Genomic DNA, 214,883 nt, shown 5'->3' on the forward strand with positions numbered 1-214,883 from the left:
AGATTTTTCAAGTTAAAGAGTCAGTATGGTAGGGATGAGGCCAAGGCCCGGAAAACCTTAGTATATCGATATTATTTTGGAATGTCCGAGGTCTGAAAACTAAATTGTGTGATAACGATTTTCTCTCTCTTTGTGCGAATCATGATATTGTGGGTCTTTTGGAAACGTTCTGCACCGAACTTGACAATGTGGACATCTTGAATAATTATGTAGTATATAGAGCACCTGCCAAAAAACGTCATCCTAAAGGACGGCCAAGTGGTGGAGTTGCCCTCTATATCAAGAAAACTTTAGCTGATAAGGTGAACAGAGTAAATAGCAACTTAGAGAATTGTATTTTTGTTAAATTGCATAAATCTTTATTCCAAACTGATAGCGATGTAATTTTTGGTTGCTGCTATTTTCGCCCTGAGACCGTTTTAGATAACATTGAACTCCTTGAAAATCAACTTGTTGCGTTTAAATGTACATTTCCTGATAGCCACTTTATTCTTGGCGGTGATTTTAACGCTCGTACTGGCGTAGATGACGATTTCATTTTTGATGACTCCGTAGATTTTTTACCTCTTGTTGGGGATACATACGACCAATCAAGTTTTCACATACCAAGGAGTTCAAAAGATAAATTCGTAAATGAGGCGGGAAAGACCCTTTTAAACATCTGTCTAAACTTCGGCATACATTTTGCCAATGGTCGCACAGCCAGCGACAAAGAAGGAAATGTAACACATGTATCTCCATTAGGCAGCAGTGTTATCGATTACGTCATCATCTCCGCAAACCTTTTTAGTTATGTAAATGATTTCGAAGTTATTCCACACATAGAATCTGATCACTTTCCCATGACCTGCCACTTAAAAGGTACTAACATCCTTTCACGGAAAGGAAATCAGTCTGACGTGTCAAGTCCACCTTCCATTCGGTATTCTATGAATGAGAAATGCAAAAATCACTTCAAAAGAAATCTACTTTCTACACCTGTGCAAAAAATGGTTGAGAACTCAAAAAGGGCATTCCCAAACCCAACACAGGTTATACGTAAACTAAATGAAGCCTTAAAAGAAGCAGGTAAAGATGGTCAGATTAAACCAAGCAATCGTAGAAGTCAAAGGTCATTGCACTCGCCCTGGTTCAATGAACTTTGTCAACGAGCCAAGAGTAACACGTACGGGAAATTAAAGCTTTTCCGACAGCTCGGTACCACTGATTCCTTAAGTGACTTCATAACCGCCAAGAACTTAAGCAGACCTGCAAGAGCTGCAAACGTAACTATCAAGAGTTGATTCGTAATCGCTTTAGAGAGGCCGAAACAAAAAACTCTAGCGAATTCTGGACCATCCTAAATTCAATAATTGGTAGAAAGAAAATACCATCTAATGATATTAGTATCCAGTCATGGTATAATTACTTTAGCAACCTGTATAAAAGCTGCAATGATTTAAGTTCGGGTGACATGGAGTTCTTGCATTCTGCTGAAGAGATTCTCCGCGATCATGTTGGCCAGGTGGAATCAGAGGCTACCGATGACACTAGTAATATTTTAAATTCTCGAATAACAGAGATTGAGGTTCTAAACAGTCTGAGAAACTTGAAAGATGGGAAAGCTCCCGGTCCAGACGGGATTCCAAACGAATTCTATAATTATTCTGCAAATATAATTTTACCAGTGTTAGTGGAGCTTTTTAATCATATTTTGGACACAGGAAACTTTCCTTCTGAATGGTCTTCTGCGATTGTTATTCCACTACTGAAAAAGGGAGATTCGAGTGATCCCAACAATTACAGAGGAATATCTTTATTAAATGCTCTCGGAAAAGTCTTTACTACAATTCTAAAGGAGCGTTTAACCAAGTGGTCTGAAGCCACAAATATAATTTCAGATTGTCAAGCAGGCTTCAGGAAAAAACACAGTACAATTGACAACATTTTTGTTTTTTACGCTATTATCCAGAAATTCTTGAGTATAAGACGTGGAAAACTATATTGTCTCTTTATAGACTTTTCCAAGGCATTCGATAAAGTTAACCACTCACTTCTGTTGTACAAGCTAGCATCAATGGGTATTCAAGGCAAAATGTACCATATTCTACAATAGTATGTATAGTGAGATCAAATCGTGTGTGAGAGCCAGCAATGATACTTCGCAATATTTTGATTGCCCAGCAGGTGTAAGGCAAGGCTGCATTCTCAGTCCCATTCTTTTTAGTTTTTACATACATACATACATACATACATACATACATACATACATACATACATACATACATACATGCATACATGCATACATACATACATACATACATACATACATACATACATACATACATCCATCCATCCATCCATCCATCCTTCCATCCATACATACATACATACATACATACATACATACATACATACATACATACATACATACAGATATGTATGTACACTGTGTATGTATAATGTGTTTGTGTATGTGTAAGTTTATGGGGGGGGCATGGAAAAAATAAAAAACTTGCAGGGGGGGGGCATCAATTTTTCCCGAGCTTTTGTAGGGAGGGGCATGGAAAAAATACACAAGGAAAAGGGGGAATCCTCTGGGTCCCCCTGGAAGTAAAATCTGGACACTCCCTTAGTCAAAATAACATTTCAGTTATCTTGTTGCGTTAACGTTGTTTAACTGCTCCAGGTATGGACAACAGTTCATTGGACCACCCTATTCCCGATAGTACTGCCTCGACCGGAAAGCCTATCGAATGCACAGAAATGGCCGAAAAGCAGGTACTGCCCGAGACGCATTTGCAGAGATCAATTAGCCAAGATCCACAGCTGAGTTCTGGTGAGTGCCATATAATACTCAAAGCTTCTTCATAGTGAAAATAAGAACAATAGCGAGAGAATATCCCGATGATACATAGTATTATGAAGTTTTACATAATATTCAGATATAATGAATGTATGGACATTCAGATGAATGGAAATATCACGAGGCGCAAATTGAAGTGTTTAGTCACATTTTACCGAATTAACGAACAAATACAAGTATCAGTTGGTATTCTTTCAATGTTATACAAATATATTGATGGTGCAAATCAAGAGATCTGATTGGTCTAGAAATCACTTAACTGTATCCTTACCAAATGCGTGTATTATACCCAGACTCCTAAAAATAGTTTGCCAAATTGAGTCTTTGCTAAAACAAACATGCTTAGCACTTGCAAATTTACCAGGCGCAATTGCAAACTCAACTGGAAGGCAACGATTTCTAAGTCGTGCCTTGCTTTCGTATAGAAGAATCTCGTTAGATTTTAAAAAGCCCGGGCATACGAATGTAAAAAAAACGCGGAGATTGGTCGCTTGTGCTCGCACATGGTCAAGGCCCAAACGCCCTCTAAGGTCAACTCTTATCACCAAAATTGCAACTGGATGACGGAAAGATTCAATAAAATTGTATGATTAGTCATACGACCTTCAGATGTCAATCATGATAAACGACAATGAAGAACTATGTTTTGCAGAACTTCTTGAAAACATGCGAGAGCCGAATCCATTATTTTTCGGACATGAAGATAAAGTGGAGGAAATCTTTAAGGCATACAAGGAAGAAAGAAGAGATCAAGTTTCTCAAAGTCAACTGCAGAGATCTAGTATCATTCATGTAAGTGTAATTTGTCCATACAGTACAAAATCACACATATACGCCAATTGGTAGTTCGGCACATATTTATCAGTTTGTATAATGTTCTGTACCCCGATCCATCTTAATTTCCGGATATTTGGGGGAAAAACATGAAAATATACAATCGTATACAATGTTCAATCATAATTCCACCGTTTTCTTCGAACAACGAAAATAGCAGTTTTCAGAAATAATAGCATCTGATCTTATTTGTTTACTTGTCAGAAAAAGAACAGTCATATCAAGAATAGCATATCTATAGTATCTACATGTCTATTGATTATCATGAAAAATACCGGTATATTAAAAATGACAAACAAAACGTAACTGCATATATAGGGCCATTAATAACTGTGGTTTTTACTTGACATATCACGAACAATAACAACATAGATGGATAGATTGTTTTGTTTTCCTGAGTAAAATAATCCTAAATTTACATGGTCTTCTTTTTGTAAATGTCACAAGTGCAAAATTGTTTGATGTCAACGAATTTGTTACTAATTTCAATTGTTGTACATTCACTTTGATAGTTTATTTTAGAACTGATGTGGTTTTGATGTTGGTTGGACCACAGGGGCCAACGAGCATGTAATTGATTGATCGATCGATTGATTGATTGATTGATTGATTGATTGATTGATTGATTGATTGATTGATTGATTGATTGATTGATTGATTGATTGATTGATTGATTGATTGATCGATCGATTTATTGATTGGTTTATTATTTGGTTGAATGATTGACCGACTGAATGATCAATTTTGTGTTGCAATATAACTTATTTTGTGTGTGATATTGATCAATGGACTCATTGAGTTTTTTGGTGATATAAAACTTTTTCTTTCTTTCCCCGTCTACTGTTCTCTCTTTCAGCTGTAATTATCTTTCTGTTGACTAAATATAGGACAGTACAATATAGTTCTTGGAACCATGAACAATATATTCTCCATAAATAAAGATACATTGTCCATTCTCCTCCTTTTATCTAAATCAAAACACTCCTAATCTTAAAATTGGCAAGAGATCACTTTCACTTAATTAACAGTTTACTTTGTCTATTATCTTAATTTCTGGGAGATTATCACACTCATTTATGCATTAACTATTTTATACTAGTGTGTGACGGTTTTTTGGTGTGATAATATCCCAGAAGATTAGACATAAAGCCAATTTTTGCAGTAACTCATCCATGCTAATAATGAGATTAGGGTTTTTTAATTTAAATAAGAGGAATGGACAAGATGTCTTTATTTAGTCAATAAAGAGAGAGTTATATACACATGAAAGAGAAAAGTATCCAGGGAAAGAAACAAAAAGTTTTATATCGCCAAAAAAGAAAGAAAAAGAGTCAATTGATCAATATAACACACAAAATAAGTTATATTGCAATACAAAAATTTATCAGTCAATCGATCAATCATTCAACCAAATAATAAATCGATCAATAAATCGATCGATCAATCGATCGATAAATCAATTACATGCTCGCTCGCCCCTGTGGTTGGACATTAGTAGACTTGCTTAACACCTGTTTGTTCATTCCCTTTACAGGCCATCTTTTGTTGTTTTTGTATTGCTATTGCTTGCTTGTCGCTAGTGTATATGTATGGTCTCTTGTACATGTTGATTTAGTTTTTTACTTGCCTGAGATGAAGCGTAATGAATAAACATAAATGAAGTAAACCGACCGTAAAGTTACAAGTTTCCAAAATCTCCAAATCGATGTAATAAAGCATAGTATTTACTAAGAGTAGCCATTGAATGTTATGTTTTAAAAGGTGGTGAATGGGCTTGGTGGTTCCGGAAAGACAGAAATCGTTGTACAATACGTGAAAAAGTACCACAGGGAATATAGTGATGGAGTACTATGGATACTGGCAGTGTCTATGAGTACAATGGATTATTGCTACAAGCGAATAGTAAGTCATTCATATGCATTTATATGCAAAATGTCATATCCTACCAAAAGATATCAGATGCAAATTGAATGACTCTTGTAAGGTTTTAAGATTCTCTTATATGACAGAAAATAATCCTTGCGCTAGTGTAATGTCAACATTGTTGATCCTCCCCTCCCCCCAATAAAAATTGGTCACTCCCTCATGTTCTGCATTTTATGCATCAGTACATCCAGTAATAGTAGAAAGAATCGTCATATTGTTGCGTTGGCACTCTCAACCCATTCACACTGGAAAATGGTCACTTCCATTATATGGCCTCAGGTTACGAATCATTCCACCCTCAAATATTAAACAGTAAGAAAACAATCCTTGAAAAATTGTAACGACAACATTCTATACCGTTCCCACCAAAAAGAGTTACATTCTTATGTCAATCTGATTAAAATCCGATGTGGATGTCGGCTAATCGTTCATTGCTATTTATCTTCGTTATTTTGCTTGAATTGACCTTCTTGGTACATGTTTACGTTTTTTAGCCTGATCGCCTCCCCTACATCTGAGATGGCGCCCATTCAAACGAATTTCTGCTCAGTGAGACACACATAACCAATCAGGTTGCGTCTTACTTGTCATGGGCATACATGTACCCATTGAATATCAACACACATTGAATATCAACAGGAAGTCCAGTAAATTGAACTTCCTGGGCCGAAGTACAACGGCTCCGTGGACGTGGACCTACCTTTACTACTACTACTACTACTACTACTACTACTACTACATGGCATTATTTGTGCACACACCGACAACGTATGAAGTATTCAACTGTAAAAACATTCAGTGATTGTATTGCTATATACATGATTTACGGTAAATTAAAGAATTCTTGTTTAGATGTACCTCTATGCATTTCGTCTTAGCTACATTGGAATGCGCCCCCCCCCCCGTAATGTTTATCTCAGAAAACGCCTACGCGTTTTCTGTAGTAGGCTTGAAGTATTGTACGATTGATAGAAATATTTGCCACAGTGCACAGTTGTGTTATATGAATCCAGAAAAGAGGAAATTTAAGATATAATTTCTAAAAAAAAAAAAGTCCTTATCGTGAAAATTTCGGTCGCTTTGCATTGCATTCAGGATTCGCATGGTCCTGGAAAACCCTGGAAACTTGAATGCTCCCTACCCCTGGAAAATGATCGTGGTCGATTAATATTGACGAACGACATGCCTGTGCTTTAGCCACCCATTCATATGATTTACTACACTGAGTCTCGTAAATGTGAAATGGCGAAAATATTTTCAAAGTCTTTTGCCACCATGGTGAATCACGCTGATAAAACCCAGACAGTCAACCGATTGTTCCACAAGAAACTTTGCCCACAGACCGTGCCTATGCATAGTTGAATTGGCGCCGCAATGTTTGTTTCGATCTTGGCTATTGCTACTCCGAGTCCAGTCGTCATTTCAGCGACATAATATTGTAACACTCCCGGGGGTAACAGTAGCGTGCAAACGTGGTTTTGAAACGTCTTGCTTAGTGTCGATTGTCTCTTGAATATTTTGTGACATATTATGGGAACCTTTGTTAATTTCTTCTCGTCCACATCAGACAATTACATTTGTAGATGTCATTCAAAAATATACTTTAGTGGTCAACAGCCCTGGAAATCAATACGAATACCCCTGGAAAACTTACAAAAACAAGCCATTGAGAATGACATAGTCTCCGCTATGATTGGGTTTTAAGGAATTATCACTACTCTGATCACGCAACAACACTTGTGAACCTAAATCAAACCGACTTAGATATGTTGTGTCTGCTTGTTGGACATGGAACATACCTACAACAATAAAGGATGGGTCGGGTATGGGGGATCGTATCACGACGAAAATGGATATGCACATGTATGTCATAGAACACTGTCCTAATACCAACTTTGAATGAGATCTGTGCAAGCATGTCTGAGTTATGGCTTTGGACATAGAAAAATCGCAAACAAAATGGCTGCCAGGCGGCCATATTGGATCGTATAACAACAACAATGAAAATGCAAATGTATGTCATAGAATACTGTCCTAATACCAACTTTGAATGAGATCTGTGCAAGCATGTCTGAGTTATGGCTTTGGACATAGAAAAATCGCAAACATAATGGCTGCCAGGCGGTCATATTGGATCGTATCACGATGAAAATGGATATGCAAATGTATGTCATAGAACACTGTCCTAATACCAACTTTGAATGAGATCTGTCCAAGCATGTCTAAGTTATGGCTTTGGACATGGAAAATTCGCAAACAAAATGGCTGTCAGTCAGCCATATTGGATCGTATCACGATGAAAATGGATATGCACATGTATGTCATAGAACACTGTCCTAATACCAACTTTGAATGAGATCTGTTCAAGCATGTCTGAGTTATGGCTTTAGACAGGGAAAATTTGCAAACAAAATGGCAGCTAGGCGGCCATATTGGATCGTATCATGAAACAAATTAACGTGCATATGTATGCCATTGTATCTTGACCCTGTACCAAGTTTGAAAAATATTGGTCCAGGCATCTCCAAGAAACGGCTGTGGATGGACGGACGGACGGACGGACGGACGCATGCACGGACAGACGGAACCCAATCCATAAGTCCCCATCCCGGACTTCGTCCGGCGGGGACTAAAAACCATGAAAGTCCTGGAATTTTGTTTTGCTTTAAGTGTACGAACCCTGTGCATTGCATTGCGTACAAACTGTCTTCAGTAAGACGCAACCTGATAACGTTCGAGGAGAAGCCTACTACAGAGAACGCCTACGCGTTCAATTACTGGACTTCCTGTTGATATTCAATGTTTGTTGATGTTTGTTGATATTCAATGCATACATGTATGCTGCTCATGACAAGTAAGACGCAACCTGATTGGTTGTGTGTGTCTCACTGAGCAGAAACTTGTTTGAAAGGGCGGCATCTCAGATGTAGAGGAGGCGATCAGGCTAAAAAATATAAACATGTACCAAGAAAGTCAATTCAAAGCAAAATGACGAAGGTAAAATAGCAATGAACAATTAGCCAACATCTACATCGGATTTTAATCAGATGATTCTTATGTATACATAAGCACTATGAAATATGCCTCCTTCTATAAATAGTGATCATTCCCCTATTAGACTTGACACGAGACATGAATCAGTGCTACAAAGAATAGAAGACAGAAAGTAAACGACCCTTGCAGTAGTGTGAGGTCCAAAAGGTGTATTTCAATTTCACTTTTGCAAGAGTTCAACCCATTGGCCCAGACCCAGCCCCAGACCTCAGTCCAATGACCGAGCCCAGCCCAGGTTTTAGTATATGCCCAATGACAAGGGCAAAATAGAGATTTACATGAATTTGGGCTGATAAGTTTCAAATTGTTTCCAACAGTTTGAAAAATTGATGTTGCGCAAGGAGAAGAAAGACTTCAGTGCATCCTTTATCCGTAAAGCTGTACACGAGTGGTTAGCTAACAAGTCAGAATGGTTGATGGTTATAGACAATTTAGATGACGCTCAGATGATCAATAAATTTCCTGGCGGAGGGCACATCATTATTACTTCCCGTGACACAAGGTTCAAAACAATGTTCCCAACCGTGAAAGCACCGTTTGTCATCAAGCCGCTACCCCAAGAGATAGCTAAGGTTCTTCTATACAGAGGATGCTATCAAATTGAAGGAAAAGGACCTATAACCATAGATGATGCACAAAGGAAGATAACTTCACTTGAAGCTCAAAACAAAGAGAACTACTACTCACTCCTGTGGTTGGCTGGTCCAGATGGTTTTGATGGTCTTCCACTGGCACTCATTGCTGCAATGAAGTACATGAATGCAAAAGAGATGGATTTCAGCACATACAAGGGCTACTACATGACATGTTTAGACAAAGAAGTACTTCTGTCTGATCGAGAGGATGACCCCCTCACAGCCTGGTTAACGGAGTGTGGATTGAGGAAATATGAGGAGCCATTGAGTAGAAAGGTCCAAAAGTCATTAGCTCGTTTCCTTGATATCAAAGAAGAAGATCTCAGAAGTGAGGATGTTGATATGGATGACATTGATGTAAAGAAATTTATGGATGCCAGAGAAGAAAATATAAATCTTGAAAAGTGGATGATAGACAGAAGAAGTGTCATTACCACTTGGACTCTTACATTCCAAAGCATTGAAGAAAGTCCACGTGGCAAAGTCGCTATTGAGTTACTCCACATTTGCGCATTTCTGGCACCGACCATTTCAGAAGATATTCTGTTGAAAACAGCAAAGTATCTTGAATGCCAAAATGAGTCATCAATTAACCTGGCCATGCCAATGGCGCCGGACCTACACCTTTTGGATATTTTGGAATCTTTACGAAGATACTCATTGTTTGAAAGCAATAGAAAACCACATGGGGATACAGAATTAGGTCCTTCTTCAAAGCAAAAGTACAGCATTCATCCCATTGTGCAACAAATGGTAAAGCTGCAGCTGGAGTCGACTACTCAGACACCGATACACGTTTTGGATGCTGCCATCCAGCTTTTGACCAAGTTGTTTCCATCAGAGGAAGATTTGTTCACTAGTTACACACGCCCTCACATTCCACTACCAGAAGAGGAAGAAGAAGTTGCTATTCATGTCATATCACTCATGAAATCTCTTAATGATGCCATTCTAAAGAAGCTCAACACTGATAGCCTGACTACCCTGGTAGAGTTACTGAATGCTGTCGGGTTGTACATGAGGCGTTTTAAGTGCAGACCCAAAGGAGCCATTCCGTTGTTTGAGACAGTCCTAAAGGTCATGCAGACACTAACATCTCAGAGGGATGATGCAGCAGGACATGGGAAACTTGGCCACGGTATGATGATTTTATATTTATTTGGAGGTTATGTTGTTTACTCTCGAATATTTATTTTGGAGGCAAGACTCAAAGATATTGATGGATTTAACATAATTTTCTATTCTTTGAAATATCATTTTATAACTCACCAGATTTAAACTGAATGCTTTCCATAGGGGTAGTTTTGAGTTTTTACCTACACATAATAACTGCTGGAATGCAAACATTTCGGCTATAGTACATGATATACCCCTCAAATGGCAAAAGGGTGTGCTAATCTATAAGATATCTGGAAGGATTTTATGATATCAATCTAAGTATGTAGTAGAATAGGTGTAATGGTTTTTGATTATTCAAATTTACAGAGATACACATACATACAGACATACCTTTACCAATGCAAAAAGAAAGAAATGTTAGGATTGCTTATTGGCAATGGTATCATTAGAACATAATGCATTGTTGTTTAGATTGTTCATTCTTTTAATGGATTCACTGTATTATCTATATTATATCTGAATATTACATTTTCCATTGCTCTCAAGTTCGTTTGGTTCCTCGAAATCTAAAAATAAAATCTGGACAGAAACTTATCGATATACATTTCGCATTTACCTTTTAATACAAACAACCAAAATACTTTGAACAGTCTAGAACAAATTTAAACCAATCAATGTCGTAAAATAAGGGAAAATTTGACTCAAGTCAAGCACTGACTACAGAGCCCAACACAGTAACAACATTTACTTATCCCATTTGCATTGTCGTGATAACATGTCAATACGAATAAATGCACTGCTGTGTTCTGGCAGTATCGAAAGATTTATATAAAAAATAGAGAAGATTTCAATTTTGAACGAAGAAGAAATCGCATGGATTTATCTTCTCGAATTCTCCGGCAAGAATTTTTGGTTGAAAGCAGGTGATTTGACCCGGATGTTGAAGCTGACCTGGTTTGACTGAAGATCTTCTCATGCATGCTTTCATGGCAAACAGAAAGTCACGAGAGTATCGAACATAAAAACAAGATTTTCAATTTTGAAATAGTGAAGAGATCGTATGACTTTGTGTTGGCGAACTCTCTAGCATCATTGCCTGCAGATGCAATCTCACGGCCAATCACAACAATGTAATATGAAGCTTTTATAGAACATTGTATCATAGGTCTCACCATATGAAGAGTCCCCCCCCCCAAACAAAAAAAGGAAGAAAGAAAGAAAAGAATTGTTTAGGGTCAGTGTGTATCTTTTTTGTCATGTGATCCAGCCAATTCAGTCTGCAGACCCAAGAGAAAACACAAAAACAACTCACCCTACATTAATTTCTACTTCAGTGAAGACAAGTGCAGAACTAATCATGAACAATTTAAGATTTTTAAATGAAAAATTTACATCGTCGCACCACTTTAGACAACATGTTCTGATCAGAAACAATGCTTTTCTTTTCTTTTTTTGGCCTAAAGATCTAATTACTGGAAATATGCAAATAAGTTATGAAAACTAAACTCTACATCAATCATATGTTTGGGACAGATGCACCTTGGTATTGCTAATGTATGTACAAAGTTATATTGAATTTTAAGCATGCATTCTTAAGATATAGCCTAATTAGTGATAACAAACGTTTACTTAAACTAATCAGTTCTTGCCATTACCATTCAGAACACGTGTACCAACTTTCATTTAAGTTGAGCCAGCCATGTTTGAGAAAATGGTGATACAGACACAGACACAGACAAACACACAGACAGACAGACAGATGGATGGACAGACACACACACACACACACACACACACAAATACATTTCATCCCCAACACAAAACCTTCCTTATGGCAGGCAAACATGTACCTATAGCATCATAGGTCGCTGGATATGCATTGTTAAGAAATATACAAACGCGCTTTCATTTTCAGCCCACTTCAAACTTGGTGCAGCACTTTTGGAATCTGAGAGAAAAGATGATGCTCCATCACATATGAAGAAGGCCGAGGACTACTATGTCAAATCCTGCAGTGTTGGTGAAAAAGACAGTGATATCCACCTCTGCAAATGTGAGTTGTCATATATATTAGTTTGTTTCATTTCTAACAAATTTCATGAAATGAATGTCACAGACAAATTACTTTACAAATGCACAACACATAAAGTTTCTTACAATGTTATATTCCCATGTCACATCAGCCAACTCTCCAATTTTCTAACTACTGTCTTATGGGTGACTTTTGGTGAGCCAGACGACAAATTGTATCAGTGTTAGTAAGAGGTTTGTCGCGCCAGGCGACGCTGTTTCAGGTTCGTGATTTTAATTGTATTTTCATTTTCAAGTATATTTTCTCATGGTACGGGAGCGTTCATATCGCTATGAAGACACGTTGTCTGGTTTACCAACTCCTCCTGATGAAGAAACTAAAACATTCATTCAGGACAAACTGGAAAGGTGTCTAAACTTGTCAAGGAACTACTATAAGAGTTGTGACAAGGAAGATGGTCTCTTCACTGCAATAGGTAATGTAAATCCACAACAAGTAGACCTTTTCTGAAAGTATAGAATATGTAAATTATTTTGAAAAATGGAAAGATTAGAAAGAGTACTAGTAAAATCGAACTAACATTTTATCTGACGAGGCACCTTAACTAACAGTTAAGACGAATTGTTGAAAATATTTCTGTGTTTAGAAACGGCATTGGAGAATTTCTTATTTCGAATTTAGAAACTGAGAGTTAGTAATCGTTTTATCCAATAAGTATATTGTCATAATATACAAATATCGAATTTATGACAAATAAATGCAACATTTTAACCAGAATAGCATGTCAATGCTTCCAATGTCTGGGAGAAGAATTTGCAGATTGAATACAATTTCCGTTACATGTCCTGTAATTCGTTCTCCAGCCTTATAATTGCTTACACTCCCAGAGTACATTTGGCATTCTATCTGTTAGATTATCATGTTGATTCTGCACATCTCATTCTCTGGCGTTTGTTGACTAAGAGAGAATCATGTCTTTGTATATGTTTTTTTTCTACACAGCAATGCGTGAATTAGGAGTTTTCTATCTCCAAATGAAGCAAAACAACTTTGACGAGATTGAAAAACTCCTTGCAGACTCCTTAGAGATACAGAAAAGAGTGTTAAAGTCTGAGAAATACAGTGATCTTGACCACATAAGTATTGCTGTAGGTAAGTATTGAAACAGCCTGTTGACAGCCATTTCGATGAGAATGGCACATCTTTGTGGCCATGGATGTCATTGCCACTTTTTCCCCATTGGAGCTAAGCAACTGTACTGCTTTCAAATTGTTACTTTATTAGAAGTGTGAAAATAATGCACCTTCTATTTCAATCAGGAAATAATAATCTATCGCAGGTTTCTTTACAATTTTTCGCGAATTTCTGCAGAAACGTAATCTTGGCGCATGGTCAATTACTGACCATGTAAATGATAACGACTTACTGTCGCTGTCTTTCCATCGGGTGAAATAACTGAATGTTTCCTTGTGTGGCCACAGATTTGATTCATCGAAGATTTGGTAAAAAGGGTATTGTACTGAGAGTCCAGATTTAACTGCATGTAATCGCTAGTAACTGACATTTTGGCATTTGCCCATTAACCAACTGCACCTAGATGGTTAAAATTTGGATAGATGGAAAAATTCAATGAAAAACAGTTTAACAATGTGAAATGTCAAATATGACAAATCATCATAGTCGTTTCATAATGAAGACTACTGACAGCAAAGCGATGGAACGATGTATTTTTTTCTTAATTAAGGTCAAATGGTACTTTGTTTAGATTTCGAAATTCAGCACAACCATTCTTTCCCCGTTAGGAATGACTGCCTTGGGTAGATTTTACCTGCTGAAGAAAGACGAAATGCACTACCAATATGCGAAGGAGCTGCTGTTGGATGGATTGAGGATTAAAGAGAGTGTTCTACCAGAATTTGAAAATAATGGTAGTTTGAAACTAGGTGAAGTACACATATTTCATCGATCATCATATGAAAATATACTTTTAATGAATGCTATTCAAAACCTTCACTTTGTATGTACATTGAAATTTATAGTCAATATTGACAGATTTAAAAAATATAATTAACAAGTACATTGAAACAGTCATGACTTTGAAAACAATAAGAAGAAAAAGTTTGCTTTTTGGGCAGCTACAACCGAGATAGTGCATTTCTGTATGATTATGTGTACATGCACAACAGGTATAATTATATATTTGGTATACAATTCTTTGATCAGTGATAAAATAATATAATAATACACGTCATATTTTCTATTCCACTAGTCAGTCACAATGTTTATTCAGATGATTCTTTATTCCGTAGGTGTGTACTACTTGACTAGGTTGTATATGCAGTTGGGAGAAGCAAACGAAATGCAAGTCTATAGAGAAAAGCTGGACCGTGCTTCGAATGGATCATTTGAGAAATTGTTCACAGAGCAAGACCAATTCATTGGTAATGATCCCTATATTGCAATTATTCTCAAGAGTCAATTCACAGTCTACAGAATTAGATTAATTGAACCTTACTAGTAATGTTGACTACTGCATTTTCTCATGTTTTGTCCCGATTGTATTGGACAAGTAAAGATATCTGAACGCAATATTGGTGCCTAGCAATATGTTTTGGCTGCATCATATTGTCAGGAGCCCTTTTCATGAAAATATAACAGACCAAGTGATGAAATTTAATAAAGCTAAAAACCCACTGTTAATCACAACTTTGCTTTTTCTTCTTTCTGTTGTCTAGCTTACCCACCAGATCCTTTATTTTGGATGGAGCAAATACGCTAGAACAGCGGGCTGCTGGATGGTAGTTTATGTACATATGACGTCCGAAAACTATGACGTGCTGTGTAGCATCCAGTGGATGTTAGTCAAGTGTTAGTACAGTGGCATGGGTTGTCACGCAAGCTGATTTCTCGTTTGGGTTTTACTAGATGTGGTTAAAAATTTATCATTTCTTATTTGAGCGCTGATAGGAATACTTTGCATTCTCGGTAGATTATTTTCGTTAGGGACCCTTCAGTAATTGCAGCGGAAGGGGAGAGCTGGGGGAAATTCAAAAGTGACCCTCCCTCAATTGCCTTTCTCTAAACATTAACCACCCCCAGTGAAATATTTTAAAATGGTGGGTTAAAATGCTGTCAGACGTGAAGAGGGATACAGTACCCAGAATAAATACTCAATCCCACCACTACCGCCACATTGACTGTTTCCAGTACTACCACTAAAGTGAATTTGTGTGAAAGCACTGCTTTATTCCCGTGTCTGGATCTTATTAGTATGGCTGAAGGCCAGAACTCCCAAAGACTAAATTAATGCACTACAGACATTGTTGGGACTAACATTTCCGCTCAATCACCGAAATCTTCCTACACTGTTCCCCCTCTACTCCTGTGAAACCCAATCCTTTTCCACACCATAACTAACGAGTGATTCACTATATGGTTGTCAGCATCAACTTTGCTCATATGTTTCTTTGATATTACGGTACAATGGAGGCCAGGGGGGGGGGGACGATACCTACCACGTGATATGGTTTGACCCCTAGAACAATAGAGCGTGACCCCGCTGCACTACAACTTAGTATACAACTTACAAGCGAGTATTTCCCGTTTTTCAATGAATTTTGAGTGTATATGTAAATAATTTCTCAAGATAAATTCCACATTTGTTGTAAAGCTATAAAGCATCATCCCAAACTGCTTAAATGATATCAAAAACGTCCAGTTGTGAAATTATTTATGTTCGAATGCAGGAGACAGGTCAAACTACTTAGTCAGAGCTTTCGACGAACGCTATTTTCCGATGGTTTTTTCACAGAAGAACACCATGTATTCAATGAAAAAAAATCATCATTTATACATTTTGATTCATGACAATTTACGTTATATCTTGCCACCACTAAATGCTCCACGAATAATGACTATACGGCAGCGTCAAAGACTAGTCGAAACTGTCTTAATTTCAAGATGGCGACGCACGCCTCCTCATATTCCTATAAGGGGTGGACCATTTGATATCCTGGGGGGGGGGCTTGGAAGATTTCGGGGGGGGGGGAAGATGCCAAGTGGATTTGCTTGAAAAAAAATCCGGATATGAGTGGGTGATGGAAAAAAAAGATGGACCACTGCTTCTAGAAAAAAAATATCTTGATAGGGAAATGATGCACAGGTTCGAGTATACTGTTCAACCTGCTCGTACCTCTCCAACCAGGACACTTGTCAAATCATGACAAACAGTTTCAAACACATGTCAGGGACCAGTCAGTTTCGTTAGCCTGTGGTACATATATATATTTGTTCTTGTCTCTTTCATAAATGGTTTAAATATTACTTCATGTAAGGGTTCAAACATAACTATACATACATTATACATATAATACATGTATTACCTAGCTACCACACTAGTTATATGTAATTTTTTGGCTGTTTCACAATCAGTGCTTCACTTATCTTGCATTTTGGGGCAAACGTGAACTTGACTGTTTTGTAACGGTAATCTTCATACTATTACTATTGGATAGTTTATAAAAGAACTTAATTATTGTCTGAAAGTGTCTGTGAATGGCCTAAACATTGCCTTTAGAAGTAAAAATCCTCCAGGGCCCAAGAACCCCCCCCCCCATTCACACACACTCACACAAGAGGTACACATATTCCAGTGTCAAAGCTCTTCCTCTACAGCTTACTGTCAGATGCTATGAAACTTTATTCATGGGGTCAGTGACTTTTTGTTGGCCCAATGGAAAATAACACTGACACCCCCACCCCCCCAAGCTGGAGAAACTGACTGGTCTATCTAAATGTCTGAGCTCACCAATCAAGTTTCCGATTTGTATTTTCAGTGTGTCATCATACCATGGCATAAAAACTGTCAATGATGTTTATTTAATTGAAAATCAAATATGTATGAAATATGTAGTTTTCTAAATAAAATCTGTGTGTGATAGAACAGCATCTTTTTACTCTCTGTATTACCCTGTGTGAAAACCAAACAGAAAATTGTGGCAACAAATGTAGGCGTTCAACGTTGACGTAAAAAAAATCCGGATATCTCAAAGAAGCAAAGAAAAAAAAAGTTGCCAGCATAGGCGAAGGAGAAAAAAAATAATTCTCAGGCAAGCAGGTGGGAAAAAAAATAATGACTCTCCACCAATCTTCCAAGCCCCCCCCCCCAGGATATCGAATGGTCTACCCCTAATGTAACGTTGTACTAATAATAGTACCATACACTTTCGAACAAACCACTTTGCCAGAAATGCTGTTATAAATACAAAAAAAACACCGTAAATCTCACATTTTTATTTTATTTTATATAATACATTTTTTCATGTCATTGTCGTATAACTAGGGCCACCCTGGATACATTATGCAGCGATCACATACTAGTATAAAATTTCTTACGGGAGTACTCCTCACACTCTCTGCAAGAAATGCGTCGAAGGCACAACCAGTTTCATTTCACTGGGAACAGCACGTATCTGAAACAATACACATGTAAAAATGTTAAACAACTACATAGTTTACTTGTCGACACGAGTGAAACTTCATTTTTCAGTAAGTACGGCAAGACAGAGAACGCAGAAAGAACGTAAACTTATGGGCGTTACACCGGGTGCGGTACGTTATGCCAGGCGTAGTGCACTGATCACCTGACCTCGAGCTTGCACACTAGCGTACTAGACGTAGACGTCGCTTGCTGGACGTTGAATGTCACAACTATCACAGTCATTAATTATCAATGGACATGTAGGTATCCAACAAATGCTGCCTTGAAGTTGATTCTAGAAAATGGAATATCCATGTGCTTTTTTCATTTTGGTAAAAACGCGACCGCGACCTACCGAACTACAAATACAATGAACTGCAGGCCGGCATGTATACGTACGGTACGGTATACACGGTCACGTCGCTGAATACTTTTCGATCTGATTTGGTACCAGTACACGTAATAAATTACGATGGCAAAAATAAAGGAAAGACGAATTTAAAACGTATGAAACGTGAAAATGTACGTACCTTGTCAATCTGTTGTCAACAGCGAATTTGTATCCAGCAGTACACAGTGGCCCCCAGTGCTAGGCGTAGGCAGGAAGTGCACTCGACAGTGTATCAATACTGAATGAGCTTCATTGCGCTGACGCGATAGCGTGTCACGTGACTGGCATCGTCTCTCCCCCCCCCCCCCCCCCCCGATGGAGGCAGTGGTGGAATCTGGTACCTGCTGTGAAATATGTGACACCGGTAGTAACAGCGATGGGATGCCAAATTCATGAAATAATGCATATTTAGATAGCTCATTGAATCAAAGTAAAATATAACCTGCCCTAAATCCATTTAAATATGGCCAGCCCACGAGAACCGATTTGTAAAACGTGAACTCTCCCTAATACCCTGTAATTTCTAAAGGCGCCCTTATCGTGACGGGTGTATGGGTCACTTTAATTACAAGTTGAGTATAATCAAGATTCCCTCCCGTGTGACAAGTGGGCTACATACGGGGAAGTGAAAATGACATGATCTTTGTGAATCCCGGTTGTGAATATCTCTCTCAGTATGTGAATAAGTGAAAAAGTGACCGTTATAAAAGTAAGATATTTCCAGTAGGTTCTAGGTTTAAACAGATGTAAAAGTGACATGCCAGTATGAAATGTGCTCTAGGCTTTGAGTGGACCATTACACTCAATGTAACAGCAAATCTGAAAGTTCATTATCAAATTGCGATGCACTGTATTTGACCAGAGTTGAACATGTCTTTTACTGAGTTGATTGAAGTAGTGACGCTGTCATTAATCATTGGTACCTTCTAGGACAAGTTATTTAGTATCCAAACTTATTTCAAACCATTTCACCTAAATTAGCTATGTTCAGAAGCTGTCAGGTTTGTTCATGATGTTTGTTAGCCCAAATTCGACTGGCCAATTTTAACGGACGAAGGCTGACGAGGAATATAGTAATGATACGAGTTTCTTGTGTGTGTCTAGCCATATATTCAATAAAGACAACCTCCCCCGACATTTGAACAAAAGTAACACCATAGGGGTATATGGACATCGAAATTTGACAGGTAGGCAGTGATGTATGTCGTAAAAAGAAAGAATAATCATGTTTTCATCCCAAAAACACCCACTTGTGATCAAAGTGAAAGAGCAAAAAAATGACGATAAAACTTCCTTAATTACATATCTGAAAATATATAGTTTTATATACTTATATACAACACGAACAAGAAGTAACCTGCCCACCCCAAGCCGTAAAAACTGATCGCTCCTTTAGTTAAGTAATCTTCAAACCATTCTCAGTTCAAAATCAAGAAAAAAATAGCGATGACTCATAATGATGTGTAATAGAGAATACTTCAAAATGGCCGCCCAACATGAAAACAAGATGCATATGGCGAACAAGCAGTTGATTGGAGGGTCTATGGAACAACCAATGTTCAGTATTAGGCTTCTTAACCACGACTGTACTAATCTACCCGAATATCCCATGCAGCAACCAGCCTAACAAATAATGTTATGTTCTAATAGGTGTCAAACTGACCATGCAGCCTTCCAATGCTGATTTATGAGACCAGCCACCTAATCCCATGTCAATAGTAAACATGTTATATGTTTCTGGCCAAAGCCTGGTATTTTATTAAGTACAAACAATTAACAAGTATCACCATAACAACAATCGTTCAACTCTTCCATTTGATTTTTACAACTCGTAACATACAACTGAAGCATTGTCCTTACTTGCCATAATCATTTATATAATCCATATCAAATGTAAAATAACACTGGTTTAATTATAAGACTAGCATGTTGCTTTTCCAACTGTAGTCAATTTGATTGTAATTACTAGTGTAATGAGATTGCCACAACTGTGATTATCAATTGCTCTATTAAGTGAGAAGAAAACATTTGGTTGCTACCAGTTGTAATCTACGTAATACATCTGTTTGAACTTCTAATCACAAGTTCAAGGAGTGGCCTAAATGCTGTGATCAGGCAGGTACTGTCTCACAGAATAGTACAGACGATGAGTGCTGGCTGATAGCGTGGCACGAATGTCTGTATATCTTACACATACTAAGTTCAGTAACGAGCTCAAATGAACCAGGAACAAGCTTACATGCAAGCTTTCATATGATATGATAAAGTTTTGAATAATTCAAACTACTACATATTCATCAAAATTTAAATCACACGGAATGGGTCACCTATTTGTATATGTCTAAAATGTATTCTATTTGTCTTTGTTTAAGATTGGTAACACTAGCGTTGTACGTAACTACTGAAGGTACTATAAATATGGATAGTATCAGTTGTTTTCACACTATTATCTCACCCTGTGTAAGTAGTGTGTTTTAAGAAGAATAGCAACACATTTATTTCACAAACAACAACAAATGTATATTCAGAAATCTGTCACATATACTTCACGTGAATTAGCAGACATGTATCCTGCTACTGGCTGCAAAACATCATATAGTCTAGTTCCTATACAATGTCGTTACCATTTACACCCCACTCACAGTATAGTCAAAGTCGTTACTCTAGAAGTCCTGAGATGCATGAGATGCAATTTAACATTCATCCACAGCCACTCACATGGTCATTAACGTCATGTCTTTGTTAATTAATAACAAAATTCTAACCAATAATACAGTCCCTCCTTAGTGTTTATTGGAGCAGTTATGTAATATCCAAATATGGTATATTTTTCAGCTCAGGATGCTACTTATACACTGTTTATGTCACGCTAACAGTTGGGGTTCACTGATTGGATGAACAACTTTTTGTGCTGATTGAGGGACTTTGACTAGACGTGGTTTAGTTAGAAACCACGTTGGCATCCAGACTAAACATCACACTGTGAAGAAGAGCTAATATTGAGGAGTTTGTAAAAATAAAAAGACACTTAGTATTTGTAACTACTTGACAGTATACATGTAGTTTTTAGCATAGCATAGCATAGCAGAGTGTATTATATGATGCATTTCTGTAGTGTCTACCTTAGCCTAGGTGGCCAAAATCTCCTCGTAAACGAGACTATTGGGTGAACCCAGACTAGGTTATGGACCTTTACTGTGACAAGTCACAGTGTTCATATATAGACTTACCGTATTTATAATACTTGTACACCTGTGAAATAAACCATGTGAATGTCAGACAGACATACAGAGTTAGACAGACAGACAGACAGACAGACAGACAGACAGACAGACAGACAGACAGACAGACAGACAAGAATGGAGAGAGACTGGAAGGAGGTATGGATGGGGAGACAGGAAGAATGGCGGATATTTTACAAATCATGTCTTTTGACAAATTGTGTTTAACAGACTACTAGTTAAATATTAACTATATATAACTCTAGACATATGCAAACAAGACAATAGAGACATTGTATTAAGGCTATGTTGAGAATTTAATAAACACAGGAAACTAAATGCTATGATAGGATGAAGCCTCTTTCATCTTCCCGCGAACGTGAAATGCGAGCATTGCTCTGACAATACACAATTGACAATTGAGACTTTGTAAATAAAATCAACGGTCACTTTAAAATTCAATTCATGGATCAAGATCAGTGTGATTATTTCCAAGTCTTTACTTATTTGTATTCCAAGTAGCATGAGTTGGACTTTAATCTGTGTATTTATTTCATAATTTCATTTCGTTGCTGAGAGAAAAATACGTAGGGGGGCAACAGATGTATGTGCATGTTTATGTATCATGTTTTTGAACAAAGGCGATCGTTGATATAACTAAAGTTTCATCAATGGAATGATTCTAGGACAACTGCCCCCCCGGACAACTGCCCTCCGGACAATTGCCCCCGAAGGACAACTGCCCCCCGGATAATTGCCCCCGAAGGACAACTGCCCCCCGGACAATTGCCCCCGAAGGACAACTGCCCCCCCGGACAATTGCCCCCCGGACAACTGCCCCCGAAGGACTACTGCCCCCGAACGAAAAAAAAAACTAGTATTACAGATGTACGGGTTTGTCATTCATTAAAAAGTCACCGTCGGCAACTTACCGCCGCAATTTGCGTACATTATACTCACTACATTCACATGTTTTACTCCATTGTTATCTGTGATAACTGTTACGTTATTCATAAATGTCGGCATGATGATTTAACTTACCGTCGTAATTCACATAATTTTCTGGAACATTCTTCTCCTCTTTGCAACCAGGTGTTTTTGTTTACGACTTAATACACAATAATTTACCACACTCTATAACCGATTATTGCACGCTGTTTAATTACGAGAATGTGCATTCTGAGTCTCAATATTTTTTCTACTTTTGACTCGTTTTCTATCTTGTTACCTGTATATTTTGTATTGAACTGATAATAAATAAATCTTTTCCAGTAAAAAAATGACTTCGTGTTTGTGTTTAGTGAGTATAATGTACGCAAATTGCGTGGGTAAGTTGCCGACGGTGACTTTTTAATGAATGACAAACCCGTACATCTAATACTAGTTTTTTTTTCGTTCGGGGGCAGTAGTCCGGGGGGGGGGGGGGCAGTTGTCCTCCGGGGGCAGTTGTCCGGGGGGAGGGCAATTGTCCGGGGGGCAATTTTCCTTCGGGGGCAATTGTCCGGGGGGCAGTTGTCCTTCGGGGGCAATTGTCCGGGGGGCAGTTGTCCGAGGGGCAGTTGTCCTGTTACCCAATGGAATGGACCAAAACGAACACTCTACATATAGATTAGCCCTTAATACGTCAATCGGCACCAAACTTTCAAATATGCACTTACGCTTACCGCATAAGGGCACACTTGAGTGTATAGTGTGATTCAGCCTGCAGCACAGATGCTTACAAAGTATACTAAGACATCGCTCTTCCTCGTCAACATATTATGCATATCAACAATTGTCATGACTATATTTATGATTCATCACGAGGACAGCAAGCGATTTTTTAGCAGGGTGACCACATCAAAATCAGTTATGAGGTCTGAAACTGACGCTGTACATGGGAACAACTTTGAGTACTTGTCGAGGATGGACTTTGAAGTAAATGTGTCCGAACCTGTGCTAAAATCTTATATTCAAAGCTACGAGAAAATGTTCAACTCCAGTTTGGCAGAGTTACCGAAGCATAAAGGTTCATATATCGGTAAATTAAATTCAACCGCTGAAGAAGTTGTTTGTACGATGTACAAAAAGGCATACATGCGCGTATTAGATGAATTCACAAGCCCTTTTCGAGAGATGGGGATTGGTAATTTATTCAAAAAGCAGCCATTGATGAATATAAGCTATCCTACCTGTGCGTTAGTTGGCAGCTCAGTTACTATCAAAGGATTAAATCTGGGTGCTGAAATAGGTGAGTTTGACTTTATTAGTACACGTACATTGTGATCGTGAAGTCATGAGAGTTATCGGGTTCAAAGTACACGGAGAAATGGACAGGAAGAATACGGTTGAAGTGGTAAAATATGAGTTAGAGGAATGTACATTTTATAAGGGGAGAACCATTTGATTGGGGGGGGGGGGGGCAGGAGGAAGTGGGTATGGCAGCAAACTTTTACACCATCACTGTGACAGCAATTTTTTTCTATTGTCATCCCTGCATCAAATTATTTTTCCATGTGCAAAAGCAATGCAATTTTTTTTCTCGGCGACGCTAATATTTTCAATATTTGTGAGCAAGCCCTATGTTTTTTTCCAGCATTTATGATATAAAGCTGCTTTCACAAAAACTTGTTGGGGGGGGGGTCGGGGGATTTGGGGGGGTTCTCGAAAAAATAATGTAGTGTTGGCGGGGGGGGGGGTATCTGAACAAAATAATGTGGGTCATGGGGGGGGGGGGGTTACCCGAAAACATAAATTGACTTCATGACTCCTCACACATGGGAAAATAAATGGTTGGTCAGCCTTTTTCAACAATAACAACAACAAAAACACCTAAGAAATTAATACATGTAACAACTGTCTTTTTTATTTTAAAATCCTTCAAATTCCACATACGAAATAATACATCAATGTAAGAGTTGAATGGCAATTGTTGACCCTCACTCAATTTCTTTTCTCTAAATCATGACCCTTTCCTTGTTAAAATATTCTAAGAAACTGCTGTCGACGTCAGGCATGGAAAAGGACACTAATTCCAGAATCAGTGGTTTCAAGGACTTAATCCCACCGCAGCCACCACATTGAACATTTTAAAGGCATTGGTTATTTCTACAACCATCGAAGTGAATTTGTGTGAAATTGATACTGCATTAATCAACACTGGTGTTTGGATTTCAATGGCTGAGCTGGCAGCCAGAAAATCAACTCCCAAACACTAGATGGGCACGCTGCCGACATTGTCAGGACCGAGGTCATCATATCCATAACATTATCCCTAATATCTTACCCAACTATTTCTGTTTTATTCCTGTGAGACCCAATTCTCTCCTCACATCATAACTGACAATTAACTGTTTGTTGTCCTGAACGATTTGATTTACACATAGTCTGATATTACGGACCCTAACCCTAACCCTAACCCTAACCGATGCAGTGATGGGATGCCAAAATCGCAAACATAATACATCATTAGACCATATAATGAGCGGTCAAAGTAAAATGTGACCCTCCCCTTATCCCATTTTCTAAAATACGGCCCTCCCCAAGAACCGATTTGTAAAAATGATGACCCCTAATTCCTTCGGCCCTCTCACCCTGTAATTACTGAAGGCTCCCTAATCTGGGCTGGTGGCCAGAACTCCCAAAGAGTAGATGACAAGACATTGCCGGGACCAAGGTCAATATCTCTATTCCGCACAACATTGCCCCCTCCCCACCTAATTCTCCGGTCCTCCGCCTTGTTATTAGTATTAATTACTGAAGCTTCCCTTTTAGAAATTACACATGTTGTCGAGGGTATGCTCAGACATGTCTTATAAATTTGTGTAAAGGGCGAGATAAATAGTTCAATGTAGGATAAAAAACGAAATTCTTTTACTTTGGGTGGGGGTTGAGTCATTTTAGTTCTCATCCTACAAAATCGATTTTACTTTAAATGGATCTGTCTATATCCCCAAATGCAAATATTTCTAAAAAAAAAAAAAAAAAAAATATGTCGTCAAATTGAGAAATGGAAGAATTGCTTGGGCACCAAAATAAAGTAAAGTAATATCATAACTAGGCAAAGCCCATAAGCTGGCGCAGGGTAGATTCATGTCTTATTATTTTAGTACTACGAGTCAATACTGTGATATACTAGACTTTACCTCCATTCAAACTACATTTCTTTGAGCAATACATTGATCAAGTGTAACTGTTATCATGTTTTATTGCTTCAGTTTTCGTGCACATTGAAATCAACTCAGTCGTGTGTCCGTTTCCACTCTGAGATGAACACTTCTGCTCTATCCCTAAGTAGTAGTTTCCTCCAGCTGTAGCATTGATCATGTAATATTTGAGTGGCAGGATTCATCAGTCTAATTCAGACATATCCGCAAAAAACAAATTTAAAAAAAATAAAATATGTCTTTCAATATTATAAGGTTTGATCTGAATATATATAAAGTCACCTAAAGTGGATTTTTTCCCCAAGAAAAAGGTCAATTTTAATACATAACGAAATTACGGGCTATGAATAACTGAATACATTCATCACTTGCGTCGCAAATGTTTTGTTTACATGCTGCCGAACATCGCGATTTCTCAATTCAATTCGAGGATTTAGGAAATTAATGTTACCGTACCAACAAACATAGAAAAGTAGTTATTCTTTTTAGAACATGTAAAAGAAATTTCAATTATCGACAATATATAAATGTCAACACCGTACTTCCACAACCCCGAAATTCAACTGCACTGTGTCATCAGTGGTCTGTATCATGTACCATACATCAAACTTTCAAATAGTGTAACAATTTCTAGGGGTACAGTGCCTCCATACTCGTTTACAATATTATGATAATTGTACTAACGGGCCTACTTTTACAATATTGCAATGCATGGCGATGTTATATTGCTGATATGACGACCGGAGTACAGTAGCAATATACATAGTATATGGAAGGTGCATGCGTAGTCACTGCGCCGCAATGGATCCTTGGGTGAACCAAATTTTTGTCTCATACGCATAGACTTAAATACGACGCGCATGCGTACTAGTCATTGAGCCCCTACGCCAGCTATCAACAAAGAATGATTTGTAACTACCCAGCAGTGCAGTCAAGTAGTTAATACAGCTAGCATGATTTACGCTGTAAAGGTTAAAAGTTTCGACCCCCCCCCCCACCTCCAGCCATTTAAATAACGCTAATTAAAGTGACAATGTGGATGAGGATTTGGTATTTATTTTGGATTTTTAGTTTATAAAACAACGTTATTAGTATATTTTTCTTGAAAACAACTATCTGAAAATACATATACCAAGATTGTTTATTACTCAATATATTTTAAGTATGAAAACATGGTAATGCTGTTTTATAAATTCAAAATTCAAATTAAATACCTATGTGTGAGCTTAGATGTAATGTAACACAATGACTCTATTACACAGCGTGTTAGTTTCAAATCCAGCTGTTCGTTTCTTTTATTTTGACTGACAAAAACTGTCAGTTTTAAACGCCACCCTGTCATTGTAACTGTAGTTTAAAGTCTGTGACATCACGTACCTGATCTGTATATCATAAATAAGATCGTACTTAATCTATGAGGCCAGAAAAAAGAGAAGAATTGGTTTAGGCCAGCGCGCTGTACAACCGACATTTGTAGTAATTGCGGACATTTGCACCATTTTCTATGTACTACAAATTGCCGATATTTGTAATAAATTTCAGAAAATTTGAACACTAAGCTTACCGTTTGCTCAGTACAAGGGAATATTAACGTCGAAAAATGTTTATGTTACATTGATCAATTATGTAATTTTGATCTAAAGGACGCATTTCAGAAAAAACAGAGTAGAATGATTTATCTGAAATGCCTAGTTTTCAAACGCATTTGAAAACAACGCAACAGCAAAGACTCTACTAATATAGCTTCGTTTGGGACGATCGCATGATATCGCACAAGCTAAATAAATGAACATCGTTCGTTTAGGACAACCCCCCCTCCCCCTACCCCTACCCCTAAACGAACGTTCACAACTATGACACCATATATGATGTAAACCATGATGAAAACTATAGCGGTCACACCCGACTACGGTCGATGCATTGTTAAAACATGAACTTCCAACCTCATGAACCTGTTTACTGTGATAATGGTAAACACATCGAAATACTACCGGGAACTATACACCGTGACTGTATATCACATTAGAGGTAAAATTTTATCAGCTTATCAACATCTCACTAGTACTAGTAAATACATTACGTTTTTATAATTGAAGGCGTGGAAGTCTTCGACATTCGTTCGATTAGAAGTGCGAAATGAAGTTCAGCAATCGTGTTGACGCCAGCCCCCTCCACGAAAGAAGTTCGCTTATTGAGCTGATTTGTGTGACATTGTGCGATCGCCCCTTAGTAAATTAGTAACAATTTTCGTCTGCATCAACATTGAAACTATAGATTATTGCAAATGAAACACTTTTGACAACAGCACTGGCGCTCTTCTACTAGTTGTAACCCTGACCTACTCTATTCATTCTACTCTTTTGTCCTGAAATGAGTTCTTTAGGAGATGAAAATTACAATTTCATTTTTATTAATTTTTTTTAGTGTAATTGTCATTGTGATGTATGGTACACGTTTTGTTCAATCGTTTATTGTATTTTATCAAGGTCGTCTTCTGTTATTGGGCTAAGCCTGTTGGATGATGAATGAATACAAAAACTAGAATTTAATTAAAGTGTATGTAAATAGGTTTCCAAAGTTTCCGACTTTTTGCCTGCAAATGACATAGTTTGATTAAAGATTTGTGTGACATTTTTGACAAAAGTATGATATTAATTACGAAAAATGGATTTTTTTGGAAACATTCCGGAAATTACCGAAGTTGTTTATGTATTTCATGACATCACAACCAGAACGAACTTCAAATATGTCCGATTGCATAACAAGCGATAGCGATTTTAGTGGAATCACGTTCTACTATTTAGAAGTCGAAATTGACAATGACAATACTACATGCAGTACTAGTGATGACGAAGAAGATGTGGTAGTGGGGGATGCTTGTATTGTACCATATATGTATGAACCACTACCACAACCACAACTATAGCCAAACAACAATCCCCACCTGCAGATGGTCGTTGACGATGTTATTGTCGACAGAATAAATAATACTGACCGGTAAGTTATGATAATAAAAAGTAGATATTTTAAATTGGCAGATCAAGGAAAAAATTAAGTCGAAATTTCGAAAGTAGTTGTACCATTGAGATCATAACACCATAACAGTAGTACTATTTGGGGTTATATCGACTGCCTGACTACACAATGTGTGTACGTACGCTAACTGTGTTTGAACCGCCATTCATATATTTCATGAGAACGTCTATGTAATTGAAGGTCTGATCGGTTGTCAATGTTTAAAGGATTTTGTGGAATTATCACTACCAGAAAAAATCAGAACAGTTCAGGAACGGCCAAATAATTTCCAGGGTAGCTGGGCGAGGTCTACCGCTAGAGCACCTAGTACAGTTTCGCACGACGTGTGACAAGACACGCTCCGGAGAACACGCTACATAAATCTTCATGACGTTATATACCTTTTTAGTGAGTGAAAGTGTTTTTCAGGAGTATGTCAAAGCAGAGGTTTCCCTAATTTACTATGACAGGTCATATTACAGTAAATCTTCCTGCAGACTGTATTTGAAACCTAGCATTGAGATTTGGCTTTTGTATATATTTTGGTAAAGTTTCATTTTTTTTTATTTATTTATTTGTTTATTTTTTTAGGGGGGGGACATTTGAAAGACAGAAATTTGACGCCGCTGGTTGGTTTGGGTATGCATATCATTAACATTAACAACAACTATGATTGTTTCTGACCGTTTAATCACTGTAAATGTAGGATTTTGACATTTTTCAATGGCCACTTTGAGCTCCCATCCAATTTAGGACACGACTAACAGTAGATCATATCCAGTGTTTAGCAAACTTTAATTTGTATTCCACGATATATATATAAAGAACTCGATACATGCCGAAAAGAATTTTATATACATGTGTGTGTGTGTGTATATATGACAAAATTATATACTTATATATGACAGAATTATAAAATAAAAAAATTGAAAAATAAAATTCACATTCAAAATGTTCTTTTTGGCCTACTCGGCTTGCCATATATATCGGTATGCAAGGCTACGATTGAAAATAGTGAATGAAAACCACAATTACAGTCTTGCGTGTGTGTACATGTGTAAATCACATGTGTTTGTATTATGTGATGTGATACGACTCCGTAGACAATCCTCTGCTCTGATAACTTACAAGCCGCTAAGCCTTGTCAACCTGTTACAACATGTTTCGTTCTCGATACCAGCAGCTATATGCAGTATGTACTCAGTGCGTGGTGGCAATATAATGTAAAAGGGAGCATTTTGTTAGCGATGACATCAAAGTATAAAACATTAGTACTAATATTTACCACCATTTACATCCTCACCGCTGTATATGTGTTCCATCCGAAGAACAGAAGTCAGTGCAGTGTGGAAAATGTTAATGCTAGTGATGGTATTTTCCCCGATAAAATCAATATCAATGCAACAAGTCACATAATATCTATAGCAGGCGTGTTGCAATATTCAATAAAACACACTTTCATGCAAAAACCACATTTCTATCCGTGAAACAAATTGATGTTTTCATTTGGTTAATTTACACATTTATATTCGTAGAATCATCGTATTATTTATGCTAAAATTCAATGCTTATGGAGTCATAATGGCCGAATGGTTGACTGACCTTTTGGAATCTGCATGTTTCACTTTCGAGCCCCATCACCACTGTTTGTTTCTGAATGGCTAAGGTTCTTGGGCAAGATTTGAACAACGATTTTTGAGCTTCAGTCAACCCAGCTGTATAATTGGGGAACTGGTACCCACTGTACATGCTGTCATTCCACTGGGTTTACAGTGCAGAGGGTGTCATTCAACTAAGTGAATGTAGAAAAGGTTGTCATTCCACTGTTTACATACTGGAAATGATGTCATTCCAGTTTCAAAACATTGAAAATGCTGTTACTCCACTTATTTTATAGAGTAGTGGCTGTCATTCCACTGGTTTTACAGTGCAGAGGGTGTGATTCAACTAACTAAATGCAGAAAAGGGTGTTATTCCACTGTTTACCCACTGTAAATGCTGTCATTCCAGTTTCAAAGCATTGAGAATGCTATCATTTCACATATGTTATAGAGTGGAGGCTGTCATTTGACTTGTTTTACAGTGCAGTGGGTGTCATTCAACTAACTGAATGTAGAAAAGGGTGTCATTCCACTGTTGACATACTGGAAATGCTGTCAGTCCAGTTCCAAAGCATCGGAAATGCTGTCATTCCACTTATTTTATAGACTGGTGGCTGTCATTACACTGGTTTTACAGTGCATTGGGTCATTCACGTAACTAAATTCAGAAAAGGGTGTCATTCCACAGTTTACCCACTGTAAATGTTGTCATTCGTTTTCTGTCATTCGGGTTGTCGTTCGTTTTAGTGTCACCCCGTTTAATCACTGGTAAATGTAGTATTTTGACATTTTTTCCACTTTGAGCACCCATCCAATTGGAACGATGCGACTGATATTATACAGAGACTGACAGGAAACATAGGACAGAAAGATGTCAGCGAATTTGTCTTTTATGTGATTTAGTCGAATTAAGTCGAAGACGAGTACCATTTTTTTTTACTAGTTTTCACTTTCTTTTCTAATGTAAGGACAAAATATATTCCTTGGCAATATTTGGATCCGAAAACTGCGCTAGGTGGTAAAGTACAATTATGTATAGTCAGATTATCAGAAACTGTCAGCAAAGGTTTGTAATAAAAACTCCTCCATGAGAATCAAGATACATTGATTAAAGTTTTGAGGTAAGCTGACCAGATTACTAAATAACGAAATGTCACAGAACTGTAGGAAACGAAAAAAATACAACCCATTGAAAAAATTCACATCAATATTCACATTAAACTTAAAGTAACAAATAGTTATTATTACATGACCATGGATTCTAACAATTACTTATATAGTAACATTATGTCTGTTCAGGCCTTGTCAAACTGTCTGTTTACTGTGCAAAATATTATGTAGTAGTATAGTATAGTGGTATAGCTCAATACCTAAGCCTGGAGAATAAATGATTTGGTATTTGGTAATGTTCGCGCAGTCAGTCACAAATTGAAGCCACATCACGACTTTCATTATCATGTCACGGTTATAGCCGTTAGAATATTGATATACAAACTTCGGTTATACGGAATTGATTTAGGACATGTCGACGGGAAATTCAATTACCTAATTTCTATCCAGATAATTCATTACATGTAGCACTGAACTTTACCTAGGTTTGTAAAAAAAGGACTGTACAAAGGGATTATGGTTAGCCATGTCAAATAAGGTCGCGCTGTAAAAGTTCTTACTTGTGCACCCCAGTTTGTTGTACAACTTGATGCTATTATAGAATCCTTAGTAATTGTAGTGCTACACTTCTATAAAAACTAAAACGTTTGTTTGTTTATTTTCAAATGTTGTGCATTTATGTTCGTTCATTTAGAAATTGAGTGGTTTTGATAACACACCTTCTCATTTATATACCTTTTTTTAAATTTGGTGTTCATGAAATCTCCATTACAGTAACGTCATTAATATGTATAAGTCTCCTATCATTGCTTCTTTGTTGTTCTTTAATTTTCTTACCATCGTCAGGGCATGTCCAGATATTTTTCTTACGCAACGTAAAGTAGGCGGATCGTCAGGTCAAACCGTAGGTAGGACTATGCCAGATAGTCAGAAGTACCATGATACAACTACTTTGCTTTACCAAAGCAGTTCAAACAGTGTGGGCGTATGATGATTGTCAGATTGATGAAATAGTTGGAAAGGAGCCGAGGTTATGTTTTTTTTTCTAAAGAGCTTGATACATGCCACTGTCGTTATAAGAATGCAGCGTTTGATAGCACGCCAGAACCTTTCGGACATTACAAGGTGGCCCATAAAAAGTTAGCAAATAACAAGAGTTTACTACAGAAATTTTATACATGTCTGTATAGTTATTTAATTCCACACTATTTGGTAGGAAGCCAAAAAAAATGTGAGTAAGCAAACTGTGATCATTATGGAATCGAGTTTTGAGAATATCGTAACCCAAGAAGAAAAATTGATCAAACTCTGTGAAACGAGTTTGAAAGTACATTTTTTGCAAAGGAAGGGTTTGGTCACAGTGTTACAGTGAAATTCGTCCTGACACAAACTCGTCTAGGTGTAAATTCACACCTGAGATAAGATACTCATTGGTCACAATACTTCCGTGAGAGTTTGCATTGATGAAGTGTAAAAGAAGTAGATGAACACATTATATAGACTGTACTGTTCCGGTCTAACAAGACCTGGTTCTCTCTGGAATGTGAATTTTTATTTTGAAGTAACCACAGATGAGGCAAAGGCATGAAGGTATACACAAAAATAGAAGTACACCTTTTACATGCATACAAATATGTTTAGGGTCGGGGCTCAAAGTAGGGTTGGCCGAGATATCCGAAACACACGCTTTGTTTTTATTTGGCCTTAGAGGATGTAAGTGTATCACTATACAAAGGACTATACATAATATGCACACATTTATCAATTCAAATTAACGTGAAATGAACCTAAGAAATAAATTCTTCAAACTTCAACCTATTAGTTCAAATCAATCAAAAAATAGGGATCACCACACAAAGTTTTGGAATATAGCTCAAAATCATATTCAAGTTAACAAATTTAGAAATCGAATCCAATATGGCCACCGAATACTGTGCAAAAATAAAAGTTTGACGATGTCATTTCCTTGAAAAGAAGACGGTGAACCCAAAATTTCGTACATTATTTAAAAGGGATCAGGAACAAACTTTCGTACGACAGAGAATTGAACAACTTTGATTTTCAGGGAATTTTTTTTTCAGAGGTGCATTTTACCTATAATTAAAACCAAAATATGGTGACAGTAGGCTCGCACTTTTCGCAATTTGAAAAACTACTTTTGCTTTCTGTACAAGGGAATTAGACGTCGAAAGAATTTTTTGTTACATACATGAATTATGTAGTTTTGATCTAAAGGACGCATTTCAGAACAACAGAGTAGAATGAGTTGTCTTTCATATTACCAACTATCAGGCAGTAAACAAAAACAAGTGTAGGTCAGCATTACAACTCATACAAATCACAGCAGTTGGGTTGGTGAAGAGCGCCACCATATTGCGGTAACATACAAGGGTATGTTTTTATTGATTCATCTGTTTGAAGAGGCTGTTGTCTGAATGTCGTAATGACGTAACAGCAAAGACTCGACTAATATAGCTTTGGTTGGGACGATCGCACAATTTCGCACAAGCTGAATAAACGAACATCGTTCGTTTAGGACAAAACCACCTCCCCCTCTCCCTATCCCTAAACGAACGTTCACAAGTGTGACATATGATGTGAAGTATAATGAAAACTGTAGCGGTCACACCACTACGATCGATGCAATATTAAAACATGATGGTAAATTTATCAAACATGAAGTTCCAACCTTATGAACCTGTCTACTGATGAGATGACGGTAAACACATCAAAATACTACCGGGAACCCAGCAATGCATCTCACATTAGAAGTAAATTTTGATCCGCTTATCAACATTTCACTAGTACATACGATTTTATCATTAAAGGCGTGAAAGTCTTCGACGGTTGGTTAGAAGTGTGAAAATGAAGTTCAGCAATCGTATTGACGCAAGGCCAGCCACCCTTAGTAAACGGACGAAGATCGCGTATTGAGCTTGTGTGACATTGTGCGATCGATCCTGGGCCTTGGTAAATTAGGTGCCATGCGCAATATACTGTGTAGGTGCTATCGCTCACCTTTTCTCGTCTGCATCAACAATGAATCTATAGATTATTGCAAATGAAACAGATACATTTTGACAACAGCATGAAAACAGATGAATTAATAAAAACATAACATTGTATGCCACCGCAATAATATGGTGGCGCTCTTCACCAAACCTACTACTAGTTGTTACGCTGACCTACTATTCATTGTAATCTTTTGTCCTGAAATGAGTCCTTTCGGAGATAAAAATTACAGAATTTAATTAATGTTACATAAATCTTCATGACGTCTATATTCCCTTGTACTGAGTGAAAGTGTTTTTCAGGAGTATGTCAAAGCAGAGGTATCCCTATTTTACCATTGCAGGTCATATTACTTCCTGCAGACGAAATATTTAAATGTTTTAAATGTCAACAGTATAGCGAAGGTAGTAACTGTATTTGAAACCTAGCATTGAGATTTGGCTTTTGTATATATTTTGGTAAAGTTTCATTTTTTATTTATTTTATTTATTTATTTATTTATTTTTTTTTTTTGGGGGGGACATTTGAAAGATAGAAATTTGACGCCGCTGGTTGGTTTGGGTATGCATATTATTAACATTAACAACAACTATGATTGTTTCTGACCGTTTAATCACTGTAAATGTAGGATTTTGACATTTTTCAATCGCCACTTTGAGCTCCCATCCAATTTAGGACACGACTGACAGTAGATCATATCCAGTGTTTAGCAAACTTTGTATTCCACGATATATATATATATATTATTTATATATGACAGAATTATAAAAAAACATATCGTACAAGTAATTTTAAAAATTAAAATAATTAAAAAAAAATCATATTCAAAATGTTCGTTTTTGGCCTACTCGGCTTGCCTTTATATCGGTATGAAGGCTACGATGTGAAAGTGAATAAAAACCACAATTACAGTCTTGTGTGTGTACATGTTTAAATCACATGTGTTTGTGTGATGTGATGTCATACGACGCCGTAGACAATCCTCTGCTCTGATAACTTACAAGCCGCTAAGCCTTGTCAACCTCTTACAACATGATTCGTTCTCGATAAAATTCACATTCACATTCAAAATGTTCTTTTTGGCCTACTCGGCTTGCCTTTATATCGGTATGCAAGGCTACGATTAACAATAGCGAATGAAAACCACAATTACAGTCTTGTGTGTGTACATGTTTAAATCACATGTGTTTGTGTGATGTGATGTCAAAGGACTCCGTAGACAATCCTCTGCTCAGATAACTTACAAGCCGCTAAGCCTTGTCAACCTGTTACAACATGATTCGTTCTCGATATCAGCAGTTATATGCAGTATGTCCTCAGTTTGTGGTGACAAGATAATGTAAAAGTGAACATTTTGTTAGCGATGACATCAAAGTATAAAACATCATTACTAATATTTACCACCATTTACATTCTCACCGCTGTATATGTGTCCCATCCGAAGAACAGAAGTCAGTGCAGTATGGGCAATGTTAATGCTAGTGATGGTATTGTCCCCGATAAAATCAATATCAATGTAACAAGTCACATCATATCTATAGCAAGCGTGTTGCAATATTCAATAAAACACACTTTCATGGGGAAAAAACACATTTCTATTCGTGAAATAAATTTATGTTTGCATTTCGTTAATTTACACATTTATATTCGTAGAATCGTATTATTTATGCTAAAATTCAATGCTTATGGAGTCATAATGGCCGAATGGTTAGACTGACCCTTTTAGTGGAATCTGCAGGTTTCACTTTCGAGCCCCAGCACCGCTGTTTGTTTCTGAATGGCTAAGGTTCTTGGGCAAGATTTGAACAACGATTTTTGAGCCTCAGTCAACCCAGCTGTATAATTGGGAAACTGGTACCCACTGTACATGCTGTCATTCCACTGGGTTTACAGTGCAGAGGGTGTCATTCAACTAACTGAATGTAGAAAAGGTTGTCCTTCCACTGTGTATATACTGGAAATGCTGTCATTCCAGTTCCAAAGCATTAGAAATGTTGTCATTCCACTTATTTTATAGAGTGGCGGCTGTTTTTACACTGGTTTTACAGTCCAGAGGGTGTCATTCAACTAAGTGAATGTAGAAAAGGTTGCCATTCCACTGTTTACATACTGGAAATGTAGTCATTCCAGTTTCAAAGCATTGAAAATACTGTCATTCCAATTATTTTATAGAGTGGGGCTGTCATTCCACTGACGGTTTTACAGTGCATTGGGCGTCATTCAAGTTATGACAAGTGACTGAATGCAGAAAAGGGTGTCATTCCACAGTTTACCCACTGTAAATGTTGTCATTCGTTTTCTGTCATTCGGGTTGTCGTTCGTTTTAGGGTCACCCCGTTTAATCACTGGTAAATGTAGTATTTTGACATTTTTCCACTTTGAGCACCCATCCAATTAGAACGATGCGACTGATATTATACAGAGACCGTGACAGGAAACATAGGACAGAAAGATGTCAGCGAATTAAAACGTTTGTTTGTTTGTTTGCTTTCAAACGTTAGTTCATTATGAAATTGAGTTGTGTTGATAACACACCTTCTCTATTATATACTCTTTTTAAAAAATTTGGTGTTCATGAAATCTCCATTACAGTAATTTCATTAATATGTATAAGTCTCCTGTCATGGCTTCTTTGTTGTTCTTTAATTTTCTTACCATCGTCAGGCCATGCCCAGATATTTTTCTTACGCAACGTAAAGTCGGCGGATCGTCAGGTCAAACTAGGTAGGACTATGCCAGATAATCAGAAGTACCATGATACAACTACTTTGCTTTACCAAAGCAGTTCAAACAGTGTGGGCGTATGGTGATTGTCAGATTGATGAAATAGTTGGAAAGGAGCCGAGGTCACTCTGAGGTCTTTTCTCACTCACCAAAGTGAGTAACCCATGACCTGTTAGTTGATCATATAAATATGATTGTATCACTTTGATCACACACCTGGAGTGATAAGCGTACCTCTTGACTAATTTGATTAATTTATTTATGTTTTTTTTCTATGAAGATATCGATACATGCCACTGTCGTTATGAGAATGCAGCGTTTGATAACACTCCAGATTCTTTCGGACAATACAAAGTGGCCCATAAAAAGTTGGCAAATAACAAGAGTTTTCTACAGAAATTTAATACATGTCTGTATAGTTATTCGATTTCATACTATTTGGTAGGAAGCCAAAAAAACTTTGAGTAAGCAAACTGTGATCATTATAGAATCAAGTTTAGAAGAAGGTTGATCAAACTCTGTGAAATGAGTTTGAAAGTACATTTGTGTTTATATAGTGAAATTCGTCCTGATACAAACTCATCTACGTGTAAATTCACACCTGAGATAAGATACTCATTGGTCACAATACTTCCGTGAGACTTTGCATTGATGAAGTGTAAAAGAGGTAGATGAACACATTATATAGACTGTACTCTTCCGGTCTAACAAGACCTGGCTCTCTCTGGAATATGATTTTTTTTTAATTTTGAAGTAACCACAGATGAGGCAAAGGCATGGAGGTATACACAAAAATAGAAGTACACCTTTTACATGCATACAAATATGTTTAGGGTCGGGGCTCAAAGTAGGGTTGGCCGGGATATCGGAAACCGTACACGGTTTGTTTTTATTTGGCCTTAGAGGATGTAAGTGTATCACTATACAAAGGGACTGTGTCTCATCAACTAAGCTCACATTTAAAAGTGATTATCAGGTGTGGATAATGGATATGGATACAGCTACAATTATGGAAAGCTTAAGGTATACATAATATACACACATTTATCAATTCAAATTAACGTGAAATGAACCTAAGAAATAAACTCTTCATACTTCAACCTATTAGTTCAAATCAATGAAAAAATAGGCGTCATCACGCAACGTTTTGGAATATAGGTCAAAATGATATGCAAATTAACAAATTTAGAAATCGAATCCAATATGGCCACCGAATACTTTGCAAAAATAAAAGTTTGACGATGTCATTTCCTTGAAAAGAAGATGGTGAACCCAAAATTTAGCTCATTATTTCAAAAGGGATCAGGAACAAACTTTCGTACGACAGAGAATTGAACAACTTTGATTTTCAGGGAATTTTTTTTTCAGAGGTGCATTTTACCTATAATTAAAATCAAAATATGGTGACAGGCTTGCACTTTTCGCAATTTGAACACTACTTTTGCTCTATCATTGCGTCGAAAAACGTTTGTTACATACATGAATTATGTAGTTTTGATCTAAAGGACGCATTTCAGAACAAGAGAGTAGAATGAGTTGTCTGTCATGTTACCAACTATCAGGCAGTAAACCAAAACAAGTGTAGGTCAGCATTACAACTCATACAAATCACAGCAGTTGGGTTGGTGGAGAGCGTTATTGAGCCATATTGCGGTAACATACAAGGTTATGTTTATCAATTCATCTGTTTCAAGAGGCTGTTGTCTGAAATGTCTAGTTTTCAAATGCATTTGAAGATGACGTAACAGCAAAGACTCGACTAATATAGCTTCATCAGTGTCTCACAAGCTCAATAAACGAACATCGTTCGTTTAGGACAAAACCACCTCCCCCTCTCCCTATCCCTAAGCAAACGTTCACAAGTGTTACATATGATGTAAAGTATGATGAAAACTGTAGATGTCACACCACTACGATCGATGCAATGTTAAAACATGATGGTAAATTTATCAAACATGAAGTTCCAACCTTATGAACCTGTCTACGGGTGAGATGATGGTAAATACATCAAAATACTACCGGGAACCAAGCAATGTATCTCACATTAGAAGTAAATTTTGAGCAGCTTATCAACATCTCACTAGTACATACGATTTTATCATTAAAGGCGTGAAAGTCTTTGAAGACGACGGTTGGTTAGAAGTGTGAAAATGAAGTTCAGCAATCGTATTGACGCAAGGCCAGCCACTCCTCAATACTATACACCGTCGCGTATTGAGCTTGTGTGACATTGTGCGATCGACCCTGGGCCTTGAATTGGTAAAGTAGGCGCCATGCGCAATATACCATGTAGGTGCTATCGCTCACCCTTTTTCGTCTGCATCAACAATGAATCTATAGATTATTGCAAATGAAACATGCATTTTTTATAACGTTGTACGCTACGGCAATATGGTGGCACTCTTCACCAAACCTACTACTAGTTGTAACATTATAATATAATAATAATAATAATTTTACTTCGAGTACCAGCTCATATAAAAAAGAAAAGAAAGAAAATCACAGGGAACACTAAAAGACTCAATACAGAAACAAATTTAAAAACAATCCATCTACAATCTTTTCCAAAACTTACTGTTGACGACCACAGAATTAGATAAAAATGTTGTAATTAAAACATTTTCACTATCTTTGAGTCTGAAATAAAATTTCGAGCGTAGAGTACGCTGCTTGCTCTCAAATGTCATTATAGAGCTACTAACAAAAAGTGTTAGACATATTCACTTGTCTCGTAAAACCAAGTAAGATTCTAAAAGCATTATTGTATGCAACACGAACATCGTTAAAACATTTTTTCGTATATACACTCCAAATATGAGAACAGTACATGGGCGAACAGTATGCTTCCAAGTTAAATAGAGTACATTTAACAGAGTATGAACAGTTCCAAAAATTACGGATAAGTGAGTTGGCTTTGGCATAAAAAGATCTCATTTGACATTTGATATCTTCATTGTCATCACCCTCAGAATAAAAAAATGACGCCTAAATACGAATGCCTTTTTACAAATGACAGCACGGTATCATTGAGCTTCACCTGTGGAATGTTCGAAATATTAAATCTAGGTGGCATAACAGACAGGAAATTAGTCTTCGTTGGATTGAAAATAATATCATGCTACATGCATTAAGGCACTTAACTGACGGACATATCAAAACAATATCATCAGCATACAGGAGATGGTTGATACATTTACCTCCAAGGTGACAGCCAATCTTAGCCCCAGAGTGAGCTACTCAAATTATCAATATTCACCGTAAAAAGACGAGGGGATAGAATGCCACCTTGTCTAACACCATTACAGATAGGAAAAGGCTCAGACAAAACGGAGCCCCATCTGATACAAAACTCTTGATGCCGATACCAGTAAACTAAAATTCTAACAATAAAACTAGGTACACCTCTATCCAGTAATTTACGAAAAAGTGTCCAATGATTGACTCTATCAAAAGCCTTAGTGGCATCTAAAAACACACACACACTGGAGTATTGTGACGGGTGTAAAAATCAATAATTTCTTTAACTAGATATACACACATGTCGGTAGAATGACTTTCTTTAAACCCGAATTGATAATCAGAGGTACGTAGAGAATTGGCACATTTATTGAGTATTATAATTTCATAAAGTTTCGAGATGACGGTAGCAATGGCTATAGGTCGATAATTACCCACGTCGGTGACGTCACCAGTTTTGTTTTTAACAATTGGGACCAAAATAGTATCTAACATACGAATAGGTAAATAACCATGAACATGAACTGTAAGACATGCCACAAAGATTTACACACACACACACACACACACACATACACACACACAAATATATATATATATATATATATATATATATATATATATATATATATATATATATATATATATATATATGACAGAATTATATATATGACAAAATTATAAAAAGAAAATATCGTACAAGTAATTAAAATAATAAATGAAATATAAAATCCACATTCAAAATGTTCTTTTTGGCCTACTCGGCTTTATTTCGGTATGCAAGGCTACGATTGAAAATAGTGAATGAAAACCACAATTACAATTGTGTGTGTTCATGTGTTTCTCTGATGTGATGTAATACGACGCCGTAGATAATCCTCTGCTCTGATAACTTACAAACCGCTAAGCCTTGTCAACCTGTTACAACACGATTTGTTCTCGATATCATCAGCTATATGCAGTATGTACTCAGTGCGTGGTGACAAGATAATGTAAAAGTGAACATTTTGTTAGCGATGACATCAAAGTATAAAACATTAGTACTAATATTTACCACCATTTACATTCTCATAGTTGTATATGTGTTCCATCCGAAGAACAGAAGTCAGTGCAGTGTGGGCAATGTTAATGCTAGTGATGGTATTTTCCCCAATAAAATCAATATCAATGCAACAAGTCACATCACATCTATAGCATGTAATATTCAATAAAACACACTTCCATGCAAAAAAACACATTTCTATTCGTGAAATAAATTGATGTTTGCATTTCGTTAATTTACACATTTATATTCGTAGAATCGCATTATTTATGCTAAAAATCAATGCTTATGGAGTCATAATAGCCGAAAGGTTAGACTGACCCTTTTGGAATCTGCAGGTTTCACATTCGAGCTCCATCACCGCTGTTTGTTTCTGAATGGCTAAGGTTCTTGGGCAAGATTTGAACAACGATTTTTGAGCCTCAGTCAACCCAGCTGTATAATTGGGAAACTGGTACCCACTGTAAATGCTGTCATTCCACTGGCTTTACATTGCAGAGGGTGTCATTCAACTAAGTGAATGTAGAAAACGTTGTCATTCCACTGTTTACATACTGGAAATGCTGTCAGTCCAGTTCCAAAGCATTGGAAACGCTTTCATTCAAATTGACATAGAGTTGCGGCTGTCATTCCACTGGTTTTACAGTGCAGAGGGTGTTATTCAACTAACTGAATGTAGAAAAGGTTGTCATTCCACTGTTTACATACTGGAAATGTAGTCATTCCAGTTTCAAAGCATTGAAAATGCTGTCATTCCACTTATTTTATAGAGTGGGGGGACTGTCATTCCACTGGTTTTACAGTGCATTGGGTGTCATTCAAGTTATGAAAAGTAACTGAATGCAGAAAAGGATGTCATTCCACAGTTTACCCACTGTAAATGTTGTCATTCGTTTTCTGTCATTCGGGTTGTCGTTCGTTTTAGTGTCACCCCGTTTAATCACTGGTAAATGTAGTATTTTGACATTTTTCCACTTTGAGCACCCATCCAATTAGAACGATGCGACTGATATTATACAGAGACTGACAGGAAACATAGGACAGAAAGATGTCAGCGAATTTGTCTTTTATGTGATTTAGTCGAATTAAGTCGAAGACGAGTACAATTTTTTTTACTAGTTTTCAACTTCTTTTTTAAAGTAAGGACAAAATATATTCCTTGGCAATATTTGGATCCGAAAACTGCGCTAGGTGATAAAGTACAATTATGTAAAGTCAGATTATCAGAAACTGTCAGCAAAGGTTTGTAATACTGTAAAATAAAAACTCCTCCATGAGAATCAAGATACATTGATTAACTATTGCAATGCCCTCTTACATGGTACACCACTCAAGTATCTGCGGAAATTACAGTGTGTTCAAAATACATGTGCTCGATTAATCACCAGGACCAAGAAGACAAACCACATAACACTCGTACTGTTCAAACTTCACTGGCTTCCAATACAGCAACGAATTAAGTTCAAGCTTCTTCTGATTACGTTCAAGGCACTGCATGGCTTAGCACCGCCATATCTATCAAATCTACTCAATCGGTATGAGCCTGTACGTGAACTTCGGTCAAAGGACAAATTTCTTCTCACAATTAACCCAGCTCAACATACTTATGGAAAACGTGCGTTTGTTACTGCTGCACCAGAACTATGGAATAAATTACCACAGGAAATCAAACAATGTCAAACAGTGTCATCTTTTAAAGGGAGTATCAAGACTTACCTTTTTAGAGAAGCATATTTCTAAGCGTATTATCTGAACTTAAAGTTATTTTTGATATTTTTAGACATAAGGAACATTTGTGAAACGTTTTCTTTTCCATTGCATAATTTAGACTGTGTATTTTATGGAAAGTTTTTTTTTTAAAATATTTTGTGAAGCGCCTCTGAACAATTTTTATTTTTGGCTTTTGGCGCTATACAAATGTTTACTTTATCTTATCTTTTATTTAGAAATTGAGTGGTTCTGATAACACACCTTATATACTTTTTTTAAATTTCGTGTTCATGAAATCTCCATTACAGTAATTTCATTAATATGTATAAGTCTCCAGTCATTGCAACGTAAAGTAGGCGGATCGTCAGGTCAAACTAGGTAGGACTATGCCAGATAATCAGAAGTACCATGATACAACTACTTTGCTTTACCAAAGCAGTTCAAACAGTGTGGGCGTATGATGATTGTCAGATTGATGAAATAGTTGGAAAGGAGCCGAGGTCACTCTGAGGTCATGTCTCACTCACCAAAGTGAGTAACCCCGTGACCTGTTAGTTGATCATATGAATATGATTGTATCATTTTCATCAAACACCTGGAGTGATAAGCGGTGTACTTCTTGACTAATTTGATTAATTAAGTTCATGAAATAGGCAATTGTGTTGCCTAGGTTTAATATAAAGTGGGTACTGTAAGATATGCCCAGTACATGAAATTAGCATCTTTTATAGGACACACACAAAAAAGAATAAGAATCAAACAACTTTATTATCATGTATCTACAAACTCATCACTTCACAATTCTTGTTTTATAATAATTCACTGTAGTTTGTATTTTTAATGACGTTCGATAATCAACACCCCAGTACAAAACTCTTGCCCAAAAAATTTAATTTGGCCCCTTTTAGATTGTAATCTATACTTTCATTTGCATAAGGTTGGCCATTCCATGAATTGGACAAAGTCATATGCACATTCCATGAATTGAGCAGTTTCACAGATTGGGTGTAATATATATACACCTATCAAGGGGGGGGGGGATCTTCAAGAGGTTTAATGACACTTAAAGCCAATTTTTAGGCTATTCAGACCGTTTTGAGCAATAATTTCCAAGTTTTAGAAGAGTAGCACCAACATGTAATTATGGCAACGACATAGGGTTGATTCTTTTTTTAAAAAAAAAAGTTTAATAGCATTTTGACTGTCACAGTAAAGCGTAGGGGAAGGCGCTTGAGATGGCGATATGCCAACATCTCATGGGGGTTCCTAGGGTCTTCCCCTAGAAGATCTCGATGTTTTTTTACTCTTATAGCCAATTTTTAGGTTATCCAGATCCTTTCAGACACTATTTCCAAGGTTTACAAGACTACACCAACATGTAAAAAGCAACTACATAGTGATACAAAGTTTAATAGCATCTTGACAGTAAGACTTAGGGGGAAGAGCTTTAGACTGGTGTGTGGCCACCTCTTGTGGGGTCCTAGGATCTCCCCCTAGACGCTCTGGAGCTTTACTCTTCCAAACTTGTAAAGCCAACCTTTAGGCTATTCAGAGCCCTTCGGACAATAAGGGAGCCTTCAGTATTTACAGGGGGCGGAGGAAATCACACATGGTATGTTAAGAAAAACATGACCCTCCCCCCATTCTCCATTTGTAAAAAGTGACCCTCCCCTCTGTCCCATTTTGTAAACCATGACCCTTTCCATGACAAATGCATACACTGAACGTTTATCAATATTCCCATTATATGTATACATACAATGATTTTGATTAGAAAGTAATACTTGTACATATAAAGTGACAAACAGTAAAAGAAATGGCTAGTGACCTTTCTCTTAATCATACACAATCTACATTTTTGTAGTTAGTATCTAAAACGTGCCTTCCATGTTGTGCATACTCTGTCTGATCTGGTCACTTGTAAAAGTTCCCTGATATCATTGTCATCATCATTACCTTCACCTTCAGTATTACCATTATCGGTGTCACTCTAATCTGACTCACTGTTACTACTTGAGTCAGTACATGTACCACTGTCCGTATTCTCTATGACATTCAAAACTAAATCATCATCATCATCATCATCATCATTATCATCATCATCATCATCATCATCATCATCATCATCATCATCATCATCACTGCTACCATCACCATCACATTCACGGACAGTGTGAGTGATAAAGTGAGATGGTACACTCAACAAAATGCATCGTTTTATTAAACAATTCTCCTTCCGTAAGGGAGAGATTATTAGGTGGGTGAAAGTCTGTGTGTCTATGTGTGTCTGTCTGTGTGTTTGTCTGTGTGATCGTTTTCTCCAAAACGGCTGGCTCAATTCAAACGAAATTTGGCACAACTGTTATGTTGAGTAATTGCAAGAAATTTTGATAAAAAAAACCATGAATATTAATGAGCAATTTTGAATCGACCAATCATCTGGTCGCACACGCGCTTTGTTTCGAATTGGTATGCCACCAACGTTGATGTAAGGTAAACCAGAGAGCCATGGAATGGATACATGCTGTCATTCTACACTGAGAAAGACTCTGTTTTCAAGGGTTTCGAGTGTTTGTATTGATATTTTCATTGAATCTGAAGATTATTACATCAAAGCAAGGAGGTGAGCACTGAAAATATACATCATCTGTAAGCTTTATTGCAAGAATGTACAGTCACGATCATCTGCTCACTTCACACCTTTCACGCACGTATACGATTTGAAGCAGATGGTGCGTCTGTCAATCTCGATTGAAACAAGAATGTATACACTTTACCCAGGGACGAAGTAAGGCAATAATACCTTATCACTTCACTATTACAATGCATACCATGAAGTGTGTAAACTTTCTGATGCATACTAGCAATGTTATTATTTGCCGTGGAAACGGGTGTACATATCCCGGTATGTAGGGATCACGAAAGCAGAGTGCAGCTGAGGATGGCAAGCTTTCCTGGCATTTGAACAATATTTTTGACATCTAACTTTCACAGGGACTTGAAAATTTCACAGATGTAGAACTAAATTTCTTGCATAAATCATGAAATTGCAAGACTACCCTTACGGAAGGCATTCAGTTTAAATCTGGTTATTTTTGTATTTTGGCATGTAAAGTACTCGTAAATATAAATGTTTGAGTGCTCATCTCACTTTTACGTCTCAAAACACACAAAACAAATTGACAATAATTGAATATTCAATTTGGTCACAAAACTATGGTTTGTAAAATGTGACGCTCCCCCAAATATTGTAATGTAAAATATGACCCTCCCCCAAGAACAGGTTTGTAAAATGTGACCCCCCCCCCCCCGATTCCTCCATCCCTCCCCCACTTGTAAATACTGAAGGCTCCCTAACTCCCAAGCTTTACAAGACAGCATCATCAAGTATCAGAAATTAAACTATTCTTTACACATAGGGTTGAAATATGCTCTTAAAAAGTGAAATGGCATCATTATAGTAAAGGTCAGTACATCTGATGGTTGTATCATTGGCAGGAGGAGAGCTGGCATTACTATTGCAGATATAGTAAAGTCACTGCTATGTTAGAGAACTGTACGTGTTCATGCCTACTAATAGAATAATAGATAATAGAAATTGGAATATGATGAGATGTGGTGATCTCTGGTGTCGATAACATGTAGTGTACGAAATAGAAAGCATACAATGTGTATTAATCCCTCATACTGAAGAGTAGAGCAATTTATATTAACTTCTTTTATAAACTATCTAGGAAGATTACCATTACAGAACTTTCAACTTTTGCCCCGAAGTGCAAAATATGTGAAACATATTGGCCTTTGATTGTGAAATACCCGAGTATATTTATATGAAAATAACCCACCCTTTCCAAATTGTTCATAACGGGATGACCCCTTACCAATCCACCGCCCACGGGCCGAAAAAAATGACCGGTCACTAAGCACATTTACATGAATACAATATATTTCAGACGCTCATGATGCAGTTTTCAGGTTTAATTTGGCCCCTGTGAGAGGTTATGAAAAGGACGTAGGTGCTAAAACAACTATTCAAGTCGTGAACAACCAACACCTTGAAAAAACTAACCTAATCAAACAGTTAGAAGACTCTGGAGACAGGAAACATAATATCCCCTTTTTCATTTGGAAAGATTCCAGTGGTGTATACAACGGCAACCTATACCAGGTAAATATAAGAATAATGTTGATAACAATGACTGCGGGGCTCCCCTTCTTTTGATAATCGACATATCATATATTACTGTGAGGTTTACATACATGGGTGATATAGTTGCCTTGGTGGTGCGGTGCAGATAGAATCACACTGATCAAAATGATAGTAAAACATTGGAAGTATCAGAGAATGCATGCTGCTGGAAGTCCACATCATCGCCGTAAACGACAACCTCTTTTACGGCACCATGAAAAGAAAATTACAGGGAAAATGAAGCTGCCTTGGTGTTTCTCCAATAACGCGATGTTATTAACAAACAATATGTACGATTCAAATCTAGACTAACAACAGAGGCGCAAACACATAGCAGGGTGCATTACCAAGTCACTTTGAAAGTGTGATAACGGAGCCTTCACTGTGGTGGTGGGGAAATCAAGCCTGGACTGTTGCCTAAAACGTGACATTCCCTGGACTTTGTTATGATATAAAGTGACCCTATATATCTCAATTTCCTTTCTCTAAAACATGGCCCTCGCCCATTACAATATTTCAGAAAACATGGCTGAAATGTTGTCAGACATTGAAAATGATACTAGTCCCAGAATAAATTATTTAAAGGACTTAATCCCACCGCTGCCACCATGTTGAAAGTTTTAAATGTATTGGTCATTTCCAACTACTACTACCACCAGAGTGAAATTGTCTACTTCTATATCCCCACATCGTGCGGCACATCTATAATCGTTTCTTTGCATTTGAAGTTGTTTTGGGGCATGTGAAAATATCATGTTTCATGAGTGAAATACCAAGGCATCTTCATTTCTCCTGTATGCTACTATGAGTGTCACACCAACGTCAATTGATAAATCAATGTAAATTTATCACAGTACTAGATTCAGTGTGTTCCCGTGTTACCTTGTTGAAAGTGGTCTCGTCAAGTTTAGCCATACATATCACGACTTTAAATAAGGCAACATGAAAGCATTTGATCCATTCATATAAAAAATACGGCTCAGGAAAAGTATGAAATTTGGTGCCAATGTTTATGGTTTCCTGGAGGTATACGTAAAACCTGCGAAGTCGCATGTATCAATCCTCATGGTGATTGACCTACGTTCATTCTTTTGGATTTTGAAAACAACAACAACAACAACAACAACAACAACAACAACATCATCATCATCATCATCATCATCATCATCATAACAACAACAACAACAACAATAACAACAAATTCTGAACATGACTTTCTCGGCAAAATGGTACGTGTATCGAATAATGTACTTGAATTGACTATGTAATCATTCATATCTAAAATTTATTATAAAAAGTCTAAAAGGCGAGAGGCAAAGAAAATAGTTACTATTTAACTTATCTAGCCTAGCCACCAAATATATCACAATACTAATAACATAATGAAAATATGATGTAACTGATGCACAGTCTCGTTGGAATAAATGTCCATCACTATGAATTAGAAAATGTAGAAATGTTGGTAAAACATTCTGCTGATCTAGCTAGACGAACTTTAGTTTGAAGTCCATCTACTTTCACTGTATCGGGGAACCTCCAATTATAACACCTGTATGAGCAGCAGAGTTGATGAACTGCTAGATACTGTACAAAACATTCAGTGTGTGTAGCTGTAGTTATTAATTCTGAATGGTCACCTAGGCTGAAGTAGTGCCAACTTCTCAACACACCTAAGTGGAAGTTAATGTGTTTTCAACTTATATTGTAACATTATTCTAGACCTGAAACAGTTGTGAATATTTAGAGACACTAAGTACACGTCAGTAAATTACAAAAGAAAAAAGAAATTATGAGTAGCTAGCTGTTTTATCTCACAAGATTGAATAATGAAGTAATTCTGATTACAATATCATGTTATAACGACACAGGATTGTGACGTCAGAGTGCTCTTATATGTTATCCAAGATGTGTTGCTACAAGAAAGAGAACTCTAATATTGTGAAAACGGATTCAACTTTATGACTGTAGATGACCTAACCCTCAACGTGACTAATATCATTTTTTCTTGTTACATTTCTAAGTATTACCTGACAGCTAACCGGTTTATGAATGCGTATTTTAACTGGGTATTACATCATCCGAACACAACTTTGTACTTTATCAACCCAGTATCCTTATATAGAGGCTGGGATGTGATTCAGGAATATTTCAATGGATCAATAATAAGGAATAGCCCTTCATGTGGATTTGTTGGTAAGTTAAAAACATTTTTTTGGTAGTCTTTTTTATATTGAAAAAATCTACTTTACAGACTGTGTGTAGAGAACTTTTGATATACTGGTGTTGGTATAAAATTGACGGTTTAAAAAAAATAAAACTAAGACAAAATGTGTTACTGGACGCACAACCAAATCATCTAAGCTTAATGTAGACGCTTAAAGATGTTTCTAATAATTTACAGAACAGTTAATTGTACGATTTAATGATTTCTCTGCATCTTTCATAGGCGTTCAGTTGGCATTACGTTTATGTCAGGAGATTCATGTCTATGGATTTACGCCACCGTCGAGATCACGTGATCACAACCAATGCCACTATTATGACAAAACATGTTCACTGCACAGATTGTATTCATGGCATCCGGCCAATGGTGAGCGCCACCTATTGGTGATGATGAACAAGGGAAGCGAAATCGATTTGAAGCAGAAAGGCCGTGTTACTTTACAGGGGTTTTCTTCTTCAACTTGTCGTTGATGTCTCAATGTCAGATATATCATTGTGCTATGACGTTGATACATGTACAGTACAACAAGTTTGACATTAAAACCAACGGATGAGGGGTGAGGGTGAGGGGGCTGAAAAAGTGAGATCAAGACCCTGACCCACAAATCATAATCCGCCACTTTACCCCCGATATTAGTCACTAGACGTCATCAAAAATATTGTCGGAGGATGATAATAAAACTCAATGGTTCAAATATATGGTTTCAAGATCAAAGATAAAAGCTATAAATTTTCATTAAGAGGCAAGGACAATAGTTCAGTGAGAATAAAAACTATTATTTTTTTAGGCCTCAGCCACCCCCATCCCCTCCACACCTTTAGCTAACAATTTAAAATTGTTTCAGACAGCGCAATCAATTCTCGGCATTCTACCTGAAATATAACATTACTACCGAGGCGCATCATAAGAATAACAAAAATGTCAATTTCTTGACATCCATTAGTATAAACGCATGTAAGAATAAGTCGACCTTCTTGTTGTATTTTGACCATCGAGCGTGAGGTAAATGCTATTGCAGGTTTTCGGAATTTCAAAGCAGTATGTAATACTATGAATACAAAGCCTATATATATATATATATATATATATATATATATATATATATATATATATATATATATATATATATATATATATATATATATATATATATATATATATATATATTCTATTTACACATAGAAACATTTGTATTTAGGTGTACAAAAGATATTTCGTTAAAAGTGAAATCGTTTTTGTAGAACAATAACAATGGTTCAACGCCCCCCCCCCCCCAAACTAAAGGAATTTAGTATTTGTTATCCTCCATTGAACTACTGATCTCGCCCTTAACATGTAGTGTCAATTAATAGCGGTACCAATACACTGTTTAGGATTTAGTAAATATATAATAGCAGTTTGCATGCTTTTTCATTATGACCAAAATTGGTGTGTCTTTTGATGAAAATGTGTTTCTTTTTACAGCAAATATCACTGGCTATCTGTCAAATTTGGACGCCCATATACCCTCTATGGTGTTACTTTTGTTCCAGGTTTGAATAAATTTCGGTTTTGACATTAAATATTGATTTGAATATATGACACAAACACATATACACGCATACAAAACTCATATTAAACTCAATAAAAGAACTCTGGTCACTTACAGTGCATGGTATTCCCATCGGAATAGGATATTGAGCTTTCAGATATGCTGTTACATTGAGAATAATGGTCCCCTCAAAGCCTAGAGCAAATTTCATACTGGCATGTTACATTTACATCTGTTTTAACCTAGAACCTACATGTACTCAAAATATACCTTACTTTTGTAACGGTAATAACTTTTCGTCTAATTCGTATACTGAGAGGGATAGTCGCACAGATCAGGTCATTTGCCCTACTGGGTACTTGGCAAGTTTTAATGAAAAAAGATGAACAAGCCGTGCCAAGTGGCGAATATTATTCGTAAACAGGCAGTCAAGAACATATTTGTGGCAGGCAGGAATAGGGTTTCAACGAGTTAAACCTTGATAATACAAACAGGACAAAACATAAGGAAGGAGAGACTATATGAGATATTATGTATGTTCGCGCAAAAACTATAGTGAGACACAGAGATGGGGAGGAAGGGAGAGTGTGAGAAAAGAGGAAACGAGAAATTTAAAGTAAGAATCTACACACATATTCTTCGCATTGCATCTACAATTCAATACATCATGATCACTGATGACTTTTGTTGTACTTTAATCCATGCAATCCTAACAGTAAAATGTTGTAATCAATTCTGAAATGAACTGGTAACCAGAATGCAGGCTGCTGAGGACTGGAGGAATGTGCCAAAACTTCTTGGTACAAGAGATGATCCTTGCCACTGTATTTTGGGCATGTTGTATTAGGTTTAAGGTGGTGTTAGGAGGTCTGTCTAGTAATGCATTTCTGTAGTCAAACCTGGCTGATAAGATTGCAGAGATTAAAGTACAAATTCTCTAGCATCATTGCACGCAGATGTGATCTCACAGCCAATCACAACGATGTAATGTGAAGCTTTTATAGAACATTGTATCATAGGTCTCACCATAGGAGTTCCCCCCACCAAAAAAGGAAAGAAAGAAAAGAATTGTTTCTGGTCAGTGTGCATCTTTTTTCCATGTGGTCCAGCCAATGCAGTCTGCAGACCCAAGAGAAGACACAAAAATAAATCTCCCTACATTAATTTCTACTTCAGTGAAGACAAATGCAGAACTAATCATGAACAATTTAAGATTTTTAAAAGAAAAATTTACATCGTCGCACCACTTTAGACAACATGTTCTGGTCAGAAACAATGCTTTTCTTTTTCTTTTTGGGCCTAAAGATCTAATTACCAGAAATATGCAAATAACTTATGAAAACTAAACTCTACATCAATCATATTTTTGGGACAGATGCACTTTGGTATTGCAAATGTATGTACAAAGTTATATTGAATTTGAAGCGTGCATTCATATATATAGATATAGCCTAATTAAGAAAAAACAAACGTTTATCAAAACCTAATCAGTTCTTGCCATTACCATTCAGAACATGTGTACCAAATTTCGTTTGAGTGGAGCCAGCCGTGTTTGAGAAAAGTTATACAGACACAGACACAGACAAACACACACACAGCCACACACACACACACACACACACACACACACAGACACACGCACACACACACACACACACACACACACACACACACACACACACACACACACACACGCACACACACTTTTCATCCCCAACACAAAACCTTCCTTATGGAAGGCAAACGTGTACCTACCTATAGCATCGTAGGTCGATGGATATGCATTGTTAAGAAATTTGCATTTTCAGCCCACTTCAAACTTGGAGCAGCACTTTTGGAATCTGAGAGAAAAGATGATGCTCCATCACATATGAAGAAGGCCGAGGACTACTACTGCAATGTTGATGAAAAAGACAGTGACATCCACCTCTGCAAATGTGAGTTGTCATATATATTAGTTTGTTTCATTTCTAACAAATTTCATGAAATGAATGTCTCAACTTTTTGAGTAGACAAATTACGTTACAAATGCACAGCACATAATGTTTCTTATAATCTTATATTCCAATGTCACATCAGCCAACTCTCCAATATTCTAGCTACTGTCTTATGTGTGAAGTCTTCTTTTACTAAACTTTTATTAGAATACAGTAACAATTAAAATCACGAAACGTGGAATAAAACATCATCTGACTCGACAACAACCTTACCAACACTTAGTTTGCTACATCTTATAATCTGGCTCAATAACAAACCTTACCAATAGTTTTGTATTTTATCGTCTGGCCGAACAACAATCTTGCCAACAGTGCTACCTTTTATAGTCTGTGGCTCAACATACATGTAAATCACACCAGCAGAGATAGTTGTCACGGAAGATGATAATATGCAGCAATGTCATACTATTTCTGTTGAGCCAGACTATAAATTGTAACAATGTTGGTATGACTTTTGGTGAGCCAGACGACAAATTGTAGCGGTGTTATAAGAGGTTTGTCGCGCCAGGCGACGCTGTTTCAGGTTTCGTGATTTTAAGTGTATTTACATTTTCAAGTATATTTTCTCATGGTACGGGAGCGTTCATATCGCTATGAAGACACATTGTCTGGTTTACCAACTCCTCCTGATGAAGAAACTAAAATATTCATTCAGGACAAACTGGAAAGGTGTCTAATCTTGTAAAGGAACTACTATAAGAGTTGTGGCAAGGAAGATGGTCTCTTCACTGCAATAGGTATTGTTAATCGACAACAAGTAGACCTTTTCTGAAAGTATAGAATATGTACATTATTTTGAAAAATGGAAAGATTAAAAAGAGTACTAGTAAAATCGAACTAACATTTTATCTGACGTGGCATGGCACCTTAACTAACAGTTAAGACTAATTGTTGAAAATATTTCTGTGTTTAGAAACGGCATTGGAGAATTTCTTATTTCGGATTTAGAAACTGAGAGTTAGTAATCGTTTTATCCAATAAGTATATTGTCATAATATAGAAATATCGAGTTATGACAAATAAATGCAACATTTTAACCAGAATAGCATGTCAATGCTTCCAATGTCTGGGAGAAGAATTTGCAGATTGAATACAATTTCCGTTACATGTCCTGTAATTCATTCTCCAGCCTTATAATTGCTTACACTCCCAGAGTACATTTGGCATTCTATCTGTTAGATTATCATGTTGATTCTGCACATCTCATTCTCTGGCGTTTGTTGACTAAGAGAGAATCAGGTCTTTGTATATGTTTTTTGTCTACACAGCAATGCGTGAATTAGGAGTTTTCTATCTCCAAATGAAGCAAAACAACTTTGACGAGATTGAAAAACTCCTTGCAGACTCCTTAGAGATAAAGAAAAGAGTGTTAAAGTCTGAGAAATACAGTGATCTTGACCACATAGGTATTGCTGTGGGTAAGTATTGAAACAGCCTGTTGACAGTCATTTCGATGAGAATGGCACATCTTTGTGGCCATGGATGTCATTGCCACTTTTTCCCCATTGGAGCTAAGCAACTGTACTGCTTTCAAATTGTTACTTTATTAGAAGTATGAAAATAATGCACCTTCTATTTCAATCAGGAAATAATAATCTATCGCAGGTTACTTTACAATTTTTCGCGAATTTCTGCAGAAACGTAATCTTGGCGCATGGTCAATTACTGACCATGTAAATGATAACTGCTTACTGTCGCTGTCTTTCCATCGGGTGAAATAACTGAATATTTCCTTGTGTGGCCAAAGATTTGATTCATCGAAGATTTGGTAAAAAAAGGTATTGTACTGAGAGTCCAGATTTAGCTGTATGCAATCGCTAGTAACTGGCATTTTGCCATTTGCCCATTAACTAACTGCACCTAGATGGTTAAAATTTGGATAGATGGAAAAATACAATGAAAAACAGTTTAACAATGTGAAATGTCAAATGTGACAAATCACCATAGTCGTTTCATAATGACGACTACTGACAGCAAAGCGATGGAACGATGTATTATTTTCTTAACGTCAAATGGTACTTTGTTTAGATTAGAAATCCAGCACAACCCTTCTTTCCCGATTAGGAATGACTGACTTGGGTAGATTTTACCTGCTAAAGAAAGACGAAATGCACTACCAATATGCGAAGGAGCTGCTGTTGGATGGATTGAGGATTAAAGAGAGTGTTCTACCAGATTTTGCAAATAATGGTAGTTGGAAACTAGGTGAAGTATACAATTTTCATCGATCATCATATAAAATGTACTTTTAATGAATCCTATTCAAAACCTTCACTTTGTATGTCCATTGAAATTTATGGTCAATATTGACAGATTTAAAATATATTTAACGGGTACATTGAAGCAGTCATGACTTTGAAAAAATTAAGAAGAAAACGTTTGCATCCTGGGCAGCTACTACCGGGGTATTAGAATAGTGCATTTCTGTATGATTATGTGTACATGTGTTGCGAGTCATAGAGTTGAACTGTATAAGTATGGATAGTTCTAACGTTGCACTCTAGCACTCACACTCTCATACTCTCGTACGGGATCGTTCAGGTCCAAGTCGGGAATTAGTCACGACTGAGAAGAGATTTCGGCTTGCCAGAATCACCTACCCGAGTCCTTCTGGATGTTTAATTCTCAATACAATGGAATTTACACAACAACTAAAAATAGAAAATCACACAATAAGATCATGCCATCATAAAAGTTATTATATACTTTTCATTAAACCAACCATGTGAATTTCAGTTACATCATGTTTGCCCAGATTCGTCATCGCCAGTCTACTTCTGATCTATGGCCTACAATGCCGAAATGTAGAATTTATTTCCATAATTCAGAAATACGATATTTTGGATCGTAACACATGCACAACATGCATAATTATATATTCGATAAAATAATACACGTCATATTTTCTATTCCACTAGATAGTCATAATGTTTATTCAGATGATTCTTTATTCCGTAGGTGTGTACTACTTGACTAGGTTGTATATGCAGTTGGGAGAAGCAAACGAAATGCAAGTCTATGGAGAAAAGCTGGACCGTGCTTCGAATGGATCATCATTTGAGAAATTGTTCACAGAGCAAGACCAATTCATTGGTAATGATCCCTATATTGCAATTATTCTCAAGAGTCAATTCACAGTCTACAGAAGTAGTTGCTGTTAATTGAACCTTACTAGTAATGTTGATTACTGCATTTTCTCATGTTTTGTCCTGATTTTATTGGACAAGTAAAGATCTCTGAATGCAATATTGGTGACTTGCAATATGTTTTGGCTGCATCATATTGTCAGGAGCCCTTTTCATGAAAATATAACAGACCAAGTGACATAATTTAATAAAGCTAAAATTCAACTGTTTATTCACAATTTTGCTTTTTCTTCTTTCTGTTGTCTAGCGTACCCATCAGATCCTTTATATTGGATGTAGCAAATACGCTAGAACAGTGGGCTGCTGGATGGTAGTTTATGTACATATGACGTCCGAAAACTACGACATGCTGTGTAGCATCCAGTGGATGTTAGTCAAATGGCATGGGTTGTCACGCAAGCTGATTGCTCGTTTGAGTTTTACCGTGGTTTATCATTTCCTATTTGAGCACAGGCTGATAAGAATACTTTGCATTCTTGGTAGATTACTTATATTTTCGTTAGGGACCCTCCAGTAAATTACACCGGAAGGGGAGAGCTGGGGGAAATTCAGCAAGGTCACGTTGTGTAAAAAATAACTCCCCATTCCGTTTGTTCAAAATGGCCCTCTCTTAATTGCCCTTCTCTAAACATTACCCCCCCCCCCCCCATTGAAATATTTTCAAAATGTTGGGTTAAAATGCTGTCAGACGTGAAGAGGGACACAGTACCCAGAATCAATATTGGGAAGGACCCAATCCCACCGCTGCCGACACATTGACTCTTCCATTGCTACCACTATAAAACGTGGATTTGTGTGAAAGCACAGCTTTTTTCCCGTGTCTGGATCATATTAGTATGGTTGAAGGCCAGAACTCCCAAAGACTAAATGAATGCACTACCGACATTGTTGGGACTAAGGTTAACATTCCTGCTCAATCACCAAAATCTTCCTACACTGTTCCCCCTCTACTCCTGTGAAACCCACTCCTTTTCCACATCATAACTAACGATTGATTCACTATATGTTTGTCAGCATCAACTTTACTCGTATGTGTTTTGATATTACGGTCCAATGGTGACAGTGGTGGAATCTGGTACCTGCTGTGAAATGTGACACCTGTAGTAGCAGCGAGTAAAAGTAAGATGCAACCCTCCCCTAACTCCATAAATTTAAATATGGCCCGCCCATGAGAACCAATTTGTAAAACGTGGCCACTCCCTACCCCCCCCCCCCCCGTGTAATTTCTGAAGGCGCCCTTATTGTGACGGGTAGAATTGAGTATAATAAAACTTCCCTCCCGTGTGACGATTGAGCCATATACGGGGCAGTTGTTAAAATGACCTGATCTTTGTGAGTATCTCTCTCAGTATGTGAATTAGCGGAAAAGTGACCGTTATAAAAGTATGATATATTTTAGTAGGTCCTAGGTTTAAGGACAGATGTAAAAGTGACATGCCAGTGTGAAATTTGCTCTGGGCTTTGAGTGGACCATTACTCTCAATGTATCAACAAAACTGAAAGTTCAATATCATATTGCGATGCACTGTATTTGACCAGAGTTGAACATGTCTTTTACTGAGTTGATTGAAGTAGTGACTCTGTCATTAATCATTTGTACCTTTCTAGTATCCAAACTTATTTCAAACCATTTCACCTAATTTAGCTATGGTCAGAAGCTGTCTGGTTTATTCATGATGTTTGTTAGCCCAAATTCGACTGGCCAATTTTAACGGACGAAGGCTGACGTGGAATATAGGGATGATACGAATTTCGTGTGTGTGTGTGTATGTGTCTAGCCATGTATTCAATAAACACAACCCCCCCCCCCACCAGAAATTTGAACAAAAGTAACACCATAGAGGGTATATAGGCATCGAAATGGTGACAGATAGGCAGGGGGCGGTGGATTGGGAGGTGTCACCCTTAGAGGGGGTCATGCTGTATTCAAAATTGTGGGTGGGGGGGTCATTGTGTTTTGGATTGTGATGGAAGAAAAAAATCCTTTTTCTACAATGGCATATAGCCTTGTCTGCATGAAATGTGGTACATGTAAATATTTGTTCTTCTCCATGTTTCTTACATGAATTCTTTAATATTACTTATTAGTTAAAGCATGACTATAAATATACATATACATGTATTACCTAGCTATCACATTAGTTACAGAATATGTCATGTAAATGCTTGGCTGTTTCACAATTAGTGCTTCACTTGTATTGCACTTTGGGGCAAAAGTGGAAGGTTTCGTAATGGTAATCTTCATAGATAGTTCATAAAAGAAGTTAATCTAAAATGTTCCCTACTCATCACTATGAACTTGTCAGAAGGGATTAATACACTTTCTATTTTGGACACTACATGTTATTGACACTACAAATCACCACATCTTATCAGATTCCAGTTTCTATCATACACTAAGTATGACCACCTAACGTTCGCTAACATACCGGTGACTTTACTATACATGCAATATTAATGCCACTATACCAATGTGACGGGGACATTTTATGTGACATAGGAAACTCATTTAAAACTTACATTTACGTTAGCTATTCGAAGCTTGGAAATATTACCTCAAAGGCTATGAATAACCTAATAGAAGCAAAAACCCGCAGATCTGCCAGGAGGAAAACCCCCAAGGACTCCAGCACCCCAAGAGGTCACTCATACATTCAACCAACAATCAGGTGCACCAACAACCTTTTTACTATGGGGGCCCGTTCTGGTCACAATTATGTTAAATGTGTTTGCAATTAATTTCATGTCGAATAGAATCAATTTTTATATTAACTGCAATAAATATGTATTCCTTGAATTAATTAAATGTGTTTTGATTAATTTTACGCACTGTAATTAATTTCATGTATTCCTTGAATTAATTAAATGTGTTTCCGATTAATTTTATATACTGGTCTTAATTTTATGTAGTCTAGAATTAATTTTATGTATTCCTGGAATTAATTTCATGTTGTCTAGTATTAATTTTGTGTATGTGCTGAATTAATTTTGTGTTTGTGTCGAATTAATTTTATGTATGTGCCGAATTAATTTTGTGTACGTGTCGAATTAATTTTATGTATGTGCCGAATTAATTTTGTGTATGTGCCGAATTAATTTTGTGTATGTGTCGAATTAATTTTATGTATGTGCTGAATTAATTTTGTGTATGTGCCGAATTAATTTTGTGTATGTGTCGAATTAATTTTGGCCCTACAATCCAATCCTTTGCGCGAGATTTCTTATTCAAAATGGCGGCCCGCAGTGGTGCTCGGCGGCTTGTCATTCCAGAAAGGAATCAAGAAGGATTCTAACAATTTTTGCTCAATCTAAAATCAGTTGTTTGAGTTTTTCTGTCTCCCCTGAATTTAGGATCGACAGACGATCTATATGAAGTTAAGTTTCGAATGTTTGATGCCACAGGGACTTTGTCTTTGCTTTGGTATGACTTAGCGAGAGGAGGGCCCAATCCAACGGGACTACCTTCCCATATTATACAAGTAGCACGTAATATAACATCGATACAACTTGGACCTGGACGAAGGCGCCTTTCGTCTTCGTTGAATAGCCAAAACACTCACTTGAAGCATATCAGCAATTTTCTGCCATAGGAAGAAGAGGGAACGCAAGTGTTCCTATTGGTGTTTTGAAATTTCCAAGCGCCTTCGTCCAGGTCCAAGTCACAGTCGCTTGTAAACTGTTATTCCTTTCCTAAATGGTTTTATTCTTGTCTATGACGGTCCTAATACAGAACAATGACGTTATCATAGGAATTGGCGATATTCTTATAAAATCGGTAGCGACGTCACACCCCCCTACATACATTATTACAACACAGTGCTGTATGTGCTTGTATCGATGTTAGGGCTGTAATAAATCGGTCCTACTAATTACTGCCCGGGACTGCCCGGGAGATACAAGAAGTGCCCGGGAGCAAACTGGAGGCCAAATGGCACTCAAAAGTCGATATTTATGTGCATTGGCCCACTTCGAATGTATATTGACCAAAATTTAGTGGATTCATGCCCCAGATTGCTGCTTTTCCCGTCTTAAATTTTCTGGCGTGTTACAGACATTGCATGGCTACAGCATATATTAATGCCCGGGACACATCTGGCCTGCCCGGGCCAAATTTAGACATCTAATCGATATCAAAAGTTCATTCGTAAATAAACCAGAATGTTAGGACCCGTAGCAAATTAATAAGTATCCGGTATCCAAGCTACAGCAACCAGAATTTTCCTAATTCTATCTCAGCTGATAGCATGTTGCTCAAATATTAAGTCAAAGATTGATGTAAACTTAGCAGTGCTATTTGTATAATATGGGAAGGTAGTCCCGTTGGATTATCATCCACATCTGCGGCCCAAAATGAACCACTGTTTTCAATGCCTACGCTACACGCACGACCGGGACAGGTGTGATGCGACCAGAACGACCAGATTTCGGTCGTGGATGTTAGTTATCATATACGGAGTATCTAGTACCACCCCGGTGTCAGTAGCCCGCCGTCACTGGAACGGATACTGACACCGCGGTGGCAGTTGCCGTTCCAGTGAGGAACGGCTAGTGCCACCACCCGAGATATTTCTCGTCCCTGGACATTTACCAACAAATAAATCACACGGAACTCCACAAATGCTTCCATTCTACCTTAAAACACCAAATAGCAACGTATTATTTCATTTCTCGTACTGCGCACAAACCGTCAAAAAAGCCTCCATAGCGCCAGCGCCAGCCATTTTGGGGACACCGTGTACGTACGGGAAAACATGATGATGTTGTAATATCGAGTAGCAAAGTAAACTTCATTCGAGATTACCAGGCCAAACTAAAAATATGATTGCAAGTCCTCTATGCAGAAGGTTCATTTTAGATGATGATGATGATGATGATGATGATGATGATGATGATGATGATGATGATGATGACGACGACGACGTAGTCAACTACCTATCAACGATTTGTCGGCAAGCGTACGGTACGTGTTTATCACCGTTCGTTCCCAATCTGATTAAAATCCGATGTAGATGTCGGCTAATCGTTCATTGCTATTTTACCTTCGTTATTTTGCCTGAATTGACCTTCTTGGTACATGTTTACATTTTTTAGCCTGATCGCCTCCTCTAGAGAAAATAACGAAGGTAAAATAGCAATGAACGATTAGCCGACATCTACATCGGATTTTAATCAGATTGCGTTCGTTCCGATCCAATTTACAGGTACGTCAATTATCACTTGACAATTATCACAGCGGTCTCCCTTTCACAACTGGCATACTTTGATGTCATTGCGGCGTTTTGCCGATGGCTGACATGTGGATATGTGCGTGTATTGTATGACTAGCAGTCGGCAAGATGAAGGACGTGTCAGCTGTCAGTTTGAGGTGAAGTGTTGATGTGAGAAGGTACGCATACATGTAATGTTCGGCGAGTTTGATTTTCTTCTGATGTCTCAATAAGTCATAAGTGCAAGAAATCCCACTTTTTACCCTAAACTTGGATTGACAAGTTTTTTTTTTGACATGAAGGAATTAGCATTTCTCTGCTTCACATAACCACCAATGAATAGAGCTGACTAGTGCTCCCAGGCATCACTCCCCATTCGGAAGCCAACGCTGTGTCACAGTCTTTGCTACTTGAGGTGAGCTCTAAGATTTTCTTAAATCAAGATTGAGTATACACTGTAATTGCTAATTCACGTCGATAGTGTGTTCACTTTCACTGTCAGTATAGTTAGTATTTGCAGTAGATAGTGTAAAAGTACACTTTCACAGTCAGTATAGTTAGTATTTGCAGTATAGATAGTGTGAAAGTACACTTTCACTGTCATTATAGTTAGTATTTGCAGTAGATAGTGTGGAAGTACACTTTCACAGTCAGTATAGTTAGTATTTGCAGTATAGATAGTGTAATAGTTCACTTTCACTGTCATTATAGTTAGTATTTGCAGTAGATAGTGTGGAAGTACACTTTCACTGTCAGTATAGTTAGTATTTGCAGTAGATAGTGTAATAGTTCACTTTCACTGTCATTATAGTTAGTATTTGCAGTATAGATAGTGTAATAGTTCACTTTCACTGTCATTATAGTTAGTATTTGCAGTATAGATAGTGTAATAGTTCACTTTCACTGTCATTATAGTTAGTATTTGCAGTAGATAGTGTGGAAGTACACTTTCACTGTCATTATAGTCAGTATTTGCAGTAGATAGTGTGAAAGTACACTTTCACAGTCAGTATAGTTAGTATTTGCAGTATAGATAGTGTAATAGTTCACTTTCACTGTCAGTATAGTTAGTATTTGCAGTAGATAGTGTGGAAGTACACTTTCACTGTCATTATAGTTAGTATTTGCACTAGATAGTGTGAAAGTACACTTTCACAGTCATTATAGTTAGTATTTGCAGTATAGATAGTGTAATAGTTCACTTTCACTGTCAGTATAGTTAGTATTTGCATTAGATAGTGTAAAAGTACACTTTCACAGTCAGTATAGTTAGTATTTGCATTAGATAGTGTGAAAGTACACTTTCACTGTCAGTATAGTTAGTATTTGCACTAGATAGTGTGAAAGTACACTTTCACTGTCAGTATAGTTAGTATTTGCAGTAGATAGTGTGGAAGTACACTTTCACTGTCATTATAGTTAGTATTTGCAGTATAGATAGTGTGAAAGTACACTTTCACTGTCAGTATAGTTAGTATTTGCATTAGTGTAATAGTTCACTTTCACTGTCATTATAGTTAGTATTTGCATTAGATAGTGTGAAAGTACACTTTCACAGTCAGTATAGTTAGTATTTGCATTAGATAGTGTAAAAGTACACTTTCACAGTCAGTATAGTTAGTATTTGCATTAGATAGTGTGAAAGTACACTTTCACTGTCATTATAGTTAGTATTTGCAGTAGATAGTGTAATAGTTCACTTTCACTGTCATTATAGTTAGTATTTGCAGTAGATAGTGTGGAAGTACACTTTCACTGTCATTATAGTTAGTATTTGCAGTAGATAGTGTGAAAGTACACTTTCACTGTCAGTATAGTTAGTATTTGCAGTAGATAGTGTAATAGTTCACTTTCACTGTCATTATAGTTAGTATTTGCAGTAGATAGTGTGGAAGTACACTTTCACTGTCAGTATAGTTAGTATTTGCAGTATAGATAGTGTAATAGTTTACTTTCACTGTCAGTATAGTTAGTATTTGCATTAGATAGTGTAAAAGTACACTTTCACAGTCAGTATAGTTAGTATTTGCATTAGTGTGAAAGTACACTTTCACAGTCAGTATAGTTAGTATTTGCAGTATAGATAGTGTAATAGTTCACTTTCACTGTCATTATAGTTAGTATTTGCATTAGATAGTGTAAAAGTACACTTTCACAGTCAGTATAGTTAGTATTTGCATTAGATAGTGTGAAAGTACACTTTCACTGTCAGTATAGTTAGTATTTGCAGTATAGATAGTGTGAAAGTACACTTTCCCTGTCAGTATAGTTAGTATTTGCAGTATAGATAGTGTAATAGTTCACTTTCACTGTCATTATAGTTAGTATTTGCAGTAGATAGTGTAAAAGTACACTTTCACAGTCAGTATAGTTAGTATTTGCAGTATAGATAGTGTGAAAGTACACTTTCACTGTCATTATAGTTAGTATTTGCAGTAGATAGTGTGAAAGTACACTTTCACAGTCAGTATAGTTAGTATTTGCAGTATAGATAGTGTAATAGTTCACTTTCACTGTCAGTATATATAGTTAGTATTTGCAGTAGATAATGTGAAAGTACACTTTCACTGTCAGTATAGTTAGTATTTGCAGTATAGATAGTGTAATAGTACACTTTCACTGTCATTATAGTTAGTATTTGCAGTAGATAGTGTGGAAGTACACTTTCACTGTCATTATAGTTAGTATTTGCAGTATAGATAGTGTGGAAGTACACTTTCACTGTCATTATAGTTAGTATTTGCAGTATAGATAGTGTAATAGTTCACTTTCACTGTCATTATAGTTAGTATTTGCAGTAGATAGTGTAATAGTTCACTTTCACTGTCATTATAGTTAGTATTTGCAGTATAGATAGTGTAATATTTCACTTTCACTGTCATTATAGTTAGTATTTGCAGTAGATAGTGTGAAAGTTCACTTTCACTGTCGTTATAGTTAGTATTTGCAGTAGATAGTGTGAAAGTACACTTTCACTGTCAGTATAGTTAGTATTTGCAGTAGATAGTGTGAAAGTACACTTTCACAGTCAGTATAGTTAGTATTTGCAGTATAGATAGTGTAATAGTTCACTTTCACTGTCAGTATATATAGTTAGTATTTGCAGTAGATAGTGTGAAAGTACACTTTCACTGTCAGTATAGTTAGTATTTGCAGTATAGATAGTGTAATAGTACACTTTCACTGTCATTATAGTTAGTATTTGCAGTAGATAGTGTGGAAGTACACTTTCGCTGTCATTATAGTTAGTATTTGCAGTATAGATAGTGTGGAAGTACACTTTCACTGTCATTATAGTTAGTATTTGCAGTATAGATAGTGTAATAGTTCACTTTCGCTATCCGGAAGTACTCTTCGTGGATGGTACGTACAAAGTTAATATTGAAGGTTATCCACTGTATACAATATTAGTTGAGGATGGGGAAACTATTGGTCGTGCAGCTCTTTATGCTTTTGTTAAGAATGAAAAAAAGGAAACCATTGAAAAATTGTTTGACCAATTTGCCAATCATAATGCAGTCAGTGGCGTCAAAGTTGTATTTGTTGATAAAGACTTCACAGAAATATCAGCCCTTAAGAAAGCTATTCCAAATGCCACCGCGGTGGCAGTAGCCGTTCCAGTGAGGGCGGCGGGCTACTGACACCGGGGTGGCACGAGACCCGGCCTATCATATATGCATAGGGCTACAGTAATAAATACCCGGATGTTCGTTTGACCTCGGACACTAAATTTATTCTAGATCGTCTGTCGATCCTAAATTCAGGGGAGACAGAAAAACTCGAACAACTGAGCAAAAATTGGTAGAATCCTCCTTGATTCCTTTCTCGAATGACAACCCGCGTACCCGCTGAGCACCACCGACTGCGAGCTGCCGCCATTTTGAATAAGAAATCTCGCGCAAAGGATTGTAGGGGCAAAATTAATTCGACACATACACAAAATTAAGACCGGTACATAAAATTAATCAAAACACATTTAAGTAATTCAAGGAATACATAATATTAATTACAGCAGTAGTTTTATCATTACTACATAATTGTGACCAGAACGGGCCCCCATATTTTACTGTCATAATGATATTAAACTTTTCTTAAATATTTTCACCCAATTCTAATATTTGAGATGATAGTCTTTTAAAGATGCGAAATGTTTGCCGAGATAGTCTAAAATTGAATTAAAACTCCAAATCTCCCCTATCAATGATACTACCAGTAAATGTACTGACCTTTACTACATGTATATAATGATGCCATTTAACTTTTTAAGAATATATTTCAACTCTATGTAAGTTATAAAGAAGTTTCTGATACTTGATAGTGCTGTCTTGTAAAGCATGGATTGAGTTATTGCTTGAAAGGGTCTGAATAGCCTAAAAATGGCTTTAAGAGTAAAAATCCTCCAGGGCTTCTAGAGGGAGACCCCCTTGGACACCCCCCCCCCCCCACATAAGGTGGACATATCCCAGTCTCAAGCTCTTCCCCTCTTACTGTCAAGATGCTATCAAAGTATATTTCAAAAGGTATTTCAACCCTGTGTAGTTGTTGTTTACATGTTGGTGCTGTCTTGTAAAGCTTGGAAATTATTGTCTGAAAGGGTCTGAATAGTCTCAAAATTGACTTTTCAGAGTAACAAACCTCCAGGACTTCAAGGGGGAGACCCCTAGGACCCCCCCCCCCCCACACACACACACACGCACTACATGAGGTGTATACATCCCAGTCTCAAGCTCTTCCCCCTACCTCTTACTGTCAAGATGCTATCAAATTTAATTCAAACATATTTTTTTTTCTTTTTACATGTTGGTGCTGTCTTGTAAAGGTTGGTAATTATTGCCTGAAAGGGCCTGAATAGTCTCAAAATTGACTTTTCAGAGTAGAAATCTTCCAGGGCTTCTAGGGGGAGACCCCTAGGACCCCCCATAAGAGATAATATTCCCTGCTCAAGCTTTCCCATACCCTTCACTGTCAATATGCTATTAAACTCCTTTTGAATATATTTACCCTGTGCAGTCAATAATCACAATTATGATAGTGCTAACCCGGGATCTTATAAAGTAGATGCAAGACAGTCAAGCAGTCCACACTGAGTCATGATCAAAAAATACCTGTCATGTGAATATTATATATATGGGGGAGGGGGTCATCATATTTTAACATTAAGTGATAGGGGTCAGCCTGTTTTTGGGTACAGATAGGGGGGTCAATGAATGTTGTCGGACCAATTTAAGATCCACCGTGCCCCCCCCCCTCCCCCAGGCTGAAGAAACTGACCGGTTCCTAAATTCCTTTAGTTTGGGGTGTTCTAAGAAAACGATTTTACTTTTTAACGGTTTGTACCCCTAAATACGAATGTTTATATGTCTAAATAGATTAACTACTTTTACTCACTATATAGCGGCTCTGTATTCATAACGCGACATGCATGCTTTGAAATTCTCAGGTACCTGCAATAGCATTTAACGCTCGAGGTTCAAAACGCAACAAGAAGGTCGACCTATTCTGACACGCACCTATACTAGCATGTCAAGCGCGTAGAGTGGAAGTTATGTCGACCTTCTTGTTATTTTGTGAACCTCGGTAGTATTGTTTTATTTCAAGTACGATACCGAAAATTGACTGCGCTCTCTGAAAGAATTTTAAATTGTCGTCAATTAAGTCAGATAGAGGAGGTGGTGGGGGAGGGGTTTCTATCCTATCTTGATCTCACTTTTTCAGCCCCCCCCCTCCCCCTCACCCCTCCGAGTCATCATCTTGTTGTACTGTATCAACGTCATAGCACAATTATATATCCGACATTGAGACATCAACGACAGGTTGAAGATGAAAACCCGTGTAAAGTAACACGGCCTTTCTGCTTCAAATCGTTTTCGCTTCCTTTGTTCATCATCACCAATAGGTGCCGCTCAGCATCGGCTGGATGAAATGAATACAATCTGTCGTGTGAACATGTTGTATCATAATACTTGCAATGGTTGTGATCACGTGATTTCGAAGGTGGCGTAAATCCATAAACATGAGTCTCCTGACATAAACGTAATGCCAACTGAACGCCTATAAAAGATGCAGAGAAATCATTAAATCGTACAATTAACCATTCTATAAAATCATTAGAAACATCTTAAGCGTCTACTTAAAGCTTAGATGATATGGTGGTGCGACCAGTAATACATTAAGTTTTATCTCACGTTTATATAAACACGCCATTATTTTTTTTAAACCAAGACCAGTATGTCAAAAGTTCTCTAAACACAGTCTGTAAAGTAGCATACTTCAATATTTAAAGAAATACTTCCCAATATATTTTATATGTTTTTAACTTACCAACAAATCCACATGAAGGGCTATGCCTTATTATTGATCCATTGAAATATTCCTGAATCACATCCCAGCCTCTATATAAGGATACTGGGTTGATAAAGTACAAAGTTGTGTTTGGATGATGTAATACCCAGTTAAAATACCCATTCATAAACCGCTTAGCTGTCAGGTAATACTTAGAAATGTAACAAGAAAAAATGACATTAGTCACGTTGAGGGTTTGGTCATCTACAGTCATAAAGTTGAATCCGTTTTCACAATATTAGAATTCTCTTTCTTGTAGCAACACATCTTGACATTCTGACATCACAATCTTTTGTCGTCATCACACGATATTGTAGTCGGAATTACTTCAGTATTCAATCTCGTGAGATAACACAGCTAGCTACTCCTAATTTCTTTTTATTTCGTAATTCATTGGCGTTTACTTGGTGTCTCTAAATGTTCAAAACTGTTTGAGTTCTGAAGAAAAATGTAAGAATATATTAAGCTTAAGTTGAAAACACATTAACTCCCACTTAGGTGTGTGTATTGAGAAGTTGGCACTACTTCAGCCAAGGTTACCATTCAGAATTAATAACTACAGCTACACACACTGAATGTTTTGTACAGTATCTAGCAGTTCATCAACCCTGTTGCTCATGCAGGTGTTATAATTGGAGGTTCCCCGATACAGTGAAAGTAGATGGACTTCAAACGAAAGTTCGTCTAGCTAGATCAGCAGAATGTTTTACCAATATTTCTACATTTTCTAATTCATCGTGATGGACATTTATTCCAACGAGACTGTGCATCAGTTACATCATATTTTCATTATGTTATTAGTATTGTGATATATTTGGTGGCTCGACTAGATTAGTTGAATAGTAACTATTTTCTTTGCTTCTCGCCTTTTAGACTTTTTTTTTAATTTTCGATTTGAATGATTAAAGAATCAATTCAAGTACATCGATATACGTATTGTTTTAACGAGAAAAGTCATGTTCAGAATTCTTTTTAGAACCCGAATCCGGCTGATGAACGTATGCCAACCACCAAAACCACCACCACGATGATTCAGAATAAGTGCCACTCCGCAGGTTTTACCTGGTCACCATAACGATTTGCAACAAACTTCACACTTACCATTTTTTTAGTTCTTTTTTGAATATAAACTGGTCAAATAAATTTATGTTGCATTATTTACAGTCGTGATATATATGGCTAAAGTGGCGAGACTACTTTCAAAATGGTAGCACAGTAACACACTGAATCAAATACTGCGACAAGTTGACATTGATTGTAGAATGACAGGAGAAATGAAGATGCCTCGATATTTCACTCGTGATATCTTTCACATGCCCACAAACAACTTCAAATGCAAAGAAACGATTATAGATGTGCCGCACGATTTAGGGATATAGAAGTAGATAGTTACAATGTTGATTATCAGTTGAAAAGTAATCAACTGAAGTCATTAAAATCACCAAGTCCATGTGTAATGTTTCCAACAGAAGCCCGTTTCTAATGCATTGTAATATAATAATAGCAGTGAATATTTAGGGAGCCTTCAGTTATACAGGGGAGAGGTCCCATTTTACAAATTGCTTCTTGGGGAGGGCCATATTTTAGACATTTTAAATGGGATAAGGGGAGGGTCACAGTTTACTTTGACTCATTATATTGTCTAATATTGCATTTTGGGGGCATTTAGCATCCCACTGCAGCTACATCGGTTAGGGTTAGGTACAGGTACAGTAATATAGGACAGTGCCAATCAAATCGCTGCTGACAAACATGTTAGGAAAGAAGTCAGAGTGAGTCTCACAGGAATAACGCAGAAACAGTTGGGCAAAAGTATATTAGAGATAATATTGTGGAGATGTTGAACTTGGTCCTGACAATATCGGGAGTGTGGCAATTTAGTGTTTGGGATTACTCTTCTGGCTTTCAGCCAAGCTAATGAGATCCAAACTCAGGTATTGATTAATGCAGTGCCGAGTTCACACAAATTCACTTCAGTGGTACTAGTTGGAAATAAATCAATACCTTTTAAAACTTTCAACATGGTAGCAGCAGTGGGATTAAGTCCTTCAAATAATTGATTCTGGGACAAGTATCATCTTAAATGTCTGACAGCATTTAAACCCTGTTTTTGAAATATTGTAATGGACAGGGTCATGTTTAAGAGAAAGGAAGTTGTGAGAGGGTCACTTTCCATTACAACAGAGTCGGGGGCAGTGTCACGTTTTAGGCAACGGTCCAGGCCTGAGCCCCCTGAAGGCTCCACTATTACTTTTCATGTGACAGGGAAGGGGTCCTGCAATGTGCTTTGCATTTCAGTCGTTAGTCTAGAGTGGAATTGTATATATTTTTATTAAAGACATTACGTCCCATGAGAGAAACACAAGGGCAGGTTCATTTCCCCTGTAATGTTCTGTTTATGGGAACACCTATCGGCTCCTATATTGATTTATTGATGAAGACCATTCTGACTTTATTTTTCTTTACTGATGCATTGCAAAATGAAGTGTCTTTGACGTTGCCGTAAAAGAGTATGTGGTTTACGGCGGGTGATGTAGTACATTTTTCTGATGTTTTACTATCATTTTGATCAGTGTGATTCTATCTGCACCGCACCATACCACCAAGGCAACTATATCACCCATGTATGTAAACCTCACAGTAATATTATATATGTCGATTGTCAAAAGAAGGGGAGCCCCGCAGTCATTGTTATCATCATTATTCTTATCTTTACCTGGTATAGGTTGCCGTTGTATACACCACTGGAATCTTTCCAAATGAAAAAGGGGATATTATGTTTCCTGTCTTCAGAGTCTTCTAACTGTTTGATTAGGTTAGTTTTTTCAAGGTGTTGGTTGTTCACGACTTGAATAGTTGTTTTAGCACCTACGTCCTTTTCATAACCTCTCACAGGGGCCAAATTAAACCTGAAAACTGCATCATGAGTGTCTGAAAAATGTAGTACACATGTAAATATTTATGTTATTTGTTCACCAAAGTCTATGGTGTACTTTAGCCATTCAGCGCTACTGACAGAACAATGCTCTGGAAAACGGAGCTCTATGAATTTGATTGATTGATTGGTTGATTGATTGATTGATTGATTGATTGATTGATTGATTGATTGATTGATTGATTGATTGATTGATTGATTAAAATAAGCTTATTTATGATACCACAGCTGAAAAGTGGTATTGTTAATTTCCTGTTTTGTTATTTCTACACAAGTGGCCTTTTTATTTGCTATCAGTGAATGACAATTAAGGTAAAACATCATATTACTACCTGCAACTGCAAATCATACAAAATGTAAGGTTTTAATTCTTGTTCACTAGGGGATGATGTGAGTGAGTCCCACACTCTAAGCTTGCAGGAACGTGAGAAATACTCAGTCCTTGCCGTAAATGGAGAGTTTTAAATAAAAATAAGTTGAATGAAAATATGATTTACGTAATATAAAATGATTCATCAATAAATGACATTGATATCAGGAATGCAAATGTAAGTTTAACGAATACCAATGTATTGTTGAGGAACATGAATAGACAGTGACTAATAGTGGCATGAAATTTACGAATACAAATAATAAATCTTAGTATTGTTTTCATATAGCGTTTTCCCACTCTGTGCTCAAAGCGCTTTACAATCATTACCTCTGGCCCGGATCTATAGTGGCACAACAACCCTTTACACTTCCTCAACTCCATGTGGCGTATACAATCCACTGCATCCTTTAAAAGCGCATAGGATTAAAGCATTCACATTGCAACTCTATCCTACCAGGTCCCCAATTATACAGCTGGGTTGACCGAGGCACAATCGTGGTTCAAATCTTGCCCATGAACCTTAGCCATTGAGAAACAAACAACATCGACGGGGTTCGAACCTGAAACTTGCAGATTCCGAACGGGTCACTCTAACCATTCGACAATTATGACTCCACAAGCATTGATTTTTAATAAATAATGCGACTCTACGAATATAAATGTGTAAATTAATCAATGAAAACATAAATTTATTTCACGAATAGAAATGTGGTTTTTGCATGAAAGTGTGTTTTATTGAATATTGCAACACATGCCCTATCATAGATATTGCGTGACATGTTGCATTGATTACTGTAAACCGCATTAGCTACGGTGTTACATTTAGTTTTGTAAAATTCCAAATCTATCAAATCTCCTTGTCTGCCGATAGATGTAAGACATTGAGAAAATGAAACTCTGAAAATGAGATATCACACAAAAAAATTATTCATTAGGTGGGTCAGGTCTAAATCTAGAAACCATGATTGTGAATGTTAGTTTAGTACTATAACACGAATTTACGAAAAGAAACAATCTTGTGAATTTGTGTTCATGTATGATCTACAACGGTTATTGGAAGATATCTGGCCACATAGATAATTATGCTGTGAAACATATATCAATCATTTTACCTTCGAGATATTTTGGTTTTAATCCAAATAAAAAAAATCAAAAATTACCTATTTCAGCTCCCAATTTCAGACCCTTTATGGTAACTGAGCTTCCAACTAACGCACAGGTATGATATCGTCTGTTCACCAATGGCTGCTGTCTGAAAAATGTACTAATTCCCATCTCTCGGAACGGACTTGTGTTACTGTCCATTATACGCAGGTATGCTTTTCTATACATCATACACAGAACTTCTTCAGCTGTTGAATTCAATTTACCGGTAGGTGCATTTTTATACCGAGCGAAGTCTGCTAAACTGCGGTTGAACATCCTATCGTAGTTTTCAAGATACGACTTAAGCATGGGTTCGGATAAATTCACGTCAATATCTAGCGCCGACAATTTCTCGAAGCTGTCGTTTGCTACAGTTTTCACCAAATCTCGGCCATCTCTTTGTGCTTCTGTTGTACTCCTACTGGACACACACTCGCTACCTGTAATATTCGATCTCAGTGTTGATCCTGATACACCTGTTGATTCTGATACACCCGTTTTCAACATCATCCTAACTGTATCGGGGAAAATACCATGACTAGTATTAACATTGCCCACACTGCACTGACTTCTGTTCTTCGTATGGAACACATATACAACGCTGAGAATGTAAATGGTGGCAAATATTAGTAATGATGTTTTATACTTTGATGTCATGGCTAACAAAATGTTCCCTTTTACGTTATCTTGTCACCACACACTGAGTATATACCCGGTATAGCTGATGATATCGAGAACGACTCATGTTGTAACAGGTTGACAAGGCTTAGCGGCTTGTAAGTTATCAAAGCATAGGATTGTCTACAGAGTCGTATTACATCACATTTACTGGTGGTTAAATGGGGTGACCCTAAAATGAACGACTCATGTTGTAACAGGTTGACAAGGCTTAACATTTTGATTTAAGTGAGTTTAGTTATCAAAGAGACTCTCTACGGAGTCGTATCACACCACACAAGACAAACACATGTGATTTACACATGTAAACACACAAGACTGTAATTGAGATTTTCAATCACTATTTTCAATCGTAGCCTTGCATACCGATATATAAAGGCAAGCCGAGTAGGCCAAAAGGAACATTTAAATCGGAATTTTATTTTTCAATGTTTATTTTATATTACTTGTACGATTTTTTATATTTGTCTTTTATATATATATAGTTTCACTTTTAAGATATATTTTTGTCATACCTTATACATTTTAAGGTTTTCTATTTCATTTTTTTCCATTTCTATGATTTTTTCGTGGCGATTTTTTTCTTTTATTTTCGGTCCAGGATCTAGGACCACTCGATTTTGTATCGGCCCAGGGACGTATCGCCAGTGTCTTCCCTCCTAATTTTCATTTTACTTTCATTTTAATTTGATCTCTATGTTTTAAAACTTTTTTTATCTAAACAGTTCGCATATAATGTATGGCAGCCCTGGGCCACCATACCCCCACCGCTACTTCAAAGATGTACGTACAGTGTGGTACACTACATTAAACTAAGAGTGGAAATCACTGACCTCAGCTTCAATACATAATAGTGAGAGATTTCTTTACAAATATGTGTGCTTTGCGAAAAAGGTCTCACGATGGGCTGTACTTGGAGATACGTAGGGGTAGACCATTTGATATCCCGGGGGGGGGGGGGCCTTGGAAGATTGGTGGAGAGTCATTATTTTTTTCCCACCTGCTTGCCTGTGAATTATTTTTTTCTCCTTCGCCTATGCTGGCAACCTTTTTTTTCCTTCTTTGAGATATCCGGATTTCCTTTTTACGTCAATGTTACACACCTACTTTTGTTGCCACAAATCTTTGTTTGGTTTTCGCACATGGTAATACAGAGAGTAAACAGATGCTGTTCTATCACACACAGATTATATTTAGAAAACTACACATTTCAATACATGTTTGATTTTCAATTAAATAATCATTGACAGTTTTTATGCCATGGTATGATGACACACTGAAAATGCAAATCGGAAACTTGATTGGGTTAGTTCAAACATTCAGACACACTGGTCAGTTTCTCCAGCCTGGGAATTGCATCGAAATTAAACATACAAAATCTCTCTCCTTCTATAAAATATCCAATTTTGCAAATCCCCAAATACCTGAACAATAGTCTAGAATCGGTACAACACTTGCTTCTTACATTTTTGTGTACGTTCTGAAGCCCATATTTTTCAGTGCCTTAAATTTAACATTTAGGGCTCCAAGAGCTCTACTTGCGGCTTCGGAAGTTACATTTGCAGTTACCGTATAATCTAAAAATTCATTTAGCACGACGCCCAAATATTTGTATTTATCAGAATAACTTAAAGATACATTTCCAATGTTCCAGTTACTTCTGTCAATATGTTTACGCCTAAAATGAAGAACCTCCGATTTAGCATCATTTACAGATAGCCTCCATTTCTTGCACCATTCATTAATATGATTTAACATCTGTTGCATGTCATTTTCATTATCAGTAAGAATCACAATATCATCTGCATATAATAAAATATTTATATCATCTATACAAATCATTAATAAACAGAGAAAGTAGGAGAAAGGTTATCACCTTGTCTTACTCCTTGACTAGTAGAAAACCAGTGTGTTTGAAATATGTTAAGCTTAACAGAAGCTAAGGTATCTGTATACATTGCTCGTATACTTTCATACATTTTCCCATCGATGCCATTCAAAAGCAGTTTATACAATAATGCATTTCTATCGACACTATCAAACGCCTTTCTCAAATCAATAAATGTTCCAAAAGTAGACAGCCCATGTACAATTCTATTGCGGATAATTGAAGTTAAAACAAAATATGACCTTGACAACTTCTGTCTTTCCTGAAGCCATTTTGCTCGTCAATAAGTAAATTATTATTTTCTAAATAAATCAAAATTCTAGTGTTAATCACAGAACTGTACAATTTCGACACTGTAGACAATAAACTGAGGGCTCTTTAATTCATCGGAATTCGTGGGTCTTTTTTCAATCTTTTGGAATTGGACAAATCAGCGATTTCTTCCAAATGCTAGGAATTTTACCCTATCAAAACAAAGTCGGAATAACTGAGTTAATATTTCAATGGAAGCTCTATTTTCAGCACCTCATAAGGAACTTTGTCAACACCTTACGATTTGCCTCTTTTCGCTTTGCAAACAACATTAAATTTTTCAATTTCCTGAATTGAAAATTTTCTGTTTAACTCAAAATTGTCCACATACAATGGATCCCTCATATTATTTTCCAATACAGATTTATGTTTGTATGGCTACATATTAGAGTAAGCTCTCGCAGTAATCTATTTTACTGAAAATTATGTTATCATCACTTAAAGATGTCAACTCAAACCTGACATTAAGTGATTCTAATCAATGATTCGATGAGGGGGAAATGCTTACCATACATAGAATCAATTGTGCTAACAATGCAAGAAGACAATTGTAATATCGTAGGAGGCATATGCATGCACCTCCACTATGCTAGAATAAATTAAATAAAGCCCCCCCCCCCTAAGGGTTCATGTAGAAATTTTCACTTGCGTAAAAAGTCTATGCCACAGCTTGTGTGTGCTACTCGTGGCTTGTGCATATTTAATTATTATACTTCAACGATATTTATATATATAACTAGCTTCTCGGAAAATTTAAGCCCATTGTGGTGCAAAACTAGTCGGAGATTCAAGGTGTTTTGTACTCATTTACTCCTACAAGTCTATTATAGGTAACATGTCTCAATATACACCTGGCTAGCCACCTCCCCCTCCCGATGAGAGAGTTAGTTCAAAATCAACGATAGGGATCATCCTGTTTTCACAGGAAGGAGGTCAGATGCCCCAGGTTCAGTCTTTTTGCTGATCCGATGTAAAAATCCATCGACCCCCCCCCCCCCCCCCACACACACACACCCTCTGAGAAATTTACCGGGCGCTGACTTCCGCCATTTTACCTCTGTTTACTGGCGCAGAATAAGACAAATCGTAGACTGGACATTTATCACTTTTAGGTGAAGTGTGGGTGGCGTTGACGGAGAACACTTATAACAGAGAAAAGTCTATCATCTGCCGTTAGGAGCACCATTGTATGTTTTCGTATGTATTCAAATATCCACGGACCTTGGTAAAAAAAAATTGAAAAAAAAGTTCAACAATAAAAAAAGTTCAAAAATAAAAAAAAATAAATATATATTTTGACTTTCAATTATATATAATACTTAAAAACATTCTGGTTTGACGAAAAATAAGACAATAATTTCAAATAAATGAAAACTTGTTTGAATTAAATAATGTTACGCATAAACAGTTAAAATTAGTTTGTAACTACGAAAATTATAAAATAGAACAGCTAAAATAGAATAATAATTTTGGCCTGGACGGCTTGCCATATTGAACGGCTTGCCATACATTGACACTATCCGATCGATTTAAAATAAAATGTATGTACCGCAGGAAAGCCTATGATACAGCACATTTAAATTTGCCTCGGTGGCAGTGGCACGAAAAAGAACTCTCAAATTATGAATAGTATTTTTCAGCGATCGCCATGTTAGACGGCATGTTTTGCCTACGACAAACCATGCAAAACGTGTGAAGTTGTCGTGGTAGCAACGTTAACTAAGGTGGGCGTACATGGCTACAGTGATGAGGGCGATCGGTCAAAGCCTGTCTCAAAACAACTGTGTGTCATTCATTTGAATAAAACCCACTTTAAGCTTATCATAATATTAATAATTCTGCACAGTTACCAATAAAAAGCATAGCGTCATAAGTGTTATGTCACTTCGAAAAGTGTCATCACACAGATAACATGAACATTCTCATTGCTTAGAACAAACTGATTTGTACAGGTAAGAACATATATCTGTATCTAAATTTCTGTCTATCGGTTTATCTGTCTGTCTATCTATTCATCTACCTATTTATCTGTCTATATATCTGTTTATCTATCTATCTGTATGTATGCCTGTCTGTCTGTCTGTCTGTCTCTGTCTGTCTGTCTGTCTGTCTGTCTGTGTATGTCTGTCTGTGTATGTCTGTCTATCTATCTGTTGTCTATCTATTAATCGATCAGTCTATCCGTCTCTCTATATACACACAATTATATACATCTACCGGGTCACTTATTTTGTAAAGTATTGTGTTTGTTTTTAAAGTGAAGATGGGGAATATATCCTTATGTTTATTTACGACACTTTTGTTCTTTGTCATCAATATCTGTTAATATTAATTTACACTTCTTAGGTAATTATTGGAATTGTAAAGTCATAGTACGTTGAATTAATTTACATTAAAAGGAACAATATATATAATGTAAAATCTTAAACGCTCTTAATGTAACAAGTGAACATATCTTTTCCGAAATCTGAGTCTGATTGTTTTCTTTCACGGTCTCTGCTTGAGTCACATTGTTTACTTTCAATTTGTTTGTGTCTTTGTTGATGATAAAATTGTAACAGTTAATTGTAACAACATCGTTACAGCATCGTAATGGCATTGGTGTGAGAGACATTAGCTGCGGTACATTGTTCATTTGACAGTTGATTTTCACATAGACTATATGTTTACAAATGATAATTTCATGTATAAAATAAACGAGCTCTTTGAAGATGAGGATAGACTCTATCGGGAAGTGACCACAATTTAATGTGATGTTATTTAATGTACAATTCGAGAAACTGAAATGAATACTGGATGTAATATGTGTAATACACAGAAATGCAACATCAATGATGAACCAGACTGGAGTTACTTCCAGAAGAATTTAACCTCAAAACTTAACTCACTTGACACGAGGGTTAATTTGGGCTCAAATAAAAAGAATCAACATGCTTGTGATGAACTTTCGAATTATTGGCTAACTTCTGTTACTGAAACATGCAATGCAGTCATAGGAAAGAAAACAATAAAAACTCATGTAAACCATGGTTTGATAAAGAAATCAAAGCTGCAATCAATGTAAGAAAGAAATCAAGTAGAAAACACAGACAGTGGGTTCATGATAATAAAAATAACAATAATATGAATAGTGAATATGGCCAAACTTTATGGCAGAAGTATTTGGATGATAAGAAGTGTGCACAACATATTATTAAACAAAAACAAATTGAATATAATGTTAAACAGTGCATCAATATTTCAAAGTCAGGTGGGATATCCTGTAAGAAATACTGGTCATTATTTAGAGATACAAAAGAAGGATCATACACAGCAGTTCTCAACCAAGAATCGGCTGGGGAATTGAACTTATATCAAGATTTTAAAGACAGGAAAGAACTGCTATGTTTATTTATAGGAGATAATACGAAATATTACAATGAGTCTATAAGTCAACAAATTGATAAACTTATCAAACAATACCGTATGAATTATTAATGACTAAATAAACAAATAAATAAACAAACAAACAAACAAACAAACAAACAAATAAATAAATTACCACGCACTCGCTACCCACATCTGGATGGACATATTTAGATTAAAACACTGGCTGTTTTACGTGTATTTGACATAACTTTTTCCTTTGATATCTTCGCTACTTATGACAGTAGTTGTCAAGGCGTTGATGAGCATATTACATAAGCGGAAGCAACGACTTGATCTTCAGGCTGCTAATGAAAGCACGTGATTCAAATTCATGTTTTAACGGATGAGAATCGTCTTTCAAAGTGATATTTGTTCTGTAATTTATCACACCTTTGGACTAGATAGTGTCATAAGACTCTTCATGTGCATCAACCAGTCTCCCACACACTTTCAGGTTATATAGATTGGACAATTATTGTTTCTTTGCCCTATTTGGAAACGTTCCGAGGAAATCGTTCGAAGAATCTAACTTTTCCTATTTCTTAAGTAAGGTGTGCTAAAGAAAGTTTTTCCATGATGCTTTGAGCCAAAGCGACCTTTTGACATTGTGCTTTCCCAATGAATAATATTATTTCATTTTTAACTCTGGGAAAACTGTCACCGCATGATTTTTTTTAATCGTGAATTCTATTTAGAATTGTTTATGAGCAAGATATCTTCAATGTTCCGTCTTTGGTCATTTTGGGGGGAGAAAGTAAAAATAAATGACAGCTTCAAAACTAGAGGTTTAAATCCTGATATCTGAAAATCTCTAATCATGCTCCAAAATACGCTGAATCAAAACACAATAATTCTAACCCAATATTACCGATTTTTTAGTCTCGAACTTGTTATTGTCCATACACTGTGTATACTGAGTTCAATGCACGGTGGTCAGTGTATCGCTCTCCTTGACTGGTGGGGTCAGAAAAAAATAGGTAAACTCACTCTCATAAATCGATTTATAAATCCAAACTAGCACTGCCACAAATAAAGCAGTCCCTTTACAGAACATTTTCCTTCAGATGTAGGCTAAAACAATGAATGCCAGTATGCAAAACCATATTTGTAAGTGCGTGCATACACCTCACAAGTAATCGCATACTCTCTACACTAGATTAGAACACTCTTTTACCTGCGCAGTGAAGACGCGCAGTAAAAAGACTAGTTTTTAACCTTTTAGCTTTGATGTTATCCAGTTCAAAAGCCCTATTTGTCTTTTACATTTGAGTTACTTCACAACTTCCTCTTCAGAGTTGTATTTATAATCGTATTACTATTCGCCATTCATACCAATGAATCTATCTATGTATCCATCCATCCAGTCTTTCTCTCAAGATAATATTAAAATCATTACGCAAGTCGAATGTAGCATAAAATGCAATAAGTTAAATATCGATGAGATCTACTGTTTCACTTGTGTTCACTTTTGTAAACCCCCTCCTCCTCCCTCAATAACGACTCATTATGTTCAATCGTAAGCAATCATCTTGTTATAGCTCATAAAACTCTTCGTCAATTTGTCTAGTGGACAGGTTAGGGTTAGGGTTTGTTTTATTGCTACTTTATTTGCATGTTTTCAAGTAACTGTTGTAATATTTGATTTGATAACAAGACCGAAGACTGCATCGACTTGAATTGAATTGACATGAATTCCCTTAATTTGCTTTGATTTGAATTGAACTTAATTGAGCTGAATTGAATTGAATTGAATTGAAAAGTAACTGTATGTATATTGTTTAACACTTTTATTCGGAAAGAAACAAGATGGAATTTTTTGTATTTTAATTTTAAAATGTTTACTTCTCTTGTATCTAATGTGTGGGTGTGTGTAATCAATCACATAACCAAATTTATTATATGGAATATATATGCAATAATAAAATTATTTGTTTATTAATTTCAATCAGCAGGAACCAGCAGATATGATCATAATGCAGTACTGGTTTGTGTTCATCATTGTTTCCATGACAACTGATGTAACTTTCTCAACAAGCTCCATCTCTGGTGTTTTCTCAAGTGATTATGACCACGAAGAACCATATATACCTGATGTTTGCTTTGATGAAGAAAATCAACGTCGACTGGATTCCTGTATGTCTGAGTCTGGTCAACCCATCTGTAATCCTATTGTTGACTATCGTAGTCATACGGAATTGATTTATCATTGTGATGCCAGTTGCTTAGTGATGGGAGACTGTTGCTATGACTACACTGACGTATGCTTAGAGACAACAACAGCTCCACCTATCTTAGTTACTGATGCAGATGCAAAGGCAATGTATATACCAGCCGATATCTGTGTATACACCGTTGTAGGAAATGTCACGATGAGACAGAGTTGTCCAGCAAAATGGATTGATAACCATACCCGGGGTCTTTGCACTGCCCCAATTACCAACAAAGGTATTGTGCAAGTCTGGTTGTCTGTCTGTCTGTCTGTCTGTCTGTCTGTCGATTTTTGTGTTTGTTAACATGTCTTGAGTATGTACTCTGAGTATGTAATATAGCCGATCGCTGCCGCCAACCCCAAGTTCTATCCAAACAGGGAAATCAAGATGGCGGAAAGGGTTAAAGTAGCTAGCTGGCTAGTGACCAATGTGATTAAAATTTGATGTTGTGAAAGTGGCTAGATGTTTTGCTCCGGGTAAACGCCGCCATCCCACGGGCGGCAATCACCCGGAACAAAACAAATAGGAACATTTTACTGATATATATCAACGTCGACTGGATTCCTGTATGTCTGAGTCTGGTCAACCCATCTGTAATCCTATTGTTGACTATCGTAGTCATACGGAATTGATTTATCATTGTGATGCCAGTTGCTTAGTGATGGGAGACTGTTGCTATGACTACACTGACGTATGCTTAGAGACAACAACAGCTCCACCTATCTTAGTTACTGATGCAGATGCAAAGGCAATGTATATACCAGCCGATATCTGTGTATACACCGTTGTAGGAAATGTCACGATGAGACAGAGTTGTCCAGCAAAATGGATTGATAACCATACCCGGGGTCTTTGCACTGCCCCAATTACCAACAAAGGTATTGTGCAAGTCTGGTTGTCTGTCTGTCTGTCTGTCTGTCTGTCTGTCTGTCGATTTTTGTGTTTGTTAACATGTCTTGAGTATGTACTCTGAGTATGTAATATAGCCGATCGCTGCCGCCAACCCCAAGTTCTATCCAAACAGGGAAATCAAGATGGCGGAAAGGGTTAAAGTAGCTAGCTGGCTAGTGACCAATGTGATTAAAATTTGATGTTGTGAAAGTGGCTAGATGTTTTGCTCCGGGTAAACGCCGCCATCCCACGGGCGGCAATCACCCGGAACAAAACAAATAGGAACATTTTACTGATATATATTTGGTTTTCTTTTTCTTTCTTTTTGTACAGAATATTTCCTAAGAATTGTACCTGTGACTGGTCCAGATGGTATGATATATCGTAATGTATTCTGTGCAACATGTAATGGTCTGACTGAATCAGATATAGAAATTTGGATGGCGATTTTACAGTGTCCAAAGGATTTTATGTATGAAAACCACCCAAACCTTGTAGTTGAAAATCTAGATATTTTGCAGATCATAGAGTTCGCAAAATTGGCTTATAATTCCCCAAAGTGGAGAATCACGCCAATTCAGAGAGTAAATTCTACCTCTATTATTAGACCCTGTAGCAATTTCATTGACACATGTGCCTCATCAATATATGGGAATGATTCACAAGTAATGTGTAAGTCACACTTTGCTTTAGTTACAGCTGGCACACCAGAGACAATTTACAAAAATAGTTATTGTGCTCATTGCAATGGCGCATATATTCGGGGTTGTGGATCTCTATTAGGTATGGGATTAAAATACACATATGCCCCGAGTATACTGTTTGATTTGCCGACATTACATGAAACACAAATGACGTCAGGGTGGCCATTTTATTCATCAGGCACAATATCCTGAAAGGTTGCTTGTCCAACGGAAAGTTTTTTCGATCCAATGTTAATGAAATGTATTGGCCTTACAAACAATACAACCGAATTCAATCAATCTGTTCAGTCTACTTTCAATTCCACAGGTAACTTATTCCCTGCATGTAATACAAGTCAATTGTTACGTCTCAATACTTCAGAGTACAATGTCAAAGGTGGTACACTGGTGTATCGCTATAGAGGTTCCACGTATGAATCTAGCGACTTTTATATTTCTGTAACCAACGCTGTTGCGTACGTCTGTGGTAATGCCATGTCTGAATATCCAGTAGTTCGAATTGAAAGATGGTTGATCTGGTTAACAATTGCCTGTTCTTCGTTATCCATTGTTTGTCTTTCTGCACATATAATCATTTACTGTCTTTCCAAGAAAATGCACATTTTCCCGAAGAAGCTTCTTCTAAATCTAGTTATATCATTGTTAATTGCACAGGGTCTATTCCTATCTGGAATGGGAATTAATGCATGGCCAGGACACCGGCATTTTCGGGTTTCATGGAAATGACACACCGCCTGTAAAAGGATATGCACACAGACTGAGAGCCCTTTAAATCGTATTTACAAAGTAAACCTAGCTAAAATACAGCGCTACACTGATGTTATGAATTATCAGGATAGCATTTAGGTATTGAGTTTAAATTTCCCGTTGGACATACCGTAGATCAATTCCATACAATCAAAGTTTGTATATCGATATTCTAACGGCTATAACTATATATATAATGAAAACGGTGATGTGGCTACAATTTGTGACTGACTACACAACACATTAACAAATGCCTGAATAGTTTATTCTCCAGGCTTAGGTATTGCGCTATATCTCTATACTATACTACTCTATAATATTTTGCACAGTAAACAGACCGTGTCACAAGGCCTGAACAGACAAAATGTTACTATCTTTATGGTAGGTAAAACATGAAGGTAAACATGAAGTTCCAACCTTATGAACCTGTTTACTGATGAGAAGATTGTGAACACATCAAAATACAACTGGAAACTCAGCACTATATCTCACATTAGAAGTAAATTTTATCAGCTTATCAACATCTCACTAGAAAGTAAAAAAGTTTTGCGAACGAAGTTCGCTTATTGAGCTTGTGTGACATTGTGCGATCGCCCAATATTAAATTAGGCGCAATGCGCAATGTACCATGTAGGTGCTATTTCCCACCTTTTTTCTTCTGCATCAAAAATGAAGCTATAGAGTATTGCAAATGAAACAGATCTAGATAAATTGTTGACAACAGCGTGAAAATAGACGAATTTATAAACATATAATGCTGTATGCTATGTTGCATCGATTGTAGTGGTGTGACCACTACAGTTTTAGTTTACATCATATATAAATGTATGATGTCACACTTGTGAACGTTAGCGTTCTTTTAGGGGTAGGGGTGGGGTGGGGTGGGGACGGGAGGGATGTTTGTCCTAAACGAACGATGTCGTTTATTAAACTTGTGCAACGTTATGCGATCGTCCCCACCGGAGCTATATTAGGTTAGTCTTTGTTGCTACGTTATTTTCAAATGTGTTTGAAAACTCGCTAGCATTTCAGACAACAGCCTCAAAACAGATGAATTAATAAAAACATAACGTTGTATGTTATCGCACTATGGTGGCGCTCTTCACCAACCCCGCTACTAGGCATTTGTATGAGTTGTAATGCTGACCTCCACTTGTTTTGGTTTACTGCCTGGAAGTTGGTAACATGAAAGACAACTCATTCTACTCTGTTGTTCTGAAATGCGTCCTTTAAATCAAAATTAATAATTAATTAATGTAACATAAACGTTTTTCGACGTCTATATTCCCTTGTACAGACTGAGCAAAAGTTCAAATTGCGATAAGCGTCAGCTTGTGTCACCATATTTTGATTTTAATTATAGGTAGAATGCACCGCGGGAAAAAATTCCCTGCAAATCAAAGTTGTTCAATTCTCGTGTGGAAGTTTGTTCCCGATACTTTTTAAATAATTAACGAAATTTTGGGTTCACCGTCTTCTTTTCAAGGAAATGAAATCGTCTCACTTTTATTTTTCCTCAGTATTCTGTGGCCATATTGGATTCTAAATTTGTTAATTTGAATATCATTTTGACCTATATTTCAAAACTTTGTGTGGTGACCCCTATTTTTTCATTGATTTGAACTAATAGGGTGAAGTTTGAAGAGTTTATTTCTTAGGTTCATTTCACGTTAATTTGAATTGATAAATGTGTGTATATTATGTATATCTTAACCTTCCCATAACAATACATGTATCCATATTCATTAAAACTCAGATGTCATGATTCCTGAACCTATTATTTTGGTTGTTCTTGGCTCTCACGGCTTTGACACTTGGCTGGTCAAAAGAGACTGTTTTGCATCGAAATGTTGATTTATTTGAAGGGCGCCATCTAGTTGTACAGAGCTGTAATATGTATAGCAAAGTGCTTTTAATTCAAAGTTAAACTTTATTCCTAATCGAGATGTTGACAACAATATTTGCTACATAAATTGTATATTTGGGCAAAACCGGGAATGGAGTGACCATTAAGAGGTAGAATACTACGGGGATGATATACATTTGTATGTTTATACCACGGGGACAAGGCACTAACTCTAATGAACTCGGATTGATGGAATGCTGAGGCAACTCCTGAGGCTGTATCACCTTGATCATTCGTGTTAGCAACATCATATAAACCACTTCCTATGTTGTATATCCAGACGTAAAGTTTGAATCACCTGTAGATAAAGTTAAGTGTAGCTGTACGCATTCTACAACATCATACATGATGACGAATGTAATATTGAAAACTGACTACTGATTTCAACCCACAAACCATCAAATTAATGAAATGTGATCAACAATGAACGATTTCTACCAAATCATTACCAGAAACAACATTATCATCTGATAGAGTCTACAACCATGGTTCAATCATCGTGCACGTGTGTATATGAAAATGGTGTTATCATGATCAGTTCAAGTGAGCTGACAATTATCCACACTTGATGGAAAATGTTCACTTTTTGAGCTTAATCTTAGTTGACAAATATTGAGACACAACCCTTTTGTATAGTGATACACTTACATTCTCTAAGGCCAAATGAAAAGAAATAGTGTGTTTCCGATAATCCGACCCCAGGCTAAAAATTTTTCCCGCATGTAAAAGGTAAAATATTAACAATTTACTTCTATCTGTATACCTTCAACCTTTGCCCTCATCTGTGGTTACCGTAAAACAAAAAATCATATTCCAGAGAGAAACCAGGTCCTTTTTAGACCGGAACAGTAGAGTCTACCATAGTCCCTCTATAGGACTGTGTATCTACATAACGTGTTCGTCTTACTTCTTTCATAATTCACACCTCAACTAGACTGTTGTCTTTTAGTGCTATCGATGGTCAATTCAAGCATCAAAAAGGGAAATTGACGTAATATGCAACCGGAAATTGATAATGTCTTTTGTTTTCCTTTCATGTATATCCGTCAAATAGACATTGTTGGTGTTTCCTCAGAGTCTGAGTTTTTTTTATCAGGACGAGTTTCACTGTAACACCAAGCCCACCTTCACATGAAAGACACTGGACGCAATATATTTTCAATCATTCCAGACAAATATTGTGGTTAATACCAAAGCATTATTAATTTACTTCTACACGGAATAAGGCACTGGAAGCAATATATTTGCACTTATTCCAGGCAAATATTGTGATAAATTCCCAAGCATAAATTTACAATTTATTAGCTTACTTTTACCACGCAAAAAGAAGATTTGACAATGTGTGGCTTTACGCCTGGTTTACGGTATTTCAAATGTTGATGCCATACAGGAGGCATAGTTTGCTGACTAACATCGAAACCAGTTTTCTTGGCATCCTACCAAATTGTGTGCAATAGGGAACTTACAAACCCGCCATGTTGAATGTTGCATGATGGGAAATGTGATAATAAATACTCATCAGTTAGTATTGTAAACAATATTGTTACAATGATTGTTTATAACCACCAATAATCAATTCATATTTACCCTGACCAGTGTGGGTGGTTTATTTTATCGGTAGCTCCAGATTAGGTATTACGTCTGAGCATGCGTCTGAGCATGCTCACTCTGGATTGCAAGTTCCATTGAAAAACAATATAAAGATGCATCACTCGAAATAACGTTTGGACCACAAGAATGAAGATTTTCGTTTTGCAAATTAATTTTCTCCTCTGTAAAAAGAAAGTTTGTCACAGAAATTGTAATTTTTTGCATTGATATTTCTATTTTGACCCAAAAAATAATGTCGTCATATGAAAGAAAAGTTTTATCCTTGTATTAAATATTTTGCTCTCACAAATCACGATTTATTCCACAAATTTATTGTTCCTGTGTCACCTGTGGTCCACTGTGGAATCATAACCAACCTGCCGCAATTCTTCCTTTATTACTTATCGAAATAAATTGCCCGCCCACTGAAAAATTGTGTAAGAACAGCTTTTTCGAAGAACATGAACAGCTTCGTTGACTGCACAACCCAATTCTATGTAAAGGTGGAAAAATTGTCAAAGTGCTCGATAAAGTGCTCGATCGAGCATTTTGCAAAAAACAGCAAAGTACGCGTATGGCGCCTCCAAAGACGTGGATGGAAGATCCCGTGTGACACCTCATATGGTACAAGATCAGACCAATCTTTTTCCAAAAACAAATATATATTTTTTCAGCCTAACATGGATCAGGCCTAGTTCAGGGTTGAACATTCACCAAAGTACTGTACTCTATTTACAACAAAGCACAACCAGTCTTGATCAAAGTGTGCCGGACGTGACCCGGACGTCAGTATCGTTGTTGAAGTATAGACCGCATAATGATTCAATTACCTTATGAGTATGGCGTTGAATGCCTGCCAATATTCGAAAATTCAATACTGCAATGACTATATGCAATACTGCAATGACTATATGCAATACTGCAATGACTATATGCAATATGACTACATGAGATGACTACATGCGATATGACTACATGAGGTGACTACATGCGATATGACTACATGAGATGACTACATGCGATATGACTACATGAGATGACTACATGCGATATGACTACATGCGATGTGACTACATGAGATGACTACATGCGATATGACTACATGCGATGTGACTACATGCGATATGACTACATGAGATGACTACATGCGATATGACTACATGAGATGACTACATGCGATATGACTACATGCGATGTGACTACATGCAATACTGCGATGCGAGATGATGACATGATATGCGGCGATTTTGTAATGACGTTATGCCATTCGTAGATTATCCGATATGCATAATGCGAGTATTAATATGAAACAGGCTAGGGAGTACTGTCTAACAAGAAGAAACAGGTCAAGAATGAACCACGTGGCTTCCGTTGTCTCTTGCTGAGAATTGCTCTCGTCTAGCGTCTGCCCATGGCTTCCACTTCGACCACAGCCTCCATAATCCGTAATTTACAGTCGAGTGTTCATTCCTTACTGGTAGACCTGCGATCACTAAATGATAGAAACTTTGATGGCTTCCAACGGAAGTGTGTAACCCTTGTGCGTCTGGCATTTAATTTAGACGCTTTAGGTATAATTGACAATAACGTCGTAAGTCACCTACATTTGTTGCCACAATTTTCTGTTTGGTTTTGGCACACGGTAATAGAGAGAGTAAAAAGATGCTGTTCTATCACACACATATTATATTTAGAAAACTACATATTTCATACATGTTTGATTTTCAATTAAATAAACATCGTTGACAGTTTTTATGCCATGGTATGGTGACACACTGAAAATACAAATCGGAAACTTGATTGGTGAGCTCAAACATTCAGATAGACCGGTCAGTTTCTCCAGCTTGGGGGATGGGGGGTGTCAGTGTTTTTTTCCATTGGGCCGACAAAAAGTCACTGACCCCCCTAAATAAAGTTTCATAGCATCTGACAGTAAGTTGTAGAGGGAAGAGCTTTGAGACTGGGATATGTCCACCTCTTGTGTGAGTGTGTGTGAATGGGGGGGGGGGTTCTAGGGGTCTCCCCCTAGAAAACGGCCTGGAGGATTTTTACTTCTAAAGGCAATGTTTTGGCTATTCACAGACACTTTCAGACAATAATGTACAAATTTTACAAGACAGCTCTAACATGTAAAAAGCAACTCTGTGAGGTTGAAACATTTTTGAAATAAAGTTTCATAGCATCTTGACAGTAAGAGGTGGAGGGAAGAACTTTGATTTGAGGCTTGGACATGTCTACCTCTTATGGGGGGGGGTCCTAGGGGATCTCCCCTAGAAGCTTTTCAAGTTTTGTTTTTTTTTACCAATTTTGGTGAATCTTATTGTTGGTTTAACGAATGAGTGGCCTCTGGGGGGATGGAGTCCAAGCCCCCCCCCGCCAGATCTGCAGTTTTTTGTTTCTATTTAGGCAATTTTTAGGTTATTCATAGCCTCTGAGATATATCATGCCAAGCATCGAAAAGCTAAAGTAAATATAACTTTTTACATAAGTTTTCCATGTTATAAAAGTGGGCCTGTAACATTGGTATAGGGGCATTGATATTGCATGTATAGTAAAGTTACTGATGTGTTAGAGCACTTTAGGAGGTCATACCTAGTGTACAATAGAAACTTGAATTTGAGTTGTGGTGTCGATACATGTAGTGTCTGAAATAGGAAGTATATCATCCCTTTTGACAAATTCAGACTAGAACAATTTAGATTAAGTTCTTTTATAAACTATCCAATAGTATGAAGGTTACCATTACAAAACCTTCAAGTTCACTTTTGCCCCAAAGTGTAAGATAAGTGAAGCATTGATAGTGAAACAGCCAAACACTTACATGGCATGTTCTGTAACTAGTGTTGTAGCTAGGTAATACATGTATTATATGTATAATTTTATGTATAGTTATGTTTGAACCCTTACATGAAGTAATATTTAAACCATTTATGAAAGAAACAGAGACAAGAACAAATATATATGTACCACAGGCTAACGAAACTGACTGGTCCCTGACATGTGTTTGAAACTGTTTGTCATGATTTGACAAGTGTCCTGGTTGGAGAGGTACGAGCAAGTTGAACAGTATACTCGAACCTGTGCATCATTTCCCTGCCAAGACTTTTTTTTCTAGCAGCAGTGGTCCATCTCTTTTTTCCATCACCCTCTCATATCCGGATTTTTTTTCAAGCAAATCCATTTGGCATCTTTTTTTCCCCGAAATCTTCCAAGCCCCCCCCCCCCGGGTATCAAATGGTCCACCTCTTACCACGTGCAACATGCTGAGGAGTACTCCCTAGCCTGTTTCATATTAATACTCGTATTATGCGTATTGAATAATCTACGAATGGCATAACGTCATTACAAAATCGCCGCATATCATGTCATCATCTCGCATCGCAGTATTGTATATAGTCATCTCATGTAGTCATGTCGCATGTAGTCATCTCATGTAGTCATATCGCATGTAGTCATCTCATGTAGTCACATCGCATGTAGTCATATCGCATGTAGTCACCTCATGTAGTCATATCGCATATAGTCATTGCAGTATTGCATATAGTCATTGCAGTATTGCATATAGTCATTGCAGTATTGAATTTTCGAATATTGGCAGGCATTCAACGCCATATTATGAGCGTGCAGGACCCCCGGACTCGTGTTGACAAGGTTGTGGCACAACGTTTTCAGTGAAATTTCCAGGCAATATTACAACTGTAATGGGAAGCTCACCATATGTTTATAGTCAAGTTATGAAATAAAATACTAGTACATTATACAACCGATGTCTGAACGTGTATCCCAATAAGACATTAAACACGTAATATTTCAAGGCAATGGGGGAGAGGACGCAAGTAAGATCTACAAAGAGCCAGATCACTCAAGACTCTCGAACTCACGAAAATGTACGTAATTTTTAGAAAATGAAATGATGCCGTTTTTTTAGGGTGAAAAAGAAATGAGATCCTCAGTTACCAACATCATCTTTTGATATGACGTTTGACCATGCATGTTTGACCATGTACGTGGTCGTGTGGCGCATGATCGACTCCTAAACTCGAGAGTTTTTGTTCAGGAATTGTGTGTCTGATGGGGTTTCATGTAGTATTCAATAATTTGTTTTAGTAAATCGTCATATTTGCTATTTACCTCAAAACTTCGTTTCACACATTGTTCGACACTCGCTGTTTCGTATCAAAATCGGAAGATTTTGTTAGGTAATTCGCCAGAACACTACCGGACGAGCATGTCGGAAATTTCGCGTATAGATTATTTATATTTTATAGTCCACGAGTGTCTGTATGAAAGTATGATAATGTTTGAAAGTTCATAAATTTGGTTTGTGAGTGTCTGTGTCAAAAGTTATTGCGAATTTGGACGACGGGTATGTGTTGAAAGTCCCTAAAATTGTATGTGAGCGAACGTCTGTATCAGTGTCCATGAATTTGGTTGGTGTCTGCCTGAAAGTATCTGTGTTTGGACTAAGTCACATAGGATGGAATAAAATGTATGATTTGCGTATTTCAAATGAACGTGATTGGATATCAATGTTTATGGAGCGTGCTGTTATCGGCGATATCCAATCAGACACATACATGGAAGGTAGTTAGAAATAATTTATTTGCTCCAATTCTCCTACATGATGGCGTCAGAAATCGGTTGATATCTTTGACCGATTGTAACAACGACACGATTTATCTGAAGTTTATTAATGTTTGCCGAGTAAAACGAAAACGGTCGGTTGAAAGTTCACGTTGCCGTACGGTTGTGTCCCGGGGGTTGTGTGTTCTGTTGCAAACCTTGTCTATACCTCGCGGTGGGTGGACTTGCGCGATCACAGAAACAAGTGTTATTTTACCCCTTTCAGCTAAAACACGTCAATATCATCGATATTATGGACATTTTATTGTATTTTGATAGAAACATTCTGATACATATCTCGTGAAACTAGTGCCTGTGGTTGGGGCTATACTTCAGAATCTGCAATCTACTCAGTAAACAAGGACTAGCCGGCCACTCGGTATTTCTTGTACCATGTCTATTTTAGAGCGGGAAAGATATATCAATCGTAACGTCTTGAAATAAATTTGAATCTTTATCCAGTATCCATCTTTCAGTATAATCACCTGTGTGCTTATTTTCATTCTAATCCATGAAGTAGTAGCAAAAGAATATTGTGCAAAATCATGTCATAACATTGTTGGTGACTTACACGAGGTAGAGCGCGCCTTCGGGGACACATTTATTCTGTAAAATCTTTAAAATTTCTCCTCTCTCTGAAATGACAAAATAAATGTGGGGGTCATTGTGTTTGTTTTTAAACAAACCGACACCCCTTTCTTTTCCCCGGATCGTATATGGTTAACACAGGATTTGGCAGCCATGCTGGATTCTAAAAAGCTAAGTCTTCGGACAGCTGTCAAAATGGATGCTAGCATTGAGACTGGGCGTTGGAGGCGCCATACGCGCACTTCGCTGTTTTTAGCAAAGTGCTCGATCGAGCACTTTACCGAGCACTTTACCACTTTTGGTACCTTTACAGGCTTTAGATACACAATTCCGTACCCGAACCCGGAAGTGATTGTACAACGCATGCGTGAGAACTATTAAACTCGGGGGAAATCCCCTCAACTTCTCATCAACTATTCTTACGTAGGGACCAGAGCTGCAAAGACTTAAACTTGGCTTCTCACCACTGCTTCGAGGAAAGAAGGTACACATCGGGACAAATTCACGTTATCTACCAGTTGGCACATTAGCTCAGCTGGTTAGAACAGACTTTGACTAGTGTTTAGGGGACGTGGGTGCAATTCCTTCACGTGTGTGTCACTTTTCTTTCCTCCTTCAAAATTTCTTTATGGTGAGTTTCTTTCATTTATATCAAATCATATTAACATGCGATACAGTGAGTGTTGGTTTTTAGACGACACACGGCGCAAGTCTGGTGAAAAGTTATGACAAATGTATCAAATTTTTTGATGTTTGTTTAAAAATAGGGGATAGTATATCAGTTTCGCAACCTGGCAAGCAAGATTTCCTATATTAAATCACAAGGCCTGCGATCCCGCGAGTGGATCCAACTCTAATTCAAAACGTAATATTTTCAAGTTCGTGTTGAAACTGATTTCAAAGGTAACACTGTCAATTTCAACCAGCTCTTCATCTGTGCCCAGACCACAGTCGCTTGTAAACTGTTATTCCTTTCCTATGGTTTTATTCTTGTCTATGACGGTCCTAATACAGAACAATGACGTTATTATAGGGATTGGCGATATTCTTTTATTACACCTTGGCGTTCTTCCGAAGTCTATGATTGGTCAGACTCGTATCACGTGACCGATTTTAACTGGGATATTGCCCACAAGGTGATATTGCCTGCTCGTGCAGAGACTAATGCCCGTGACTATTGCCCGCTGAAGTTGTTTGAACCACTGCGCACTGCTTCTGCGCATAACAAATTGTCGTTCACTACTTTCGCTCAGACATGGCGACTACCGCAGTAAGACACGCAGACCTTTCCGGTACAGAACTCGATGACATTTTATTAGAATTGGACAGTAAGAACACAAAAATTGCTACCAATCATTCCGTCTCTGTTTTTAAAGATTATATCGGTTCCAAATTTGGATATGGAGAACGCGCAATGGAAACTTTCACTGCCGCAACATTAGACGAGGCCTTGACTACATTTTGAGTGTTTTAGTGAATGAGGGACGGTGTAATAAAATTAATAACACATGCGCTCGGGCAATATCACCATTTAGTGCCTGCCCTCGGGCTGACACTCTTTACCAAAATTTTGATGATGCCCGAGCCGAAGGCAGCGATGTCATGTTGTACCCCCCTAGTGTTGTATGTATGTAGGGGGGTATGACATCGTTACCGATTTTACAAGAATATCGCCAATCCCTATAATAACGTCATTGTTCTGTATTAGGACCGTCATAGACAAGAATAAAACCATTTAGGAAAGGAATAACAGTTTACAAGCGACTGTGGCCCAGACGGCCATAAATCGCCGTCTAATGGCTAGTTATGAAACCCATGCTTGCGACTTACATTCCCCATACGCGTATACGCACATCGTTTTTACAACCACACTTTTTAAGTAGCGGCTTCGCTTGAGCTATCATATATAGAGTACGTGCAATGACGTTGAGAACATAGTGTTGCTAAGTGCGAATTCCAAAGCGTTTGACACTTCACTGAGCTTGACCCACACCCTAAAGTGGTTGCTATGCACTGAATGGGGTCTCATGGGAACTCATGAGATCTGCCGTGAGACAGAAGATGGCTTATTGTTCATGACATGATGATCCCATCAGTGATATGCAAATTCAGCCTAAAAATGTGTCTTTTTCGTCAAAAATATAGAGTTCCAAAACTAACCAAGCAGGTTGGGCTGAAATTTAATGGGGGTACATCTGGGGATGTGTAGATGAAGCTGTATTCATAACATGATGATCCCATAGCGATGTGCAATTAAGGTCTAAAAATCTCAATTTTGGTCAAAAACTTATATCTTGAAACTGCGTGGTGAATGGGTTGAAACGTGGTGGGGATGTTTCTGGAGGTATTATTTTGCAGTTATTGTTGAAAACATTTCGACAAAATTGGCCCTAGCAACCATGACAATGCCCTTAGCAACAGTGAAATGATCATGCATATTACAAAAATATCAACAGGATGGGTAGGTGAGTAAAGATTCGAAAAATGTATGTAAATATGCCTAGCAACAGGACCATGCCCATAGCAACAGTTAAATGATAGTTTATATTGCAAAGATGAAAAGTGGAAAGGGTAGGCAAGTTAATAGAGATTCCAAAAATGTATGCAAATATTCCTAGCAACAAGACCATATCCATAGCAACAGCCAAGTACAGTTGTGCTACAATGCCATTGGTGCTATGTTTTACCTTCTCTTTTGTTTTCCCATCCAGTGATAGCTGACTCATGTCAGTGAAGGTTAAAGGAAGATTTGATGTGAACAAATTGAAGTTTTGAATCAAATATGATATATGTGTTTTATATATTGACATGAGAGCAAACACTGATGCCACCATGCCATTAACCACTAAAAACAGTTAAAAGACAAGATCTGTGCATTTAACAGAATTACACAATTTGTGGACAGTGGGCATCTACGCCATCACCTCTGAGTTTCATGAATACATTTATAGTTCTTTCATGAAAATTTCTGAACAAATTTCAGTAGTTATATAATTGTACATGATACAACATTTAACCCAAAGTAATTAAGATGCCATTTGGAAAGAAACATCTGATGGTTTTCTCAAGGGCTAAACATAAGATAGTACTTGTCTAACAGATAAAACAAAACCACCTTCCATATAGATAAATCAGAAGATATTTAGTATTTGTTACCCAATTTCAAATATGGAAGGCAACTACTGTTGATTCAGACTGACTCAGACTATCAAGAGCAAGATATCTGTAATCACAATCATGTGTTTAGAAAATGTACTGACTGATCATATATCTACATATGCATCGTTCACTGAAATGAAAGTATGGCTGAAATAGAAGTATGGCATGCTGAAAACTATACAGAACGTTCACCATGCCCAGAAACATCGGAAATGGATCATTTTACTGTTTTTCTGTATCACCTTAGTGAAGAGATCAATGATGGTGAGTATAACAAATGTGGTCTAGAACTGTTCTCTTTTTAAAATTTGATAGTGTACTTTATAAAATATACAAAGAAGGAAATATACATGTTTAAAGTACATTGTATATGAAACTTATTTTGAGTTTCTTGATGTTGTTGTGAAGGATTAAGTTTCTGATGTAAATATTCATCTTACCTCTAACATAAATATTAGTTTGAATTTAGAAAAAACAAACATTGCAGACATAGATAAACTTGTTAATTCATTTCATAAACAGTTCTGACATTCACGGATGAGGGCGACAGATTTATAATATTATTTATTAATAGGTATTAGCTATGTTTTTTTAAATCAACTAAAGTTAAAAGAAACACATGGAAATAAAAGATCATTTACATAGATCAAGACATTTTTGGAACAGGAGTGAACAGTTTGTGTTGTTTAAGAATGAAAATAAAGTTACTGTGCTGGTACTATTTGATTTTCATGGAGAAAGGATGGTCAAATTGATTCTGTATGAGGCAACTTTTTAAAAACACCTTTTTTAAAGTTACTTGTCCTTATGGATTAATAAAAGCACTTCAAATAATAATACATAACAGCAAGAGCAATATCGCAATTTAATGCTTTCACGAGGGTTTGCACTTTTTACCAAAATTTTGATGATGCCCAAGCGAAAGACCATGAGACATTGCCTGAGTGCATGTGTTATTAATTTTATTACACCATCCGCTCCTCCAAATTATTCACAGGTCCACTCATCGTTCATTACTGTTTGTCATTGATAGAAAAGGTTCCCTTTATTGTGCTTGTAAATAACTATTGGATGTGGACATGACATTATTTGTAGGAACTCGAGTGTCCCCACAACTCATTTGATATTATATTTATTTGACTTCTGCAAGAAATATGCATGTGTGTCTCACTGTAGTAATCATCTTGAGCACACAACACTAGAAAACATATCATTGTTGTGATGCACATTAGTTGAAGTAACTCTCATGGGCAATAGTCTCTGCATGCACAGGTAGTATTTACAGCACAGGCAATAATCTATTTAAAGAATCAGGAATGTCATGTAATTCGATTCTGATCAAAGACAGCTTTAGTAAGAATGACAATGTGTAATCTGGTCCCATACTTTCAATATACATGGTTGCAACAGTATGAAATGATTTGTATTTTTATCATCTAGACGCCTTTGCAAAGATGAAGATTATTTGCAGTGCATTTCACAAGATCACGGAACGAGAAGTGGATAGTTGGCAGCATCCATTTGATATGTTTAAAACACTGACAAAATGTATTGGTCTCAATGAAGTCAACAGACAACCTGCCATAATGGTGCTGCAAAGTGCATCATGTTATGATTTAGCTACGAAAGTCAAAGAATTTGGGACAGTAGCAAAATCAGGTATGAACTTGTAATTTTTTCACTGCAAGGTATACAGATGTATGCACAATTCACTATCTCTACAACTATTACATTACTTTATGTGATAAAAGAAATGTGCATGGACACAACTTTATATTCAGTCATATATAGTAGTGTGTCATTCAAACGTAATGAAACTTATGTGTAGTATGATATAATAGGATGCTGTGTACAAAATATGACTGGAATGGGTTCTGTCTGTTCATCTTTCATCTTACACGACTGGTGATCCTATCATCCTATCCTATCATTTCATTTTGTGATTACATCAAAGCTAATAGGTGAATGACTGCCATTTGGGTTTGAAATTTCTGTTCAAAGCAATTTGCGCTTGACCAGCTTCAGAGTTCTAAAGTGCAATCATGTAAATTGTTTGCCATGTATTAAAGACCATGCATACTACACCGGAAGAAGCAGATGATGACAACAGCAAATGACAAATATACACGAAACTAGAGATTTCACTCAAGGGTCAGATATATGTACCCTAAGTGATATAATGTACCAATGTCACATTAAAGTTGACTAAGTCTCAAATACTTAGTTAGGGGCATTGTCTTTGGTGAAGACTTGGCATTTAAAGTCTTCCCTTTGAAGATATGCTTGTAATTAAAACACCAGGAAGATTATTTTTATACAGCAATATCTTACCTTTCATTGATTCATATCTTCTCAGGCTTCAGTTTTGCCAAACTTAAGGAGGAAATTATGACATACTATTTGATGACAGCTTCTCGTGTTAATCCGATACCCTGGTGTGATGACTATCAGGTCTTGCAATTGACTCATGTCTTTACAGGTCTAAATCTAAAGCACAAGAAATATTGGTAAGAGTTGATTTATTGCCATTTAGATCTTGTATCTTAAACATAGCTGCATGTAACTGACATCAAATTTGATCAGTGTATCTTGCAAGTGATTGACAAACTATTAAAGTAATTAAGCTCCCAGTCAGAAACGTTGAAAGATGATGACATTAATTACTGACCATAATATGGTTATAAAAAGGTTATATTTCAGTTATATTTCAGGTATACCAGCTACAGGTGTTAAAATATCAGTCAAAACCTCTTAACAGCACTAGCAGAAAATCGTGGGAAATGAGATCACTTTTCTTAAGTATTAAGATGATACCAATAGTCCTGTATGATTTTGCACCTAAAAGAATGTATCACAAATTGTGTGGAACAAAATAATCCATCTACAGCACATACAATGTCATCCATCTAATGAAAAGAAAGCAATTTCTCATCTTGTGCACAGATAATACAAAGCAAGGAAATACATAATATTTATATGAACTATTTTTGGTGCTCATTTCACATTTGTGTGTGTGTGTGTGTGTGTTTGTGTGTGTGTGTGTGTCTGTCTGTCTGTCTGTCTGTCTGTCTGTATGTATGTATGTATGTATGTATGTATCTAAATTCATGTGGCCATCCTGAAGTATGTTATATTTCAGACATGCAATATCCGACATATACAAATTTGACTGAATAGCGGCCATATTTGTGGCCAAAAATAAGTTTTACTGCATAACTCAAAAACTGTAATACATAGAGACTCCATTGAAGTGTCTTTCGCTACTTTAATTATCAGGTGCAAGCTTTCTTTTGCAATCTTGACCTTTTCCCCCATAACCTTTGGGTCAATTTTCAAAATAAGCCATTTGTTGCCTATCACAAACACTTTGTAGTATTTATTTATAACCAATTTCTTTCAAATCATGTGTACAGGTTATATAGAAGAAAATTAATATACACAAGCACTACTTTAACATCAACCTCGAACATCGACTGCCAGTTTTTGATGATGTTTAACATCCCATATCAGAAGTGATATTTCATGTTAAACATCACCAAGAATGATTGACCTGGGTATAGGTATATGATAGAATGGTTTTATAAATTAATGCAGAGAACTGATTAGTTTCTGGTAAACATCCTATGAATATTAATGTTGTATTTGCATCAATAACAATATTTTCGTAATTAGGCAATATCTTCACAATACAAGCTTCGGACATCTCATGATTTAGTACATGATTACAAAGCACATATTACCAACAAAGCTTGTTGATGTAGTTTGTAATTGTAATGAACAATTTGTATAAGTAATAAAGTATGCAAGCTTCAAATTTCACGTAACTCGGCATGCATATTGATTATAACAAAGTTCATGTCCTAAAACATTTGTTGATATAGCTTTTAACTTTAATGAGTCATTCAGGGTGTTTATTAGAAACCAGAGAAATATCCATCTACTGTAGTCATTTCTCGTGCAACTTTGTATTTACTTAATAATACTGAAGTTAAATATATTTAACTCTTTTAATAATAACAAAACCACCAGAAAATTCCAATATTTACACCATAAATCATGATATCAAGATACACAGAGTACATATGAACAAGAAGGCTTAAAAAACAAACTGAAATTTTCATACCTGGTGGAAATCCTTTTGTCATGAGGTGTGTCTCTTTTCTCCCAGTTTAAGAAGGCTTTAAACTTGAAGACAATAGTGGAAGACATTTTGATTTGCAATACAAAAAGTTATGTATTTGAGCTTAAGTATGTTTAGCAAATAACTGAATACATACTTACAGTGTGTGAAATTAACAGTAGTCTGTTGGTCCAACAGATCTTTGTAAGGAAATGTCCTAACTTGTTGGTGTTATGACTGATTGAAATTTATATTTGTAACGTTCACCAACATCAATCCATCACTCGCTTTTAATCCATCAACTTGTGGTACCAGGTTTACACATAATCAAATTGCCTAATTGTCAACCCATTAGAACATGGTGCTTACACTAATTTGTATAGTCATGTATAATTTACATATATCGTAGACTAGATGTGTGTCCATTTTGCATTTTTTTCTGGATTGTTGGGATTTTTATTCCATGAAAGGTTTTCATGAGACAGCTTTGTGTCAGTCAGTTTCAGGATTTATTCACAATTGGTGCTTATACATTGTAACTGTTTCAAAACCACTTTACTTTTTAGCACTGAACTACATATAAAGTTCAGTAGTGGTATATTTAATTCCAAACGTTCTTGACTGATTTGGCTGAAATTTCACAGGGATGTTTCAGGGAATATACAAAGGTACAAATCAAGGGAATTTACATAGTGATTAGGGTTAAAAACATGAAATTTTCAGTCGGATTCATCTCATGAATAGCCAGATATCCAGATATGGTTGCACAGAAATGTTATTGTTTTATTGATCTCATTAAATTATTAAAATGTTATGGGGGTACTTAAGGTAGGAGGTGTCAAATTCGAATTACGTCAATGACACAACTTTCGGCGCAGACTGAAACGGGCGCTCTTGTCAACATTCAAACGCAAAACAAACCTGTGTCTGGAAGTGAAGTGAAGTGAAGTGTTATATGTTTTTCGATCGCTCTACGTACTCATGAATTGAAGATTTAGGGTGAACGGAAGGTAATTTTGAATGAGTTTCCGAAGTCCTTGCGAAGAAAATTAGCTTTACTACCATGACTTAAAGAGAAACTGTCTTATAAAATTTAGACTTGTTGAAATGTATCAACAACCACACTCCCTATATTGCCGGTCAAGCAAAACATTGACGTGCGAAACAGAAAAGTTGGAGTCGGCCATATTATAAAGGTAACACCACGTCCAGTGTCTGGCACTAGAATTACACGAGTTCACAAACTATTGCACGATTAACCGTGACGTCTGAATACATCCAAGATATTCTACGTGAGATACCCCTGGTCATAAATGTCTGCTTCTACACACAAGTCATCCAAGTCGCCATTAAATGAAGTACTTTGTTTGGGTTGACAGATTGATTCTATGTCGTTTTGGAAGCATATCACTCGATAGGTCAGCAGTGTCACCAGAGCTAGAGGGCGATTGATGGGGTCAAAGTAACCCTAGGTCAATCATTTGATTGTTTGTGTGCAGTTTCTCAAACCATTGATGTCCCATTGGTGCTAAAACCATGTTTCAACGGTCATTACAAGAAAAACAACAATGATAATTATTAGAAACCGTACGACCGATCGCGGAGAAAAAGTCAACATGCTACTTCTCGTATTTAAAAATGGGGTTTCAACCATATGAGCAGTTGCGGACAATAGACAGTGAAAAAATACTTCTTCTTCACTGGGCCATGACCGTGCGACTGGTCGTGGAGAATAGACAGTGAAAAAAATACTTGTCGGAACTTCTACATCAAACTACATCGAGGCCATAAAAAGGCTGCTGACACGAGTTTGCGAACTATTGCATGATTAACCTAACGTCTGAATACATCCAAGACTTTCTACCTGATATACCCCCAGGTCATAAATGTCTGCTTCTACACAAGTCATCCAAGTTGAGTACCCCCCCCCCCCCCCCACCCAAACAAGCAAAAACATTTTCTTTTAATTTTCTCCTTAGTTGCTTTGATTTCGACTGCTCGAAATGAAACTGACATGACACTTGGAAACTTTAATTGCATTATTTCAAATGATATTATAGCATTACCAATTCCAGTGAATTTTGTGACGTCATCGCTGTACATTATTACTGATAATGTACTCCGTTATTGGGCATCGCGGCCCCGGCACGAGCATAACAATACAAGCTTACTTTTTCTGTTTCTTCATATGACTAGGTATTTTTTCGAAATGTATGTTGTTACTTATGATTATCATTTCCACTGTTTAAAAATACAACGCATTCATGAAACAAATTTGTGTTCACAGCAATTCATTGAAGTGTATATGTGTGTGTGCGTGTACGTACGTGTGTCGCTATGATTAGTATTCAGCTTCCAGGCTGAACATGGCAGACGATGTTCAGCGTTGTGTATATTATACGTTGTTTTGCGTTTCTCGGTCTACAAATTCACTGGAATTGGCAAAACTATAAAATAATAACAATAATGTACGCCCTCCCAGTCCATAATGGACTCAAGCAAACTTCGCACTCCATAATGGACTCGGCTGTCACCTCGCCCATTATGTCGTTCAAAGTTTGCTTTCGTCCATTATGGGCTGGGAGGGTGTACATTATTGTTTAAACAATGACTTGTATGTTATTCACATGTAATTTACATACCGACCATAATTCTATATCACCATTAAATGAAGTACTTTGTTTGGGTTTCTGCTTTGTTACTGTGGTAACCAGATTTGCTATACAGATTGATTCTATGCTGTTTTGGAAGCATACGCTCGATAGGTCAGCAGTGTCACCAGAGCTAGAGGGCAATTGATGGAGTCAAAGCACTAGATCAATCATTTGATTGTTTGTGTGTGTTTTCTCAAACCATTGATGTCTCCTTGATGCTAAAACCATGATTGTCACTACAAGAAAAACAACAATGATAATTATTAGAAACCGTACGACCGATCGTGGAGAAAAAAAGTGAAACGCTACGTATACTTCTCGTATTTAAAAACGACCGTTTCACCAGTGGAGAATCAACAGTGAAAACAAAAATACTTCTTCACTGGGCCATGACCGTGCGACTGGTCGTGGACAGCAATCGACCCCCCCCCCCCCCCCCCCCCCCGGGCCATTACACATCCCTGTATCAGTATAGTAACGTCCTGCCAAATTTAAAATTACTGAATTTATAGGTTTTTTTTCAGTAGATGTATTCAATCAAAAATAGACTATTTTTCAACTGTCTTGCCAACTATAGTATGTCACTAGTCACACTAACTCTGTTTACTTATCGTAAAGCCTACAGTTCAAATTGCAACAAATCATACAAGTTGTATAAAAACTATCTACATTGTCTCCCCATGAAAGAAGTATCCATGGTAACATTAATAAGATTTCAATGAGGGGTTCTACCCAAAATCAATAAATACATCTAGTAGCGTAGCTTTTGGGCCTCACAGTGTGTGGAATGCCATTTTATCATGTGGCTAGGTACGTATACTGCATGCCGTGTTCAGTGGATCAACAGGTACTGATATGATATGAGTTATTTCCTATTTCATAGTGACCACACTCCGGAATATAACACTAACAATTTCCTTACATGAAATCAACATTTAACTGTTTCAACAATGCGAGAATGAGATATAAGGTGCGAGATCAATATATATTTGAAATCAATGTAGGATGAAAAATTAAATTCTTTTACTTTTGGGGTGTTTTTTTAGTTGTCTAGTTCTCATCCTACAGAAACGATTTTACTTTTTAATGGGTCTGTTTGTACCTCTAAACATGCAATTATTTCTTTTTTAAAAATATCCCCTAAATTGGAAGAATTTTCACTATAGCACAGCACTAAAATAAAGTGTCAACAAAAGATCTATTTTTCCTCACTACATACTGACTTTGTATTCATTTTTTTTTAACGTTGCTTATGTGTATTGCTTTATTCATTTGATAAAAAAAATCAAGGGGGCGCTATCTGAGGGTCTGAAAGGAACCATCAACTATTGAAATCGTTAATCCATATTTGCAAGCACTCGTTTGCATTTTATATCCATATTTACATGTATATATGTGAATACATCATTGCAAGGAAAGAAAAAATATTAAAACTACTATTGGAATATAATTATTTAGATATGGCAATATTTTTAAGAAACACTGCTACATGCTATACCCTTCAGTAGCTCCATGTACAAGTTAAACATGTTTTGTAAAATTTTTTTTTTTTTTTTTCAAAAGTCAACTTTTATTTATATCCCTTTGAAAGAATATATACATCGTGTAGCTCACAAAGCATTAGCAAACTCTTTCAACATTTTGTTCTTCTTATTATAATTGATATCAAATATTTCTTCTCTTATTATTTGTTCAATATCTCTTCTTTCCAAAATTCTCGCTTTATATACGGCAAAAGTCGCCACCATCAAGATTAAATTAAATACATCAAAAGTCTTACAATATATTCTGTATCCATACACAATGTGCTTCCACAGCAGTCTTACGTTCATTCTATACAATTGATTGATTATATTAATACATTTTCTCCAGAACTGCTTGACAGCTTTACATTCATAAAGAAAATGTTTACTGTCTTCAATATTTTTACAGATCTCACAGAATGGATTATTCATTATTTTCCATTTAAACAAATTTTCTTTGTGTGGGATTTTGTTGTATAATAGATAATAATTAAATTGTGCTATTTTTTTTAACTGGCATACATTTAATTTTTTCTACCCATATTTCCTTCCAGTTACAATCTTTCCCACAATCCTTTTCCCAAATCTTAGGAGCATACGTTTTAACACCACTATTACTTACTATGTTCCAGTAAAAATCTTTACATGCAAAATCAAACATGTCTTTGTATTCTCCGTTGAAAGCTCTTTTTCTTAGCTGTATCCTACCAAATCTTATATAAATTTTATTGCTAACTTCACACATAATTCTGTACCAAGTTTTGGGGATTGCTTTTTTTACCTCTATATATTGTGCAATCCAGTTTCTCTTACATTTCAATTTGTCCAGTAGAGTATTGTATCTAATAAAACTACCGTTATTAAAAAGGTCTGCTATGTGAATAATTCCTGACTCAATCCATTCTTTGAAAAACAACACAGACTTGTAACCAGCATTTAAATGTCGGTTTCCCCAGATAATTTGTTCTCCAATTGAACTAGGTGTTAAATTAAGATTGTCATTATTCCTAACAACCTTATACCAGTTCATAATGACCTCCCTATAAAAACATGGCATATTCCTCGTAAAGTAAACAAGACCTTTTTTGTCAAGATTATAATTAAAAATAAGTTTGCAACCTCCAAATTCCCGAAAATGGTGTTCTATTATTGCTTTCCAGGTTCCATCTCCTGCATTAACTAGTCGGTTTACCCATCTACATTTTAATGATTTTATGAAGGCATCAATATTGATCATTTGCAAACCCCCCTTGACTTTGTATTCATAGTATTACTACATTGATTTGAAATTGGATGGACATTTTGAATTTTGGCCAATTAAGTTAGGGGGAACTAAATGTTTTTAGCTTTTTATCCTACATTGAACTATTGACACCCCTAATGTGTTGATTTATCATACACAATTATGTACTGACAGAACTATCCCTTGGTACCCATGTGTTCCAGTATTATGAAATTTCATGTGAATTGTGTCCAAAAATGTTGAAATTTGGAAGGGGTGGGGGCATAATTATGAATATTATGGCCACTTTGGCTTTGGGAGAAATACATAAACTCTATACATGAATAGTTCAGATGATTTATCATACATATGAACTGACAGAAATATACCTTGGTGCCCGTGTGTTCCAATATTGTACAATGTCAAGTGATCTTTGTTCAAAATGTTGAAATTTTGATGATGGGGTGGGGGGGTAACAATTTTTTCTGGAATTTTAAAGTTAGCATACACACAATGATTTTTGTTGTATACTTATGAAGAGGCATCGGTACATTATACATATGTGCAAAGTTAAACAAGCTCATTTTAATTTTTGTCAAAATTCAACAATATTTCATTAAAAAAATTCTGTATTTTATGAAATAATGAAAAGAAATTACAAACAAATATGTCTGGACATAATACACATTGCACTAAAATATGTAAGTTCATTAAGTGCTCCAGGAATAATCTTTAACTGTCAAAAATTGTGATGTAGTTAATTGTTCTAAATCTACTTATTTTGACCCAAAACAGTATGTGTAGATACAAGAAACGGTCATTATCTTGAAAACAAAGGTGGTGACATAGTATTTTCTTTGCATTTTTTACATATTCAGATATCACCGCTTAGGTATGCAAAGTATAAGAAAAATCTATCGACTTTTTTTAATTTGACACCTCCCCTTAACAGAACAATACAAGTGCATGTTAGTGGCACTTGAATTATCCCTCCTTGACATTGCTTGGAAACACTCTAAGTTCTAGCACAAAGTGAACCAATGGTTCACGGTAAAGTCTGTCCGTCCGTCCATCCGTCCATCTATCTGTCTATCTTGTGGCTGGTGCAAGTGATTTTGGTATTGAACTTTACCTCTCAAACTACTGGGGATGAAATTGGTAATGATTCTAAAGTGTTAGTCTGCAAATTGTGAGTGTGTCATACTTACATAAGTGGCCCTAGCAACCATGGCCACGCCCTTAGGAACAGGCAAATGATAGGTTTATTGCAAATATAACAATATAAGCTTAGGATGGGTAGGCAATTGAATAAACATGAAAAAAATGCAAATGTCCTTAACAACAAGACCACACCCATAGCAAGAGTTACACGAAGGTGTAACACCATGGATGGGTAGGAATGGGAAACAATCTTCAAAAAATGTATGCAAATATGCCTAGCAACAAAACCACATAAGCATAACAGAAAATTAAAGTTTACCCACAACAGTTGAGCTACAATGCCATTGACATTTTTATTATCATCAGTCAAGTGGAATTTTCTCTCATGTACATTTTGTGTACATATGTTTTCAATTGGTTTATATTTGATTCTCATATGTCAAGTAATTTCTCATTCTGTGTGCCCTTTTCGGCCTGTGGTCTGCGCAGGACAATTTCTCTGTGGGGCTTTGTTTCTGCTGTTTGTTACGATAGGAATGTTGCCAATTTTTGGGCCCAGCTTCTCATAGTGCAGCCACACACATTTTAGAATTTGGTAACTGATTCCAGAATTATTTCAAGCATTTTTTTTTACATATAATGTGTATTTTCATCAGGATCAGTATTTGCATACATGAATTCTACATCTATCACTTTTTTTCGGCTCAATGTTTTGTTCAATTTTATTGATGAAGTAAGTTGGATCTGTTATGTAAGCTGGTCAGTTTCTAATCTGTATGACCAATTTGTCCAATGCCTGGTCTTTTACATCTTGGACGTATGTGTTGAATCTTTCAGGAAGTTGTCTACAAAGTGTTACATATATGTACCATTGAAGTGTACCATGTGCGATACTTTAATGAATATACAAAATAGTGTTAGCGGAATCCTATCTCTGCTCATTTGCTGTTGACACAGACAAGATGTGAATCTCACTATGAATCATGTGATTCAGATTCATGAATCAAGCAGTTACAGGGAGGGGGGACTGTGATCTCTTTGAGATTGCAGATAATGTTAATAAATGAATCGTTAATCCTCAGTATCGCCAGTCTCTCTGTATTTGTTGAGTTATACATTGGATAACCAATAATCTCACATGATTGACAGGGTTAATATGCTGAAATCTCTGTTTAATTGGACAACCTTAGTTGTTGTGGTAAGGTATGTGTCAACAGTTACTAGTAACAGGCCCCTAAAACAGAAAGAGATTATATCTTGATGAAATAAATTATGATGGGTATTCAACTATTCATTGCATTTATTACAGCAAAAGACAACATGCATATATTAAAGATCAAAATTCTTTTAATCTGCAATGTGTGTGTGTGTGGGGGGGGGGGGGGGTTGCTGTAGATACAGGTCATAAATTGCTAAGGACATCAGTTTCCCATAACGACCAACTTTAGCTTTTGCTACCTGTCGGTCCTTATGACCAACTTTCATTTCACCTTAATTTTGCACACTGAACACTTATTGAACAACAACTTGATTTTGACTTAAGAATTGTTGTTAAAGCTTGCAGCCATTAAAAATGTACATATTTGTCGGTATAATTCAGTTTACCCCAAAATCAGCCTAATATGGAGAAACTACGTTTACATCTGATTTATAAGAAAATGCTGTGGTAAAAGAATTAGCAGATTTTAATAGCATCATAAATAATTTTTCCCCAAAGGGAACACTTTCAGTTCACATTCAATTGAGATAAAGATTTTACAAACAGATACATGAACACACAGTCAGAAAGAAATGAACATCAGCTCCCACTAAGCTTTCCTTTGGAAAAACATATTGTATAAAGTGAAGAATTTGCTAAATTCATTTCCTATCTTTATTACTAGGAACATGATTACAATTCGATTAGAAGAAATCTTCTGTGCTGCACAAGAAGAACCCACATTGTCCTCACGAACATCTATATCAAAAAAAATTTTAATTCAAGGTGACCCCGGTACAGGAAAGACAACACTCTGTCAGAAATTAGCCACTGACTTTGCACAGAAGAAGCCGTACATATGGGATAAATTTGATCTTGTCATTTTTCTTGAGGCTCATGATGTAAATGGCACAATTGTGGAAGCTATTCAGCAACTGTTACCTATTTGCTACATGAATAAATCTTATGGGGCCTGTTTGTCTAGATATCTAGAATCAAATGAATCTAGGTTACTTCTTGTTGTGGATGGGCTTGATGAGGCATCAGGTAATATAGATTTTGAAATCATGAAAATCCTACAGGGAAAATCATTTCAGCATTGTAGTGTGTTAGTGACAGCTCGTCCACATAAAGCTATTGAAATACAGCGTCATTTTGATACTATCATCATGAATGAGGGATACACAAATGACAATAGTATAGAGTTCATTGAAAAGTACTTCAACACAGTACTTCAAAACAAGATTATAAAGAACTCATTGTTAAAATGACATCAGAAAATGTACGAGAGCTTGCCTGTAACCCGTTGTGTAATATCTATCTGTGCATTGTATGGGAGGAATTAGATTGTGATTTCCCCAAAAGTAAAGGTGAACTCTATGCAAAACTTCACTATGCAGTGGCAAGAAGATACTGTCAAAAATATGGACTAACAGTGAAGGAAAATAAATTACCAGCACAGATACAGGAAGCCTTATACCATATTGGAGAAATTGCTTGGCATGGGTTGCTTGAAAACCAGCTCTTTTTTGATCTTACAGAACTAAGAAAGAAATACACAAATGAGGCTGTATACAAAATAGGATTTGTCACTGAAAAAAGTGGCAAATCTCGCTTTAAACCTTCAATAGTTGTGCGTTTTCCCCATAAAACTGTACAAGAAAGTTTTGCAGCGAGATACCTTACTGATGACAAAACACTGCAAAAGCAAAGGGAAGTTCATTTTGCAACTATTATTAAGTGTATGCATTTACATATTGTTGCAGTTTTCATGGTTGGAATGTTTGGTAAGAATGTGATGAGGCTATTTGAACTCTTTGCAATTTACTTACAACATTACTATGAAGATGATTATATAAGTTTAACATGTCCATCTCGATTTCTGTTTGCACTCTATGATTGCATACATGAAATTCAAGCACTGCGAGGCGAGAATGCTTCAATTTCAGATGTCCTAAGTGTTGTTGCTGCTGGTTTACCAGCTACACTTAAAATCAATTGTAATTTGCCTGAAATAGAAAACAATAGATATTGTTCAATTGGCCTGTTGATTTTGTGTCAGCCAGAAGCACATATTGAATCATTGCATATTGAACTTGATACACCTTATTGGTTCACTAACATACTTACCTCTTTTCTTTTGAATGTATTCAAGGCAAAGAGTAGTTTGCGCAATGTTTCAGTACACTGTCAAATCCATAACAGTGTTACCTTTGATGACCTTCCATTTGTAGAAATGATCAGTATGGCAGAAGCTCTCACTGACAATGCAGTACTGGAAGATTTAGAAATCGTGTATGAAGTTGTTTCAGAAAGTTCAAGACCTAAACAAGAACGTCATGTAGAATTCGACATCAAAAAGTTCATTTTAATTTTAAATAAGAACAGAAACATCAAAACTGGCATGATAAAAGTTGCCCTTAGTTCAGATGATTTCCAAGACTACAGCTTCTGTATTGAGAAAAAACAACAAAAGCGATGGTGTATACAGGGCAAGGCTAAGGGAGTATTCGGTATGCAATGTTTATTAGCATAATTTTAAGCTGGTAAGTTTGTGCAACAACAAACTTCAGTCACTCTGTGTTTTGGTCAGTCAACTTTAAACACTTTACTTGTAAGTTTGAACATCACTCTTGAAATACATTAACTATGACAACTCAATAGTCTATACGGAGTTTGTTTTAAGAAACCTTTGGAATTTAATATATTTTGAGATTGCAAAATGTCAAATATTTGTTCTGTTCAAATTTAGTAATGGGTTTTCGTTTTGTTGAAAGTAGTGTTGTAGCATTGTGCCATTGCTTTGTCTAATATGTATTCAGTATAATGTAATAAGTTTCCATTCTAAGTTTCATACGTGATTGAATGATTCCACAAATATACAAATTTGCACTGTTGCCATCTAAAGGAATTGTACTAAGACACTACAGGACTGTTACATAGTTCAAAATGATGGTTTCCCAATGAGCACCCATATCATGTGTATTTTATCTTGGACAAGAAAATTATTTCTAATTGCAGTTCTCGACGATTTTCATGTAAAAAAAAAAACAAGGATGAAAGTAATACTTGCGGAACTGGATTAGACATTATATCAAAATGGTGACTTCCATATAATGATTTCTGTATTCCTAAAAAAAATTTTAGTTTTTAAAAATAGTTTTGACAGTTCGTCAAGAAATGCAATTCAGAAAGAACAATCAAGGTTTGTGGGCGAGTTAGAAACTTTCAGTACATATCTGTATATTTGGATCAATTTTAGAAGTTACTAAAGCTCAGAAAAGGCAGTTGACTTTAAATATGTATGGAAACTGTTGTGTTGCATACGGTGATAATGATGTATTGTATCTTTATTCTGAATCCATAGCCTGTTTAAAGAATTTAAACTTGGGCAAAGTAATATTTAATTTTTCATAATTGATAATTTTGGAAGTATGTGTATGAAAAGAATCAATGTCCTGAATGCTAGAAATTGTGCCTCTATGTATGTTGAACTGAAAGAGTGCATGTACTACTCTCACACCAAAGTGTACAAACTATATCATTATGACATTCAGTACTGGAAATGAACATTTTGTAATATTTTCTATATTTAAAATGATGTAATTCTAAATACAGTGACAATTTTCCATCATATTCAGCTGTGCTTTAAATGCCCATGGGGGTGATAACTGTTTACCAAATCCCCAATTCTATGTTTAAGGTTTAGCACAAATAAATATGAATGAGTTGTATTATGTTTCTGTATATTTGATACCCTGCTCAATGTATGTGAAGAGGAGGAATCAATGTCCGTTAAACAAATAAAGTATACCTATATTATCAAAGCCACCAGATGTGCTGTTCCTGTTATTTGTATAATTCTACAACATACATAATTACACAAGTGCTTGCGGTGTTCTGGAACATAGTGAGTGAAAGATCAGGACATATCACAAGCTTACGCACATATACCCAAGTATTCACACTGACACTCATCCATCATTAGGTTCTGTTATTATATAATGTTTATCCAAAACAAAACTTCATTGTAAAAGTACAAACTGTGTGTTCACATGATTTCATGTAATACGTATTGCAATCTTGAATTTTGCTTGGTGGTGCAACATAAACTGCAGTTTTTCCACGCTATCAAGGTGATATGCAGTTACATATCATATGTAGTTAATGTTTTGTGTCTTTCGTTTTCATGAAGAAACAAGACCCAAATTTGTGATTATGTATTTCTGCTCACCACACAATAGGGAACTTTCAAACACAATATATCACAATATTTGTAACCACAAATAATCTAGTCATGTTACCTACATCCTTCCAGTATTGTACGGCTAAGCTTCTGATCACTACATAACTTACATCAACAATAAATAGTCTGGCAGTTCTTCAATAATAATGATAATAATAATAATAATCTTTATTCATACTGAACAGTTTACTAACTTAGTTTATAAATTGTCTATAGAAGTCCAATGAAGACTTGACCTCATGGGTTCAGTGTTCATGTAGAAGGAAACCTGCATTGTTTGTGAGTCAAACTGAACAACAATTTCCTTAGTACAGCATGACAAATTTAATCAAAGCCTGACCAGGGCTCAGTCTCTAACTGCAGTGGTAAGAAGTCGGTGGTTTAACCACTTGTCTACCGACAACCCAATCAACATGATCAGTTCGGATGACGGCCATACATGTACATGGTAGAAGCTTAAAAAGGTATGCCTCTAAGCACTTCATCCACATAGTAGTTAAATCCCAACAAACACACAACCTGAGTTACATCTTCAGTGTGAGTATGTCTGTACTTTGGTAGGGTCTGTAAATCTAACTGTCAACAGATAGAAGATGGCTGGTACTGGTACCAGGGCAAGTAACGATGCATGAAGTATAACATTCTCTAGCTGTGTAATAGAAATAATTCCATAGGCATGCACCACCCAATGTCCTAGCAGTATCACTATGTGACGGGGTTTCTTCACAAGGTCTTTGATATTCTGGAAAAAATCATAACATGAACAATCTGTAAATGTTTTATACTTCCAAAGTTAAGTGTCAACTACGCCAAGTTTGACAATGGGTTAAATTGTGGCTTTAGTTACAGGAATAATCAAGCATGAATGCCAACTTTAAATTGTGCCCTCTAGTGTTCACTTTAAGCAGTAACCTAATGTTTGACAGAGAACATTGAAACTAGCAGATATGATATATGAATTTACTCTTGGGTAGGAAACACAGAACAAGTCAAAGAAATTGTGTTTATATCAAAATAATATTTACTAGATTCAATTCGTTTGAAAAATAGAGTATACAATGTATATTTAACACCATAGACTCTAGTACACATGTACACCTTGAGTTAAGGAATTTGACCATGGAGGAAATTAATATGGCACACTAATTGGCCTTTCTCATAATAATAATAATCTTTATTTATACTGGATAGTTCTTTAAGCATATAAACACTTGTCTCCCAAGAAGTAGAGTGAGGGCCAACACTCATGGGTTCAGTGTTAATGCAGGAGGAAACTGGAGCACCGGGGAAACTTCCATTGTTCGGTAGAGTCAAACCGAATGACAATCTTCTTGCATTCAGTGTTGTAAATTAATCAAACCCTGAATGGGTTCTAACCCCGTCTGTAGTGGTAAGAGGCACATGGTTTAACCACCTGGACACCGACAACCCTATGATTTGTATTGATATGTCTAGGTGCCAGAGTGTAACAATAATGCATCCCATACACTTATATAGGCTTATTTACTGGACATATATACACTTACTTCAATTTCCTGCTTGGCAAAATGAACAGCACTGGTTACCAGAGATACAATGATAACCAGATAAGGGAATGAATAGTCTAGAAAAAAGAGAGGAAGTTTTACTCTTTTCATTCATCATACTGGTTTGTGTGATTGGATGAAAATAATTGTTTGGAATAATAAGGACAAGGATGTACAGCAGAAATACTCAAGTGGTGGATATTGAATGGACATCATTCAGTGACAATTGGTGAAAATAGGAGGTAACTTACACTCACTGACTCGTTGGGATAACTTAGTAAAAATGTTTTTTGTTTGGCATATATTTGAAAAAGTAAAGACCACATTCTCTGTAAAGCAAAAACATACAGGAAATGTTCTGTATAAAGCAAAAACACACTGGTACTCCATTAAACTAAGGATGATATATTTTTCAAAATGGAGAAGACTGGATGTCTTAACAAAATGCAATTCTATCAGCTTCCAAGATTGCCTTTCTTTGGCCTTGTTTACAGAGCATCATCAGAACATATAACTGAATAGGAATAGTTGATCAGAAAGAAAATAATGTACACAGACATACTTTGTATGTTCACATAGACAAATATATATAATTCATATCATTCATAATATAATTGAAAGGGTGTCTCAAATTATAACATCTATCAGTTACTTACACAGTAAGCCAGCAGCAACCGCCTGTGTTACAGTCAGGATGGGTAGGAAATACAAGGCTGCATAGATTGATGCTTTACCATAACTTGTACAGAATTTGGCTGCTAGGAAAGGACGGATTAACATCATACACACCAACATAAAGGCATAATAAATAAAGACTACAGTGTACCTGAAAAGTAAACAGATAGTTAAATACATGCAAGTTATCCTGAAGGCAAACTAAAAACAAAAGAAAACAGACAACCACAACATGTTGGCGCTATTTCTGGGTGCAGTATCTCTTCCCCAGGGGAAATAATCATATACCATGGTGGTGCTCTTAATTAGTTAGTTGAAGGTTTGAATAGGTCAGTAGCTAATGCTAGTAGTGTCAAGACTTCAGTAAAATCAAGATCTGAACCTAGATGTCCACTAAAATCAAATAAATTGGTCCTTATCTCACAAGGCAATTTGCTCACTCAGTTTCACTTAAAACCATTCACAGTTGTTTTAACTATCCTCATAAACAACAAACAAACAAACAAACAAACAAACAAAAAACGAAAATGTAACCTTCCAACTTCATTGGTAGCTAGTAGGGGTAATGAACATGCAAATAATGTCAGCTTTGATGGCCACTATATAATGTGATCAAACCCATACACTCAGCCCTTATACATGTACATCATACAAGATTTGTCTCCATAATACAAGAAAGGATTACAATGTAAGAACTTGGGGGTGAGATTGGGTGGGATAGGGGAGGGGGAGAGATTGGGTTGGGATAGGGGAGGGGGGGAGTTAGTTACTTTCAATACTTACAGAGGGTAGGCTGCTTCATGAGTACAATGCAATGTTGATGTATAACCAGGACTGGGATTAAATAACATTGTATACCAGTCTGCTAAACTTGTTATCGGACATGAACGAATCTTTATGGAACCTGAAAGTACATTATACATACATTACACCTGAAAGCAAAAATAAACACACTCCAAATCCATCTATATTCAACAAATATTGTAACAAAACAGCCACTGGCCCCAAAATCCTCCCTTCCTGGTGTGCCACAGTATAAACTGGCAATTACAAAAGATGTTACCAGTCCCTGGGCCTTCTTGAGAAAAAAAGTCTGAGAGCACAGGGATATTTCCTAATTATATTTGTAAAAGTACAAATTCCTGAAAGATTCCACCTTACTACTAATCAAGGATCATCATTACACCACAATACTCAATAGATCAGGCAAAGAAAAAAATGAATTTGTTTCTGGTCAGCACACTCATCACTCAAATACCCTTGCATCAGGCTTTTTTTTGTGTTAGTCCAATCCATGCATGCAGTCTGCAAATCTGGGGAGAAACATAATAATAACCCTCCCTACTTCAGTGAAGACAACTGCAGAGCCAATCATGAGCAAGCAAATGACATCTGCCCCACAAACACACTTGTTCTAAAGTACTAGATAAAAAGAACAGTGACTGCCATAAATAGTAGATTTAGTGACAGGTTTGTTGAGAATGAAAAAAAATAATAAAAAATTTGCGTTGTCAAACCACTTTTGACAAAATGTCCTGACCAGAAACAATTCCTTTTTTTTGGCCTTTTATATATGCCATTAGAACTTTTTAAATAGACACTCACCTAGGGGGTCTACCAATAGCAAGGTCACCATGGCAGCAATTGCACATTCAAAGAGTGCTGACACATGTAATATTATTGCCCTAGAAGAAAGAAAGCAAATAAACAGTAGAATTGAATAGTTAGTTTTGAGTGTCGTCACCATTTTGTCTAACCGTGGAATCCATTGTGGATGGGGATTTTAAATTTTGTTTTTCCGTCTCACACGTGATGAATACTTCTCACTCTGGAGATGCAGTATTATGGTGGTGTTGATTTGAATGAATGATACAGTTTCAAGCAATACTATTAAAACTGTAGGCGTATGTTTTGCCCCTCAGTACATTTTGTGTTTTGTGCATAACTGGCTGCGCTAAATGCTTGTCCATACAATCGGGTAGTAATTTTATCATAGTGGCATGGGGTTAAAGAGAAAAATACATTTACATATTTACATCAAAATAGAAATAAGCATGTCATCCCCCCCACCACCCACCCCCCCTCCCACCCCCCAACTGAGTAAATAAGACTCAAACAAATAACATAAATATTGTGAATATCTAGATAGATCTGTGACAGAATGTCAAACTTCATGAAGGGTACAACCTTAGTAGGCTTTCATCAGTTTATCAGTCTTTGATCGTCATAAAAAATGCTACACTGCTCTTTCTATCAGAATCTACTCAAAATTCTTTAAAATATTTCTGTGTATCTTTTACTTTAAGATATGATTGAAAGAATGAATTGGAAGTAAACATGTCATTTGTATTATGGATGATAATGTTGAAGATGACATTTGATTTGCTATTAATTAGCAACAGAAACACAGATTCAACTTTGGCAAAACACAGATGCCCCTAAAGGTGATATATGCAAATTGACTTTACCTCGATCAATCACCAAATCAACCTGTACATTATTGTTTTTTATTTACCCTTCATAATCAACAGACATGACAACCCACACTGTTTTATTGCCTTTGTAAAATGTATACATATAATGTATACAGTGTTAGTGTCTGTTCTCACCTCTTTTTCTTTGCAAAGAATTCAATAAAGAACCAGTTGAGAATCAAAGCAAGCATTGCCATGAAGCCAAGGTACAACCAGTCATAGAAGGTTGGTTCATCTGTACACAACATACATACTGATGACGCATTGGGTGTGAAACCCCATTGACAAGCCTTCAAAAAGTTTAAAAAAACAGGGTTGGGTTAGAAACAATGAAAAGGAGTGTACTGTGTGTAGGTACATCTTAGGAGATACCAACTTTAGTTTGTACTTCTTATACATGTGTTGATGTGCTTGCATTGACAGTGGTGGCACTAGACCGTGCGTGCTGTCAATCAAGCAGAATGTACAGCTGCCAATTTCACAGTCTATGTAAAGAGATGTGTGCAAAAACATACCCTGGTATATTGTAATTGATCATCATTTGGGGTTTAGGCAGATGAGTAAGGTGATACATGGGTAGATATATATACCCTGAAAGTGAATTTGCACATATGCCGTGAAAATATTTAAGTAAAACAGCATCTCCGATAATTATAATTCTTCAACAATTGACTGCACATCCAACCTTATTCAGTGTTTATATTATCTTGATAATTACATAATATCATTGCTGCATAACCAAGACACCACTATCATTAAACTGTGTCATCTTTACTGGTACCACATGTAACCACAGACAAGTGTGTTACTTGTCTGTGCTGTTACTTGTCTGTGATGTAACACAACACTAGTTTTACAGTCTGTGTTTATCATTGTTTGCAGATAGCATGCTTTCCGTAGTAATTATATATACACAAAACTTACTCCACAAGGTCCAAATGTTCCATTGTCATTTTCAAGTCTTCCACAATACAAACCAGGACAGGATTTGACGCCCTCCACTATATTACTGATTTCTGAAAATTACACAAATGTCAGATGACATTCTTGTTATAAGTTATATCTTAATTGTGACTGGGCTTGTAGTCTATAATAGCACAGATCAAGACACAATATAACTTTGGTAAGTTACACTACAAAATGTCAGAGATTTAAATCACATTCATTGTATATGCAGGATTCAAATTAATTTCCATGTTTGGGAGTCAGGTCTTCTATTGATTTACATTAGTCTGAGACTATATCATCTACATTTGGTAATCTACATACTACATGTATGTATGTATGTATGTATGTATGTATGTATGTATGTATGTATGTATGTATGTATGTATGTATGTATGTATGTATGTATGTATGTATGTATGTATGTATGTATGTATGTATGTATGTATGTATGTATGTATGTATGTATGTATGTATGTATGTATGTATGTATGTATGTATGTATGTATGTATGTATGTATGTATGTATGTATGTATGTATGTATGTATGTATGTATGTATGTATGTATGTATGTATGTATGTATGTATGGTATGGTATGTATGGTATGTATGTATGTATGTATGTATGTATGTATGTATGTATGTATGTATGTATGTATGTATGTATGTATGTATGTATGTATGTATGTATGTATGTATGTATGGTATGGTATGTATGTATGTATGTATGTATGTATGTATGTATGTATGTATGTATGTATGTATGTATGTATGCATGTATGCATGTATGCATGCATGCATGCATGCATGCATGCATGTATGTATGTATGTATGTATGTATGTATGTATGTATGTATGTATGGTCTGTCTGCTCTGGACTCCTGCTAATTTTGAGCATGGAGCTGGGTCCACTGCTGTCATAATTTGGGTTTTTTTTAGCATGGAGGTATGAAGTATATACCTCCATGGTTTCTGTAACGCTATGTAATAGTCAATTTTCCAGTTCCAAGATGCATTGCACAAGAGGACATCACTTATGTTTGAAGAAAACTTAGTGTGGCCTAATTGGCATCACAACACATATGGTACGTACAGTGTAAATCACATAACATGTTGTTATGCAATAGTGATTAATGTAATTTAATATACATGTATGAAAGTTGTGCTTGTCATGGGTCATGTTGACTGAAGTGTAATATCGGCTCGTGACAATTACTTTAAGCGTCAATAGACACGAAGACTCTAATGAAAATATGCACCTTTTCAACGGTGAGAGTGCTACTAATAGGAGACAAGATTTAAGATGTATACAACTTTTCCGTGAACATACATGTAATGATGTGTGACTGTATTTAGTCCTGCTTGCATACGGAGTAAGTCGTCCCTTCCTTCTCCTTTATGACGGTGTTGAGGGTCATGTCAGTAATCTAGACCCGTGCACCGTCTGCAAGCAGGACTGGGCTGTACAGTATACTCTGCAGTGCTCACTAAACATCCATGTAAGAATATACTATTACTGGCATTTCATCTCAACTCACCTTCATCGTACGGATACCTTCCCCGTTGAAATGTCATTATGAAACCTGTATTCTTACAGTAATATGATTACAGGTTGCAAGATAACTATAAGATCACGAAATAGAAGGCAAACGTTGCTGATCCATCGATGACAACATACATGTTAGGAATACATGTACAACTTTACTTCCGGGTTAATCCAAAGGTGTGTTGTGACCGTAGAGGTCGCTATACACGGGGAAAGTGCCCAGCCAGAAAGTCAAGAAGTATTGTCGTGGATCACGTTATATGGTTAACTTATCAAACATTTAAATTCTTGCTCAATTCGCAGCAAAGTTTGTGTTTGGTACACTAAAACTATGGTGTAGGAGGAAAATAGTATTTTCATAGGAAGGAAAAAATGTTTCAAATCTTATAACAGGATAAAGTTACACGTGAAAAGAACATCAAGGAAAAATGTTGCTGTGCACTGAGTGTTTTTAGCCAAACAGAACTATCATTTTCAACGGCTTTGCAAAGAAAGGCAATGGCAGACATTGGCCGAATCGCCACCTCGTTTTTAAAAAAAAAATATTATTTCCATTCAACTTCGACTGTTTTGTAAAACTCGAAATATATAAATGTACGTGTATGTAAGCTTTTTCTCCTTTTGTTAGCTGTACAGGGCTCAGGTCTTACATACAGCAATCAGTCATAAATAACTAAATAAAATTATAGAAACGAAAAATCCACTTTGCATTTCTTACCAACTGAGACATAACATATGAATCCATCTAAAATTGTTATTTGTTTTATTTGAAACCATTCTGGGTGACTGCAGGTTGATGTTATCAAAAAAGCATATTTTACCGTAGTTTCATAATTTCACAACCTTCTGAGGTAGTAGTTGGAGAAACCGGGATGTAAAAAAAAAAACATCTTTCTTACCGGAATTGGCATGTGAAAACATGCAGCACTTTCCCTTGTTTAGCATTTAAGCATTCGATTTTGGACTATAAAACCTGTGTTATAAAACCTGTGTTAAATATTATGACAGGGACGCTATTAAAAGACATTATTTCATCCCCAACATTAACATTTCAAACAACTTCTTGGGCGCACACGCCTCATAAGCTTTTTGAAATTCAGATACCAAACAAATGTTTTTAATTTTTTTTATTAACATCACTGACATCCAGAAGAGAATAGTTGAATATTTTTTTTAAAAAATCAAACAATTGAACATCTGGGGACACCCCCTCCTCCTGGTACCCCCCCCCCCCCCCTTACTTGAAGAGATGAGACTTTTGTGTATATGATATGCTATTGTTTTTATTTTCGTGTAAACTGCTGCAACTATATACGCGTAGAGGCTAAATTTGCTTCTGAAGTCACTCAGTTGCTACGTATGTGTGTCAGAAATCTCCCCCTCCACTGTCTATGTATGGGGAAAACAAAGCAAATTACGTACCTTTGTAAAGAATTGTAAAAAAATTCTAATAAGATTTAACAGCGGCTGTTCATACAATTCCAAAGAAAAAAGAAAGAACGAATTATGCATATATATAATAGTAAATGGAACGTTTTTGTGTCGTCTTTTCTTTCTTTCTTTTTGGGTGGGGGTGGGTGTCCAATTCCAAAGTCTAAGTTTGTCAGTGAAAAGGAAAGAATGAATGAATGCTCCTCTTGAACTGGGAAAGTCTGGGGTATTAACGTATCTCAGCCATTTCTTTTGTTTCAACTCAGACCCGCTTTCGACTGACAATGGACTGCTTTTTGCGACAATTTTATGGTATTCACACATTGCCAATTGAATATTGTCTCACATGTTGCACTCTACTTATGAAAACTTTCGTAGAGGGCGCAGGATCTTTGGCACAGTACATTTCACACAGCATTTCACCTCATAAGACCTTGGGTCTACGAGGGTCACAGTCAAAATATATGCATGATATGCGATGGCTGCGGCAGCGACGACAGCGCTTGATATCTGGAGTCACTCGATGATAGCTTTGATACCACAGGCTCTCATGAGTGCTACTAAATTAGGTGTATTCGAGTATTTAGAAGGGAAAGATGCATCGTCAGTCACCGAAGTTTCTACAGCATTGGGTTCACATAAACGTGCCACCAAACAGTTGCTGGATTTCATGGTATGTCTAGGCTACCTTGGTACCAAGAAGTCAATCGATGCTTCAAGTTCATTTACAACCAGTGGTGACGATGAAGACCTGTATTATAACACAGAAGTGACAAGTAAACATCTTATCAGCAACAGCCCCCTCTCACTGGTACCAATGGTGACTTCGTTTGGTGATCACGTGTACGCACAAGCTCATGACATATGTATTCTGTAGTATCAAAGGGAACATCTTTCTACGAAGAAAAGTTAGAAAGAAAAGTGCTTTGGGATGGCAGCAGGGACAGGCAGATGACATTTCTAGAGATTATGCGCTGTCATGATAAGGTGTGGGCGATTCCGTCGATAAGCAAGTCATTCGATTTGTCAGATTTTACGACCGTTTGTGACCTGGGAGGGGGTACTGGCGATGTGGCGTACGCCCTAGCCACGAAGTATCCTCAGATGCATCTCACTGTGTTTGACCTGCCGCCAGTAACAAAATGGGCAATGGAGAATGCTAAATGTGATGTCCCTTCAAACGTGACATTTCAAAGTGGTGATTTCTTTGTCGACGATCTGCCACTAGCAGATCTATATATTTTATGCAACATCCTTCACGACTGGCCTGAGCATAGAGCAGACGCCATCCTCGCAAAAGTGTTCGAAGCTGTGAAACCAGACGGAGCCATTCTTGTTGCAGAGTTACTACTTGATGAAGATAATGAAAGTGACAATTTTGAACTTCATCGTCACATGGTTTCTATGTCGATGTTGTCACAATTGTTTGGGCAGCAGCTGTCTCATAAGGACATGTCCATATTACTCAAAAAACATGGTTTTATAGATGTAGATATGAAGCAGATTCCACAATCTCTGGTAGACTGTGTTTTGGCAAGGAAACCAGGTTCAACATAAGACAAAAGATGATTCTCACCCACGGTAGAAATATTCCTTTTACGACCCCCTTTCCAGCCTTTATACATCACTGATTCTGCGCTCATTCTAGCCATAGATCGAATGAACAGAGCAGATCCAGTGACATAGATTGGCTACTCACTTCATGTAGCCCAGAGGTTTGCCATGCTCACTATCACGCTGACATTGGGAATTAAAGCATGATAGTAAACACGACAAGAATGTGATGATACTCTTTTATCACAGACTTACTTTTGGGTCATGATGGTTTCATCTCATCAGCAATTTAAAATATTAAAAGTACCGGGTAGTGCCCATGGCATTGTAGCACAACTGTACAGTTTTCAAAAAAAAAAATGTTTATCCTCATGCTGATGCTAGGGGTAGGTGTTCATTTGCTGAATGACTATCCAGTTGCCTATCCTGCCCTGTTATCTTTGCATGGTCTTGTTGGTAGACATACTTGCATACATTTTTTGAATGTTTATTCACTTGTCTATGAATCCCTGTTGTTATCTTTGTGATATACACCATTGTTTGGCTGTTGCTGTGGGTGTTGTCTGGTTGCTAGGCATATTTACACTTTTGATCGGTTACTCACTTGCCTACCAGATATCATTTTACCAAAATATACTGGCATTTGATTGTTGCTAAGGGCATGGTCATGGTTGCTGGGGCCAACTGTGTCAAATATGTAAACAATACTACAAAGTAGCACATCCAGAAACACCTCGCCAAATTTCAGCCCCATTGACCAAGTACTTTTTGGAATATAACTTTTTGACCAAAAGTCACATTTTTACACCTAATTTGCATATTGCTGATGAGATCATTACATACTCAATAGTTCTTCATCTTGACATCCCCAAATGCTTTCCCATTAAATTTCAAGCCAATCTGCTTGGTAGTTTTTGAATTAAAGATTTTTTACCAACAAGACACATTTTTAGCCCTAATATGCATATTAGTTATCAAGTCATCATGCCATGAACAAACCTTAATCTACACACCCCTAAGAACGTTTCCACTAAAGTTCAGACCAATCTGCCCAGTACTTTTATAGTTCACCCCAAATTAGAAAAATGATATTTTTTGTCCCAAATCACACACCTGTGATGTGATCATTTTGCCTTGAACAATTTCCCAACTAGACACTACAAGTAATGCCCCCCCCCCAAAAAAAAAACAAACAAACAAACAAGACAATCGGTTTGGTGGTTTTTGAGTTTAAGTCATCCACACACATGCACACAGTATGACACAGCCAGACACCACACCATGCTTATAGCACTACTGAACCTATCAGTTAAGTTGTGCTAAAATATGACGTCCTGAGCCAACAAGTCAAGTAAAATTTATTTATTAACATCTCTAAAGCTGTTTGCAATGTTAATGATAAAAGAATCAATACAACTGTTAACTGGTAAAACATATTCGTGATATGATGACTCTGTGTTCCGCAAAACTGCATTTCTCAAATATCGGCAGCAACAACTACCCAGTCATAAAGACTGACCTATATAAGAACTGAGAAACTCCACATTGCTTGGTATTGGTTCATGTCTGAATGTTTTAAATCGCAATTGAAGAATCATTATTTGATATTATTTTCATGATTATTTACCGAATATAAAACTACATTTGAAAGTAATGTCATGTTGCTTAAAAACAACAATTTAGGCCTACTTGCACACAATTGTAGAAGACGAATGCAAGATTAATTATTCCTAATTTTGTATAAAATAGTAAGATATGTGACTTAGAAAACAAATAAAACTCTCTCTCTCGGAATGCGCCAAATTTCAGTTATAGAAAAACAAAACAAAAAGCTGCTGGCTTTTATATTTCACTACAAACAAATGTAAACAGAAAATGACATCCCATTCCTATAGCACCACTAACAAAAAGTCAGCTGTGCTAAAAAAACTGCACACAGACAAACTAGTTCTTATCAATAAGTATGATTTAATAACATTTTTTCATGGTTATACATTGTACATCAAAGTTGTTTTATTTACATGCAGAACATAAAGAAAACATAAAATTACTACCGGTACCCCAAATAAATGTCCTTCCATCAACTACCTTGTAAAGCTTCAAACATGGACATTTATCAATAAATTTTAACATCAAAGTGCCGTACACATGTAGGAGCCGATATCCCTCAACCAATTTCCCCCTTTCCAGCAATTTTGAAGCACAGTTCCCTACCTCCCATCCATTCCTAAAGATCTACAAAGGTTTTGTACAATGTCTTACACCACCTCCTAGCCCACATGCTCAACTTCCAAATTTCTTTTGATTTTTTTTTCCTTAACACCATTACCAGTATAATTCATTAGAAAGGATTTTTTATTCCATTCAATATCAATTTGTTATGTACACTGTGAGCTCACAATGGCATCACGGGGGAAGAACCCATATAAAAGTAGTTTATAAGGTATTATTATTAAAGAACAAATTTAAAGATTTTAATTTATAACCAAATATCACCAGTCCTTACGTAGTTTGTAAATCGAGAACGATGCTCCCTAATGTTTCAAATAAAGAAATAGTACCAGTATGTTCATGACTTTCCCTCTCCACCCCCCCCCCCACCCAACCCCACCCAATCGCCATCTACAATCAATTTCACATAGGCATTACAAACAAATGCATGGTTTGAATACAGAATGCTGGTTTGTTTGCAGATCTTAGACTGTTGACAGGGTAATAAATCACCATATCATAATTCAAAGGACCTTACAGATATGCAGATTAATGCAAATTTTGTTTACAAAATATGTACCTGGTTCAGTGTGTAGGAATGAAAGAAACACATACGATAGCAGGAATATTTAACAGCATACCGATTTTGTCTTCATTGACTCGCTTATTACATGTAAAGGGAAAGTCCAGTCAGACTTATTTCTGCCTTAGGTACACTTACTATCAATTTACATATGATTTTGGGTGGTAAATAGCAATACTGTAACTAGCTGAACTGTGAAATCTGTAAGGACACTCTGCTGCATTTGGGATGTGTTCAACTATTTTGGGAATTTCCTGCAAAGAAATTTTGGGAGATGACATCACAAATTCCCTAATGTCTTTGTCTTTACACTGTTTTTCACTGTGTTATTCAATAAAAGTGTACTAAAGACAGAATGAAGTCTGACAGGACTTTTCTTCTGAAGGATGTCTGATCTTGAACATATAACCATCCTAGCAGACATGACGACAAATTCTAACATATATTCCATTAACAATTTGGTATACAAGAACTTTCTACCAAGTGATAAAACAATGAGAGCACTATTAAAACACTGATAGCTATTTAGCACTTGACATGTCTTTTAAGACAAGCGATATTCTTTCAATAGATTGTGACTGAAAATATGCAAATTACTCTGAATGAGTGACAAATGAGAATAAACCCTGCTCTGTGATCTATAAAAACATAGATTCAAAGGCAAATATCAATACTGCATGCCGCTTTAAAAGGTATAAATTGAAAACATACAAATTCACTGTCACCAAATTAATGTGTCCTTGCAGACTTAGTTACCATGACAACAAACAGTTGAATTTCCACATCTTTGTATATGCATAAATATCATGGGGGGGGGGGGGCATATTTCAAATATTTCATATTCTTGAAAATTCAACATAGCCTATTGTGAATACAAGACACTTTGAAAGTACATACAGACATACATCACACTTATAATCAAATGTCACAGAAGGATTTTTTCAATCATAAAGAAAAAAAATAGGAGTTTTAAAATCAAATAAAATATTACATTGCACATTTATTTAAAATAATAGCGATAAGATTTCAAGAGTTAGTTCAACTGGTAGGTACTGGGGACAAACAACCACATATATTTTGTAGCAATTCTGTCAAGTTTGTAGCCTATCAACATACAAAAATAACAAATCGTTCAAATTATCACATAAAATTAACATAGGGGTCAAAGGTCAAAGCTTTGGTATAGATCTGCCGTGCACAATGACAAGTTTGAATGTAATATTTACGATACTTTTATCCAACACCCTGTCACACAGCCAAGTTTGTTTTTACTTGAATGAAATTATTGCAACATATTTTATCCAGGTACTAAAATACGACACACTGTAAATGATCTTGAACATCTTCCAGGTGAAAAATAGCTGTGGCAACGTACTACATGTATTTAGCCTTTATTTACGCATGTTCATACATGTTCTACAAAACCTCTTCTTTGGTAACACAATGGACATCTGCCAAGATAAAAACTTGGGGGTAGATTTATTGTTTTTGTCAGTTTTCCACACAAATATTACTATTTGCATGCTTAGCAGAGAAATAACAATGCAATTCAGACTTGGGGATTACAGGTCATAATTCTGTTATTTGAATACATGATTCTTGAATAGCTGTACTAGCCAAGAACTTATCACAACTCAAAATAATTCAGTCTAAACTCGCCCCTTTGAGGATTTATTAGTAAGTTCATGACGACGTACTGAAATAATTTGATCTCTAAAGACTGGAAATTAGTCCAATTCTGTGATCAATCAGTGATGTTTCAATCATTTACAATGTACCCTGAGAGAAATCAACACACTGTGGCATAACTGACGTCCATCTGATAGATGGGAGAGGAAAGGTTTTCACTTTCCACATCACTAACTTAATGTACTAGAATAGTAACCTTTGCTGTAAGACCAGAAAATGATACAAAAATTTACATTTATTATTTCTTTATTTAACTGATTGATTAGTTAATTGATTGAATAAAAAAATTGTGATGTAATCTTGCTGAATTTGCCAAATGAATTTGTTCTGCATGTCATAATACTTGTTTGTTCAGCTTCTATCAAATGTGAGTTAATAGTATCCTAGGCTCTTCCTTTACTTGTAAGTAAAACACAGTAGATGATATACCATGCATGAACAAGATTGAACAAAAACTATGGAATATATACTCTGGTAGTTTTACATCATGACAATGCACATCTATGTCATGACAACACGTGTCTACATCATTGATTTTGCTGTGTTCGAAATAGTAGTCAAAACCTTCAAAATTACCATTACTTTCCCCGATTTTTAAAAATATATTACTGGCGCTGGTATAATTGTGCTATTCTCCAATATTTGTCTTCATTCAGCCAGAAAATACTCTTGGCCGAAGGGTTTTGTCACTATTCGTCTCGTGACTCGTAGTGACAAAGACCCCTTTAATAGGTCACTCATACTTTCCTTGACTGAACAAAATAAATATATATTTGTCTAATTATACCATTGGTAATTTGTAGACTATGAGATATTGATACTTCTATACAGTCATACATTTAATAATATACATACTTTAGGGAAAGGATGACACATGCAACTGGAAAGTCACAGGGAAACGTAAATTGATGTGATGCTATTGAATACATCAATGGACAGTTTCATTAGCTTTTATATATATATACGATTGACAGTGTTTGAAATAAATTTTGCATGCTAGCACCAGGAATAAACTGACCTTGCGTTGAACAATTTTTTACAAAGTTTGCCTGAACTAAATATCTATACAGAAGAAACATGCACTATTTCCTATTATATGGGAAGGTAGGATGACAAACACAGTAGCCACACTCCCTGTCAATTTCAGTGATAACATGCAGGGTTTTATTTCACACAGCAGGAAGAACAAAAATGTACTTGTGTTTAGAAAAAAAAATCAAATTTAAGAGTTTGGAAGAGAAATAAAAGAACATCTCTATGGATTTACAGATTAAATAGATATGTATGTTTTTTGTTTTTTTCGTATTACATTCAATACAATACTAATACAGTACTGTCATCGTGAGTTGAAGACTTTCTTACTCTGTAATGTACCTCTGGAAGTAAAAACAAGCACTCAATGACATCTCTCCAAATGAACAGTGCCCTCATGAGTCTTTATGTACATGTAACCTCAATAAACCAACTATGAAAAGGGGATAGTAGACAAAGTCTTTACTAGTATATAAATGTATTAAAGTACCCTTCCCTTATCAAATACTTCTGTCCAACTGAAATTACATCAATTTCTGTAAGATGGCTATTCAAATCTTAAAAGTGACATCACTTCCTGTCACGATGAATATTCATGTTTTCTCCCTCACATCACTTTGTGCCTTTCCTTCAAAATGACAATGTTGCAATGAATAATGATTTTTGACTGAAATATTCTTTCCATACATCATCAATGATGTTTGTGGATGTTTGAAAATATAAATTAGTCAAAATTCATGTACAAGGTATTTATATCTCTCTGTAGTATATATAATAACCTGTTACTTAGCCTCAATGGTGGTGGTGTACTGACAGTAACAAGGGAGCTAACGATCCAACGACTAATGCAGTTAGTTCAAGTTTTGTGAAGCCTGGTTTGTTCACCTCTGAATTACTATCTTGCTCTGTTGAACAATTGCTATGAGAATGACCCTGGGAAGCTATTTCTGGTAAAACGTGCACGGTGGCAACATATAAAAATGTTCCTGCAGAGAACAGCATTGCTATGCCTGTCGCATTGATAGTGTCCAAAGCTTCTTTTGTACCCTGTAAAATAAGAGAACAATTCAGACAAACTTGTCAGAACTGTTTATCTGAGTCCAAAATGACAAATCATGCACTTTCAGGAACCTGTCTGTTTCTAGTTCTGTATGATATATACTACAATCAATCAATCAATTAATCAATCAACCATTCATTCACTCAATCAATCAATCCATAGAGCACTAGTTTCCAATCACTCAATCTAGCTATCAATTAATCAATCAACCAATCCATAGAGCACTAGTTGCAAATCAATCAATCAATCAATCAATCAATCAATCCATAAAGCACGATTCCCATGTGACATAACATTAGAGGCACTGTGCATTTAGAAGGCTCTCAATTACAAAATGTGTTTTTAAATTCTTAAAATATACACCATGTATACATATTATAATAAAACCTTGACCGAGTATCTCCTCTGATACAACCAGCTGCATCAAAAATGCAATATTTCCATCATATATATATATACCATACAATAAATATATTTACACAATAAAATAATTAATCGACTGATCAATCAACCAACCAACCAACCAATCAATCAATCGACCAAATGAATTGCTATTATGTAAGTTTCCAAAACCGTAGTTCTGTTCAATGGTGCCAAAAGCTTGTTTGACCAGACTTGTTTTCAGCTTGAAATTGTCCACATTTTAGCCATCGCTATAATTCAATTCAGTTGACAGGTCATTTACATATTCAGTTGGCAGGTCATTTACATATTTATACCTTTCAGGTCATTTACATATTAATAACTTTCAGGTCATTTACATATTAATAACTTTCAGGTCATTTACATATTAATAACTTTCAGGTCATTTACATATTTATACCTTTCAGGTCATTTACATATTAATAACTTTCAGGTCATTTACATATTTATACCTTTCAGGTCATTTACATATTAATAACTTTCAGCCAGTATGTAGCAGTGAATATATTCTGCTTATCAAGGCATTTAAAAAAAAAAACTTCATTTGAGGGATTGTTATTTAGTGTGAAATTACGAAAGTGTTGCAATGTACAGAAGATGCCATTTTAGATATGTATATTTCAGTCCAACCACCTACCTGACTAAGTCCTATGTATGTAAGAATGGCTCCAATTGGTGCTGCCAAGGAAAATACTAATAGATGCAGTCGTATTCTGTTCCTCTCAAAGTTTTCATGTAAAAGAAATGAAACCAGACCAAATGCTGCAGGTGCCTGAAAATAAATACTTTATAAAATGAATGAAACATAAAATATGAACCTGGAGTTCTAGAATAGTTTCAAGTGAACTATTTCCAAGGACCTCACCAGAACATTTTCTTATTACTGATATTTTCTTTTTTGTATTGTTATTATCTTATATTTCTGGTGGAAATAAATTCATATTCATATAAATTTGTTTATTTTGTCAAAATACTAAGAAATATGCCCCAAATGATACACCTAGCAATATGACAACATCTGCCAAGGGTTTTACACACAAAGCAAATCATTCCTATTTTAGTCTAGCAGTTTATTGATAACTACTGGTAAATATTAGACTTAGGGGCAAGATCAATAGTTCAATTTAGTTCTCATCTTACAAAAAATGGTTTCACTTTTAAAGAATCTCTTTGTACAAAAAAATGTCGGCAAATTGAGAAATAGAAGATTTGTCATTATATAGATGCATGACTGTCACACTAAAATAAAGTAAAGTGTCAACAAAAGAACTATTTTTCCTCAATACATACTGTTTTTATATTCATAGCACTACACTACATACTAATGATACATACTGATTTGAAACTGATTGTGCTGTCTGAAACATTTTGAATTTTGGCCAATTTAGTAAAACAGGGGTGGAGGTCTGAGGCCTAACTTAAAGAATTTTGTTTTTATCCTACACTGAACTATTGATCTCACCCTTTAAATACATAACAGATGAGGAGTGTGTCTGAAACTGGAACTGTTTCCATTTCAATGTTACGTAAATATCACTGTGAATAAAACCTCGTCTTACCTTGTGAAGCATTATGGCTACAAATACTATCATTTCTACATCAGTTCTGTCTGTCTTAGCAGCAGCTCCCATTGCTATACCATCAGCTAGAAAAAAAAACATCCCAAAAATCAAACATACATGTAATACCCCGGTAGTACATTGTATGGTCATATGGTTTTATGTAAAGTGGCTTACTCTGTAACCAATTAAAATCAGACTATAAAATGCAAAATACATGATACACAAAAGGGAAAAGATATCTTGTGAATTCAGTGTTGAACAAAAAGTTGGATTTTAATGAGATAAAATGTACTGGTTTCATTCACTTTCACTTATATCAGTATGGAGTGGGCATCAACCCAAACCTAGGTGGAAATGACATACACAGTGCCAGGAAAATGTGGTAAACTTGTTGTCAACTGCTTCTATTCTTATTGTAACTATATAAAAATACAAGCAGTTGACCATACATTTAACGAAAGTTCCCTAGCAAGATCTGTATGTCACCAGCCTAAGTTTGAATCGATGCCAGCTCCATACTGGTGAGTGAAAGTGAATGAAACCAACATATTTGAACTCTTTTCACATCCAAATTTTTATTAAAGAATCACATTTGAGTCAATAGTACTGTAGTTATTATCTATGTACAAAAAGGCTTGGAAACTGAGAACATTGTGTTTTTTTGAATTTATTGGATATTTATTGGAAAATGAGAAGAAAAGAATTGAGTCTATAAATGATACTACTATATAACTTTGTGATTAAAATGCTCCACCTGTTATTACTAGATAATAGGATTCAACATGTTTTATTTGTTGGATAATCTGATGTAAAACAACAAATACAAAACAAAGACTGTAAAGTTATAAATGGTGCCACTTGAACATAAATGTACATGCTAACAATTCCTGTCATTCTGTTAGGAATCAATTAACAAGAACTGTTGCACTTATATATACTTAATTTGTATAGAACATTGATACAATTTTTAAAAAAAAGAACCATAATTTTATGTAATATAAACAAGCTTACATTGAGAGTAATGTTCACCCAAAATACTGTAGGGCATAGTTAATGTAAATTGAATTGACCTGACTTGACTTGATATGAAAAATACATGTACATTTTCTATTCTGAATTATACAAGCTCATAACTCAAAAGTTTGTCATTAATTTTGATTAGAGAATAAATCTCAGACAACAGTTGTGCTATACATGTGCATATAGTAAATCTGGCTCATGAAGCCCCCCCCCCCCCAACTAATGTCTGATGAATAGGGGTGACCCTATTGATTTGTACATGAATGTTTCTCATCGTAGCATTTTTAATAAGTTTGCCCAGAATTTAGTCATTTCTAACAAGGGATGGACTCGACTAATTTATATCTCTCTTTCTCACAAATATATAGTTAATGTTTCAATGTTACTGGAAAGTTCTTTTTATCTCTGGAAATAAATATATATTTAATACATATTTATATATTTATATATTGTGAGACTGGACACAACCGATTTGGAAATGTCTTTTCCAGGGTGTAGTGAATTGACAATAAATTACCATTAAAAAATATTATGGGTCAATTGGTCGATAAAAAAAGGAAACCAGTGTGCCTACAATGTGACGCCTTCTGGATGGCTTAAACATGATAATTTAAGTCAGAAAAGGACACCCACAAACCATATTAATTATCAATGGTCTTATATTTCAGAGATAAATGATAATTTTTGACCAGATACATACTTGTGGTATCGCCATCTTACTGTCAGCAATCTCTTATTTTTCTTAATCTGGCCATAGAGGGCGATATTTTTAAAATTTTGGTCAGGTTCAAGAAATATACATTTCTTGTAGAATCAGTTGGATCATGAGAAACAGAAACATACATGGACAGTGCCATCCATGATCCTGATAAAAAATAACAAAAAAAGCTCTCACTGGAAATTGAACATCAATCCTCCATACAATTTATACCAAGGGGGTGTTAGAAACTATGAAATTATAACATGATTTCAATTTTGCATGGAAGCAGTTCCTGAAGAACACCAATGGAATGTTACAGTTTGTACCTCACACATGCAGATTGTCTCTACACAGTATAAGGAGTTTCATAACAGTCATACAACATCATTACCTACCTGCGGCATGTACTACAAGTCCCAGTGTGGCTGTTATCTTATTTCTACCAGTACCATTACTATTTTTGTTGGATTCAGCATCACCTATGGAAACAACAGACATAACTTGTGACTTCACATCAAAAGAATACTTTTTTGGGGGGAGGGGGGGGGCACATACCTTTTCTTGGGAAGAGTTATTCAAAGGCACCATCTATATTGTACATATACCATATTATACAGAACATTGACATGTTGAACGTTATGAGGTCACTCAACTTTGAACTTGAGATTAATTCATTGCTGATTTGGTGTTTGTGTTACTCCGGACCACAATGACCAGCTCAATTGGTTATGCAATTACTACTTGTCAGTTTTATGGAAGTAGTAAGAATGTAGTCTGTAACTAAGATATGCCATGCCCTCACTCATCAGCCAACTCCATCCAAACACCAAGAATGTTAGTCAACTCACAGGAAATTAACCCATATTTTTTATCATTTTGACTCCAACAATAAAGGTTGTCTTTCGCTAGAGACTCAGACATGGCAAGATATAAATTTAGAGACCGACCCAATGCATGCACTCAGTCTGGAACAATATTTCATCTTGCCCTATAGCATCTTTCTCATAGTGACTCTGACCTGAACAAAAATGTTTGCACTTTTTTTTTTTGGAAACTGTAATCTGGGACAAGGGCACAAACATATATAAATACACATTATTACATACTTTGTATACAAAGACTTACCCTGAGAGGAATGGAAATGAGAACCACCTATCTGATCTACCAGCAACATAAAGACAAATCCAATCACTAAGGCAAATCCAATGTACACATGTAAATCTTCTCCTTCATGTTCATGTTCATGTCCATGGCTGTGAACATCACCTCCTGCATTGCCTACTGTTTCATCTACACCTTCTTTCACAATGTGATGATGCTCTATGTATAAAGAAATCAAGAGATCAAACATGGACTGAAATCATGATGGTCGAATGATTAGCATGACCAGCTTGGAATCTGCAGGTTGCGGATTCTAGCCTCATCGCTGCTGTTTTTTTTCCGAATGGCTAAAATCCTTGGGCAAGATTTGAACCATGATTGTGCCTCAGTCAACCCAGCTGTATAATTGGGGACCTGGTAGGATAGAGGTTGCAATGTGTATGCTGTAATCCTATGTGCTGATAGAGGCTGCAATGCACTGTTTGCTTACTAGAGGGTTAAGGAAGTATAAAGGGCTGTTGTACAATGTAGGTCAGTACCAGGGTAGAGCTTTGAACACAGTCTGGGAAGTGCTACACATTTGAATATAAAATCTAATATTATTAATTTATTATCATTATTATTATTTATTATCATAAATTAGAAACATCTAACATGTATGTTTCATTTTCCATTATTTAAACAGAGATGATGATGTTAGTCTGTGAGGTACACCATGATGGGGCACCCTCACACATCGGTCAACCCCTCTCACACATATTGTACAGTCTAGATGAGACGACGGGTGGTGAGAAAAGCTTCTACACACAGTTGTAAACACTAAGTGAAGTTGTATGGTAATACTAGTAGTAAGGGGAAACACGTCAATACAATCCCTTTGGTCTAAAAATGTTGGCTTAACCAATTATGGCAATTCATGACACTTTTATTGTACTAAAAGTTTTAATATGTTGCAGATGTACATGTCTATGACAAACAGTAATGTAAAAACAATTCCATCAAACAATTTATTACATTAAATGTACATTTATCAAATTTAATTTCAAATATCAACTTCACGCATCATTTCAGATTTTGGTGCTGGAATTATTCATCACAATGATTCTGTGCAAACATAATATGAATCATCTTGCTAACTTTGAATCTGTACATTGTCAGTTCGAGTCTTGTCCTTGGGTGAAATCTGAACCGCCATTGTGCCCCAGTCAACCCAGCTGTACAAATGAGGAGCTGATAGGATACAACTTATAAGTTGCTATGTGAAGGATTTAATCTTTCTGTTAATTGAGGCAGCAGGGGCTGTAATCTCCAATGGCAATTTTAGAAATATAAAATAGGCTGTTGTGTTGCTTACATCTGTGCCAAAAGGAATAATTGTGCAGATCTTTGAGCACCATGAGAGAAAGTGTATTATTATTATCATTATTAGAGGCAAAATACAGAAATGTTGGTATTTACATGTAGGATAAAGTGCATCTATATATGCAATATACATTACCTGGTACATTTTCATACAGGGCATGAATACCTTCTGGAATAATGACAGCCAATGATGTACCAACTAATAACCCAGCACCAAGAACTGTTACTAGACGTAACTTGTCCTGTCGATTAAAGAATAAAATACACATACATGAATTGCCCTACAGTTATTATATTACAGTACACGTAACATGTATACATGTATTTCATCATCAGACAATATATGTACATGTGTATATACATGGAGGTAGTATATTGGTAGCGACTTTTTAATTGCTAAATGAATCTTATAATATGATATGTACATTGTATGGTAATATTTAACATATATATTCTCCAGAGCATTCTAACTGAACTCTACAATGTACATCTCAGTGGAAAATGGCACATTGTAAATTGACTGATTGATTGATCAATCGATTGATTGATTGATTGATTGATTGACTGATGTTTAAACCTGCACTAGCTGTAACTGAGATACTTGTTTTCATAAAATAACCAAAGATATATTAACTAAAAGTTTGTTATTTACAAATGTACTTATAAAAAGACCTTGTATCTGTCTAATCAGTTGTACATGTGTAGTGACAAGTTTAAATCTTGAGCAAAAGCTCGGTTTGAATCTGTCACCATGTTAAAAGTGACAGCATTAAACTTAAATAAAGAACATGATTTGTTGTGAGAGTAACATGAAGTACAACTACTGCCATAGAATAGATTTATGCCTGGAAGCTTTGTAAGCAATTGGTATATTAATTCAAAAATATTGCTGCAATGTACAATTCTGAATGACTCTATACAGTCATAATTATTTATCATGCAACTGTAATATGCCACTTGAGGTTCGCAGTTTACTCATATCATATGATATAAAAATCTTACCCTACCACTACAAAGATAATACATTTGGTTGGCCCTGAATCATTTAGTGTACATGTCCTTGTCCAATTTCTGAGCTTTGGTTGAAAATATATTATGATTATTTAAACAACTAATTTGTATTTGGGATTTGATGCATAATCAGTATATGTTTCAATTATGAAATATCCATATGTTATGTTGAAACAATTATTTTAATTTCATGAAACTACATTGTATCATTACTCCTATTCACACAAAAGAATAATGACCTCAAAAATTCATCAAGTTATGTAAATGTACTGTCCATAACTGGGTCCAAGTGCAAGTTAAAACTCAATGAATAACTTAGCAAACAGTCAAACACACAAGTAGTTGGGGGGGGGGGGCAGGTTTAATAATTCACATTGAATATTTATTTAACACAAACTGTATGAAAAAATGTATTCATAACAGGTATACATATATATGTTTTCCTTTGAAAGTAAATGTACATGTATGGTACATGCACTCAACAGACTTTTGTGAGTTCAACAATGGCGTTGCCGCAAGTCAGCTTGATGTTATTGAAAGTGAATATATGTCATTCTATGAAAACTACAAATATCCAGCTAACCACAATATACATATATGTTCTCTCTTCATTTATTAGTTTTTCTGACTCAGCAGTGACACTACCGACAGTAACTGTTACTCGGACTCTCTGACTATGAACTGAGTATATTATGTAGATACATAACCTCTACAAAAACAGTCAAAAATTTCCAGAATGACATAAAATATTGGATAAATTTTAATACATAATTCCATAATCTACAAATTAAGAATAAATAACAATATTTTAAAAAACTTTATACAATTTATGAATTCACATCGAAATATTTGTTTTAAAAATAAAGTCTTGTCACTACATTATAAATGACAAGACAACTAGAATAATGTAGTATGACCCCAAAAATAAATCAGGTCTTTTTTTTAATTTTCAATGTTATGACTTATTTTCTGTCAAGTAACAGTGATTTAATATGTATAACTGTACATTTGTATTTGTCAATGGTCTAACCGTATGTCATTCACAATTTTTGTCACCATATTTATATTTATAACTTTCTGCATAGATACAATGTAGATATTAAAGATTATGGTGTCACAGTTGTAAGGTAACATCTGGTATGCTATTTTTTTTCAATGAACGGTACTTGTACTTCATCAATGGGGGAAAAAAGATGCTACAAAGAGCATTCGTGGATGGTGTAAGCTGGAAGATTATTGAGACGATTTTTTATCATTACAGAAAATATTCAATTTGATCAGCAGAGACCGAGTGAGTTATTCCCACAGAGATATCTCCACGCTGAGGGGGGAAACTAGGGTACAATAATATATCTTCGAAACGAAACTTTTTCGCCTGACATATATCATAACCACAGTCACAGCAGTAGTGTGTGTAACAGGAACCGTATTATCGTAGTATACAACCTAACTGAAATCGGATAGATTGCAGTTGTATAAAAAAAAGAAAAAAGTTTGGTCTTCCCTAAAAATTCATCATTCTACCAAACTACTGCCAATTGAAAATTATACGTGCCTGTTAACAATTTCATCATTTAAGAACCGGAATATGCATACAATGAACAATATTATTGCGTGTTGGTTGGAAGAGCGATCATGCTGCCACGTCTGTCGAGGATTTACCAACGTAAAAATATACACATCTCTTACCTCTGATAAATTAATGGCCAACGGTATAGAACCAGACAAATAACAACCAATTAACATGGCAATAGATAACAATAACAGTCGCCAAAAGTTATCCATTTTTGGCGGCGAGGTAAAATTGTCAGTGAGGATTTGCGATGTCTGATTCAACATGAAAAGTATCTCGGAAGACAACAATCATGTGTACAGCTGGTAATGACCCTGCGTAATGACCTGCGCACAGAATCTGGTCATTGGTGGCGCTGTTAGCATAGCAAAAGTAAGCTTGGGTGAAGAAGAGATCGAAGGCACACTACATTCGAAGTGAAAATGGTTAGTATTTTGTGCTGTCACGTAATATATAACTAGATTTACGGTTGCTAATTGCATCCAAGATGATTTAAGGGCGATTGCTACCGGACTAAAAAGTGTGGTGAGCGAGAAATTGTACATCAAGCAATATTTGAATGGGTGACGTCGACGAGTAAAATTGTATTTTTTGTCGGCCATGCTTGCTCATGCAACTCATGTAGACGAGGACCATACCATATACCATAGACCACGAAGGAAAAGGCTTCAATATTTAATAAAAATTGTTTCCCATTCAGCAGATTACCAGGCAGCATGTTTATCACGTATTTTTCTTTTACGCTGATCATTTTGTACTGTGTATATAGTCATGGTTTTTTTCATGGTAGTCTCCATACATCGGACATCCACTATGAGTCTGACTTTCTATTTTCTATAAAATTTGTATAAATGTGTGCATGTATATACAAATAGATGTGATTTGATGAAATCAATTTAACTACAATGTTTTCTACATTTTAGGCACATACAATTCTGTTAGTACAACCTGGTAGGAAGGCAGAGACAAGAACATATTCAGATTATGAAACTGTAAACGAGTGTATGGAAGGTAGGTCCAAATACAGTCCTTTCATTCAATCACAGCTGGTGGTATTTATAGATGTACATGTATGCATAATTGTAACATTACATTTTGCTTTGGTTTTTTTACTGATTCGACACAGTACCCTTACATATTGTCACTGTCTAATATTATTAGCTTGTAACAACTTACCTATTAAGTATGATTTCTCACAACATATTCTAGAAAATTGCTCTCATGTTGATAATTATACAAACTACAATGCAACACTAAAACCTGGGATACTATGCAGAGATATACACAGATGTTATGAATTGTGTAAACATGGTTTCTAAATTACAAAATTCATCTTGACAGCAATATTGGACAAAAGTAGTCAAGTGTATGTTATATTTGATTGCAGTAATGTTATGGGGCTACCCAATCTGTAAAGTGTAATGCTAAAAAATAGAAAAGAAACCAGTGCCAGAAGTGCATTGATACCCCTCCCTAGCCGCTAACTCAAGTGTAGATTAGACCATAGACCCTCCACCTGGGTGGAGGGTCTATGATTAGACCATAGATGTTGAAGAAAGTCTTTCTCTAACATCAATGATCAAACTAAAGTGGTATTTCATATATTATTACTGGCATTCTTATTAGAATTAGATGAAGATTCCCAGAAACTGAGATTTCAGACTTGTTATTATTAGTGTTTCTTGTACAGTGTACTTTCAATGCGAAAAATAATACAAGAATATGAAAGTAACCCTTGTGTAATCCTGTACTGATTTCCAAATTCACTTTCATCTTGAAAATTACTGTTAATATACGGTTTTGAAAATTCCTCAATTTTAATTCACACAAGTTTTTGTGCTTTATTTTCAGGTGTGTGTAAAATCTATGAAGAACATCTGAAGAGGATGAACCCAAATAGTCCTTCTATTACATATGATATCAGTCAGCTCTTTGACTTCATTGATCAACTTGCAGATCTTAGCTGTCTTGTGTAAGTACATGTACAGTGTCAGGAAAAGTGTGAATATGAAATGACTAACTATTTAGTGATGAGATGATTGGGAAGGTAGCTGGGTATTGGAGAGAAAAACACTGTTTGAAATACAGGCAAGACATCAAACCTCAATAGGGTTATGTTTCAATCCCATGTTGTCACTTTAGACTTAAGTGTTATCCATTCATTGAAGCCATACAATGATTAAATACGGTCATTCTTGTGTCCAGGACCAAGTTTTTCTATACATGTAGCTCTATCTGACATCTAGATCATGGAAAACAACCTTCTAAAATGTATGGTGACAGGGCTTTCAGTGTGTATGCTCCTAAACTATGGAATAGTTTTCCGCTTGAGCTTCGACTACTTGAGAAATTTGCTCCTTTCAAGAAGAGTCTTAAAACGTATATTTTCCGACAATGCTATTGCTGATGTTTTTAAATTGATTGCTAATTTCTAAATCCGATTTTGTTTTTAGAGACACTTTTAAACTATTCATTGACTTGTGTTCTTATGCTAGATTTTTGTTGTTGCTCTTTTGCTAGTCTTTCTCATTTTGTAATGTTCAGACCGCTGAGACATGTTTGTGTAGTGGTCTTTAAACAATAAATTATTATTATTATTATTATTATTATCTAAACAGGGCCTTTTAAGGGAACAAAAGTGAGAGTGATGTTATCATGGCTGTATTTCTCTATTGAGCTACCATCCCTTGGGTTTGTTTTTTTTCATTTTGTTGCTTTTTGAAAATATCAGCTTCATATCTGTGTATATTTCTTATATTGTAACTGCAGGTACCAAAAAACCACCAACACATATGCACCATACAATAAAGACTGGATGAAAGAAAAAATCTATGTACTCTTAAGAAGACAGGCTGGAAAGTGATCACACCAAGACTTACAGGGTTAAAGATGCTATAAAACTACTTGAAGTTCAATTATTTTGTCATGGGGGGGGGGGGGGGGGTTTAGAAAATATTTCATTATTTTGTGATCCTTTTAATCACATATATTGTCTCTCTAATTTTAAGTAGATTCTACTTGCAGTATTGCAGAATTGTTCTTGCTGTGTACTGTATCTCTTTTCAATCTGTACCCTGATTTTGACATCAACAGGCACTGTACTATACATTTCAATTGTTTATAGGGTTATGGTATTTTTATATCAAGGATAAGAGGGTCTTATGTTTTAAGGACACATCAGTATTCTTACCCACGTATGAATAGTTTTCGTTTAATTACAAAAATTGCCAAGAAAAATAGTTTTAGAAACCAGAAACCATAGTTGAAATTGAAATGACCATATTTGCCTTTATGATCACAAAATAATGATTAAGAATAGAATTTCTTTAAAGTAGTTAGTCTGTATTATTCTTTGTTAATATTATCATTATATGTGTCTTTTGACTATCTTAGTATTTTCTATCTGTTCTTTTATAAAAACTCTTTTCTTAGCTAAGCATATTGGCAGATTGCTGTACTGTTCTGAATATTCACTGCCCACATGTACTGGTAGGTGTCTGGAATCAAACTGTATCAAAGTATAGAAGTATGATTTCACAAATTTTGTTTATGTCATACAGATTTTATCATTTAACCTTCTGGCTTTTGACTTAGTAGAAAGAGCAACCCGTAGCTGGAACCATCTTTCTTACATTCTCAACAACACAGTAGTAGAATTCTATATAAACGTTTGCCTCTGAGGCTCATTTATACATACAATGGTGCATCTCAGACTCTTGTCAGTTTAAGTCCAATGGCTTGCATACAGCTATAGATCATGAAATGCATACACGCACTCACAATGCATATTCAAGACTGTTTCATTGTAACCAACGTGATGGAAGTACCCTGAAAAGTCATCTTGTTGCAGTGATGAGTGGTTAACAGTGTAGCACATCTAGCATCGTGAACGACTGTGGTCTAAATTATGGTCAGTTTTATGAACAATTTCTAGATAGTGGTGAGCACATGGGTATAGTGGAAAGTCATATAAAAATTGATGAAGTCGCAAGTAATACATATGTACATGCAAGTCCTAGAGGGAAGTTTTTACCATGTAAAAGAACACAGTCAAAAACTGTACGAAACAAACTGGAACAGGAAAAATAGGTGATATATGTTTGCGCAATAGAGCTGTCTCCAGAACATCTATAAAACATGAGAATATCACAAAGTTCACTAGTCCTCTACCAATATAGCATTCTATATATTTAACAGAAGTTTTGTCACTGTTTTCTGTTTGATTCCTCTTTTGATGGTTTTGTGAGGTTTGTTTTCATACAAATAATGCATCTAGTGTATTCTTGAAATTTATCAGTAATTGTCTTTTTTATAAATGGAACAAACATACATCACACATTCCATATATTATGGCAAGTTTTTGCTGACTGTTTACGCAACGTCCAAAACCAAACCTGTCAAAATCTAAACGCAAATCGTTCAAAAAAACTATCAAAGGAGGAATGGAAATCAAACTTTTGCTTCATTTAGCCGGAACATCAATATGTAAGTAGGAATATTGGAATTGTGTGTATGTAGCAATGTAGAGATGGTTTCTTGAATGGTGAGGTAGATATTAGGCAAGATTTCTAGAGGGTGCTTTTCTTTTCATGGATGGGATAGGTACTAATACTATCTTTCATTGGTTTATGTTCATGTTATAATGTTATGTTGTCAGAAACTGACCAACCAAATTTGTAGTTTTAAAACTTGTACCATTCCATGTGATCTTGAAGTACTGTACTGTAGCTTCTTTGTAGAAATAAAGGGTGTTTTGTTCTTTGACAAATCGTTGTGAGTTTCCATGTTATAGTTGTGTGTTTTAGTGATGCTGTCTTGGTGTGGTGTCACTTATAGTCAGAACCACAGACAAGTAACACGTTACTTGTCTGTGTCAAAACACAAGAGATAGGAGGCCATGTTTGTCATAATCTTATCTTGTATACTTCCGTCAGCCATCATAATTTTTCTTTGACCAAGTAGCTGTTGCATAGTCTAATCTAGACTGTCAACAGTCATTCATGCCTTGCTATGTTTCATCTAAAACAAAGTTGATGCCTCCCTCCGTAGCACTGAATACTAATGTGTACTGATAAGAACTGTGACTGCCAAAGGGATGGACGACTGTCGCTTGTGCGTCCGGCACTCGCTGTTCAATCAGTACGCAGTTATAGTATTGCTCCGGATCGGAGCGAGGCAACGACTTTAGTTTTAGGTAAACTGTAGCAAAAAAGGCACGAATGACAGTCAACAGTGTAAGTCTAATCCCCTTTAGGGTGTGTCCTCATTGGTTACATAAGAGCTTAAACTAAACACCTAATACTGTACATGTAGAACTGGCTTGGTCAAAAAGCCAGTGAGAGCTGTGAGAAGAGAGTGTTTAGCTATCTCTGACCATCTACATTTATCATATCACCATGTAAATTATTGTTGATAGGGTTGAAATCAAATTAGTACAATATATTCATAGACTACAATACAGTCATGGGCTTAGCTCCGATAACATCCACTAGTACTAACTGTAGTAACACGGAGTTTCAGAGATTATCTGTACTCCACCCATGATTACATTTTACAGTGTCATACAATCAATGAGGTAATGTTCAATATTTGTATTGATTCACTCAGCTGTATATTTTGCATGTCAAGTACTTTGCTGTGCAAACCAACCTTAGTGCTATCATGGTGGGTGACAACCTTAGTGCTATCTTGATGGGTGACAACCTTGACCAAACAGCTAAGTGGCTTCAAAACTGAAATACCACACCAATAATTAAGTTCTAACATGTTCAGGATTTCCTTCCCCAAACTTCTAATTTGATACAAAAAACCACATAGTTGGTTGCAGGTAAACTATTAGGCCATATAAAAAAAAATTGGGTTTCTGATAACCCAACCGACCCTAGTTTAAGCCTCTGATCCTAAACATTTTCAACCTAAAAAAGAAGAAATTCTTTGTCTTCTTGACCTTCATACTTGTCTGTTTTCTTTCCCCAGCAATGTCTGTACATATTTATCAAACTATCCCAGAAGGGGTATTCTGACCGACATTTTGTTTGTTTGGGGGTCGAAGCAATAATTTTCAAGAATAAAAACAATTAAAAATGTAAAATAAAATAAAATAAATTCCCAACCTACGTACCCTAGTTTCGTTATCAAAAACACAATTATTTTTTCACCTAATTACCATACTTTTGATAAGCACTGACTATTGGGAGTCCTTTTCTTTACTGTATGTTTTTTTCTAAAGTAAATGTAATTTGTAATGACAATTTTTACTCACAGAGTCAAAAAAAGCTGGAAACGAATCCCAAATTTATAAAATAAATAAAAGAAAAAGAAACTAAAATCTATTAGATTTACACAATAATTCGTTTTACCACAGTTCTATTTAGTGTAAGATTTTCTGGTGAAACAGGTGAGAAATTAAATGATAATTTCCTTGTTCTGTTTTGCACACTTTCTCATCGTTTGTAGTCAAGGCTGTCAGACATACACCTTAAAGGCCCATGTCAGGTTACCATGAATAGTTTAGATGAGAATAATAGTTGTCCATTCCAGCATATGTTACTTATGTACACAAAAAAGTTGGTCCTGAAAAAAAGAATGATGTTATCTTATCTTTGTGGAGCTCCATTCATCAGATAGCATTGATGAAAGAATGTAGTATTCAAACATGGGGGGGGGGGGGGGCTTTACATTTAATACCTTAGTAGCTTCAAGAGGCTCCAACCACAATCTATCACACTCTACAATTTGATGTTCAAAACAGCCTAAAAAGTGACTATAACCGAAACTTTTCTTTCTTATGACCATAACAAATTATGGACAAATGTTCAACTAAACAATTTTTTTCCCATATGGATGAGGTTTGGGTATTTATTTTGGATTTTTAATCTACCGTATAACACAATTTTATCATGGCGTCCTACTTGAAAAATCAATATGAAACAACATATTCCAAGACCTTGTTTGTAACTCAATACATAGCGAAAAGCTAAAAAATGTGTCAACAGTTTATTATTGTACGTACAATAGTAAAGATTTTACACAATTATTAATCTTTTGTCATTTCCTGAGTTACAAACACAGACTTGGTCTATGTTGTTTCACATTGATTTATCAAGTAGAAAGCCATGATAAAATTGTGTTATAGATTAAAAATCCAAAATAAATACCCAATCCTCATCCATATATGGTCACTGTAGTTCATATTATTTTGACACTAATTTTGAATCCTACCCCCACAAGAAATGAGTGACATACTTACAAATTTGCTGTGTGTCTGTGAAAAATATTACAACTGATATCTATGACAAGGTTGTGGACTGAATTCAGATTAAAACAATCCTGATGTTTTGGTATATACAACATTGACAGTAATTACATGTGTATAAGTCAATCTTTCAGAATATGAATATGAAAACAATAGTTATGAATATGAAAACAATGATATTGTATAGTCAAATATCGCAGTCACTGCTAGCTCTGAAAAAATTAGCAATCATTTTGTTTTTCATTTTAAACCATAGTAGTATTTCTTTTCTCAATTTCACAATTTTTGCTAAAATGTTTTCTCTTGTCAGTAATCTGATTAATATATAACCTCCCCATTCTTTTCAGTTTCTCTATATGTAGGCATTTTTATATCAAATTTTATCAATTAGATTGAAGTTAAAAAAAAGCAATGGCAAAAATACATGGAAATCAGCTCATTTTGGCAATAGCGCCCTCACTCATTGTACTTTAGATTTCTTTCGTTGATTGCGTGATACATGTTTATGAGTCATAGAGTATAATTCTCAAATTAGAGCGGGGTTATTCTCTAAACCCCACCCTTATTTTTGACTTTTAATCCATTGAAATGCAAAGTAAACTATATAACAAAGGCATATGATTCCATGTTCTTGCATCAGTGCTGTCTTTATCAACTGAACCATCAAAGTGTTAATCTCAAATATTGATGAATCCAGATTTTCTCTACCAGACAAGTGTTTATCACACCTTAATTGTAATCATAATTCAAACATGGACTTTAAAATACCTCACTTGATGTTTTCCTATACACGGATCACCTGGTCTGCTATTTTGGTGTGTACTTTATGCTACAAAGAGGTCATTAACCTAATCCATTGTTCTCACACTGTTCAAAGCATATTTTGTAACAAAAACCATGGTCTCCTTTGTTCTCCTTGTTATCCATTTTCCATTGACCTTGTGTGTTTTTAAATTTGTCTTTTAATTTGATCCTGTGTGTATCGCATTCAACATACATACATACATACATACATACAGTAACATGTATCACACATCCATCCATCCATCCATCAATACACACACATACGTATACACATATGTACTTACACACACACACACACACACACACACACTTTTATTTATTTATCGAATAACCAATGGGAGCTAGTCCCATTTATAGGCTCCTTTGGTTCAGTGTTAGTGTGGGAGGAAACTGGAGTACCCGGGGAAAACCTGAGTTTTACGGTAGAGTCAAACTGACAACACTCTTCTTACTTACAACATGGTAAATTTAATCAATCAAACCTGGTTCGAACCCAGGCTGCAGAGGTATGTGGCGTATGAGATAACCGCTCAACAACCCACAACCCAATATGCGCGCACGCACACGCACGCACACACACACACACACACACACACACACACACACACACACACACACACACACAAAATACCTGACAAAATGGAATTCATATGTCTATTACATTAGATTGGCTGTTTTTTTTATTGCACACTTGTTTTATTACGACACAATATATACATAAAACTCTCAGAAATAATCATCAATGCTCTGTAGAATAAAATCTATGCTGCAGTACTCTCAAGGTTTCAAATTCTTTTAAAAGTCAAAATATCTTATTCTTTTTTCTTTCTTTTTTTTAAATAACTCAGTACTGACAGTTGATACAATAGGAGTACGGAGACATGGTAAAAGTGACTCAAACAATAACACATCATCAATAAAATACAGAAAACAGTCATTTGTTAGAAATATGTCAGTGAAAAGTTAAGATTGTAGGCAGCTGACTTGTAAGACTAGTTGTATATTTCACTGTTGTTCATTGCATATGGCATTCTATAGGTGCTTGCTTTAGAGGTCTGGGTAAAAAGTGCCATCTGTGATGATTAATTTCAACGGCAAAGAAGAATGAGGATGAAGGAATGTCAGGATAAATGACATACTTGAAGAATGTAAAATTTAGCAAACTTTTGTAGGGGGCTTTGCTACAAAATAAACAAATCTCCGTCGACGACATAGTTCCCAACATTTCAACTCACTAAGTCATAATTTGAATGTCAATATGACAAAATAAATAGGCTGGCCATTCAGTTGAACTATCATGAAGGTCATGAAATAAAGTGCTGTACATATTGAACTATAGTATCTGACATTTGTGCCAGGTTTAGTTGAAATGGATGTGTCCCAATGTATGACATCATGACCACTGGGGACTAATTATTAGTCAAATTCTGATAGAAAGATATTGAAAGAATTGAAATACAAATTAATGAACTGTTGATGTATGATATGTTATCAAACATCTTGAAAGACAATTAGTTTAAATTTACTGTTGTACCATTATACAAATAAAATCAGTAAAATCTATACATAAGTTTTGGACATGAAAGGTGGAGTGTTGGACAGTGGTGTCTACTGCTTTATATACAATACAGAATATGATTGATCTTTAGTTTTTAATGTAGAAATATACATCAATTTCAAACATGTTAAGAAATGCATGAAAAAAGAGATATCGTGAAATTAACTTTAGAACTTGATGATGAGGTTTGAAATATGACATGAAATAAAATAAATTTTGTGTTTCTATTTCAGTAGTAATTATACAACATAATTACACAATGCATGTCAATGTGTGTGTTTGTGTGTGTCTGTGTGAGTCTGTGTGTATGTGTGTGTGTCTGTCTGTGTCTGTGTATGTATGTGTGTGTGTGTCTGTGTATGTGTGTGTCTATGTGTATGTGTCTATGTGTCTGTGTGTGTGTGTGTGTGTGTGTGCGTGTAAATTCAACTCATTGAAAATTGCACATCATCATTATACAAATTTGTCCAATTTCATATAATTTAAATTCTACCAGAATTATGATTTAAATGGTACTAGATCGATAAAAGCTTGTGAGATGGGAGAGAAAAGATAAGATACAATCAACCTAAAAACAATCAATTTCATGAGATGTTGATCATTAATAGGCCTGAAATAAATAATTGTTTGAAAGTCCTGCCTGACATAAAGAACTCAACAAGCAGAGTCCATGAAACTTACAATTGAAACCCTACAATTAAACAACAATTAATAATCATCCTGAAAACAGAAAGTTTTACAATAGTCAAAAAAATGTCATGTTTTGAACAGAGAAGGCACATTTACAATTTGTTTACAGTCTCCTAGTAACAGCAGTCATGTGATCAAAAGTCAGAGCCAATTACATAAACAATACATCAAACAGAATGTCACATGTAATTAATCTTTCAGTCAAGTGCTGTTAACTAGGATGTACTTGATTGGCTGTTTGTAGTTTGAAAGGCAGCAAGTTGCCAATCAACAACAAGCTCTTAGATTATTCTAGTTTGTCAACTTGTATGGAACTCACCATCTTTAGTGAAAATATTTACATAATCTTAGTAAATATTCTTTTAACAATCAAGCCTTGGAGATAAATAAAAGTTGAGTAAAGATCCTCTGTATATTAAAAAAATGTTGATACTCCAAGCTACTGGTAATTTTCAGACACAATTTGTATGTGTATATAAATATATACTCCACTCAAAATATTTCAATGGCATGAAAATTAATATGATTGCATTATGATAAAATCATAGATATACATTTATCATTTCATCCCACTATACTAAATATTCCATTTATGGCCTGCAATGCTTTGAAACATTTGCATATGCATTCTGCAAACATGGTTATTTTAAATAATAGGCAAAATAAAAAATATTGTGTGTTTCCAATAACCCATTGTAACCAACGCTAGTTTAATTAAGCCGCCAACCCTAAATGTTTTTTAAACATTTAAAACAAAAAGGATAAGATATTCTTTGTCTTCTTGACCTTTTCATGTTTACAAGCTTATGTCTGTTTTCTTTCCCCATCGATGTCTGTACATATTTCATCAAACGGTCACAGAAGGGGTATTCTGACTGACATTTCGTTTGGTTTTGGATCGAAGCAATAATAATTTAAAAAGATAAAATAAAATAACAATAAATCCCCTATTCTCTGAGGTCGTGTTATTGGAAACACACAATTATTTTGTTTCTGCCTTATTTCCTACTGCATACATGTGTGCCTTGAATAGCATCTTATGTTCACATATGAAGAGCAAGCTGAACAGAGTATGGTACTATAAATATGTTACACTTAAATACATTGAAACTTTTCCTGCATGGCTTTTAGGGATGTTTTGTTGTTGGAATTCTGGAATACAAAGTGTACTCAACTTGACATATTCTGCATAGACAAGAATCACACAATCAAGGAAGACACAGTTTAAAAATTCTACAAGTTTTAAACAGATAAGGAAGTAGAGACATCTACGATCTCTATTAAAGTTTCAAAAATATCTTTATCAAACATTTTGGTTTGATATTTCTATGTGACATTATAAACAAACCGATACCTCTAGTCTTTTTTTTTTACTCTTTTAGCTCTGTCAGGATATGATCACCATTAAATGTCAGAAATATTGATGTTAAAAGACAATTTACAGAAAAAAATGTCATACATGATATAATCACCAATTTTTCTGACATAAAAGGGGAGCGCCAATTCAGCTAGGAAATAAAGGGTCTTGCCTTGTGGATTCAGCAATCATGCATATGTATGCAATGAACAATGAATATTCATGACTATTTATCTGTAGGTAGTAAGCATTTAGGAGTTTAGAAATTTATGTGATGTAAAAAAAAAATTGTTTATGAAAATGCCCTAATTTCCTGAAGTATTAAAACAAAGCTGATCTCTCTGTTTACTGACATCTGATGGTATTCAAAATAAATCCGTTTTTGTGTTAGTCAGAGTGAGGATTTTAAAGTGCTCACTACAGAATGCAATGATCCGACAATGAATTTGTTGACCTAGCAGACTCCAAGATGGTGGGAGTAACATTTTGTAGAGCTGTAGAAATCATGCCCATTAAAATAGAGAAATCTCTAGAGACAGTGAAGTAACGAAACTGTTAACTCCTATGTATGTAAATGTTTTCAAACAACCACCTGATGTATTAACAAACACACACCTGATTGGCCAATTAAACCATAAAGTTTGCACACTGTTGTTAACTGGCCAATCAAAGACTGTCTATTCACTGGACTGTAATGCAATAAACAACAATTTGTCCTGATGTAAACACAAATCTGATTGGCCACTGAAACCGTAAAGTTGGTACATAGTTGTTAAATGGCCAATTAAAGACTATCTTGCATTCGTTGGCTTGTAATGCAATAAATGACAAGTCATCATCACAGTTTCAGCATCTTATCTGTGTGTTATTGGATGGTTCACTTTTCCCTACATCGCAAGTCTTTGTAAATCCCATCGTTGTGATTGGTCACTTGAATCACACATACCCACCATTAGTTTACTCTGAATACCTCTAGCCAGTCGACTGTCTAAACAAAGTCCACTTGCTTGGTGTTTCATTAGGTTGTCTTTATAACTCCATTTCTGTTGATAGATGAAATAATATTATATGTAGGTGTCATTTTTTAAATGACATTAAAAAAAAATAGTAATGTGTGATTATATTTATGTATTTAATCACCAACTGATATGATATCTGGAATTCAAGACAATAATTTTATTATTTGTACCAAAGTTATGAGAATGAGACGTTGATGAGTGTTTGCTTAATAATGATGACAGCAAACATGAAAATATGAAAATACTTGTGACATAATTGTTTTTTCTCACTAACATCCTTTGACTTGCAATGACAAGGCCTCTTATCCACTCATACTAAATATGGGAGAATACAACAGCAATCAAGGTTACAGCTTACTAAGTTAGACACAGACTAAAACTAATGTCGTTTGATGTGGTAGAGTACACAAGACAGTGATGCCACCTGTTGTTATAATCACCCTGTAATTATGAGAGTGATCACTGACGTCCCTAAATTTGTAAACTACACAATCATGGAAATTGTCAGAAACACCATCCTTCTGTGTGAGTGCACCATTCAATAACATATCTATCTCTCTTGAACATGCCCAGACAAAAGTTTTAGTTTGTCTATTTTAGTACCCTGAGACCACAATTGCCACAGTCATAACATCTAAATAATAACCTATAATATAATCTTACTTGTTTATTATCTCCTTTTCTACAGGGTGTTAGGAAAGCTTTAGAGTTTGGTTCATTAGATGCTACTGTTAGGCAAACCTCTTTATGACGAAGAGTTTCTTCTTTGGTCATCACCCACTCCTTAAAGAGGAAATGAAAATAGATGATGATATTATGGTGGCTTAGTGAATTAGTACACATTTTATACTACATACACGGATACATAAAGAGAAATACTTCAATGCTGAAATCTTGAAGACATTACAACTTTTTTTCTCTCATTTTGTACATAATGTAAACAGATGTAGTGCAATAAGACTACATGACCACAATGTGTCCTGGGATAACAGCAAGGTTCTAGCCAGACTACAACTACTATACTATTATTGCTATGTCACGGATAAACTCACCTGATTGCCACCGTTGCCATGGCATTTATACAACGCCATTGTACCCATGCCATTGGGTTTAGATGATAAGCTGTCAAGGCACATTTCATCTTGCCTCATCTCAAAATATGTTTTTTCATCAGGAATTCTGGAAATTGCCAAAAGCATAAATGTATGTCAGTATACTTCTACACGTTACAAAATAAAGAAGTTAAGAAATTATCAGATATTACATGTATGTCGCCAATTCACAGGCAATGAATACTTGACCAAGGTACTTTCTAATACTCATAAACTTCAGCACTGCAAACAAATTTTTATTTATTATGAGAAAGGACAAGTTAGTTTCAATAGTTTGCCTGTGCAAAATTAGAGTATTAAATTAAACCTGTACTAGCAGTAACTGGAACGTTTTCTTGAAAATGTTTTTTTTTGTAGGTACAATAACTTACTTGTAATATCATAGATGGTGAGCAGTATTGCATCACCTTTGGGTAAACATACTTTTTGTAGCTGTAAACATGATAAATCAAATCAAATTGATTTTCGTGTCTGCATCCAAAACTTAGCGTCCCCAATGGAGATTACGATTTCAAACTGTTTCTGTACTGTTTAGGATAATACTGACCCCTATTTTACATGTACAATGTCTCTCATTTTTGGTATTAAATCACTTTCAGTGACTATAATGTGGTTGTCTGATCGAAAAATCATACTCCAGTTACAACAAGTACAGTTTGAACATGGTAACAGATTCAAACCTAGCTATCGCTCAAGATTTAAACTTGTCACTAGACTACCTACAGATAACATTGACCACTTATTAACAGATACAATGTCTTTTTATAAGTACACGACCAATTTTTAGTGAATATATTTTGGTTATTTGATGAAAAAGTTCCCAGTTGCAGCTAGGGCAGGTTTAATTGTCTTTGGCAGAAGTAGGCAACATGTCAGTATCTCAAACTGACATTACAGTTGTATACAATACCTAAATTGACACTTACTTGAGATCTGGATATACATTTTGTAAATACCATTGAAAAGATTTACACTTCAAATCTTGTCTCAATTTCTTCCTGTCATCCACACTACAAAGTGAATACAACACACATAGATTTTTAATGCATAAGAATTGAAAATCACTTGAAAAATGGGTCAATTCTCTATGCTAAACAGTTGCTGATGGCATCATTTTGTCAAATATATCACAAAAATATGCACGATCATGAAACCATATTACCAGGGGTTTTCTAAAACAGAAAAATTCATCATTGGGTACAAGCACTCATTTACTAGTTGACTTACAGTTAATAGGAGTGTCAACAATGATGAAACTGCAGTCTAAGGACTTTCTCCAAATCAGTAATTATCATGCAGGCAAATAATTGTGAGAAATACTTGCACAACGAAAGGTGATGTTGTTGATTGCGACAGATACTAAATGTTCATGCACGGTATGTGATCTTAAATCTATATAAGCTTACTTGTATACAAAACACAGATAAAGACCGACAAAGGTACTGGAGACATCCATGCAGTTGTAAACAATCTTAATGGTGTAATGTTCCTGTCTAAGCGTTATAGCCAAGATTTTTCATAATTTTCAAAATAAGAGTCCAGGAATGGAACCCAACTTTGCAACAGAGCACTGGCAAAAAACCTAAGAAGTATTGCTGATTCTTGTCGTTGGATGAATTTGGTGATAAATGATACAAAACTTTGGTATTTCCTTAGTATACATACTTTCCATATGGTTTGCCTTTAGCTGATGGTCTCGCTGCATAGAAATATTTCTTATATTCGTCCATCCATACTTCTGCTGTTCTTCTTGTATTTCTGTCAGAAAGTATATAAATATGTGAATAAATCTTATAATAGAAGATATTTGTCTGGGCAAAGGGAACTCACGAGTATCTGGGGTAGGTACGGTAACAATGCACATATGCTGACTGATCACTTGTACAACATCATATATTACTCTCTCTCTCTTAGGTCTGAAGGATACCTGTGGCTATGTGGCTCTGTCTTTGGGGAATGTGTGTGTTAGACCGACCTACAGTCCCTTGAGAAATTAGATGTATATGTCCCTTGCCACCAGTCACAATGTGCATATTCACGTTTGAATACACACTTCTATATGCAAATACTTTACACCAGGGACTTTAATTACTAAGGTGAATGTCCTACAAATTACACCTTTTCTGACAAGCTCTGCCCTCTAGTGGTAAAAAGCAGAAATGACAACATTTTGACCTCATAAATTACTAGTACTCTTGAGAGTCTGTCATTCTTAGGAACAAAGATAGGAGAATAAAGTGCTGTTGTTAGCAGCCTTCCTGGTGAAGAGCGCCATCTAGTGGTAGCATTCAATAATTATTTAATGGTAAAATATGTTTAAAGTTGATTTCGGAGTTATTTGTCAAAGTATTTTACAGAATAATCTTTATTTTGGTGTCATTTCCCTGATGTCCTATCTGTTTTACAAGAGATTTTATTTTGAGTCTCGTTTTTCTGCTATACCCCCCACATAGTTACATGCTATACTCACTTTATATAGGTATTAGCATTACCCTCTGGAAAAGTGTATGGATGTTTTTTACGGAATACATGTCCTACTCTGCTGCATGGAATGATTTCAAGACTGCCACCACACATCCAAGTACGGAAGGAAATCTCTGCAAAAGTGAGATAAGATTATTAAAACACTGTTGAATCATATATCGGTGAAGGGCAGTCTTTTTATCAAGGCTAGATATGCAAATGTTACCATGTAATACAACAGACACAACCTACAAAAATTTGAAAATAAAGTTTCTTATCATATTATTGAAACTAACTGCGTTTTTTCCATCATTACTGTTACATTCTGCCTCTAGAGAAGAACATTTACATAGTTATACACTTCCATGATCATTTTTTTCAAATCACATTGGTTTGTATGTCTTTCTCGTTTTGCTTCCTTTTTTTTTTAGAGTTAATCGACAACAAATCTACTCACCAAAGTTTTCACCACCCCATATATCCATCATGGTATCATACTGACCAAGGTAATTGAACCACTCTCTATCTATCATGAATAAACCACCAGCTATCATTGGTGTTCTGAAACAAACAAAAAAAATTGCAAGTTCTAAGTTGATCAGCATCATTCATTGTTAAACTAATGAAACCATCAAGTCTTGTTTCTTTAAAGTGACACAATCTGACTTCATTATATGTCGAAGTATTTCACTTCAATAAAAATCCCACAAAACCTTGATTAAACTGTTCTAATATAAACTTTAGTTTGATGCATTGCATGTCGTCATTGACATTAAAACCATCTTCTGGTGATGTTAGCACAGTTGACAAGAGTTTCCTTAATATTTTAGTACCGCACGTACTAAATCTTATCTTTGAATATTTTTGTAATATACCTCAATATCAGGTTTGAGTTCTATCAATATCAAGTGCTGGTTTATTATGATTCAGTATAGCCTGTTTACTGTGCTGTCGAGATACATTTTAGTTAGCTGGTCATACCCCCTAGCCCCCCTATTCTTGTCATGATTACATTTTCAATGCTGATAATAACAGATTGAAAATTCTCATCTAATAGCTTGGTCGATCACAGTGTAGTCCTTTCAACCCATGACAACTACTCAAACTATCATTATTCAAATGAATCGATGTGCATAAATCTACACACACTGCGCTATATGAGGCAAAATCTTGTAGTGGACAGGTGATAATTTACATGTTATTTACATACGGTTATGTAAATTTTACCCTACAGGTGTTGAATAACAACTTGTGTGGAATGTATCATATGAAAATGTTCTCAACAGAAACAGAAGGCTAGGATGTATACATATGACCACCTAACAACATATCTCAACAACACAGTAAACAGGCTAGATTCAGCATCTAGAGTTCTTTTTTTAACACGTGATGTGCAGCACAAATTACCTAAATACATAATTTATAAATATTATAAACCAAGCTTGTATCCCTTATTTTCTGCAGTGGCTGTTTGCATGCCAATCTCTATTTAGTAAATAAATTGCAACCATTCCAAATTTTTCTTTGTTCACTTCACGAAATAATGTAATACTCTTTATGTTCTAGATATATATACATCAAACCAATACCATATCCTACACAATCTCTACTTCCTCTATCAATTTGTATTATATGCAGACTGAAGCATTCAAATAACATCGGTGCTCAAAAACAAATTCTCAGCCTTTAGAATCCCACACTACGTTCCTAAGCCATCGTACACAGTCATATTGTACCCAGGGCACCAACATATCAACACAAATGGCAAACATACTTCCCCAAGTACATCTAATTCAGTTCTGATGTAAGTGATGCCATTAGCCGCTCAATATCACTTTTTTCTCAAGACTACTTGCCTACGGAAGCACTTTATAAATTGAATGTCGATTGCTACTTGGTTTACATATGGATACACTTTGCACTGTCTCCTGTACATATCCCTAGTGAAAATTGCACTGTCTCCTGTACATATCCCTAGTGAAAATTGCACTGTCGCCTGTACATATCCCTAGTGAAAATTCTCACTTTTCATGGTCTACTGTATATATATCTATCCCTAGTGAAAATTCTTCAATTCAGATGATATTACTCTTTCCATCTGTTTAACACCCCCCCCCCCCCATAATATCCCATTAAAGGGGCACAGTACAGCTGTGAATATTCTTGACATCGTTTGCATCTGTGAGACACTATTTGTTATAGTTTGTACAGAAACATATTTAATCATCCAATATCATGAGATGTGTAGCTTTGCATTTAGGCAAACTAAACATTCAAATTATTCCATGACATGTTAATTTTGGGGTACACCCATAAATTATCAGTGACGTCACTACTGAAGAGAAACTGCAGATGTGTAAACTTGTCAATGCTCTTCGGAAATGTTTAGACTCGCATCAATTTCACACACAAACCAATATGAATACAGTACTAGATGATTATTCAACCTTCACATAATTAGTATTTAGTTAATGGTATTTCAAGGTAACTATGTATCTTCAATGAATTTTCTGCTTGTTTCGAATTTGTAAAAAATATAAATGATATCTACTCAGTAAGGATTACCAACCTTCATAACGAAAATACAAATTGTAATTATTAAAATTCTGATTTTTTTAGATCAATTTATGACAATACTGGAGAACAATTATTGAGTAAAACATCTGATTCACTATTTCAATAATGGAATAGTGATTACTGTAACTGCATTGAACATTCAATTATTTCCATCAATTTGCACTGGAGGCAGTGTAAATATTAATGGGAATAAACAATTGGAATTAAAAGAATTTGAACGTTTCTTTGATGATGACAGCAATTGTCATTTTTTTTTAATCACAGAACGGACAGCACAGTGGCACCATCATTAAGTGGTCACACAAAGAAACAATTCTAATAATGGCCTGTATCTTACGTAACACATACTGATCAATTTGATGTCTAGTGGGTTTGTCAACTGAAATCTATTACAACAAATATGGCCTTCCGCCTTGAATAGTGGAACTGATAATTGATCATAAATTAAATAGCATGTAGACAAAAATAGAATTTAGCATTGTTACCATATTTCACACCAAGCACACAGATCACTTAAAGTCTGCTTTGATAAACATCAAATAGTTGTTATATCATTCCATAAACACTATCACACACACAGTCACATGACACAGTCAATCATAATTTGATAACACCAAAGACTAAAACATTTTCTTATTTAATATTGCACTATAAGTTACGAAAATATTATTAGGACATAAAAGTCATCATACAAGCACATTCATTATTTTTCTTTCTTTTTTTTCTTTTTTTTCTACAGTTGTGTTAATTATGTTTTCTATCAGGAAAATGGTGATCAATTTCAACTGTTACATTAATCTCATATTCTTTGCCTGCTGGGCTGTTCTGCTGATAAGTGAAGGTGGGCGAGAGATAATGTCATAACTCACAATCACCTTGGGTTATGTTTTTTTTCAGTCAACTGTAAAACTGCTGAAATTAAGATCATAAAGCTGTCATTTGCTATCCATCATACTCTGTAATTACCTTTTTATTTTCTACCACTTGCATAAACAAAAGTTATCATAAATTTTATTGGGCAATGTGCACCGCAACCATTAATTTTTTTGTCAAATGTAAAATTTTTTTTCAATAATTTTGTAAATTTAGGTATCACTATAACAAATGGAATATATCATTTGTAATTTACGCTTCATTTTCTTCATAAACTGTAACTGTATAAACTCCCCCTTGCCCACCCCCCTCATTTGTCAACGTCTGTAGATTTCTTATCAATAATCTATCATTGTGTTACACTCCTATAAACATTAATGACTGCAAATTGACTAGTTTTCTGACATTAACTACTTCACATATTTGAACAATCAGAAGACTGATACCAAGTGGGATAGTCAGAAAAATTTGATCACTTAACAATTCCCGCAAACACACCCACTCTCTAAATCCTTTCCTATGTCGCAGGAAAATTCAATATCTGTCAGAAAATTTTACAGACTCTGAGGCTCCTTAATATTATGTTCGCTAATTTTTTGTTATTGTAAATATGACCATTTCAGCCCAATTCAAATCTAACATTTATTTCTGCAACGGTCTGCAGAAGAAACATTAAAACATGCCAAAAGGGTTTAGCAGTAATTTTATTCAAATGTTGTTTTTTTAAATATAAATATCGTAAGAGCACTCTACCAAACCTGAAAACACCAAATTCAAGGTTATTCTCATGTGAGTATCACTGCATAAAAAGCTGAGTGAAAGAAGCCATTTGACGCATGTCACTTTAACAAGAACGAAGGGTTGGCAACACTGGTAGTATACTATACAGCGCCCTCCTGCAGTCATATGACAAATCTACATGATTGAACCAATAATAACAACTGAAGAATTTGGCTGAGTGATCCAGCTGAAATATGCTAGGTAAATTATTTACACTTTACTGAGTTTGAAACCTACAAGATATGATTCAAGAACAAGGAAACAGTTAGTCTGGATGCCAACACGGTATCAAATTATCTCTAACGCCCATAAAGAGAAATCTGGAGGTTTGGTGAAAGCTAGCACATACTACTAGACTAGGAAACAGTATTTTCTTCTTTTTTTTTTTTGGGGGGGGGGGGGAGGTGGGGGGTGGTTGGGGGGGGTTGAATTATGTCTTTGAAAGAGCTCAGTATTTAACTACAAAGACATGTATTACAGCAATATCTAATATATTCAAATGTTGACATAACTGACTCTATTAGTCAGGTTTATGTAGACGGTAAATGTGAATTCACACAATATCATATTGAGTCCATATTCTACCATATTAGCAAGTATTGAATTTGTCAAACAATAAAACCATATGCCAACTGAATAGTCCATGACGTAACAACTTGGTCAAGTACCTGTAAAAGTTACACTATAATAGTAACATATTACATTCTTTTTTTAAATTACACAGCAGCAAACATGTCCATTCAAATGATAATGACTTAGGAGAGCCATACTTCATTAACTCTTTGTTTCTCATGACCCAACTAAGTTCTGGTGAAATTATTTAACAAACTGGCAGAATTAGAACAAAACCACAACATCGCTGTTTGTACGATGTCAACACCATGAGTGCATTATTATCTGAAGGAAAAAATTATTTTTTATCGCTGAAATTTGGGAACTTCGTTTAACAAAATGGTTTAAAGTTCTTTCTGACTTTTAATTGTTATTTATTTTGTAAGTCATTCAGAATGTTAAAGTGTGATGGTATGATTATGAAATGAAAGTACCGCCAGCACAGACATAAACTTATGTTGTTTATCATTTTTTATGTGTAACTAACAGACTGCCTGCCTGACTGACTGACTGACTGACTGATTGACTGCCTGACTGACTGACTGACTGATTGACTGACTAACTAACTAACTGACTGACTGACTGATTGAACTGACTAACTGACTGACTGACTGACTGAACTGACTAACTGACTGACTGACTGATTGACCCATGATTTTTAATGTGTTACAATGAGAAACATAGAGTTAACTATGTGTGTGCTCAGTTAGGAAATTTCCATTTGTTTTTGAGTCGTTGTCTTTATTGTTAAACCAATAGTCAACATCCCATAATACTTGCATGAATATTTTCATGAAAAGCATACGAATGAAAAATGGCAGAATTTTCATTTGTTATCTACACGTATCTCTATTTCCTTGTTGTACTAAATGTTTTTTCCGACGTCATATCTTTATTTTCAGGATGGGATTATCAAGGAAACATGCCATATTTTCCCTTTACATTGTAAATATCTAAAAAAAACTACACATTAAAACCATCTGATTTCCCCATATCTGAACATCGTGTTGTTCCGCCCTATCAGGCCATGAGTGATGCTGGCTGATAGTGTGGCAGGAGTATCTGTATCTTACAGACTAAGTTTGCCCATCTCTGTTTAATACTTAGGAGTCAACCTTAGCTAAACATGTCATAGTATTTACAGTTCCTATCTACTTGCTTAGCTATATCATTCACCAAAAGTGACTTGAATTTCAGACTCGCTCAGAGTTTATGAGTATGGAAGAATTTGTGGATGAAATTTAGCTGTTACTCTTTCATTTTTTAAGTGCTTGTATTAGGTGTAGCTTACCCTAAAACATTCACTATTATAGCAGTGTGTCATTAGAGCTGACAAAAGTTGCCATTTTATGAAAGATAATGAATTATTGCTCATATTGACCCTTGAATATAGAGTTTACCAAAATGATTTTTGTACTTTTCTTTTAAATTTGAAGGAGTTTCTTATACGAAAGTTTACAGTTTTTCATACTATAAATTGTTATTTTGAATAAATGACTTGCAAGATCAAAAGGCTCTCACATACATTTTACCATCTACATTTTATCCCATCTTAATTTCACCATATACCTATCATTGCTAGTAAATTTCACCCTTGGTAAATTTCATCATGTAGATTTCATTGCTATTGAATTTACCATCTACATTTCAGCCCTTGTTAATTTCACTGTGCACCTATCATTGCTAGTACATTTCACCCTGTCTATTTCACCCCTAGCAAATTTCATCCTGTAGATTTCGTTGTAAGTTAATCAAACGTCTCTCACATAAATAAACGAATATATTCTTTTAATGTACATGTTTATATACATGGACATGTACACGCATTACATCAAAAAATTATTTTATCTTAAATGACAAAATGGGTAACAGTACAAGTATATGCATAATAGTGTCGACTTCCAATAATACAGTAAATACATGTATATTTCAGAAGCAAAATTTTACACTGAGCAGATTAGTTACCTATACTAGAGGCCACTAATTTCCTGTACACTTTCAGTAGAGCTCCATAGAAAATCAAGATATCAATTATTTTCACTTTAATGTCAAGTTACTAGAATAGAGCAAAAAGACATGAAATTGGAACGAAATGTATAATATATTTATACTTGTTGTCACAGATGTGCATATAATTCTAATCAATCGCAACCTTATATAAGAAATAGTTCACTTCAATCTAACCTTTAAAATGTAAAAAAGTTATGAAAAGCAAAGGTTTAAAATGTACTTTCCGCTAAAAGATGAATACTACTCCATTTATCTCCTTTTAATCAACCTTCTTATCAAACAGCCTTCAGACAACCCTGTTTAATCTCCAAAAGGACTACTCTACAACACATGTACACGCAATATACTTAACAGTCAGGTATTATGTAAAGCTTGCCTATGTCACTTGATCCCTTACTAGTATAAAATATCATCATGACTGCCATGTCAGACATTTGAAATCAGCATGTAGTTGTCATTACTCAAATGTCATGACTTTTCAACAATTTAGCAAAAAATGAATCGATATCGAAATGGAAATTATACGTCCAGACATTGTTCAAATTCTCGTTACGATAATCATAAAGACTAATAGTTCACCGAACACTTATTTTTATACGTAGGAAATGGCATATTATCATATACATATGGTTTTGCGACATTATTAAAAACAAATTATGCATGTTTGCATTCTTGTTTAATGACGAAATGTGAATGACAGTCACCTTATTAATAAACTGGTACAACAGATATCAAAAGTTACTTGTAAAATTATTAACCCCCTTTTTTTTGCACGAACGTATTGTCCATTAACTTGATTTCATCTTTGTTCTGACACAATATTCATCTAAACTAGCAATAAATTGAAAAGATCTTTGGTAGCATATGGTAAATTGTTAACTGATGTTGATCACATTTTAAGTGACATCAAAATAACTTTCATCATCAAGTACGTGACTGAAAATGTCTGTGGGTTTGATTAGCTTGGTTTCCTGACCTGAGATTGCGTGACATATATTCTCCATATCAATCAAACTGAAATGTATTCACATACGCCTTATGAATGACACTCATATATCACTATTCATCTAAAAGTTGAAATTTTCTTTTGGTCCATGTATACTACGGTCTAAACCATTCAGGCAAAAATTGTAGAGTTTTATATCAGTGATAAATCTTAGCTAGAATCCAGTCATGTGGGGTATCTTGCTTTCACCATCTCCAACCATGCTTTCTCCATTTACTAATGTTTTATTCAAATCTGGAATTAGTTTACGATTTCCCTCAGTGATGACTGAATATGGTAATTAAGTTTACATGTATATATGATGTAACTCGATCAACCTTCTGTGTTGGTTCTTAACTCAGAAGACCTCTAACCCAGAGACCTGTCTTGATGTTACTATCTCAAGAAAGTCTCCACACTAATATATCCGAATGGATTTGTATTTGATAGTTTAAAATTCAGCACAGATTCTATTCAAAAAATTGAATTACTCTTAAGTGGCTTTAGTGTGGAGAGCTTCTTCAGATAGTAACGTTAAGACAAGTCTCTGGGCTATCATACTCAGTAATCGTCTAGAGACCTGTTTCAGCATTTCTTGCAGCAAAGTAATTGATATCTGCTTTCTTCAAATCTTAGTACTTTACAAAACCTGACACTCTCCAATAAATCATTAGTCCCGATACAATGCAAGTACAAGTTGTCAACACTTCTTATCACCATAAAGTGATAAAATGTGGACATCAAACCACTTATCTCCTATCAGACAACATTCCTATCAAAGCTACCAACTTGATAGCAGGAATGCATAAATGCATTAACGAGAGGTCTTCAACCTATTACAAATCTTCTCTTTTCTTTGTATTAAAATGTGACAGTGACACATCTCTTTCTTAAAGAGTACTCTGTCTGGCTATTTTGACAGACGTGATTTGGTGGTACTCCTGTGTAAGAAGCTATGAACTTAAAATACGATAAGAAAGGCAATTTCAAAGAAATCCGGCAAAAGTACATCATGTATGCAAATGAAACATTGGCTACACAGCCAACAAAGCTACATTCCCCTTTTTTTGATGTTGTAAATCTTCTCATCTGGTGCAACAAAATCTAATTAATATTTCCACATGTTATCATCTGGCACGACAAGAAATTTAATTACAATCGTTACATTTTAGTCAACTGAATATCTCAAAAATATCAAAGAATATGCCAACCTTTGGGGGTTTAAATTTGGCGATGATCTCCTTAGATATTAATGGTAGCTTATGCAAAGAAAGGGTAACAATACTGATAAAGATGCTGTTACATCAAACGATTGACGAAACACTGTTGGTAAGATTTTTGTCTAACCAGACGATAAAAAGTAGCAATATTAATGAGATTTTTGACTTCTGTAATCTACATCCTGTTTATTCCAGCAACCAGCTCTGTAATCTAAATTCTCTACCACCTCTGTAAGCTACATCTCATTTATTCCAGCTACCAGCTCTGTAATCTACCTACATCCTGTTCATAGTTTTTCAAAATATACACCTAAGTTTCGCTTCCAAGTTATCTTTTCTGAACTGAATATTTTTTGTCTTCTATAAGCTGCTTCAGCCTGTGGCCATCATTGTAAATAAATTATCTATCTATCTATCTATCAAAGGAGTCAAGAGAACATACATCAGTCACATATGTCACACACTTAACATTTGCCACTAGATCACCCAAGCAATGTAACGTCAGCAAAAAATCAAACTGTCTCATTTATGTCTCTCAGTCATCACATACTTTTAATAAGGTTGTAAGGATATGTCAGTTTTACTTTAATATTGATGATAATCACCTCATCCGAGATCAGATTAAAAAGACCTTTCAATAGAGCAAACTATTCCCTAAAGTATACAGCTGGATAGAGCCTACAACCCTCCATGCTAACTGTAACGTATTATCTTTAATCTGCAGAAGAGGAAAACATAGCTTCCAGGTTGGGCATAATAACTACTGTCAAAGGAAGTCAGTAAAATCAGCAGAATTGCCGTATCAATAATTTCATCTGATGTTTTCCCTATGAGGAAAGAGTCACTTTGAGTGTCACAAGACTGCAAGCTGGCAACCTTTGCCAATACAATGCAATCAGTGTGCGAAATTAACACCGGTCTGCAGGTCTGAGACCAACAGATTTCTGTTCGGACCGACAGTTTTTCAGAATTACAACAACTTTTTGGTCATAATGACCAATTAGAATATGGAGTCAATAATGTATTCAAAAGATATATCCAATTTTTCCTTCACAAATCTCATCTTAAATTACCTCTTTTACTCTCACTCAAGTCAAATTAACCTATCAATCGTCAGAACTAGCTTGCTAGTGTTGTTGTCAATGCTGATATACAGTCATTTGATCTGTAAGGTAGGGGTTGTTGATGCAGATACAGGTTGTGAACGTGAACTGCACTGATGTTGTGAACATTATGTGAACTTCATACAAGAATAACAGAACAACGTTGGGTTTTTGAGAGCCAGTTCCAGATTTGACATCATCTACATACAAATTCAGAGAAACACCACCCTGAACTTCTGCTTCACTTTGGGGGGGGGTTTCACTGGCTGTGGACCGCATTGCTCCGATTGTGAGTCCGTAGAAAATTTCATGGATTTCCAAATCTGAAGACAGCAAAGCTTGCATATTTTGAGCATGAACACAAAAAAATAAATCAACTTACCTAATAGGATCAATATTGTCTTTTCTTGACTTTCGTTGTTGTTCACTCATATGTTCCCACTTAAAATGTAAACTCCAATCAAAACCTATATACACAGTCAATGAAATAATCAACAAATCACTATTAATTTCTCATCGACGTCATTTTCTTCACAAACACATTTCTTAATAATCCCTTCTAATCAACAATATATGAAATATACAAAAAAAAGTACATAATCTGCTTCGAAGAAATAACTTGATTTTGAAATTATGCTTAGGCCACCATCCAGAGATGTCAATGATATGACAGGAAATATAGAATGATTTTGATAATAGATTGGAGGATGTTGGGGGGTGAGGATCGAAGTACAGACATACAGTAAGTATAGAACTCATATTTATAAGAAAATACACCAAAAAAAAGATAGATTTAACACAAGTAAAGATTTTTATGATCAGATATAGGGTTAGTACCCATTTGGTGACCTTGGTTATGATTTGATCAACATAAAGAGGGGGTGAGCTGAGAGTAACTTATTGATGAAAACTGACAATTTTGATGACTATGATACATTTTGATCAGAAATGTTCCGCTGATCAAAAGATAACCATGGGTCGATCCACTCATATATTAATTTCTCTCCACTTTTATTTCCCCACTGTGTCATTTCATGCAGAGAAACTTTGGAGATTTTTTTTTACCTCCCCGGAACAAGACATTTTCTTGGCTAGCTGCTCCATGGTAATCAAATGTATCCATATCAATAATGTCAATTACAGGACACACCAAGTGAGTGGAGTCCTATGAGATATAGAAATGAACAACTCCAACAAAACATGGCAATATGAAAATAAAATCCATGATTTCACAAAATATTTCATATTATTTGTTTCTGAATTGTTTTCAATTAAGGATCATTTTCATTTTTTGTGAATTAAATATTCTGACTTCCAATCTCTATCTGACACGATGTTATCAGTATTCTCCTTTTAAATACCTCTGATAATTTGTCCATTTTCTGAAAAAATTTCCAATGTTCTTTCTCTACTCTTATTAAAATTGCTGTAGTTGCCAAAAGATAAACTTCATTTTAATTGTTTTACTCGAGAGTCAGATTTTGTGACTTCAAATTTTTTCACCAGTCTACTTGATTCTATTTAATATAAATTTGATTAATTTGTCCAAAACATTTGATATCCTTAATACTGTATAAAGCCCAGATAAGAATTCTTAATTGCTCGTTTGGCTCCATTAAGTTGTTTTACTGAATGATGAGCAAAAAACACTAGCATACATTTTTGTTATCGAAAAAATTTACAAATTTGACATAGGTATTAAAGTTAACAGGAAATGTTATCATTTTAGCGAAACTTAATTTTTTTCTTCAACTTTCTGAAAATCATGAAATATGTATGGACCATTTTATATTCATCATGTCATATGTATCATGTATATTTTCCCTTCCCACTTCTTAATATTACTTAATATCTAATTTTTTTGTTTCTCGTCTTCTTACATTCAAAAAATAACATCTTAAGATTTTCAATATGGTGTATTATAATTCAGGTTCATGTATATTTGAGATAATATAGTTTTGTACTGTTGATGCAAGTCCAGCTACTTTACACCATACCCCTGTGATTTGTAGGACAAAGAACTATACAAAGGTACGAAAAGTATGTGAAAGGAAGGTACTGGAAAATAAAGAGAGAGAAATAAAATACATACAGAAATGAAATTGTAAAATATGAGAAACATGAATGGGGGAATACAGATACATGAAGGTTGGGTGTGTTGGGAGTTGAATAGAGTTTGGAACATTCTGGAATCAGAAAAAATCTGGAATCATTGATAGATGTAAAGTCTATCTATAGAATGGTTGATTTGTCGTTCTGTAGCATATGCTCTTCTATTACTTGCTAACACATGTTAGTGAGTGATAACTAAGGAACATCCCTAACAACTAATCTTTAAGTCCTTCTTCTGCTTGAATGTATGACTTTCTAGTTTCATAGAAATATATGAATTCATAACTGCCTTTATTATAAACCAACCACAAGGCATCACTAATATTTGATGAACACTGACCAATATTCTAATTCAATATGCTATGTAATTTTTGGAGTTCTTTAATATACAACACTTCACATAATTACAGCGTAATATTATAAATTCATAAAATGTGAAGGAAGTGGCTTCGATATAAATCATTAAATTTCTCCTTTTTCCAGATTTCATCATAAACTGGTATAATAGTGAATCTGGTGTATATGACTGCCAGTTCCACAAATAAGCTAAAAATTTCAGGTAAAAAAAAAACCAAACAGTCAACTTTTCAGATAAAATATACTGCTAATGCTATAAAGTACATTTTGTATATCACATGAGCTGAAAACAAGTTTTCAATTTGTATAATACTCCTGTTTTTAATGACAATTTTCAGTGAGTTAACATGTATAGTGAAGCTTTGGGTTAGTTTTTGAACTCTTGCATGGTAGTACGCAAGCTGGCAAAAAAGAAGCACAGCCAATAGTTAAATTTGACATCTATAATTCCTAACAAACTTTCATTTCTTGCAACATTGTTTGTATCTTGAATAACCAGCACTGATATATACATGGGGTGGAAGGGGAGGGTCGGGAGGAGGCGGTGTCATAATTAAAGAATTTCAAATTAACTTTGATATCCCAGGAAGTGAAAGGTTACATTTCTTTATTGTTTTTGTTATATAGAGAAATCCAATTTAGTAAATTAAATTGCAGTTCAGACCTTATCAGAAAACCAATTTTAAATGGACAATATTGATGAGAAAATTTAGCTGTCATGTCAAATACTTATCAAGGAACTTGAGTTCACTTAATATTATGTTGCAAACACAATCCATCATTGTCTGATAAATTCACCCCTTTTTGACATCCAAGGGTTCTACAGACTGCTGTCTATTTCATCATCAATACATTTCATCATGTAGATTTCATTGCTATTGAATTTACTATCTACATTTCAGCCCTTGTTAATTTCACTGTGCACCTATCATTGCTAGTACATTTCACCCTGTCTATTTCACCCCTAGTAAATTTCATCCTGTGTAGATTTCATTGTGAGTTAATTACACGATGTATATTTCATGGTTAGTAGATTCCACCTTGCACATTTCATCAGTTGTAGTAAATTCACCATGTATATTTCAGCACTGGTTATTTTCACTGGGTCAAAATGAGAATGAATAATGTCCTGTACCTCCACGGAGGTCTGTTGAAGCTCCTACATATTTAAACGTATCCATGTTGATGACATCTATAACAGGACAAACCACCCTTGTATGGTCCTATGTTATTAATATGCAAGATAAAAAGGCAAAAAACAGCACATCAAGATACACACGATTAAAGACACCTTTCCAATAAAACAGTGCCCTCTATTGAGAAAGCATAGAGATGACATGGCTGAGAGGTCAAAGTTGAAATCTGAATATTCAAATGAAATATACATGATATTCATGTAATTGACTGAAACATTACTCTTATTTTTTGTTTGTTTTAGGTCTAGCTTGATAGAAAATCAAAAGTGAAAATAATATGCTATTTTGAGGACAGCATTAAAGATAGAGGTATTTTTGCATGTTTCCAACATATCTGCTCTTTGTGCAAGATTTGAATGAAAACTCACATGCCATAAAACATTGTTGAGCTTCTGGATGGCAAGGGTTTCTTTTTTATCAGAGACCCCAGTATCTTTACTACTTAGGGATCAACATTAGAATCACAGAACATGTCACCAGTCTGAGATTTCAATCTTTTGTCACCAGATCTCAAAAAACTAATCAGGAAAGGCATGATATTACCTCCCTCTGACCTCTGACCTTTCACCAAGTGACATCATATTAACCTTTCATTCCCAGATGACTTATTGGAAAGACTGCCATGATTAATAACATACACACTGTCGGAGCATGCAAACATGTTATTAAAGCAAAGATCTGTATGAGCAGTTACAACATGATTCTTGCATGAATATCATGAATAAGAAAAGCCACAGAGTGCCAGCAGGAACATCATGCACTCTATTCTCTAAAGCCAGCCGTGTAGATTTTGTTTGTATTATTAAAGAAATAAGGAGATTCGAAGTACTACCTGACGTAAGTGTCTCAAGATATTAAACTAGAATGTATGTACGCCTTGGTACATACAAATACACTTTGGAGATATACTATACACAGTTTGATATAGTCATTTCTTTGGACTTGAAATGTACATGCAGAATTACTAATGGAAATTGACAAAAGTTTGCTTCAAATGAAAAAAAAATGACTGAGTTAATTAAATTTCTCATAAATAAGTCAATTAACCATTTCTCATATAAAATTCAGTGGGAATGTGAGGCTTTAATTCAGTAATGATAAAATGTGCTGGTACTTGATGATATTAAAGATACTCTGCCATATTGTATGTACTATGATTACTGGATTAATTTCATGAAATATACATATTTTAATAATTATACAGATCTTCAGAAAAAGTCTTCTGTATAAATTACTATTAAGCCGTCTCGAAAAGATAAAAGTTGTATTATAATTTTCACAGAATCGACAGACATTTTGGCAAGGATAAAAAGAGAAATATGAATTTATGTTATACTCGATTTCAAATATTTGCACAATACCCCAAGCATTGAAAAATATGAAATATTTTCGAGTAAAAGTACCAGCAAATTGTAATCCTTTTGTTTTTCACAGATGTCATATATGACATCTGTCCATGCCCATGTTTTTTGTAAATTAGTATAAATTTGTACACCTTTTGTTTTTGACATATGTCATGTACATGATGATGAAGCCAAGTTCAGTTCTGTGCCCAACTTTTACTGTAATTTAGGTTTTGACACTAGTCCTACATCAAAACCCTGAGTTCAATTCCATAAACATTTTTTTTGTAAACTAGTCAATGTGATGTACAAACAAAGAAAAAAGTTCAATTCCATGTCCCTTTGTGTCTGATTAATTCACCCCAGACAAGATGAGATATATTACAGTACTACTGAACATTGTCACTTTTGGAGTATTCACCCATATCATATAATTACATAGTGAACTCACATCTTCAGCGATGGTAAATTTTAAAGTCCAATTTTAGACAACCCCCTAATTACATGTAATGTTCTCAAAATTTTATCAATATCCATTATTATAATTTTAAGAAACCAGTTTCCTGAAGATCAAGGCTTTATTTAGACTGGACATCCAAAATTCAATGTATAGTCAAACTAAATTATTTGACAATCCTAATTTTTAATCAATTTAAAAATATTTTCTATTTTCCATCTTTAAGCTATATATATATATTCAAGTTTCATAATCAAACATTTTTAAAATATTTGTTATAACTGGGCGATGGCAAACACAGATGTTTTGTCTAGATAAAAGACACCCTTTGAAAATACCAGCATATTTGTAAGGCAACAAAGATCAGACAGCAGCAACTCATTTGTGATCAGCATAGTCAGCCCATACACCATCTGAGGCATTCTGGTTCAAGTCACATTTGAACTGAAACCACTGCAGTCAGTATGTGGAAAACCACAACTGTTGAACCCAGTCTTTCATCATCCAGCCGACCAATGTTTATGAGAGAGTAGGAAACACTGGTGTTGAAATACAGAGTAGTTTGTGTAGTGATATGATACACATAGTGACTGTAACATATGGTGTAGTATGACAAAAAATTAAGCTATATCATGTGTGTACTTGTAGTGTGGACTCTAAATACAGAACTGGAGCTTAATTGACACTGTCAAATCTTATTGTTTGGATCACTTATATTTAATAACACAGCAGCTCTGGCCAAAATTCCATATAGTACAATGCATTTTCAATACATACATTGTAACATTCACCACCCCCCCCCACCCCCACCCCACCCCCCACCCCGGCTGAGCTGCTGAACTATTTTTTTCTTTTTCAAATTTTGAGACTCACTTTAAACCAATCAGATTTGCCCACACATTAACAACCCATCAAATTTGTTGGTCCTATCAACTATGCAGAAGACCAATGTATCATTCTCTAAAACATTTGGCCAGGAAATAAAAATGACAAATTTGACACACTCACTGCTACAACCTCACAACTTCCTACATATAATTACCATACCATACAGGTTGGAACATGTAAATCAATGTCTGTGGTTCAATATATCGTCGGGTGAAAATGAGATGTTTGCAAGAAAAGTAACATACAAATACACTATATTAACTCATATTGTTTCATTTTATAATGAATATGATATTTCTTTTGGTTGATTCAATAATGTGTATTGCAGAGTTGTTGAATTTTGTGAATTACACCGAAGACATTCAAATGCAGTGAAAAATTCAAACGAAAATGTAAACAAATATATGAATGCGACAATTGGTATATTGTGTTGTATTCCTAGCTGCCAGAGTTGTGAATTCCATCAAAAAACATTAATACGTAGTGAAAAATTGACATGAAAAATTTGCCAAAACAAGATACATGAATGCGACAATCAGTGAATGTTGTATTCCTTGTTGGCAGTATGAAAGAAAACTAATAAGAAGAAATATCTGTACAAAGGTATGTGTCATGAATGTAGTGAAAAAAAATCAATTTGTTTGTCAAAAACTATGTGAATGCTACAACCAGTGAAAAGCTGTATTCCTTGCATGCTGGCAGTATGAATGAAATATAAGAAGCGATCAAAACTATATTCAGGTCTGTGTCATGGCAATTAAAAGATGTGTACAAACCTTGACAGAAAAAAATGAATAATACAAAAATTGTGTTAAAGTAAATTATGTAAAGATGATTGTAGGAGGTGTAATATCTTTGCTTAGAATGTGAATAGATATATAAATTGTGTGTTGACATACCTCCTTGACCCTCTGTAGGAGTGGAAGAAGCCAGCCTTTGTTTGCCTCTATATGACTATCTAGAAACGTTAGCACGCTAGCCGTCGCAGCATTGGCACCCCGCACACGCGATCGTATAAGACCTAGACATTTAGAAGGACATAATAACATCAGTAAAACATTTCTCATTACTTCACATTCATTTTCTATTTAACTACTTAACAACATGATTATTTCAACTGGAATTTCACTAATGTATTACAACTAACACTTTAAGAAAAAATAAAAAAGACTCAGTGTCACACTGCCTTGTAAAAGTCAGTGTTGCCATGGAAACTGTCTGGCTATTTAAGTGAAGTAATGGGTTGATTGGCAAACCATGCTCTGTTCTCCAATTACTTTAAAATACTGGAAAAACCCATGCAGTTTAATCAAAGTAAATTGTTAGAAGTCATTACATCCTAACAGTCTGCGATGGAAAGTAAATTTATTGTAAATGTGCTACAGAATTGGATTGATATTCACTTCATGGCTTCCATGGCAACCAATACACGTAAATACAATAATCTTGGCTATTAAATGGTAATTGTATTAAAACATGATTTATTTAATTTTTCAAGGAATTTGCTTTCACTGCTGCCACTGATGTCCTTTGACCGAACTCCCAATCTGTAGCCTAGTACCACACATTATACATGCAGATCACTGGAAGTTAGTTATGACGAAGACAGACTGATTCTCTTTTTTTATCATTATTGGATTCCTTGAAAATGGATTCCTTCAAAGCAGAAAATCATAAATATATAACACCTTATGAACTTTTACGTGATATATTTCAGAATGAAATCCAATAACTGAAAAGACACCAGAAATAACGGAAACCTTCCTCGCTATGTATCATCCAGGTTTAAATAACCTTTGACACGACTGATCATTGGCTTTTTTGACACAATGCAGACATTTCTACATTTTGGAAGTTAGATGTATTTCATTACAAGAACTCTCCACACTTATCATATCTTACCTTCTCTTTTGGAATTTCTTAAAACTTTCACTTTTGGCAATTGTGTTAATGATAGTCCAACTTCAGCTGCGAGAAGAAAATATGAGATATTGATAGAGAGAGAAATATTTTACAACTGAATACATTGAAAGACTCACAATTCTGTCACGACAGAAAATTGAAAAGAACACATTTTCAGTTATGAGAAAGGGGGGGGGGGGGGGATAATGAAGACATCAAGAGAAAAGAAAATCTATGAAAATATTGAAATGTTGTAGCTGGAAAGAAAAGTAGAACTTCGAAGTAACCCAGCTGTTGTCTATACATAGGCGTAATGAGTCATCTTCAAACACATATGTCGTCTGCTGTGTATCAATGTCAACATCACCTGCACTGCTTACACTGTATACATATTGTATGTGTATGTGTTTCTAATCTACCATTTATTTTCCAACACCATGAATCTTCTCATACCTACAATGATTGCAGTTCCTCATACAATACAATATATTCTCATACATTTTGGATTCAACTGTTTTTTCATTCTCATCGGGGCAGTTCTAAACAGATCTTGACGTTTTTTAAACTTTAGTACGTGTAAGCTATTCAAATTGAATATTTCAAAGATATTCATATCAAAGATATTCATATCAAATCTAGCAAATTTGTAGTTTCTTTCTTTTTACACAAAATTTCCTTTTGAAAATGACAGTTCAAATCTAACCAATTTAAAGATCATGAAGGTTATTATCGAGGTTATTATGAACTAAATTTTTCACTTGAGTAAAAAAGCTTATAAACTCAGCTCTGTCACTTTCAATCAGGCTGAAAAACTGAACTTATTTTTTCACAAATTCTTATCAAATTCAGAAAATACACAATTTCTCCAAAACTTAATATAAACCACTTTCTTCTTTTATCACATACCGGTAATTATATCACTCTATACATAACTTTCATATAACATAAATTATCACTTCATATAAAAGCTAATTAACCAAGTCAAATTTGGAATCATTTCTAAAAGACATATTTTTACCAAAATTCTGTTATATTTCCACCTATACGTTTATGATTACTCATAGCTATTTTCTCTCCCTGCCCTAATTATGCATAAGTGATATACAGTTTGCCTACAGGGTAAGCCAACTGGATATCACCTGGTTTAACTTAATACCCAGTAATCTTAACAACTAGGCAGCCATCAAAGCACACACGACTTAACTATATAAATGATAACATTCAAATACCAAACAGATAATGGTTTATCTTTAGGAAAACTTGCTCTTGGCTATAACTCTTAAAGTATGAAGTCACGCTATCGTTTATAGTCAATGATGGGCACTTTCACTCAAGTTTCATTATAATATTTACAATGGAAATATACACATAATATGCTAGAAATGCCACGTCCTCTTTCTAGAATAAGCTAGATGAACATAAATGAAGAAATACAGCAATTTTGTAGATTTAAATCTAGGTTTTTGATAAACTATGTTTATAAACATGTTCTTTTACTCTCTAATTAAATGCTATATTTTTGTTACCGTTTTACTTAGAAATAGAGACTGGTAAGAACATTGTCCCCATCAAGGAACTTGGTTAAAAGTACCACTCAAATCCAGGATGCTCTCCTTTGTGATTGGCCGACCCTGTTTTCCATTTCCCAATAACTTAGTAACGACATCATTGGACAAAACAGCAGTTTACCGAACACAGTAAAAAAGAACACCTGTGTTTTGAATACGGTAAAACACAATTCAAGCACTAACATTTGGTTTTTCAAAGGCATTATTGTGTACAGGACATTGGGAAAATTCAGGATGGATACATCAGATTCTGCTTTGAATGAGATCTTGTACAATGCTGTATATGTATCTTACTAAGCAATAAGATAATAATTAACCTTTTTTTATTTTTTTGTTTTTATTTGTTTTTATTTGCGGGTTCTCTAAAACTTTACAGATATGGAAATGACAGATATGGAAAACTTATTGACAAATGGTCAGGCCTCACATGTCAGAGTGTAAATCATTTCCCCATCCCTGTCAAAGTACATGTACTACTGTATTTCCCGCATTTCAGTTTCTGTACTCCTTTCAAATAGATTTGAAACTTCCTAGAGTGCTAATTTGTTCCAATTACTCAATCTGATTGAAATCCGATGTAACGGTCAGCTAGTTGTTTCAGTTTAGATTTTGCATGCACCATCATTTGTTTTACACGTTCACTTTCAATTGCCAGCAACCTCTGAGGGCAGCAAGGAAGACCAAACCATGTACATATGAAAATATGTGGAATCCGAAGGTAACAAAAAGGTCAACTAAATTAGATTTTAATTAATCAGTTTACAAAATAGTGTTAGTGCATAAAAGAACCCGGGTTAGTTGTAACATGATGGTATGAATATTGTGAACAGCAGGTCAACAACTGTCATTCTCAATATATCATTTTTCACTTTGTTGGGCAAAAAACAGAAACATCATTGAATGACAACGGTAACTTTTCATTTATATCATTGTTTACGACAAAGTTAAAGCCCCCCCCCCCCCCCCCAACATTTTGTACATTAAATCATAAACAGTGAACTTCTCCCCTGTCTAAGATTAAAATGTGTTGTTCGTCTTGTCATGGGGGGGGGGGGTGGGGGGGGTGAACAGACTCAAATAATGGCTTGCCATATTTTCTAGTTACATTCTCTGTAAAGTACATCAGACCACCACAGTGTATTGTACAGATCACATAGAACTGGTTTGGATATCAATAACATCATCTCATATACTTACCATCATCACTGAAATCATCTACTAATATTATCTCTTTGATTAACTGAGGATGGCTCCTGTTTAAGACACTGTAAGTGAAAACAAAGAGAAATGTCACATTGGCTTGGCTCACAATGTAACAGCTATCAGTCCTACAGTTGTGTTTATTAGTCATATCAGAGGTTGGTGTTATCTGCAGCTAAATGCTATGTTCACATGTTACAAATGGGTATCAGTAGAGTGTCAGGGTGTAGCTTATAGTAAGCATAGCATCACACATTCTGTGAAAGAGAAAAATGGCCACCATCTGAAGTCATCATTCCGTAATTCAGACTTGCAAAAAGAACATTAGTGCCTGGGTATCAGTTTTCAAATAGCAGTAGGGGTGGAGAGATATATTTTTGTAATGGACAAATGATATCTGAATTCACACTACAAAATGTTGGGCCACTGCAGCAACCACTACATGTACATGACTGTTCCATGTTGAATGTACTTGTAAAGCATTCCATGTTAAAACAGTAGCAAGTCAAGATAATGTTAACGTGATCACTATGTGTCAAGTTTAACATGTAGAATGGTGTGACTTCATTAACGTAGGCGAGGCATTTGCGCTAAATTTACACAAAACTTTATAGGGGACACACCATTGGCAATAAATGGTTTACACCTTCCAATTTGACATGCGAAGAGAATTGACATACATCAACATACAGATTCTAATTAGTGTGAATGCAGCTGTGAATGAAAGGGTCGGCAAGTAATCTTGACATTTCTGTATGAAAGCTGTAAGCCGTCTTGATTCAGATATACTGTTGGGTTGTTAATCCTTGCTAGACCATGTCTAATGCCTAGTCATACTACTGTCAAGGCAATATGTAATCAACAAATGAGGCTTTCTGGGTTCACTGCATGTTTTCAGTATTTTGCTGAAGTCTACAGACTCTACATGTATATGTAACACTGATAAAATCTATAGTTTCATAAATTGCTGACAGTTACATTAGGGGTACTATAACATCTCATAGTAATTATACACATGTGTGAATAAGGGTTTCCGCTCTTCAAAAATAACTACAAATGAACACTGTTTTCACAGCAATCTAGCCAAATTTGTGAATGCAAGAAGCAATTGAGGATACATCTGTTAGATCATAACCTTGCTATAATACAAATGAGTTTATAGAAGAATGAATGGAAAGTGAGCTGGGGGTGGAAGGGGGGTATGAGGGGGTGGGCATAAACTTACCCAGCATAATTAATACATCACATTATACAAATTGTTACATAGATAAGTATGATACACATTTTCAAACTCCTAGCTTAGAATCCAGTCCTGTGGGGATTTCTAAGCCCTCACCATTCCCTTGCAATGTTCTAAGCGCAAAATCCACACATGACTAGATTCAAAGTTAACACAATCCACTTCAAAGATATTTGCATTATGTGGGAGAGGGTTTTTAACTTCATAACACTGTCAATCAAATGTATATTTCAGTTCCACTCAGAATCCACTGATTTTTATTCTAGTACCGTCACAAAGTAACCCTATACTAGCTTAGCCTAGAATCATTACTTTCAATTCATGGAGGCTAGGTAGAATCAAACTTCTACCTCTACGCTCATTTCAAGAAATTTTGATATTCTGAGACAGGATAGCATGAATGTCATTCTGAGGTAGCAAGTAATCTTTGTTTCTAAGCATCTCAATAATTAAGTGACATCTACCCAAATTTAGAACAACATTTTATTCTCAATCACTATGAATGTATCAGTGCTTTTGTTATCGCAGTAGTTAGGTAAAATCTACCCAGAGTTACTTGTCATCGATTTTATCAGGATTCCCTACCACTGTACAAGTGTTTTTGTTATGGCTGTAAGTAGGTAAAATCTACCCAAGTTCCATGTCATTTTACCAGGATTCCCTACCAACATGACAGTATCATGTATTGGGAACTACACCAGTTTTAACAGATTTTCCTATTTCAATTACCAGAGTTCCCAGCCCTTAGCAAAAATATCGTTTACGGTTTGGTAGCTCTTTTTGGGGCCTCCCAAATACACCCATGGTAAAATCAATGCATGTGAAAACAGTTGAAAATAAGACTCCATTTCCTCTCTCTACAGCTACATGTAAAGTTCTGGTTCTTCAGCTTTGGCAATAGCTCTGCTGGAATTAATTAGACGTTGTTTTGAATTGCTTAAGTGCAGAACCAAATTGGGCTGGAAGAAAAGACATCACCAACAGCCACTTTTTTTTTGTTTTAGCCATCCTATGTGTATCTAATTCTTTTTTAATCAGTTCACACTCTGCTGCTAATGAAATGAGCATAAAGTCGTTTCCATGGCATCCTTTGTAATACTGCTCAAAAATGTGTGAAATTTGACAGCCTGGAATCAACTATTTATACTTACATGCACTAACAGATTGGGCATGTTATAACTGATTTAACCCAGCCATGCCTTCTGGCATAACACTAACAGGCAATCCGACCATAGTTCCCAGCATAACGAAGTTTTCCAGTTACTATTCTTTGTATCTGTTTGTTTTGCAGCATTGTGTTATGGTTCATTACCTTCCCTATTGCTTGGATTAGCACTAATGTTAAGACTGGGATTACTGTTGGAGGTGTCAAACAGACTTGGGTGTCTCGTCTGATTAATCTATGCAGTGGTTTTCACAGGGTTTCCACTGTCCATTAACTGTCAATTGTTCGACGAGACCACAGCAGTTTAGTTGTCCCTCATCAAAGTGCAGACCCTATAAATCATGCCACTGTGACATTGTTTTTACTTTTAAAATTAACCGACATTCAGAACTCAGAACACATATTTTCGGGCAATACTTCTCACTTCAAACTTGATCAGCCAGGTTGATTTTAAGTTATTTTTTCCATGTACTAGTCTCTTTAGCACTTTAATCTTTCCATCCTGTGATTTGTGTTTGTGTACTGTACATACTTTATTTGCAATTACCACTAGTCTTAAAAACAAAAGAGAACGTAACAGTGGGATGTTAAGCTGATGAAAATGCAAGTAAACAACCCAGACATTTAGACTCCCTAGATTAGTGGTAAATATCAGAAGCACCTGTCAATTGTTTTTTCAATAACATGACATCTTTAAAGCCTTTTCTTTTATTTCCTTTTTTAGGATGGGTGTGTTTTTTGCTTTGCTCACAGTCTCCTTGCTATGAACAATAAACTAAACAGTGTGGAAACCTCTGAGTACCACAAGTGTTTCAACTTTCTAGTTTACACTGTCTTTTTGTTGTCAGAAGAATGACAAGAAAAAGAAGTTAACCTTGATTTACTCACCTGATTACACTTCTAAGTAAAGTTGACCTTGCTTCATTATGGAATGTTATGATGATTGAAGTCTGTGGAAAACTGGATATATCGTACAGAACGTTGTGACACCTGCAGAAATAATCATTAAAAAAGAAGAAGAAAGAATGAATGAACGAGATGAAAATAAATGCATGTCATGCATCATATAACGTACACACCCTCTGTTTTTCCAAAGTCCTTGTTCCCGAGAAACTTATGGGTGGTCCTATTCTATCTGAGTGTACATGGCTAGTTGAAAAGAAAAACATGCCTAAACACCTTTATACAGATACACCACAGTGTCGCTGCTGTTATGTGCTATGCTAGCAAATTACTTGGCTATCTATTGTGGTCAAGTAGCTGGAACGACACCCGAGGGATCCCACCTATTTTCTTTTATTTCTTCCCAATTGCAGTTGGTAATTGCATGTGTCTCTATTAATTTGTTGTGTAACACTTAAGTCTACTATAGCCAACATGTCCCTGGCATCCTGACTGTTTACAGCTCTAAAGAGCCAGCTACCATTCACACTCTCTGCATGTGAATCAAACATTTAATGGTAACCCCATAAACTGGTCTTCCTACACAGCTTAGTCCAGGGTTAAACGCACAGACAAAACGACTCATTTGAACGGGTGGGACACATGTTGATATTTATAACCTTTTAAAGTCCATTACCTGACAGAAGTGACTGAATAATGCAAAGTTGTAAAAAGATGTTGCTGTCATTGACTAATGGTTTCTTGTGGTGTTTGTTGCATAAAAATGGCCATCTGTGATTGACAGGCATTGACGATGTAAATTCCAGAAGTTAACACAGACAATGCGACATGTTGAAATTAACGTTTAAAATCCATTAACCGACAAAAGGGATTGAATAATGTAAATCGTAAAAAATGTTGTTGTGATTGAGTAGTGGTAGTTATGGTGTTTGTTTCATGAAAATAAGGGGGTTGATTGACAGGTGGTGATGTTAAATCCTGCCATTAAACTCCAGAATATAACAGGACCCATTTGAATGGGTAGGACCCGTTGAAATTTATAACCTTTAAAATCCATTACCTGACAAAAGTATTGAATAATGCAAATCGTAAAGAAAATGCTCTTGTGATTGACTAATGGTTTGTTGTGGTGTTTGTGTCATGAAATGGGAGGGAAGGGGGGTGACTAACTGACTAGATCTGGTGTTGATGAAGCATCAGGCCATCAAATTCCTGAAGTCAGTGATTAGAACCAAGATCAATTGGTAAATGTTCCATTATTGAGTAAATGGTCTTAACTTTTAGCATCTTATATCATCAACAACTTGACATGTGCAGACTAGACAATTTAATATACCCTTATTTTTCACTCCTTGTATAAGTTACATAAAGACTGAGTGTCTATACAGTGCCTCTGGAATCTTAAAGTATCCAGCAATATATGTTTTCTGATAGATCAGTTTTCATCTCAGACTCCCAAATGTATGTTCAAATGGCAAACTTTACCAACATTGTTTATTCGACTCCCTTCCTTGTATATTTTGCATGGGATCTGCAGTATTTAACTTTCAAACAGATCTTTGGGGATTTATAACATTGCCCTTAGGGTGTTGACAACATGAGTTGTGAAAAGTATGTGGTGAAATAAACAGTATGTTGATTTGATGAGAAAAGTGAAATTGATAACTCCCTGGGGTCATGTAACAAAAGCCAGAATGCTCAAGTTTTATGGACAAATACATGTAGATTTGGTATGGCAACCGCACAATCTTTAATGAGCAGCCTCAGGATTGGGGCATAAAAATGAAGTACATGTACCATGTACGTAAACTCTGGTTGTCACATAAAAAGTTTGGATTTCATTTTAAAAGAAATTAGGCCTGTCCCTGCCTGAATCAGTTGAAAACCAATTCAAACTGAATCATTTCAGAATCAAATCAAAACTGCTTTCCTTCCCCACGAGAAAACTAGAGCCATTCACTTTCATGTCATGATACATTCCCACATGACAAATCTGGTTTGGTTTACTATTGATCTGCATTTAGTAATGTGTGTCATTGCTACAACATTTCATTCATTACAGACAAAATGTACTAATATACATGTACTTTGCATTAAACCCTGTTGTTGAAACTACATGTCAAAGAAGATCTAACAATTTTCTTGCTCAAAAATGGCAAGAATACGTATCATGGTACCGAGGGTAAGACTGACTGATTGAATGTGAGTCGCATACCTTCATTTACAGTTTGGCCTAATTAATAATTGCAATAAGGATGATAGCTATATTTGTTTCAGTTACAACATACAAAATGTGTAGAGCTGTTTGCCAAACAAAAGACGTTGACACATACAAAATACTCAGTAAACAAACAAGATATGGATGATAATTAGGAGTTAGAAATTGATCTCAAGGTCAGGATTCACCCTAGCCTGTTTTACTGCTCTGTCCAGATACATTATTAGCTTGTCATACCTCCAAGCCCTTGTATTCTCTGCTTATATTGAGAAAAAATTTTAAATGATTCACCTAGCCACACCACTGAGCATCCCCCCCCCTCCCAAAACTCATTACCATACTTATCCAGCACCCATATAGTTAAATTTACATAAAACACACATATAAAGAAAATGTTAATGCACTACACAGTACATCAGGTGTATAATATATTTACAATAATGATTCATTTGAATAGCTACAGCCTGACTAGTTATCATTTACCATGTTATCAAGACTTTCATGTTTCAGTATCCTTATACAGGTACCTATCAATCACTATGTACAATTAGTTATCAAGTTCTTATTGCATCAAGGTTTTGATTGCTTTTAGATAAAAAAGTTCAGATCTGGTGATTGATTGATTGATCAACTGACTGAGTGACTGAGTGACTGAGTGACTGACTGATCGATCAATTGATCGATCGATCGACTGATCGATCGATTGATCGATCGATCGAATCGATTGATTGATTGATTGATTGATTGATTGATTGATTGATTGATTTTTTGATTGATTGATTGATTGATTGATTGGTTGATTGATTGATTGATTAATTGATTGATGCACATTAAAGCATGCCTGTGTTGGTAGGTACGTGATCTGGGGTGAATGACTGCTCAGATTGTTGTGAGACAGAGAGAGTGTACATACTGGTATGTATTTATAGCTGATAATCCCTTAAATTAACACTGCCTGGGGAGAGGATATTGCCTTTTATTGTGATACTACTGAATGTTCTGTTAACTGCCTGCTGTGAAAGGAGAGAATTTCTGCTAGGGATTTCTATTAAAAATAGGACCTGCAGTTGTTGGCCATTTAGACTAGCTAAACCCCTAGATGTAATCATGTTTATGGCAAATGTACCAATCAGTCAAGCTGTCAATCAATCAATCAATCAATCAATCAACCACCTGATCTGACCTTTTTTGTCTAAAAACAATCAAAACCTTGATGCAACATGAACTTGATAACTAATTATAGTGATTGATATATACATGTATAAGGGTACTGAAACATGTATGTCATGATAACATGCTAATAATTAGTCAGTCTGTCGTTATTCAACCATGTTTGGCAACCATGCAGTGACAGTTGATATCAGTGTCACTAAAACCAATGTCCAGGGTAAAATGGTCCTATAAAAAAAGTGCCATCATATGTACATTTCACAAGTTGTACACATTAAGATAACAACAATGTTGAATGTATTGTGATTACAGATTTAAGAAGTTACCTTCATTGCTGCACTGAGTCTCAGACCTTCTTTTAGAGCTCTGAGACGGAGTAGTCATAATTAAATTGTCTACAAACTTCATGACGTGCAAAAAAAAAAAAGAATTTCCTAAATTTAGGTCAACAGGAATAAATGAGTGATCCAAATATCGTTCTACAAAATGTATCTTGTCAAAAACAATGAAAATTAGAAGTCTTCAATGGGACATGAACCAGAATCACTTTCATTCTTTGAGATGGAGGGGGGGGGGGAGTATTTGCACCTCACTATATTTGTCTGAAGTTTTCAAAATCTTAGAAAATTTGCCATATGAATGTTTAATGTTTTCAAATAATTTCTTTTCAAAAATGGTGGTTCACCATCTTATCAATACACAGATTAAACAATCTTTTATTTTGAAGTTGAGTTAACAAAAGATAATTTAGATTTTGAAATGGGTATTAATTAAGATCAACATAATTTTTGTTGGTTTTCACTAAGAATGGGTTGGAGGTTGTGTGAAGACAGTTCTTTTAAGGTCAAGGCACATAGTACATGATTCATACCCTTTTCTGTACTTATAATGCATACATAATACTTTGAAGCAAATTGCACTTGACATTGGGAGGAGCCACAGGTACATACATGCTCATCACTAGATAAACAGGAAAGACAAAGTTTACCTTGATGTCTAGACTGTCACTCATCAAACAAACAGACACTGGTTTAGTAAGTTTACCAATATTTGCAGACCTTTTAATTTACCAAGTGTATATAACCAGTATGTGATAGTGTATTCATCTACCAATCCTATGTATAGATTTGCAATTCTAACTGTGAACAGTGTGAATCACCAGTGCAGGAGAAGATTACACACTTCTTTTGGTTTACATTACATTGTTAGATGTGTGTACAGCTATGTGTACAATGTAGAATGCACTAGACCAGTTACAACAACATTGACAGTTTTTTTAAGCTTCACACCCACACCTGTATGCAAATAGTACATGTGTATACAGATTCACCTCAGGTATTTGTAGGAACCTGGACTCTGCACAACTGTGTCCACTCCTTGTAGAGATGATACAAGTCAGTGTTATTCCTATCTTGAATACAAAGTACATGTATAATCTATGGAATAGTCAGGCCACTGTTCTAATAGCATTCCTCTAGACATGAAAGAATATAATGAGGTGCTATGATCATGGAAGTATAACCTTCCAAGCTACTACTAGAGGACTTTCAAGATACTGTTTCAGCTATCCTATTTACTGTCATTTTGATTTTTGGAATTTTTACCCATCCTTCCAAGGAAAGACAAGCAAAAAATCAAAAGGGCAGTTAGGATAGCTGAAACAGTATCTTGAAAGTCCTTTAGGTCTACAGGTAGGCTACATTCTTGCCATCAAAATAAACAGGAAATCTTTCATAAAGAAAGTACTGTCGTATGACACCTACAACTATATCAGACACACTGAAATTGAAACATCATCAAAAGTCCACACCTGTTTATGACAAGATACATGTAGTCCTTTATATTTACTTTTTGTATCAGTCAATATTAATCCACATATACATTGTACAATTGCAACAGAAAAGGAACTTAACAGCTTACCACACATACATACCCCAAAGACTAGTCACTATCTCAAGAAAACAAGCCTCTGGACTAGATAATACAGCATTAACCTTTGATTCTTTTTTACAAAAGGGTTCTATGTGAAACAGTATAATCTATAAAGCTCTTATTTGATGTGTTGTTTTGAGATACAACATTCATGGACATGTGGACATGACGACTATTTTGACTTTGCACATTCTGCGTTCTTTGTTTGTTTGAACGTAACTTGAAGAGTACAAACATGAAATAAGTGCAAAGATTCTGATTCACAATCTGTAGTTTAGTTTCAACAATTTCCTACACCTAGCCTACCTGTAGTCTTGAAGGATTAATACTACTACATGTACACTACTTCAGCTATCCCAACTGCCATTTTCATTTTTTTCATTTTCGCTCGGAGGATAAGTTAGAAATCAAAAATTCACAAATGTTAGTAAATACCTGAAATAGCGCAGAAGCATTAAAAATGTAGTTCTGCAAGACTAAAAGATAGGCTATCTTAAACCTTCAAATAGAGTTATTTGCAATTTGTCTCAGCTACAACTTTCACATCCATATCCAAACACAAGTGTTTTGATTTTCTTTGGCGAAAATTCTAGTTGATTAAATCTTGACACACACCTAGAATAGAATGGGCACTTGAAACAAAGTCCAGTCTAGAGGCTATCTTGGGCATTGAATCCTTCTTTGTGGAGAACTTGGTTTCAAAGTTCTTTGTGTGGAAGGACTCAAAGCCATGGACAGCCTCCAGACTATGAAAAGGCCAGCACAAGATTTGCTAGCTGAACCAGCACTGTTTACATCACATGTACACATAACTACTGTGAGAGTTTATAAATTCACACATACGTACATGTATACAAACAGTTTTGGGAAAGGTAGGTTTGTCACAAGACAACAGACATTATTTACTAATTGTCTGCACCATACTTGCGCCTGTATGTGACAAGTTACACTTGATTAAAACATGCACCTATTTCAATAAAGTCACAATTTGTAATTCGAAAGCGGAAACTTGAAAGGAAATCTTAAATGAACAGCAAAACACTGAAACCCAACACAGGTTTGCAGTGCATGCTTCGACATCATCTTGGCCTTTATTAAAGTGTATTATTTGTCAAATTGTCTCACTTGTTTTGCAAAGTCACACCTGTATTAAAGTATGATGAATTTTGACAACATTCACAGCTGGAATGGAGGAAAATAACAAAATGACCATTGTGAAAATACAAGCAATCACTCAAAGAATTACCTTTGACATACTATGAATGTACACAACACAGCTGACAACATTATTCATGAATGTAAATGAATCTACAGAATTCACACCTGCATGCATGTGTTTGTTTCTACTCCCACCATTCAATATTTTGTCAGGATCGAATTTACAAATCAAGTAAGTACAGAAATTCCCAATGAAAAGATTACTAGCCATGACTGTGTATCGTACATGTAAGTTTTACTTTATATAGTTGTACAAAACTCATTAAAAACCACTGCTGCCAGCTGGCATGTAATCTGTACTATTTATGTGTGTACAGTAACACTACACTGTGTGTGTGAATTCACCAAATAGGTGAACTGTAGCACCTGCTTGGCTGCCTTTTGGAGGTATTCATGGGTGGGTACACAAAGTTTATGCAAGCGTAAATTGTCTACATGGTGATCACAAAGTAGTGTAATGCAGCATAAAAAAAAACACTACTAATGAAAGATCACTGTTTAGGGTTTCCACTAAAACTGACACCTGTTCAGAAATTAGGGAATTTGAATAGACTAGTGCAATTAAACTATGAGACAACCACAGTATCTAGGCCATGTTTAGAGGGACTTGTAGTTGTACATTAACTCGGTTTTTAGAAACTTAATTAAAACACCATCAAAGTTTGCACTATTTTTCAGTTAAGATTACGATAAGATAAGATATATATATTTTATATACTTTTTTTAATAAGTTTTTTTTTCCATTGCAAAGCATACATGTGCCAAACCTTTATAGAAAATGTTTCAATCCTAATTAGCTGACATGACAACCACTTGTCTATCAGTCAATGATGCTAACTGTGTACACTGCATATTAGCTGCAATAATTGTAGCATAATAGTTTTGAATTTGACTTTGTTTCTTGGTTGTTGTTGTTTTGGTTTTGGTTTTTGGGGAAGGGTGGTTGAGCTTTTTTCATTCCAGGGTGTAAACTCAAAACAAATGCTACAATTCCAGCTAAAAAAAACTCAAATACACAGGTGCGAGGCAGATCTGCCTTGCAAAGTTGAGTGGATTTTTCTGCTAAATTACACCTTACCTGCCAAAAAAAGACATTTCTAACTTCAACATTAATTATGGAGCCTTCAAATCCCCCAAAATGTTCAAAAGTACCCACTCCCCTCAAAATCATGAAAAGAAATATTATGCACCGCAACATTTTGAAAGGGGTAGTACAGTAGTTAAGTGAGATGTTGGCATCACACCCTGTACTAAACGTTTCAAAATGTTCCTACTGGATCTGCCTCATGCCCGTCTATTCAAGTTTGTGCAGCTGGACTTGTAGCTTTTGTTTTACAGTTTGAATCCCGGAACAAAAAAAAAAGGTTTTAAAAAATGCAACTCAAAATTCAAAACTAACAGTAAGTAACACTACAATTATTGCAGGTAACTGCATCTTAACCTGTTTACATCGCAATCTGTGATTTTACTGGCTCACTAACACTACACTCAAACTGAATGGTTTGGAAAAAAAATAGGGCAGCAATAACATACGACAGCCTAATTGACTATTCAAATGAGAGCAATATGTAAATGTGTCCTCTTTGAAATGAGCATAAGAGTGACTTAATTTACATATAGTAAACATTACCTTAAATCTACAAACAGGCATGCTGATAACTGACATTGGGGGGTATGGCCATTATGAGAAAAAAAGTTCAATTTTAAAGGCTACAAAAACTGGTTTTAAATATAATACATTGTAAGTCAAAAAGTTACCAAACTAAAAACTAGAGCTGCTTTACATATATTATGGGAACATACAATGTAGAAGATACCCATCGTCACAAACCGCAGCCTCTTTTACGACACCGTCAAAGACGCACCTTCGCAGTGTCGTGGAAGAAAAATCAGCTCTGGTTTGCGAGAATGCGATATCAGGCTGAAATACATGTACAATGAGTACATGTAGGCACATATACAAAGATACTTTTCAACTTTTTGTCACACAGTGCCCTCTATGTGTAAGCCAATTTGACAGGTCACAATGAACACAAAAGTAAACCAAGTGGTTTTCTCTGATCCCTTGCTAGATGTATGTGAGGCTCAGATGGACAGTGTAGGACATACATTTTTTCTATTTTAACCCACAACAAAAAATGTATTACTGGCACACTAAATGCAAGTACATTTTGGAGATTGAGAGACTAATTACAGGAATAGCTAAAACACGCGATACTTTGAATGCTCACAGTAGATGAAAAGTGTATCTTGTCTAAGTTTCTTTTCCTAAATTCGATATAAATTGCTGCTTTTTACATCACTTTCCATCATGCCTACAAAATGTACAGACAAAAGCAGTGAATGCTAGTACATAACTTTATGAACATTTTGAAATGTGCTAACATTGCAATTTTTCTGTAAGTTTTTTTGTTTTTTTGGACTGATACACAATTCCCTCATGCCTAAAGTATTCAATATCCTTGAAAAAAAATTCTACTATTTGGTAACATCATAAAAAGGTGAACACAATGACTTCTGTTACACATGCTATACATGACTACACCAGGAGGGTATTTGTGAATACCGTAAGTCGGCCTAATATTATTGTCCCTCCAGCAGCAGCATCATCCATGATATGGTACAGGTATCCAGAATTCCTTCATGTACTTGGTAATCATTGACAGATAATTTCTATCACTACTTGGGAGATATTTACAGTTAAAATAAATTGTTGTATCATGTGTAATAATGATAAAGAGTAAATAGTGAACCTACATGTAAATGTGAAACAGTTATAAGAAACAGCCTACAAAATTTACACACCAATCACACCATGTCAAAACAAGTCTGGTTGAATAGCAAGAATGTGATAGAATGTGAGATAACTTTGACTGACATTTGTATGTGTACACTAACCAGGTTGGTATAATCAGAGCCCACCAACAGAGTGAGGTTTTACCATACCTAATATATTGCAGTGATAAAACTGTCACTGGATGATGGAAGGTTATCTCCAACATTTCTTTCTTCCAATCTCACCACTTTATCTACATGATGATGTACTTGTGTCAGTTTACAGAACCCCTGGTATATACATACAAACTTGTACAAATTCCAGTTTGGGGTGGTTTTTTGAACAAGAAGTTACCCTGTCATCAACTGTAGTCAATCAATGTAATAACAAGTCCTAATTAAAGAGACCGACAACAACAGGAAAACAAAGCAACACACAAGCGAGAAGCTTCCAGTGAATAGCCGTAAGACGTCTCCCTTCGTCTCCATCGGCACTATGGAGTACAATGTCCTTATTCTGAACTGATTCTCACCACAAAGAGCTGATTACCCTGTCTTGACACAACAAAGAACACTCAAATCTGCTTACTGTGAACACTCTACCAACAATGCATACACAAAGTAGTAGTTCTTGTCTGTGATTAGATTCCTAACTCAGTGTGTGTCACTGATTCTAGGTAACAAACAAAATCAGTTGATGTTTTATGGATGCAGTGCATGTGTCAGAGTCACTCACTTTATTCTTTTCTACTTGATGTCTTTCAATGTCATTACATGTAAATACTGTTTGCTATTCCTATTGTGCATACAAATATAGCCATGTAATAGATTTGGCAGTAAAATCCTAGTAATGGACCACTCTCGCAAGACAGAGCTTATTTTTCTACTAAATGCCATGAAAAAACCATTGAGAGTTGGATGGTGCTGAAAAGAGGCCTGTGATATTCTGGTGATTACATGTAGTTGGCATCTTTATGTTCATCTACAACAACTACACCCCAACATTTTTTTTAATTTGGAAGCCATTCATTGACTTCCAATAAAAATAAAGTATGAATTAATTACCACATCTTCAATGAAACTTTCCTCATTTACAATTTCTTTTACTGAAATATTTAGTTTTCGGGCTTCGTCACATTTTTCGCATGAAACGTTACTATCTCTTTGTCACCAACAGATTTAGAAATCCCTGAGGACTTTAAAGATTGTAAATTTTTGTATCATGCTATTCTAAAGATGTGAAAACTTGCCCCCTATAGCTGCTTCAATTCCATGATTCTGAAAATGTCGGGAGTTTTTTTTCAAACAAATGAATTTAAGCATTTATTTGGCAACCGGTCATATTACAATACAACTTTTAATGTGGAATGTTCACCAGAATGATAATTGCCTCTGTGTATTGTTATCTGTTACTTATCTCTCATACCAGTAGGTAATCAACCTGCAAGGTTACATTTTTTGTATTTGTTCAGTCTTGTTTTTAAACTACCATACATGTACTTTTACTGTGGGGTCCACAACAATTAACTCAAGTCAACGAAACATGGTGACAAGAATAGTACCATTACACATGTACCAGCTACTGAAAATAAAAGTGTTTTCATATGTGTACGTATTACATCGTGTTGACAAGAAATTGTGAACTGTACACAACGTCTTCCCACTAGAACATTAGTAAGACAAACCCTCCCACTTGTTTCCTTCTCAATCTACCTTAATCTACCTTCATACACCTGCTTGTCTCCCCTGTTTCCTGTACATGTAATCATTTTTGTAATTCCAGCCCCCACCTCCACTTATACCCTTTGGTATCTTTCGGTATTCAATCTATTATTAACCTTTTGTGCCATAAAGCATGTCACAGGTGAATGGAATGAGTCGCCTGTCAACATCATTTACAACAAACAGTATTATCACACCCACACACCCCACCCCTACCCCCACCCCATACACACAAAAACAAACAAACAGTAAAACAGTTAACATGTTTCAGCGTAATTAAAAGCACAAACTGATCACCCAAAGACTTGGCTAGCTGGCTTGTCTTCTGCTACCCTTGCTTGGCACATTCGAATTTCCTATGCAATGATTAGTGAGGTACTAAAAACAGCATGTTGACTTTATATACTAATGTAACATGCTGAGTATCTTTGATGCTTGCTGTGTGCTACTAGACTCTTTCATTTGTTAATCTTTCTTTTGAAACTTAGACATCTCTATGGGGTTATAAGACTTTAGTAAACTCCTGATTCTTAGCGAGGCATACCTTGGCTTTGTTTTGAGGCTAAGAATGTCTAATAATAACAGATATGTCAGTCCCACACGGATAAACATGCATACCAAAAAGAAGCCTGTAGTTGTAAACATTGACCATCAAATTGTGAAATAGATATATACACTGTATGGAACAAAGTACATTGAGTATAAAGTTCAAGAAATGTTTGGGTCGTCTTTGCCAAATTTTACCTCTAAGTAGGCTGTACATAGATAGCGTAAGAAAATGTGGGAACGACCAAGAGACTATTAAATACAGAACATCATTATTACAGGGTAAAATGGTCCAGACTCCCACATTAACAGAAGACCATTATTGAGACACTTTGGTGAGAACTTGTACCATATGTAATTCCACTGTGGGAACTCAATTCCGGGGGCAGTTTACTATTCAGAACTTGATTTTGGTAATGGGTCCTTGATGACAGACAAGCTAGTTTGTATCATAGTACTGTGTACATTGTGAGGGATTATCAAAATAAGCAGACATACAATGTACACTAGGGTAAGATTATAAAGATCACTGGACATGTGTTGTAGACTGTCCTTGGGCAAGTACACATAGGAGCGTATGTTGGTTCTTGGAAAATAATTCAGCATCATTGCAAAAGAATAGTATAATTTTAAGAAGCAGATATAATCTTAGATTGGAAGGAGTGAGGTGAGTAACCAAAATTTGCAAAGTCAGCAGTAATTTGATAAGATTTGAACAATTTCAGTCACTAGAACAGCATAAAAAATTTACAAAAAAAAAAAAAATTTCATAAAATTTTTCGAAGAAATTCCTACACATAAGGACCATTTTAATATACATCTAATCTAAAGTTACATGTTGAAATGTGAGAAAAATTTGGGCACAAGAACAACGATAATCCATGATTTTTAGCAGAAAAGTGTGAGTATCAAACTTGAAGTGAACAGTAGCAAACAAACACTAATATAATATATGCAAGCCACAATATGCAATCTGAACTTTCTCATGGTAATAAAGACATCAAGTTAGAAAGGGCAGCTTTCCCCTTAAGTCATTCATATCTAAACAAATCTCTTGAAAGGCCTTGCAGACACATTGACTGGGCAAGAGTCAAGTGTTGCCAAGGGAAAAACGTGAAGGATATACTTCACTTTGTTGCTTTTAATGGCCAATTATGTGTAAAATATGACAATCACAAAACATGTAATGTACTGTATCACATACAAATGAGCTTTCAGCGAGATAGAAAGTTTTTGGCCTTTGGTTTTTGCGAGACATGCACATATATTGGTGATGTTCTATTTTACGAATACATATATCTATATATAAAGCATTCAAAAACTATCTTTTTTTTAAATTGGTTATTTTTTATCAATTTTTTTTATGGGGGTGCTAGGCCATGGAAAGTACAATTGAAATTATTCAATTATCAATTAAGACTTGATGAGCGGAATTAAACCACATGAAAGAATCTCACAAATTTTTGTAAAATTGAAAATTTGCCTATCAGCCGTCTACAAGACTCCAAGCAACAATGTGAAGAGAAGTTACTGTTTATGTTACTACAAAAGTACAAGGTAAAGACCTACAGGTATAAACCTGGTACATATTTATGTTGCGTCAAACAATGGGATATGATACAGGAACTGGTGTTGTATAGAAATTGAGTTTCCTTTGGAAACTAATCTAAACCAAAAGAATCACAGGATACAAATCATATTTCATTAAAAGAATTGCTCTGAGCTGGGAACACTCGTGTATGGCCTTACAAGCAAGTGAGACCTTTTAACTGAAATGCTGGGGGATATTAAAGGCCCCCTAGAGGGGCACATTTTGTATCTCTCCCTCAGTTGTCAGAATGAAATACTCAAATGTAAGAATATGGATAAGTTTATGTGAAATGGAATTATAGTACATGAAATTGTAAAGTTCATCTGAAATTTCTCAAACATTATGTCATGCTGTTATGCTACAAGAACTCATTTTGGGAATAATCACTTCTGTCATTTCAAACTACCAATTATTTTATAAATCCTCACTTTCAACTTTACTCCTAGGGAATGACGGCAGGTGACATTGTTTCAACTGAAAATTATGATCTTTGCATCACAAGTAAGGTCATTCTCATTCCTGTACCTGTGGGAATGAACAGCCTGGTTTTTTTTAATAGCCTGGCATCCAATTAATTGCCACCAATTTTGATGGCTGTAATTATTTTGAGTAAAAAATGCACATCATAGTGATAATTGGGGGTTGAAGAATGTACCAATTAATTACACATTTGTGTCTGAATTAAGCCATGCCTCTCCCAGTTCACTCCCAGTTCACTCCCCCTCAGTGTGTGACTTTTGTCTAACACAACTACAATGCACTGCATGCACCTTCAAAAACAATTGTATATGTTACATTATTGAGCCTCAACTGTACACATTAGGGGTAGTAAATGCAGGTAAAATCTACCTGAATTACCCAACCTTTGTTTGGGGTTTTCAATCAAAAATATGGTTTAGTGTGCAATACATTATATTTCCCCCTTTCTGGTAATGTGTTCCCAAACCTTAAACAAAACACACTGCCTCAAATCATTATTGAACTCTATGGCATATCTGCCCAGCATGATGATCAAATATTTTCAATTACAGCACATTACACTTGAAACAAGCATTTGATATGAATGTAATGACCTGGTGTTGGGAATTATACTTCTTCAGTCGATTTCTAATACCTTGACTCACACCAAGGCAACCATTATATCATTAATGTACCCACAGTGATGATCAAGTATCTAGAATATCTCTATATAAATATGTTAATACTGATTATGTATGGATGATTTGGAAATATGTCAAACTTGCAGCAACTATTGGATATACTGCTATTACTAGTCTAGTGTTATCAGTGGCATCAAATCTGAAAATCTCTCTATACTTATTAGATACCATGGACAGCATCTAGCCAATATACTTATACTGATAACAGTGATAGTAAAGTATCTGGAATATCTCTCTAAATACACATTCATCCACCTGGAACAAATTAAGTCACACTTGAGGCAAGTCATTCAAAATACTTACTGCGATGATCTAGTATCTGGAATATCTCTATCTGCTTCCAGCTCATCACTCTTCTTTTGATTAAACTGATTACGTTTGTACGGTTCTTTGATACCTTCTTCCCTTGTTTTATCAATATACCCCTTACTGTCAAAATCTTCAAGCATTGACAATTTGACCTCAGGGTACTAACAAAGAAGAAGAAGAAGAAGAGAAAGATTAGGGGATTACTTATCTAAATACAGACTGTTTTGTCTATTTCACTCGGCCTGTAATCTCGTGCATGGCGGTATGCAGTTGATTGTCGGCAGGATAACTTTTTGGCAAGTTTTCATTCTTACGCACACGTACATGTACAGCAGATGTATTAAAGAACCGTGAGATACTGGTTAACTGCTTAAAGATATGAAGAAAGTCTTTGTTATTGCATCAACGTTTAATGAGATAGATATTACGTCTTTATGTGTTTCTAATTTGGCACCCTGCACACGTTTTGTTTGGTGTGCTGACTATGCCATGCCAATCGCTACACACACAACTACACTAACAGTGAATCACACAGACTGAATAATTCATCTTCATTTGCACTCCTTTAAACAATCGCGATTTTAGGAAGAGGTTACAGGAGCACAAACAATGAACAACTTTCTGTCATACGACCACAGAAAGTGATCAAGTCTGGGGACCCGGGTAGTCCCAAACAGTAACAGAAACTGGATGTCATATCAAGTATGAAAACAGACACATTTACATGATAATTGATTCAGTCTCTTTGTTATGTAATGTTATTTTCATGATTCTACTAACATTTTCTCGCCAGAATAACAAAGTTTTATGAGAGTTCATAATACATATCATTTGTGAATCTGATTTTTAACATAAATAAATAATAATAATTTTATGAATGTATATTATTTTGGTGGTAGTTAGTTGAGTAATGTGAAAAGAACTCTACTTGGAATTCACTGCAGACATTTTCCTGGTTGTTTCTAACTTCAAAAAGATAACTTTGTTTTAAATATTCATGATCAAAACAAATAACGAAAGTAGACTATTACATTAATGTGTGTGTGTGTGTATATATATACATTTTATATAATATATATAATATATCTACACACACACACACACACACACACACACACACACACACACACACACACACACACACACACACACACACACACTGTATATATGTCTGACAAGCAGCTAGAAAGACAAGCTCTAGATACAACACGGTCACCAGCACACAGTAAAGTTGAATGGTCCAGTGCGATAGTAAGTACCTACTTTAAAATGAACCGGTGTATAAACACAACAATTGAAAGAGCCGGTGTACACCTTGATCATAGAATAACAGTTGACAGAATGGTTTTAGTTCAAGACAGTAGTAAGCATTTAAAGGGTTCCACAGGTATTACACCAAGAGACTCCCATCAACCTATGGCTCAATGTAGGCAAGATTTACCACATTTCCCATTACAGGGATGTGTTCTAAAAGCTAAATGCACTAATGGCATAACACCACTGATATTGATTGGGTTTAATGGCATGTTAAATGCATTAGACGCTAATAAAAGTGATACCTTACTCCTACCATACACACAATGCTTTGACATTATAGCAAGATATTGGGTACACCAATTATAAACACTGAATATAAGATCTTTTAGATGGCCCACACTTAGATCCTGACTTGTGTGATTACTGGTACCAAATATGAATATTTTCCTATGTTATCAAAGTTCACTGCTGATCGATGAGCACACTGCAGTCATTCATTCTCGATGTTGGACAATAAACGCACTCTCTTCAAGCATTACAATGGATGTGACATAAACGTCAACTACACATAATACTCTGTAACAATGAATCCCCATTTCTATTACTCTTTTAGGCTGAAAACCTTAATTTGTTACTTGATCCATAGCTATGACATTTGACCTCTGTTACCTTGACTGTTTAGGTGAGACAGATATAGAATGTAGATAATGGTTAATAGTATACATGTAGATCAGCAGACAAGGACAGAGTCCCAGGGTCCCAGGGTCCAAAAACATCACTCTATCACACACCCAATAATATAGCAACACAGCAACGTTGAACTCTCACCATCTACATACATCTATTTTTGCATGGCTGAATAGTTTCAACTAGTAACACAGCACAGCTTAATTCTCACCATCTACATATTTTGCATGGATGGATAGTTCCAATCAATCTATCATTCAGTCTCATGTAATTAGGTCTTAAATCATCACCCAGTCAGTGAAACTTCCATGGTCTTTGTAACTGTGAGAAAATGTGTTCATAAAAGTTTATCTGTATACACACAGCATTATGCTAATTATATATGAGGTAAAAAAAAAGATCCTAACATCTACATGCTTACACACCGAGTGATGGCCCAGAAACTTGGATAAAAGACTCAACACACTGGCTTGATAGTATAGTCCAGAGATTTGGCTATCTGATTCAACATACTGGCTTGATGGGCTATCTGACTTGACATACTGGCTTGATGAGCTAAGCCCAGAGATTTAGCTATCTGACACGACATACTGGCTTGATAGTAGAGTCCAGAGATTTAGCTATCTGACTCAACATTGTGACTGGCTTGATGGGCAAAGCCCAGAGATTTGGCTATCTGATTCAACATACTAGCTTGATGGGCTAAGCCCAGAGATTTGGCTATCTGACATGACTTGATAGTATAGTCCAGAGATTTGGCTATCTCATTCAACATACTGGCTTGATGGGCTACAACATACTGGCTTGATGGGCTAAGCCCAGAGATTTGCTATCTGACTTGACATACTGGCTTGATAGTGTAGTCCAGAGATTTGGCTATCTGATTCAACGTACTGGCTTGATGGGCTAAGCCCAGAGATTTGGCTATCTGACTTGACATACTGGCTTGTGGACAGTTCTGATGGACAACATTTTCAAGCCTTTCCAGAGGTTAGGGTTCCCTACAAAATCCTAAAGTGTTCTGAAATTGGTTTATAGATTTTCATCTCCCTTTTACCATGCATGGAAGTACATGTACCATATAATCCTTCCATGCTTTTACTTCTATACAGGATATAAATCACTGCATGGGCTGTGTCTGCAGATGAATAACCAACAATTCTAAAGCTTATGAGTACCTGGTTCACAGGACCATCCAATACTTAGACAGGCATATATGTGAAGCAAAACCTGTATATAGACTTCCCAGCATATAGAATGTCAACCTACATAGCATTCATTTCTTTATAATCAATAAGCTAATATTCAGTATACATAACAATTCCTATATTTACCCATAATGTACCAGACAGTGGACAAATAACACATACAATAAATGTTACATAGGGTACACATAACAATGTACCATGTGCATGTCTAGGTATGTCTTTCCATCCAAATCACTGTTCATGTTAACAAAACAAGACAAAACAAACAACTTGAGTTGTATTATTTGACCAAAGTAAATACATAGTCATTATGATTAGTTATTGTTACTTTAGTTTACAGTACTGACTGTGTATCATGTCAATAGTTAATGCTAGAGGTGCTCCGCCCAATTGACCCTTAAATTGATGGCTAATATGAAAGGTGACCTAGCTAATTGACAGGGCAATCCACATGGATTATTTCTGTTGTAAAAAATGATGGTTAGTTATGTACACACATTTTGTGGTAAATTCAGGTGTTTAAATAAGGCAGCCTTTCTGTCCATAACCGTAACTCTTAGTTACCAGTACACACACATTTATTAAACTTTACATTACAACATTCTTGTTGTATTTAATAGCTACCATCTATTCTGCAGTTACTTATACTAGTCTAACCTTAACTGAAACAAAAATAAATGGGAAATTGTAGAATTTTTTTTAAAAACAAAAGCGAACTGACCCAGGCAATTAAGATTTCTATGGGACTGGTGACATAGCAGTTAGTCAAACCGAATAAATTGACTGTAATGATATACTTTTTGGGTGCACCCAAAATAGTGCCATTGATACCAGAGTCATAGAAAAAATGCACCTGTCAATGTTATATGGATATTTGAAGGCAAAATTAAATACAGTCTCAGATATGATATGAGACGAGTTTTAAGTAGTATTTAAAATTCACAGTTACACTGACATGTATTAGTAACATTCCAAACTATGGGAAATGCCAATTTCTGGTCAAAATCAAAAATTTCAAATTAATTAACCTAATACTTGGGTGATCCAAAAACTACAATGTGTGCAAATGAAGTCCTTGTGGCTACTTCAACAAATGTTACGCTATCAATGACTAATAAGGGTTATTTTCCACCTGACCAACCTAAGCTTAGTGCTTCCAGGCACATTAGTGAAATTCTACACTTCAGTATAGTGCACTTGTGATTCAAGTTTTCCTTGCAGTCGTAACTAACAAGGTGCTTCCACCCACATGAAGTAGAGCACAAGTTACTGGGTTTCAGAATTTCATTATCAAGGAAAGACTCCTAGGAACACAAATTTTAATACCACATTTTGTCTAAGAAAATACAATTGTGGTTAACTAATGGGGTAATCTTTTAAATTCCTGTCCTTCGCTATCTGCCCAAGGGCTATTTTTGAAATACCTTTTGTCCACACACACTGTCTCATTTGGAAGGGAGGGAAGACAAACAACTTTGTCACAGTTTCAGAACTGAAAGACAAATGGGAACTATTTACAGTTATAATTAATTACACCTGCTAAGTAACAGTAACAACACCAATACAGTAACGTTTGCTGCAACTGGGAGGGAAAATCTATTGAATCCAAAAACCAAAAGGGACTCCCAAAAAATCAAGTTGCATTACCACTGCATTAAGTTTACCAGGTTCCCTAAGTTTGTTATCAAAGTTCAAATCTTGGGTTGCATGCAATTCATTTTGTTTTGTTTTTATTTTGCTAAATTATAAATATGCAGTACAATCTGCCAAATTGGATATCCTGTCATGGAGAAAAACCTTTGAAGGAAAGATTTGAACTACAGGTCGTCTACATAGCGGCCAAAAGTTGACCAGAATCTTTCTCTGAGATGCAATATGGTTTTACAACTTTTAACCACAGACCTGAAACACATTGGCGAAGAAAACATGTGGTAGGAGTTATCTGCCTTACAAGAGCTGTGGTATGCATGAGGTTTTAAAGACAAAGGTGGCACACTCATCAACAGGAACCTGTGGTTAGATCAACTTCAGAAACATTCACCACACTGAACATAGTGAATGGTGATATTGCAGACAATGCTGGCACACTCAAACCAGATAATGGCACCATAAAACATTAGTAATGGCATGCAAAGTAGGTGAACTCTCTTCTAGTGTTTATGACAGGTATTCTGTTGTAATCAGGCTATGAATGTGTTTATTGAAGGGGTAAACACCCTTTACATTCATTGTTTTTCTCAACATGTCACAACAAGGCTTTTCAAAAGACATCCAAATGTGGGTACTCTAAATAAAACTATCTTTTGTTTCAACTTTCTGAATTTAATTAAGAATGTGCCAATAGGTAGATAATATTGACAACAATTCATTTCCTAATTTCCCTTTTGTCTTTTGTTATCAGTAAGCTGTTGTTTTGAGTGTAGAGTTCGGACTCTTCATCTGGTCTGTGTGGGCCCAAAACCTGCAAAGTTTCACTGTTTCATAGTCTCCTATCAGCATGAAGGAACCTATGGGGAATTCATTCCAGGTTGGACAAGTCATGGGAACTACAGAGCAAAGAACAATTGCGTTGACTGTTTTGCTTCTCTAACCATTCATTCACAAAACAAAGTTGGCAACCCCTGAATGGAATAACAATAAGGTTAAATCATTAGTAAACTAATGTAGCCCAACTTTCTTTTCAAAGAGTCTAATCTTCTCTGACAATAATTTTCAACTTTCTGCTGCAGCTTGTACATGTATATCTGAACAGTTTTACTTTCACCATGGCAGTATCACTGACAGTCACTATACTTCCATGCTTTCAACAAATGCATTGACAAAAAAAAAGCCTACATTACATGTAACACATATTTTTATGGGATTTGGCACAAACTGGGAAAGACACACTAACAATTTCAACCCCAAATGAATTTCTACATTAAAACAAAGTGATATCATTTGCATACTTATCTATTATCTTTTCTGTGATGATATTTTGGGGCCAATCTGAATATACTTGGTACTGAAAACCCCTTTGTTTTGTTTTGTTTACATTCTTGTTGATTATGTGTTTTTTAATATGAGCACATCATTTGAAAATGAATTTCCCACGCCTGTCACCCCCCCCCCATGTCTATACAAAATGTAGTAAATAATGTTCATGCTACCCCCCCCCCCATCCCCTACCCACACACACAAACCATTCTCTCTACGCCCCTCTAATACCATACATATAGCACTAATATAACTATTGGACATATTCACATTTTGATCTAAAATATCTGTCTTTTCAAACCTAATTTGATATGCATGGCCAGATACTTTACAATGGTGAGGTACTTTTAAACAAATAAAGTATTCTAATGTTAATACCATGGGAATGGTTCAAATTCTTAAATACCATAGAAATTGTGAAGTAACTCTTCTTTGTTACCCCCCTAACACTATCTTTAATCAGTGCTTATGTGATCACTGATATGTCTCCATAATTGTCTTATCCAGGGTCATCATCTCCTTCACAACTGACAATCAATCTTACATAATGTCTGATGTCTGTCACTTGTATTTGTACCAATTGTACTACTGTACAGGAGGTGATCAAAGACTTTGCGTTTTTGTTAAGAGCAATAAAATCTACTACAGTTCATGAAATATGGTTTACCAGGTACATGTACATGACAAGGTGATAATACAATTAGTCCATATCACCACCACCACCACCCCACTCCAACATCCCACCCCCACCCCCCACCCCATCCCTGGATGCTCTAAATCTAAAATGCCTGAATAGGCAAACACAGGCCCTTATACCAAGTAGTATCTTCACAATCTATGAAACCCATAAAGAGTATCATCATTATAAAGAGGGGGATCTGGGTTTGACTTTGAGGTAAATGAGATGAAGTATCAATATCAGCTACATGTACAAATCTTGTAGACTGCAGTGACTGCTATCACCTAAATGCCTTGCTCAAACAAACAGACAGACATACAGACAGACAGACAGACAGACAGACAGACAGACAGACAGACAGACAGACAGACAGACAGACAGACAGACAGACAGACAGACAGACAGACAGACACACACACACACACACACACACACACACACACACACACACACACACACACACACACACACAACAGATAGATAGATAGATACACAGACAATAGTCTTTTTACCTGATAGACTTTATAATTATAAGTTACCAAGCACTACAACAGAAAGTTAACAGCGATTCACGAAACGTTGAAGAGTAACTAATACATTACTATGAGCTAATGTCTTCAGGTATAAAGGCTAAGATTCATTATCCATGCAGTACCATTATAAGGAATGCCAATGTTAAATTCAAGATGAAATTAGTAAAAGTAGACAAGCTGTGTACACTTGTACATGGAAGAGCAATGGGTCAAGGTAAATTCCACCATTAATATGAGCACCACCTTGTCAATTATTTGTAATTTGTTCAAACAATGTACACAAAACGTCAAGGAGAAGTCCACAGTAATACATCACATATGTCTGGAGGCTACGTGTACTTGTTGGCCATGAAAAGAGCATAAATAATGTGAGTGAATGTACTTGAATAGTTTTTCACACTACTTTAATTTCTTAAACTCTGGGTGGTATACCATGAGGAATGGAGAGATAAGTGTGCTAGGGGGATGACATATAAAGTCACATCAGTTGCCTCCTAAAATGTTGAATATACAAATATAATTAATTACATTAGGTAGCATTAACAACTTGTGACTGGGGAGTTATACCATAGACCCTACACCAAATGGTTATACAAACTCTGGATACCTTGTCTTTATTTCCTAATATCAAACATGATGAACATGTTCATTCTCACAACAAACAGAGCTAATATTTCTTCCACTACACTTCAAATCCAGTAGGGACCAGCTTGTTAAGAACGGTACCATAAAACGGTTGTGGTTTGCGATGATGGAACATGTTAGGAACTTATATTGTAAATTGTGTGGAATTTTTATTTTTCTTTGTTGTCAACATAATTTTGACATGGTTTTAACTTTTTTTTCTTCAATTTTTTCACTTTGTATTAACTGTGACGCTTACATAGTCGAGACCAAGATCAAGATTGACAGAGACAGAGACAGACAGAAACAGACAGACAGAGAGAGACAGGGACAGATCTCAAGAGACATGCAGAGAGACAGATCTTGAGACAGACAGACAGACAGACAGACAGACAGACAGACAGACAGACAGACAGACAGACAGACAGACAGACAGACACAGAAAAGCCCACCCTATAGTTTCTAGACTAAAAACTAAAACTTACATAACTACCACTGTACCAGTAGATTTATCAGCTGATCACCAGAAATAATGTACATTAAAACAATCTTTGATCATTAACAGTACAGTGTTTAGCCATTTTTATACATGCATCATGAGTCGACAGGAATTTTCACGGCCCAGCTGACAAATTAACCAGATCTGAAGACTTGAAATTGAATTGTCAATCTTTAAACCAATTGTTGTCTACAGAATGAAATATCAAATGAACCATAGGGCCATTTTCCCTCAATTTACCATAATGAGGAAGTAAATTTAAAAGATTTACTCAGGTTGAAATTTCTTGATCCGATCTTTATCACCTGTTGATGTTTTTTAGTCTTTTCAGACGTAACTAAAAACTAATTGATCCTGTCTACCTTACTCAGTGTCTTCCGTGGCTCTCCTAGTCGCCCTCTCTCTCTCACACCCGAGGGAAAAAAAAGACTCAAGATTCCATTATCAATATTGATTATATTGTTGAATTCAAAGAAAAAGCATGCCAGTCATTGTAACTCTCACTTTTAGAACTAGCCTGGGTAAGACCCTAGGGGATGACAGCACAAGACCTTATAGAGATGGTAATGAATTGAAGGCTTATTGTAGTGGGATTAGAGTACACGTTTACATATAGCTGAGTCTATACACTGAATTGTATGTGTGACTCTAAGTCTCTTGGCAAACACTCTACAGATGACTTTGTGAATTCATGCGATCCCTCTTTGCATTAGTTACTAATGCACTAATGTAGTAACTATATATATATGTGTGCTACGATGTCTGTGGAGAGAGAGAGAGAGAGAGAGAGAGAGAGAGAGAGAGAGAGAGAGAGAGAGAGAGAGAGAGAGAGAGAAAGAGAGAGAGAGAGAGAGAGAAAGAGAGAGAAAGAGAGAGAGAAAGAAAGAGAGAGAGAGAGAGAGAGAGAGAGAGAGAGAGAGAGAGAGAGAGAGAGAGAAGAGAGAGAGAGAGGAGACAATGACTACAATCATTACTAGACTACTATTGCACCGTTATATTTAGAAAATGACGGGAACAAAAATTTGTGGAAAACTGATAACTCAAAATTCAAATGTTTGACTGAATATGGTTGTAACTATGCAACATCATAAATAATTCTGAGAGCTAGCACAGTTTGGCCAATTTCCATGCAGGTACGTCTACATTTTTCCCCTTGACATGTATGTGAGTACAAGTAGATAGGCAAGTACAATTTTGTGATATGACATACATGATGTATGTGATATGACAATGTTCCCCACCCCCACCCACCCTGCCACCCACCAAACATTGCATAAACAATGTGTGACAATTAGGGGCAATATTATAGATTCATGTATTAACTGAAGTAATTCAATATTTTGGCACAGACACTGGGGTAGATAACATCTGGTACTTAATAGTCACCCTTTACAAAACACAATAGACTACTACAACCAGACACTAAAAGCAACAAGAGATGCATTATATTTGAACATCTCACTTTCTCACAAAAAGTGATTTCACTGGAGTAATATTTTTTCTAAACTGACAAGTGGTTCTTTTTTTCATTTTAATACATACATTTATTTCATATTTAAACATTTTTAGAGAAAACACCACTTGAACCATATGTAAATTTCCAAATACTAGTACATGTTATGATGTAGTATGTTTGATCAAGTTCCATTGTTAGTTCAAGAATGGAACTGTATAAGCCAATTAAGTATGCAAATTAGGTATTCAAATTTATTCCATATAATTTCATGAGTTGTTGAACAAAAAAGTAATGTATGCTGGCTGCAACATCTCACAAATAAATTCAAATATCTTAGTTGTATCACTATTTCTTTACTTTACACTGCTGTAAACTTGCAAAGGTATAAAATCCTCAAAAGTAGACAACTACATTGCATAAAGTTCAAGAAAACATGTAACAGATAGCAGTTGTCGGTGAGATAGTGCTAGACAGAGATGTGTGGCATAATATGATGACTTTAGAACAGAAAAAAATGCACTGTCCAATATTGAATAAAAATATGTATAACTAGAAGTGGATGTGTACATGTCCTCTAAAAATAGGGGGGGGGGGGGTCTGCAGCACAAGTTGAAAGCATATCATACTATTATATCACTAAAAGATGAACTTTAAATTAATTAATCTTGGCATACGTCGACCCTTCAGGCTTATAAATCTTGAAAAAGCCACGTTTGTACACATGCTGTGTGATTCATACAACACCCCTGCTGGGACTCTCCTTTCCCCTTCCCCTATTGTGACTTTGTGTGTCAAGGCTAAGCTCTTTCATTCGAAATCCTTGGACCCCACGTCAGCAGATACGTTCATGTATCTACCGCAAGTGTTATCAAATAAATCTCCTTTTTTTCGAAAACACACTGCGACGTTTGTTATTCACATATTACCTCAAATTGCTAGTGCCTTTGTATAAAAAGTCTATTATGCTAAAAATTAAATGAGTAAATTGATTTTCACTAAATAGATGTAAAACAGGGAATGTTGTGTTCATAATACCGATTTGTTGACCTGGGGTCCACAAGCACGGCTATATTCATTGAGTGGTTGCATCTCTTAAAATAAGGTAAGACTATTCGATGAAACCGAATATTGAAAACACAAATAACCGGGGACACGCGTTCAGCTGTCACGTTGTTTGTTGTGCTTTTAGAACGAATATACTGGCGTCAAACTCTGTGCTTGGCGAATTCGACACAGGCTGTGAGTCATCGTACACTGTACAGTGCTATCCACGATCTCCGTATCAATCGATAACAACACAGTTTCAACCGATCATTGGGGCTTCAGTGACCAAACAAAAAGGACAGACAAATACATTATTTGGATTATATATTGTATACGGACTATAGACATTTGAAAAACATTGCCTCAACTTAAATCGAACTTTGTTACTTTTATATCACACACAAAACATGCACGCAACGTAAAGTACGGTACAGCCGTACGTACGGAAGTACATGTCATTTCTAACGTTGTACCCACCTGCTGTAGCTGAAGAATTGAATTCGATCTGTCGTTGACTGAGCTCGTGTAAAAAATCGTTCCAATCAGCCAAAAGGTTAGGAAACCAGCGAGAAGTTTCCGCCTCCGACGTAAAAAGAACACACACTGACGGAAGAGAAGCATCGGAACAGACAATACGAACCATACGCAGCCTTGTATGGAGTTCAGTCGGACAATGGCTAGCCTGAGCAGACCGCAGCATCTAATATATTAGTAGTGACCTCAAGATACGTGAACTCTAGAGGGCGTTTTCTTATCCTCGGTATATGCTGGTAGTAAGTCGCGAATGGTCGCGAAGCAATAAACGGCAATAGGTGTGGTGGGATTGGTGTGGTGTGTCGATCTTCCGGAAGGAACGAAACGTACTGAACACAAGGGGACAGACTGCTATGAACTTTGTTAATGATTTTAGTTGATTGTTCTTATTCTTGATCTCGTTTCATTTCTAAACTTTGATAAGTTGTAGCCTAAGTTGATTTCATATTAAAGCTTACGAACATTTTTTCTATAAATAATGCACTTACAGCCACATCTTTAAAATAACACTTTTTGAATTACACGAACAAATTATTGCATGTAAACACCAAGCCTTGTAGTGTGATCTGTAGATTTGTAGAATTAAGGTAGAATTGTGCAATACACTATTACAACATAACTTATTAAAAATCAAATCGACACTTTTTTAATTTATACCACAGGGTGCCCAGGCTCATTTAGTTCTGTTTACAAATATAAACAAAATAAAATAAACATACAAGTAAACAAACAAACAAAAACAAACAAATAAACAAACAAGTCAACACACAAACAAACAAAATAAACTGACAAATGAGTAGATACATACATGAGTAAACGACAACAAACCAACGAACAACCAAACACTGCCCCCCCCCCCCCCCCCCCCCGCGAATGGTCGCATATGGAAATAACCCACATATGGGTTATTTCCATATGTGACCATTCGGGGGGGGGGGGGGGGGCAGTGTTTGGTTGTTCTTTGGTTTGTTGTCGTTTACTCATGTATGTATCTACTCATTTGTCAGTTTATTTTGTTTGTTTGTTTGTTTGCTTACTTGTTTGTTTTTGTTTGTTTGTTTGTTTGTTTACTTGTATGTTTATTTTCTTTTGTTTATATTTGTAAACGAAACTAAATGAGCCTGGGCACCCTGTGTTTATACATCCAGTGCAAGCCTCGTAACCATGTTTGTCAAATATTTGAACAGGGGAGGGTCCTGTTTTAGAGAAAGGAATTTGAGGGAGGATCATTTTTAGCACAACAGAGGAATTGGGGGAGGGTTACATTATATTCAACAGACCAGGCCTGACACCCCCCCCCCCCGCCCACCGCCCCCCACCCCCACCCCCTTCAATTACTGAAAGCTCAATGTTTGCCTAGGTCTACGCTCTACCGGAAATCTTGCATTTTCGTTTTGAAGCATTTTCATCTGTCAACAAGCTTGTACTTTGCAAGTTGCAACGATATCACTACACTGAGGTATGAGGGTGTCATTCACTACATGTAAATAACGGGGAGGAGGATGATTCGAGCATGAATCAAGGGCTGATATTTTAGTCTGTTACTCGTAGACTTACTGAATGCACTGTCAACGTATCATCGCAATCGCATACGTGTTTATCTATGTCTAATTGTATCTGCTACATGCATTTTTCAGGAAATTTCGTTTACCAGCAGTGAGGCAATTACAGTGTAATACACGCTTTTGATACATCGAGACGAAAGTAAGGTGTACATGTACATGTTGTTCTGCTTTTCGTCAAAATTATGTCACAATTATTCAGCTCAAGAATGGCGCAAATATGTACTCACTGGTTGTCTGGGAGACGGAGACGCCGACCTGAACAAGATGTTTTCCCATGTCCAGAGAGTAGTTTCAAAATAGAAAATTATGGAGTATATGCAAGGTGGATGGAGCAGGAGGTGATTGTATTGACAGGACACGCCACAGTCTTTAGACGTGTACGAGCGCCATCAACGAGCAAATCTTGCAATCTAGGTACTGCATGCATCGTGTATGTGTCAAAATTGACAATTCGCTCTAAGTGATTGTATACATGCTCACACCACCATGAGATACATGTCATCAGTTTTGTGTAACCCCTGAACAGTGCCCGGGGTGGTAAATTGATCTACTGTTCAGTATAAACTTGTCAGAAGGGATTATATACACTTTCGATTTCGGACACTACAAATCACCACATCTCATCAGATTCCAGTTTTTATAATACACTAGGTATGGCCACCTAAAGTTCTCTAACATACCAGTGACTTTAATCGACGTGCAATATTAATGCCCCTATATCATTGTTACATGCCCATTTTTATGTAACATGGGAATCTCATTTAAAACTTACATTTACGTTAGCCTTTCAAAGCTTTGAAATATTACCCCCCCCCCCCCCCCTAGGTCACTCATGCATTCAACCAACAATCACTGAGATGCACCAACTTTACTGTCATAATAGTATTAAACTTTTCTTAAATATTGCCATCCTATGCTAATTTGAGATGATATTGTCTTTTAAAGACATTCGCCAAGCCTCCAGCCTGGATTGTTTCAAAACAAAACTGAAGACTTATTTGTTCACCAAAGCACACAGTGTGCTTTAGCCATTCAGCGCTACCGAACAGAACATTGCTCTGGAAATCGGCGCTATAGAAATTTGATTGATTGATTGATTGATTGATTGATTGATTGATTGATTGATTGATTGAGTGAGTGAGTGAGTGAGTGAGTGAGTGAGTGAGTGAGTGAGTGAGTGAGTGAGTGAGTGAGTGAGTGAGTGAGTGAGTGAGTGAGTGAGTGAGTGAGTGAGTGAGTGAGTGAGTGAGTGAGTGGCTGGCTGGCTGGCTGGCTGGCTGACTGGCCTGCTGGCTGGCTGGCTGGCTGGCTGGCTGATTGATTGATTGATTGATTGATTGATTGATTGATTGATTGATTGATTGATTGATTGATTGATTGATTGATTGATTGATTGATTGATTGATTGATTGATTGATTGATTGATTGATTGATTGATTGATTGATTGATTGATTGATTGATTGATTGATTGATTGATTGATTGATTGATTGATTGATTGATTGATTGATTAAAGATATGAAATGTTTGCCAAGAGAGTCTAAAATTGCCTTAAAACGCCAAATCTCCCCTACATACCAATGATACTACCATTAGATGAGCCGACCTTTACTATAATGATGCCATTTAACTTTTTATAAGAACATATTTCACCCCATGTAAGTTATGAAGATTAGTTTCTGATACTTGACAGTGCTGTCTTGTAAAGCTTGGAGGTTATTGCTTGAAAGGGTTTGAATAGCCTAAATATTGGCATGGGTTTAAGAGTAAAATAAAATCTCCAGTGCTTCTAGATGGAGACCCCCTAGGGCGTACCCCCACATGAGGTGGACAGATCCCGGTCTCAAGTTCTTCTCCCCACCTCTTACTGTCGTGATGCTATCAAAGTATATTTCAAAAATATTTCAACCCTATGTAGTTACTTTTTACATGATGGTGCTTGCTTGTAAAGCTTGGAAATTATCATCTGAAAGTGTCTGAATAGCCTCTCAAATTGACTTTAAGAGTAAAAATCCTCCATGGCTTCTAGGGGGAGACCCCTATGGCGTACCCCAACATGAGGTGGACATGTCCCAGTCTCAAGCTTTCCCCCTACCTTTCACTGTCAAGATGCTATTAAACTCCTTTTGGAATATATTTACCCTGTGTAGTCAATAATTATATGATAGTGCTATCTCGGGATCTTATAAAGTATTTGCAAGACGGTCAAGCAGTCCACACCGAGTCACGATCAAAAAATACCTGTGAATATGATATATGGGGGGGGGGGGGGGGTCACCATGTTTTAGAATTAAGCGATGGGGGTCAGCCTGTTTTTGTTTTTACATATGGGGGAGGGGGTCAGTGACTTGTGATGGAAAAAATCCACCTACTTGGGGGAGAGGCATGAAAAGATTGAGGGTTCAAAGGGGGCATGATAATTTTGATGGTCTTAAAGGGGGGGGCGAAAATTTTTGCATATGATTTGAACCAAATTAAACCCCAGGGGCAGTCGTTTAACCCATTCAGAAAAATAAAGCGGAGTCGTAACAGGTCCACCTTAGTTTCATTGTAAATATTCAGCATGCCTTTCAAGAAAGTCGGTTAGAAAAAATTGTGAAAATTCCTTTCTTCTTCCATCAAAAGTCACAGATACCTGTACTCCTGAAAATGGACATTCAGAATCACATGTTAAAGTAATAATCACGGTTTGAAAATGTCAAAACTATTTTTTTCCAAATCTCTGTACACTAGTGAGATTTGTCTGAAATAAAAAGAGTTAATGTTAGAGCATATAAATCAGAGGGAATTGTGGGCTATGCTATTCAACGTACTGTGCCCCAAATAGGGGTCAAATAGGGGGAGTACTCCCCCTCGACAGACCTAGGTTCAATGGTGTTTATACAGCAATATATCAATACCGTAATCATGATATATAAATATGGCTACTAACAAATCCCTGTCATGAATACCATGTACTTTTATCAACAAGCCATCGAGCATTTCTCAAAGTTTGACATGTTTTGATCCTTTGGGCGATACCAGTGGCCAGCTGTGTGGCCAGTGCTGGAAACCCCAGACCCCACTTTGAACAAAAATCGATACCCCATTTTAGACCACAACTAGTTTTTAAAACGATGGAATTTTAGACAAAATACATTTTTATTTGGCGGCAACATTTTCATTTTGGGACAATTCGAATAGCAGTTATGATTTGGCAAAGGACCCAGCAAAACTGAAAATAATGCAAACCATGTTGTAGACTCGAAAAAAAAGACACCGTTTTAGACTAAAGGTCTAGAATACGCACAGTACGTATACCCCCAAAGGGGTACACATATACATATACTCGAATAAGGGGAGTAGAGCCCCCACTCCAAGAGGGTCTTCATACTTCATTGTTGTACTTGGTCATTGGTCTGGCAATAGGTTTCACCTTTGACCTATTGTGACATTAGCCACTATTATAACTGGTTGAACTAATTGTGTCAATATCCACTATCTGACTACTGACTTTTGGACCAACATGGCGGCAGTTACAGCAACTGATGTCTGGTGTCATATACATTCGTTTCTTACGTCGCAGGCAATCATAAGTGCCCACAAACTGGGTGTTTTTGATTACCTGGAAGGTAAAGATGCATCGTCTATCACGGAAGTGTCAACAGCTTTGAATTCACATAAACGTGCCACCAAACAGTTGTTGGAATTCATGGTATGTCTAGGCTACCTTGGTATCAAGAAATCAACTGATGTTTCAAGTTCCACTGCCAGTGATGACGATGAAGATCTATATTTCAATACCGAAGTTACACGTAAACATCTCACAACCAACAGTCCTCTAACGATCATACCTATACTTACCCTTGCTGGTGACATCGCATACTCAAGGTCCACCGCCCTCTTTCCAGTAATCTCTGAAGGAAAAGAGTACTATGAAGCCAATATCGAACGTAAGTTTCATTGGGATAAATCCACAGATGAAAGCGATAAAACCAGATTTCTTGGAGCAATGAAATCATATTGTCAAGTGTGGCAGATCCCAGCCGTTATTCAATCTTTCGATTTATCTACATTCGTCAGTGCTTGTGATCTTGGAGGAGGCACTGGTGATGTGGCGTATGCTCTTGCTAAGAAATATCCTCACATGCAAGTTACGATGTTCGATCTACCGCAGATCATCAAATTGGCCGAAGAGAAGAAACCAAGTGACACCCCTAGCAATGTTGCGTTGCAAGGTGGCGACTTCTTCTCGGACAACCTGCCACTGGCAGATCTGTATATTTTATCCAATATCATTCATGACTGGCCAGAACACAAAGCAGACGTCATCCTGTCAAATGTGTCCCAAGCTGTGAATCCTGGTGGTGCAATCCTCATTGTAGAACTTTTTCTTGACAAAGGAGACGAACCTGAGAATATCCAAGGTCATATGAATTCCATGCTAATGCTAGCAAAATACTTTGGCCAACAATTGTCTGGGAAACATATGTCTGATTTGCTAAGGAAACATGGCTTCGTTGATGTAGAAATCAAGAAGAACCCCCAGTCTATGACTGATTGTATGATTGCAAAGAAACCTGGCAAAGAGAAGGAGTAATAAAGAGTCATCAGGAAGAACGTGTGATTGTAGTTTCCTATCCAATGTGATCAGGAAACAGTCATGGGGAATTGAAACAGCAATTAGAAAATACGTGAAACTTGGAGAATTTATTGCATAGATCGTTAAGGACCTGGCAGACCACTGCTAGGAGCTACGATTTGCACTCTGGGCGCCCCAAATATCGCGTGATCAATACTTGTCAAAACTCAACTACTCATAATCAGTGAACATCCGATTCTTTTATCTTGACAATAATTGAAATTATTTATAATAAATCATGCATTATAATGATGTGCCATGCAAACATTAGCATCTGCGAGTGTGAAACAAACAATGGAGTAATTTCATTGTCTTTTGGCATCAAACAAGAGTCTATTGTCTTTACAGACAAATCAAGCATGACATGTTCGACTGTAATTTTATTAGTTCAAGAGAAATTATTGCTTTACTTATTTTTCATTTATAAAAAACAAAAACTAAAAAACATTCGCCATCCGCTCACCTGAGCGGTTCTATCTGATTGAAAGTGTTATCTAGATTCACTAATCGTCATGCGAGACATGCCGGGAGCAGTACCTCCCCCCCCCCCCCCCCCCAACAGATTTCCTTTACTAGATTTGTGTTTTCGTTTGTAGTACAGCCGTGAACATCCAAGTGTATGAATGTAACTACTCAGACTAAATTGATTGTATAAGGTAGATTTCAGTCAGTAAATGACAAGTGGAATTCTTATCATAAACATACTAATGCTGTTCAGTCGACACCCAACTGGGTCATAATGGTTACACTGTAATCAAGTTTGTGTCAGCTAGTTTTTTTTTCAAAATTTGACAGTTGAAGATTTTCACATTATATATACATGATTGAATACTTTATTCCTGATCCCATGAATATTAGACTCACTTTTAGTACACTTGTCTTGTTGAATAGCCAAGATTTTATACAAAGTTGGACCAAGTAGAGTAGCTATGACTTTAGAAAATGTCCTTCCCACTTTTATGATGTACTTTCAATGATTACATAAGACTTGTTATTCACCATAACAGAGCTGACTGAGGACCACCTTGGCTTTGAAACTACTTTTAAAAGGAAGTGGTGTCCTGTTGTTTTAAAAACATTGTGTCAAGTTTTATGAATGAAATCTATCTATACAATCAATTAAATCACACTAGTTCACAAAGGTGATCCATGCACTTGTCCGTCCAAAGCTGTAACATTCAAATCAGTGTTATATATTTGGAAAGAATATTATAACGTTTTCTGATAATATGGACATCTGATTGCACCATTCTTTTGTTTCACGTTCCTAAATGCTAATTTATGCCTGACATATTATTGTATTACGACGCTCATGTCAAGGGTACAGACAAACGACAAAAGCCAGACATTCGCTCCCACACTCTTGCATTACGTAACGGTATAACTAGAGCCATAATGTACATTAATTTGTAATTTAATTGCAATGAGAGTTTTTTCTTTCTTAAACTTGATTAAGACTTTCATAAATTACTAAAGGAGCTGGAACTCGCCTTTGGCTTAGTTTCCAAAAGTTTACTAGTATATTTAAAGCTTACTTGTACAAAATGTACCTTTATATACATTTCTAACAGCTTAGTCAGAACATATTGTTGTCCAATGTTGATTGATTGCCTCCTTCATAATGCGCTATCTAGATTAGATACATGAACGTGGTTTGTCCAGAGCGCTATATTACACACGGTGACAAGAGCTTAGCAAATCCATTGCCCAAGAAAATGTTAGATTAAGCCCATCCATTTAATAGGAAGTGGATGTGTAGGAGTTGCGTACATTTGTACTACTAGTATAATGCAAAATGCAATTATATTAATTCGTTAATAGCAGCATATCGTTGGTGGCAATATTATGGGATGGGTCATGTTGACGTTTCATAGTTACATATAGATTTGGTCTGACAGCAGGTGCCACCTCTGACCTAATTGTGCCAACCTTCATGCAAAACTATTCTGACCTAAGGACCAACTTGGCGACAGCTACAGCAACTGATGTCACATACATTAATTTGTTTCTTACGTCGCAGGCAATCATAAGTGCCCACAAACTGACCATGGATGTTTTTGATTACCAGATAAAGATGCATCAATAGTCTTTAAGTGTCCACAACATTGGGTTCACATAAACGTGCAGTCGAACATTTGCTGGAATTCATGGTATGTCTAGGCTACCTTGGTACCAAGAAGTCAACTGATGCTTCAAGTTCCAGTACCAGGGATGACGGTGAAGCTCTCTATTTCAACAAAACATCTCATAACCAACAGTCCTCTAACGATCACATCTAGACTTACTCTTGCTGGTGACATCGCATGCCCAAGGGCCACTGCCCTCTTTCCAGTAATCTCCGAAGGCAAAGAATACTCCTACTTCTATTGGTTAACCATACTAACATTAAATGGATATTAATTTTGTGACGTATCTCGTTCTCAAAATTGACACCAAACGATAGCTTTGAATCGATTAGCAATTGTAAACTCACAATCTCAAGTTGTTGGTCTGTTTTAAGTTAACTATAAATTAGACTATTAAATTGGATGGACATATCTATAAATGATAACTATTGTAATAATAAAGAATAAAAGCCGGCCTTGATAAAGTACTTTGAATTAGTGAAACGTAAGACTGTTTCTGTATTATTTTATTGAGAAAGTACCAAGGACTTTGAATCGCAGACAGACATCAATTTCATGTCATTAGGCCAAATAAAATATTGTGTGTTTCCCCATAACATAGTTTATGATGCCGACCCTAAACATTTGTGTTTGCATGCTTAAAGTGGGGGGGGGGGGGGGGGGGTGTTAATAGCGAGGAGTTATCCGTATTGTCACGAAAACTGTAATTTTCGGTAAAAGAGCAAAATCTATCGTTGTATCAGATACTGTATACATGGTATGTTGTAGCTGCAATAGTTGTAGCGTTTATTGTGATTTTGTTCAGGAAACCTCTAAAATCACAACAAACGCTACAATTATTGCAGGTAGGTATGTTGTTGCTAAGTTGAAGGCTGTATCTGGCGTGCGCGTACTACAAATTGAATACGCCTGTCTAAGTTTACCATGCTAAGGCTATAGTTTATACGAATGAACGTATTTCATTAGTTCACAGGCGAAATATACAACCTGACTAACTTCAAATACATTCCACGAAGCTTTTTTTTATATCGTATCTCTATTTCATTTTGACCTCTAAATTAATGGGTTTAACTTCATATTGCACCAACATTTAATAAGCTCACCAAAGCTTTCGCCAGGTATCCACCATGGCTTCGTCAGTGTTTTCTGAAGTCACGACGCATGCGTGACTTCAGACAATTGTCCCGATTCTTGGAAGTTGGGAACGTCCCCCCATCACGTTCAATGGATGGTTTTAAACACAGTCGCTTGTAAACTGTTATTCCTTTCCTAAATGGTTTTATTCTTGTCTATGACGGTCCTAATACAGAACATTGACGTTATTATAGGGATTGGCGATATTCTTATAAAATCGGTAGGGATGTCATACCCCCTACATACATACATATGTTGTATGTATGTGGTATGACATCGCTACCGATTTGTGACCATGTGGGGGGGGGGGGGGGGGGGGGGGGGGGGGGGGGGGTTGTGTTTGTTCGTTGGTTTGTTGTCGTTTACTCATGGGGGTATGACATCGCTACCGATTTGTGACCATGTGGGGGGGGGGGGGGGGGGGGGGGGGGGGTTGTGTTTGATCGTTGGTTTGTTGTCGTTTACTCATGTATGTATCTACTCATGTGTCGCTTAGTAAGTTTGTTTGTTTGTTTTTTATTTGTTTGTTTACTTGTTTATTTGTTTGTTTTTTACTTGTTTGTGTTTTGTTTGTTTGTTTACTTGCTTGCTTATATTTGTAAACAAAACTAACTGAGCCTGAGCTCCCTGTGTTCAAACTCCTCCATGAACCGTGATATAGGGGACGTTACTTCCGACAATTTGGGACAATTGTCTGAAGTCACACATGCGTCGCGACTACAGAAAATACTGACGAAGCCATGGTGGATACCTAGCGAAAGCTTTGGTAAGCTAATTGTAAATTTTGGTGCGATAGGAACTTAAACCCTTTAATTTAGACTGAACTCTTGCACAGATGAGCTTTCATCATACTTTTGCTCTATATTATTTTATTACCATATGAATTTCAACATATTTCACGTTCAAAAAGGTAAAATTGCGATTACTTCTATATCCCCTAAAATTTTCTTGACATAGTATCATTCCATATCTTTTAAGCTAGACTGTCGACAGTCGCTTGCGCCTTTTTCCCATACGTTTTGCCCGAGCGCCTTCGGCCCTCGATATCAGTATGCGATTCTAATAGTAGTGTTGCGCCGGATCGGAGTTTAGATGTGACGTAGGAAAACTTAAAGGCGCGAGCGACTGTCGACAGTCTACTTTTAAGCGTGTAAGTTGAATTTAAAAAGCTTAGTCTGCAAATAAATAAAAGAATAAATAAATAAACAAATTCCGACCTATGTTATCGGAAACAAACATTTTTTTAAACGTTTGCTTTACAAATATCATTCGGGGATATTTATGAACACCAGGTGTTGTAAAATTTATCTAATGTGCTTGGGATCCGTTTTCAGTTTTTTCGACATGATCTGACAATAGACTGTCGGTGAAATTGTTCTGTCGGGTTCGTTTACATTGAAAATTTTGGCACATGGCCTGATTTGTGTTATTAACATTTACTATATTTCCCACCAGAGATTGTGTACAAATAGTGCGGGTGTTGTAATAATGAGAAACTATAAATATTTATCAGGCAACTCAGTCAGGTTTTGATGGCCTCACCACAGAGGGCAGCGATCATGTAACTGATTGATCGATCAATCGATCGATCGGTTGATTTATTGATTGATTGATTGATTGATTGATTGATTGATTGATTGATTTATTATGTGGTTGAACGATTGATCGATTGAATGATCAATTTTTGTGGTGCAATATAACTTATATTGTGTGTGTGATATTGATCAATTCGCTCATTGAGTTTTAAAACTATTTCTTTTTCTTTCCCTGGTTACTTTGCTCTTAGCTATATCTCAGACCACTAGAAGTCTGAGGCTGTATGTAATTCTCTCTTTTCTTTATTGACTAAATAAAAACACCTTGTCTAAATTAAAACATTCCCAATCTTATAATTGGCGAGAGATCACTTACATTAACAGTTTACTTTATGTCTCATCTGCTGGGAGATTATCACACTGGACAAACATTCAATCATGCATAAACTAGTACTATCTACCACAGATAACTAACACTAACACTAAC

General features: G+C 35.9%; 7 protein-coding genes and 1 pseudogene across 8 annotated transcripts; 4 read left to right on the plus strand and 4 right to left on the minus strand.

Moving 5' to 3' along the window:
- Positions 1–67,229: 67,229 nt before the first annotated feature.
- Positions 67,230–72,879, minus strand: LOC144453663 (beta-galactoside alpha-2,6-sialyltransferase 2-like). Its single transcript, XM_078144992.1, has 4 exons — positions 72,237–72,879; positions 70,485–70,699; positions 67,748–67,919; positions 67,230–67,477 (listed from the first exon to the last, which is right to left on the minus strand). The coding sequence occupies exons 1-4, from the start codon at positions 72,877–72,879 to the stop codon at positions 67,230–67,232; spliced, it is 1,278 nt and encodes a 425-aa protein (XP_078001118.1).
- Positions 72,880–95,038: 22,159 nt separating this feature from the next.
- On the plus strand, positions 95,039–108,077 carry LOC144453470 (NLR family CARD domain-containing protein 4-like). The gene is made up of 4 exons (XM_078144776.1): positions 95,039–95,190; positions 96,367–96,585; positions 97,283–97,433; positions 107,490–108,077. Exons 1-4 carry the CDS (start codon positions 95,070–95,072, stop codon positions 108,073–108,075), a joined length of 1,077 nt encoding a protein of 358 aa, XP_078000902.1. The 5' UTR covers positions 95,039–95,069; the 3' UTR covers positions 108,076–108,077.
- Positions 108,078–111,330: 3,253 nt separating this feature from the next.
- On the minus strand, positions 111,331–118,344 carry LOC144452632 (JNK1/MAPK8-associated membrane protein-like). The gene is made up of 8 exons (XM_078143761.1): positions 118,210–118,344; positions 116,650–116,741; positions 115,861–116,015; positions 114,857–114,936; positions 114,035–114,155; positions 113,233–113,402; positions 112,577–112,653; positions 111,331–111,792 (listed from the first exon to the last, which is right to left on the minus strand). Exons 1-8 carry the CDS (start codon positions 118,244–118,246, stop codon positions 111,583–111,585), a joined length of 942 nt encoding a protein of 313 aa, XP_077999887.1. The 5' UTR covers positions 118,247–118,344; the 3' UTR covers positions 111,331–111,582.
- A 2,273-nt stretch (positions 118,345–120,617) lies between these two features.
- On the plus strand, positions 120,618–121,205 carry LOC144453667 (acetylserotonin O-methyltransferase pseudogene; annotated as a pseudogene).
- Positions 121,206–126,542: 5,337 nt separating this feature from the next.
- Positions 126,543–136,799, minus strand: LOC144446977 (zinc transporter ZIP9-like). The gene is made up of 7 exons (XM_078136851.1): positions 136,646–136,799; positions 134,082–134,187; positions 132,608–132,802; positions 131,878–131,961; positions 129,760–129,845; positions 128,838–128,972; positions 126,543–127,764 (listed from the first exon to the last, which is right to left on the minus strand). Exons 1-7 carry the CDS (start codon positions 136,793–136,795, stop codon positions 127,510–127,512), a joined length of 1,011 nt encoding a protein of 336 aa, XP_077992977.1. The 5' UTR covers positions 136,796–136,799; the 3' UTR covers positions 126,543–127,509.
- Positions 136,800–136,891: 92 nt separating this feature from the next.
- LOC144450540 (enhancer of rudimentary homolog) lies at positions 136,892–139,459 on the plus strand. The gene is made up of 4 exons (XM_078141188.1): positions 136,892–136,954; positions 137,453–137,540; positions 138,381–138,501; positions 139,299–139,459. Exons 1-4 carry the CDS (start codon positions 136,952–136,954, stop codon positions 139,390–139,392), a joined length of 306 nt encoding a protein of 101 aa, XP_077997314.1. The 5' UTR covers positions 136,892–136,951; the 3' UTR covers positions 139,393–139,459.
- A 7,238-nt stretch (positions 139,460–146,697) lies between these two features.
- LOC144448331 (polypeptide N-acetylgalactosaminyltransferase 2-like) lies at positions 146,698–203,563 on the minus strand. Of its 2 annotated transcripts, none has more exons than XM_078138533.1 (15): positions 203,360–203,563; positions 191,914–192,080; positions 177,264–177,365; positions 173,968–174,035; positions 171,203–171,268; positions 170,200–170,321; positions 164,013–164,112; positions 163,330–163,414; positions 153,245–153,348; positions 152,795–152,921; positions 151,990–152,082; positions 151,251–151,334; positions 150,265–150,391; positions 149,876–149,995; positions 146,698–149,236 (listed from the first exon to the last, which is right to left on the minus strand). In XM_078138533.1, exons 1-15 carry the CDS (start codon positions 203,501–203,503, stop codon positions 149,081–149,083), a joined length of 1,665 nt encoding a protein of 554 aa, XP_077994659.1. In that variant the 5' UTR covers positions 203,504–203,563; the 3' UTR covers positions 146,698–149,080. The 2 variants fall into 2 exon arrangements, with proteins under 2 accessions (XP_077994659.1, XP_077994667.1); XM_078138541.1 differs by lacking the exon at positions 164,013–164,112 and adding an exon at positions 166,552–166,639.
- Positions 203,564–208,485: 4,922 nt separating this feature from the next.
- LOC144453668 (acetylserotonin O-methyltransferase-like) lies at positions 208,486–209,559 on the plus strand. Its single transcript, XM_078144998.1, has one exon. It carries the CDS (start codon positions 208,486–208,488, stop codon positions 209,557–209,559), a length of 1,074 nt encoding a protein of 357 aa, XP_078001124.1.
- Positions 209,560–214,883: the final 5,324 nt, after the last annotated feature.

The sequence above is a fragment of the Glandiceps talaboti genome, chromosome 2 (assembly GCF_964340395.1).
Source record: "Glandiceps talaboti chromosome 2, keGlaTala1.1, whole genome shotgun sequence".
NCBI classification, from domain to species: Eukaryota; Metazoa; Hemichordata; class Enteropneusta; family Spengelidae; genus Glandiceps; species Glandiceps talaboti.

Coding starts and splice junctions, on each gene's coding strand:
- LOC144453663 (XM_078144992.1), bottom strand. CDS start 72,879: ATGACATCAAAGTATAAAACATCATTACTAATATTTGCCACCATTTAC. Junction 67,920..70,484: donor ACAACGGCAACCTATACCAG/GTAAAGATAAGA, acceptor TACATTTCTAAG/TATTACCTGACAGCTAAGCG. Junction 67,478..67,747: donor CCCTTCATGTGGATTTGTTG/GTAAGTTAAAAA, acceptor CATCTTTTATAG/GCGTTCAGTTGGCATTACGT.
- LOC144453470 (XM_078144776.1), top strand. CDS start 95,070: ATGGCTGAAATAGAAGTATGGCATGCTGAAAACTATACAGAACGTTCA. Junction 95,191..96,366: donor TAGTGAAGAGATCAATGATG/GTGAGTATAACA, acceptor TTTATCATCTAG/ACGCCTTTGCAAAGATGAAG. Junction 97,434..107,489: donor CTAAAGCACAAGAAATATTG/GTAAGAGTTGAT, acceptor CTTTATTACTAG/GAACATGATTACAATTCGAT.
- LOC144452632 (XM_078143761.1), bottom strand. CDS start 118,246: ATGACATTTCAACGGGGAAGGTATCCGTACGATGAAG. Junction 114,937..115,860: donor TTCTTTGCAAAGAAAAAGAG/GTGAGAACAGAC, acceptor TCTTTCTTCTAG/GGCAATAATATTACATGTGT. Junction 111,793..112,576: donor TTGCCAAGCAGGAAATTGAA/GTAAGTGTATAT, acceptor GATTTTTTCCAG/AATATCAAAGACCTTGTGAA.
- LOC144446977 (XM_078136851.1), bottom strand. CDS start 136,795: ATGTTGAATCAGACATCGCAAATCCTCACTGACAATTTTACCTCGCCG. Junction 134,188..136,645: donor TGGCCATTAATTTATCAGAG/GTAAGAGATGTG, acceptor TTTAATCGACAG/GACAAGTTACGTCTAGTAAC. Junction 131,962..132,607: donor TCATTTCCATTCCTCTCAGG/GTAAGTCTTTGT, acceptor TTGTTTCCATAG/GTGATGCTGAATCCAACAAA.
- LOC144450540 (XM_078141188.1), top strand. Junction 137,541..138,380: donor TGTAAACGAGTGTATGGAAG/GTAGGTCCAAAT, acceptor CTTTATTTTCAG/GTGTGTGTAAAATCTATGAA. Junction 138,502..139,298: donor GCAGATCTTAGCTGTCTTGT/GTAAGTACATGT, acceptor TTGTAACTGCAG/GTACCAAAAAACCACCAACA.
- LOC144448331 (XM_078138533.1), bottom strand. CDS start 203,503: ATGCTTCTCTTCCGTCAGTGTGTGTTCTTTTTACGTCGGAGGCGGAAA. Junction 164,113..170,199: donor TCCTACAGAGGGTCAAGGAG/GTATGTCAACAC, acceptor TATATCTCATAG/GACTCCACTCACTTGGTGTG. Junction 149,237..149,875: donor GAAAAGGAGATAATAAACAA/GTAAGATTATAT, acceptor ATCTATCAACAG/AAATGGAGTTATAAAGACAA.
- LOC144453668 (XM_078144998.1), top strand. CDS start 208,486: ATGGCGGCAGTTACAGCAACTGATGTCTGGTGTCATATACATTCGTTT.